Raw genomic sequence first — 265,656 nt, 5'->3', positions numbered from 1 at the left:
ACTCCTGCCCCATTGAACTCGTGTCCTCATTCTATCCCTTTTGGTTTAGCCCTTCTCGCCTACATCTGTGACACATCTCATGCCCTCGATCTCCTCATTAGTTTTCAATTCCTTGGTCTTGGCTGCCTCATATTCACCATGGGTGTTCAATCCCTATGCACTTCTATGCCCCATCAGGAAGGCCTCAAAGCCCTCCCCTTCTTTCTTGACAGAAGAACTAAGCAATCCCCCTCCACCACCACCCTCCTTTATCTGGCAGAATTGGTCCTAGCCCTGAACAGTTTTCCCTTCGGTCCCTCTGACTTTCTTCAAACAGAGGGGTAACCGTGGACCCAAGCTATGCCTGCCTCTTCATTGGCTATGTAAAACAGTCTATGTTCGAAAAAAGTGTCATGCACCCAAGCAGAGTTGGTCAATTTCATTGAATTTGCCTCTAACTTTCACCCTGCCCTTAAATTCACTGACACCTCCCTCCACTTTCTTGACCTCTCTGCCCCCACCTCTGGAGACAAGCTGTCAACCTACATCTTTCTTAAACCTACCAATTCCCATAATTATCTGGACTATACCTCTTCGCACCCTACCTCCTATAAAATTGCTATTTCCTTTTCTCAGTTTCTTCGCCTCGACCTCATCTGTTCTCAGGATGCAGCTTTCCATTCCAGGACATCAGAGCTGTCCTCCTTCATTAAAGAGCAGAGTATCCCTCCCTCTACCATTGATACTGTCTTCACTCAGGTCTCCTCCATTTCCCATAGATCTATGCTCATTCCATCTTCCCGGCATCGTAATGGTGATAGTCCCTCCTATTCTTACCTACCACCCCATCGGCCTCTGCATTCAACACATTATCCTCTGCAACTTCCACCATCTCCAAAGGGACCTTACCACTAAACAAATTTTTAGCTCACCACCCCCCCCCCCATTTTCCACAGGGATCGCTCCCTCCACAATTCCGTTGTCTATTCCTTCCTCCCCATGAACCTCCCTCCAGGCACTTATCCCTGCAAATAGCCTAAGTGCTACACCTGCACATACACCTCCTTCTTCACCTCCATTTTCACCTCCATTCAGGACCACTAACATCCATTTCAGGTGAGGCGGCACTTAACCTGCAACTCTGCTGTGATCGCCTATTCTGTCCGGCGCTCCCGATGCGGCCTCACCTGCATTGGTGAGACCCATCATAAATTGGGGGACAGCTTTGTCAAGCACCTCCACATGATCGGCCACAAGCAGGACTTCCCAGTGGCCAAACATTTTAATTCTGATTCCCATTCCCATTCTGATGTGTTAATCCATGCCTTCTCTTGAGCTGAGAGGAGGAGGAGGAGGAGCAATATGTTATTTTTCATCTGGGTACTTTCCAACCTGATATAAATGTTGATTTCTCCTTCCAGTGAATAAAATTTCCACCCCCCATTTTTACTTCTCATTTGCCTATTACTTCCCCCTGGGTCCCCTCCTCCTGTCCTTTCTCCAATTGTCCACTCTTCTCTCCTATCAGATTCTTTCTTCTCCAGCCCTTGACCTTTCCCACCCACCTGGCTTCACCTATCACCTTCCAACTAGCCTCTTTCCCCTTACCCCCCCCCCAACTATTTAATTCTGGCATCTTCCCCATTTCCCTCTCAGTCCTGAAGAAGGATCCTGGCCTGTAATGTCAACTGTTTATTCTTTTCCACTGATGCTGCCTGACCTGCTGAGTTCTTCCTGCATTTTGTGTGTGTGCTTTGGATTTCTCATGTTTGAGATTAGGGAAGTTACAGGTTTGATCTTGTGCCTCACAGTTTAACAAATTTCATTTTGAGCAGAAGTATGGCTTAAAATTAGTAACATTGTTCCTGTACTAGAAAGAAAAATCATCCATGGTTCCCACCCTAATTAGAATTCAGTAATTCCTGTCAAAAAAGACATTGAGTGAAGGAACTCTCAGGAAGAAAATGATTTGACACTCAGGTATGATGCTTTCAACCAATGTTCCCTCTAATTTGTAATGACCAGTGTGCACAAAAATTTCATGCTGTGCAATTTTTTGCCCAGTGACAACAACATGTGCGCACTGAATTTTTAAGTGGCAGCAAACCTGAAGCTGTTCTAAGGATAATAAGCCATTCTGCTTTAAATGAACTAGCAGTTCTTCTGTGCTTCATGACTTTTGCTTCTTTAGATTTTGACATGGTGAATCAATAATTTCTTCAATAAAAACAGTATAAATAAGCCAGTTCGAAAATCTGCAGACAAATCATCGCAAACTCCACGTTGTTAATACCATCCACATCAGAAACCAGAAAAGGAAATGTGATTGTGTACGATCAGGAAATATACTTAACATGCCAGCAAGGTAGAGGATGACAATCTTTTGTGCGCAGTTTAAATTCCTTTCTGTGCTGGTAGCAAAAGATGTGTGCGTCTGCACACGTACACAACTTAGAGAGAAAATTGTTTTCAATGATAGACTTCATTGGTGGTTGTTCATTAAAGTTTCCCTCTCAGTTTTTATTCTTAATTCTATTTGTTAAATGCTAATAATTATTAATAAGTATTAATTTTCCAATATTCAGATAATTACTTCAATAGATTGCTACATTTTTCGTAAAAATTAAATAAGTGCACATGCAAACCTGGAAAATATGGATGGAAGTTTGTAAACTTTAGTTTAGCCTTTCATCAGTATATGCAACTGGAAAAGCTGTATTTTGAAAGAAATATAAACTGTTAAGCAAAAAACATGTATAACAATGTTCTATGTAAAATTGCTCAGAAGCTAAAGTTGATGTCATTCTTTACATTCAAGATCAATTGTGTTATGTTTTGTAACTCCAAAACATTAAACTAATCAGAAGAAAACAAGTGAGTCCGAACTGCAAGTCAAACTTCCTGTTTAGTTTAAGAGAGGCGTGCACATATGAAATGCAGTATCACGACATACGCAATTCACATATTTCGTACATATAATCACAAATAGTTATTTAAGCAAAAAGAATGCTTTGTCAAATAATATATTTACAATATTACTCAAATATTACTGGTATATTAAATACACAACACAGTGAAATGTTTTTGTTTCATTTTCATGATGTGGGCATCACTGACAAGACAAACATTTATGGCCCATCCAAAATTGCCCTCAAACGGATGGAGAGCTACCTTAAGCTGCTGCGTTCATTCTTGCAAAAGTACTTCAAATGAGCTGGGAGTTCAAGGACATAAATACAGTGACAATGAAGCAATGGTGATACATTTCTAATTCAGGAATGACATTTGACTTGGAGGTGAACCTGCAGATTGATAGTCTCCAGTGTACCTGCTGCTTTTGTCCTTCTCGGTGGTAGACACTATAGATTTGGGGAGTGGAGTATTTGTACTCCACTATAGATTTGGGGAGTGGAGTACTCTAAACAAAAAAACTGCAGTGTATTTTAAATCCAGTAGATTCTAGGAAATTCCAAAAAAAAATTAATTGTATTAAAGTGCCAGTCAATGGCAATAAGAAAGAAAGCTCAATAGCTCTATATGGCTCATCCTCATAACCAACACTACCCATGAATATTCATGGCTGATGAAGGCCATTTAAGTTAGTTTCAAGACATTGTTTCAGGAACAATGAACAGTGGCCAAGCAGCAATCCAAAGCATGAGAAGATGTAGCTCACTCAGGTTGGCTGACTGAGTATGTAAGTCATCGATTCAGGGCTGTTTGATGTTTGAACAGTCGTCGATCAGTGATTGGGATTGATTGACAAGAAGAAATAAAAATAAGGCAAGGGCAAGCTCAGAGGCCATTGTTGGAGCAGCCTTTGTTGAAGTGGACAGTATTAGAGTGGCCATTTGAGGCTTTAGCTCTCAAGGCTCCATTGAGGAGAGGCTTGAGTGAGAGAAGGTGAAAAAGCTGTAGTTAGATCTTTTTTTTACCAGTTTATTTATTGTTTACTTCTTTATATTTGGACAGTTAGAACAGTAGGGATGCCAGGCAGGATAGTTGAAAGCTCCCCATGTGGGAAGGCAGGGAGACCTCCAGTGTCCCAGATAATTTCACTTGCAAGAAGTACATCCAGCTGCAGTTTATGACACTCTGAATTAAGAAGTTGGAGCTAGAACTGGATTAACTCTGGATCACTTGGGAGGTTGAGGAGTGATAGGAAGGATATTTAGAGAGGTGTAAGAGGGAGGGTAGTTACACCCAAGATGTAGGACATGGTGACTGTCAGGAAGGGGAAAAGGGTTAAACAGCAGTACAGAGTACCCCTGTGGCCATCCTCCTTAACAACAGGTATACCACTTTGGATACTGTTGTGGGGGGTAGGGATGGGGAATGACCTAGCAGAGGAAAGTCACAGCGGTCAGGATTTGGGCACTGAATCTGACTCTGCAACTCAGAAGGGAAGGGGGGAGAAGAGGTAAGCTGTAGGGTTAGGAGATTCATTAGTTAAGGGAACAGAAATGAGGCTCTGTGGTCAAGAACAAGATTCATGAATGGCATGATGCCTCCCAGGTGCTAGGGTCCAGAACATCTTGAATCGAATCCTCAGCATTCTTAAGTGGAAGGAAGAGTAGCCAGAGGTCGTGGTCCATGTAGGTACCAATGACATGGGTAGGAAGAGTGACGAGGTGAGTTGATGGAGTTAGGTGCTAAGTTAAAGGGCAGGACCTCCAGGGTTGTGATCTCAGGATTGTTACCCACGCCACTTGCCAGTGAGGCCAAAAACTGGGAAGATCATACAGTTTAGCACATGGCTAAGGAGTTGGTGTAGGAGGGAGGGTGTCAGATTTTTGGATCATTGGACTCTCTTCCAGAGAAGGTGGGAGCCGTACAGAAGAGACAGCTTCAACCTAAACTGGAGGGGGACTAATATCCTAGTGGGAAGGCTTGCTACAAGGAGTTGGACTGCGCCCAATCAGGGAGCAGCAACATGACAAGAAGATACATTTTTACTTGTGTTCATAGCTGAAGATGAAAAAGTCAGTGCTTTGCAACAGTTTTTTTTGGAGTTGGACTGTGAATAATCAGTGAGCAAGAATAGCACAAGAAGATGGGTTTTCACTTAAGTTTGCTGTTGAAGATTAAAAAGGCAGCACTTTGCAGCAGTTTTTCATAGCTGTACTGTGCCCGATCAGTGAACACAATTAATTTAAAAAGAGCAAATTAAAAAAAGGCAGGGGAAAGAGAAGCAGCCATTGATGGAGTGGTCATTATGTGAATGAGCCAGTGTTGGAGTGGCTTTGGCTTATTAGGCTTCAGCAAGATCAAGCTTGGATGATAAGTATCCGGTAAGTTTCATCTTTGTCGTCTTTATTCTTCATTCCCCATCTGTTAGGATACAGTTAGGGCAGTGAGAATGGCTCCAGGGGCGGTGCTTTGTTCTGTGTGTGAGATCTGAGAATTCCTGGATAACCATATCTGCACTAGCTGCACCGAGCTGCAGTACTCAGAGAATGTGCTGGGGAACTAAGCTGCAGCTCAGTGCCATTTGGCTCATACAAGAGACTGGGGAAGTGATAGATGGGAGCCACAGGGATGTAGTCACCCCCTAGGTTAGAGGAGACAGGTAACTGGGTGACTCTCAGGAGAAGGAAAGGAAACGGGCAGCCAGTGCAGATTCCCCTGTGGCTGTTCCCTTCAATAATAAGTATACTCCTTTGGTTACTGTTGTTCGGGGGACCCACAGTGACCAGGAATCTGCCACTGAGTCAGGCACTGTGGATAAGAAGAGAACAGAGGTGAAGAGGACTGTGGTATTGATAGGAGATTCTATAGTCAGAAGAATAGAGTCGAGGATCTGTGGGTGTGATATATTCACCCGGATGGTATGTTGCCTCCCAGATGCCATGGTCAGGAATGTCTTGGATCAGCTCCATGGCTTCTAAAGTGGGTGGCTTGGCAGCCAGAAGTCTTGAAATAGGTTGGATAGTTGAAGAGGTCCTGAACAGAGATTTTTAGGGAGCTAGGAAGAAAACTGAAAAACAGGACCAGCAGGATTGCTACCTATGCCACACACCAGTGAGGGCAAGAATAAGATGATTTGGCAGATGAATGTGTGTCTGAGGGACTGGTACAGGAGGCAGGGTCCCAGACTGGTGGATCATTGGGATCTCTTCTGGGGAGATCTGATCTCTATAAAAGGGATGGGTTACATGTGAACCAGAGGGGAACCAATATCCTTGCAGGCAGGCTTGCTAAAACTGTTCGGGATAGTTTAAACTACTTTGGTAGGGGAGTAGGAACTGGAGTGATAGTGCTGAGGATGGGGCAGCTGGTATATAAATTAAGGCTGTGTATCATGAGACTGCTAGCAAGGAGAGGCTGATGATAAGCAAAATTGCAGTCAACAGGATGAGTTGCAATGTAAAAGGCGGACAAAATTGGAAAGGGTGAATAAAGGACTGAAAGCATGATATTTGAATGCACGCTAAATGGAATAAGGTAGATGAACTTGTAGCAGTTACAGATTGGCATGTATGATATTGTGGGCATTACTAAATGGTGGCTGAAAGATTATAGCTGAGAGCTAAACAGCCAAGGATACACATTATATTGTAAGGACAAGCAGGTAAGCAGAGGGGATGGTGTGACTCTGTCAGAAAATGAAATCCAATCATTCGAAAGAGGCAACATCAGATTGGATGGGGTAGAGTCATGGGTAGAGCTAAGGGACTACATGGGTAAAAAGACCCTGATGGGAATTGTATACAGACACCCCCTCCCCCCAAATAGTAGTAAAGATCTAATGTACAAATTACAACAGGAGTTAGAAAATACGTATCAAAAAACAACATTACGATAGTCATGAGGGATTTTGATATGTAGACTATTCTGTGTTGTGCAATGAGCTAGAATTGATTAGAGAGCTTAAGGTAAAGGATCCGTTGGGATCCAGTGATCATAATATGATAAAATTCGCCCTGCAATTTGAGAATAAGCAGCTAAAGTCAGATGTATCAACATTACAGTGGAGTAAAAGGAAATACAGAGGCGTGAGAGAAGAGCTGTGCAGAATTGATTGGGAAGAAACACCAGCAGGGATGATGGCTGAAATTTCTGGGAGCAATTCTTAAGGTGCAGGATATATACTGTACATCCCAAAGAAGAAGTGTTCTGAACGCAAGACACAACCGTGGCTAACATAAGAAGTCAAAGCCAACATAAAAGCCAAAGAGAGGGCATATAATAAAGCAAAAATTAGTGGGAAGTTAGAGGATTGGGAAGCTTTTAACAACTAACAGAAGGCAACTAAAAAAAATCATGAAGGAAAAAAATGGAATACGAAGGTAAGTGAGCCAAAAATATTAAAGAAGATACCAGAAGTTTCTTCAGACATATAAAGAGTAAAACAGAGGTGGGAGTAGATATCAGACCACTAAAAGATGACGCTGGAGATGTAGTAATGGGGACAAGGAAATGGCGGACAAACTGAATAAGTATTTTGCATTAGTCTTCACTGTGGAAGACACTAGCAGTATGCTGGAAGTTTCAGACGGTCAGGAAGCAGAAGCATGTGAAGCTCCCATTAGCAGGAAGAGGTTCTTGGGGAAACTGAAAGGTCTGAAGTCACCAGGACCAGATGTAATATACCCCAGGGTTCTGAAAGATGTGGCTGAAAAGATTGTGGAGACATCGGTAATGATCTTTCAAGAATCAATTGATTCTGGCATAGTTCTGGAGGAATGGAAAATTGCAAAAGTGATTCCAGTCTTCAAGAAGGGAGAGAGATGCAGAAGAAGAAAGGCAATTATAGTCCAGTTGGTCTGGTCTCAGTGGTTGGGAAGATGATGAAGTTGATTGTTAAGGATGTGGCTTTGGGGTACTTGGAAGCACATGATAAAATGGGCCATAGTCTGCATGATTTCTTAAGGGAAAATCTTGACTGACAAATCTGTTTGAATTCCTTAAAGAACTAACAAGCAGCATTGACAAAGGAGAATCAGTGGATGTTATGTATGTATTTGGATTTTCAGAAGATTTTTGACAAGGTGCCACATATGAGGCTGCTTAACAATTAAAGGCTCATGGTAGTACAGGGAAGATACTTGCATGGATAGAGAATTGGTTGATGGGCAGGAGGCAAAGTATGGGAATAAAGGAAGCCTTTTCTGCTTGGCTGCCAGTGACTAGTGGTGTTCCACAGGGGTTTGTGTAGGACCGTTTCTTTTTAACATTATATGTCAATGATTTGTATGACAGAATTGATAGCTTTGTGGCCAAGTTTGAGGACGTTATGGAGATGAGTAGAGGGGCAGGTAGTTTTGAGGAAGCAGAGATTATATAGAAGGACCTAGATAGATTAGGAGAATGGGCAAAGGAATGGCAGATGGAATATAGTGTCAGGAGGTGTATGGTTGTGCATTTTAGTAGAAGAAATAAAAGTGTAGACTATTTTCTAAATGGAGAGAGAATTTCAGAAATCTGAGTTGCAAAGAGACTTGGGAGTCCTCATGCAAGATTCCCTAAAGGTTAATTTGCGGGTGGTGAGGAAGGCGAATGCAATGTTAGCATTCATTTCAAGGAGACTGGAGTATTCTAGAATATAAAAGCAAGGATGTAATACTGAGGCCTCGTAAAGCCTCAGTGAGGCCTCACTTAGAGAATTGTGGGCAGTTTTTGGCCCCTTATCTAAGAAAGATTGTGCTGGCATTGGTTCAAAGGAGGTTCACAAAAGTATTTCTGGGATTAAAAGGCTTGTCATGTGAGGAGTATATGATGGCTCTAGGCCTCTCTCACTGGAATTCAGAAGAATGAGGGCTGATCTCATTGAAACCTATCAAATGATGAAAGGCCTTGATAGAGTGGATGTGAAAAGGATGGTGGGGGAGTCTGGGACTGAAGGGGCATCCTTTTAGAATGGAGGTGAGGAGGAATTTCTTTATCTAGAGTGTAATGAACCTCTGGAATTCGTTGCCACATGCGGCTATGGAGGACAAGTCATTGGGTATATTTAAAGCAGAAATCGATAATCTCTTGATTAATCAGGCCATGAAGGGATACACGGAGAAGGCAGCAGATTGGGGCTGAGAGGGAAAATAGATCAGGCATGAGAAATGGTGGAACAGACTCAATGGGGCAAATGGCCTAATTCTTCTCCTATATATTAAGGTTTTATGGTCTTAGCGTGCTGCATGGCAGGGGGTGAGGGTATTAAACTAGAGTTGCAGTGGGTGTGGGAACCAGAGATGCAGAAAAGATAGCGGAGTGGTTGCGGAGAGAGATGTTGTTAAAATCTCAAAGTCTGGAATCAAATTGTTAAGCATGGTGCGACTAATATTCTGAGCTGTGTATATTACAAAGCAAGACGTATTATAGGAAAGACAGATGAGCTCAGGGCATTGATCAAACATGGAATTAGGGACTTGGTTTCAGGAGGAGCAGGTCTGGCAACTCAATATTCTGTGGTTCTGTTGTTTTACTTGCGACAGAGCAGGAGGGATGGCATTACTGATCAGACAAAATGTCACAACAGCACTGGGTCACAACAGGCTGGAGAACTCATCTAGTGAGGCTTTATGGGTGGAACTGAGGAATAAGAAAGGTATGACTACGTCAATGGCACTACCCAAAGTCCATGGGATTTAGAGAAACAAATTTGTAGAGAGATCAGACTGATGCAAGAAGCATAAGTTTGTGATAGAAGGTGACTTTAACTTTCCAAATATTGACTGGGACTCCCATACTGTAAAAAGACTAGATGGGATAGAGTTTGTCAAATGTGCTCAGGAAAGGTTCAAAGTACATTTATTATCAAAGTGTCTATACTATGTAGAACCTTGTACTATATAGAACCTTGAGATTTGTCTCCTTATGGGAAGCCAGAAAACAAAGAAACCCAATGGAAACCATTAAAAAAAACATCAAAACCCACTGTGCAGAGGAAAAAAGCAAATCATGCAAACAATAAAAGTAAGCAAAGACCATTCAGAACTGAAGTTCATGAAAGTGAGTCCACAGACACAAAGCTAGCAGCCGATAATTTGAAGGCCACAGCCTCCATTCAGCACAGAGACGAGTATACCTCAGCAAGCTAAACCGGCCAGCCCCTCTCCTACAGTCCTGATGCCCTGACCTTTTCAATTTGGCCAGGCGCTTGAATCATCCTAATCTCAGGTCATTCCTTGCGCTTGGACCCAGGCTCTGCTGCTTCAATACACCCTCGGGGCCCAGGCTCTACTGCTTCAATACGCCCTCGGGGCCCCAGGCTCTGCTGCCTCAATATGCCCTCAGGACACAGGCCCCTCCACTTCGATTTGGCCTATACGTGACCAGTCCATTTCGGCCCGGCACTTAAAACGATCAATCTTAGGACTTTTCCTCACACACTCAGGCGCTGCCTGACTCTGCCTCACCTCTGCTCACTTTGCCTCGCTTCTGCCACATTGAGTCGCCTCCAAGTCTGCTCCAGCAATGGACGAACATTTGCTCACTCCCTGCTCTCGTGCCTGAGCTAAGATGTTTTGATTCGGCCCGTACATACCATTCTGCACCATCGAGAATTCAGTTCACAGCACAAAAATACCAAGTCATACAGGTGGTTCAAAAGTTCAACTCCGAAAGGGAAGATAAGGGCTATTGTTTGCCGTCATTGTTTACCAGAAAAAGTGTAATTAATAAAGTAGTTAGTAGTTTGTTTTGTTTGCTGCCACAAAGTAGTCATTAAGCTTCACCACTGCCATTTTAAAGCAGATATCAGTAAATAGTCAGTAACATGTGCATGTCTTAATTAGTACATAGAGGTCCCTATGAGATGGTGTGTGATACTTGACCTCCAAAAGGGAATGATACAGGGCAGTTGACAGAATTTTTTGTAGGGGAACACTTTGCACCTAGTGATCATAATGCCATTGGTTTCAAAGTAAATGTGGAAAAAGATAGGTCAAGTCCGTGGGTTAAGATTCTAAATTGGAGAAAGGCCAATTTTGATGATACCAGAAAGGATCTGACAAGTGTGGAGTGGGACAGGCTGCTTTCTGGTAAAGGAGTACTCGGTAAGTGAGAGCCCCTCAAAAGTGAAATTTTGCAAGTACCAAGCTTGTATGTGCCCGTCAGAATAAAAGGTAAAGATAACAGGTTTAGAGAACCTTGGTTTTCGAAAAATATTTGAAGCCCAGGTTAAGAAAAAGTGGAGATACATTGCAGATATAGGTAGGTAGGAGGAAATGAAGTACTTGAGGAGTTTAAAAATGCAAGAGAACATTTAAGAGAGAAATCAGGAAGGCTAAAAGAAGACATGAGGTTGCCTAGCAGACAAGATGAAGGAGAATCATAAGGGATTCTACAGATATGTTAAGTGCGAAAAGATTGCAAGGGACAAAATTCGTCCTCTGGAAGATCAGGATCATAATCTGTGTGCAGCCAAGTGAGATGGGAGAATTAAGTGAATTATTTGCATCAGTATTTACTCAGGAGATGTACACTGTCTATAGAAATGAGGCAAAGCAGCAATGAGGTCATGGATACCTATGCAGATCACACAGTGGGAGGTGTTTGCGAATTAGGGTGGATAAACTTCACTTGAAGCAATCCATAGCCACTCTTCTGCCTCCCATGACCACCTATTTGTTGTCCTTGTCTCTTGAGTTTTGCTCTTTAGCCTCTACCTGTATGCAGGTTGTAGAAAGACAGTTAAATGATAAGATTTCCAGAAATGCAGTCTAGACATGGAATGGGAGACATTCCTAATTGTAGTATAGCAGAGATGAAGTGTGTTGGACCCCTGGTGCTGCAGGTTTATAGCTGATGATACCTGGGCAGAGATTTCTTCAAACAAGCCAGATTGAAATCCTCAACTATGATTTTGAAATACGTCATAGTGGGCTGTTTCTTGTTTGGTGATGGCCACATTCAATATCTCAAGTGCCTGTTAACATCGGCTGTTGACAGTATGTTAACTACTGTCGGGATTACAGAGGAGAACTCTCTTGGTAAGTAGAACGGTCGTCACTTAATCATGATGGGAACAAGAGTGTGACAAGACTACTATGTCTGAGCACCATGAAGAATTTATCATGAAAAACAAAACCCCACCTTTTTCCTTCTCCAAATCAGCAGTCCGGTCCATCCAATGTATCAAGAAGCCTTCAGGTCTTAATAACATTTCCGTTTTGTCCAGAGTGAGCCATGTCTCCGTGAAACGTAGAATGTAGTATTTCCTCATTTCCCTCTGATACAATAATCTTTCCCTTAAGTGGTCAATCTTATTCTCCAGCAATTGTACATTTGCTAACAAGATGCTGAGTAGAAGAACATTCATTTTTCTGATATTTCAGTCTGGCTTGGGGTCCCGCCTCCTCCCTTTTTTTTTTGGCTATGGTGACCCGCTTAAAGTTGCCATTCCTGCCTGCTTGAGAGTTAAGTCCATTGAGTCCTTCAGAAGATCGTGAAATTGCTAGTTCAGTAAGATGATTGAAAAGTACATTGCTTAAAGGGAACTTATAGGCTGCAGACTGCAGTGAGAGCAATTTAGAATAGGTATATTTAGAAGTTTTGTAAGCAGCCTGCAACATATCACCATGGTTCATTGTAACCTACTGACTAATCCTTTATTGAATTTTGCTAAACAGATGATCTGATTTTTTTTTCCATTTTTTCGTATAAAAGCAATTAATTTACTTTGCTAAGCTATTCCCAATTTTTTTTCTTACTGATTCTGTTGGAAGTCATCAGTTCCAGGAACTCAGCAGGGATTATCAAATATGTAACATCAGCTAAACTATGGTAGATTACTGGTTACGTTACCAAACTGAAATCCAGAAACCTAGGCTATTGTTTGAAACTCACTGCAATAACTAGACAATTTACATTCAAATTATTAAATCAATTTAACATGTTCTTATGAGAATGTCTGACATCAACAATTTGCCAGCACTATTTGCAAAACCTAGAAAATAATAAACCCAAGTTATCAAGAAGCCAGGTAATGAGTCAAGCACTAATAATTATTCATTTCAGAATCATAATTAATAGGACCGGTATAATATATCTGCAATTAATTAGCAGATAAAGTTAACACATTAGATGATTAACAGTTAAAAGATTTTGTTGTTTACACAGTAATTTAGCACTAACTAGGCTACCAATTATAAATTTTTCAGTTGTAAATTGGTGAGATATTTTAATATTATATTCCTTTGGATACCTAATAAGGTAGCTAGTTTATATAATGAATAGATTGGGGTAAATTTTGATTTAAAAAAGATAAGTCTGCCTGCTTATGTGTGAAGGACAGTGAGTTTGCGTGGTATAATTTGGAGATGAGGTTTGCTTGAATTTGGGCTTCAGGCATTATTTTAATAACCAGGGCATACTGAAATCTCAAAGAGAATATGCCACAAGGCCAATGAGTCATTTGCAGAAAATATAACTCTATTCTACGGAGTACAACCAGGCAGGGGATGGGGGTGGGGTAGGATGAGGCATTACTGATGCAGCCTGAGAATGAGTTTGACAATCTACAGGATTTTCTTGGAATCTCCAGTTTCAAAAGATTTGTATTCTGGGCAGTGTTATGAGTAAACCCTAAAGGAGTGATTATAAACTTGAAAGGAATACTATTGTACAATTTTTACTTCTTGAGAATTTTAGTTTATTACACAAATATTTGAGATGGTGAAAATAGATGTTGGTAAATGGTGGTTTTGAGCTAGAACATCATATAAATCCTTCAGGAATACATCCAACTTGCCAAGTGACCTGCAGAAATACCATGCTGGTAATGAATGGGGTCCTTTAGGCTCTGCATTAAAGTGAACTTGTTAAAAGGAATGTGGTTCTGAGCGGCACGTTCAGCAGCCCCTTTTACAGTAGCTGGCTTTGCCATAGGCGGACTTGGGAAATTTGGGTGAAATAAACCTGGAACCAGCTGTGCACAGCAATGGCCTATTTAGTAGCAAGATTTTCCAAACTGTTATCAGGCCCTGAATGATCAGGCAATGCCTGTTTTCAGTGGAATATAATATATGATCATAACCAGTAGGGTGACAGCCATAGTGTTTGTGTATATCAGCGTGGAAAGTTATCCCAAATTTAGTAATTTATTTTTCTCTCCTTGAAAACAGATGTGAATTCTTCCTCATTTATGTACTATTAGTCATAAGTGGTTTCAAAATTTATCCGAACTTGCTTTTAGATGCTGTATTGTTGACCCACATTTCTAGACATTCTTGAATTGATGGCACATTTCCTGGTATATTGCAGTGATTAATTTTCTTTTGAAATGTTATCCAAACTACTTAGATCCTCCGATGTCTGATTAAACTCTTGAGAAACCTCCATAGATCTGTGTCAATGCCAGTGTTATAGATTCACTGGAATCCCCTTAGGGGACTGTGTTAAATATTTCTTGACGTTATTAGCAATGATTTGGAACACTTAGTTCTGGTGAAAATATTTTGAGGATTGTCACTGGGATGTTGCCAGCACTGTACAGTACCCTTAGCTATATCTAATGCAAATATTTCCTTCTTGATATCAAACAATGTGAAGCAAATTGATGGGGCGCTGGTGGCTAGAACAGCAGGATCCCCAGACACAATCTTTTACAGAAAATATCTGTTGGTGCTTTGAAATCTCACATTATGTGCTCCAGAGCTTTGTTCTTTTGTAGTTTTCGTTCACTTATGAATCTACAAGACTGTAGAATGTGAAGTCAATGTCAAAGTCCACAGCTCAAAGTAAATTTCTTGTCAAAGCACATATATGTCACCATATACTACCCTGCGATTCATTTTCGTGTGGGCGTTCACAGCAGACGCAAAGAAACACAACAGAATCAATGAAAAATCACACTAAGTGGTGTCATCAGCAAACCTAAAAATGGCATTGAAGCTGTACTTAGCCTCACAGTCATAAGTAAAAAGCAAGTTGAGCAGGGGCTAAGCATGCATTCTTGTGATGCACCTGTGCTGATGGTTACTGTGGAGGAGAATTTGTTTCCAATCTGAACTGACTAGGGCCTGCAAGTGAGGAAACCAAGGATTCAGTTTCACAAAGATGCATTGAGGCCTAGGTCTTGGAGCTTATTGATTTGTTTTTGTAATGTATGGATCTATTTCTTTTAGTGCAATGACTCCCCTTAGCACTAATTATTGACTGATAACTTATGCATGTGCATTGATTTGTTGCTCTTTCGGCAAAGTGAATATACGCCTTAACTTCACCTCCGAATGCGTGCCTTTATTTATTTGATATGTAGTCATTTCCCTAGTCAGGAAAGTTGACGAACTTGCTATTGCTGATGAGGACTGGGAATCATACATTGAGAGGGTTGAACTGTATTGTAATGCTGACAAAGTAAAGAGAGTCTCAACACTTCTTAGCTTAATGGGTGCTAGAACATACAGTCTCTTACACAACTTGGTAACCCCGAAAAGGCTGCAAGAAAGACATTTGACAAAGTTGTTGTAGTTTTGCAAAATCACTTGAGCCCAAAACCATTAGTAATATCACAGATTTTAGATTTTACAAAAGGAACCAGTCAAAGGATGAAAGAATTTCTGAATACATTGCGGAACTATGTAAACTTTCCCAATACTGTGACTTTAGAGATGAACTTTCTGATGCATTAAGGGACAGGCTTGTATGTGGCATGCATAATCAAAGCACTCAAACAAGACAACTGGCAGAAAAAGACCTAACCTTAGAATGGGCATTGACTATTGCAATATTGTTAGAGACTGCAGCAAAGGATGTGACAGAACTACAGAAAAAAAACGAATGTGAAACACATAATGTCCCTGACTGGTGCAATAAGCCAAAAATGTTATCAGTGTGGCAAATCCTCCCATGATGCAAATGAATGTTGGTTCAAAGAAAAAAGTCTGCAGAAAGTGTTACAGGCAAGGCCACATAGAAAGAGTGTGCACGTCAGATAAAAAGCACAACCACCGACAAAAACCACACAGTAAAAAGTTTCAAACACACAACTAAACAAATGTGTAAAGTGATTGAATCTGACATCACAAGAGCCTGGCAAAAGTGAGCTGTCATGCCTAGAACTATACAGCATTATTAAAGAAGATCACATAATCGCATGGATCACAACAGATGTGACTGATGTAAAACTGAAAATGGAGCCTGGATACAGGGTCAGCGTTGTCTATAATTTCAGAGGCTGACTGCAACAGATTGTTTTCTAATCTACCTTTAGAAAAGACCTCAATGATGCTAAAGACCTGCGCAGGCAAAAAAGTATCTCCCAAATGCAAACTGAAAGTGAACGTGACGTACAAAGGCCAAACACACCAGTTAGAGCTTTGTGTTTAAAAAGCGGACTGACACTTTTCAGACGTGAATGGTTGAGAAAAATCCAACTAGACTGGCACACAATCAAAGCTCTCGATGTATCATCAACAGGCAGTTGCAGCTCAAATGGCAGCACTAATCAGAGACTGCCACAGCTGCTTAATGCTTATGAGAAGGTGTTTGAGAAGGGCATTAGTGAACTCAAAAAGCATGAAGGCCAGAATTGAACTGGATGAAGCAGCAATGCCAAGATTCCATAAATCTTGTCCAGTGCCTTACGCACTACATCCTAAAGTGGACGCTGAACTTCAGAGCTTTCAGGTGTCTGGCATTCTCTCCAAGGTTGAGTAAAGTGATTGGGTCATGCCCATTGTCCCAGAAATCAACAAAGGGAGGGCTGGAGCTTTTCGCATGTGCCAGAACTTCAAGGTAAAACATCAGCCCTGTGTTACGTACTGTGCGGTATCCACTGCCGAGAATAGAAGATTTTTTTTGCATTTTTGTCAGACGGGGAGAGGTTTTCAAAGACTCACTTGTCACAAGACTCTCTGCAAATGGAGATTGAGGAGTCAAGTAGGAAGTTCCTCACAATCAACAATCTCAAGGGACTGTTCCAGTATAATCATCTCACCTTTGGCATCGCATCAGCTCCAGTAATTTGGCAAGGAACAATGGACCAAGTGCTCCAAGATATTCCAGGAACACAATGTTACTTTAATGACATCATTGTGACTGGCAAGAATGATGAGAACATCCAGAAGCTTGATAACTATCTTCAGGCTGAATGACTATCTTCTACGTGCAAAGAAAGACCAACATGAGTTTTTCAAGAATGAAGTCTCTTATTGTGGACATATCATTGACAAGAATGGCTTGCATAAGTCACAAGAGAAGATTGAAACAGTACTGCAGACACCCAAAATGGAAAATGTGTCACAATTCAAGTCATACTTGGGCTTTGTAAACTATTACCACCAGTTTCTCCCAAACGTTGCTACAGTTCTGCACACATTGAATTGCACTGCAGCAGACAGGAGCAAAGTGGGAGTAGTCAGAAAGATATGAAATGAAAAAGCAATCAAAGAAACAAAGAAACTAGTAACATCAGATGAACTGCTCTCCCATTATGATCCATTTCTGCCCATCAGACTAGCATGCGATATGCTCCCCTAATGGCACTGGTGCCATTTTTGTCACACACTATGCAAGATGGATCTGAACATTCAATTGCATTTGCTTCAAGATCACTGGCAAGTGAGCACAGAACACAATTATGCTCAATCGACTAAGAGACCCTTGGTCTAGTATGGGGAATTTATTCTAGTGACAGACCACCAGTCCCTTTTGTCCATTTTCAATTCCAGGAAGGAAATCCCAGTGATGTCTGCTACCTGGCTGCAACATTTGGATCTTTTCCTAGGAGCTGACTCTTATGACATAGAATTCATAGGTAATGAACTGGGTCAGGTCACAGATCTCTCAGTGGGTGAGCATCTGGGGGACAGTGACAACCGCTCCCTGGCCTTTAGCATTATCATGGAAAAGGATAGAATCAGAGAGGACAGGAAAATTTTTAATTGGGGAAGGGCAAATTATGAGGCTATAAGGCTAGAACTTGCGGGTGTGAATTGGGATGATGTTTTTGCAGGGAAATGTACTATGGACATGTGGTCGATGTTTAGAGATTTCTTGCAGGATGTTAGGGATAAATTTGTCCCAGTGAGGAAGATAAAGAATGGTAGGGTGAAGGAACCATGGGTGACAAGTGAGGTGGAAAATCTAGTCAGGTGGAAGAAGGCAGCATACATGAGGTTTAGGAAGCAAGGATCAGATGGGTCTATTGAGGAATATAGGGAAGCAAAAAACGAGGTTAAGAAGGGGCTGAGAAGAGCAAGAAGGGGGCATGAGAAGGTCTTGGCGAGTAGGGTAAAGGAAAACCCCAAGGCATTCTTCACTTATGTGAAGAAAAAAAGGATGACAGGAGTGAAAGTAGGACCGATTAGAGATAAACGTGGGAAGATGTGCCTGGAGGTTGTGGAAGTGAGCAAGGTCCTCAATGAATACTTCTCTTCGGTATTCACCAATGAGAGGGAACTTGATGATGGTGAGGACAATATGAGTGAGGTTGATGTTCTGGAGCATGTTGATATTAAAGGAGAGGAAGTGTTGGAGTTGTTAAAATACATTAGGATGGATAAGTCCACGGGGCCTGACGGAATATTCCCCAGGCTGCTCCAGGAGGCGAGGGAAGAGATTGCTGAGCCTCTGGCTAGGATCTTCATGTCCTCGTTGTCCATGGGAATGGTACCGGAGGATTGGAGGGAGGTGAATGTTGTCCCCTTGTTCAAAAAAGGTAGTAGGGATAGTCCGGGTAATTATAGACCAGTGAGCCTTACGTCTGTGGTGGGAAAGCTGTTGGAAAAGATTCTTAGAGATAGAATTTATGGGCATTTAGAGAATCATGGTCTGATCAGGGACAGTCAGCATGGCTTTGTGAAGGGCAGATCGTGTCTAACAAGCCTGATAGAGTTCTTTGAGGAGGTGACCAGGCATATAGGTGAGGGTAGCGCAGTGGATGTGATCTATATGGATTTTAGTAAGGCATTTGACAAGGTTCCACACAGTAGGCTTATTCAGAAAGTCAGAAGGCATGGGATCCAGGGAAGTTTGGCCAGGTGGATTCAGAATTGGCTTGCCTGCAGAAGGCAGAGGGTGGTGGTGGAGGGAGTACATTCAGATTGGAGGGCTGTGACTAGTGGTGTCCCACAAGGATCTGTTCTGGGACCTCTACTTTTCGTGATTTTTATTAACGACTTGGATGTGGGAGTAGAAGGGTGGGTTGGCAAGTTCGCAGATGACACAAAGGTTGGCGGTGTTGTAGATAGTGTAGAGGATTGTCAAAGATTGCAAAGAGACATTGATAGGATGCAGAAGTGGTCTGAGAAGTGGCAGATGGAGTTCAACCCGGAGAAGTGTGAGGTGATACACTTTAGAAGGACAAACTCCGAGGCAGAGTACAAAGTAAATGGCAGGATACTTGGTAGTGTGGAGGAGCAGAGGGATTTGGGGGTACATGTCCACAGATCCCTGAAAGTTACCTCACAGGTGGATAGGGTAGTTAAGAAAGCTTATGGGTTGTTAGCTTTCATAAGTCGAGGGATAGAGTTTAAGAGTCGCGATGTAATGATGCAGCTCTATAAAACTCTGGTTAGGCCACATTTGAAGTACTGTGTCTGGTTCTGGTCGCCTCACTATAGGAAGGATGTGGAAGCATTGGAAAGGGTGCAGAGGAGACTTACCAGGATGCTGCCTGGTTTAGAGAGTATGCACTATGATCAGAGATTAAGGGAGCTAGGGCTTTGCTCTTTGGAGAAGGAGGATGAGAAGAGACATGATAGAGGTGTACAAGATAATAAGAGGAATAGATAGAGTGGATAGCCAGCGCCTCTTCCCCAGGGCACCACTGCTCAATACAAGAGGACATGGGTAAGGGGTGGGAAGTTCAAGGGGGATATTAGAGGAAGGTTTTTTACTCAGAGAGTGGTTGGTGCGTGGAATGCACTGCCTGAGTCAGCGGTGGAGGCAGATACACTAGTGAAGTTTAAGAGACTACTAGACAGGTATATGGAGGAATTTAAAGTGGGGGCTTATATGGGAGGCAGGGTTTGAGGGTCAGCACAACATTGTGGGCTGAAGGGCCTGTACTGTGCTGTACTATTCTATTCTATTCTATTCAAACAACACAGCAAAGCTGACAGCTTGTCACGTCTTCCACTGTTGACAGCTGAAGAATTCTTCATTCTGTGACCCAGTTGAGGTGTTCCACACGGCACTGGTGGACCAGCTGCCAGTAACTAATTCTGTAATGCAAAGAGAAACAGGGAATAACCCAACATTGTCAAAAGTTTATGACATCATCATGCAAGAATGGGCAGCTCATGGTAATCCTATGTTTCTAAAGTTCCCAGTGAGACAAGACCAACTATCTGTATGTCAAAGAAGGCTGATGTGTGGATCGCGTGCTGTGGTTCACTCTAAACTGTGCACCAGAGTGTTAGAGAATCTGCATGAAGGACACCTGGGTACAATAAAGAAGCAGAGTCTTGCCCAGGTCTATGTGCGATGATCAGGAAAAGGTTAACAGTTAGAATACTTGATCAAAAGCTTTTTGGGATGCCACAAAGTTCAAAATGCACCCCTGCAGGCACTGTTACACCTATGGGTGTGGCTGTTTTCACCATGGCAAAGTGCGCATGCTGACTTTACTCGACCAATCATGGACTCCATGTTTCTGATTGCTGTGGATACTTATTCGAAGTGGCCAGAGGTCATACCAACGAAGTCAACCATATCAGAAAAGACAGTCTCCACTTTGAGGACTATTTTCACCAGAAATGGCTTACCAGAACAAATTGTGAGTGACAACAGAACACAATACATGTCAGAAGAGTTCAAACTATTCATGAAGGAAAATGGCATCAGACATTTCAAGTCATCTCCTCACCACCCAACACTGAACGGGTTAGGTGAAAGGTTTATCCAAACTTTCAAGGAGTCTATTAAAGTGATAGACAAGGAGGACATTTCGCTACAACACAAGGTGGACAACTTCCTTTTTGTGTATTGGAACTCTGCTAAAGTGACGACACATTAGACACCTGCAATGCTGTTCATGAGCAGGGATCTGAAATCTTGCATAGGCGCCCTGAAACAATGTCTACGGTGGGGTGCAGAATAAACAGCTCAGCCAGTTGCCAAGTGAAGCAGCAAGGAGCTTTGAGGTTTGACAGGAAGTCCTAGCACATGATTACCAAGAAGGTAAGTGGACACCCAGTAGAATAGCTACAAGAACTGGACCACTGATGTATAGAGTGGATGTTGGAGATCAGACATAGAGATAGCATGTGGATCAGATACTGGATGCTCAACCAAAGGAGAAACCTGAGTTGACTGCATCCAACAAGACGGACACAATGCAGCCACTAGGCTTGCCGCTCAGTGGTGATCATGTCACCAACAGAAATGTCACACCTACAACAGCGATAGTTGTCTTTGACAGGACACTGGACAAACCTGATGCCACTCCACAGGTCCAAAGGCGCTATTCTGAAAGAAACAGTGCCACCCAAAAGACTGAATCTTTAGTATAGAGAAGTTAGTTATCGACTGTTATTGCAAAGGCATGTTTACTTGAATATGGTTTGTTGAAGGGAAATTGAATATCTTGTTACATATTCAGCTTTATGTTACATTAAAGAGATTAAATAATAAAAAGTAAATTGTTTAAGCTAAAAAGGGTGTGATAATGATACAAGAAAAGAACATAAGAAATGGGACCAGGAATAGCTCCCATTAGCTTAATCCCCATGGTACTAGACTCCCTCACTCTGAGGCCAAGTTCTGTTCCAACTCCATCTTCAAGTTAGCAAATGACACCACCATGGTGGGTCAGATGTCAGACAATGGTAAGATGGAGTATGGGATGGTTATAGGTTAAGATAACAACCTTTCTCTCAACATCGGCAAAGCAAAAGACCTGGTCATTGACTTCAGGAAGCAGAATGGAGTGAATGCCCCTGTCCATACCTGAGGTGGAAATGGCTGAAAGCTTCAGGACCACAACGGCCACAAAAACACGTAAAAGATTCTACTTCCTCAGTAGGTAAATGATATTTGGCATGTTCCCAATGGCTCTTAGCAATTCTTGTAGGTGCACCATAGAAAGCATCCTACCCAGATGCATTGCAGATTGGTATACAACTGCTCTACCCAAAACTACAAGAAATTGCAGAGAGTATTAAATGCAGCCCAGTTCATCACACGAACTAACCTTCCTTCCATTGACACGAGACACTGCAGATGCTGGAAATTTGGATCAACACACACACAATGCTGGAGGAAATAGGAAAGATCATCAAAATTGTACAAAGTACTGCATATGCATTTTCATTAAGGCAGTGGAGCATCTTTCACAAACAAGAGAAGGTCTGCAGATGCTGGAAATCCGAGCAACACGCACAAAATGCTGGAGGAACTCAGCAGACCAGGCAACATCTGTGGGGGGTGGGGGGGGAGTACAGTTGATGTTTGGGCCAAAACCCTTCGGCAGGACTGGAGATAAAAAGCTGAGGAGTAGATTCGAAAGGTGGGGGGAGGGGAGAGAGAAACGGCAGGTGATAGGTGAAACTTGGAGGGGGAGGGATGAAGCAATGAGCTAGGAAGTTGATTAGTGAAAGAGACAGAAGGCCATGGAAGAAAGGCGGGGGGGGGGAGGAGGAGCCAGAGGGAGGTGCTCCTGGTGTGGCCTCTTGTATATCAGTGAGACCCGACGTAGATTGGGAGACCGATTCTCCGAGCATCTATGCTCCGTCCAGCAGAACAAGCGGGATCTCCCAGTGGCCACCCATTTTAATTCCACTTCCCATTCCCATTCCGATATGTTCATCCATGGCCTCCTCCAATGTCGGGATAAGGCCACACTCAGGTTGGAGGAACAACACCTTGTATTCCATTTGGGTAGCCTCCAACTTGATGGCATGAACATCGATTTCTCAAACTTCCATAATGCCTCCACCGCCCCCCCCTCACCATTTCCCATCCCCTTATCCCTCTCTCATGCTATCTCCTTGCCTACCCATTGCCTCCCTCTGGTGCTCCTTCGCCCCCCCCCTTCAAATCTACTCCTCAGCGCTTTTCTCCAGCCCTGATGAAGGGTTTCGGCCCGAAACATCGACTCCACTCCTTTCCTTGGATGCTGCCCGGCCTGCTGAGTTCCTTCAGCATTTTGTGTGTGTTGCAGTGAAACGTCTTTATTCTTCTGTTCAAACCATCTACCAATAAAGGCCAAGATAGCATTTGCCTTCCTAATTGCCTGCTGCACCTACTTGTTAGCTTTCAGCAACACGTGTGCAAGAATACCCCGTCATTTTAAAAATCAGCATTTCCTAATCTCTCACCATGACAAATATTCACTTTTTTTGTTTTCTCTACCAAAGTGGATAACCTTGCATTTTCCCAACTTATGCTTCATCTACCACATCATTCAATTTACGTCCATGCTATCGCAGCCTCTTTGTGTTCTCATCATTACCCATATTCCCATTTTATTTTGTGCTGTCAAAAACTTGGAAATATTATTTGTATTATTCACCCAAATCGTTATTATGGACTATGACTAGTTGAGGAGTATGCACTAATTCTCACAGTACCATACTGATCACGGTGTGCAACCCAAGAATGAACTATCTATTCCTACACTGTTTTCTCTCCATTATGGGCATCACGGATATGCTCTAACTTTATTCAGTAACGTCTTATTAAAAACTTTCCAAAAATCCAAATGCACCAAACTCCAGTGATTTTATCCCACCCTCAGAAATTCTAATTAGTTTAATTTATAGTTGACACAATGTGAGACACATGAAAAAATTATTCAAACATGATTTCCCTCTGATAATTCCATGTCGATCCAGCTCAATGATATTATTATTTTCTAAGTGCCTTGATATCACATCATTTTTAAAGATTCCCATTTTACAAATTACTGGTCAGAAAAACAAGTCAGTCATTCCCTCTTTTCTCAGTTCCTACTTTTTAAAAATAACTTCTGGGATAGTTTCCAGGATCTATAGGATTTTGCAAAATGATAACTGGAGCATCAATTATCTTCATCGTTTCCTCTGAGATGCACTTGGGATTTAAAATTTTTTTGGACAATTAACTTGCCCAGTGGTATTTTTTTTACTGTTATTAATTTTTTTTGCTATTTTTCCCTTATTTGTACTGGACCTATGGTTCTCCAGCTATTTTTCCCTTATTTGTACTGGACCTATTGTTCTCTGGTAATTTTTATGTTGAGCTTCTTCAATGAAGACTAATATAAATTATTGTTTAATTCCTCCACTATTTTCTTATTCACCACTATAAATTCTTCCATCTCTGTTTGAGGGGAGCCATGGAGTCATAAGTAGCTAGCCATCTGGACACAAGCTGGGGTCTGATCAGCCCCGGCTGGGTCACCTGGAGGAGGTTGTATGACATCGAAAGACCCGAAACACCCGATGATTCCAGGAACATCACTGAAGATGAGTCCAGAAGCATCAATAGATGTATGTACACAGCTGTAAGGGATCCATATTTGTCCTTGTGTGCCCTTTTCCTTTTTATGTGCCTATAGAAGTTCTTAAAGGTTTGATTCTATGTTCCTGTACCGTTTACTCTCATACTCCATTGGTGAATTCCAATACTTCTAAACATCAAGTTAGCTATTTTTTTCTGTCAACTCGATAGACCTTTTCTTTGGGTTTAATATTACCTCTAATTTTTCCTGTAATCCATTTTTGGGCCACATATCCTATGTATCTTTGTGGCTGAAGATAATGAATGGTGTCAGTTTTGTAACGAAGGATGTGTAGTAGCCAAGCTGCACAATGCCACCACTCTCAAACATCAATATAATCAGTAATAATGAATTCATATTTAATTACTATTTAGTAATTGTATATCACTAACCTATACAAGAAAGTGTAATGTACAGGGTCTTTACAAAACTTGCAGTGTGATATTTTGAAAAATATAGGTAGAGTTTGTTTTCAGACACGTGCTAAATAGATCTATGGAATCATCGTTGCATATTGTACTCCATTTATAATTGAAATTAAAATTGGTTTAATGAGGATCAGTTTCATTAAATGGAGCATGTGTCCTAAGCCATTTAGCTCTGACCAAAGATAACAATTTTATTGATGGGCCTATGTAGGGAATATAGCACCAGGGGGATTAGGATAATAGAATCTATTCCTTGTCCTATTTCTTATGTTTTCTTGTATCAACATCACACCCTTATCAGCTTAAATACTTTTACCTTTTATTATTTAATTCTTTATTTGATTGCTCTTCCCCATTTCTTTTTGATCCTCCCCACCATTCAATGTATTTTACCTTTATCATTTTTCTACCAATTCTGATGTAAGGTTATGGGCCTGAGACATTTACTCTAATACTTTCTCTCAATTGCTGCCAAAACAACTGTTTTTATTTATTTAGCTGGAATGTGATTGTTATTCTATGCCCGCACAACAAAAAATTCAAAGTGATTTTATTATCAAGGTCACCATATACTACCCTGAGATTCACTTTCTTGCAGGCATTCATTGTAAGCATTGAAATCCAATAGAATCAATGGAAAAACTATGCTCAAAGACTGACAAACAACAGACAAAAGAAGAAAATCTAAGCAACTACATAATGATGATAATAATACATACGTAAGTAAATAATGAGTCCTTGAAAGTGAGATCACAGGTTGTAGAATCATTTCAGAGTTGAGGTGAGTGAGGTTATCCACGATGGTTGAAGAGTAATGACTAGTTCTGAACGTGGTGGTGTGGGGCCCCAAGGCTCCTTTAATTCTTTCCTGATTGAATAAAATTCATTTAAATCTTACATCCATCCCACAACATGAGGGAATAAAAATATTTGCATTATGACTCCATTGCAATGTACAGACATGTGAATTTAAAATCTAATGGCTTGTAGAAAGAAGCTGTCCCATAGCCTGTTGGTCCTGGCTTTAATGCTGCAGTTGCTTTTGCCATACGGAAGTAGCTAACCCAGTTTATGGTTGGGGTGACTAGTGTCCCCTTTGTGCACCTGCTGCTGTAAATGTGCTTAATGGAGGGAAGTTCACATCCACAGATGTGCTGCACTGTCTGTACCACTTTCTGCAGTGCCCAGCGATCGAGGTTGGTGCAGTTCCCGTAACAGGTGGTGATACGGCCAGTAAGGAAGCTCTCAATGGTGCCCCTGTAGAAGGTGTTGAGGATTTGGGGGCCCTTCTTTAGTTAACTGAGGTAGAAGAAATGCTGTTCTGCTTTCTTTTGCCACAAAGCTGGTGTGTACAGTCCAGGTGAGATCATCAGTAATGTGCATCCCAAGAAACTTGGAAACTACTCACCCTCACAACTGCAGTCCCATTGATGTTGACTGGGCCAAGCCTGTCTCAATTCGTCCTGTAATCCATAATCGGCTCTTCTGTTTTTTGGACACTGAGGGAGATGTTGTTATCCTGGCATCACTGTCAGAGGGTCAATTTCCCTCTGTAGGCTGTCTCATTACCGCTAGAAATAAGGCCGATCAAAGCAGTCATCTGCATATTTGATCTGTAGATTGGAGCTGTGTCTGGCAGCACAGTCATGGTTGTAAAGGGAGTAGAGAAGGGGATGCAGAACACAGCCCAGGGGGGCACCTGTGTTGAGCGTCAGAGGGGAAGAGGTGAGCGAGCTGATCCTTGCCACCTGTCATTGATCTGATAGGAAGTCTAGGATCCGGCTGCACAAGGTGGGGTGCTGGCCAAGGTCTCTGAGCTTCCTGTCAAGTCTGGAGGGAATTATGTTGTTGAATGCTGAACTGTAGTCCTGGTGTGTAGTGCTGTAGATGAATTGCAGAGGGTCCAGTGTGGGTGGTAGCATGCTGCAGATGTAGTCTTTAACCAGCCTCTCAAAGCATTTGCTTATAATTGAGGTGAGTGCGACAGGATGCCAATCATTCAGGCATGCTACCTTGGTTTTCTTAGGTAAAGGGACAACGATGGATGATTTGAAACAGGAGGACACTGCACACTGGGAGAGTGAGAGATTAAAAATGTCCATAAGCACACCAGCCAGCTGTTGAGGACCCACCCTGGGATGCTGTCCGGCCCCGCTGCCTAGTGGCTGTTGACACGATGGAATGTTCTACATACCTCAGATCAGAGATGACCGAGGTGCAGGTCTCATCAGCTGCTCTCCTCGGGGGTTCAGTCCTATCAACCTTGAATGACGCATTAAAAAAAAAACATTCAGCTCATCTGGGAACGAGGCGGCAATGTTGGCTGTACTGCTGCATTTCCTCTCAAAGTCTGCAACGTTGTACAGTCCTTGCCATACGCTACGTGTGTCATTGTCACAGAGCTGTGATTGGATTTTGTCCCTGTGTTGCCGTTATGCCACCTTGATGTCTCTACATAAACCATAGTGGCATCTCTTGAGCTCCTATTGGTCTCCGGAGGCAAAGGTTTTATCCCTTGCGCTGAGAGCCACACACACTGAGCTATTTACCCAAGGCATCTAGTTTGGGGAGGCACATGGCCTTGTGGTGTACCTGTGCTGATGGTGATTGTGGAGAAGATGTTGTTCCCAGTCCATACTGATTGGGGTCTGCAAGTGCAGACATTGAGGATCCAGTTGCACAGGGAGGTATTGAAGCATAGGTCTTGGAGCTTATTGATTTGTTTTGAGGGGATAATGTTGAATGCTAAGTTCTAGTCAATGAAGAGTATCCTGAAGTATGCATTTTCACTGTCCAGATGTTCCAGGGTTGAGTGTAGTGGTATTGTTGTTGACCTGTTATGATGGTAGGCAAATTGGAGCAGATCCTAGGCACCCCTCAGGCAAGCTTTGATATGCTTCATGACCAACCTCTCAAAGCATCTCATCACAGTGGATGCACGTGTTCTCAGTGAGGCACATTCTTCTTGGTTATTGGTTTAACTGAAGCCTACTTGAAGCAGCTGGGTACCTCAGACTGCTGAAGAGAGAGGTTAAAGATGTCAGTAAACACCTCCATCTGTTGATTAGCACAGGTCTTCAGTACTCGGCCAGGTACACCATTTTGTCCAGACGCTTTTTCTTTTCGCTCTCTTGAAGGATGCTCTCATGTGGTCTTTCAAGGACTGAAATCACAGGGTCATCGGAGATTGTGGGAGTTTATAAGACCATAAAATATAGGAGCAGAAGTAGGCCATTCGGCCCATCGAGTCTGCTCCGCCATTCAATCATGGGCTTATCCAATTATTCCAGTCATGAAAGTGCCTCAATGTTCTGTCATTGAGAGCCACTTCTGTTTTCGTTGTTTGTAAAACAAGCTGGCATATCTACAGAGATGTGAAGAATGCTATTTAAATGCAAATCTTTTGCTTATATTATAATGTAAGAGTAGTTTGCTGGGAGAATCACTGGTTGGATTGGCTTGGTCATTGCATTTGTGGAGAGGACAAATCTGCACAATTTTTTTTCTCAGAAAGAAGCCAGTGCTGCAAGTTGTACAGCAACAGCTTGATTTGAAGGTCAGCCTTTTCTGGAGCATAAGTTTTGATCAGCACAGTCTCGATGAAGTGGATAAATTCCACGTGTAGCTGTTTCTTTATATTGGCTGAATACTAGCTTGTGTGATGGTCACATTTGTCAATGATTACAGCTCCACTGAAATTCAAAATATTTTATTGTTGTGATGTTCTTTGAAATATCTGTGAGAGGCACAATGAGGTACTGGCAGTTGTTGATCCAATTTATAAAATGCTGCCATTTCAATGTTTTATTACTAATATCTATGTATCAATCAAAATTGATTATTAAGATTTTGCGATTTTGATAGTTGGCATTGTGGGAACATGAGACTGCAGATACTGGGGTTTGAACCAAAAATCAGGCTTCTGGAGGAACACAGTGGGTCAGGCAGCATCTATGGAGGAGGAGTTAATGTGTCTAGTGGAGATCCTGCATCAACCTGAAATGTCTACTCTCCCTTTGCCTTCACAGATGCTGCCTGACCCCTCTGAGTTTCTCCAGCAGCTGATTTTTTTTTTGGCTTTGGTAATGTGGGGATTGAATTTGTAAGTGAAAGGGATTTATAAGAACAATCGCTAAGCAGTATAATGTAAAACCATAACATGATATTCAAGTGAATAGATATAATCATGTTTTGATATATTACTTATAAATTTCAATGCGGTTTATTACTGAAATAAATGTTTTGGCGTGTTTCTAGAGAGGTTTAAATTTAATCCACGAATGTTAGCTGGCCAATAACCAAGCAAAATGAGCAAGTCAATGCATGGGGTTGTAAACAAATAGGCAAATTTTGAACCTGTAGAGGGAAGTATCGAGTTATTGAAATCCACACAAGGCAAAAAAAAAGGCAGAGAGAAAGAGCCGCAGGATCATGAACAAGCGAGGTAGCAGCGAGGGGAAGAGGAGGAGGCAGTGGCAGAGGATCCGCCGTTTCCTGCTGTAGCTATAAGTGGGCAAAGGGAAAACGAGCAGGAGGTTTGAAGCCGGATCGGTGGGGATTCTATTTTTTTTGAGCTGTCATCTTGTGGACAGAAAAGCCCTCCGGTTGCGCGATCGAGGTGTGAAGGGGATAATGCTGGATTTCGTGATCCCGTTGAGTAGCAGCGCCAGGCTGGAGAATCTCATCCCTCACATAGAGAGGCTGTTCAGAGTAAGAGTGAGCGTCGGGCCTGCGGCAGAGAGCAGCAGATGGGTCCACATAGAGCAGGCAGCAGAGGCACAGGAGGGGCCCAGGAAAGCAAAGGTGAGTCTCCCTGCAAAGCCCCACCACATCTACAGCTTCCCAAATCATTTAATCTCTTCATTTATGGATTGAAATGGCATGAAGGCTTTGATGTGCGTGAGGGGAGGTAGAGAGATATGAAACTGCACTTGTTGCTATGAGACGCACAAGTAGCACCGGCTGGGCCTTATGTGCTCCATAAATCATCCAGGCCCCTGTTAGTGGCTTTTGCTAGATTTTTGGCTTTGTACTTGAGCTGAAGGCAATGGCAGTGTATTTGGTGAAAGGGGAGTGCTTTAAGGGTCGAGATAAATAAACAGTTCGTTATGAAATGGTTGATTTTGTATCTTGTTCCTATCTTTGAAATTAATTTAAATCTGTGCTTCAAAAATAAATCTGTTTTACATTTAATTACTGTTATATATCAACGTGGATTTACTCACCATTAAATGACTTGATCACTTCTGATTTATAGATAATTTTATGATGTTTAATCAATCTGCCTTATAGTTAAGTAGTTTTAAAAATTCTGTAAAAGTTGACTTTGATTTTTATATTTATTACTGTTCATAAGTTGTTATATCAGAAGACAAAATGTGAAAATTGTGAAACTTGGAAATAGATAATGACTATTTTCAACTTTATCTTTATATGGAAAGAAAGATGTTCTTACAAATTGAAAGGTTTGGGGTTTGTTTTTGAGGCCTTGAGTTGAAGTGATTTGTGGCCTGATGTGTTCAATGTTGTTTTCCGTGCTTCAGTTAGGAAACACATTATGACAGTTTTTATTGAATTGGGTATTATGTCTTAATCAATCGGAATGTACTGTTGTAATTTTGTGATATTCTCTTTTAATAATTAGTATTTTTGATAATGAAATGGCATGAAGTAAAAGATTATTTATCAGTGAGGCAAAATTCCATTGTTATCCTGAACACATTGTGCAATTTCTGTTGATATCACTGATAGTATTTTTAACAGTTTAACTCTCAAGCATAATGATTTACTATTTTTCTAAACTCTGAGTAATTAACTTATTCAGTCTTGTAAGCAGTTTGTATGACCTAGGTACTAATGGTATTTACTTTTCCTTTTGATTTTAAAAAGTATGTTTGAAAAACATTAAAGGTGTTTGTTTACGATTTAAATGGATGATTGCACATATTGACCTCAAGTGTAGTTCCTACTAACACTTTACTTTAGAGTAGGAGTTTTTCCATTTCTCATTATTTTGCATGAAACAATTAGAATGCTCAATATTCTTAAATAAAAGATGAAGCTATCTTATTAGCATTCTTTTTCTTTTGAAAAAGCCCATCCTAGGGATTTGCTTATCAAATTGATTTATAAAATAGGAGATAATAGGGAAAACCTATTAATGATTGTGATTTAAGTTGTGCTGTAACATGAGTTGGAGACTCCACAGTAAACCATAAGTTCTATGGTCAATAATTATGCTATAAATTGTCAGAATAGAAATGATTAAGACTGTTAAATCCTCCAGATTATAAATGCATTTATTTCTAAAATGACAGTACCTGTACTACCATTCTTTTCAGGACAGTGGTAACACATCTTCAATTTTAGAAGAGTTAACCTCTGAACAATGGTTTTAATAACATCTTGTTAATTTTTATTAAGCATGTTTCTTAAGATAATTTTGGTTTATTAAGCAACTAAATTCTTCAAAATAAGTAATAGTTATTTTGTAATAATGAGGTCAGAAGTTTGCTGGAAATTACCCCATCTAACTTTGGCTTGCTGCGTTGTGGGCTGTGTAACAAGATTATATTATTGGAACATGTACTCAGTGGCCACTTTATTAGGTGCACCTGTAAACATGCTTGTTAGTGCAAATCGGCTGATCATGTGGGGCAACTCCGTGCACAAAAGCATGCAGACATAGTCAAGAGGTTCAGTTGTTCAAATGGAACAACAATGAGGAAGGAATGTGATCTAAGTGAATTTTACAGTGGAATGGTTGTTGGTGCCGTACGGGATGGTTTGAATATCTCAGAAACTGCTGATCTGGGATTTTTATGCACAACAGTTTATAGAGTTTGCAGAGAATGGTAGAAGAAACCAAAAAACATCCAGTGAACAGCATTTCTGTGGGGGGGGGGGAATGCCTTGTTAATGAGAGAAGTCAGAAGAGAATGGCTAGACTGGTTGATGGTGACAGTAACTCAGATAACCATGCCTCACAACAATGGTATCAGAAGAGCAACTCTAAATGCCCATGTTGAACTTTGAAGTGGATGGGCTACAACAGCAGAAGACCACGAACCTACATTCAGTAGCCACTTTATTAGGTCCAGGAGGTACCTAATAAAGTGGTCACTCAGCATCTATTTAAGTACATGCTTCTAAAAAAACATTAAGAATAAATATTTTGAATTTTTGCTTATAATGTGGAAATAATTTGTTTAATAATGTGTTTCCTTGTAATAAATAAAATGATAACAGACAGTTTGGAAAAATATGTAAAAAAGCTTATTTTGAATTGTGGAAGGGTTTACAAATCTTTTTTACTGCAAGTTAAGAAAAATCACAAATATTTGTTACATGTTTTCATATTAGAATATTAAGTAAAAGTCATTGACCTCCAAAATGCCTAGTAGTTATTATTAACATCAATTAATGTAGTCTGTATGATGTTCGAATAACTTATTGCCTGTTGCTCTGTCCACTTTGTAAACATTATCACTGTTTTTAAAACATCTTTCATTCATTTATTTGAAATCTGTAGAACAAACGAGTCTTCGTGTTTCTTATCATTAATCAATAAATTCTAAACTTTATTTTGTATTAGCTCTTTAGTCTTGGTTATTTCATTCTGTATAGTCATATTGATGAATTTGTCTCATTTGCAACACACTCACTGTAGTTAATTTACATTACACTGTAGTTCTTGGAAGATCACCTATTACTTTATCAATGTGATATTTTTATTGACTGCAGTAGATTTTTTTGGGGTGGGGGGTGAACTATTTTCCTGTTGGTTAAAGGCAGTTTTGTGTTTTGGGCCCATGCTTCTAGAATTCTATTGACACAATTCTTAGCACATTTCATTTAGAACTCCTACAGGCCAACAGTCAAAACAGATCTTTATTGAAAGACTGGGATCTGAAATCAGATAAGCAATTGCAGTACCAAATTCCCCTATGTTCTTAATTGGTGAGCTGTCACCAAGGCATTCAAGTTCTTTAAAAAAATCATGTATTTTTCATGTAGGCGTTTTGTGGATTTGAACGTTTAAAGTCATTTTCAGAACCCCTTTAGTCATCTTGATTCCAGTGCTGCAGCCAGACCAGTTAATCCTGTAGTAAAAATGTTGCTCCTTTTGTGGCATTTTTGAAAGCATTCTTTCAAAAAGGTGTGTTAAAGTTCTGTGTAATGTTTAAGATGTAGCCATTGCCTTTTACAAATTTAACAATATTTCCTTTTATTACCTACATGAAAAGAATTATTTTAATTTTCTATCTCTACCCAAGGCTCCTGTTATTGCACAAATAATTGAACAATTTTAGCAAGATTTCCACCTGATGTGTGATTGAGTATCGTGAGATGCTCTGCCTAAAGGTCTCTTTAATTCTGCACTGTGGTCAGAAGCAGGAAGAGTCCTCACACAATCACTATTTCGTGATCGTTGCTGACATGTGGCAGTACCTGAGCAGGTGCTGCAATTCCAGAGCACTTTTGGAAGGTACATGTTATGTCAAATGTATACAACATACATCCTGAAATTCTTTTCCTTCACAACCATCCATGAAAAAAAGTGCCACAAAGAACGAATGACAGTTAAATGCTAGGACCCCAAAGCCCACCCCCAGCTCCCCCCCCCAAGCAAAGCAGTGATTTTTTTTTTCTTTCTCCCCCACCAGCAAAGAAAATGCATTGGCGGCCCCACCTAGCGCTCAAGCATGCAGCAAAGTATCAATAAAGATACAGATTGTGGTACCCCAAAAGCTACTCGTTCACCCGGTAATTCGACATGCCACAGGGAATAACAAGGGAAAAAGAGGTGTGTCCGTCTCACCATGAGAGGGGAGACATAACAAACAACTCGCTGATTTAGGATGTTGAAAGTCCATTGTGTCGCTTTTTCTGAACTCTGTGCTCAAAGAACTCTGGTCTCTGGGCACACGGCCAGAGATCTTCCATCTCCCACGACACACCATTGAGACTTGTTCTGGAGTTGCTTTTAGTTACCAAGGTCTTTAAAAATGCTGAAAGACTTTACCATGAGTTTGAGTTTTGTACAAATCAGTTGCACCGAGGCATAGGGACATTTGTCGTAATTCTGTTGCAACCATATCAAGTCAGGAAGAATGAGCAGAATGCACAAATGTCATTACAAAATGCTGAAAGAAGAGCAAAACCATGGCTGTCCGCAGAAGACCTCATTGTGATGGGTCCTTGTGCAGATGTTTTCATACCTGAACTTCACAAAGAAACTGTATGTGAGATATGTGAAAAATTTAGTCGGGACAGCTTACTGAAGTATTTCACTTTCTTTGGTCACAATTCCAATATCTCGTAGGGTTCGGACTACTTTGTCAGTGCCTGTCAATGTCATTGTGGCCATGAACCTTATAAATCAACTCCTCCCATGCATTATGAAAAGTGTGTCATTAGTGTCCTATGATGTTTTTGGTGATGTGTTGTTTATTGTTAAATAACCGGAAATTGTGTGATGCAGTTATTTTGATTAATTGCTGATGTGCTACGTTTGCGAGCTTGACCACTGAATGTGAGGTCTTTAGCGTTACTGTGATGTTTCATTCAGGTGCTCTAGATTATATTGTCTTCCAACACTATCTACTCCGACTGATTTTAGAGGTTCTAGGTAGAGGATCTCCTGGCCCCTTGGTCATCTCTGCCTCTTCACCTTGAGCATTGTCAGACTGTGAGGAATCATACAACCTGGTGTAGAGTCACTATTGAAAAATTTCAAGATTGAAACCAGTTTCAGAATGCCTGCAGGTGAGTATAGACTGGTGTTTACATCATACAGGCCAACAATAACTGGTGATAGTCACTCTCAAATTTAGGCCCACTTGTGACAAGCCTGTGACAACATGGTTAGCAATAACTGCATATTAAAATGTTGCAGCAGTTACTTGGTATGCTGCCTTCATGGAATGAAGTGGCACAGGTTAACCCATTTGGTCGTCTTGATATTTATGCATTTCTAAGTGGACTGGTTTAAATTCTGCATTTAACTAGCTGTCACCTTTTCAGTAAATCTGCCCTTGTGTTATTGCAGTTTCCTGCATCCTATATCAGTTTGTCATACTCAGTTCATTGAGTTTTGTCTGGATATTTTGATTTTATTCCTTTAGTGTACATATTTATCTAGGGCTTTGGTGTAGATATAGGACATGCCATTACACATTTTCCTTCTTTTCTTTCCAAGTGGCTTGTGTTGTACCTCAGCGGTCAGCTTCTGCATGTATCCCAAAATTCCCCTCAGTTTAAGAAAAAAGTCATTCAAGCATGAAATTTCTTTTAACTATTTCTGGAAGCTATCTCATTCAGTGCGTGCAGGCTCATTTCATTTCCGATAGAAAAGTTTCACCCACAACTGAGTACGTTTAAATGGCTTATAATTTCCTTACTTGTTCCTTCCCCAACCAGTCTTCTTCTATGTTCATTCTGTAACACAAGTTTTTCCCCCTAAATTTTGGAAAATTAATATAACTTTCAGTGATTTCTGCCTCATTATTCTAGAATGCTAAATTTCTGCATGTAGTCAAATATGTTTGTAACACTATCTTTTCTTGGCCTCACTACAATAGAATTTTCCCTTCCTTGGTAAAATGAAGTCAAAGTACACCATCTGTTATACCCTCACAAGAGTGCCTGATGTTTCTTTCCTAATTAGTTACAGATTTTTATTGGTTATGGATTGGCTTATTATATTTCATTCCATGTTAATTGACAACCATTCATACGATCTGTTTAGATTTCTTAAGCTGTATGTTTTCTAGTTTCATATGATAAACAACCTAGGATTATTTTATTGTTGCAACAGTGCAGAAAGAACGCTGCAGCTCGAGCATCAATTGTGTAAGGGAGAGGAATTGTCAGCATTTTTGGTCGAAACCTGATGCAGAGTTTAGACCCGAAATGTCGATGGTTCCTCTCCCACAAGAATGCTGCTCAACAATGCTGGAAGACATCAGCAGTGTGCCAGAGGTCTGTGAGTGTTTGGGAGCAGGAGTGAGTGCCATTGCTATTACGAAGGAAGAAGTGCTAGGCAAACTCAAAGGTCACTGATGAGTCACTGGCAGCCAACCAGATGGACTACATCCCAGAATCCTGAGAGGTTGATTCTGGCATGGTCCCGGAGGACTGGAAAATTGTAAATGTCACTCCACTCTTTAAGAAGGGAGGAAGACAAAACAGAGGAAATTATAAGTCAGTTAGCCTAATCTCAGTGGTTGGGAAAGTGTTGGAGTCCATTATTAACAATGAGATTTCGGGGTACTTGGAGACTATAAAATAAGTCAAAGTCAACATGGTTTCTGTAAAGGAAAATCTTGCCTGACAAATCTGTTAGAAGTCTTCGAGGGAGTAACAAGCCGGGTGGACAAAGGAGAGGCAGTGGATGTCATTTACTTGATTTTCAGAAGACATTTGATAAGGTCCTCACATGAGATTGCTTAACAAGATAAAATCCCGTGGTGTTACAGGAAAGATACTGGCACAAATAGAGGAATGGCTGACTGGTAGGAGGGTGTGAGTGGGAATAAGGGGGGCCTTTTGTGGTTGGCTGCCAGTGACTAGAGTTGTTCCTCGGGTCAGTATTGGGACAGCTACTCTTCACGTTGTTTGTCAATGATTTGGATAATGGAATTGATGGCTTCGTGGTAAAGTTTGCGGATGATACAAAGGTGGAGGGGTAGGTAGTGCTGAAGAAGCAATATGATCGCAGCAGGACTGAGACAAATTGGAAGATTTATGGCAGATGGAATACAGTCCAGGGAAATGTATGATAATGCTTTTTAGTAAAAGGAACAGTAGTGTGGACTATTATCTATATGGGGAAAAGGTTCAAACATCAGAGGTGCAGAGGGATTTGGGAGTCCTCGTGCAAGACTCCCAGAAGGTTAATTTACAGGTTGAGTCTGTGGTAAAGAAGGCAAATGCAATGTTGGCATTTATTTCAAGGGGAATAGAATGTAAAAGCAAAGTGATAACACTGAGGCTTTATAAGACACCAGTCAGGCTGCACTTGGGGTTTTGTCTACAGTTTTGGGCCCCTTATCTCAGAAAGAATGTGTTGTTATTAGAGAGAGTCCAGAGGAGATTCACGAGGTTGGTTCCGGGAATGAAAGGGATAACATATGAGGAGTGTTTGGCAGCTTTGGGCCTGTACTCACTGGAGTTTAGGAGAATGCAGGGGAACTCATTGAAACCCACCGAATATTGAAAGGACTAGATAGGGTGGATATGGACAGGATGTTGCCCATGGTGAGTAGTTTTACTGATATTGAGTGCAAGATTGTTGTTATGACACCATTCAACCAGCTGATCTATCACGCTCCTGTACACCACCTTGTCACCATCTGAAATTCTGTCAATAGTTGTCATTGCCAAATTTTGTGCTGTGTCTAGCCATGCAGGCATGGGTGTGGAGACAGTATAGCAGAGAGTTAGGCACACATTCTTGAGGTGTGCTAGTGTTGATCCTCAGTGAGGAGGAGATGTTATTTCCCATTACACTGACTGTGTGTCTCCCAGTGAGGAAGTCAAGTCAATGATCCCATTTACAGACGGAGATACAGAGGCCCAGGTTTTGGAGCTTGTTTTTTCGAACCTGAGTGTATGATTTTGTTGAATGTTGAGCTGCAATCAATAAACAGTAGTCTGAATGGATATTGCTATTGTTCAGGTGATCCAAGGCCAAATGGAGAGCCAGTGGGATTGCATCTGCTGTAGACCTATTGTGACGAGTCCAGGTCCTTGATTTGGCAGGAGTTGATTCTGGCCATGACCAAAGTTGCAGTACACTTCGTCACAATAGATGTGAGTCCCAAGCTCCATCTTGGGCACTAGCCTACAAAGTACCCAGGGCATCTTTGGGGAGCGGTGCCTCAGAAAGGCAGCGTCCATTATTAAGGACCTCCAGCACTCAGGGCATGCCCTTTTCTCACTGTTACCATCAGGCAGGAGATACAGAAGCCTGAAGGCACACACTCAGCGATTCAGGAACAGCTTCTTCCCCTCTGCCATCCGATTCCTAATGGACATTGAAGCTTTGGACACTACCTCACTTTTTTTTAATATATAGTATTTCTGTTTTTGCACATTTTAAAAAATCTATTGAATATATGTAATTGATTTACTTGTTTATTTATTATTATGTTTTATTATTTATTTTTCTCTCTCTGCTAGATTTTGTATCGCATTGATCTGCTGGTGCTAAGTTAACAAATTTCACGTCACATGTGATAATAAACCTGATTCTGATTCTGATTCTGAACTTCCTCATTGAGGCAGCTACCCTGTTCTTCTTGGACACTGGTATGATTGTCCTCCTTTTGAAGCAGGAGGGAACCTCTGAATGCAGCAGTGTGAGATTGAAAGTGTCCTTGAACACTACCATCAGTTGGTAGGCACAGGTTTTCAATGCCCTACAATGTACATCATCAGGGCATGATGCTTTACGAGGTTTCACCCTCTTGAAAGATGTTCTGACATCTCCCTCCAAGACAGACATCACAGGGTCATCAGATGCTGCAGGAATCTGCACGTGTAGTTTTATTCTCCCTTTTCAAGCGTGCATAAAAGGCAAGTTCACCCGGGAGTGAATCATTACAGCCATTTATTATGTTGGGTTTCACCTGGTAGGAAGTAATGGACTGCAAACCCTGCCAGAGCTGATGTGCAACTGATTTCATCTCCATGTTCAATTGGAATTGTTTTTTCACTCTTAAAAGAGCATTCTATAAGTCATACCTGGACTTCTTGTATAGATCTGTGGCATCACTGGTCTTGAATGACACAGATCTAGCTCTCTGCAAACTACGAATCTCCTGGTTCATCCATGCCTTTTAGTTTGGGCATACCCAGTGTGTTCTTGAAGACACACGCTTATTCACACAGATCTTGAAGTCGGTGACAACTGTGGCGTAATAATTCAGATTCAAAAATGAATCCCTGAATCTTGTCCAGTCCACTGACACAAAGCTGTATTGCAGGCACTCCTCTGCCTGCCTTGACCATACCTGCTAGGTCCTCACCGCTGGTGCTGCAATCTTTAGTCGCTACCTTTATGCTGGAGTAGAAGTATAATCAGGTATATACCAAAATTGTGGCCAGTTTAGAAATAAGAATTAGTTAAAACTGGAGGAGTACAGAAGGAAAAAGATGGTATATTCTACTGTGTTGTACACTGGAGTATCCGAATTACATGCAGACAATATCATTTATGAGAGTGCCAGAGTGGCTTGATAGCTGAGTAAGAAGAAGCCAGATGACAGATGCATTACATTCTGAGACAAATAGACAATGAGCAATTAGTTAACAACAAACTAAAGATTTCCAATGTACCATAACTTGGAGATAGACCAGGGGAGTGCTTTGAAAAGGGAGAAAGATGGTGCCTCTTAGTCAGGGGTTCCCAACACACGGTTCATGGACCCCTCAGTTAATGGTAAGGGTCCATGGCAAAAAAGTTGGAAACCCCTACTATAGGTGGAGAACAAATAAGAGTATCAGCAATACAATTACCAAAAGACAAAATTCAAAACTATTATTGTTCAGTTGATATGATTAAAGTGTGGGGGCTAAGGAGAAGAACATTTGGGCAATAATAGCCTTTGAGAAATTGGACTCTCAGTTAACATTAAAAAAAGAGAGAGAATAAACAAAAATAATAAGTGGTCAATCACGTGCCTACCTTATCATTTAATATCACCATGTCTTATCCTCAAGCTCATTTTTCTATCTAGATTGCTATTTTCCATCTTGAGATCTACGTCACTCAGACTTGGAATATATTCATTCACTGACCATCCACAGCCTTCTGGGGACAGACAATTGCAAGGTTTTGTAAACATCTGCAGAAAGAAATCTCTTGTCATCTGACTCAAATGGCAATTATAGAAACTCCAACTTGACAGAATGGCCTCCCATATATTAGACAGTAATTTCAGAGGGTTGTAAGGTAACTGAACCCAGATTAACTGGTTGAAATAAAACAATATATCATTTGAGTTCATGCTGTGATTGCTTTGCATATATTGACTCTTTTTGAGAGAATCCACATAATTTTCAAAATGAACGACCTGCCATAAAGTGGGAAATGCGGATGAGGTCTATAATTTCAACTATAATAGAACTGTATTAAAGGCTGAGTTCAATAGATAACTGAAGTTAAAGCAAAGTTGGTCATAAAATGAAATCAGAAGAGATTGATGCTCCAGGTTCTAGCAAAATGCTGGAGGAACTCAGCAGGTTAGACCACAAGACCTTAAGACATAGGAGCAGTATCAGGCCATTCAGCCCATCAAGTCCACTCCACCATTTCATCATGGCTGATCCCGGATCCCATTCAACCCTGTACATTTGTCTTCTTGCTATATCCTTTGATGCCCTGACTAATCAGGAAACTATCAACTTCCACCATAAATGTAACCAAAGACTTGCAGTCTGTAGCAGAACTTCCCACAGATTCACCACTCTTTGGCTAAAAAAATTCCTCCTTCCTTCTGTTCTTAAAAAGTTGCCCCTCAAATTTGAGACTCTGCCCTCTAGTTCTGGATACCGCCACTATAGGAAACATCCTCTCCACATCCACCTTATCCAGTCCTTCAGCAGGTTTCAATGAGATCTCTAAGCATTCTTCTAAATTCCAGTAAGTGCAGGCCCAAAGTTGCCAAACGCTCCTTATATGTTATCCCCTCATTCCTGGAATCATCCTCATGAACCTCCTCTGGACTCTCTTCAAGGACAAGACATCCTTTCTCAAAACTGTTGGCAATACTCCCAAGTGTGGCCTGACTAGTGTCTTGTAAAGCTTCAGCATTATCTCCTTGTTTTATATTCTATTCCCCTTGGAATAAATGGCAACATTGCACTTGCCTTCTTTACCACAGACTCAACCTATGAATTAACCTTTTGGAAGTCTTGCATCGAGGACTTCTAAGTCCCTTTGCACCTTCTGAGGTTTGAACTTTCTCTCCTTTTAGATAATAGTCTGCAGTACCTAAATGCATTATTGTACATTTCCCAACACTGTATTCCATCTGCCACTTTTTTACCCATCCTTCCAATTTGTCTAAGTCCTCTGCAACTGCATTGCTTCCTCAGCACTACCTACCACTCCACCTATCTGTATCATCTGCAAACTTTGCCACAAAGCCGTCATTTCCGCTGTCTAAATCATGGATGAACATGTGAAAAGTAATGGTCCCAATACTGACCACTGAGGAACACCACTAGTTACTGGCAGCCAACCAGAAAAGGCCCCCTTTATTCCCACGTGCTGCCACCTGCCTGTCAGCCATTCCTCTATCCATGCCAGTATCTTTCATGTAATGCCAAAGGATTTTATCTTGTTAAGCAGCCTCATGTGAGGCCCTTATCAAATGCCTTCTGAAAATCAAGTAAATGACATCCACTGCCTCTCCTTTGTCCACCCTGCTTGTTACTTCCTCGAAGACTTCTAACAGCTTTGTCAGGCAAGATTCCCTTTACAGAAATCATGCTGACTTTGACTTATTTTATCATTAGTCTCCAAGTACTCTGAAATCTCATCCTTAATAATGGACTCCAACACTTTCCCAAACACTGAGGTTAGGCTAACTGACAAATAATTTCTTCTGTTTTGTCTTCCTCCCTTAAAGAGTGGAGTGATATCAATAATGTTCCAGTCTTCTGGGACCATGCCAAAATCAAGTGATTCTTGAAAGATCATGACCAATGCATGCATCATCTCTTCAACAACCTCTTTCAGGACTCTGGGATGTAGTCCATGTGGTCGAGGTGACTTATCCATCTTGGATCTTTTGAGTTTGCCTAGCACATTTTCTTTTGTAATAACACTCACTCCTGCACCCTGACACTCACGGAGCTCTGGTATACAGCTTGTGTCTTCCACTGTAACACTGAAGCAAAGTACTTATTAAGTTCATCTGACATTTCTTTGTCCCCCATTACTACCTCACCAGAATCATTTTCCTGTGGTTCCAGATCAACTCTCACCTCACTTGCATTCTTTATTTAACAGAAAAAAACTTAGTATCCTGCTTCATATTATCATTTCACCTTTTCCCTTCTTATAGCTTTTTTAGTTTCCATTTGTTGGATTTTGAAAGCTTCCCAATCATCCAACTTCCCACTCACTTTTGTCCCTTGTATGCCCTTTCCTTGGCTTTTATGCAGTCCTTAACTTCACTTGTCAGCCACGGTTGCCTAGCCCTACCATTTGAGAACTGCTTCTTCTGTGGGACATGCCTATCCTGTGCCTTGAGAACTATTCCCAGAAACTTGAGCCATCTCTGTTCTGCCATCATCCCTGCCAGTATCCCTCTCCCATCCACCTAGCTATATTCTCTATCATGCTTCTGTAGTTTCCTTTATTCCATTGTAATACTGATATGTGTGACTTGTGCCTCTCCATCTCCAATTGCAGGAAGAATTCAATCATATTATGATCACTGTCTCCTAAGGGTTCCTTTATGTTAAGCTGACTAGTAAAGTCTGGGTTATTACACAACACTCAATCTAAGATCGTCTTTTCCCCTAGTAGGCTTGAACACAAACTGCTCCAAAAAGCCAGCTCGTAGGTATTCAACAAATTCCTCTCTTGCAATCTGACACCAACCTGATTTTTCCCAATCCCTTGCATAGTGAAGTCTCCCATTACAATTGTGACATTACCCTTATTACATGCCCTTTCCAGCTACCTTTGCAATCTCAACCCCATACCTAGCCTACTATTTGGTGGCCTATCCAAGGAAATGTTTGTGGACTTCACGAAGGGAAAGTCAAGGGAACACATACCAAACATCAGCGAGGCATTAGCAGTGGAAAAGGTGAGTAGTTTCAAATTCCTGGACAGCGAGAGCTCTGAAGATCTATGTTGGGCCCAACATATTGTGCAATTGCAAGGAAGGCTTGGCACTGGCAATATTTCATTTGGAGTTTGAGGAGAATTGGCATGTCACCAAAATCACTCGCAAGTCTGTGGGACCGGACGGTATCCCAGGGTGGGTACTCAAGATGTGTGCGGCACAACTGGTAGGTGTGTTTACAGACATTTTTAATCTCTCCCTCTCCCAGTGTAGAGTGCCCTCCTGTTTCAAAACATCCACCATTGTCCCAATACCTAGAAAGACCAAGGTAACATGTCTGAATAACTGGCATCCTGTTGCACTCACCTGAGTAATAAACAAATACTTTGAGAGGCTGGTCAAGGACTACATCTGCAGCATGCTACCACCAAAACTGGACCCCCTACAGTTCACCTACCGACACAACAAATTAACAGATGACACAATAGCCAGAGCTCTACACACCATCCTTACACACCTGGAGAAGAGGGATGCTTATGTGAGAATGCTGTTCTTGGACTACAGTTCAGCATTCAACACAATAATTCCCTTCAGTCTTGACAAGAAGCTCAGAAACCTTGGCCTTCACCTGCCTTGTGCAGCTAGCTCCTGGACTTCTTGTCAGATTGCCAGCAGGTGGTAAGAGTGGGCACCCTCACCTCTGCCCCTCTGACCCTCAACACAGGAGCCCCACACAAAAACAAAGGAGCTAATTGTGGACTATAGGAAGAATGGAGACAGGCTAACCCCTATTAACATCAATGGATCTGGGGTTGAGAGGGAGAACAGCTTTAAGTTCCTCGGCATACACATCACTGAGAATCTCACGTGGTCTGTACATAGTGGCTGTGTGGTGAAAAAAGCACAACAGCGCCTCTTTCACCTCAAGGTTGAAGAAGTTTGCCATGAGTCTCCAAATCCTAAGAACTTTCTACAGGGGCACAATTGAAAACATCCTGACTGGTTGCATCACTGCTTGGTATGGGAACTGTACTTCCCTCAATCGCAGGACTCTGCAGAGAGTGGTGCGGACAGCCCAGCACATCTGTAGAGTGAACTTTGCACTATTCAGGACATTTACAGAGGCAGGTGCATAAAAAGGGCCCGAAGGATCATTGGGGACCCAAGTCACCCCATCCACAACCTGAGCCAGCCGCTACCATCTAGGAAATGGTACAGCAGCGTTAAAGCCAGGACCAGCATGCTCCGGGGTAGCTTCTTCCACCAGGCCATCAGACTAATTAACTCATGCTGATACAACTGTATTTCTATGCTATATTGACTGTCCTGATGTACATACTATTTATTACAAATTACTGTAAATTGCACATTCAGACAGAGACATAACTTAAAGATTTTTACTCGTGTATGTGAAGGATGTAAGAAATAAAGTCAATTCAATTCAATACAGATGGACTGTGGAGAGCATTCTGACTGGTTGCATCTCCTTCGGGTACGGAGGGGCCATTGCACAAGTTCAGAAAAAGCTGCATAATGTTGCAAACTCAGCCAGCTCCATCATCAGCACTTGCCTCACTGCATTAAGGGCACCTTCAAAAGGGCACCGTCATTAAGAAATCCCATCACCCAGAGCATACCCTCTCTATATTGCTACCATTAAGGAGGATGTACAGAAGTCTAAAGACACACACTCAACATTTCATGAACAGCTTCTTCTCCTCCGCCATCGGATTTCTGAATGGACAATGAGCCCTTTTTTTTTTAATTAAGTGCAATCATGAACAATAGCCAGATCAGAAATGCTGATCAAGTCAACTAGTTCCCAAAGAGAACTCTGATAGACCAATCAGATGGTTCACTTCTGCTCAGCGATAGAACACAAAAAAAAATCATATGTACAATTAAGAAACATTAAAAAATAGTGGAAATGCTGGAGTCATGATTATCATGGTGAAATCTGCTGGAGAGAGACATTTATGCACATGCTGTCCTCCATAATTCAGAGAGATTGAAGGATAAGGGTGACAAAACGTGGCAGGAGCACTTGGAGCTAAAAACTAATCCCTACCGGGAGAAAACAGCACCTGTTCTTTCCGCACTGTTCTCCAGCAGTTTAAGGACTAAGTCCTGCTGGGACGTAACTTACAAGTGCTCTTGAAAGTCAGGAATTAACCCTACCTGCCAACAACCAAGCATTGCCATGTACACTATCTCACTATTTGTTTTCTTTTTTTTGCTCTTTTTACAATTAATTATATATTGTAATTTATAGTCTTTAAAAAGTTATTGTGTATTGGAGTGTGCTACTGCTGTAAAATGACAAATTTCACGACATATGCCACTGATGTTAATTCTGATTCTGTGCACCCTAGGGGATCCTTTGGGTACTAAGAGGATATCGGGGAACCTTTCTTCCCAGTGCTGCACTTCGTTTGCTTTTTATCCAACTCTGTGGTAAAAGGCAGCATTAGAAACAATGTGAGTGGTTGCTAATGATTCTGTGGTCATTGATACTAATGGCTGTAGTTGTAGATTGTGTATTGCCTCTTTGGTTTCAGGGTGAAATACATCAATAAAGGATGGAACAGCAATGGGAGCTGAAAGTTAGCTTTTTAATGTTGTGCATGAGCTAATCAGAGGTGAATATGAGTTCATGCAATATGAATTAAAGTAATACCAGCAATTAAAAATAAAACATTTTCAGGTTGTAATCCATGAGTTATTTCTATCCTCTTTTGCTGGGCAGTTTAATGAAGTGCCAGTTAGTAAGGGCAACACGTACCTTTGTGGCAGTATGGAACAAGGAAAACTGTCGAAGTGTACTCATGGAGCATGTAAATTGAACAGCAAAGCATCAGCTGAGTGTATTAACTGAATGTAACTGAGGCTGGGAAAATGTGGGATTTAGACTGGAGAGGAAAAGCAATGAAATATAGAAACCCAAATGCTTTACCAAAAAATAAATGAGAGATACAGTCAGTGATGCTCCTTGTATCCCTTTGAATTTTTTGCTGATTTTCATGTCTCTCTCTATCTGAATAACTCCTTATTGATATAACATGGAAAAATTAAAAGAAAAATCAGCTAGAAGGTATTTGGAGATATCAGTATGTATTGATATGGAATATGATATCAAAATCTGAATTTCAAATCCAGAAAATTAGATACAATATTCACTGTCCTGTGGATGAAGATATAAAGCATTCAAGGTAAAATTTAGATGTGTTAACAACTAGGGATGCTCAGTTCTTAAATACCTAAATCAAAGAGGGGGAGGAAATGGTGGAGACCGAGCTGTTATTTTACGAACTAATTATCTTGTCTAATAAGCCAAAGACTCTAGTTCCAATCCCACCATGACAGTTATGGAACTAAAATTTCAAAATCAGACAAACACGTCATGACTAATAATGATGATAGCACTTTTAGATTGTCAGTAAAACAATCTGGCTCACTAAAGTTCTTCAAGGGAGGAAATGAACATCCTTACCCGGTCTGACTTGTACATGATTCCAGATCAATAAAGCCACTCAATTGTACATTGTGCTATACTGAAATAGAAAATAAATAAAATTTGATGGATCACCCAGCATTGTCATAGCCATTAGACGTGGAATTGCAAAACTGAGTTTACAAAATTCTTCTTTCAAGTAACTGGAGACTAGTGTTTAAGTTGGGTGTGCTGCCCTACTAGTTAAGCAATCGCCTAACATTACCCTACACTCAGATAAACACACTTACAGATTATGTAGCAGATTCTTCCATCACAATTTCTGGCAGCAATGTGTCCTATAGACCTATAAGAGTACAGTGGTATACAAGCAAACGGGAATAGCCATAATCAACATTAACATTTCATCCTGTGAAATATCATGGCATAAGCAAAGAAAGCTCCTGATCACATGCTGGTATTTTTCCTCAACTGGTGAATCAATAATTCACATTAAACAGTATTTGGAAGAAGTAGCGAAAGCAACAGGAGTATGCCATGAGGTACTTCAATGCCTCTCACCATGAGTGACTTGGCAGTTTCACCCTTATCAAACTGCTATGGCCTTAAGAATTCATGATGACATTGAAAGAAGTGAGCAGCACATAGTCCTTACAGGGACAAAGATATCTCTTGGTACTGAGGACACCCTCCATTGTAATATGCCATATGGGATAGACTAAAAAGAGATCTAGCAGCTAAAGCCTGGGTTTCCATAAAGTGCTGTGGACCATAATCAATGTAACCTTATGACTCAGGGTACTTTTTACACCGTTGTTATTGGCATGCCAAGGGACCAGTCCTGTTTCAGTGAGGAATGCAGAGGGGTATGCTAGGAGCAGCATCCCATCCACATAACTAAAAGTGAAATTCTAGTCTAGTAAATGTTCAACAGAGGACAACACATCCGCTGAAAGCTAAAATTGCATACAGTGAACAGAGTTAAGAAATCTCATACCATGAGATCAAAGGATTACAATCCTGCTATCAACAGGAATTCTGCAGATGCTGGAAATTCAAGCAACACACATCAAAGTTGCTGGTGAACGCAGCAGGCCAGGCAGCATCTCTAGGAAGAGGTGCAGTCGACGTTTCAGGCCGAGACCCTTCGTCAGGACTAACTGAAGGAAGAGTGAGTAAGGGATTTGAAAGCTGGAGGGGGAGGGGGAGATGCAAAATGATAGGAGAAGACAGGAGGGGGAGGGATAGAGCCGAGAGCTGGACAGGTGATAGGCAAAAGGGGATACGAGAGGATCATGGGACAGGAGGTCCGGGAAGAAAGACGGGGGGGGGGTGACCCAGAGGATGGGCAAGAGGTATATTCAGAGGGACAGAGGGAGAAAAAGGAGAGTGAGAGAAAGAATGTGTGCATAAAAATGAGTAACAGATGGGGTACGAGGGGGAGGTGGGGCCTAGCGGAAGTTAGAGAAGTCAATGTTCATGCCATCAGGTTGGAGGCTACCCAGACGGAATATAAGGTGTTGTTCCTCCAACCTGAGTGTGGCTTCATCTTTACAGTAGAGGAGGCCGTGGATAGACATGTCAGAATGGGTGTCTATCCACGGCCTCCTCTACTGTAAAGATGAAGCCACACTCAGGTTGGAGGAACAACACCTTATATTCCGTCTGGGTAGCCTCCAACCTGATGGCATGAACATTGACTTCTCTAACTTCCGCTAGGCCCCACCTCCCCCTCGTACCCCATCTGTTACTCATTTTTATGCACACATTCTTTCTCTCACTCTCCTTTTTCTCCCTCTGTCCCTCTGAATATACCTCTTGCCCATCCTCTGGGTCACCCCCCCCCCCATCTTTCTTACCGGACCTCCTGTCCCATGATCCTCTCGTATCCCCTTTTGCCTATCACCTGTCCAGCTCTCGGCTCTATCCCTCCCCCTCCTGTCTTCTCCTATCATTTTGCATCTCCCCCTCCCCCTCCAGCTTTCAAATCCCTTACTCACTCTTCCTTCAGTTAGTCCTGACGAAGGGTCTCGGCCTGAAACGTCGACTGCACCTCTTCCTAGAGATGCTGCCTGGCCTGCTGCGTTCACCAGCAACTTTGATGTGTGTTACAATCCTGCTATTCCTAGTCATGAATGGTGGTAGATAAATAAGCAATAGTTGGCAGAGGTGATTCAAGAACATCCGAATCTTCAACGATGGCAGGTCCCAGCAAGTGAATACTCATGATAAGGCTGAAGCATTTGTAACAGTGATGAACCAGAAGTGTTGAGTGGATGATTCAGCTGATCTTTCTCCAAAGAGCAACATAATCACAGAGGCCCGTTTTCACCTGGTTTGATTCTCTCTTTGCTTCATGTTCCAAAAAAGGCTGAGAGCACTGGATACAGCAAGGACTCTGGGACCATACAGTATGATGACTTTAGAACTGAAAATGTATTCTAGAACTAATGATGACTATTCCAGAACCAACCAAGCTATTCCACACTGTTAGAACACAGGCGTCTAACCAACAACGTGGAAAATGATCTCGATATGTCCTGTTCACAAAAAAGACAAAAGGAGCCCATCGAATACTACCCATTGGTCAACTATGCCTTCATCAAAAATTGCTAGAAGATAGAAGCTGTCATCAACAATGCCCAATTTTCATTTTGTCAAGATCATACTGTTCCAGATGATAGCCTTGTACAAATATAGACACAGAGCTGGATTACAATGTTAAGATGAAAGTGATCGTCTTTGTCATCAAGGCAGCTTTCGACTATGCGTGACATCAAGTAGTCCTTATAAAATCGAAGTCATTTAGATCAGGGAACAAAAGCAAGTGGTCGGAGTTATATTTTGTATAAAGGAATATAGTTGAGAGGTCAGTCATTTCAGTAGCAGGACAATATTGCAGTGGTTCCTTGTGGCAGTGTCCCAGACCAAACATCTTAAACTGCTACATCAGTAGCCCTCCTTCCATCATAAGATCAGAAAAGAAGATATTTGATTATAATTGCACTATATTCAAATACATTCACAGCTCTACAGCAAGTGAAGCAGCCTGTGACTGTAAGTAAAAGACCTTAACACATTTAGACAGTGGCAATTTATGCCATAAAAGTGCTGGCAATGACTGTCTCCAACAAGAGAGTCCTGCTATTACCATAAACTTTCAGTGGAGTTACTATCACCTAGTATTTCAGAATCAACATCCTGGGATCATATTGACCAGAAGCTCAACAGGACCAGCCACATAAATACCATCTCTATAACAGTAGGTGAGAGACTGGATATCCTGCAACAAACGACTTACTTCCTGACATCCCAAAATCTTTCCACTATCTATAAGGACTTTGTAGATCCAGAACTGACTTGCCTACAGAAGGCAGAGTGGTTGTAGATGGGTCATATTCTGCATGGAGACTGGTGTGCCTCCAGGATCTGTGCTGGGATCCCTACTCTTTGTGATTTTTATAAATGACCTGGATGAGGAAGTAGAGGGATGGGTTAGTAAATTTGCCTGTGACACAAAGGTTGGGGGTGTTGTGGATAGTGTGGAGGGCTGTCAGAGGATACAGCGGGACATTGATAGGATGCAAAACTGGGCTGAGAAGTGGCGGATGGAGTTCAACCCAGATAAGTGTGAGGTGGTTCATTTTGGTAGGTCAAATACGATGGCAGAATATAGCATTAATGGCAAGACTCGTGGCAGTGCGGAGGATCAGAGGGATCTTGGGGTCCGAGTCCATAGGACACTCAAAGCTGTTACGCAGGTTGACTCTGTGGTTAAGAAGGCATACGGTGCATTGGCCTTCATCAATCGTGGGATTGAGTTTAGAAGCCGAGAGGTAATGTTGCAGCTACATAGGACCCTGGTCAGACACCATTTGGAGTACTGTGCTCATTTCTGGTCACCTTACTACAGGAAGGACGTGGAAACCATCGAAAGGGTGCAGAGGAGATTTACAAGGGTGTTGCCTGGATTGGGGAGTATGCCTTATGAGAATAGGTTGAGTGAACTTGGTCTTTTCTTCTTGGAGCGACAGAGGATGAGAGGTGACCTGATAGAGGTGTACAAGATAATGAGAGGCATTGATCGTGTGGATAGTCGGAGGCTTTTTCCCAGGGCTGAAATGGGTAGCACCAGAGGGCATTGTTTTAAGGTGCTTGGAAGTAGGTACAGAGGAGATGTCATGGGTAAGTTTTTTATGCAGCGGGTGGTGAGTGCGTGGAATGGGTTGCTGGTGGCGGCGGTGGAGGCGGAAACGATAGGGTCTTTTAAGAGACTCCTGGATGGATGCGTGGAGCTTAGTAAAATAGAGTAGCCTAGGTAGTTCTAAGGTAAGGACATGTTCGGCACAGCTTTGTGGGCTGAAGGGCCTGTATTGTGCTGTATGTTTTCTATGTTTCTGTGACAGGACTGGAGGGTGATGGAATACTTTAGTCATTCCTGTATGAGTACACCTTGAAGAATTTTCAAGAAGCTCAACACTATCCAGGACAAAGAAATCTACTTGATTGGTAGCCGTCTATCACCAGCACGAAACAGCAACAGCGTGTACCATCTACACAATGAAATGTAGATACTTGCTCAGAATACTCTTTTAGCATCTCTCAAAGTCATGACCACTACCACCAGGAAGGACAAGTACAGCAGGTAGATGGAAATACAGCTCCGGTATGTTCTGAGAAGAATGCATGTCCTGGATGGTGAGGGTCCTTAATATTGGATGCTGCTTTCTTGAGGCACTGCCTTTTGAAGATGTCCTCGATGTTGGGGAGGCTAGTGCCCAATTCGGAACTAGCTGAGTTTACAATACTCTGCAGCTTTTTTCCATCCTGTGCGTTGGAGTCTCCATGTTAGGCGGTGATGTAACCCATCTGAATACTCTCCATGGTACATATGTAGAAATTTGTTAGCGCCTTGTTGTTATGTCACGTAATAGCCTTAAATGACTTCCTTCTCTGTGTACAAAACCACCAGTTTTTGTATCATCTGAAAACACACTTTTTTCAGAGTACAAAACAAATTTACAAAGATATTGCCGGGACTTGGAGACCTTATAGGCAAAGGTTGAATAGGACAGGACTTTATTTACAAAATTGTAGGGGGTTTAGCTAAGGTTTTCCACTGAGGTTGGGTGAGACTAGAACAAGAGGTCATAGGTTAAGGGTGAAAGGTGAAATTTTTAAGGGAACACGAGGGGGAACTCCTTTACTTGTAGAGTGTTGTGAGTGTGGAATGAGCTGCAAGCGGGTTTGCTTGCAACATTCAGTAGAATTTTAGAGAAGGATAGGGATCGAAGGGGTATGGAGGGCAATGGTCCAGGTATAGGTTGATTGGACTCGGAAAACAGTTTTGTCTGGACTAGATGGGCTGTAGTGCTCTATGGCATTTATCACATCCAATGTATCACGGGCATCAACGGTCCTAGCAACAATCTTTTGTGTACCCGTCATTAGTTTGAAAACCTAATGCAAGTTTCTCCAGAAAGAATGTTCTAAATAACTGTTAAGGCAGAGAATATATTACTCCAAGAATAAGTTGAGAAAGAATAATAAATCATTTCAAGCAGATGAATACACATTTGGTCTGTTTTGTGGAGTTCTGGTGTAGAGATCACAGTTCGTGCAGATAGATAACAACAATGTCTCCTTACTGTCAACACAGGCATACCTTAAGAATGCATATTTAGCCCACTGCTCCGCTGTCTCTATGCTCATGGCTGTGTGGCTAGATAGAGCTCAAATGCCATCTTTAAATTTGCCAATGATTCCACTGGTGTTAGAGTCTCCGATGGCGACAGGGAAGTGTACAGGAATGAGATAGTTTGGCTGGCTGAGTGGAGTTGCAGCAACAACCTCACAATCAACATCACAAGACCAAGGGATTGAGTAGTCCTTATTGAGGGGCCATTGGTGGAAAGCTTGAGCAGCTTCAAGTTCCTGGGCATCAGCATCTCAGAGCATTTATTCTGAGCCCGACATATTGATGCAATCACTAAAGGAAATGCCACTTCATTAGAAACCTGAGGAAATTTAGTATGTCACCAAAGATTCTTACAAATTTCTACCAATGTACAGTAGAGAGCATTCTAACTGGTTGCATCACCGCCTGTTATAGAGGCTCCAATGCACATGATCACAAGAGTCTTCAGAGTGTTTTAGACTTGGCCAGCTCCATCATAGGCACAGACCTCCCCACCACTGAGGGCAAGATGAAGTTCCTCAAGAAGACAGCACCATCATCAAGGATTTTCATCACACTAGACATGATTTTTTCTCATTATTACTATCAGAGAGGAGATGTAGTGGCATGAAGACCCACACACAACATTTTAGAAACAACTTTTTACTCTCTGCCATCAGATTTCAGAACAGTGCATGAACCCATGCACAGTATCTCTTTGTTCCTCCTTTGCACTGTTTCTTTATATTTTGCAATTTGAGGATGTGACTAAACACATTGATGAAGGTAGAGTGGTAGATGTAGTGGAGAGGCATAATATGTTTAGGAATAGTTAGCATAGCTTTGTCAAAGGCATGTTATGCCTTATGAGCCTGATTGAATTTTTTGAGGATGTGACTAAACACATTGATAAAGGTAGAGCAATAGATGTAGTGTATATGGATTTCAGCAAGGCATTTGATAAAGTACCCTATGCAAGGCTTTGGTTTTTATAAATGACCTGGATGAGGAAGTGGAGGGATGGGTTAGTAAATTTGCTGATGACACAAAGGTTGGGGCTGTTGTGGATACTGTGGAGGGCTGTCAGAGGTTATAATGGGACATTGACAGGATGCAAAACGGGGCTGAGAAGTGGCAGATGGAGTCCAACACAGATAAGTGTGTGGTGGTTCATTTTGGTGGGTCAATGATGATGGCAGGATATAGTATTAATGGTGAGACTCTTGGCAGTGTGGAGGATCAGAGGGATCTTGGGGTCCAAGTCCATAGAACACTCAAAGCTGATGCTCAGGTTGACTCTGTGGTTAAGAAGGCATACGGTGCATTGGCCTTCATCAATCGTGGGATTGAGTTTAGGAGCTGAGAGGTAATGTTGCCGCTATATAGGACCCTTGTCAGACCCCACTTGGAATACTGTGCTCATTTCTGGTCGTCTCACTACAGGAAGGATGTGGAAACCATAGAAAGGGTGCAGAGGAGATTTACATGGATGTTGCCTGGATTGGGGAGCATGCCTTATGAGAATAGGTTGAGTGAACTCAGCTTTTTCCCTTTGGAGCGATGGAGGATGAGAGGTGACGTGAAAGAGTTGTATAAGATGATGAGAGGCATTGATCGTGTGGATAGTCAGAGGCTTTTTCCCTGTGGTGAAATGGCTAGCATGAGAGGGCACAGTTTTAAGGTGCTTGGACATAGGTAAAGAGGAGATGTCAAGGGTATGTTTTTTACGCAGAGAGCGGTGAGTGCGTGGAATGGGCTGCCAGCGACGGTGGTGGAGGTGGATACGATAGGGTCTTTTAAGAGACTCCTGGATAGGTACATGGAGCTTAGAAAAATAGAGGGTATGGGTAATCCTAGGTAATTTCTAAGGTAAGGACATGTTTGGCACAGCTTTGTGAGCCAAAGGGCCTGTATTGTGCTGTAGGTTTTCTATGTTTCTATAATACTTTGTCCTGCACTGTACTGCTGCTGCTGCAAAGCAACACATTTCATGACTATTAATGATAATGAACCTGATTCTAATTCTGCTTATTTTTCTTCCACATGAAAGTATTACTTATGTAACTTATTTTCTTCCTTAGCTGTAGTTTCTAGCAATCATTAAGCTTATTTTTTGTGACAGTTTTCTAATTTTCTTTCTTCTGCAGCCATGATTATTTGAAGGCTCCTTTTTTAAGCCTCTGTAGCTCCAAGCCACAATTCCTGATTGAAAAATGTCATTCAAAACTGTACTGTGCCCTTTTCCTATAGCATACCCATCTTTGAAACTTTACGACTGTATAAAAGTTTCAAGTTAAGTATGAGTTCTATTTTTCCTGTGTTTCTTTCATAGTAAAGAAATTAATAACGCCACCACTGGAAGCTGATATAGAAAATCAGGTAATTATCTAAGGCAATTTGTTACAATTTTAATTGCCTGTAGTACAACAACTTTCATGTCTCCTTTGTTTTAATTAGAATCAGAATTGAGTTTAATATCACCGGCATATGTCTTGAAATTTGTGTTTTGCGGCAGCAGTACATTGTAATGTGTAGTAATAAAAACTGTAAATTGCAGTAAGAAATATACAGTATATAAAGTTCAAGTTGAATTATCATTCAATTATACAAGAATGTCCATAAATACAGCCAAATGAAACAGCATTCCTCCAGAGCCAGTACCAACAGTCATACACAGCACAAGGTACTTATAGAACATATAAGATAGCAGTAAAATGCACTCACATAAAAAAATAGTGCAAGTTGCTGAGTCCATGGAATGTTGCCGCAATCTGCAGTCAGACAATACAGCTTGTCTTCTGCAAAGCAAATACTGGGGGAGCAGCAAACACCGACTCCAGCATGGATGCCACCTCTGGCACTCAGGTGGAGTGCCCGACTGTGATGCCTCTCCCTGGGCGGCTGCATACAGACGACACTGTGGCTTGAGGCGTAGTCCTCGCTATGACCGAGGTTACAGATTCCCCACTGTCTGCTCCTATTTTGTGTCAATAAACCAATGAATTGGACTTGCAGCATTCCACATTAACAATGTCCAGCAGGGTTTGCGATCAAGAGAAAAGTGACTAAGATGATCACTCGCTGTTAGACTGCACACAGCCTTCGTGCACCAACTCCTCCAACGCCTCTCCAGAAACACACTCCACATCAAGTCCAGCTCCTTCAGTTTATCCACTGATGAGCAGCTCACTGATGGGATAGACCTGCAGTACTTAAGGTCTTGCGATGGTGAAAAATATGTTTAAAAGAAGACAATAACACCTTTGGTTGGCCCCTTAGATGCTGCTGCGTCTGAGCACGTCGCCATCTTACAAAAAATAAATACATAGTGTAAAAAGAGAGGGTAAGAAATGAGGAAGACTGAGGAAGTGTTCATGGGTTCATTGTCCTTTCAGAAATCTGATGGCAGAGGGGAAGAAGCTGTTCCTGAAACATTGGGTGTCTCTCTTCAGGCTCCTGTACCGCATCCTTGATGTTAGCAAGGAGGAGGTTCAGGGGCCTGATGGGTGATGGGGGTCCTTAATGATGGATGCCACCTTTTTGAGGCATCACCTTTTGAAGCTGTCCTGGATGCTTTGGAGGCTGGTGCCCACAATGGTGATAGCTAAGTTAACCACTTGCTCCAACTTTTTCGACTCTGTGTAGCAGCCCTTCCCCATCAGACAGTGATTCAACCATTTAGAATGCTCTTTATGGTATATCCATTGAAATTTGTGCATGTCTTTAGTGACATACCAAGTCTCCTCAAAATCCTAATGAAATAGCTGCTGTCGGGCCTTCTTTTTAATTGCATCAATATGTTGGGCCAAACCCAGGATAGATCCTCAGAGGTGTTGACACCCAGGAACTTGAAACAACTCATCCCTTACACTTCTGATTCTTGATGAGAACTGGTGTGTGTTCCTTCGATTTCCCCTTCCTGAAGTCCACAGTCAATTCCTTGGCCTTACTGACATTGAGTGAAAGGTTATTGCTGCGACACCACTCAACAGCTGATCTATCTCACTCATACCTGTATACCTCCTTGTTACCATCTGAAACTCGGTCAACAATAGTTATGTCGTCACAAATTTATAGATGTGTATATATAGACTTATAGATAGCCACAGCTCAAACTCCATTTATTCCTTTATTGCCATTATTTCTTAACATTCTGTTTGATATTGCTCCACTTAGTTCTTTCACTCGTAGGAAGCTTTGATGTGATTATTGATCATGGATCTACATAGATCTGTCCTTCACCTATCTTTGTTCATTTGCATATAATTTTCTGCTTTATAGCTTTATTTTTTGTGCCTCATTCTGCAAAACAGCAGATTCTATATTTACTCTGAATATTAAACAGAGTTTGTTTTTGGGTTATTATGGAGCAGTACCATGCCCACCAGTAATGCAGAAGTGTTTTTTATAGTGTATGATACCTCTCCTGTTCAGAGTACATACTGTTTTGTGCTTTCTCAAATTGTATTCAACGCGGCCCCATTAATTTCTGAGTTACAAATGAAGTCATCTTCTTCCCATATAGTTAGCAATAACTTTCTTCCCCTTCAAATTTAATGAGTGAAAGATTCCTTTGTGAATTCTTTTAACATGTACACCAATTAGCATGTGATCTTAGTAAGATGAGGTTTGGTTCAATGGCCAAGAGCTTCAAGAACATTGAAGACCAGCTCTTGTGTACATATTTAACATTCAGATGTACATGGTCACATAAATACAGTATATGTTAATTACTGGGAGATTTCCTTGTTTTTTTTAATCTGAAGCCATAAGAATAATGGGGTTCAGAGTCAATATCAAGGTCTTCATGGGCCTTGTCACTTCTCTTTTCTCTTTATTCCAGGTTAGTCTAGTGCATACATGTGAGGGGAATTGGGATATAATTAATTGGGACTCATGGTCCTTGCTGGGGTCTTCTAAGATCATTTTCCGTTTTTTCTGACTCATTTCCATGGATCCATCTGTTTGATGGAAGAAGATATAGAATATATTGGAAGAATCTGATGTTGTGTGTAGATAGAACTTTCAAAGTGCAATAGTATTGAACACATTCTTCCAAATTGATTATCAGTACACACTTGGTGAATTTAGAAGGCCGGAATTGTCACTTGTCTTGCTCTTTTTCCAGTGCTGAGAAATTTATCCAGCATTTATTTTATGATCTTATTTCATATTTATTTTGTAATTGAGACCACTTCAGAGCATTAAGAGTTCACCATATATTATAGTTTTCATTTTTATAATACACTTGTAACATGGCAGTGAAAAATACAATTATGAAATATCGATTAACATTTTCAAGTGTCAATGATATGTGTGACTGAAATCACATGTTTTTAAAATAAACCAAGTTTAATTATAACCCATTAGTAAGGGTTATATTAAAGCCCACACTGGGGAGATAGAATTTGGACATTTTAATACAGGTGGTGGAACCGTATCAAATTTAAGAAGTGTTCTTTAGTTTCATTTCTTTCATTTAAAACAATGTGTGAACTATACCTAAATATATTAGTCTATGAACTCTGTGACAATGTATTTTTGGGCACTATGTGATTTTTAAATTTGCAAACTGATCTTTGAACGTAATTAGCAACTCCTTTTATGATATATATGAAAAATTGTAAAATGGACCTGTAAGAAGTCACTAGATGCATATTATTGACATTATTCTTCATAGAATGTGATTCACTTTATTGCTGGAGTATTCTAGCATGAATATGCACTTTTGGTGGTGGCCTGAACCAGAAATTCAGACACAGGTCTTAATTATAGGGTATAGGACAGCTAAAATGTTAGCTAAAGAGCCTAAATACTACCAGTGAATGTAGTAGTAACTTGGAATTGACTAGTTTCAATTGAAACATCTGGAATTTCAAGATTTTTCGTGATGATGTCCCAGCTTCATCGTACTTTTTGATGAGCACTTTACTGACAACAATCCCCATCTAACAGCAGGATTTTTCATTGGCCAGTAGATCTGTATGGTTCATGTTCCCAACATTTGGCAAACTTAAGGGCAAATCTGGCCTGAAGTAGCGGCACTCTAAAATGGGATCAGCCACTTTAATGTGTGATGGCACTATGTTTTTTTCAAAAGGTTTGTACTTTTCACGTAATTATGCATTACACTGAGGAGGCTTGTGGTTTGTGATTCAAAGGCAGGTAATGTTTTGCATGACTCAAGAACTGGAAAATCACTTTTCTGCTGTCTTCCACAAAGCTACATAGCTCTGCCAACCAATATCAGTCCAATGCTGTAGCACATAACATATAGACTATAGCACAGTTCTCTACTTACCTGTCCCACAACGGTGAGGAGCGAGCCACCAAAATGTTGCTGTTATACCTCTATTTGCATAATACCTCCTGGGAGGTAAGATCCCAGCATGTTTGACATTGATTGGTAGTGATCTTTATAAAAGACTAATTCTACTCAAACTTATTTGCTGAAATCAACATTAATCAGAGACCTTGTGGAACTTTGATAGCCGAATGATTAAAAATCCTGAAGATTAATTACATTAGGAAATACTCAAAATCAATTCAATGAACTTGAATTAATTGATGGAAGAAATGTCTGTCTGTCTGGGTACCATATCTGACGCGGACTTCGGTGACCATGGTTTTCCATATAGATCTATACTTCGTTTTTTGGATGACTTCCATTTCCTTGATGTGTAGCCACCTGGCTATGCTTTTGATGTACATAAGCCGAGGTCTTCCTCTAGGTTTGCTCCCCTCAATCTTTCCAGAGAGTATAAGTTTTTCTAGTTCATCTTTCTGCATGATGTGTCCTAGGAATCTGAGTAGTCTTTCTGTTATTGTTGGTATGAGTGATCGAACTGCTTGGACTGTTCTGAGAACTTCTTCATTTGATGTGTGTGTGATCCATGATATTTTTAACATTCTCCTGTAGAACCATAATTCAGCTGCTTCTAGTCTCTGTTTCATTGCTGGAGAAATGGTCCAGCATTCACTTCCATCAGTCAAGATAGAATAAATGTAACACTGCAGTATTCTGTTATTAGTGTACATGCTCATCTTTCTGTCTGTTAATATAGTCTTCATTTTTTGGAAAGCTTCTTTCGCCATTGCTATTCTGTATTTGATATCTGTGTCGCACCTGCCATTACTTGTTATTAGGCTGCCAAGATATTTGAATTTGTTGACTTGTTTGATGTTTGTATTTCTGATCTTGATCACATATTGTGGGATGTTTGTCTTTCTGGAGATGACCATGCTTTCTGTCTTCTTGGTGTTGATTGAGAGGCCTCTGCGATTACTTTCTGCTGCCACTATAGTGAGTAGTTCTTGAAGTTTTGTTTTTGAGTCAGCTATTAGTACGCTGTCATCAGCATATCTGATGTTATTTATATTATGGCCTGCAATTGTGAATCCTTTGATGTCTTTGATAGTTCTCAAGATATTTTCACTATACAGGTTGAATAAGTCTGGAGAAAAGACACAACCTTGCCTGACTTCTCTCATGATATTCACATACTCACTCACTTCTCCTTCTATTCTGATGGATGCTGTCTGGTCCCAGTATAAGTTTTTTAGGAAACATATATCTTTCCCATCTATGTCAAGATCTTGAAGCATTTCCAGAAGATCTTGCTGTCGGACAGTGTCAAAAGCTTTTGTATAGTCAATGAAACATAGGTAGATGTCTTTTTGTACCTGCATGGCTCGTTCACAGATCATCTGTAGCATGAAAATTGCATTTCTGGTACCAGTGTTTTCCACAAAGCTGCATTGTTCTTTATTGATTTCTGGTTTTATACAGCGTCTTGCTCTCATCATGATTACTCTGAGAATAATTTTTGCCACGTGGCTCATCAGGCTTATTGTACGATGTAACTCACATTCTGTTGCTCCCTCTTTCTTTGGAAGTGTGATGAACACTGATTTACTTAAATCATCGGGTATCTCCCCATGATCATAGATTTAATGTGCTATTTCTGTTATTTTCTCTATTCCAAAATCTTCTAAGGCCAGTATCATTTCAACAGCAATGTTGTCTGGACCAGTTGCTCTGTTATGTTTTGTTTTATTTATGGCTGCTCGAATTTCTGATTTTAGAATGCTAGGTCCTTCAAGATTCTTCTTCATGTTCGGTTTTTCTCCTCTTTGGTCTTCAAAGAGTTCTTTTATTTATTCTGTCCATCTGTTTAGGATTTCCTCTGTTCATAATTAAGCTGCCGTCTTTTGCCTTGATGCATCCACTTGCTGAGTAAGGTATTTTCCCCGTTAGTTCTTTAATCCTATTGTGCATCAACTTTGTTCCAGGGTTATGGGTTTGTAGCATTTCTATCTCTGAGCATTTCTCATTTAGCCATCTGTCTTTAGCTTCTCTGCATTTTCTTTTTATTGTTTTATCAAGTTGTTTGTTTTCTTCGCTGTCTCTTGGTTTGATGGTCTGTTTTTATTACATCAATTGTATAATATCTTCAGTTATCCATTTCTTCTTACTTTTCCGTTCTTTTCGTGGGATGGTTACTTTTGCAGCTACAACCATGGATTTCTTCAGGATGTCCCAGGAAGATTTGCCTCCTTCATCCTGCAGCAATTGAAAACGGTTTTTCACGTTGATTGTGTATTCTGTTTTCAGATGAGGCTTGTTTTGTAGTTGTTGATAATCCAGTGGTTCTGACCTTTTTGGTTTCTTTAATTTTCTCATCTTTATTTTCATTTTGCAAATGACTGGTGTGTGGTTGCTTCCACAGTCTGCTCCAGGATAGCTTTTAGATTGAGCTATCGAGTTTTTGAATCTATTATTGATTGTTATGTAGTCGATTTGATTTTTGTTGTTCCCATCTGAGCTTCTCCATATCCATTTCCTTCTTGGATGTTGTTTAAACCAAGTGTTGGTGATTATCTGATTGTCTGTTTTATACCATGATTTAAGCTTTTCTCCTCTTTCATTTCTTTCTCCCAATCCCTGGTCTCCAACAATATGGTCTTCTCTTCCCTCACCAACTTTTGCATTGAAGTCGCCCATGACTATGATGGCTTCTTGTGATTTGCATTCTTCTAGTGCTTTGTCTCGGGAGTGGTAGAAGGCATCAGTTTCTTCCCCTGAGCTTCCCATTGTGGGTGCATATACTTGGATGATAGAGATGTTGTTTTGTTGTCCTTTTAGTTTGATTAGCATCATTCTGTCTGAGATATGCCAGTATCCCAGTATCCTAGCAGGCTCTTGGATGCTTCTTTGTCTAAGATGATTGCAACACCCTTTTCATGTTTATCTTCACCAGAGTATATCATCCTGTAGTCGTCTGATTGGAATACTCCAGTGCCTTTCCATCTTACTTCACTTAGGCCTAGGATGCTGACTTCTAGCCTCTTCATTTCTAATTTTACGTTTTCTAGCTTACCAGCTTGGTGCAGGGTTCGAACATTCCAAGTGGCAATTCACAGTCCATTGTTCTTGCAGACAGTAGTGGTATGACGATCCGGGCTCACCTGTCTGTTTATATGATATCCCGTACCGAGTGAGGTGACCGCACTATTTGGAAGTGGGCTCCCATTTACGCTGTTGTCTTTTACATTTGTGTATGTATTAACCATGGTTGTACTAGGGATAAAATACAAGAAGTAGCTTCCCCTTTCTTGCTTCCGATGCAGTGTCTTTACAAGATGGGTGAACCTGACCATTGTTCTATTAAAAAGATCTACTGCTCAGCATCTGAGAAGCAGGAACCATCGACTGTGTTACTCACAACTTGCCTTCTGCTTCATCCACCACCTGCATTCCATGGCTTCACTGTAGCCCAAGTAGGGAGGCTAACAGGTGCTACACCTTGCCAAAGGGTGACCTGGAGGTAGCTGTGGTTAATGGTAACCTCATTACCCAAAGCAGATGCTCCACAGCCAGATGTAGTTTATCCTTATACCCAGAAGAAGATCAAAGAAATATGTTTTAAAAAAGTAAAAGACCTGAAACTTGCCTTTCTCTCTGGAAGCTATTACTGTTCATGAGAATAAATGACCTATGCTGCAGAATGTGCAGCAACCAGAGTTCCCAGTGTAACAATTGGAAAACTGCAGGAAATTGCCATTCTAACACTGGACTCCATGAGTTATCTAGCTTCTGAGTAATAAAACAAAGGATCTGAAGGTTTGAGAGACTTCACTGTTCAAGTCGTGGTCCTTATATGTTTCAGATTTTTATTCTGGCCCTGTATGCAAAATACTTGAACAAAACACTGCTCTCATGGTCATTTTAATGTGCAGAAGTGATTTGAGATCCTGGTCTTTCATGTAGTGAGCCTGCCTTGCTTGTGAGCCACATTTTGGATGCTTTACAAAAACAGAGTATTCTCCACGATACATCTGTAGGAATTTTTGCTAGAGTCTTAAAAACATAGCAACATAGAAAACCTACAGCTCAATACAGGCCCTTTGGCCCACAATGCTGTGCTGAACATATACTTACTTTAGAAATTACCTAGGGTTACCCATAGCCCTCTATTTTTCTAAGCTCCGTGTACCTCTCCAGGAGTCTCTTAAAAGACCCCATTGTACCTGCTTCCACCACAGTCGCCGGCAGCCCATTCCACGCACTCACCACTCTGCGTAAAAACAACTTACCCCTGACATCCTCTCTGTACCCATTTCCAAGCACCTTAAAACTGTGCTCTCTTGTGGTAGCCGTTTCAGCCCTGGAAAAAAAGTCTCTGACTATCCACACGATCAATGCCTCTCATCATCTTTTACAGCTCTTTCAGGCCACCTCTCATCTTCTGTCGCTCCATGGAAAAAAGGCCAAGTTCAGTCAACCTATTCTTGTAAGACATGCTTCCCCAATCCAGGCAACATCCTTGTAAATCTCCTCTGAACCCTTTCTATGGTTTCCACATCCTTTCTCTAGTGAGTCGACCAGAACTAAGCACAATACTCCATGTGGGGTCTGACAAGGGTCTTGTATAGCCAGGTCCAATATATCTGCAACATTACCTCTCGGCTGTTGAACTCAATCCCACAACTGATGAAGGCCAATGCACCGTATGCCTTCTTAACCACAGAGTCAACCTGCGCACCAGCTTTGAGTGTTCTGTGAACACGGATCCCAAGATCCCTCTGATCCTCCACACTGCCAAGAGTCTTACCATTAATACTATATTCTGGCATCATATTTGACCTACCAAAATGAACCACCTCACATTTATCTGGGTTGAACTCCATCTGCCACTTCCCAACCCAGTTTTGCAACCTATCAGTGAGCTGCTGTAACCTATGACAGCCCTCCACACTATCCACAACAACCCCAACCTTTGTGTCATCACCAAATGTACAAATTCATCCCTCCACTTCCTCATCCAGGTCATTTATAAAAATCACAAAGAGTAGGGGGTTCCAGAATGGATCCCTGAGGCACACCACTGGTCACTGACCTCCATGCAGAATATGACCTACCTACAATCACTCTTTGCCTTCTGTGGGCAAGCCAGTTCTGGATCCACAAAGCAATGTCCCCTTGGATCCCATGCCGCCTTACTTTTTCAATAAGCCTTGCATGGGGTACCTTATCAAATACCTTGCTGAAATCCATGTACACTACACCTACTGCTCTACCTTCATCAATGTGTTTAGTCATATCCTCAGAAAATTCAATCAGGCTCATAAGGCATGACCTGCCTTTGACAAAGCTATGCTGACTATTCCTAATCATATTATGCCACTCCAAATGTTCATAAATCCTGCCTCTCAGGATCTTCTCCATCAATTTACCAACCACTGAAGTAAGACTCACTGGTCTATAATTTCCTGGGCTATCAATACTCCCTTTCTTGAATAAGGGACAACATCTGCAACCCTCCAATTCTCCGGAACTTCTCCTGTCCCCATTGATGATGCAAAGATCATTGCCAGAGGCTCAGTAATCTCCTCTCTTGCCTCCCACAGAAGCCTGGGGGTATATCTCGTCTGGTCCCAGTGACTTATCCAACTTGATGCTTTCCGAAAGCTCCAGCACATCCTCTTTCTTAATGTCTATTTGCTCAAGCTTTTCAGTCCACTGTAAGTCATCCCTACAATCGCCAAGGTCCTTTTCCGTAGTGAATACTGAAGCAATGTATTCATTAAGTACCTCCGCTATCACTTCTGGTTCCATACAGACGTTTCCACTGTCACACTTGATTGGTCCTTTTCTCTCACATCTTATCCTCTTGCTCTTCACATTCTTGTAAAATGCTTTGGGGTTTTCCTTAATCTTGCACGTCGAGGCCTTCTCATGGCCCTTTCTGGCTCTCCTAATTTCATTCTTAAGGTCCTTCCTGCTCACCTTGTGATCTTCATTACGTAGTTTTTTGAACCTTTTATAAGCTTTTAGTTTCTTCATGACTAGATTTTTAACAACCTTTGTAACCATGGTTCCTGTACCCTACCATCCTTTCCCTGTCTCATTGGAACGTACCTATGCAGAACACCACGCATAGTGACATACCAAATGTCCTCAAACTCCTAATGAGGTAAAGCTGGCTGCATGCAGCTTTTGTGATTGCATTAATGTGTTGAGCCCAAGATAGTTCCTCCGAGATGCTGACACTCAGGAACTTGAAGCTGCTCACCCTTTCCACTGCTGACCCCTCGATAAGGATTAGTGTGTGTTCTCCTTTCTTCCCCCTTCTGAAAGTTGTTGGTCTTTCTGGCTGAGTGCAAGATTGTTGTTGTGATGCCACTCAGACAGCCAATCTGTCTCAATGCTGTGCACTTCCTCATCGCCGCCTGACATTTTCCCAACAGCAGTGGTGTCATCAGCAAATTTACAGATGGTGTTTGAGCTGTGCTGAGCCACGTAGTCATCAGAGTCAGGTTTAATATCGTGAAATTTGTTGTTTTGCAGCAGCAGTCTATCATAATACATAAAAAATCTCTAAATTAAATTAAGAAAAATATTTTAAAAATTAAATAAGTAGAGCAAAAAGAGGAAAAAAGTTTGATTATGGGTTAGTTCAATATCCATTCAGAAATCTGACGGCGAAGGGAAAGAAGGTATTTCTAAAACATTGGGTGTGTCTCTTCAGGTGCCTATACCTCCTCCTAGGTGGAGCTGGCTGAGGTTGCAACTTTCTGCAGCTTTTTCCGATCCTGTGCAGTCGCCCCTCCATACCAGAGAGCGATGCAACCAGTTAGAGAGCTCTCCACGGTATATCTGTAGAAATTTTTTTTGGTGTCATGCCAAATCTCCTCACGCTCCTAATGAAATAAATTTGCTGTCATGGCTTCTTTGCAATTGCATCAATACGTAGGGACCAGGATAGATCATCAGCGATATTGACACCCAGGAAATTGAAACCGCTTACTCTCTCCACTGCTGATCCCTCGATGAGGACCATGTGTGTTCCCTTGACTTCCCTTTCCTGAAGTCCATAATCTTACTGACATTGAATACGAGGTTGTTGTTGCGACCTATCTCACTCTTGTACACCTCCTCATCACCATCTGAAATTCTACCAGCAATAGTTGTGACAGTTAGTTTATAGAAGGTGTTCGAGTTGTGTCTAGCCGTGAGTGTAGAGAGAGTAAAGTGTCACGAATGCAGAAAGAATGGAGCAGTGGACTCAGCACACGTTTTTGAGATGTACTTTGTTGACAGCAAGGAGGTGTTATTATTGATCTGCATTGTCCATGGTCTCCTGATAAGGGACTCAAGAATATTTTGTGCTCTTGCGGAAGGACGCAGCTTAAGGCGCAACCTCAATTTAAACTAATTGGAAAAGGTGAGCAAGGTGCAAATACTGTCCACGTTGTTATGTAATTCATTATATCACATGGTCTACTGGTTCTGGTGTGCTGGAGTGTTTTAGGTGACATGTTACAAACAATACTGCAGAAAAAATGGTTTGTTTAAATTGGCACTTCAAGCTTATTGCAATTTTGCTGCAAACCACTATTTTGAAAGTTTGTTGATTATTTATTGACAGTGCATGAAATCAAGAATCTTTTGCTTGAAGAAACCCTTCTATGGGTATAAGTAAGATTACCAGGAGTGGAAAATGAACAGGAGCAATTGACCTTGACTCTGGCTTGCTTCAACATCCGCTCTACTTGTATACAATTACTCGTAGTTTAGGAAACAGCAGTGTCCAAATTTTGAACAGATCAAAATGATGTGCTATTGTCACATTCTCATGATGTGCACCTTAGTACTGCCAATAAAAAGAGGAAACTATGGTTAGGGACTCCAGAAAAATGGCAAAATATATTTTTTTGAAGTGGTCAGCAGTTAGATCACTAGAATTTGTGGGAGGTTTATTTATTACTTTTTATGTTGTTGCTGCTTAATAATGTCATGTTAGCTTTCATATCATTTTCTGTGGGCTGCTATTTTTCTTTCCATTCTTCATTGTAGAAAGCCACTTTAGTATTTGACACTTGTGGTTGCTTTTGGGGAAAAAAGCGGAATAACAGTAGGGTGCATAGCTATCTAGAGAAAACTTTTCACCCACCCGCTAAACCCACAAAAGGTTCACTGATTTGCGCAACTACCTGGACTATGCTTCTTCCCACCTTGTCACTTGTAAAAATGCCATCCCCTTCTCTCAGTTCCTCAGTTTCTGCCCCATCTGCTCTCAGGATGAGACTTTTCATTCCAGAACTAATGAGATGTACTCCTTCAAAGAAACGGGCTTTCCTTCTTCCACCATCAACGCCGCTCTCACCTGCTTCCCTTACATATTGCGCACATCTGTCCTCAACCCATCCTTCTACCACCCCACTAGCCTCTGTGTCCAGCACATACTTCTCAGTAACTTAGGTCATCTCCAACAGGATCTCACCACCAAACACATCTTTCCCTCCCTCCCCCACTCCTCTTTCCACAGGGATTGCTCCCTACATGACTCTCTTATCCATTCATCCCTTCCCACTGATCTCCTTCCTAGCACTTATCCTTGCAAGCGGAACAAGTGCCATACCTGACTCTATAGCTCCTCCCTCTACCATTCAAGGCGCCAAACAGTCCTTCCAGGTAAGGTGACACTTCACTTGTGAGACTATTGGAATCACCTGCTGTATCCTGTGCACCCAGTGTGCCCTCTTTTGTTTCGGTGAGATCCGACGTAGAATAGGAGATCTCTTAGCTGAGCACCTACGCTCCATCTGCCAGAAAAAGTGGGATCTCCCGGTGGCCACCAATTTCAGTTCTACTTCCCATTCCCATTCCATCAGTCCATGCCTCCTCTACTGCCGCGATGAGGCGCACTCAGGTTGGAGGAGCGACACCTTTTATTCCGTCTGGGTAGCCTCCAACCCGATGGCATGAACGTCGATTTCTCAAACTTCCAATAACCCCCCTTTCAACATTCCTGATTCCCGTTACCCTCTTTCAACTTATCTCCTTACCTGCCCATCACCTCCCTCTGCTGCTCCTCCCCCTTCCCTTTTTTCCGTGGTCTTCTACCTTCTCCTATCAGGCTCCTCCTTCTCCAGCCTGTTATCTCTTTCACCAATCAACTTCTCAGCCCTTTGCTTCACCCCTCCTCTCCCAGTTTCACCTATCACTTCTGACCATCTTGTACTTTTTCCACTCCTCTCACCTTCTCCTTCTGACTTCTCATCTTTTTTTTCCAGTCCCGATGAAGGGTCTCGGCCTGAAACTTCGACTGTTTACTTTTTTCCACAGATGCTGCCTGGCCTGCTGAATTCCTCCAGACTTTTGTGTGTCACTTGGGTTTCCAGCATCTGAAGATTTTATCATGTTTGTAAAGCATCCAGGATGTTACCTGGATTAGAGGGCATGTGCTATAATGCGAGGTTGGACAAACTTGGGTTGCTTTGTCTGGAGCAGTGGAGGCTGAGGGGAGATCTAATAGAAGTTTATAAGATTATGAGAGGCATAGATAGACAGCCAGTATGTTTTTCAGAGGGTCGAAATGTCTAATACCAGAGGACATGCATTTAAGGTGAGAAGGGTTAAATCCAAAGGAAATGTGAGTGATAAGTTTTTTACACGGAGAGTGGTGGGTGCCTGGAACGTGCAGCCTAGGGTGGTGGTTGAGGCAGAAACATTAGGGACTTTTCAGAGATGTTTAGATCTGAATGAGAAGAAAATGGAAGGATATGGACGGTGTATAGGCAGAAGAGATTAATTAGCCACTTGAGTAACTTAATTCGTTTGGTACAACATTGTGTGCTGAAAAGCCTGCTCCTGTACTGCACTGTTTTATGTTCTACTTTCTAAAGCTTTGCGTCAGTAATAGTGGCAGAAATACCCCAATCGCCATTGTCCATTTTGCAAATCTTAGTGGAGATTTTGCTGAATAATGGCATTTGCAGCAATCCAGTCTCTGCTTCTAGGGATGTTCAATTAACTGCACAACCAATAGCCACCAAACTTGAAATACTAAATTATAAACTTATTCTGGTTTGCTACTGCAGTAATTCTCAATGTCCCTAATGACTTAATTGTCAAAGAAGCACCTATGAAGTATACAGAAACAAGAAATGAAAGCCTTAAATCTTGTTTCTTTCTCCACAGATGCTCCCCAATTTGTTTAATGCTTCAGGCTTTATCTGCTAGTATTATACATAGTATTATGGGCTATATACATTATTGAAGTACTGGTTGCGTCCTTTTTCCCGGTATCTTTTGTATGTTCTGTTTCCTCTCCGGGTTCGTGGGTCGAGCCTATCGTCAATCCTCCTCGCTGTGGGTTGACTTTAGGATTTATGGAGTCTATTATTAATTTTGTCTCCTGGAATACTAATGGTCTTAATCATCCTATTAAAAGGAAAAAAGTTTTTAAAGTGTTCCGGAGACTTAAAGCACAAATTTTATTTTTACAAGAAACCCATGTACGGAGGGGGGACAGACTACGTTTTTTTAAATTCTGGAAGGAGCAACAATTTCATTCGAACTCCAATGCTAAGATTCGAGGCATCTCTATTTTTATAGATTCCTCAGTTACTTTTATACAACAGGATATTTTTTCTGATCCGAATGGTAGATTTTTATTGGTTAGTGGTTTACTATTTAATAAAAAAGTAGTTTTGGTTAATGTTTATGCTCCTAATATGAACTGTCCGGAATTTTATAAATCATTATTTAATCAGTTTCCGAATTTGAACGAGTTTTCATTGATCTGGGGCGGAGATCTTAATACCTGTTTGTCTCCAGCTTTGGACCGTTCGGCTCCTTTACGGACCTTACCTAATAAATCTGCAACTTTGATTAACTCTTTCCTTTCTGATTCTGGGTCGACGGACATTTGGCGTTTTCTGCATCCTCAGGGAAAAGATTTTTCTTTCTTTTCACATGTTCATCATTCCTATTCAAGAATTGATTATTTTTTTATTGCTTCTCGTCTTATTCCTTCAGTGATTAAATGTGATTATGATTCTATAACCATTTCGGATCATGCTCCACTTAAGCTTTCTATTAAAATTATGGCCAATATACAAAATAATAGACAATGGCGTTTTAATTCACTGTTGCTTCAGGACTCGGACTTTGTTAACTTTATGAATGAACAGATTGAGCTTTTTTTTACAATTAACCATACAGAGGATATTTCGGTTAACACTCTTTGGGACACTTTTAAAGCCTATATTCGTGGTCAGATTATCTCGTACTCTGCTGCTTTGAGGAAGAAGCAGAAGCAGGAGGAGATGGTAATTGTGGACAAGATTAAAGAAATTGATAAGAAATATGTTATGGCTCCTTCTGAGGAGTTATACAAACAAAGAACTGAACTTCAAATGGAACACAGTTTACTACTCTCGTCCTCGATTGTAAACCAATTAAAGAAAACAAGAAGTGAATTTTATGTTCACAGTGACAAAATCGGCAAGCTGCTGGCTAATCAATTGAAGTCTAATTATGTTAAATCTCAAATCAATCAGATTTATAACCAAAATGATCGATTGATACTGGATCATGTGGGGATTAATCAAACCTTTTGTGATTTTTATTCTTCTTTATATCAATCAGAGTCTCCTCGAGATTCTAAATATATGAATGATTTTTTAGATAATTTAGACTTCCCTCAGATTTCACAGGATATGTCTTCTATATTAGATACTTCCATTACTATGGATGAGATTAGGAATGTTATTCTTTCTATGAATTTGGGGAAAGCTCCTGGCCCGGATGGGTTTACCGTTGAATTTTATAAATGTTTTGCTTCTTTATTGATCCCTTGGCTCTGTAGGGTTTTTGAGGCTTCTCTGAAACTTGGTAAACTTCCTGAATCTTTTAATAGAGCGTCAATTTCTTTAATATTAAAGAAGGATAAAGATCCTGCTCAATGTGCATCTTATAGACCAATATCTCTATTAAATGTTGATTCTAAAGTTTTTTCTAAGTTATTAGCAAATAGACTAGAAAAAGTACTTCCTTCTATTATTTCGGAAGACCAAACGGGTTTTATTAAAGGTCGTTACTCTTTTTATAATATTCGTACATTGTTAAATATCGTTTATACTCCCTCACAAAATGTTCCTGAGTGTGTTATTTCTTTAGATGCCGAGAAAGCTTTTGATAGAGTAGAATGGCCTTATTTATTTAAGGTGCTTGAAATGTTTAATTTTAGCTTGAAATTTATATCCTGGATTAAACTGTTATATCATTCCCCTGTAGCCTCGGTCCGTACTAACTCTTTAAACTCACCTTTTTTTCCTCTTTTTCGAGGTACTCGACAAGGCTGTCCTCTTAGTCCCCTATTATTTGATATTGCATTAGAACCTCTTGCAATTGCCATTCGAGAATCTTCAAATATTACTGGGATAACTCGGGGATTAAAGTCCCATAAATTATCACTCTATGCTGATGATTTACTTTTATATATTTCTAATCCTGAGAAATCCATTCCTGCTGTTTTAGAATTATTAGCACAATTTGGTTTTTTTTCAGGTTATAAATTAAATCTTAGTAAGAGTGAACTCTTTCCGATTAATAAACATCTTCCCTTATATTATAAATTTCCATTTAAATTGATTGATAACTATTTTTCTTATCTTGGGATTAAAATTACTTGTAAATATAAAGATTTATTTAAGATTAACTTTTTACCATTAATAGACCATATTACTCAACTTTCATCTAAATGGTTTCCTTTATATTTAACTTTGATTGGTCGTATTAATGCAGTTAAGATGTTTTTTTTGCCAAAATTTTTATATGTGTTTCAGGCATTACCAATTTTTGTTCCAAAATCTTTCTTTGATAAAGTTGACTCTAAAATCTCTTCATTTATTTGGCAGAATAAAAATCCGAGACTGGGTAAAATACATTTACAGAAAGCTAAGAGAGATGGAGGTTTAGCATTACCTAACTTTAGATTCTATTATTGGGCAATTAATATTCGACATATGAAATTTTGGTTACTTGACCAGGATATACTATCTATTCCTAAATGGGTAGTATTGGAACTACAATCTGTTCAGGGCTATACACTTGGCTCTATTTTAGGTTCCTCTCTCCCCTTTGATTCGAAACGCCTTAAGCAGGTGTCTAACCCGATAGTTAAATATGCTTTGCGTATTTGGTTTCAATTCAGAAAATTTTTTGATCTTAATCAATTCGGGTTAGCGATTCCTATTTTAGGTAACATATTTTTTCCTCCCTCTTTTACGGATCGCGCTTTTCAAACTTGGAAGACTAAGGGTATTTTATGGTTTTTGGATTTATTTTTAGATGGTTCCCTTATGTCTTTTGAACAATTATCTAATAAATATAACTTATCAAGAATACATTTTTTTAGATATTTACAAGTTAGAAATTTCCTAAGTACTATACTTTCTTCCTTTCCAATGCTTCCTCCTACATATATTTTAGATTCGATAATTAACCTTAATCCATGTCAGAAAGGTGCATCGGCTATGATTTATAATATTATTATGAAACTTAGGAAAGCTCCATTTGATAAGATTAGGGTAGATTGGGAACAGGAATTGGGGCTTACCATTTCTGTGGATGATTGGGGGCAGATTTTACAATTAGTTAATACTTCCTCTATTTGTGCTAAACATTCCCTAATTCAATTTAAAGTTGTTCATAGAGCACATATGTCCAAAGATAAGTTAGCGCGTTTTTACTTGCATATTAATCCTTTTTGTGATAGATGTTCGGGGCAGATAGCCTCTTTAACTCATATGTTTTGGTCTTGCCCTACTTTGGAAACTTTTTGGAGAGACATTTTTAATATTATTTCTAAGGTATTAAATATAGATATCTCTCCTCACCCTATTACTGCTATCTTTGGACTACCTAAAATTTCTAGTAATCTTTCCCCTTCATCCCGTAGAATGATTGCATTTCTTACCTTAATGGCGAAAAGATGTATTTTACAACATTGGATAGAGCTTAATGCTCCAACTACCTTTTTTTGGTTCTCTCAGACGATATTATGTTTGAATCTGGAGAAAATTAGAAGTAACCTTTATGATTCTTCATTTAAATTTGAACAGACTTGGGGATCTTTTATTCGATATTTTCATTTAATGTAATATATACCCTTGTTTTTTTTTCACTGTTTTTAATGGAGGTCGGGATTGAGGACGTGATTTTAAGTTTAACTCTGTTTGGTTTCAAGTTAGCCCATTGCTTTGCTTTGCTTTTAGTTAGTTGCACGGTGGGTTTTTTTTGGGGTTTTTTTTTTCTTTTTTTCTATTGATATATATATAAAATTTAGTATACTATTATGTTATCTTGGTTTCTTATGTTTAAATTACATTGTTTGTAGTATTTTTTTTGGTATTGATACCTTCTGTAATTTTATTATATTTTAACATTGTATTAATGTTTATATGGCTTACCTTTTTGTATACTTATTCAATAAAAAGATTTAAAAAGAAAAGAAATATCCTGGGTGATAGGGTCCTTAATGACAAATACCACCCCTTTGAGCCATCAGCTTTTGAAGATGTCCTCTGCTGGGGAGGCCATTGTCCATGAGGAAGCTGCTGAGTTTGCAAATTTCTGCAGCTTTTTCAGCTTCTGTGCAGTGCACCTCCACACCAGACGATGATGCAACCATGGTCTATCTGTAGAAATTTGCCCGAGTCTTTGGTGACATACTAATCTCCTCGAACTCCTAATGAAATGCAGCTGCTGTCATGCCTTCTTTGTAATTACATCAATAGGTTGGGATCAGGATAGACCTTCAGAGATGTTGACACCCAGAAACTTGAAACTGCTCACCCTTTCCACCGCTTGATGAGGACTACTGTGTGTTGTGTCAACTTCAGCTTCCTGAAGTCCACAATGGTCTTACTGACTTTGTGTGTATGGTTGTTGTTGCAACACTACTCAACTAACTCATCTATCTCACTCCTGTATGCCTCCTCGTCACCATCTGAAATTCTGTTGATAATAGTTGTGTCATTACCATACTTACAGATGGCATTTGAGCTCTGCCTAGCCGCACAGTCGTGGGTGTAGATGGAGTAGAGCAGTGGTCTAAGCACGCATCTTTGAGGTGCGCCAGTGTTGAATGTCAGTGAGGAGGCGATGTTATTTCCAATCCCCGCTGACTGCAGTTTCCCGATGAGGAAGTCAAGGATACAGTTGTAGAGGGAAGTACAGAGGTCCAGTTTTTGGAGCTTGTTGGTTAGTTCTGAGTATATGATGGTGTTGAACACTGAGCTCTAATCAATAAACAGCAGCCTTACACAGGTATTGCTATTGTCCAGGTGGAGAGCCAGTGAGACTGCATCTGCTGTAGACCTATTGTGATGATAGGCAACTTGCAGTGGGTCCAGGTCCTTGCTTAGGCAGTAGTTGATTCTGGTCATGACCAACCTCTCAAAGCACTTAATCATAGTAGAAGTTAGTGCAACTGGGCGATAGTTGTTGAGGCAGCTCATTGTCCTTTACTTGGGAATTGCTATGATATTTGCCCTTATGAAGCAGGTGGGAGCCACCGACTGCAGTAGTAAGAGACTAAAAATGTCTTTGAACACTAGCAACCAGTTGCCACAGGTTTTCAGTGCCCGACCAAGTACACCTTCAGTGCCTGACACCTTGCAAGGGTTTACAGTCGTGAAAGATGTTCTGATGTCTGCTTCTGAGACAGAGATCACAAGGTCACCAGATGCTGCAGGGTTTTACACAGGTGTAGCTTTATTCTCCTTTTCAAAGCATGTTTTTCAATTTTCAATGTTCGTCGTCAGCCGTGCCATACTGTCCCTGAACTCCCTGTCGGTTGCCTCCATATGCTGCAGTAATTGTTTTTTTTTAGTTTTAAGTCCTCCTGCGCGAGAGCCAAGAGCAATTCCTTTTAAGTTTTTCTACTCTGTAATTGGACAAACGCGCACCAAGTATACAGTTTCCTCTTCGCTTGTTTTCTGTGTGTCCTGCGCATGCCCAGTGGAGGAGAATCGCCCAAATATCCGTCTAATGTGGACGGAGACATTTTGGAAAACGCTTAGTGTGGACGCCTGTTGTTTTTACTCGAAACCGGCATTTTCAAAATTATCCGGCGTAGTGTGGACGTAGCCTGAGAATGGTCCAGGTTTAGCAGCAGAAACTCCTTGAGTCTACGTTCATCTGCTCTGATGAAGTTATCCCGGAGCAAGAATCAACTCACCAACCGTTCACAAAATGGTAGCTACAAGGACAGTTGTAGACGCAGCTCAGCATATCACAGAAACCAGCCTCCCCTCCATGGACTTGGTCTACACTTCTTGCTGTCTCGGTAAAGCAGCCAACATAATCAAACATCTCCCCCCTCCAATTGTGCAGAACATGCAAAAGCCCGAAAGCATGTACTACGTGGCTCAAGAACAGCTTCTGTCCCACTGTTAGAAGACTATTGACTGGTTCACTAGTTGAAACGATGGACTCGAGACCTCACAGTCTATCTTGTTATAATCTTGCATTTTATTTTATGCACTTTCTCTGTGCCGTAACACTTTATTCTGCACTCATATTGTTTTACCTTATACTATCCTAATGCACCGATGTAATGAATTGATCTATATGTATGGTATGCAAGATAAATTTTTCCTAATACCTCAATACATGTGACAATAATAAACTAATTTACCAATAGTCCCATTGTTACTTCAATGGAAGGGACACAATTCTGCATTTTCTAAAGCTGCTGCTTTCCTGTTGATTTTTTTTAGCATGCTTTACACTCAAACACTTATTCTACCTCTCCTGAAAATCTGAGATGACAATGTTTTTTTTGCAGAGCCAATAAAAAAAATTGCTGACAAGAATTTTCATTAGGCCTACATGTAATTGAATGAATAAAAGCAACTTCTATTTTATAACAACACATACAGCATGCTGGAGGAACTCAGCAGACCAGGCAAAGAGTGAACATTTGACATTTTGGGTCTTCATCAGGACTGGAAAAAAAAGATGACAAGTCAGAGCAAGAAGGTGGGGGAAGTGGTGGAGTAAAGAGCTGTGAAGTTGATTGGTGAAAGAGATAAAGGGCTGGAGGAGGGGGAATCTGATAGGAGAGGGTAGAGACCATGGAAAAAAGGGAAGGAGTGGGAGCACCAGAGGGAGATGATGGACAGGTAAGATGACAGAGGGAAACAGGAATGGGGAATGGTGAAGGGGGCAATTACCAGAAGTTCGAGAAATCTCTGTGGCCCTCCGACAAGTCTCTTTTATTTTATATGGAGTGTATGATTGCTTTTGAAGGTGATCCTGAGGAAATTTGAGAGGATAACCTAAAACACAGCATGTGATCTAATTGTCTTTCCAATAGCATTATTATAATTCAAGAATGAAGCAAATGGTAAGGGTGGGTAAATGGTATCAGTGATAGTATTTGGAACTGTAAAAATTAATCTGAAAATTATTTTTACTTTTTCTAATTATGAATTGTTTTATTTGGAATATATTCTTATCACACCATTTGATAATTACTTGTCATCCTTCATCCACCAAATATTCTTGTAGATGTACAATAAGTAGAATCTCAAATAGAATACAGGTAACAATGCATTTCATAACAAAAGCATGGTTCTTCAAGTATTATTTTGACCAGCATTCATGCAAGTACATTACAGGTAATTTGACATATAGTATATTAACATTTCTACTGTGTTTTACCAAGCTTTACAGTAGCTTTCTTTCATCACTGTCTGTGTATTCACTCCCTGTCATCTTGCGCTGCTCAGGAAGCAAAAAAATCACACTGATGTGTCATATGGTCTACGAGTGATTCGTGACTTTAATCAGGTAATATTCAAATACTTGCAATCTTGTTGCTAGGCAGTAAAGATCATTCAACTGCAATGCATTTCCTAAGTTCCCATCTACAGCAATGGATTTCTGCTGTTCAGCTTGAAGGTGTTACATGCACCATCATTGGTTGATGGTAAAATAATCCACAGGTATGTCAGCTATTCATTGTCTTTATTGTTTCACGTAAACAATTTTTAAAGAGTTCTTCTTACCCTCCCCATCCACCTACCCAACAGAATGAAAATAAAATTGGATAGATGCCAATTTCTGTGACATACTTTATCCAGATTATAAATTAACGTGTGTACAGGTTCTTCCCAATTTACAAAAGCATAACTTTTATACAGCCTGAACATGTGTACAAGCTCTCGAGAGTTTGGTAGGACAGATTTGCCAGCTGCTATGGGGCTGCTGAGGGAATTGACAAAAAAAAATTCAAAATGATTTGATTGTTGCTGCACTACCTTGATATGCCATATCTTGCCTTCTGAAATTCATTTACCCAGAATTTAACATGCAGTGCATCATTTGAAGTTGCTATCTTAAGTTTTTTTTTCTTTGGTTTTCCTTCCCAGATCTGGGAAAATGAACTTCGTTAATGCACAATAATGCTGTACTGACTGAAGTCAGAAGACTTAAGTGCAGAAAAGTGAAAATAATTAAAAAACAGTTGCTGCTAATATAAAATAAAAACAGAAAATACTGGGAAATTCTGAGCAAGTCAGACTATATATGTGGAAAGAGAGACGGAGCTAACATTTCAGTCTGAACTGTCAGAACTGGGAAGAAGATAAAAGAAGTTTGTTGAACTACAGGAAAATTAGAAGAGGTGGATGTCCCTGATAGGGTAAAATGGCAGATTATGAGGATAACCTGTAAACAAGGTTATCTGGTCAGCAAGTGAATGGAAGCCATTAATGAATGAGAACACAGGCAACAGAATTTAGAAAAAAAAATACAGAAGTTGTGATGAAGACACGCCCATTAGGTTAGAGAAGAAAATAAAAAGAAAAAAGACTGGATTTGCTTGGATATTTTGGTAAACTGACTTGGAATGAATACAATGGAAAAAAAAGGTATGGAAAGACATGGGAAGTATTTAGTAAATATTTGCAATGAATGAAGGTATCTTATCATGCCAACAACTGTAGGAATATTCAGAGAATGTTGTAATGAACAAAATAAAGCTGTTCCCAAATTCAAGTTATTATTTTATTAGAAACATTAATCCAGTTGGTACCTTCTGGGACAATCAATGATTGGGAGACAACTCAGTGACAATGGCAAAATATTTTGTAAATACTTAAACACAAAAGCTCCCGGGAATTTTTGAAAGCTTCAGTACTGTGCAAAAGTCTCAGGCAAATATATATAGCTAGGGTGCCAGAGACATTTGCACAATACCGTATTTGTTAACGTGCAGTGGAGCGTGAGTTTGTAAATATGGTGGGAGCGAAGGATATTGGGAATGGCGAGAGTGGAGCGCCACAAAAGGGGTGCAGGACAGGTGGCAGAGAAGGAGTACCGGGGTAGGAGGTGGCACGGATGCAGAGGTGGCACGGATGCAGAGATGCCCAGCCCTGAAGCACCAGGTAAGGTTATTTGATTCCAAACATTTAGTTTATTGATCATTGCAGAATGTCTCTCCGGTGCTCCACTCTTCTTCCCCCTTTTCCCAACCATGATCCCCCTCTCCTTGCCCCCTTCCCACTCTCAGTCCACAATAGAAACCCATATCAGAGTCAGGTTTATTATCACTCATCTATGTCATGAAATTTGTTTATTTTTTTGCAGCAGCAGTACAGTGTAATACGTAAAATTACGACAAAAGTCTTAGGCATCTTCTCTCTATGTGCTTAATATTGCACAATACTGTATTTTTTTGCCCACTGTCAAAAGATTGGAGATTATATCGTTGAAGTGATGAATTTATCAAAACATTGTAAATTGAGTATCTTTCTAGATCATATGTTAAAGGATCTATTTCTTTATAGGCTTACGCATGAGTATATTCAGGCCATGCTTTTTAGAATACAGGAGAAAGTACTTGATAAGAAATATAAGATTGCGTTGCTATGAAGATGATATTAGTTAACATGAGGACTTTGCAGGAGACAAATGTGTATTTTGGGTCCAGGCCACTGGGTGTGGTAACAGTGACATTTTCTTCCTTGGGTCATTTGGATGTGAAAGGCAGGAAACCCTGTCATCTTTGTCAGCACAAACATTCAGCTGGACTGTGTCCATTCAAAACAGCTCTTTCCATTGTAGCAAAGTGAGATACAATACAAGTTTGTAAAGACAACAAAAAAATGCAGGGGTGCAAAAAGCAGTCACAGTATGCAAAGAGCAAGGATATAAATTTATAAAGTAACTGCGATAGTGTATTTAATATTTCAGTAATATTTGAGTACTGTAATATGCTAAATATATTGTTTGATTAAGCATTCTTTGTTTACATAATTCATTATGGGTTAGGTGTCAGAAGCATGTGAATGGCATGTGTCCTTACGACACCACATCATATGTAAGCACCTCACTATAAAGAAAATCTCAGTAGTCCAATTATTTACATCTTTGCTGTAGGGATGTGACTAAAACTTAACACAATACTCCATATTAGGCCTCACCAACTTCTTATACAACTTCAACATAACATAACGTTCCAACTCCTGTACTGTGTACTCTGGTCTTTGAAGGCCAATGTGCTAAGAGCTTTCTTTATAACCACGACACCACTTTCAATCAATTATGGACCTGTAATCCCAGATCCCTTTGTTCTACCACGCTCATCAGTGCCCTACTGCTCACTGTGTAAGACTGGTTGATTCTTCCAAGGTGCAACACCTCGCACCTGTCTGCAGTAAATTCCATCTGCTACTTTTCAGCCCATTTTTGAGCTGGTCCAGATCCTGCTGCAGCTTTGATAGTCTTCCTCGCTGTCCACTACACCCTTAATCTTGGCTGATCCAGTTAACCACATTATCATCCAGGTCATTGATATAGATGACAAACAACAATGGACCCAGCAACAATCCCTGTGGCACTCTACCTGGCACAGGCCTCCAGTCAGAGAGGCAACCATCTACTACTACTCCCTGGCTTCTCCCACAAAGCCAATGTCTATTTTAGTTTAGTACCTCATCTTGAATGCCAAGTCACTGAACCTTCTTGACCAACCTCCCATGCAGAACCTTGTCAAGTGCTTTGCTGAAGTCCATGCAGACAACATGCACTGCCTTGCCTTCATCAACTTTCCTAGTAACTTCCTTAAAAAAAAACTATGTAAAATTGGTTAGACACAACCTATCATGCACAGAATTATGATGACTAGCCTTAATCAGTCCGTGTCTATCCAAACAATCCCTTAGAATACCTTCCAATAACTTTCCCACTACTGATGTCAGGCTCACCAGCCTATAATTTCCTGGTTATTTTTTAGAGCCTTTCTTAAACATTGGAACAAAATTAGCCATCCTTCAGTCCTCCAGTACCTCAACTGTCACTAAATATCTCAGCTAGGGCTCCAGTACTTTCTGCACTTAACTCCCCCAGGGTCCAGGAGAACACCTTGGCAGGCCCTGGGGAAGACAGCAAACACCTCTTCCTCTGTAATCTGTATAGGGTCCATGACTTTGCCTCAGTTCTATAGACTCTGTGTTCATCTTTCAAGTAAATACAGATGCAAAATATTCATTTAAGATCTCCCCCCTCTCGTTTGGCTCCACACATGGATTACCATTCTGATCTGCCAAAGGACCAGTTTTGTCCCTTGCAACCTTTTTTGCTCTTAGAATACCGGTAGAAGCCCTTCAGCTTATCTGTTAGAACAACCCCCTGTTAGCCTTTCTGATTTCTTTCTTAAGTGTACTCTTGTATTTCTTATGCTACTCAAGTAGCTCATTTGTTCCTACCTGCCTTTACCTGCTATGAACTTCTTTTTATTTTTTCCCTTAACCAGGGCCTCAGTATCCCTGGATAAGGTGCCCTAAAATGCTATCATTGTCTTTTATTCTGACAGGCGCATACAAGCTTTGTACTTTCAAAATTTCACTTATCAAATATATCTTTTCCGGAAAACAGCATGTCCCAAATCACATTTGACAGAAACTTTCTGATACCATCAAACTTAACTCCAATTTATAATCTCATTCCGAGGACCAGATCTATCCTTTTCCATACTTATATTGAAACTAATGGCATCATGATCTAGATGAAAAGAGGTCCCCTACACAAAATTCTGTCACCTGCCCTGTCTCATTCTATAATAGGCAATCAAGTATTGCACACTTTTTCTTTAGGGCTTCTGTGTGCTGATGAAGGAAACTTCCTGAACACATTTGTCAATTTTAGCCCATCTAGTTCTTTTACAGTATAGGAGTCTCAGTCAATCTGTGGAAAGTTAAAATCACCTACTATCACATCCTTATGGTTCTTGCAACAGTCTGCGATATCTCTACAAATTATTCCTCTAGATCACACTGATTGTACGGTGGTCTATTATATAGTCCCATTAATGTGGTCATTCCTTTCTTATTCCTTAGTTCCACCCATACTCACAAGATGAGCTTTCCAGTCTGTCCTGACTGAGCACTGCTGTGACATTTTCTCTGGCTAATAATGCCACCCCTTCTCTTTTAGACCGTCCCACTATATCACTTCTAAAACCACGGAACTCCAGAATATTTAGATGCCTATCTTGCCCTCCTGCAACCAAGTCTCACCATCATACTTCCATTTGTTGATCCATGCCCTGAGCTCATCTGTCTTTCCTTTTCTATAATAGTTCTTGCATTAAAATATACGCGACTCAGAACATTAGTCCCACTATGCTCAACCTTTTGACTCCTGACTTTGTCTGCGGTCCTAACAGCATCTGTGTCCTCAAGCACTCCACTATCTGTTCTGGCACTCTGGTTCCCATCCTCCTGCAACTCTGGTTTACTTCCCCCCCCCCCCCCCCACAAACATGCAGTACTAGCAAACCTTACCGCTAAGATATTAGTTCCCCTCCAGTTTAGGTGCCAACTGTCTCTTCTGAAGAGGACCTAAGTTCCCTGGAAGGAAGCCTAATGATCCAAAATTCTAAAGCCCTCCCTCCTACACTGAAGGCTGATAAATCCCCAGGGCCTGATGGTCTGCATCCCAGGGTACTTAACGAGGTGGTTCTAGAAATCGTGGACGGATTGGTAATCATTTTCCAATGTTCTATAGATTCATGATCAGTTCCTGCGGATTGGAGGGTAGCTAATGTTATCCCACTTTTTAAGAAAGGAGGGAGAGAGAAAACAGGCAATTATAGACCAGTTAGTCTGACATCAGAGGTGGGGAAGATGCTGGAATCAATTATAAAAGATGAAATAGCGGCATATTTGGATAGTAGTGGTAGGGTAGGTCCGAGTCAGCATGGATTTACGAAGGGGAAATCATGCTTGACTAATCTTCGGGAATTTTTTGAGAATGTAACTATGAAAATGGACATGGGAAAGCCAGTGGATGTAGTGTAGCTGGACTTTCAGAAAGCCTTTGATAAGGTCCCACATAGGAGGTTAGTGTGCAAAATTAGAGCAAATGGTATTGGGGATAGGGTACTGACATGGATAGAAAATTGGTTGGCAGACAGGAAACAAAGAGTAGGGATTAATGGCTCCTTTTCAGAAAGGCAGGCAGTGACTAGTCGGGTACCGCAAGGCTCGGTGCTGGGACCGCAGCTATTTACAATATACATTAATGATTTAGATGAAGGGATTAAAAGTCAAATTTGCAGATGACACAAAGCTGGGTGGCAGTGTGAAATGTGAGGAGGATGTCTTTTTGGAAAGGCAGGCAGTGACTAGTTGGGTACTGCAAGGCTCGGTGCTGGGACCGCAGCTATTTACAATATACATTAATGATTTAGATGAAGGGATTAAAAGTCAAATTTGCAGATGACACAAAGCTGGGTGGCAGTGTGAAATGTGAGGAGGATGTTATGAGAATGCAGGGTGACTTGGACAGGTTGGGTGAGTGGGCAGATGCATGGCAGATGCAGTTTAATGTGGATAAATGTGAGGTTATCCACTTTGGTGGCAAGAACAGGAAGGCAGGTTACTATCTGAATGGTGTGAAGTTAGGAAAAGGGGAAGTACAACGAGATCTAGGTGTCCTTGTTCATCAGTCACTGAAAGTAAGCATGCAGGTACAGCAGGCAGTGAAGAAAGCTAATGGCATGTTGGCCTTCATAACAAGGGGAGTTGAGTATAGGAGCAAAGAGGTCCTTCTGTAGTTGTGCAGGGCCCTGGTGAGACCACACCTGGAGTATTGTGTACAGTTTTGGTCTCCAAATTTGAGGAAGGATATTCTAGCTATTGAGGGAGTGCAGCGTAAGTTCACGAAGTTAATTCCCGGGATGGCGGGACTGTCATATGTTGAAAGATTGGAGCGACTGGGGTTGTATACACTGGAATTTAGAAGGATGAGAGGGGATCTGGTTGAAACATAAGATTATTAAGGGATTGGACATGCTAGAGGCAGGAAACATGTTCCCGATGTTGGGGGAGTCCAGAACCAGAGGCCCCATTTTTAAGAATAAGGGGTAGACAATTTAGAACAGAGTTGAGGAAAAACTTTTTCACACAGAGGGTTGTGGTTCTGTGGAATGCTGTGCCTCAGAAGGTAGTGGAGGCCAATTCTCTGGATTCTTTCAAGAAAGAGATAGAGCTCTTAAAGATAGCGGAGTGAAAGGATATGGGGAGAAGGTCGGAAAAGGGTATTGATTGTGGATGATCAGCCATGATCACAGTGAATGGTGGTGCTGGCTCGAAGGGCTGAATGGCCTACTCCTGCACCTATTGTCTGATGTCTACACCTAGTCCTTAGCCACATGTTAGACTGTATGACCTTCCTGTTTGTGGCCTTACTGGCATGTGGCACGGGTGGCTATCCTGAGATCACAACCCTGGAGGTCCAGTACTTTAACTTAGCACTTAATGGGGAGGAGAAGATGGCGGTGCGATGCAGTGTGCACAGCCTCTCCGGTCAAATGATATTGTATTTGTTAAATAGGGGCCGTGCACAATCCTGATTTGATGGAGATGGAAGTGAGAAGCACGGAGGAACATCTGGAGAAACTTCTGAAATGCCCGGTTCGCTGCCGCTGCTACTGTGCAATCGGGAATCTCCGGAGGGAAGGCCTCAAATCCTCGGCTTTGCGTGTTGCTGGTGGCCAGGGCTGGGGTTGAAGCGCTCGGCAGAGATGGTGCTCGGTGCTCGGTGTTGGAGGGCTGGTCGGAGGCACGAAGTTTTCGGACGGACTGAGAGTCGGACTGTGGTCTGGTGCTTACAGGATGCTGCATCGGCAAGTTTGCGGCGCTGGAAGCTCATGGCAGGGAGAGTTTTCTTCCTTCTACTATCCGCGTGAGATGATGGGACTTTCGAGCGACTTTGAGACTTTTTTTTACCGTGCCCATGGTCTGTTCTTTATCAAATTACGGTATTGCTTGCACTGTTGTAACTATATGTTATAATTATGTGATTTTTGTCAGTTTTTCAGTCTTGGTCTGTCTTGTGTTTCAGTGATATCACATTGGAGGAACATTGTATCATTTCTTAATGCATGCATTACTAAATGACAATAAAAGAGGACTGCTTGTCTTCATAATCTAATCTAATCTAATTCCCTGAACTCACTTCGCAGAGTTTTGTCCCTCTTCCTTCCTATGTTATTGGTACCTGAATAGACCATGACTTCTCATTGCTCATCCTCCCACTTAAGAATGCTGAGGACTCTATCCAAGATGTCCCGAATCCTGGCATGCCGGAGGCAACATACCATCCCTGATTCTCATTCTTGTCCACAGAACCTCCTTTTTGTTCCCTTAACTAATGATTCACCTATCACCACTGCTTGCCTTTTCTCTCCTGACCCCTTTCCTTCTGAGCCATAGAGCCAGATTCAGTGCCAGATACCTAAACGTTGTGATTTTCCTCTTCTAGGTTACCCCTCCCCCCCACAACAGTATCCAAAATGTCATTGAAGGGGATGGTCACAGGGGTACTCTGCACTGGCTGTTTAACCCCTTTCACCATCCTCTCACCCATTTTCCTGTGTCCTGCACCTTGGTGTAACAATCTCTCAATATGTCTGTCTATTACCCCTCAGCATCCAGTTTCAGCTCCAACTCCTTAACACAATCTGTTAGAAGCTGCATCTGGATGTACTTCATGTAGTTGAAGTCATTGGGGACATTAAATATCTCACATCTTGCAAGAAGAGCATTCAAGTGCCTAGTATTCCTACTGCTCTAACTCTGCAGTTGGTGATGGCATCCGTTAGTCTCGCGAGACCATGGATCTGCGCCTGGAAAGTTTTGCATCAGTCTGTGTTAGAGCAGCGTCTGTTGTGGCTGTAGAGTCCCACACGGGAGTGACAGTCTCGGCTGCAGCGACTGCATTTGAAGGCACTGTCCTCCTGCGTTGTCTTGGTGCTGTTTTTCCGACGAGTACACTTTTCTTCAGCAGCAAGCCTCAGCTTCTCTTCTCCTCTTTTTAGACCTCTGCGTAGTTCCAGCCTTCAGTGAGAGCGATCGCTTGTGATGTCCTCTCACCTCTCGACGTTCCTTTTCAGTGACTTCATGTCTCTCTTGCAAGCGTCTTTGTAATGAAGATGGGGCCGCCCTTGTGCTCTCTCTTGCCGAAGGCCAGTTCCCCGTACAGCAGGTCTTTCGGGATTCTCCCATCTGACCTGGGGTGTACTTGGCCCAGCCAGCGGAGACGGCGTTGTTGGAGCAGGGTGAAGAGGCTGGGTATCTGGGCGCGGGCTAGGACCTCGTTGTTGGTGACTCGGTCAGTCCACGTGATGTCCAGAATGTGTCTCAGGCTGCGAAGGTGGAAGGCGTTGAGACGCCGCTCTTGTCTGTAGTAGAGGCTCCAGGTCTCGCTGCCGTAAAGCAGTGTGCTGAGGACGCAGGCCCTGTAGACTGCAACTTTGGTGTGCGTCATCAGCTTTCTGTTCTCCCAGACTTTCTTTGTCAGCCTGGCGAATGTTGAGGCTGCTTGTCCGATCCGCCTATTGATCTTGGGGTCTAGGGAGAGACTGTCCATGATGGTGGAGCCAAGGTATGTAAACTCGTGAACTAACTCCAGCTCGTAGTTGTTGATGGTAATGGCAGGGGGGTGCTCAACGCCTTGGTCCAACACGTTGGTTTTCTTCAGGCTGATGGTCAAGCTGAAGTCCTGGCAGGCTCTTGAGAAGCTGTCCATGAGGCGCTGCAGTTGCTCTTCGGAGTGTGTTGGCAGTGCTGCATCGTCTGCAAACAACATGTCCCTGATGAGTACTTCACGAACCTTGGTTTTTGCCCTCAGCCGGGACAGACTGAACAGCCTCCCGTCCGATCTGGTATGGAGGGAGACACCATCAGTTGATGTTCCAAAGGCGTGCTTCAGCATGACTGCGAAGAAGATGCCAAACAGGGCGGGGGCCAGAACACAGCCCTGCTTCACACCGCTGCGGATGTTGAAGGCCTCTGAAGAAGAACTGTCGAACTGAACGACGCCCTTCATGTCTGTGTGGAATGACTGAACTATCCTGAGGAGCCTTGGGGGACAACCAATCCTGGCGAGGATTTTGAACAGGCCATCTCTGCTCACAAGGTGAAAGGCCTTCGTAAGGTCAGTGAAAGCGACATAGAGTGGTTGTCTTTGCTCTCTGCATTTCTCTTGTAGCTGTCGAAGGGAGAAGATCATGTCGATTGTGGAGCATTCTGACCTGAAACCGCACTGAGACTCGGGATATACCCTTTCGGCTATTTTCTGCAGTCTGTTCAGGACCACGCAGGCGAAGACCTTCCCAACGATGCTCAGCAAGGAGATTCCCCTGTAGCTGTTACAGTTGCTTCTGTCCCCTTTGTTCTTGTGTATGGTGACAATGTTGCAGTCTCTCATGTCTTGCAGCACTGCTCCCTCTGTCCAGCACTGGCACAGTAGTTCATGCAGGTGGTTTAGCAGGACGTCCTTTGCACATTTGATGGCCTCTGGTGGAATGCCATCCAATCCTGGTGCCTTCCCAGTGGGCAGGCCGTCGATGGCTTTGCTCAGCTCTTCGGCAGTCGGCAATACATCAAGTTCCTCCATGACAGGCAGGCATTCCACGGCGTCTAGCGCGCTGTCCGAGATGCTGTTTTCTCTGGAGAAGAGTTCAGAGTAATGCTTCACCCATCTCTCCATCTGCTTGCCTTTGTCATTGATGGTCTCGCCTGTTAAGGTTTTCAATGGTGCTGTCTTGCTCTGGGTTGGCCCGATGGCAAGTATAAAGAAGGAGACAATGAATAAAGTGAAAAAGATCTGCCTACAGCTTTTCACTTTCTCTCACCCAAGCCTCTCCTTGATGAAACCTTGAAGAGCTAAATCCTCAAATCCCCACTCCAACAAAGGCCACTCTATTTGCCCCTGCCTTCTTTTTATTTGCCCTTGCTAATGAATCCTAATCTCTGATTGTTCGCTATTCAAACTCCAAAACTCCAGTGAAGCACTGCTTTTTAATGCCCACTCGCCAAACTGTATGAGTGACTTCTTCTCTCGCTATCGATCTCTGATTGGCTGCTGTGCTAACTGGAGAAAAGTTAACTCCTGTGGCATGACATCCATAACAGTGAAATACAACAACCCACAAGCCACATTGGGCTTGTATATGGTAAAAGCAGGAGTGCTGGCAATGTGGGGCTGTGATTGGCTAAGACAACTATAACTTGATTGGAGATCCATCCAGCATTTGTACGCCGCAAGCCCTGCAAAAGTGTCAACTGAAATCAAATTAAGAATGGTACTAGATGATGCCACAGCAGTGTTCAAGGATGGTATTGTTGGTATTGAAAAGATCAAAGATATCAAGGGTAAAATAGTGTAAAATGAAAATGCCACACCCAAGTTTTACAAAGTCTGTCCAGTTCCTTACCATCTGTGATAAAGTGAGTTAGATCATGTGGAGGTTGAAGGTATTCTTTCCAAGGTAGAGTGGAGGCCATGGGCAACACCAGTAGTCCCAGTAGCCAAGAAGGATGGTTCTATCAGGAGCTACGGTAATTTTAAGGAGCAGGCCCCAGAAATAACATAATTTCTACGGGTACGAAACTCAAGAATATTGCTGTGCTACATTTATTCCACATGAACATATGAAAGTGAATGTTGGACAATGTCAAAGAAAAATGAGGGAAGACTTGAAGCTGTAGAAATGTTATTTTGAGAGAATGATGAAAATACTGTGGAAGGACAGAGTAACAAATGAGCAAGTGTTACAAAAAGCCGGAATAGGAAGAGAGCTGATATCATCAATCAGGAAACGGCAGCTGGGATTTGTGAGACGTACTGAGGAAAGTGAAGCTCAAAACTGATGGAAGAAAAAGTCACGGTCGACAGTGCATGACATTCATGAATTACATCAAGGGATGGACAGGCAAAGATTTTGAAGAGCTTATTAGAACTTCTCAGATTAAGGACAGATGGAAGACCACCATTGCCCACGTCATACAACACGGCACATGATGGATGATGACGAGGCCCCAGAACCTGAGAATGTTTCACAGCCACAAGTCTCACTTGCAAAGCAGAGTGTCCTTGTTAGGAAAGACGTTATCCCACAAGAGTAAGAAATCCTTCACTGCGATTAAATCTTTTAGGCTTGAATGGGCCAATTTAAAATTTATTGTATATTACATATTTGAGTTGAGATGCATTCTGTATTGAGTTGGAGTTTATAGTTAAATAGGAAGGAGTGTAGTGTATTCAATATTTCAGTAATATTTGAATAATATTGTAAATATGTTTGATTAAGCATTCTTTGTCTACATAAGTCATTATGGGTTATATGTAAGAAGTAAATGAATGCTATACATAATTACACCAACGTATCATGTGTTTGCGCCCCACTATAAAGACTAAGTAGACCAAAGTATCCCGGCTCCTGTGTTTTTTAAAATTTATTTATTTATTGACATACAGCATGAAGTAGGTCCTTCGACTTGCGCCGCCTTGCAATCCCCAAATTTAATCTGAGCGGAATCACAGGACAGTTTACAATGTCCAATTAACCAACCAGCCGGTAGGTCTTTGGAATGTGGGAGGAAACCGGACCACCCAGAGGAAACTCACGCGGTTACGGTGAGAACATACAAACTCCTTACAGGCAGCAGCAGTAACTGAACCCGGATCACCAGTACTGTAAAGCATTGTGCTAACCACTATGCTGCCATCCCATCCCAATTTTTCTTTTGATTAGTTTCTGGAGTTACAAAATGTAACAGCTAAGGTAGAGGAACTCCACTGTAGAAAAATAGCCACAACTAATTTTGTCCAACCTTTTAATTTATGACATTTTGCATGACAAGAAGCCTTCGGAGGCGGGAGGAGAAGATGGCGACGCGACGCAGCTCGCAGCGGCCACTCCGGTGGTGATGTCTGTTATTTGTCAAGTAGGGTGCCGTGCACAATCCTGATTTGATGGAGATGGACATGAGAGCACGGAGAAACACCTGGTGAAACTACTGAAATGCCTGCTTCGCTGCTGCAGCTACTGTGTGGTCCAGAATCCCCAGAGGGGAAGGCCCCGAGTCCTTAGCTTTGCTTGTTGCTCGACGGCTGGGTTAGGGTCGAAGCGCTCGGCAGAGGATGGAGCTCAGAGAGGCTGTGTCGGAGGGGCTGGTCAGAGGCTCGAAGTTTTCGGACGGACTCAGAGTTTGCTGCGGTCGGGTGCTATCAGTGGTGCTGCATCGGCAAGTTTGCGGCGCTTGGAGGTTCATGGCAGGGAGAGTTTCTCCCTTGTGCCGCCTGCGTGAGATGATGAGGCTATCGGACTTTGAGACTTTTTTTTTACCATGCCCATGGTCTGCTCTTTATCAAATTATTGTATTGCTTTGCACTGTTGTAACTATATGTTATAATTATGTGGTTTTGTAAGTTTTAGTCTTGGTTTGTCCTGTGTTATCTTGTGATATCATTCTGGAGGAATGTTGTATCATTTTTTTAATGCATGCATTTCTAAATGACAATAAACGAGGACTGAGTGTCCTCATAATCTTAAAAAAAACTCTGATGAAGACACTGGGCAGGTGACGAACACGCTCCTTCAAAAGGGTGAGTGTGAAATGTGCTTCACAATCAACGCTGCTTTACAGCTCCAGAATCCCTACCTCAGTCCTGAAATCAGATTCAGTGCACGTTAAGTTTGCACATTCTTTGCCAGAATCAATGCTGAAATCTCACATTTTGACCTTAGAAGACATGAATTCTCTGCAAATCTAAGGTATGTTATGGAACAGTTAAAGGATTAATCTTGTTTCTTTTCGTGTCTTGTGGTGCATCAGGCGGCATTTTTTTGCCACTTCCTTAGCATTTGCCTGTTTTTTTTATGAGGCTGAATTGCTAGCTGGATGCTCAAATCAGGACGGATGAAAAGTGTGCAAGTGGCTGGCTGAATTCAAACCTGGGACCATTCACCTTGAAGTCCAGTACTGATGCACCATCGGCTGGCGAGGATTAGTCTTAAGTGAACTTCATAACCAGCATTTTAGCAGATGATGGTGGTGGTATGAGGATTTGTTTATTGACACGGATTTGATGAAGATATTTGAAGACATGGTTAACAATTTACCCATCCATTCCAGATCGGTCATGGAATTGTTAAATGAGGCTACACTAAAGGATACAACTACCTCAAATTTGTCAACAGCCACTCCAAGTGGGTGGACTCTGGAAATGTGACTCATGGGATCCTGCATATGACCAAAGGGACTACTATTCAAATGCAATGAATTGTCCTGTCTCATTAGTTATTGGAAGGAATTGTATTGGGCAGTGGGCCAATTAAAGGCACACCGGAAGTGCACTGAGAGCGGTAAGCGTGAAGGAGTTGGGTGCTTACTGTTCTGGTTAACAACAGATGGTGCAATCCTGGTCATATTGCGATCGAGGAATGGGTTTGTAGATCAGATATTGAACTTTATACTGTTGGACTTCGGCCACATTCCACCGAGATTCAACACTGGGCAGCACGGGAGGTCGTTCCTGCCTGAGGCCATCGAACTTGCAGCTCCTCCCATGGAGGTCAGACACCCTGAGCCAATAGACTGGTCCTGGACTTTTTTCCATCTGGCATAGTTTGCATTTTGTTGTTTGATTGTTTGTGGTTTTTGTATTGCTATACTTATGTTCTATTCTTGGTTGGTGCGGCTGTAACGAAACCCTATTTCCCTCGGGATCAATAAAGTATATCTATCTATCTAAATCAAATATATTATGGGTCATATGATAGCAGAAAAATAGTTTCATGGTCTCCATATTCACAAACCTCTTAATAATCTAAACATTTTTAAGTAGTTGAAAGGCTGAATACATTAATGCAGTAATTGGAAAACATGCTGATGCTGTGCATCTGAAACAGAAACATGAAGGATTAGAAAACTGAGCAAATCAAGAACATCTGAGGAGGGAGAATTAACATTTCAGGTTGATGACCTTAAGTCAGTTCTGATAAAAGATCATTCATCTAAAACATTTAATTCTATTTGTCTGTCCACAGATGCTCCCTGACATGCTGAATATTTCCATTGTTTTCTGTTTTCATTTTGAGTGTTTTCAAAATTGGATTGCTGGTTTTTAGGTATTGGTATTTTCTTGGCATGGTTCATAATTTAATTCCATTTAAATTTCATACTGTTTCCAGATATTAATACAGTTAAACACAACATTGGAAAACATTAGTAATTCAGATGGAATTAGAATGTAAAAATATGATTGTAACTCTATGTTTTTCCCAGCAAGGGGTGCAAGTGAGCTTTCTAACTAGTATAAACTGAATACTATATTTCAGTGATCATCACTATTTTTCAAGTGGAGCCACTTTGAGAAACCTTCAATGTGAGAGCCACATGAACAGTTTATCTATTAACTTAATATAATATTTACTAGTCCTTAATGGTTTGCTCTCCCACTTGTACTTTTAAAAAAATCCTACTTCACCCCATTCTGTGCCTGACTCTTACTTTATCTATTCCCCTCTCTTTCCTCCCACCACATATTGTCAACCTAATTTCCTTCCCTTCTTGTCATCATTTCTAGCTCTTGTTGTTTATCTACTTTTCTGTATTTTCTCTTGTCCAATCACTTACATTCCTGTATCACATGGCCTGCTCGCATTGGTTTTTATCACCCAAACTACCATTCTCCTTCAGTTAATATTTGTTTCTGCCTTTCTATCACTATGCTCAATATCTCTTTTTATTCTGTACACTCATTCTATCTCTCCCCAATGCATGATGCCTCTTTCACGTGGTCTTGACCTAAATTGACCTCTTTCTGAAGCACCTTTTTCCCATTCTTCCTCCCCATCCCCTGTTCCTCCTCCCCCCCCAACTCTTTGCCTCACTTTCTCACTGCCCTTTTTCGCTTTTTCTTCCTTGTGTATGTCTGTGTCCCTGTGTATATATGTTTATCACTTCTTAGATTTGTTTCAATTTCTCTCTATGTGCCTTCTTTACCTTCTCTTTCACATTATCCCACTCCCATTGCACAGATATATTTTTGTATTTGCCTTCTCTCTTTCTTTCAGCGTCTTTTCTCATTCTGTACCTTTGTGACTGTTTTCTTTCTTCCCTATTTGCTCTTCCTTACATCCCACTCTTTTCTGAGCCCTATTCTCTCCTTTCATTTGCTTCTCTCATTTCATCTCTCCGTCTTTTTTTTTGTATTTCATTCTCTTACTACCTCGCAGACCCATAGACACAACTCATGATTTGTAATGAACACTCATTATTTTGGAATGAAATACCACAAAACACGTTGTGCAATGCTGTCGGCATCATTAATAATATAAGCATAAAAAAGCAGTGCTTAAGGGAATTTTGGAAATGTGTAAATTATGATAATTCCTAACGAGAAAACAACGTGAGAGTAAAGCATTGAGAAGATGACAGATTATAAAAGTTTCCAGAGAGGTGTAAAATTTAGAGATTATATGCTCCTTATAGGACTGGGAAACCTTAAGGAAAAAGAAAAGCTGGTAGAAAATATGTGCTTTGTTTCTGTGATTAATATAGAAAACACAAAAATATTTTGAAAAGAGTGGAAATCAGAATGAGGCAGTTTAAGAATATAGAGTGAACAAAGTATAAAGAAAACAACAAATGGAATTACAATTGAATAAATCTAATGGGCTTGACAATCGATATCCTGGAAATCCAAAGAGATTTCTGTGGAGAGATTATTTTTAGCTTTCTGAAGACAATAGGGTAGCTCACTTGTACAGAAAATTCCAGTTATTTAGAAGAATAGTGAGAGAAGAGAAAGGAACTTTGTTTCAATATGTCTGATGTCAATATGAAGGAATCTTACAGATCAAGTACTGAGAAAAGCAAAATATGACTGGGAGGAATCAAAGTGGATTAATGAAATGGTTTCAGAGATCCTCGACCTTCAGCATAACCACAAAAATGCTCCTTCCACCAGCCCAACTTCATTCTCCAAAACCATATCCAGAATTGCAGCCACATGCCATCTCCATACTGTTTGGCTTTCTACATATTGGGTAGAAAAAGTTTCCTGAATCCAGTTAAAAGATTCTGTGCCATTTACACCGATTATATCCCAGTTAATGTTAGAAGAATTGAAATCCACCATTATTAATATCCTGCTAGTTTTACACTTGTCAGAAATTGGCCTAGAAATTTACTTTTCTATCTCCCTCACACTGTTTGGAGGTCTATAGTATATCCCAACACTAAGTCTCCCCTTTCTATGTTCTTTTGTCCAGCAAAAAGCTTCATTTGATGTTCATAAAAATATCGACCCTTCTTACTACATACTTCTAAATCCACATTGATGTCATATCAGCTCGTTCCACACTCACACCACTCTCTGGGTTAAAATATATGTAAAGATTCTAAATTGGAGAAATGTCAATTTTACTGGATTGAGACAAAGTAAAACTGTGGGATAAAGCAGCAGCTCAGTTGCAGACAGATAAAATTGTTTAGAAGAATCATTTTATTAATTGTGTTAATTTGCAAATGCCAGTCAGCATGTTCATTGCTGGAGAGGAAATACTGCTTAGATTTCAGTTAAATTATGCACTGAAGTTATGTTTGTGGGTTATTTTTACATTAGTTACAACTTTTTGTGGTAGAGATTCCTTGATACAGGTCAGTTCATAGCTCACATCTTTGAACTGATTGGTTTGTATCTCAACGTTTGCTACCGAGACTAGCAGTCTGGGACCTGAGTTGGAGATGAGCTCTGTGGGGCATGTTAGAGACCTTAAAGTAGTTAAGATGGAGGCTTGGGACTCTGGCAGCAGAAATAATCAGATGATATACCTGTGCCTGAAGTCTCCGGACTGCGGGGTAGTGCAGGAGGTCTGATCAGTTGAATAAAATGGCACAGAATACAATACAGGGAAGTGAGGACATACAATGTTTGAGGGTGTACTAGAGACAAGGTATTATACAATAAATGCAAGTGTATTAAGTGGTGTGAGGGAACACAGGGGCCTTCAAATTTATGCCCACAGATCTTTAAAGATAGCTGGACTGGTCAATAAGATGGTTAAAAAGTTAAATGGGATGCTTCCTTTTATGTAACATAGGATATATAAGTAGGGAGATTATATTGAATGACATTGAGCATTAGTTGGACACTGAGTACTGCAAAATCTGGTCAATATATTGGGGAAAATCTGGTTGTTTTTATAAGTTGTCAAGGAGATTCACTAGGATGTGTCAGGACTGGAATATTTTAGCCACGAGGAAAAGTCAGGTAAACTGGAATAGATTCCTTAGAAAAGGAGACTGAGAGGGGTTTTCTTGAGCTACAAAAATATTGATCCTCTTTGAGAAGTAAATAGGAAAGGACCTTCCTTCCTTAACAAAAGAATCAGAAGTTTAAAGTAATTGGTGGAGCATTTGAAGAGGAAATAGAGTCATAGAGTACCACAGCACAGAAACTGGCCCGTTGGCTCATCTAGGCCATGTTGAACTGTTATTCTGCCATCTTCTTGACCCATACCAGGGCCATAGTACTCCATACCCCTCCCATCCATGGAGATTTCTCTTAAATGCTGAAATCACATCTGCATCCATCACATCATTGGCAGCTCGATTCAAACTCTCACCACCTTCTGAGTGAAGAAGTTTCCCGTTAGGTTCCCCTCAACTATTTTACCTTTTGTCCTTAACCTATGACCTTTAATTTTAGCATCACCCACCCTCAGTGGAAAAAAGCCTACATGATTTATAATTTTGTATACCTTTATTATGTATTTACCTTAGCAATACAGTGCGGAATAGGCCCGTTCGACCCTTTGAGCCCCAGCAACCCCTGACAAGCCCGATTAACCCTAACCTAATCATGGGGCAATTTACAATGACCAATTACCCTACCCGTACATCTGTGGACAGTGGGAGGAAACCGGAGGATCTGGAGAAAGCCTACACATTCCGCAGGGAGGACGTACAGAGACAGAATGGTGCCGGAACTGAACTCCAAACTCTGGAATACCCCAAGCTGTAATAGTGTTGCCTTAACCACTATACTACCATGATGCCCAAACCTCCCCTCATTCCCCTACACTATTCAATCTTTCCGCAAGAAACTTTCTCTGTACTCTTTCTATTTTATTTTTATCTTTCCTGTGGGTAAATGACCAGAACTGCTCACAACATTCAAAATTAGCCTTTATCAATGTTTTATATAACTTAACATTACTTCCCAATGTGCTAAAAGCTCTCCTTATGACCCTATCTACCTGTGACACTGCTTTCGTGGTATTATAGATCTGTATTCTACGGCACTTCTCAGTGCCCTACCATTCACCATGCAAGTCCTACCTTGGTTTTTCCTTCCAAGGTACAACATTTCACACTTGTCTGCATTAAATTCTGCCTGCTGTTTTTCAGCCCATTTTTCTAGTTGGTCCAGATCCCATTGCAAGCTTTAATTGTCTTCCTTGCTCTCCACTACTCTCCCAATCTTGGTATCATCTGCAAATTTGCTGGTCCAGTTTATCACATTATCATCCAAATCATTGATAATAGGTGATAAATAACAATGTCCTGGGCTTTTTGAAAGGAATTCACCCAAAAATCATCACTTCCTATATGTCACTTCTTAATAGTATCAAGTCAGCAAAAAATGAAAGTTTTTCTTTTCCCAGTTTCTGCACTTTTGTTTTGCACTTACTGTTCTTCACCTTTGTCCTTTTTTGTCCAGGTTTTTGTATTCTTAGTTTACTTTTTTTTAACTCATTATTGTCTCTTCTCTCTCTCTCTCCCTTTACTCTCTTTCTTGTTACTTCATGTTTTCTGTCTTGCTCATCTCTCTGTTTTATTCCTCGAATGAAAGTCTTGTCACTTTATTACCTGCAGTGTTTAACAGGAGGCACATGCTTGGGGAAGCTGATGAAGCCGATGGCTATCAATAGGATTTCAAAAACTTGAAAGGATAGCTGAGATAAAAGATTGTAAGATTTAGATTTGGTAGCTGCTCCCTTTTCAGATGGAGATGATTGATTAGAGACATAAGGGGCTGCAAACGTGTAAACTAGAATAATGAACAGTCTGCCGGAGGATCTCAGGGTGTTGAAAAGCATCTGTGGTGGGAAAGAAATTGTTGACAAAATCCTGCATTGAGATGATAGAGGGGAGATAACCAGGATAAAGAGAAGAGAGGGAATGGTGAGATTGAAGCCTGAGGTAATTGGTGGACTGAGGAGAGGTGAATGATGATGGGCAGGTCAAGCTTGATTGGGATAGGGGAAGGAGAATAAAACAGATGAATGATCGATGAAGGCAAATAAGGAAAGGCAGACAGAGCCAGGTCAGGGGAGTAGAGGTTGAAGTTGGAGACAGATAATAGCTTATCTGTGTTCATCCGTTCCAACTCGTCTATTTGTTTCAAGCATTCAATTAGATCACCCTTTGGTCTTCTAAATTCAGGTTAATATGAACCGAATGTATGCAATTTTCCTATCCTGACAGTTAAGCACTCATTCTAGTGAATCTGCACTGTTCCTCTTCATCAAAGAGATAAGATATTTTAAAATTAACCAACAAGTTCATCAGGAATTTATTCACTTCCTCATTTCAACCTCTTGATTTTAGAGCTTATCATTTTATTAGCATATGCACTTATTTTTAGTATTTTGAGTACTTGAACAGCTTGTTCTAATCACTGCTGGAAGTGAGAATGGTCGCTTTAATTACTTGAAGTATGTTAGCATGTAGCATATACATTTTGCTGGTACAGAATAAAACTGTTGTGTTCATGACAATGTGAGTAGAGCTGCCCAGACTAATCCCACTTTCTAGACATTCACAGTTGTAATATAGATTACAGTACTTCAGGTGCTTAAAAACATTAGAAGATTATCATGTATATTTATAGAACAGTTACAATAATGCAGTCTTTTACTTTAGCCATTGGTTCAGCCTTAGGTGTACTGGTTTATAATTGTATGTTAGTCTTGTGAATGGATTCTTGCCTCATGATTCATTAATAGGTATTCCCTTTTGTCACTTCCTGTGTTTCTTCACAGTGATATTATATTCCAAATGAATAGATCCATAAATGCTGATGTAAAATTACAGTGCAGATTCAAGTATTTGGAATTCCAGCCACTACTTGTATCTATGGATTAGACGACAGACAATTCAGCAGTATGGGGATGGTGATTAATGCAGTCTAGTTGCTAACATGCCAGAGTTTTTAATCATATGGATGACACATTATAATATGTCTAGTGATTGCGTGAGTTTCTAAACTTAACAGATTTATCATAGTTTCAATATCAATGTTTTGGAGAAAAAAGTACCTCAAGTATGGTTCTATGGTTCTAAGTATTGGAGGTGCTGATTGCTGAACCAGTCTGAGCAATTATAAAAAATATATTTAGTTGCATCATTTATATAGTCTTCATCTGTTATTTCCTGGTTTAATTGCATCTATAACCATCAGTCACACATGTATACATGTTGATATCTTTCCCTTCGCACAATACAATTTAAAATATTTCCATCAGATCCAAAAATTCAGAAACATAGAAAGAAGAATTAAGCTATTGTGTTTGTTGGATTGTCCCAATAGACATAGAATGAATCACTTCAGTAATATCTATTCACAACATTACTGGAATCAAGCGTATAAAACTATTTAAATGGTACTAATTTATTTAGCAATACTGGGCGGAGTAGGTCCTTCCGGCCCTTTGAGCCATGCCTCCCTAGTAACCCTGACAAACCCAATTAACCTGAACCTAATCCCGGGACAGTTTACAATGACCACTTAACCTACCCGATACGTCTGTGGACTGTGGGCGAAAAGGAAGCACCCAGGAAAAACCCATGCATTCCACGGGGAGGACATACAAGCTCCTTAAAGAACGGTGTCAGAATTGAACTCTGAACTCCAGGACGCCCCGTGCTGTAGTGGCATCGTACTAACCACTATGCTACCATTGCACCAAGTATGGGATTGACTATTAATATTGGATGTCAACAACTATGAATACAACATTGTTTAATTTATTGCCTTTTAGGTGAGATGCTATGCTGAGATCCTACCCAGTCATGCAATAGATGTAAAGACTGGTTTTGAAGAGCAGGGGAGTTTTCATCTGACAAGTATTTATCCCTCTATTAATGTAAATGAAAAACAAAAAACAAAGGCCATTGAGACACAAGGAACTGCAGATATTGGAATCTGGAACAGAGGAGTGACAGAGTTCTGCAAAGTGAGTTCAGAGAATTAGATGCTAAGTTAAAGGGCAGGACCTCCAGAGTTCTGATATCAGACTTACAACCATGTGCCACGTGCTAATGAGGCCAGAAATAGTAAGGTTATACAGTTTAACATGTGGCAAAGGAGTTGGTGTAGGCAAGAAGGCATCAGATTTTTGAGCTCTCATTGAGCTCTCTTCCAGGGAAGGGGGGACTTGTACAGAAGAGATGGTCTGCATCTGAAGTGGAATAGGGAATAATATCCTAGTGGGAAGATTTGCTAGTGCCACATGGTGGGGTTTAAACAAGAGAAGCAGCGGGATGGGAACCAGAGTGCCAGAACAGGTATTGAAGAGGTTGTGGAGGCAGACAAAGTCAGGAATCAAAAGGTTGCGCATAGTGCGATTAGTGTCCTGAGCAGCATATATATCAATTTACGAAGTATTGTAGGAAAGGCAGATAAACTCAAGGCATGGATCATCATCTAGAATAATGACGGAGTGATTGGTGAAACTTGGCTGCAGGAGGGGTAGGACTGGCAGCTTAATATTCCGGGGTTCTGTTGTTTTAGACGTGATGGAACAGGAGGGATTAAAGGAGGAGTTGTGGCGTTACTAGTCAGGGAAAACGTCATGGCAGTGCTCTTGTCAGGACAGACTAGTGAGGCATTGTGGGTGGAACTAAGAAGTAAGAAAGGTATAACCACATTAATGGAGCTCTATTACAGACCACCCAACAGTCCCCAAGATTTAGAGAAACAAATTTGTTATGAGATCACAGACTTCTGCAAGAAACATAAGGTTGTTATAGCAGATGATTTTAACTTTCCACATATTGATTGAGACTCGCAAACTGTAAAGAACTAGATTGGATGGAGATTCTCAAATGAGTTCAGCAAAGTTTCCTTCATCAGTCCCAAAGAGAGAGTGCGATACTGGATCTCCTATTAGGGAATGAGATAGGACAGGTGACAGAAATTTGTGTAGGGGAACACCTTGTATCCTGTGACCACGATGCCTTTAATTTCAAAGTAAATATGCAAAGAGATAGGTCTGGTCCGCAGGTTGGGATTCCAAATTGGAGAAGGCCAATTTTGATGGTATCAGATATGATCTGACAAGTGTGGATTGGGACAGGCTGTTCTCTGGCAAAGGTGTACTTGGAAAATGGGAGGCCTTCAAAAGCGAAATTTTGAAAGTACAAAGCTTGTATGTGCCTGTCAAAATAAAAGGTAAAGATGATCCCGGGTTGGGAGCCTCTGAGCTAGAGGGATATGGGCCCAAGGCAGGCAAATGCGACAAGCTCAAGTAGTCCGTGAGCCAGTAGGGTTGGTCGGTACCGTCTGAGGGGAATAATGCTCATAGTGATTTTTGGCAAGGTATACATCTCTAGAGTTAGAAAATATGTGATAGCATTGCACTAGTGGTAGCTTTATTACTTCAAACAAGTAATCACTTTTTGCATATATTCTATATTAACATCAGTATAGCAGATGGAGTTTAATGCTGATAAACGTGAGGTGCTACATTTTGGTAGAACTAATCAAAATAGGACATACATGGTAAATAGTAGGGCATTGAAGAATGCAGTAGAACAGAGGGATCTAGGAATAATGGTGCATAGTTCCCTAAAGGTGGATTCTCATGTGGATAGGGTGGTGAAGAAAGCTTTTGGTTTGCTGGCCTTTATAAATCAGAGCATTGAGTATTGGAGTTGGGATGTAATGTTAAAATTGTACAAGGCATTGGTGAGGCCAAATTTGGAGTATTGTGTACAATTTTGGTCACTGAATTATAGGAAAGATGTCAACAAAATAGAGAGAGTACAGAGAAGATTTACTCGAATGTTACCTGGGTTTCATCACCTAAGTTACAGAGAAAGGTTGAACAAGTTGGGTCTTTATTCTTTGGAAGGTAGAAAGTTGAGGGGGGACTTGATTAAGGTATTTAAAATTATGAGGGGAATAGATAGAGTTGATGTGGATAGGCTTTTTCCATTGAGAGTGAGGGAGATTCAAACAAGAGGACATGAGTTTAGAGTTAAAGGGCAAAAGTTTAGGGGTAACATGAGGGGGAACTTCTTTACTCAGAGAGTGGTAGCTGTGTGGAATGAGCTTCCAGCAGAAGTGGTTGAGGCAGGTTCAATGTTGTCGTTTAAAGTTAAATTGGACAGGAAAGGAATGGAGGGTTATGGGCTGAGTGCGGGTCAGTGGGACTAGGTGAGAGTGAGAATTTGACACAGACTAGAAGGGCCGAGATGGCCTGCTTCCGTGCTGTAATTGTTATATGGTTATATGTTATATGTTATAACAAGTATAAGGAACCTTGGTTTTCATAAGATATCGTTAAGAGAAAAAAGGAAGTGCAGAGCAGGTATAGGCAAGTAGGAATAAATAAGGTGCTTATGGAGTGGAATACAAGAAACGCAAGAGAACACGAGAACACTTAAGAAAGGAACCAGGAAGGCTAGAAGAAGGTGTGAAGTTGCTGTAGCAGACAAGATGAAGGAGAATCCTAAGGGATTCTATGGGTATGTTAAGAGCAAAAGGATTGCTAGGGGTAAAACTGATCCCCTGGAAGACCAGAATGGTAATCCATGTGTGGAGCAAAAACAGGGGCAGGGGAGATGTTAAATGCATTCTTTGCATCTGTTTTTACTCAGGAGACGGATACAGAGTATATAGAAGTGAAGCAAAGTGGCATTAACTTCATGGACCCTGTACAGATTACAGAGGAGGAGATGTTTCCTATCCTGAGGCAAATCAGAGTGGATAAATCCCCAGGGCCTGTCAAGATGTTCCCTCGGACCTTACCAGAGGCAAGTGCTGGGGCCCTAGCAGAGATATTTAAAACACAGAATTGGAGGATAGCCAATGTTGTTCCACTGTTTAAAAAAATGCTCTAAACAAAAACCATGAAATTATAGGCCGGTGAGTCTGACCAGTTATGGGAAGGTTATTGGAAGGCATTCCAAGGGACTGGATGTATAAATATTTGAATAGGCATGAAGTGATTAAGGATAGTCAGCATGGCTTTGTGCATGGTAGGTCATGTCTAACCAATTTATTATCAGGAAAGTGGATGAAGGCAAGGCAGTGGATGTTGTCTACATGGACTTATGGCTTTATGGGAGAAGCCAGAGAGTGGAAATAGAGTGTTGTCTCACTGACTGGAGGCCTGTGCCGCAGGGATCAGTGCTAGGTCCTTTGTTGTTTGTCATCTATATCAATGACCTAAATGACAATATGGTTAACTCGATCAGCAAATTTGTGAATGACACCAAGATTGGGGGTGTACTGCACAGTGAGGAAGACTATCATGGCTTGCAGAGGGAAAAATGGGCTAATAAATGGCAGATGGAATTTAATGCAGATAAGTGCGAGGTTTTGCACTTTGGTAGGACCAACCAGGGTAGGCCTTACACAGTGAATGGTAGGGCACTGAGGAGTGTGTTTGAACAAAGGAAAAAAAGAATAAAGGGATCTGGAAATACAGGTACATAATTTATTGAAAGTGGCGTCACAGGCAGATAGGGTCATAAAGAAAGCTTTTGACACATTGGCCTTCATAAATCAATGTATTGAGTTCAGACGATGGGATGTTATGTTGAAATTGTATAAACCATTGGTGAGGCCTGATTGAGAGTATTGTGTGCAGTTATAAGAAAAGATTGAATAGTTAGGACTGTATTATTTAGAACATAGAAGATTGAGAGGAGATTTGATAGAGGTATACAAAATTATGAGGGGTATAGATAGAGTAAATGCAAGCAGGCTTTTTCCATTGAGGTTGGGTGGCACTGCAAGCAAAGGTCATGGTTTAAAGGTGAAAGGTGAGAAGTTTAAGGAGAACTTGAGGAAAAATTTCTTCACTCAGGGTTATGAGAGTATGGAATGAGCTGCCAGCACAAATGGTCCATGCAAACTTGATTTCAACTTTTAGGAGAAGCTTTGATAGGTATATGGAGAGTGACAGACCAAAGGCCTGTTTCTCTGCTGTATTTCTCTATTTCTGTTTGATCTCGTGATGGTGCCACATTTAGTGAACTTTTTTTTTGTGTTAAGCCTTTTTGAAAAGTTCAGAAATAATAATTTTCAGTATATTGTTACTTTCTTGCACAGATAACATTGAAAAAAATCTGATGTTCATGTCCACTTATTACACAAAATCCACATTTTCAATAGTGGTAATATATCCATGAGCAAATATCTTATCCACCTTTAAAGAACAACAGTAATAGCTCCACAAACATGAGAAAATCTGCAGATGCTGGAAATCCAAAGCAGCACACATAAAATGCTGGAGGAACTCAGCTGGCCAGGCGGTATCTGTGGAAAAGATAAACAGTCGACATTTTGGGCCGAAACTCTTCATCAGGACTGGAAAAAAAGATGAGAAGTCAGATTAAGAAGGTGGGGTAAGTTGAGGATGAAGTGCAAGGTGGTAGGTGATAGGTGAAACCAAGAGAGGAGAAGGGGTGAAGTAAGGAGCTGGGAAGTTGATCGGTGAAAGAGATAAAGGGCTGGAGAGGGGGAATCTGTTAGGACAGGATAAAAGACCATGGAAGAAAGGGAAGCAGGGGGGAGCACCAAAAGGAGGTGATAGACAGATAAGGAGAGAACAAAACAGGAATTGGGAATGGTGAAAAGGGAGGGGGAAATTACTGGAAGTTTGAAAAATCATTGTTCTGCCATCAGGTTGGAGGCTACCCAGACGGAATACAAGGTGTTGTTCCTCCAGCCTGAGTATATCCTCATCATGGCAATGGAGTAGGCCATGGATTGACATGTCAGAATGGGAATGAGAGGCAGAATTGAAATGGGTGGCTACCAGGAGATCCTGCCAGATAGAGTGTAGGTGCTCAGCAAAATGGTCTCCCAATCTACGTTAGGTCTCACCAATATACAGGAGGCCACACCAGAAGCACAGGATACATAGATGACCCCAACAGACTCACAGGTGGTGTTGCCTCACCTGGACAATCTGCTTGGGGCCCTGAATGGCAGTGAGGGGCAAGTGTGGCACTTGTTCCACTTGCAAGGATATTAGCTCACATGTTGGCCTCATCACTGTTGTTTGTTCCAGCCTTTCTCAAGGTCCCAGCTGCTTGATCTCTTGGCCTGGTGTCTGATGGCCTGAGATGGTAAGATGATAGCAACAGCCCATACCCCAGCTGCAGTGTCTGGCTGCATGCAACTTGGGACCAAGGGTGTACGCGATATTTGCCTAGGAGATGACTGCCAGTACCTATGCCTTGATTTGAATAGTCTGTGTATTTGTTTTGGTGATCCATTGCTTTGGTCAATTACTCCAGGTATTCCTTGTGTGTTTTGCTCTGATTTGAGTGCATTACTGATGACCCATCACATTAATCAACTGCTTTGTCAGGATTCAGTGAGATAATATACATGGCCTGCCTGCATAATAGTACTGGTGTAATTGGTGTTCGTTTTGTCATGTATGTCAAGATTGGCCTAATTTTTGAACAAGTGTGCCTTCAAGAAGCCTGTAACTTCATAGGGCATATATGCAAATTTAGTGGGATTTGATGTTTCTGATGCAGTGGGTATAAATAAAACTCACAACACTAGGGGCTTGCCAGTGTTATGGTTTTGTTAATACCAGCTGCCCTGCTAGGGGCAGCTGTTTACTGTGGCTATGCAGGATATATCCACATCATGCTAAGCAGCTGCTCCTTTGGTGTCAGCAGGCTGAAGTGCCAGCATTATAAACTGCCTCCACTCTATCCAGGCCTTTCAGTATCAGATAGGTTTCAACGAGATTCTTCTAAATTTCCTCATTTTTCTAAACTCCAGTGAGTACAGGCCCAGAGCCAACAAATACTCCTCAAATGTTAACCCTTTTATTTCTGGGATCATTCTCATGAATTTCCTCTGGACCATCTCCAGTGCCAGCACATCCTTTCTTAAATAAGGGGCCCATAACTGCTCACAATACTCCAAGTGCAGCATGACCAAAAACTTATAAAGGTTCAGCATTATATCCTTGTTTTTATATTCTAGTCCTCTCAAACTGAATGTTAACATTGCATTTGCCTTTCTTACCACTGACGCAACCTGCTGGTTAATTTTCAAGGAATCCTGCACAATAACTCCAACGTCCCTTTGCACCTCTGATTTCTGCATTTTCTCCCTGTTTAGAAAATAGTGTACACTTTCATTCCTTCTACCGATGTGCATGGCCATACATTTCCCTACGCTACAGTTAGAAGAAAAAGTTCGCAATTACCTGGTGTTCTGCATTAACCACTCATAAAATGTGGTCTGATCTTCATCTAAGTCACAACAATAGACAAACACAATCTGCCTAAACTAATAACACAAACAATTGTACTACTTCTCGTCAGTACTGAGTACCCCATTTAAACAATCATGGTCTAGGTTCAGAAAATGATATGAATCTGTGGGGTAAAACCTTCTACAAAAGCTCTTTGGAATCAGGTGTTCCCATTAATGAGATGAGATTGGAGAAGAGCCTGCTCTTCTCAAGAAAGGTCTGTTTCTGTGCACCATGCCTCGATCAAAACAACTTTCAGAGGATCATAGAAGAAGAACTGTAGAGATGCATGAAGCTGGTAGGGGCTACAAAAGCATTTCTAAAGACCTGAGTGTTCATCAGTCCACAGTAAGAGAAATAGTTTACAAATGGAGGAAATTCAGTGCTGTTGCTACTCTCCCTAGGAGTGAGCATCCTGCGCAGATCACGCCAAGAGCACAATGTGCAATGCTGAAGGAGGTGAAAAAGAACCCAGCAAAATATCTGCAGAAATCTATAGAACTTGCTAAAGTCTCTATTCATGTGTCTGCTATATGAAAAACACTGAACAAGAATGGTGTTCATGGAAGGACACTGTTCTCCAAAGAAGCATTGCTGCATGTCTCAAGTTTGCAAAAGATCACCTGGATGTTCCACAGTGCTTGTGGGACAATGTTCTGTGCACAGATGAGACAAAAGTTGAACTTTTGGTAGAAATGCACACTACTATGTTTGGAGAAAAAAGGGCATGGCATATCAACACCAAAATTTCATCCCAGCTGTGAAGCATGGTGAAAGGAGCATCATGGTTTAGTACTGCTTTGCTGCCTCAGGGTCTGGACAATTTGTGTCTTGATTCTTTGTGTCCCCAGACTGTCTGTACGCAAGGTACTGGGTGATAAGGACACCATCCTTGAGGGAACAATGAATTCAAAATTGTATCAAGACATTTTACAGGAGAATATCAACGTAGTGGTCTGTCATCCGAAGCTTAATAGAATTTGGATGATGCAACAAGACAATGATCTGAAGCACAAGAGTAAATCAGCAACAGAATGGTTTAAAAAGAAAAAAAAGATTTGTGTTTTGGAATGGCCAAGTCAGAGTCCAGACATCAACCCAATTGAGATGCTGTGACATGACCTGAAGAGGGCTGTTCATGCAAGGTATCCCAGAAGTATTGATGAACTGAAACAGTTTTGAATGGAGGAATGGTCTAAATTTCCTCCTTGCTGTTGTGCAAGTCTGATCAGCAGCTACAGGAAACGTTTGATGGAGGTTATTGCTGGTTAAAGAGATTCTACCAGTCATTAAATACAAGGGTTCACATACTTTTTCCAGCCTGGGCTGTGAATAATTAGACAAAGTCTTCAATAAAGACATGAAAAGTATTATTGTTTGTGTGATGTTAGTTTAGGCAGATTGTGTCTATTATTGTGACAGATGAAGATCACAGCACATTTTATGAGTAATTAATGCAGAAAACCAGGTAATAGCAAAGGATTCACAAACTTTCTTGCAACTGTATATTCCATCTGACACTTCTTTGCCCATTCTCACAATCTGTTTTAGTCCTTCTGCAGACTCCTTGCTTCCTCAATTCTACCTGTCCTATCTTGTGGTACTGATCAGCAATTAGATTTTCTGGTGATCATTCCTGAAACAATCTTTTAGGTTTTCCTGCTTATTTTCTGAGGATTCTTTGTGTCCCCAGACTGTCTGTACGCAAGGTACTGGGTGATAAGGACACCATCCATGAAATTAAAGCTTATGAAATTGTTAATAATAATCTTCCATTTTGTTGGCATTGTATTTCAGAACATACTGAAAATGTATATCTCCTGCTTCTGTAGCCAAGAACAATTGCATTTACTGCCATCTTGCTGTGCTAAAATGTGATCTTTTGATAGCAAATCTAGACTGGTAGATCATTTTTCCAATTGTTATTGTGCTTTATATTTAGAAGACTAATCGAGAGATGTGGTGATCTGAATCATGTTTGCACTTTTCCCCGTAATTCTCTAAAGGTACAGTGATCCTTATAATTTCCTTGCTGAAATTGTACTTTAAAAACATTAAAGTTTACTAATGGCTATTTTAAAACTTTTTGAGCTTTAGCAGACAAATGCTGAAAAACAAGAGCACAATAAAGTGAGTCACCCAATAACGTCAGAAGTTTGCCAGGAACTTAAAAAATCAACAAATTGCACACATTATAACTGTAATTGTAGAGAAAAAAGTCAGTAATGGGGTTGGGAGATTAATCCTTTGTCTTTTGGGCATTCTCCCAAAAAGTAAAAAAAAACACCAAAATGAGCAACAGATGCTAAAAATAGTAAAGAAGTTCTATTAGTTTTGGCATTTTTAAGCTGTAAATGATACTTGTATGCTTCTTCTTTCAGTGTTATGATGTTTGGATGTTCTGATATTTAGTCTCTACATCACCATTCAGAACTGATTATTCATTTTCCATACCTCATCTTCTTGGACTGTGAAATTAATACTCCTATTGATACTGTGCCATCAGCAAATTCCCTGGAAATGAAAACATTTTAAAAAATCACATACTGGAAGTCTGAAGTAAAAGTAGCATGCAGCAAAAATTGGTTTATTTGAATTGGAATTGGTTCATTATTATTGTCACATGTACCGAGATACAGTTCATACAGATCAAATCACTACTGAGTGTATTGAAATAGAACAAAGTAAAGCTATAGCAATCCGGAATAAAGAGTAACAAACACATAAAAGGTGGAGTGCAAGTAATAATGATACACTATATTGCAACGATGTAGGTTGTGAGGTTGTGGAATGAGTAATAATTAACATATCACATCCTGGACTCCTCATCAGAATTGCTTGTAAAGTTAGTCTTTGCTAATAATAATCAAGGCAGCTCTGGTCAGGAAGATGTCATTAGTGGTTATTTAAAGGTGTCAGTTTAAATTTATCACTTCGATCTCGTGGATTATAGGTTGTTCACTAACTTTCTGATCTATCTGACTGCTATATCTTTAACACTTGGTTATATTTGGCATTGTAACAGTGGTCATGACAATTTCACTTTTCCAATCCCCATTTTCAGTGTAATAATTCAAATTGGGCTTGTTAGAATGGGATTCTGATGCACTAAAGTGAGCTTAGCTCATTTTTCATTCAAGGTCATTATTAGTTTTTCATTTTGCCCTAGATATTTGCCCTAGGCACCCTACAAATGAGTGCCTCTAGTTTCTGGGATTAATGTCACATGGATTATGAAATTATTTTTAAAAGGTCATTCTTTTTTTAAGCAAATGCTTCCTTGCTTTCCTGAGCAAGCTTGAGGAAAGTCTCTGTAACAAAGATAATTTTGAACAAATAAACTCGTCTTGGGCTTCTAGCAGGGTACAGGTTTTGATTTTAACTGACATTTCGATGACAACCTCGGCCATCTTCATCAGGGATTTTTTAAAGATAATTTTGTTATATTCCGGAGTAGATTGTTGCAACTTGCCTGAGACAGCGAGAGCTCCAAAGTGATTGTCCCTTCCCTATCCTGCAGCATTTCCTCCAGATAAAAATAGTTTGCTTATAGCTTATGTGAAAAATCTGAATAAAGGCTGCTGAAATAACTAAGGAAGCTAAGAATTAGGTCATATGTTCATATAATCAGGAGTTTGTTCTCTCAGTTTAGTTGCAGAAATATAAACATATGCCACTGAAGCAATGTTATAATTTGCTGTACTCTGTTCACTGGAGCATTCATTCACTCAATAGGAAGATAATGGCGCTGTACCCAGGTTTACATTTATTATGTTGATCCGGTTATAATTTTTCTGCGTGGCAGTGGCTCATGAAATCAGTTTTGTTTACTGACCAGCTGTTGCTTATAGATTCCAGTTGCTGATTGATACTAATGCAGTGAACTCTGCAAGATGCTGGTAAACACCATGAAGGTTATGTTCCAAAGTAGAGGTCAGACAATGGATTGGAGCTGGCAGAGAAGGGCGAATTCTCTTCAGTCTTTTTGTGATGTACTTCAGGCCTTGGGTGTGTCAGAGTTGTAGAGCTGCACACCACAGAAGTGGGCCCTTCAGCCCAGCTCAACCATGCTCACCAAGATGTGTACTTGAGATAGTCCTATTTGCTTGCATTCAGCCCATATCCTTATAAACCAGGGATTCCCAACCTTTTTTATGCCATGGACCTTTACCATTAACTGAAGAGTCTGTGGACCCCAGGTTGGGAACCCCTGCTCTAAACTATTCCTGTCATGTACGTATCTCAATGTCCTTTGAACATTGTAATCATATCTGTCTTCACCACTCCCTCTACCGCACCCCCCACCATCTTTGTAAAAAAAAAAGAAAAAAGTTTCTCCTCCGATCCCTTTTAAATCTTTCTCCTCTCACCTTAAACCTGCCCACCCTATCTGCCAGCTCCATCCCATTTTCTGACTTCTACTTTGGAACTTATCCTATATAACCATATAACCATATAACAATTACAGCACGGAGACAGGCCATCTCGGCCCTTCTAGTCTGTGCCGAACTCTTACCCTATCCTAGTCCCACTGACCTGCACTCAGCCCATAACCCTCCATTCCTTTCCTGTCCATATATCTATCCCAATTTAACTTTAAACGACAACATAGAACCTGCCTCAACCACTTCTACTGGAAGCTCATTCCACACAGCCACCACTCTCTGAGTAAAGAAGTTCCCCCTCATGTTACTCCTAAACTTATGTCCTCTAACTCTCAACCCATGTCCTCTTGTTTGAATCTTCCCCACTCTCAATGGAAAAAGTCTAACCACATCAACTCTATCAATCCCCCTCATAATATTAAACACCTCTATCAAGTCCCCCCTCAACCTTCTACGCTCCAAAGAATAAAGACCTAACTTGTTCAACCTTTCTCTGTAACTTAGGAGATGAAACCCAGGCAACATTTTAGTAAACTTCCTCTGTACTCTCCAATTTTATTGACATCTTTCTTATAATTCGAAGACCAGAACTGTACACAATACTCCAGATTTGGCCTTACCAATGCCTTATACAAATTCAACATTACATCCCAACTCCTATTCTCAATGCTCTGATTAATAAAGGCCGGCAATCCAAAAGCTTTCTTCACCACCCTATCCACATGAGGTTCCATCTTCAGGGAACTATGCACCATTATTCCTAGATCCCTCTGTTCTACAGCATTCTTTAATGCCCTACCATTTACCATGTATGTCCTATTTTGATTAGTTCTACCAAAATGTAGCACCTCACATTTTTCTGCATTAAACTCCATCTGCCATCTTTCAGCCCACTCTTCTAACTGTGCTAAATCTCTGCAAGTTTTGAAAACCTACCCCATCATCCACAACACCACCTATCTTAGTATCATCTGCATACTTACTAACCCAATTTACCACCCCATCATCCAGATCATTAATATATATTACAAACAACATTGGACCCATAACAGATCCCTGAGGCATACTGCTACACACCGTCCTCCAACCTGAGACACGGTTATTCACCACTACTCTCTGGCGTCTCCCATCTAGCTACTGCTGAATCCATTTTACTACTTCCATATTAATGCCTAATGATTGAACCTTCCTAACTAACCTTCCATGTGGAACCTTGTCAAAGGCCTTACTGAAGTCCATATAGACAACATCCACTGTTTTACCCTCGTCAACTTTCTTAGTAACCTCATCAAAAAATTCAATAAGATTTGTCAAACATGACCTTCCAAGTACAAATCCATGTTGACTGTTCCTAATCAGACCCTGTCTCTCCAGATAATTATACATACCATCTCTAAGAATACCTTCCATCAATTTACCCACCACTGACATCAAACTCACAGGCCGATAATTGCCAGGTTTACTCTTAGAACCCTTTTTAAACAATGGAACCACATGAGCAATACGCCAATCCTTCAGCACCATCCCTGTCTCTAATGACATTTGAAATATTTCTGTCAGAGCCCCTGCTATTTCCACACTAACTTCCCTCAAGGTCTTAGGGAATATCTTGTCCGGACCTGGAGACTTATCCACTTTTATATTCCTTAAAAGTGCCAGTACTTCTCTTCTATAATTGTCATACTTTCCATAACTACCCTACTTGTTTCCTTTACCTTACACAACTCAATATCCTTCTCCTTAGTGAATACCGAAGAAAAGAAATAGTTCAAAATCTCCCCCATCTCTTTTGGCTCCACACATAGCCGTCCACTTTGATTCTCCAAGGGACGAATTTTATCCCTCACTATCCTTTTGCCACTAACATAACGGTTCCTCCACGGTGTTTACCGGTATCATGGAAAAGTCATTGTATTAGCATCAATCAGGAAATGGAATCTATAAGCAACAGCTGCTCGGTTAATAAATAACAATTTAGTTTGTGAGCCATTCCAACACAGAAAACATATTGATTGCAGTGTCTGAATGAAGTGGATCTGGGTGCAGCTCCTTCCAAACCGTGCTGAGAATCTGAGCTGGAGGACCTTTGGCTCCTTCGGAAGAAAGAGAAGGTAATTTACAAGAGCTTCAAAATGGTAATCACAACAAAGTTGCAAGAAGCAGGTTACTGGGTATCTCTCAGGAGAGGGAAGGGGAATAAGCAGTTATTGCAGAGTAGTCCCATGACCGTCCTTTCGATAATAAGTATATGATTTTGGATATTGTTTGGGATACAACCTACCAGGGGAAAGCCACAGCAACCAGCTCTCTGGCATTGACACGAGAAAATCTGTAGATGCTGGAAATCCAAGCAACACACACAAAATGCTAAAGGAACTCAGTAGGCCAGGCAACATCTATGGAAAAGAGTAACTGGAAAACGTTTCGGGCCAAGACCCTTCATCAGGATTGGAAAAAAAGACGAGAAGTCAGAGCAAGAAGGTGGGTTTGCTCTGACTTTTCATCATTTTTGCTAGTCCTGATGAAGGGTCTCAGCCTGAAACGTTGACTGTTTACTCTCTTCCATAAATGCTGCCTGGCCTGCTGAGTTTCTCCAGCATTTTGTGTGTTCTCTGGCAATACGGCTCAGAAGGGAAGGGAGGAGAGGAAAGCAGTGGCAATAAGGGATTCAGGATTCAGTAGGTAGGGGAACAGACAGGGGATTCTGGGGATGTGAAAGAGATAACAAGATGCTATATTGCTCCCAGGTGCCAGGGTCAGGGATGTCTCAGATCGGGTTCCCAGCATTCGAAAGGGGAGGGTGAGCAGCCAGAACTCGTAATTCATATTGGCACAAATGACATGGGTAGGAAAAGGAATAAAGTCATGAAGAGAAAATGTAGGGAGCTAGGTAGGAAGCTCAAAAGCAGGATCTCCAGCGTTGTAATCTCTGGATTGCTTCCTGTGCCAAGTGCTAGTGAGGGTAACAATAGTATAATTTTGCAGATGAACGTGTGGCTGAAGAATTATTGTAGGGGTCATTGTTTTAGATTTGTGGATAATTAGCATCTCTTCTGGGGAAGGTATGACTTGTACAAAAAGGCCGGGTATGACCTGAACTCGAGGGAGACCAATATCTTTGCGGGCAGGTTTGCTAAGAATGTTGGGGAGGGTTTAAACTAGTCTGCAGGGGAATGGGAGCCAGAGTTGACAGGTTAGAGCAGTGGTCCCCAACCTCTGGGCTGCGAAGCATGCAGGGTTGCAGCAGTAGCTGGAGCGCACCCAGCACATCTTTAAGAAAAAAGCTGAAATAAACAAGCTAATTAATTAGGTGCCGCCCAGAAGCCAGTCTTCATTAGAGGAACTGAGGTGGAGAGGGTCAATAATTTTAAATTCTTCGGCATTAAGGATCGACGTTTCTGTCTCTGAAAAGTGTCAGAGGATCTGTCCTGGGACCAGCATGTAACTGTCATTAAAAAGAAAGCACGGCAGCGCCTATACTTTATTAGAAGTTTGTGTAGATTCAACATGTCACCTCGATCCTGACAGCCCTGTCTTTTCAGCCTGTCTGGGCTGGCGTTTAAATTGACCAAACAATGGAAGAGCTAAAGGGTCCAGTGTCCTGGAAAGAGGAGTGAACATCACGTAGAGCAAGTGAAATTGGCATTTACATGCTGGGTGGCACCTAATTAATTAGCTTGTTTATTTCGGCTTTTTTCTTAAAAATGTGCTGGGTGTACTCCGGCTACCGCTGCACCCCTGCATGCTTCGCGGCCCGGAGGTTGAGGACCACTGGGTTAGAGGATGGAGCAGTTGGTGTAAAGGTAAAGGTAGATGCGGTGTATAGAAAGACTGTAAAGAAGGATCAGAATCAGGTTTACTATCACCGGCATATGACGTGAAATTTGTTAACTTAGCAGCAGCAGTTCAATGCAAAACATTATCTAGCAGAGAGAGAAAAATAATAATAAATAAAATAAAACATAATAAATAAACAAGTAAATCAATTGAATAGATTATTTAAAAATGTGCAAAACACTATTAAAAAAAAGTGAGGTAGTGTCCAAAGCTTCAATGTCAATTTAGGAATCAGATGGCAGAGGGGAAGAAGCTGTTCTGAATCACTGAGTGTGTGCCTTCAGAATAGGAAGTGGAGTAATTGCAAGTCAGTTGGATGGATGGAAGTGTGTCTACTTTAATGCAAGATGTGTCAGGAACAAGAGTCAGTACATGGAACTACAGCACTGTGGCCATTACAGAGACTTGGCAGTGAATGGCAGAAATAGCTGCTGGATGTTGTGGGTTCATACATTTCAAAAGGGGCAGGGACAGAGGTAAAAGAGGTGAGGTAGCAGCATTGCTAGTTACTAATAGTATCATAGCTGCAGAAAGGGAAGCTGTCATGAGGGGTCATTTACTGAGTCAGTGTGGACAGAAACAGGAAGAGATGAATGGAAATACTGAGGAGCAAATCAGGCGGCACCTTTTGGAAAATGCAAAAATAACAAGGCTGTTGTCATGGGTGACTTCAACTTCCCTAATATTGATTGGCACCTCCTAAGTGGAAAAGGTTTGATGGGGCAGAATTTGTTAGGTCTGTCCAGTAAGCATTCCTGACACAATATGTAGACAGGCTTCATGAATAGAGGAGAGGGCAGACTGGATCTGGTACTGGCCTGATAGAATTCTTTGAGGAAGTGACAAAGCAAATTGAAGGTCGAGACATGGAAGTGGTATATATGGGTTTTAGTAAGGCAATTAACAACGTCCCCCATGCTAGGCTCATTCAGAAAATCAAGAGGCATGGAATCCAAGGAAACTTAGCTGCATGGTTGCAGAATTGGCTTGCCCATCGAAGGCATAGGGTGGTAGTAGATGGAGTGTATTCTGCCTGGAGATTGATGACCAATGGTGCTCTGCAGGGATCTGTTCCGGGATTCCTGTTCTTTCTGTGTTTTATAGATGACTTGGATGGGTTGGTAGGTTTAAAGATGATATGAAGGTTGATGGTGTTATGGACAGTGTAGATAGTGGAAGCTTTAGAGAGGGTGCAGCGATGATTTAACCAGAGTGCTGTCAGCATTACAGAGCTTTTTTTAAGAGAATAGGTTGAGCAAGCTAGGACTTTTGTCTTTAGAGCAAAGGTGGATGAAAGGAGACGTGATAGAGGTGTTCAAAATGATAAGAGGCATTAATCAGCCATAGATTTTTTTCCCATGGAGGAAATAGTTACTGTAATATGAGGGGGTGTAATTTTAAGGTGATTGGAGGAAGGTATATGAGAGATATCAGAGTTAAGATCTTACAAAGAGAATGTATAGTGCTTGCAACAGGCTGCCGGGGGTAGCAGTAGAGGCAGATAGATTCAGGACATATAAGAGTTTCTTACATGAATGAAAGAAAAATGAAGGGCTATGTGGAAGGGAAGGGTTAGATTAATCTTAGAATAGATTATAAGGTTGGCACAATATCGTGGGCCAAAGGCCTGTACTGTGCTGTACTTGTTCTATGTCCTCTAGTTTTAGACTTCCCTACCCTGGTAAAACACTGACATTCATCTTATGAATGCCTCTCATGATTTTATAAACCTGTATACACTCACCTTGGTCAAGTCGATGAGAGCGACATAGAACGACATTCTGTTGTTCCCTGCACTTCTCTTGGAGTTGACGGAGTGAGAAAATCATGTCAACAGTTGACCTCCTTGCACAAAAAGCACATTGAGACTCAGGGTAGACCCATTCCGCCAGAGTTTGTAGACGTGCCAGAGTTACACAAGCAAATACTTTGCCGACAGTACTCAGGAGGGAGATACCCCTGTAGTTGTTGCAGTTGCTCCTATCACCCTTGTTCTTGTACAAAGTGACGATTTTGGAGTCGCACATATCCTGTGGTACGGCTCCTTCCTTCCAGCACTGGCAGAGGATCTCGTGTAAAGGTTGGAGGAGTGAGCTCTTGCAGTATTTGATCAGATCTGGAGGAATCCCATCATTGCCAGGAGCTTTCCCTGGGGCCAGACTGTCAATTGCCTTGCTGAGGTCCTCAATGGTTGGTTCGGAGTTGAGTTCATCTGTGACTGGTAGACAATCAGTGGCATCAATGGCTGAACTAACAACAACATTTTCCCTCGAGTAGAGCTCAGAGTAGTGTTCTACCCAGCGGTCCATCTGCTTGCTTTTATCGGTGATTATTTCACTGCTGGATGACTTCAGGGGTGCTGTCTTGCTCTGCGATGGGCCAAGGGCCTTCTTGATACCATCATACATCGATCTGATGTTGTCTGTCGCAGTTGCTGTCTGAATGTCCTCATTGAGCTGGAGCCAGTACTTGTCAGCAGGGATGGGCTCTTTCAGATTCTCCTCAAGATCGGCTGTCCCCCGAAACTCCAAGGTATCATCAGGTCATTCCATGATGACATGAAAGCTACTGTTCAGTACGATGGCAGCTCATCAGAACCCTTCGCTATTCGTAGTGGAGTCAAACAAGGATGCGTGTTGGCCCCAATATTATTTGGCATCATCTTCTCTGTGCTATTGAAGCACGCGTTTGGGACGTCGACAGAAGGCATCAACATGCACATCAGGTCTGACGGGCGGCTGTTCAACCCTGCGCGCCCGAGAGCAAGAACAAAGGTGCGAAAGATCTTAATACGTGACATGCTCTTTGCCGATGACGCTGCTATAACCTCGCACACCAAACAGCAACTACAAACTCTCATGGACCACTTCTCTGAGGCATGCAAGGACTTTGGGCTTACCATCAGCCTAAAGAAAACAGATGTCCTTGCCCAGAACGTAGGGAAGACACCAGTCATTACCATCGACAATTACGATCTAGAAGTGATCCACGAGTTCACATACTTGGGGTCGACCATTAGCGACACTCTCTCCCTCGATGCTGAAATCAGTCGGCGTATCGGCAAAGCAGCATCAGTATTTGCTCGACTCTCCTCGCGGGTCTGGAAGAATCCGAAACTCGCTACAAAGACCAAGACTGCTGTGTACCGTGCATGCGTTATCAGCACCCTCCTGTATGGTAGCGAGACTTGGATCATCTACTCCAAGCAGACGAGGAAACTCAATAGTTTTCACCTGCACAGCCTTCACCGCATCCTCAGCATCACCTGGAGTGACAAAGTCCCAAACTCTGAGGTCCTCTCCCGTGCTGGACTTCCCACAATGTTCACGCTTTTAAGACAACGCAGACTGCGCTGGCCGGGCCACGTCCGTCATATGAAGGATGGTAGACTGCCAAAGGACATCCTCTACGGTGAACTAGCAACAGGCAAGAGGAACGTTGGTAGACCCCAGCTTCGTTTCAAGGACCTCTGCAAGTGCGACATGAAAGCCTTAAAGATCAACGCAGAGTGCTGGGAGGATACAGCAGATGACCGCAACAAATGGCGAGGTACTCTTCAGCAACACCTAGAGCAAGGCGAACGAGTGATCCTGAGTCATTTGAGGAATGGAGAGCTAAACGGAGAGCAGAGTGGACAATGGACAACAATTCCATGACTCCCTACACATGCAGCAACTGTGGCAGAGCCTGCTGTTCTAGGATTGGCCTCAAAAGCCACAGTCGACGCTGCTCGACAAAGCAGTGACTACCAGAGGCGCAGTACCCATGGTCAACCACGACCAATGGAGGCCGCACACATATACACACACCACCCAGCCTCCTACAACCAATATCCCAGACTGGTCTGTCTCTGCTTGTAACTCAAGTCACAGCTTCGTGTGGGTGGAGCCTATTTTTGCCTTGCCAAGAAGATTTCTAAGGTATCCAGACATTCCTACAGTGCCAGAGAATCAGGTTCAATCCTAACCTCTGTGTAGAGTTGCATATTTTTCCTGTGAACATATGGGTTTTCTGCAGGTGCTCTGGATTCATGCGAATTTGTAGCTTGGTTGGCTGCTGTATGTTGTCCCTGGTGTGTAGGTGAGTGGTAGAATCAGGAGGCAATTGATGAAAGTGTGGAAAGAATAATTGAAAAAAATAGGATTAATGTAGTATTAGTGCAAATGAATGGTTGATAGTTACTGCAAACTTCTTGGACTGAAAATCCTTTTTCTGTGATTATCATGGATGATTTGGCCAAAAGGGTCTCTTTCCAACCTATCACAAACAAGAGAAAATCCGTACATGCTGGAAATCCAGGCAACGTGCACAAAATCCTGGAGGAACTCAGCAGGTCAGGCAGCATCTGTGGAAAAGAGTGTAGTCAATGTTTCGGGCTGAGACCCTTTGACAGGACTGGAAAAAAGTGCTGAGGAGTAGATCTAAAAAGTGGCGGGAGGGGAGAGAGAAACACGCCAGATGATAGGTGAAACCTGAAGGGGGAGGGATGAAGCAAAGAGCTCGGAAGTTGATTGGTGAAAGAGATACAGGGCTGGAGAAGGGAGAGTCTGATAGAAAAGGACAGAAGGCCATGGAAGAAAGAAAAGGGGGAGGAGCACCAGAGGGAGGCGATGGGCAGGCAAGAAGATAAGGTGAGAGAGGGGAAAGGGGATGGGGAATGGTGAAGGGTTGGGGAGGGGGGTATGACCAGAAGTTCAAGAAATCAACAGGTTGAAGGCTATCCAGACGGAATACCCAGTTCCTCCAACCTGAGTATGGCCTCATCACGACAATGGAGGAGGCCATGGATAGACATATCGGAATGGGAAAAGGGAGTGGAATTAGAATGGGTGGCCACTGGAAGATCCTGCTTTTTCTGGTGGACGGAGCATAGGTGCTCAGCGAAGCGGTCTCCCAGTCTTCATCGGATGAAAACTGAAATACAGGAGGCCATATTGCTGTTGTTGATAGCCAATTGCATGGTCCTCAATATTCATATCCACAATGGAATTCCCTAACAACAGCACCCTACAATACAATGTTCTCCTTCCACCCATTGTCCCTCTATGAATATGCCAAACCCATACCCTCAAGCCTGAGCCATCATCTATCCTAATTATCCACAATGACATTATATTTGTGCAAATTTATTATGATAAGCTACATTTTAATATTCAATGAGCCAGACTGCCACACACAACTGGCATGCCATCTCTGCTGTCCTGCTAAATACTCAGCTTAATTTAACCATTTTTAAGGACGACACCAGGCTTCTCAGATGCACAACTGATTAAAAGAGAGGAAACTTTTTCTGTCATTTATTTTAGAAATGAAAATTTTATTTGGTTAAAATTGTATATTAATTATTATAAAATGTACAAATTGTAGTTCTTAGATGACTTTTGTTATCATTAATTAATTTTGAGTAACATTACTGTTTTCTTAAGCAATACGCACAAAATGCTGGAGAAACTCTGTAGGTCAGGCCGCTTCTATAAAAATGAATAAACAGTTGATGCTTCAGCCAGAGACCCTTCCTCGGCACTGGAAAGGAAAGAGGAAGATGCCAGAATAAAAAGGTGGGATGAGGGGAAGAAGGAGAGCTGGAAAGTGATAGGTGAAGCCAAGTGGCTACTGTTTTCTTAGTTATATTACGGTGTTCCCCCACTAACTTGACTAGTTTTGGTTGTCGTCACATAGGGGATTCTGGTTAAGCTGTGTTAGTGCACTCTGAATGTTTAATGAATTAAATACCCAACAATGTTTTGCAAGTGCAGTTTTTATTCTGGCAAGTGGTAGTACTGTTTTATAGCAAATCAAACTGTGTACAATACTCTATACTTACATGTTGAATTCAGCCTTCATTTGGATCAACAAGTAGAGTGAGAAGTTGCTGGTACAGTAAATGTGTAACTGGCATTTTGTTAATGAATGTCTGTGTAGAAATGGTTTATAGAGTGTTAAAGCTTGGGAAATTCATCTGTGATCATATTGGTACACATGACAGTGGCTGACTGAATGCGAGTCAGGGCAAAATCTCAGTGTAAAATGTGACCCTGTGGCGACCCACTTTCTACGCAGGCGAACTGGCTCACAAAATGGCGCGCGCATCGGCAGAGAGGCCAGCCCCAAAATGGCGCTGGGCTGCCTTCTTCACCAGCAAGGGGAGAAAGCCCGCGCGTGGGAAGGGATTTTTGTAATGCACCTCTGACGTCATTTCCACCCGGAGAGGGCAAGAACAGAACTGCGTAAAAGCCAGTGCCGCGAAGTTTGAATAAACTAGTCTCGAGGGCAACTTACAGACTGCGTGTCGTTATTTCTAGCTCTGTGTTTAGCACATGGCTACATTGGTGACCCCGACGGTCCAAACGGGATTTGGACCAAAGATGATCGACTCTTCATCTGTTCATGCAGTTTCGCTAAAACTGCCAGCTTTCTGGACGCTGCGACCACGCGTGTGGTTTGACCAAGCAGAAGCCCAGTTCCAGATTCGGCTGATATCTTCTGATTCTACACGTTACTATTACGTGGTGAACTCCCTTGACCAGGAGACAGCCGCTCAGGTTGAGGATTTCATACAGTCACCCCTGGAAGAAGGCAAATATGCAGCATTCAAAGCGCTGCTCATAGGGACCTTTGGCCTCTCACGCTGTGAGCGAGGTGCCCGCTTGCTGCACCTGGACAGTTTGGGAGACAGGCCGCCGTCAGCATTAATGAAGGAGATGCTGGCCCTGTCTGAAGGACACAAGCCCTGCCTCATGTTTGAGCAGGCGTTCCTAGAGCGACTGCCCGAGGACATACATCTGCTGCTGGCCGACACAGATTTCAGTGACCCCCGGAAGGTGGCGGCCCAGGCAGATGTGCTGTGGAAAGCCAAGAGGGAGAGCGGGGCGTCCGTCGGACAGATTACCAAGCCACGCGCCCAACAGCAGGCCAGACCAGGGCCGGCAACAGAGCGCACACAACCCAGAGGCAGGAGTGGAGGCCAATGAACAGTGGTGTTTCTACCCCCAGCGGTAGAGCACAGAAGACCGCCATTGTCGCCCACCCTGCAAGTTCCTGGAAAATGCCAGGGCCAGCTGCCGCTAATGGCTATGGTGGCTGGCCACCAGGACAGCCTCTTGTACGTCTGGGACAAACAATCAGGACGCTGCTTCTTGGTTGATACCGGAGCAGAAATCAGCGTTTTACCCCCGACGGGATAAGACACCCGCAACAGGGAGCCGGGACTCACCCTGAGGGCTGCAAACAGCAGTACGATACGGACCTATGGCACCCGCACAGTACAGCTGCAGTTTTAGCGCCAGCCGGTTCACGTGGGACTTCACACTGGCCGCCGTGGCCCAACCACTCCTGGGGGCGGACTTCTTGCGAGCCCACAGCCTGCTGGTCGACTTGCAAGGGAAAAGACTGGTCCATGCCAAGACTTTCCAGACGTTCTCCCTGGGTGAAGCCAAGTTGCTGGCCCCACACCTGGACTCCATCACGCTGTCTGACACCAGAATCCTGGCGGACTTTCCATCGGTTCTGGCACCGCAGTTCACGGCAACCATGCCCAGACACGGAGTACAGCACCACATTCCGACCCAGGAACCACCCCTCCATGCCCGCGCACAAAGGCTCCCCCCGGACAAGCTCTGCCTGGCGAAGGAGGAGTTCAAGAGGATGGAAGAATTGGGGATTGTACGGCGGTCCAACAGCCCATGGGCCTCCCCCTTGCACATGGTGCCCAAAGCAGCCGGGGGCTGGAGACCATGCGGCAACTACCACAGACTGAACAAGGCTACAACTCCAGACCGCTACCCCATGCCGCACATACAGGACTTTGCAGCAAACCTGCACGGGGCAAGCATCTTTTCCAAAGTAGACCTTGTCCGGGGATACCATCAAATCCCGGTACACCTTGAAGACATCCCCAAAACAGCACTCATCACCCCGTTCGGCCTGTTCGAATTGCTCCGAATGCCGTTCGGCCTGAAGAATGCTGCACAGACGTTCCAGCGACTAATGGACGCGGTGGGACGCGACCTGGCCTTTGCGTTCATCTATTTGGACGACATCCATAGCCAGCAGTAGTCGTCAGGAGCATCTGTCCCACGTCCGCCAGCTGTACTCCCGCCTGAGTGATTTCGGCCTCATGATCAACCCGGCCAAATGCCAGTTCAGACTCAACACCATCGACTTCCTGGGCCACAGGATTACCAAAGACGGGGCAAGGTAGACGCGATCCGCCACTTCGCCCGGCCCAACATCGTCAAAGGCCTGCAGGAGTTCGTTGGTATGGTGAACTTCTACCACCGCTTCCTCCCCTCAGCAGCCCATACCATGCGCCCTTTGTTCACCCTGATGTTGGGTAAAGGCAAGGACATTACTTGGGATGAAGAGGTCGCGGCCGCTTTCACTAAAGCCAAGGAAGCCTTGGCAGACGCCATGATGCTGGTGCACTCCAGAACGGACGTTCCAACGGCCCTCACAGTGGACGCATCCAACACAGCAGTCGGTAGCGTGCTGGAGCAAGTCATTGAGGGGCGCTGGCAACCCCTGGCATTCTTCGGCAGGCACCTACGGCCACCTGAACTCAAGTACAGTGCCTTTGACCGGGAACTGTTGGTACTTCTTAGAAGGCAGGCCATTCACTGCGTTCACGGACCACAAACCATTGACATTCGTGTTCACGAAGGTGACCGATCCCTGGTTGGCCCACCAGCAGCGACATCTGTCCTACATCTCCGAGTACACGACGGACGTCCAGCGTGTCTCGGGAAAGGACAACATCATGGCGGATGCACTCTCCAGACCAGCTATCCAGGCCCTGTCCCAGGGGGTGGACTATGCAGCACTGGCGGAGGCGCAGTAGGCAGACGACGAGATGCCCAGATACAGGACCACAGTCTCGGGTTTGCAGCTGCAAGACTTCCTTGTAGGCCCAGGTGAGAGGACCCTCCTTGTGTGACATGGCTATCGGCCAACCTCGCCCCATCGTCCCGGCAGACTGGCGGTGGCGAGTTTTCGACTCCATCCATGGTTTGGCGCACCCATCTATCAGGACAACCGTCCGGATGGTCTCCAGCGAGTTCCTAAGGCACGGACTTCGCGAACAGGTCAGCAAATGGGCCAAAACGTGCACGCAGTGCCAAACAGCCAAGGTGCAGTGGCACACCAAAGTCCCGTCACAGCAGTTTGAACCCACCCGCCGGAAGTTCGACCACATTCACGTGGATATCGTGGGGCCCCTGCCAGTGTCGCGAGGAGCATGGTATCCCCTAACAATGGTAGATTGGTTCACGAGATGGCCAGAGGTGGTCCCGCTCACCGACACCACCGCTGATCCTGCACCCGAGCGCTGATTGCAACCGGAGTAGCACGCTTCGGAATACCGGCCCACATTACCTCCAACAGAGGCACGCAGTTCACCTCCAGCCTGTGGTCGGCTGTGGCCAGCCTGTTGGGAACACAGTTACCGCACACAACGGCCTACCACAGTCGAACGGACTAGTGGAACGCTTCCACTGTCACCTGAAGTCGGCTCTCATGACCCGCCTGAAAGGGACTAACTGGGTGGACGAGCTTCCCTGGATCCTGCTTGGAATCTGCACAGCACCCAAAGAGTATCTGCACACCTCATCGGCCAAGCTGGTGTACGGCGCACCCCTGGTCATCCCAGGAGAGTTCATACCAGCCCCAAGGGGGCAAGAAGAAGAACCCGCAGCAGTCCTGGACAGACTACGTGAAAGGCTCGGCAGCCTGGCCCCCATACCCACTTCACAGCATGGACAGATCCCGACTTGCGTACCCAAAGACCTGCAGAACTGTAAGTTAGTATTTGTACGAAGGGGAACACACCGGGCACCGCTACAGTGGCTGTACGAGGGGCTGTTCAAGGTGATCAGGAACAATAGGTCCACATACATTCCGGACATTGGGGGGAAAGAGGAGGTTTTCACGGTGGACCGACTCAAACCGACCCACGTGGACTTGGCGCAGCCGGTCGAGGTTCAGGCACCGTGGCGCAGAGGCACACCGCCCAAACAGAGACTGATACAGACTGTGAACACTGGGGGGTGTATCGCCGGTTCTGGGGTGGGGGGGCTATGTGGTGACCCACTTTCTATGCAGGTGAACCTGCTCACAAAATGGTGCATGTGTCGGCAAAGAGGCCAGCCCCAAAATGGCACTGGGCCGCCTTCTTCACCAGTGAGGGGAGAAAGCCCGCGCACGGGAAGAGACTTATAATGCACCTCTGACGTCATTTCCGCCGGAGAAGGCGAGAACTGAACTGCGTAAAAGCCAGTGCTGCGAAGTTTGAAAAAACTAGTCTCGAGTGCAACTTACAGACTGCGTGTCGTTATTTCTAGCTCTGTGTGTAGCACATCGCTACAATCCTGCTCATTTATGTTCATAATGTGTATTTACTATGCTTATTCAATGAAATAGGTCCTTTAGCTTTGCCAATTTAGAGTGTCAGCTTTATCTTTCTGGTTTCAGGTAGTCTCTCAATAGTGTATTGGAATACCAACTTAAAGTTTAAGTTCAAGAATTTAGTACAGACTTTAAATTCAGAACATGACGTAATTCATCCTGAAATTAGATTATCAATGTAAACCAAGCATTCAGGAGCATCGTGAGCACAAAAACAATGTATTTTGATGGGGTGAAAATAGTAGTTCAGGCTGCACCCAGAATGAAAATAATATGTAAAAGACTTATCACTAGCTTCTCTAATGCGTCCTGACGTGTTAAAGGATCACCGGTTACAGCATTGAACTGAAAAGTCAGAAATTACTTAGGCTCAGATCCTAATTTGATCCTAATCCCCCATCAGGAAGGTCTCAAAGCTCTACGCTTCTTTTTGGATTCCAGACCTAATCAGTTCCCCTCTACCACCACTCTGCTCCGTCTAGCGGAATTAGTCCTTACTCTTAATAATTTCTCCTTTGGCTCCTCCCACTTCCTCCAAACTAAAGGTGTAGCTATGGGCACCCGTATGGGTCCTAGCTATGCCTGCCTTTTTGTTGGGTTTGTGGAACAATCTATGTTCCGTGCCTATTCTGGTATCTGTCCCCCACTTTTCCTTCGCTACATCGACGACTGCATTGGCGCTGCTTCCTGCACGCATGCAGAACTCGTTGACTTTATTAACTTTGCCTCCAACTTTCACCCTGCCCTCAAGTTTACCTGGTCCATTTCCGACACCTCCCTCCCCTTTCTAGATCTTTCTGTCTCTGTCTCTGGAGACAGTTTATCCACTGATGTCTACTATAAGCCTACTGACTCTCACAGCTATCTGGACTATTCCTCTTCTCACCCTGTCTCTTGCAAAAACGCCATCCCCTTCTCGCAATTCCTCCGTCTCCGCCGCATCTGCTCTCAGGATGAGGCTTTTCATTCTAGGACGAGGGAGATGTCTTCATTTTTTAAAGAAAGGGGCTTCCCTTCCTCCACTATCAACTCTGCTCTTAAACGCATCTCCCCCATTTCACGTACATCTGCTCTCACTCCATCCTCCCACCACCCCATTAGGAATAGGGTTCCCCTGGTCCTCACCTACCACCCCACCAGCCTCCGGGTCCAACATATTATTCTCCGTAACTTCCGCCACCTCCAACGGGATCCCACCACTAAGCATATCTTTCCCTCCCCCCCTCTCTCTGCATTCCGCAGGGATCGCTCCCTACACAACTCCCTTGTCCATTCGTCCCCCCTATCCCTCCCCACTGATCTCCCTCCTGGCACTTATCCGTGTAAGCGGAACAAGTGCTACACATGCCCTTACACTTCCTCCCTTACCACCATTCAGGGCCCCAAACAGTCCTTCCAGGTGAGGCATCACTTCACCTGTGAGTCGACTGGGGTGATATACTGCGTCCAGTGCTCCTGATGTGGCCTTTTATATATTGGTGAGACCCGACGCAGACTGGGAGACCGCTTTGCTGAACATCTACGCTCTGTCCGCCAGAGAAAGCAGGATCTCCCAGTGGCCACACATTTTAATTCCACATCCCATTCCCATTCTGACATGTCTATCCACGGCCTCCTCTACTGTAAAGATGAAGCCACACTCAGGTTGGAGGAACAACACCTTATATTCCGTATGGGTAGCCTCCAACCTGATGGCATGAACATTGACTTCTCTAACTTCCGCTAGGCCCCACCTCCCCCTCGTACCCCATCTGTTACTCTTTTTTATGCACACATTCTTTCTCTCACTCTCCTTTTTCTCCCTCTGTCCCTCTGAATATACCTCTTGCCCATCCTCTGGGTCACTCCCCCCCCCCCGTCTTTCTTCCCGGACCTCCTGTCCCATGATCCTCTCGTATCCCCTTCTGCCTATCACCTGTCCAGCTCTCGGCTCCATCCCTCCCCCTCCTGTCTTCTCCTATCATTTTGCATCTCCCCCTCCCCCTCCAGCTTTCAAATCCCTTACTCACTCTTCCTTCAGTTAGTCCTGACGAAGGGTCTCGGCCTGAAACGTCGACTGCGCCTCTTCCTATAGATGCTGCCTGGCCTGCTGCGTTCACCAGCAACTTTGATGTATGTTGTCAGAACCCTGCACCAGCCTTCCCTCCATACCCCCTGATCCCCGTAGCCACAAGGGCCATATCTAACTCCCTCTTAAATATAGCCAATGAACTGGCCTCAACTGTTTCCTGTGGCAGAGAATTCCACAGATTCACCACTCTCTGTGTGAAGAAGTTTTTCCTAATCTCAGTCCTAAAAGGCTTCCCCCTTATCCTCAAACTGTGACCCCTCGTTCTGGACTTCCCCAACATCGGGAACAATCTTCCTGCATCTAGCCTGTCCAATCCCTTTAGGATTTTATACGTTTCAATCAGATCCCCCCTCAATCTTCTAAATTCCAACGAGTACAAGCCTAGTTCATCCAGTCTTTCTTCATATGAAAGTCCTGCCATCCCAGGAATCAATCTGGTGAACCTTCTTTGTACTCCCCCTATGGCAAGGATGTCTTTCCTCAGATTAGGGGACCAAAACTGCACACAATACTCCAGGTGTGGTCTCACCAAGGCCTTGTACAACTGCAGTAGTACCTCCCTGCTCCTGTACTGGAATCCTCTCGCTATAAATGCCAGCATACCATTCGCCTTTTTCACCGCCTGCTGTACCTGCATGCCCACTTTCAATGACTGGTGTATAATGACACCCAGGTCTCGTTGCACCTCCCCTTTTCCTAACCGGCCACCATTCAGATGATAATCTGTTTTCCTATTTTTGCCACCAAAGTGGATAACTTCACATTTATCCACATTAAATTGCATCTGCCATGAATTTGCCCACTCACCCAACCTATCCAAGTCACCCTGCATCCTCTTAGCATCCTCCTCACAGCTAACACTGCCGCCCAGCTTCGTGTCATCCGCAAACTTGGAGATGCTGCATTTAATTCCCTCATCCAAGTCATTAATATATATTGTCAACAACTGGGGTCCCAGCACTGAGCCTTGCGGTACCCCACTAGTCACCGCCTGCCATTCTGAAAAGGTCCCGTTTATTCCCACTCTTTGCTTCCTGTCTGCTAACCAATTCTCTATCCACATCAATACCTTACCCCCAATACCGTGTGCTTTAAGTTTGCACACTAATCTCCTGTGTGAGACCTTGTCAAAAGCCTTTTGAAAATCCAAATATACCACATCCACTGGTTCTCCCCTATCCACTCTACTAGTTACATCCTCAAAAAATTCTATGAGATTCGTCAGACATGATTTTCCTTTCACAAATCCATGCTGACTTTGTCCGATGATTTCACCGCTTTCCAAATGTGCTGTTATCACATCTTTGATAAACTGACTCCAGCAGTTTCCCCACCACCATGTTAGGCTAACCGGTCTATAATTCCCCGGTTTCTCTCTCCCTCCTTTTTTAAAAAGTGGGGTTACATTAGCCACCCTCCAATCCTCAGGAACTAGTCCAGAATCTAACGAGTTTTGAAAAATTATCACTAATGCATCCACTATTTCTTGGGCTACTTCCTTAAGCACTCTGGGATGCAGACCATCTGGCCCTGGGGATTTATCTGCCTTTAATCCCTTCAATTTACCTAACACCACCTCCCTACTAACATGTATTTCGCTCAGTTCCTCCATCTCACTGGACCCTCTGTCCCCTACTATTTCTGGAAGATTATTTATGTCCTCCTTAGTGAAGACAGAACCAAAGTAATTATTCAATTGGTCTGCCATGTCCTTGCTCCCCATAATCAATTCACCTATATAATCAATTATATGGACTTGATGACATAGGGCTTCTGAAAATATCAGTACAATGTTGAGATATTCAGCTGTGGAAGGCACCACAGCTGTAGCAGTCCTTGTGTGATTTGCATTAGTCCATTTCCCAACATGACTTAACTCAGGAAAAGCCTGAATTTTAGAGCATGTGATTGCCAACTATGCTGAGATCTGTCAACTTGACAAAGAGCAAAGAAGTTGAAACACTTTTATAAATTTTATATCCTCACAATACTTTCCAGCAGAAGATGCACAAGTATGTAAAACAATACAGCAGAATGAGCTATGTGATTTATGCGTAATAAACTATGGGTTTAGTAGAAAATACTGAAATTATTAAATGTTGAAATCTTGTTATTTTTTCCTCAAATTAAGATTGCCTATTTGATCAATTTCTGCCTACTAATTACTTCTCAATGTTGTGAGTAAGCCACAGCAAATTATTATTCATTACTTATCTTAGGGCTCGGCATGTGAAAGTGCTGATACAGATATAGACGTCACAGAAATAGCTCAGGAGCACGATTCGTTGTTGTGAATTATGTTGCGTCACTGCCGTGGGCGGATGCTAGTGTAATAAAGGGGAATGACCGGTAATCCCCCAAAGCATTTAGAGATTGCCTGCCAGAACGGGAGAAGCACAGTTGTGTAGTACTCAAGCACGAATTACTGATCCACAAAACATTGGTTAGGCTGCTGCTTTACTGTGAGTATGTTATGATCTAACATCTATACATTTTCAATAGATTTAGATTGCTTTTTTTTTCCCTCCACCCCAACATCAAGAATTAAAAGAACATATATTATTAGGCAATGGAATATGTGGAAATAGTATTACATTGAAATTAACTATATCAATTGTTTTAATATGTTAAAATATAAAGGGCTTCTGTTCCTTTGGTTTAACATTTCACTTTGCAGAGCAGCAGCCTTACTTGTACTTTCTGTTTACTTATTTTGATCTCTAGAGTAATTCGAAGGATCATAGGTTTTATTATGTAGAAAAGCTTGAATGTTGAACCGGAGGCTTCAGATATTTTTGAAATTCTAAACTATTTTGAAAGGTTGTACTGCTGTAGATTGTTCATGATAGGAGGCAGTACAGTTTTGACATATTCACTAAGAGAATAAAAAAGAAAGTGAAAGACATTTTGATCCAAATTTTAAAATGAGGAATGTATTACCACAATGTCTGCTGAGCACTTGAAAAATACTGTATATATAAGTTGCTATGGAAAAGTCTCAAAAGAAGAGCTCCAATTGAAGAACTAGTATTGGTATACATAGACTGAATGGCTTCCTGCAGTTCTAAAAATGCTATTGATAATAGAAATTGATATTATTGTCCAACTGTTTAATAATACTGATCATTAAGTTGTCTTGGATACTACAGGGGCTGGTAGCCATGATGGAGACAGCGATGCAGCCAGTCAGAATGCTCTCCACGGGTACATCTGTAGACATTTTCGAGTGCTTTAATTGACAAACCATATCTCAAACTCCTAATGAAATATAGCCGCTGTCTTGCCTTCTTTATAGCTGCATCAATATGTTGTGGCCAGGTTAGGTCCTCAGAGATGTTGACATCCAGGAATTCGAAATTTCTCACTCTCTCCACTTCTGATCCCTCGATGAGGATGGGTTTGTGTTCCCTTGTCTTACCCTTCCTCATCTCCACAATCAGCTCTTTGGTCTTGCTGATGCTGAGTGCAAGGTTGCTGCTGCGAGACCACTCAACTAACTGGTATATCTCATTCCTGTACGCCCTTTTGTCACTACCTGAAATTCTGTCAACAATGGTTGTATCGTCAGCAAATTTGTAGATGCTGTTTCAGCTGTGCCTAGCGACATAGTCATGGGTGTAGAGAGTGGAGCAGTGGGCTAAGTACACATCCCAGTCGAGCAGCAGTGTTAATTGTCAGTGAGGTGGAGATGTTATTTCCAATCCACACAGATTGTGGTTGTGGTCTTCTGGTTAGGAAGTCGAGGATCCAGTTGCAGAGGGAGGTACAGAGGCCCATGTTCTCTGGTTTTAGAGAATAAGTGATTTGAATTTGCCTTGTGTAGTGGATGGTTTGGAGCAGTTCAGGAGAGTAGGTGTTTAGTTCATCTAATAATACTACCTTTCCTCGGTATCCTAATGTTGTTCTCTTTCCTAAGAACAGGCTTTTTGTTTTAACTCTTTGTTGGTCAAGAGAATGAGAAGTGCTAAACTAATCAATAACAGTTGTACAACTGGAGGAAACCATTCAGCCCACCTGCACTAATACTAGCTCTTCACTGGAGCTGATTAATCTTTCTGGTCTTTCCCCATAGCACTTTATGTTATTTTTCAGATGCTTACTAGTCATTGTGGTAATGCATTCCTCATTCTAAAAACTCACATGAAACCATTTGACCACTCTTGCTCAATTTTTCTCTTGTATTCCACACTTTGACTGCCTGTGTCAAATCCATGTGAAATATATTTTAAGATTTGTAAATTTTTTTTTGTACCTGTTAATCTAAGTGAGCTGAAGTCAACAGCTGAATATTACAGTTAAACTTGATGAGTACATTTTTGTTGGTCCTAATGTTGTGAGTTTATATTTCATAATTTTTAAGTAATTAACAACAGGATTTCTAAAGTACATACATTGTATGAGGGAGTGTTATTGACATCAAGATGACAAAGATTTCTTCAAAATTGTTAAGTGCTAGAGAAATTTGATTTATGTCACTGCAAAAATAGGCTTTCTAAGGGGATCAATTTGCGTGTTTTTAATTTCGCTGTTGGTTAACTTCATGCTGTTTCATGATGAATATGACAAAGTTATACGCGATACTTATTTTTATAGAAGTGCAAATGTGAAATTCAGGGAAAGAGAACATAATTGAAAGAGAGTAGGTATCATACTAAGTCATTAGGGTTATTTTTGTAAGATTAAAGAAGGGGAGGAATTTAGAATTTTGTATGCTTAATAAATGATTATTGTTTTGAAAGCACTGTGGCTTTCAGAAGAAGATCAAGAATTGATAGTCATCAGTCAATTCAAATACGTAACTGGGAACTTTACCAGTTATAGTACCAAAGCAGCTGTTACAGTTCAAAATTTGCCATTACAAAACTACCAAAGTTTCTGGATTGTTTGTGTAATTTCTTCAGTTATCTGATTAGTGACAGACTGATGCAGAGAAGCTGTAGGTAAGGTGACAATATATTGATTATTTTAATACTAGTGTTCATTGACCTTGAGTTTGGAAAATTACAGAATAATTTATAAATGTTGACAGTGTAAAAAAAAAGTTGAACAAGAAATATTGAAATCATCAGATTCAAAAGAGATTGATAAATAATCATACAGAAAATGCTGGAAGAAATCCATACATGAGAAAATCTGCAGATGCTGGAATTCCAAAGCAACACACAAAATGCTAGAGGCCAGGTGGCATCTATGGGAAAGAGTAAACAGTCAACAATTTGGGCCGAGACCCTTCATCAGGAAGAATTCAGAAGGTCAAGTAACTTCTATAGAGAAAAAATGAACAGTCATTGTTTTGGACTGAGACTCTTCATAGGTGCTGCCTGACCCTGTGAGTTCCTCCAGCATTTTGTATGTGTTGTTTAGTGAGAGTCTAGGAGCAGAGGGCTTAGATTCAGAATAGGACACCCATTTAGAATAAAGATAAAGAATAATTTCTTTAGTCAGGGGTGTTAAATCTGTGAAATTCATTGCCACAGACAGCTATGGAGGCCAAATCATTGGGTAAGGACGTCAAAGGTTACACAGAGAGGCCAGGAGAATGCAGGGAGAGTAAGCTGAGAGAGAAAATTAATCAGCCATGATCATATAACAGAGCAGACCTCGGTGGGCCAGATAGCCTAATTCTGCTCCTATGTCGTACATTGACGAAATGGAATTTATCCTGGAGTGAATCTGGGTATTGTTATCAGTGAACTATACAGAATATTTTGGACCCTAGTCTTCAAAATAACTATTTAGAGTGGATCACAGTCAGCTGATTCATTCACAGTACAAGAGCACTACACACATCTCATGGCATTAGTAAAACTTCCTGGAACAATCTTTAGGCCATGTACTTGTTTCTTCTAACTCTATATGCTTAAAAGATAGTCACTTTTAATATTCACTCAAGTTTTCTCTTTTTTTCATACACCTGAAGACATTAAGTTTGATTAGGTTACAGTTCTGCAAGCACTAATGGCCATCAGTAACCCACCCAGGTCATTTGGTATTGGCTGAGAGTTCAGCTGGTGGGTCCTGTGTATATCAGTTTTAAGACTGTAAGATCTGGCTATTTGGCCCATCGAGTCTGCTCCACAATTTCATGTGGCTGGGGATTTGGAATTAAAGCTTTAATTGTGCACTTACTCAACCTGAAATGAAATCAACCAATACTGTAACAGTATGGTGGAAATAACCGACAAAAAAATGAGGAAATTCACAATCCAATGCAGTCTCTTCAATAAAATCTAGAGGTTAAAACATCCAATTGCAACTTTTTACAAAAATACAGATAACATCTGTAAACAACCTGCTAGTTCATATGTAGCTATTAAATACATAATACATTAAATAGATAATAAATAAATACTTGCAACACATTTTTATGCCAGCTGAACGTTCCTTGCATAGGATTCCTCTAAAAGTGGTTATAATCTGTCTGACTACCAGTTTCAGAATTATCGGCTACTGTTGTGACCTGCTGTAAAGATACCATTCTTATGTTTGTATTATCAGCTGCAGTTTAATACTATACAGATGATTCCGGTTAACTAGGCTATCGGTTAATCGGGGCAGCCACTTATTTGGGACAACTCTTAAAGAACAAAGACTATTTGAAAAAATAGCCAGGATTCCCTTAGTTTATTTGGGACACTGCTGCTTAATTGGGACAGGAGACTGTTGCCAGTTTCTAATTAGTATCAGTTGCAAGCACCTGACTGGTCATTAAGATACTACATCGTGCTTAGAGCAATTAATTTTTAAATAACATCGGTTGCATGCATTTGTGTTTTTAAAAGAAGTGAGTTTTGTCACTGATAGTTGTAGAGAAACAAGCAGTAAGACAATCCAGGACTGTTCACTGCAGTTTCAACCATTCGGGCTTGGAATGCCAACAACTTCAGGGAGTGAAAATGTAATTATTTCACTACTTCAGCAAGTTGAAGAATGAAGAATTTGAAGGTATTGACAATGATCTTGGATGTTACAATGAAAATGAAGATTTGGAAGATGCAATCTCAAAAGCATTGTTTGAAGGCAGTCCATTATCTTCACTGCATCTCTACACTGATTTTGTTCACTTACAGTCAATCAAAAGAACACAGCAGTGTACACTGGATGAATTCCTCTGTTGATAACTATTAGGAACCAATATACAATTTTATAATATTGTAGTAGAATTGGTAGTATCCTAATTTGTTCTGTATTTTATTTAAATACGTAATTTGTTACTCAATTAGATGGTAGTCTGCCTTTTTTATACCTTTTTAACTGCTTCCATGAAACTTCAGCTAATTGGGGCAGCTGTTTATTTGGATGAAAATTCACTGTTCCGATGTGTTCCAATTAACTGGAATCCACTGTAATAATATCTTATTCATGCTATTGTAATAAATGTGGTTGATATTATCACATGCGGTGCAACGCTGAGACTATTTTCTTTATACCACTTGGAATAGCTTTCTTGTATAGAGAATGTTTTACATTTCGTGCTGATTATTTTCTTATTCAGAAACCATAAAATACTGGAAAGATTTCCTACTCCTTCCATTTCTCCCATGGTTCACTGTCCTTTCCTATCAGACGCCTTCTCTCTCAGCTCTTTACCTTTTCCACATTTCATCTCCTCATTTCTCAATTCACCCTCCTTCCCCACATGCCTTTCCCCTCATCTGGCATCACCTATCACCTTTTAACTTGTATTCCTTCCTTTTCCCCCACCTTATTCTAGCTTCTTCTCCCTTCTTTTTGAGTCCTGATAAAGTCTTGGCACAAAACATCAACTATTTATTCCTTTTCATAGATGCTGCATGACCTACTGATTTCCCCCAACGTTTTGTATGCAGTACTGGACAGAAATGGCAGACCTGCCAATATATGTAAAGAGTTGAGAGAGTTTATGATGTTTTGGTGGTAATCCCATCAGGTGTATATAAGGGAGACGGACAGAATTAGAAAAGTTTTCTATTTATCTTAATTGCCAGAAAGTCAATTTTCTATGACACAATCTTTAATTAATTATAAGAACAGAGGTTAAAACAGTCATGAATTTGGCAATTTAAGTTATCTTTCAAAGAATAAATAAGTAATAAAGGATTAATGGTAGGTTATAATCCAATTGGAACCAACTCCTATTTATTTTATTGTTGGACAGTCAGGGAACACAACATAAACTTCAGTGTTTCCCTGTGCCCTGATCATTAAAATTATAGATATAATCTTATAAGGTTTAGGAAATAGGTGAAAACTGCAATAGCTTTGCAAAATTTTGACGTAATTTGACAGTAGTTAGCTACTTTTATTTTTAGTTCCCTGAAAAAACTTTCTGATACTGAACAATCTCAGTTTTTTTTCTCTCTTTCCACCTTCTCTTTCCTTGTCCCCCAATGTACCTCCAGAATATAGAGAATACCACTAAAGTTATTACTAATTGATCTTTGGAATCAAAGGGGAGTGATACTAAGCCTAGAAATGGCTTAGTAGATTAAATGGTAGCCTCATTTGCCCTGTGAATCTTAAATGATTTTTTATATAGTGGCCACATTTTATTATATTATAGAGTTACAAACTATTTTAAAGACAGATTTATCATATATATCAATGTCACAATACAAATAATTATTTTGAAGTTTGGCAACTTTACTTATTTAAGCATTTAACGCTGAAATAGTAAATTACCTGAACAATATTAAACAAAATTCTTGTAGTTTAATTAAGGTGGAATGCAAAATGTTGCTGAATAGATCATGGAAACCAATTCTTCCTGAATTCCCTTGTCGTATGATTTGACATAGCACCTTCACCACATCTTCCTCTTTCACTCAGCAAACACAGAGCAGTGCATAAAATTCACTTTAGGTGTAGTTTTTTCTTAGTGGTCATACACTGAATATCACGAACAAGGCCAGTGTTCAATCTTCATCATGAAATTGTCATCACAAGGTTATGCACTAGTTATGGTGATGTACTAATTCAAAGGGAGCCCCAGAATTGAAAAGCTATGAACAAAACAAAGGAAAAGTTTCATAAACCTTTCTGCAGTAAACTTCATATTATAAACTTGATTGTATTATAAACTTCTATTCATAATCTTTAAGCATTTCTATTTTCTATTCTTCTCCATCCATCTCATTTTGACTTTTTAATCATTCAAGGCTATGATCCTTGTTGCTAAGATCAGTATTTGTTGTTCATTTTTAATTACTTTGAGAAATGGCAATGAACTGTTTTGAATGGCTGAACTCTACAGTATCTGCCAGCTGATTCATTCAATCTGTAATTTCAGTGTCAAATCTGTCTGCCAGAATACTGTGTACACCTCTTGTTTTATATTAAGATCTTTTGGAGGTGAAGTTAAAAGGCTGATGGATAAAAATTCCTAATTTATATGTGTGTTTTCTTGGGGGATTTAACAGACTTCTCTAAATTATCTTTCTTCCTTTTCCAGGATTATGTATTATCCCTGTGCTCTCCAGACCACAAGAAGTGCGAGATTATTACATCAGCTTTGCGGAAACAATTAATTGAGCTCAAGGATACAATTGAATATGAAAGTCAAGCCGTACTAGAAATAAAAGAGAAGAGTATTGAAATAACAGGTGGACAAATTAACGTAATGACTGCCTGGTCAATGTTTGAGAAGCTGAGTATGGAGAACAGCTCCTCCAAAGAAGACAGGAAGCTTCATCTTGACGTTGGTGACTGCAGGTCCGATTCTGAGGACTGGACAAGCTCTGAAAGTGATACAGAACAACTCCCTAATAAGAAAAAAGGGAATGAGATTGTGAGCAAACCACATAGACAACTCTGCCGCTCTCCTTGTCTTGAACGACCTGTTCTTTCGAAATGCAGTGTCCTGCAGGATTTTCAGAGTGAGGATAATAAATCCAAATTTGATGAAGGCTGCAAGTCTACAAGTTTAGATAAAGAATACCAGGCCAAGATGGAGTTTGCCTTAAAGCTAGGATATTCAGGAGAACAGATACAAACTGTGCTCAATAAACTGGGGTCAGATGCTCTTATTAATGACATTTTAGCTGAACTGGTCAGACTTGGTAACAAAAGTGAATCTGAGCCACAGCCGAATAGCATGGGTAATTCAGGTACTCTGGTGCCAAGGGGCCAGTGTGTGAAGGAGATCACTAGCCCAGAACTGTCTTTGGAGGATGAAGTGGTGGATGATTCTGACAACTTGAGACCTATAGTCATCGATGGAAGTAATGTGGCAATGAGGTATGTCCAAACCAAATTAAAGTTATGTCACACTGCATGTGTACATTTTTATAAAATAATGAGTATTTTGGATTTTGTTTCCAAGCTGATGATTCCTCTTTGGGGTATAGGTCTATCATTGGGGATCACCTATTCTTTCGTACACACATTCATCAGAATCCCACCCAATACAATTCATGTGTAGCAGATGGCCAGTAGATACAGTATTTTGTAGGAGCTAAAAACCCTGTTAATTTTTTTTTGTTCTTTTTTTGGATGGTTGTAGGTGACTGTGCTTTTCTAGTGGCTAAAAATGTTATTACTTTTAACTTTTACATTTTTTGGGCTCTCCTTAGGGTATCACCATGATCCTCCAGTGTATCACGCAGTTCACCAGTCTTCTATCCCACCTACAGCAGCCAGAATACTGGATTTCCACCTGAACAGTGTACTTTAACCTACATGTGTAACATGGGAAATTACCATATTTTTCCAACAGAAAGTCATTATTTCATTTAAGAATGATCACTCCCAGAATAGAATAATTAAGCTATTCTTTGCCAGTGTCATGGTTAGCTCTCACGGCGACTGAATTCTGCAACCCCTCTCTTCCAACTTTTCCTGTGCACATTTCCAGCAATGTGAGAGGATGGGTACATGAGCTTAGCTTGTACACATGGCTATGGACAATACAAAGTAAACTCTATTCATCCCAGACACCACAGGTACAGTTCCAGTCATGGATCCATCACAAGCATAACACTGACTAATGGAAACTGATATGAGTGCTTAAATTAATGTAATGCTTGCCCACGCTGGGTTTGTTGTATTATTGTCATGCACCAGATCTTCCACAGGATGATCTTCATCCGCCCTTGAAATGTTCCTTCAAATTAAAGAACATGCTAATACTCACATCTATCCCTTTTATTTATTGTTAAAGTTCACCAGTTAAAATGAACCTGTGGCGATAACTTCATTCGCCCCAACACTGAACTGTTCCCTCAACGTATGGACTCACTTTCAAGGACTCTTCATCTCATGTTCTAGATATTTATAAATTAGTTTTTTTTTGTGTTTGTGCAGTTTGTTGTCTTTTGCACATTGCTTGTCTGTCTGTGCTGTTGGGTGTGATCTTTCATTGTTTCTATTATGTTTCTTGGATCTACTGAATATCCCCACAAGAAAATTAATCTCAGGGTTGTATATGGTGACATAAATGTACTTTGATAATAAATTTAATTTGTAACTTTGAAGTCAATATTGACTCTGACTTTTCAGTTTAAGAATGCTATTTGTAGAATCAAGTAACTTTTTTTTCTGTAATCCAGATCTGCTGAAAGGTTGTCTCGGTTTCTTTTCCACAGTTGTAATCTCACCTGCCGTCCTCTGCATTTTATAGTTTGTATTGTCCCCCGATGCTTTCAACACTGATGAGAGAACATTGATCTGAAGTTAACTGTGTTACTTTTTTCACAGATCCCCTTAGATTGCTGAATGCTTACAATATTTTCTGGTTTAATATCATATTTTTAGTGACATGAATATTATTTTGTTTCTGTTTTAGGAAATACTGTTATAACTTGTTAATTTTGTGCAGCTCTCTACAAACTTAAATTTAAAAAATCAGCTTTGATTCCTATTCTCTGCCAAAAACTAATTTGGGAATCCCAAACAAGAGAAAGTTTGCAGGTGTTGGAAATCCAAGCAACACATACAAAATGCTGGAGGAACTCAGCAGGCCAGGCAGCATAAATGGAAAAAAGCTCAGTTGACGTTTCAGGCCGAAACTCTTCAGCAGGACTGAAGATAAAAAGCTGAGGAGTGGATTTGAAAGGTGTGGGAGGGGAGAGAGAAACACCAGGTGATAGGTGAAACTTGGATGGAGAGTGATGAAGCAAAGAGCTAGGAAGTTGATTAGTGAAAGAGACTGAAGGCCATGGAAGAAAGAAAAAAGGTGGGGGTGGGGTAGGAGCTCCAGAGGGAGGCGATGGGCGGGCAAGGAGATAGCATGAGAGGGGGAAGGAGGATGGGAAATGGTGGGGGGGGGGGGAGGTTGACATTACCGGAAGTTTGAGAAACCGATGTTCATGCCATCAGGATGGAAGCTACCCAAACGGAATATAAGGTGTTGTTCCTCCAGACTAAGTGTGGTCTTTTCACAACAGTGGAGGAGGCCATGGATGGACACAGCGGAATGGGAATGGGAAGTGGAATTAAAATGGGTAGCCACTGGGAGATCCCACTTGTTCCGGCGGTGTAGTGTAGATGCTTGGTGAAGCTGTCTCCCAATCTACATTGGGTATACAGGAGGACACGCCAGGAGCAGCAAACACAGTATAAGACGCCAGCAGACTCACAGGTGACGTGTTGCCTCACCTGGAATGACTAAGAAGGGCCCTGGATGGTAAAGGGTAGTCACCCATTTTAATTCCACTTCCGAGTCTGAAGCTGTGTCCTTACCTTAGAAATTACCTAGGGTTACCCATAGCCCTGTATTTTTCTAAGCTCCATGTACTTGTCCAGGAGTCTCTTAAAAGACCCTATTGTATCTGCCTCCACCACCGTCACCGGCAGCCCATTCCACACACTCACCACTCTCTGCGTAAAAAACTTACCCCGACATGTCCTCTGTACCTACTTCCAAGCACCTTAAAACTGTGCCCTCTCGTGCTAGCCATTTCAGCCCTGGGAAAAAGTCTCTGACTATCCACACAATCAATGCCTCTCATCATCTTATACACCTCTATCAGATCACCTCTCATCCTCTGTCACTCCAAGGAGAAAATGCCAAGTTCACTCAACCTATTCTCGTAAGGCAAGCTCCCCAATCCAGGCAACATCCTTGTAAGTTTTCTCTGCACCCTTTCTATGGTTTCCACATCCTTCCTGTAGTGAGGTGACTAGAACTGAGCACAGTACTCCAAGTGGGGTCTGACCAGGGCCCTATACAGCTGCAACATTACCCCTCGGCTCCTAAACTCAATCCCACGATTGATGAAGCCAATGCACCATATGTCTTAACCACAGAGTCAACCTGCGTAACAGCTTTGAGTGTTCTATGGACTCGGACCCCAGGATCCCTCTGATCCTCCACACTGCCAAGAGTCTTACCATTAATACTATATTCTTCCATCATATTTGACCTACCAGAATGAACCACCTCACACTTATCTGGGTTAAACTCCATCTACCACTTCTCAATCCAGTTTTGCATCCTATCAAAGTCCCGCTGTAACCTCTGACAGCCCTCCACACTATCCACAACAGCCCCAATCTTTGTTTCATCAGCAAATTTACTAACCCATCCCTCCACTTCCTCATCCAGGTCATTTATAAAGATCACGAAGAGAAGGGGTCTCAGAACAGATCGCTGAGGCACACCATTGCTCACCAACCTCCATGCAGAATATGACCTGTCTACATCCATCCTTTGCCTTCTGTGGGCAAGCCAGTTCTGGATTCACAAAGCAAGGTCCCATTGGATCCCATGCCTCCTTACTTTGTCAATAAGCCTTGCATGGGGTACCTTACCAAATGCCTTGCCGAAATCCATATACACTATATCTACTGCTGTACCTTCATCAATGTGTTTAGTCACATCCTCAAAAAATTCAGTCAGGCTCGTAAGGCACGACCTGCCTTTGACAAAGCCATGCTAACTGTTCCTAATTGTATTATGCCTCTCCAAATGTTCATAATCCTGCCTCTCGGGATCTTTTCCATCAACAAGCCAACTACTGAAGTAAAACTCACTAGTCTATAATTTCCTGGGCTATCTCTACTCCCTTCCTTGAATAAGGGAACAACTTCCGCAAACCTCCAATCCTCCGGAACCTGTCCCGTCCTCATTGATGCAAAGATCATTGCCAGAGGCTCAGTAATCTCCTCCCTTGCCTCCCCTCAGTAGCCTGAGGTACATCCCGGCCTGTCCTGGTGACACATCCAACTTGATGCTTTCCAAAAGCTCCAGCACATCCTCCTTTTTAATGTCTATATGCCCAAGCTTTTCAACCGGCTGTAAGTCGTCCCTGCAATTGCCAGGATCCTTTTCCATAGTGAATACTGAAGCAAAGTACTCATTCAGTACCTCTGCCATCTCCTCCAGTTCCATACACACTTTTCCACTGTCACCCTTGATTGGTCCTATTCTCTCAAGTCTTTTCCTCTTGCTCTTCACATACTTGTAGAATGCCTTGGGATTTTCCTTAATCCTGTCCACCAAGGCCTTCTCATGGCCACTTCTGGCTCTTCTAATTTCATTCATAAGCTCCTTCCTGCTAGCCTTATGATCTACTAGATCTCGATCATTACCTAGTTTTTTGAACCTTTTGTAAGCTTTTCTTCTGGACTAGATTTACAACAGCCTTTGTACAACATGGTTCCTGTATCCTACCATCCTTTCCCTGTCTCGTTGGAATGTACCTATACAGAACTCCACACAAATTTCCCCTGAACATCTGCCACATTTCTTCCATACATTTCCCTGAGAATATTTGTTCCCAATTTATGCTTCCAAGTTCCTGCCTGATAGCCTCATATTTCCCCTTACTCCAATTAAAAGCTTTCTTAACTTGTCTGTTCCTGTCCCTCTCCAATGCTATGGTAAAGGACATAGAATTCTGATCACTATCTCCAAAATGCTCTCCCACTGAGAGATCTGACACCTGACCTGGTTCATTTCCCAATACCAGATCAAGTACAGCCTCTCCTCTTGTAGGCTTATCGACATATTGTGTCAAGGAACCTTCCCGAACACACCTAACACAACTCCACTCAATCTAAACCCCTTGCTCTAGGGAGATGCCAAAAATATTTGGGAAATTAAAATCTCCCACCATGACAACCCTGTTATTATTACACCTTTCCAAAACCTATCTCCTTGTCTGCTCCTCGATGTCCCTGTTACTATTGGGTGGTCTATAAAAAACACCCAGTAGAGTTATTGACCCTTCTTGTTTCTAACTTCCACCCACAGAGACTCCGTAGACAATCCCTCCTTAACTTTCTCCTTTTCTGCAGCCCTGACACTATCTCTGATCAACAGTGCCACACCCCACCTCTTTTGCCTCCCTCCCAGTCCTTTCTGAAACATCTAAAGCTTGGCACTCGAAGTAACCATTCCTGCCCCTGAGCCATCCAAGTCTCTGTGATGGCCACAACATTGATTTCTCAAACTTCCAGTACTGCCAAAATGCCCCCCCTCCACTTCACCATTTTCCATCCCCTTTCCCCCCACTCCTTGCCTGCCCATCGCCTCGCTCTTGTGCTCCTCTCCATCCCCACCTTTTTTCTTCCATGGCCTTTTTTCTCTTTCACCAATCAACTTCCTAGCTCTTTACTTGGTTCCTCCCCCTCCGGGTTGCACCTATCGACTGGTGTTTCTCTCTCCCCTCCCCCCACCTTTCAAATTTATTGCTCAGCTTTTTCTCTCTAGTCCTGCCAAAGGGTTTCGGCCCGAAATGTCAACTGTGCGTTTTTCCATAGATGCTGCCTGGCTTGCTGAGTTCTTCCAGCATTTTGTGTGTGTTGTCGGAAATCCACTCCATTGATATAAGACCATAAGACATAGGAGCAGAATTAAGGTATTTGGCACATTGAGTCTGGTCTGCCATCATGACTAATTTATTATCCCTCTCAACCCATTCTCCTACCTTCCTCCTGCAATCCGTGACACCCTGAATAATCAAGAACCTATCAACTTCTTCTTAAAAAATACCCAATGACTGTCTCCACAGCTCTCTGTGGCAATGAATTCCACAGATTCATCAGCCTCCAGCTAAAATAATTTATCCTCATCACTGTTCTAAATGGATGTCCCTCTATTCTGAGACTGGTCCTAAACTCCCCCACTATAGGAAACATCTTCTCCATGTACACTCTACTTTGGCCTTTCAATATTCAATAGGTTTCAGTGAGATCCCCCTTCATTCTTCTAAACTCCAACAAGTACAGGACCAGTGCTATCAAATGGTCCTCATATGTTAACCTTTTCATTCCTGGAATCATTCTCGTGAATCTCCTCTGAACCCTCTGCAGTGGTCATATCAAATGGCCAATGTCAAAACACAAGAAATGAGAAAATGTAGCACAGGATAAAGGTAGTGTTCATCTTTATACTGAGACCATGCAAATTTATGAAAAAAGTGAGGATCAATGTCCCTTCTGTGCTGAGGTGGCTGATTTCAGTAAGTGGGTGGTGTAGTACGACTCACACCCAATTACTGAGTCAATGAAAAAATCTATTTGCTATCCTGATTATCATCTGCATTCGTTTTTTGTAAAGCATGTGAGTGTAGGTGCCACATGGCTCTGATGTACTATGCTTGTGATGGTGGGCTGCTAACAAATACTCTGTCCTGTCTTATAAATGAGAAGTTAAACAAGGCAGAGAAGAGAAAATTAGAAAACAAATAAAGTGAACATTTATTATAGACTTCAACTCCCTTTTAATTTTTTTCATGCACACTTAACACTTGATTGTTGCATATCTGTGATTCCTGTTTCATATTTTAAAGTTGTATTCCTGATTAATACTTCACCTTGCCCTCTGTGTGTAGTTCTTTTCCTACAATCTAAGCTGTCAAGATGTCCACTGGTAGAAGTTAGGATGGCCTATACAACATCTGTCTGGAGAACACATTTCTGGCCAGAGGCTATTTAAAATACAACAAAATAAAAATGAAAAGCCAAAAGGGCAAAATCCTTTGACAAGAAATATTGACAAGCAGGATTATAATATATTATTGATAGTGAATTAACAATGTCATTTTAAAAATGAAGGCAGAAAATATTGAATATGACACTATGAAACGTATAATACCCCAGCTGGATCTATTTTTATAGATTCCTTGATATTCTAGAGAATATAATTAATTCCTCCCACAAAGGCCTACGCATAGTGATGCTTTTCATGACATCATCTGTGTCTTCCCTAAAATTCTGGGTACTCATTAATGAAATAGACAACATTTCTTCTCTTAGATCTAATTTTCTGGAGTGACTGAGTTAGCTGACTTCTTTGTGTCTTCGCAAACCTTTTCTTATAATCAGAATGTAACCACGGATAGATGCCAAGCAACCTAATTTATTGAAACAAACTGTGAAGCTTTTTCTTGTAAACTGCAATTAACTTGTGCATATAATTTAAAATCCTATTATGAAACCTTCATGTTATATAATGAAACATTATTTCTTACTTAAAAATCTTTCCTTCCTTCATTTGAAAGATGTAGTTATTTATGTTAATTGTTATACAAATGTTAAATAATTAAAATTATTCTTTGTGCCCATGTTGTTCCACTTATGTGGCTTACCAATTTCATTAGTTTGAATGTCAGCCAAGGTCACACTTAGAGCACAATTGATTAAAACCTTAATTTCCTCCTGTAGTCATGGAAACAAGGAAGTGTTCTCTTGCCTGGGAATTCAGCTAGCTGCAGAATATTTCCTGGAAAAAGGACACAAGGACATCACAGTGTTTGTTCCTGCTTGGAGAAAAGAACAGTCCAGACCAGATGCACCAATCAAAGGTAATCCAGCATCAAAATGTGACCTCTTAATGATCATGTAAACGTAGATGGCATTACAAAAGATGACCTGAAGTAAAAATAGAAAAGGTTGGAAATGTACTTTTATCCCAGCAGTACTGTATTTGAAAAGAGACCTGGGGTGGAGTGAGGAAAGGTTAACTTTCCAAGCGGGGACCATCAGCACAGTTTCAGAATGGATAATGGGAAGCATTATGAATCACTGTTACTGAACATGTCTGAGAACAAGTTTACTCGCTCATTATCAGTGGGTATGTACCATTTGTAGGATCCAGATGGGCTGCAGTAAAGGCACTGGCTTCCAGCACTAATATTGAGTAGATAAATAACTTTTTAAAAACCTATTATAATGAAAGGTTAAAATACATTTAAAAACAAGAGCAGAAGTAGGTAAACTGTTATGTTCACTTGTTACACATTGTATTTAAATTTTATACTTTGAATTGCACATTTGAAGTTAAGTTCTATTGAAGTTATTGGAAGCAAAGTTCAATGAGTATTTCTACTATATCACATGCTTACTGCTGTATGGAAGTGCTACTTGCTAACAAAATATATTTCTTATTCCTACATGGGTTGCCATATTGTATAGCCATAAAGGGTGGAAAGGTTTTCTGAAATACAATCTGCTTCATAATATCAAATTAGTCTTCCTTCTGAAGATATGGAAAATAGTCACGAAAAATTGGTCCACAAATCTTAAATTGCATTATCTATTGTAGGTAACATCATTAACAACATCAAGATGCCTAGAAAACCATCCTTTGGTTGAATAGTATGGCATGTTACTGTGTTGTACTCTGCTTGCCAAATCCATTAACTACAGTGGCTATTGGTGTGCTTATAGTATTTAAGATCTATTTTGATCTGTCCCTATCCCAGAGACCATTAGCAAAACACTAACTAAATTTTGCTAAATCTGCACTGGCCAGGATTCCAAGCTGAAAGATAACTGATCAGGATCTTCATTTTGCACTTTCTATTTTTACATTTTACATTTTATATTTTATACAAGAGTGGGACAATGATAGAGTTGTTTCTGAGTATTGTAGAGAATAAATTGATGCATACAATTTTAGTGTATTCAAAATGTTCCACTTAAGACTTTCCTACTATTTTAAAATATCAAATAATTCCTTAACTCTACAGATCAAGAAATATTACGGAAACTTGAGAAAGAGAAAATCCTGGTCTTTACACCATCCCGAAGGGTGCAAGGGAGGAGAGTAGTCTGCTATGACGATCGATTCATAGTAAAGCTGGCCTTTGAATCAGATGGCATTATTGTGTCAAATGATAACTACAGGGATCTTCAGAATGAGAAACCTGAGTGGAAGAAATTTATAGAGGAACGTCTTCTAATGTATTCATTTGTGAATGATAAGTGAGTAAGGTTGCTACAAGGATTTTTAAAATATTTTCAGTATTTTTTTCTTAAATTGCACTCATCAAATTGCCTGCTGAATGAAAAGCTTTGAATTTCAAACACCTAGAGTTGATATCAAAACCTTCCAAATGAAGTAAAGATATAGATGGGATAGTAATTACTACCCCAATAAGAAAGCTCAGCTTCAGTTTTGAAAGTGAATGTTTTTCTACTGACATCAACATGCCAGGCTGATTGGTCGTTTCTGTGCCGTAACTCCTTTGCAATGTAATATTTCTAGATGAATAAAGATACTGCATTAGCATGATACTGTAAATTTCTTTTCAACTGTGACATAGAGCCATTTGCTCAGTCTGAATTACAAGATGAAAAACTAGGGTAAACATTACACTACGCAAAATTTATATTTTGAATGTAAGTGACCATAGTGTTGTTTCACCACTTGAAGGTTCATGCCACCTGATGATCCTTTAGGACGTCATGGTCCCAGCTTGGATAACTTCCTGCGAAAGCGTCCCGTTATTCCTGAACATAAGAAACAGCCTTGCCCTTATGGTGAGTATTAGCTGCTTGCTGCAAATTAGACCTGTAAATCTAGTCACCTAATCACTCTTTTGATTAGTTTTGCAATTGTTCACATAAGTATCAAAAATTTCTTCTGGTTTAATACACCACTCTCTTCTCCTCTCCTGATGGGTGCTGGCTGTCCGTCTTGCCACATCCAAGTGATGACTCCATAAATATATGGCAGGATAGTTACATGTGTACAGGTGTGAAATGGTTCACAATTAATTACAAAAAATAATCTTTGATATGAAACATGCAAGGATCAATAATGATCTGGAAAAAAACAAGGGACTATGTCACTAGTCCAGTGATCCAAATGATCAAGCATTAAGCTTCAGATTTGAGTGATACCATTAATCGTTAGGCCATAAGGAGAGAAGAAATCACCTTTATTAATATATTCTGTAATTATTATTTTTAAAGATGGTATTCGTTTACATCACAGCAGCAGGTCCTTAGTCCCTCGACACCTTTGCTGACCGTCATGCCAATTTAAAGTAATTGCATTTGCCTGCACGTGATGTACATCCCTCCATCCTATCATCTATTTGTGTGCCTCTCTTAAGTGCCTCAAATTCTGCTGTCATATCTGCTTACTTCACTCTTCCTGAACTTGCACCACAAGATCCCGCTGTATATTAATGTTTTTAAAAATCCTGCCATTTACTGTACACTTTTCCCTTGCATATGACCTCCCAAATTGCAACACTTGTCTGGATTAAACTACATCTGTAATTTCTCTGCCATTATTTCCAATTGATCTATGTCCTGCTATATCCTGTGACAACTTTCCACACTATCCATAACTCTGCCAATTATTGTGTCATCTGCAAGCTTGTGATGATGAATGTCAGTTGATCTGAAGTATGCTTATCGGTATTGATCATTCTTGGCTCTGCTTATTCATAGGGAAGAAGTGCACTTATGGACACAAGTGTAAATACTACCACCCTGAACGTGTTAACCAGCTACAGCGCTCAGTTGCCGATGAGCTTCGTGCAAGTGCTAAGTTATCTGCTGTGAAAACTATGAGTGAAGGAGCCCTGGCAAAATGTGGCATCGCTATATCTGGTGTGAAAGGCGAAGCGGTCTCTGAGATCAAGCGCGTCGCACCAAAGCGCCAGTCTGACCCCAGCATACGATCTGTTGTTTGCGAGCCAGAGGAGCGACTGACACCCGCTCACAGACTCGAGACTAACTCTGTGCCTTCTTTGGTCACTGCATCAAGTGTACCTGCATTTCAACCTAATAAAAACCATGCAGCCAGTGCCATGAGTACAAGATCTGCAAGCAGCCCTGTGCCATGTTCCAAACAATTCACTCACCAGAAATCTTCACAAGAGCACATATCCACCTTACATTATCCTCCCATCCTTGTAACCAACAGCCATGGGAACTCTGTGAGTTACACAGAGCAGTATCCAAAATATGACTCAACCCTGGACACCGGCTATTATTCCATGATAAATGACTTTTCAAATTTAAGTATGAATAGTTTGCGTAACCACGACAGTTATTATGGGTTAGATTCGGATCACGGTTTGTATTCCAGAAACGCCAGTCCTCATTCAGAAACCTGCATTGCAGGAAATGACTCCTATTCTTCATACAATGACTTGGCATACCTAGGCACTGTGGATACAGGCCCAGAAGAGAATGTGAAAGCTCATCAACCACAGACACAGAATAGGCTCCAACCTTTTGTTCATGGTTACCATGAGCCGATAACAAGAGTACAGAGCTATGGGCCCGAGGAGCCAAAGCAGCCCCAGCGTAAGCAGTCTGTCTCCCACTTGGTTCCTCATATCCAACATTCTGCAGTTGGAGCTCGTTCCAGTTGTCCTGGAGATTATCCGTTTCCTCAGAACATTCATCCATCTACTAATAATCAAACAGGACGGGCTCTTGTAATGACCAGGCTAGACAGTATTTCTGATTCAAGACTGTATGAGAGTAATCCAATGAGACAGCGAAGACCGCCACTCTGCAGAGAGCAGCATACTAGCTGGGACCACTTGCCATGTGTTACAGACTCTTATAGGTACCCTTCATATCCTTTGACTAATAATCTGATGCAACCCAATTATGATCCTGGCATGTTCAGAAGTATGCCAGAAAAGATCGAGCAGATCTGGAGGTCACCATGGCAAGGAATGCCTGCTGAGCAACAGGACCATCTGACAATCCGAGAACATCAGTACCAAACCTATCGAAACCTCTGTAACATCTTTCCAGCAGACATAGTGCATGCAGTAATGGAAAAGAACCCCCATGTGACTGACCCGCAGCATCTTGCTGCGGAGATTGTTGCCAAGCAACTACGATCCGGGAGGTAAAACACAAACTATTTGAAGGCTGAGGACCAAATGCAGGACAGACAAAAAGAAGTCCGTTTAATGCACAACATTTGTGAAATATGAGTTGCCTAACACAGTGGGTTTGAAATGTTATAAATATCTTAATGGTGTTCAATTATCTGTGGGAGTTAAGGCAGCTTTGAAGAGGAAATGAATACCTTACACTCTTTTTGAGCTATGTCTCATCAATTTTTTACTAATAATTTTTAAATTTGCACTCCATTTGATTTTTTTTCTTGAATTTCCCATTCAGTCTGATTTTCAAAATGTGTTCAGTATTTATGAATAACAAAAGTCTATATAATTATAAAACAATTCAAATTCTAAATAAAATGAAATCTTTAGTAGTACAATGTTTGGAACTAATGCAGAAAAGAAAGCACTAAAAAGCTAAAGATGACAGTGTAAAACCTAACCCAAAAATATTTAAATATCCACCCGGATTTTCATGATTACATGTTCAGTAAGGTATCCATTTTCTGTTTAGGGTTTCCAACAAAAAGAGCTTTCTTGGTGTATGGCATGTCACACCATTTCCTTTAAACCATAATCTCCTTATACGGTTAGAAAATTTGCAGCCAAAACACCTTTTTAAAAGCATTATATTTTTTGTCTTCAGGCTGCACTGATGTGCCACTATCTTTAAAAAGCAATGTATATTGCTGAAATCTGACGAGCTTGATATGTTTCAAGCTAGGTCTGTGAAAAAAGTTTTTCATGAAAGTTGAGGTCTTTAGGGGCCTTTGTTTCTTCATGAGAAGGTCTGACACTGCCTAAATGTTTCTTACTGTGAAACACATGGAATGTGAGGCTGCAGTCAGGGTTGTTTCTGACATTTTGCCAATGGCTTGCAAATGCTGTGTAGTATTTCTTACAATAATATTGTAATCATTTAAACTTAGAACTACCAATTTGTCATATAATTTTACTTAAAAATTACACTGACAGAAATGATAACATTTATAAAATATAAACATCTTAAATTAGTATCTATCCAGAAATAGAAGGAATAGATTAAAATTCCAATATTATCTGGGCCTTTCTGTACCTAATTAGCAGATGGTTCTAATTGCTTTGCTCTTTTAATGACTAGTAATTGAATAAAGACCATGAGAGTCCAAGGTTAAGATCTTGGTCTGCTGATTTGGCTGATTCCAGCCTGACAGGTAGAAGGTGCCTCAGAGAAGGTGGGGGGGCGGGGAGGGGGGGGGGAATAAAGTCATCCAGGATGACTTGCTCCTGCTGGGTATTCATTACTCCCTGTGGAGAGATCGTGAAGATCGGTGTAGAGCATGGAAAGCATCAGCTTCAACTTGACTTTTTCCTGCTTCTGCATCGGTTTCTAGCATTCTCTATATACTGTTTACTTCAGTGAGTTTTCTAGTGGGCTACTAATGCCAACAACATTCAGTACAAGAGTAGTAAAAATCGATGAGTTGATATCTAAAAATGATGCCGGTTATTTTGTTACACACCCAGCAAAGCTAATTTTGTACAAACGTTTGTAATTTACAATTCAATACAGCAAACAGCAATGCCTCGAATGATCAGAAATGACCTTTGTTTGTTGATACAAATTGTATCTCTTTTCTTGATTGTAGAAAACTATTTATTAAATGTACAGTTATCATCGGTAGAATAGCTTTATCAAATCTTGCCACAATGTTGTGACACTGTGTGTCACTGGGAGTAGCCCATGGGTATGTATGAATTTTTACTGGGCATAATAGTTTGTAGACCTGAATTTTTAATTCATGTTGTTCATATGTGCACACACATTGTGTACAGTGTTAGTATCATTATTTGTTATGTATTTATTAGGATTTAAAAAATATTGTTTCCATTGATACCTCAACCAGGTATTCTCATGTAACACTTGGCTATTTTAAAAAGCCATATTCACTTTAGCAGTCTAAAATCTGAAACTAAAATCAGATATACCCCCAACCACCAATGTTTTTAAAGTTTCACCTTCACAACTATGCTTACTCGACACTATTCTATAATGCACTGACATTATCTCATCCTTTGCTCTCTTGTACCCCTCTTTTTACAGACTGAGTTCAACAAATCTTAGTCATAGATGAGGATTGTTAATGCCATAAATGTATATCTACTTCTCAAAGGCATTTGCTCTGACAATGCATTAGAAATATGGACAGTTAATTCAGTGAAATTATTGAGCTGAATTTATTTAGTATGCCATAGGAAAAATGCCTGAAAGGGTTTTTTTTGCTTTGGTTCTTGTGTCATGCCAAGATACTAACACCCCTACTTTAGAATTTTTAAAGAACTACCAAATCATTGAAATGTTTTACAGATCAAAATACTATTACATCTCACTTTGGAAGAAGAGAGCCCATAACTATATTTCTGGTTATTTTTCACAGTTCCGATCAATGAAGAGTATTTTACTTTAACAAAAAGTTATCCACTTTTGTCTACCTTAAGGGGAACATTGTTAAATTAAAATATGACATGTAATATTGTAAGCACATTTGGATAAGTGTATGTATTAGTCTAAGACTCACTGCCTCCTCTCAGGGAATCTTTGAGAAAATGAGTTACATGATTCATAGTTTTGTATTCTGTTTACTTTTTGTTCAAAACATTGCAATATAAAGATTCATGTAGGGTTGACTTGAATTTTGTGTATCAGGACAAGGTTACTGCATTTATTGATGTTTAATGTACATAATTAAAATCAGTCAATTTTAATGGAAACAATATTTTTAAACTGCATAATGCTGCAAAGGAAATCTTTTAAAAGTTTCTTTAAAAGAAATATGGCTAAATTTAAGCAAGCTACAGCCTCTTCTTTTGGTTGGCTTAATTAGAATACCAGACATGAATCTATATTGCCTCTTCAAACAATTTTTATAATGACAGTTAAAAATATTTTTGATTTTTAGAAATTAATTTGGAAAGAATCTCAGAAAATAAGTACACAGACAACTATGTGTAGCTACTTATATTAATGTATAGGAAATTCCACGTAGGTTTAAAAATCCTGGTGAAGCCAAACAAAAGGAATGCTACAGCTTTAAGCAACATATTGATATCAAAAATGAGATTTTGTTTTGTTCCTGTATTTGCATAGAACATTCTGTACCCTTGAATACCTGACCTTATTCTATGTAAAAATTCAGCAACCCTGTGAAAGGGCAATACTTTTAAACCTTCCTGTTACAATTTGGGAATGGTTATTTTTGCATTAAGTGAGTAGGGTTGGATGGTCTCTTCAACCAATTGCAAGAACGGCATTAACTGCAATATGGGCAGAATTAGCACTGTACTGTTCAAGTTAAACACTAGTAGAATGTTCTGAATGCTGTTCAGTGAGACCCTTGCAGTTCTTGCTTTTTCGGGGTGCATCTAGACCATAAGACATAGGAGCAGAATTAGGCCATTCAGCCCATCTACATCTTTGTCTATTAATAGGAAGAGAATAGCTTGAATGACTTCTATTTTTTCCTGTAAAAAGCTTGTAAAAATTATTTTGCTTGATTAACTGCTTTCTCTTTGCTAGATATCTGGAGTTTGTACATGTTCCCAGATAGAATCTAAGAAGTGTATAATTTTCAGTGAATCTTGTTTGAAGAGATCATATAGTTTGTGGTAAATATGCTGTGTTTAGATAACTTATGTACAGATAGCTTGGTATTGTGTGGAAAAAATATATATACATAATATATATATTTTATTAGATTAGTCTGGTTGATCTAGTTTTTGTTCTGCTCCATAAAAAATGAACATGTTGGCTTTTATCTGTAGTAAAACAAAAAAAAAACTTTGGGTTTGTAGTCCCAAACAAAATGTAAGTCTTAATGACAAAATGTGTCTCTGTCTCTTTGAGAATTAAAAAAGCAGATGTTTTTAAGCGCTCTATATATAATCAGTACCTTTAAATGCACAACACGTTATGGATAATGTGTGATAAATTGAGCCAAGCGTTGAATGGTATAATCATGTTCCTAATTTTGAACACACAGCTGACTAGCTGTTATTTTAATTGTATTAATAAATATACCAAGGCTGCTAATGATTTTCACATTGTCATAAAGCAATTTTTTTGCCTAAGCGGCTTTTGTACAATGTAAATATTAAAATGGCTGCATTCATAAAAGATCACTACAGTTGCTTGTTTATGCTGCACAATAACAACTAATTTAAGACTGCAACAAGTATTTTCCAATTTTTCAGTGACCATTTCTGAAATGAGTCACGCTGTCACTAGCTTCACAGTACTTATCTGCTTATAGCTAAAATATGTTTAGTGTGCAATACCCATGTCTGTGTGATAAGCCATCTGAATAACCTTTAGTGGCCGACCTGTAAACTCCAGTATTTTATGTCCTAGTTAAGAAAGGGCAGTTCTCCCTGTAATTAGTATGGTACAATGTGCTTCACACTTTGTAGATAATATACAGTGCCCTCACCGTTCCTAACTACAATTTACACAAGTCTTAGGATAACACTGCAAGATTGGCAATCTTTAATATTTTGCACCATATTTCATGGCTGTCAATGTCATTTTGGCATTAATTGAAAGTGGCCTTCAAAACCTACTTTGCATACAAGCAATGATTTTGCAGTGCTGCCTTTCTTGGATCAAAATGATAATATGGAGTATGTATTCAGGTAATTAATATATTCACAGCTTTATGGTGAGTGCACTCTAGGAGTAGCAGGGTTGTGACATTGATTTCCGTGCCTTTTCAAGAAGGATTATGGACACAACTTTAAATAGTTTGGTACCTCTGTGCATCGGAATGTGTTCCATGAGGTGTGCAATTTAAGAATGTTTGAAATTTAGTGTTTGATGTTTGCATGAAGATTATAATTACCAAAAACAATCCCCTATGTGGTCACGATTATTAGTAGTGCCATATATAACTGAACTGTAGTAAACAAATTCTAAAACTGTAATTTAATACTCAATTTATGTGACATGTATTTCAATAAAACTTAATTTCTGGAAATCATATTAATGTTTTTGCATCATTTGTAGTGGATAAAAAATCTTATTTTACTAATGTGTGCACCACAAATTAAGCTAAAGCTACACTACAAAATCTCTTTGATGCGATTCATGATTTGCCAGTGATCCTTAAAAGTAGTACATTAATAGAGGGAAAAAAAACTCAACATTTCAAGTTATCTGGCATCTTCCTGATTAATATTTTTGCATTTTCTAGAGAACTATTTACATTTAGCTTATTGCCCTGTGTTTATCAATTGGCTTATGGTTCAATAAATTGAATTGACTTTATTACTTACATCCTTCATATACATAAGTAAAAATCTTTACAGAATATCCTTATGTTTCTATTAATTCACATTTTAGATTTTCTCAGGCTTTGCAATCACCCTAGCACCAGTTCTCAGGCTCAAATACTCCCTTTGTTACTGATAATATCAGAAGACAGCAACTGTAAAAGATTAGGAAAACTGAGAAATTTCAGGGAAACGTCAAAATTAGTTATTTTGGGTTGTGATAGTCTGCAATTAATAAACTGTAGTACCTCCAAATTAATGCTTCATTCTTGATCATTAAGAGTCTACAATTTAGATGAAGTAACCAAAACAAATGCATCAAATGTTATTTGTCTCTCACTGGAAAATCTGGTAGAGTTCAGTCTCTATCTTTGTTGAGATGAGGAGAAATTTGGAGATGGGGAGGGGGCAGAAAATATGGTTCATATAGAAAATCTGCAGATGCTGGAAATCCAAGCAAGATGCTGGAGGAACTCAGCAAGCCAGTCAGCATTTATGGAAAAAAAAGTATAGTCAACGTTTGGGCTGATACCCTTCAGTAGAACTGGAGAAAAAAAAATGAGTAGATTTAAAAAGTGGGGGAGGGAGGGATGAAGTAAAGAGCTGGGAAATTGATTGGTTAAAAAGATACAGGGCTGGAGAATAGTGCGTCTGATAGAAGATAGAAGGCCATGGGAGAAAGGAGGGAGGCAAGGAGATAAGGTGAGAGAGGGAAAAGGGAATGGTGACAATGGGAAGTGGAATTAAAATGGGTGGCCATTGGGAGATCCTGCCTCTTCTACTAGACAGCATAGATGCTTGGCAAAACGGTTTTCCAATCTTCGTCAGGTCTCATCGATATACAGGAGGCCACACCAGGAGCACCGGACACAGTATATGGCCCCAACAGACTCACAGGTGAAGTGTTGCCTTACCTGGAGTCCTAAATGGTAGGGAGGGAGGTGGTACAGGGGCAGTTATAACACTTCAGTCTTTATCTTATTGAATGGCAGACTATGCTCAAGGGGCCACAGAGCCTCAGAATGAATTCAGCCGAAATGCAGCTACTAGATTATTGCCCTGCAGTTTGGAAATCAAGCCTCATCCCTGGAAGAACAATCTCTGCACCTTCCATCCATGGCTGTAATAACATTTGTTAAGAGTTCATATCTATAAATTTTGTAATTTTCGCTTCACTTAGTTGAACATCTGTTACTCTGGGGTCATGTACAGGGAACTAATGATTAGAACCCAGCTATCATCTCCAAATCACCCAATTACCAATAGTCTTTCAAGTGAAATTGCTATTTTGCATTCAGCTGTTCTTTATTTACTTCCCAGCTCATTTAACCTTCCATATTATAGACTTGCAGAAGGTTTCAGATGCTGGAGCTTCATGTTTTGGAGCATAACAAAATCAATTTGACAACCCATGCTTATTACAGTTCAAAAACATTTATTAAGCCAAACTTCCCCTTTTGATGCTACGTAGACAGGAACAGCACAGTTAACACTACACTTTTCAGCACCAACAAACTCGGTTCAGTTCCCGCCACTTTCTGTAAGGAGACTCCATGACTATGGGCTTTCTCTAGGTGCACTGGTTTTCTCCCACATTCTAAAGACATATGGGTTAGAGATAGTAAGTTGTCGGCATGTAATATTGGTGCTGGTAACATAGCAGCACTTGCAGGCTACCCTCAGCATATCCTCTGACTTTTGGTTATTGACACAAATAACAGTGAAATGTGTCTCGATGTACATGTGACAAATAAAGCTAACTTTTTAAACAATACATCTTTCAGTTTGCCAATGTTTTCCCAATTCTATTAATCTGATTTATAATTATCCGTTTGTCTATATACATGAAAATATGCAATCAGTTTTAATATTTCCCACCTACATAATAATCAAGCCTCATCCTCAGGAACCTATTCATCTTTTTCCACTTTTCTTACCTCACTCATACTCACATCAAAGCATGACTTCTACAAAAGGGTAGTATTGCAGGGCACTGAGCACAAGTTGGGAGGTCATGATGTGGTTGTACAGCACATCAGTGAGGCCGCACTTAAAGCATTAATTCAGATACGCTTGCCCTGCTATAGGGAAAACTTGGAGCAAGGATTCTGCATCTTGTCCAGCCTGCACATTTCAAGATTAGTGAACCTAAATTGGCCCCCAAAATAATCAATGCATTTGTGAAGCCCTGAAACTGCTGGAAGGGATGTAAACATTTAAATACACAAACTTCGCCACCAGTTCAGACCACAAAAACTGTTGAAATAAATAGCTAGGGGATAGTCAGCCTTGACCAATCTCTGACAAAAATAATAAACAGGGATATCAAAAAACAGAAAAGTCATATCAAATAAATCTGCATCTATTATTGTATGGTCTCCAAGAATGAGAAATGTTTGCAAGCATTAAAATTAAGTTCTAACACAAAAGCCTTAAGGATAATTCTAGCTGAGAAATAATCTTAAAGAGAATGAAAATAATCATATGAAGAGCAACTGGTTCTCAAAAACCAAACTTTAGGAAGTATTAGAAAGGTAAGGAGAGGAAAACAAAAGACCCAGTGAGTAAACATCAAGTGCTGGATTGAATGACACCATCTGGGCTTCTCCAGACATCTTAAGATCATGCAGAACTTTCCAAGTTGATATCCCAATGAACAAATCATAGGTGGAAATAGGGAAAATATAATCTGATCACGCTTCAATGCAAGGAACTCTCATAAACAATAAAACATTTATAACATGATAAGAGCTTTATCAAGAGACTAGCTTTCTGATATCCCATCAATGGTCTTGAGGCAAGAACTGTAAAAGACCAAACCATAAGCAAAGTACTGGAACTGAGTTAGCTTGCTAGAATTTATTTTTGCAATAGGAAAGATAGCAGCCACTACCATTTTACATGCATATAATATTACAGAATTCCATAAACACATATGATTAAGTTTACAATTGAAATAGCAACATTTAGTTTAAAAAGAGAATAATTTTGGCAGATTGTAACTGATCTTCAGATTGTCAACTCTAATTTTGGGTCTGTCTGAAACGTTGATCTTTATTCTGACAGTCCATCATAAACAAATTGTAAGGATTTTGAAAGACATAGTAAATATTGAAAATATACAACAGGACTATCATCTTCTGAAAGACCTCAACAGCCGAATATCGGATATACATGAAACCGTGTGCACACTCATACACATCTGAATAAGGGATGACAACAAGTTGAAAAGGGGAAAATAATAAATGATTTGAAAAATAAAATCTTCATTCATTAGAACAACTTCAAACCAGCTTTCAGTCTGTGCAGGTCACCTTGATTCCACCATAAACCTTCTGGGTCTGCACAAGGCAATCCTGTGATACTGTAAAGGAAAGCAATTTTAATAGATAAATAAAGCTGAAAAATTTTAAATTAAAGCACATTAGGAGGGTTGCAGTACATGCATATTGGAATATTGCAACATTACTCCTAATCTGAATTCAGTAACCAGAACTCAGACGCTAGCACCTCTGGAGTGACAAAGTAAACAACTGGAGATTAAAAACAGATCACCCAACATTCTACATTGTAATTCAATTAATTCTATATATAAATAGATCCATTTGTAGTGTAGGCAAGAATAAGATGAGGTTTCCTCCCCAAAATGTCAAATTACAAGCCCACATTTGCTGCCTTGCTTCCTATTTACTCATGGAAAAATGACCTAATGCTTTTTGCACAGTTGGGAAAAGACTAGTATTTAAAATACATATATTGTTCCAAATCTAATATACCTTACAATGGTATTTTCCAAAAGGTGGTATTGGGACCACAGCTCTTTTTGCCATACTCTTCTGAACTTGGCTATATAGGATTTATAGGTCTATATATATAGACATCCGTTAGTCGCATGAGATTTGTGCCTTGGAAGGTTTCCAGGGCACAGGCCTGGGCAAGGTTGTATGGAAGACCGGCAGATGCCCATGCTGCAAGTCTCTCCTCTCCACGCCACCGATGTTGTCCAAGGGAAGGGCACCAGGGCCGATATAGCTTGGCACCGGTGTCATCGCAGAGTGCCTTGCTCAAGGATTCAAGGATACAACACACTGCCTCAGCTGAGGCTCGAACTAGCGACCTTCAGATCACTAGACCGACGCCTTAACCACTTGGCCACGCACCAACACACACTTTGATCCAATTTCAAAGTATTTGGGCGGAACAAAACTCAGAAGTTATTAACAACGACAGACTTTAAAAAAACCTTAAATACATACTGGTAGAGGGAAGAGTCAGATGAAATTTAATGCATAGAGGCGGAAAAAAAACATTTTTGCAGGAACAATGAAGAACATAAATAGTTACAATTTTAAGTGTTTCTGATAAAGGTCAAATTCATAAAGGATTTGATATGTTATTAATGAATGGATCAAAAATTTGAATATGAAAATATAAATATAACCTATGAGTGGCTATGATCTGGACTAGTGATGAAAGGACTGTGGAAGCAAATTCAGCATCTTTTATAAGGGAACTTAATATATTTCTGAGAATAACACTTGCATAGTAAAAGAAAGCAGCCATGGAATGTTATTAGTTAGATGGCCCAGAGGGCTGGCACAAGCACCCTGAGGTTGCTTTTAATGTCTTTCCATTCAAAACCATGACAATTTAAAGATAATTGTGTTGAGTGTATTTGGCTAAAATATATCCTTCACTGTCACGATAAACCTTTTGCAAATTACAAATCTATCAGTAAAATATAACATGGCAGAGAAGCTGGAGCTCGGAAACACAGAAAACCATAATTCACTAGCAGATGATCATGAACACACAATGTACTGAATTTTCCCCAGAGGCGATCATCTAAGTCCTTGCCATGGGGTAATTCTAAACATTTTTTGCCACAAAATGGTACCAAGACACAGATGAGAAAGTCAACAGAGAAATGTGGCATCAAATCATGTTCAATATCTAACCAACAGATAAAACAGCTAAATCAAGATCTGACAACTCTGGAACTTATCACCACACTGGACGAAATGCAATCAACCAACACCATGTGAACAAAAGAAATGGATTTTTTTTGCTATGATATTTGGAGTTGTGAATCAGAGTCACTATATTTAACACTCTGCAGTGATATTATATTTATATTATATATGAATTATATTTCCTATATTTGACACTTTTCAAAACTGCACGTCTTCCTTTATCCTAGCCTGAGGATTGCTTGTGGAAATATGGTGACAATTACAGCACATATTCAAGGCTTACTCCTCACCTCTGTGAAAATAAATCTGGTCTACCAAACCATCAGTAACATTACTATAAACTCAACCATACTAGCAATCCAGCCATTATAGATGTCCAGAAGTGTACTTAAAACTGCTTAGCTGTCCTCTCACATCACACCACAACTCGCTCCTGTAAATTGCCTCTACTGTATAGATAGATGGTACAGGGAGGATGACACGAGTTACGGTCGGATTAGTGCAAAACTGGCTGCTTGATCACAGGGCCAAAGGGCCTGTTTCAGTGCTGTATTTCTCTACATTTGTTTCAAGAAGGACAATGTTTAGATTTGTATTTCAGTTAGCACTGAGTAAAAGCTACACTGGATCTTCTTTTCTGTGAAATGGATGGAAAAGCTACACAGTTGAAACATAACATCCACCTCATTGCACCTTGTTCCCTAGGTGCAAAAACTGGTATTTTATAACGTATTTTCTGTACCTTGCTATGATTATTTACAGATGTTTATTCATGGATTCCATACACTTATAGCTTTGCTCAATTCAGAAAGGACTCCTGTCCATTTTAAGTTCATACCGGATATGTTCAGTCGTCTGCAACGAAGTACATTTGCTACAGCTTTAATCATCACTCGCTGAATTACTCTTTCTAATTTCATATTCCTGTCTATATTGTTTATGAGGCTTCCCATTCCATTATCCAAATCTATAATAAATATGGTTAACAACTGAGGTCACAACAGACCCCAGCAGAACACCAGTAAATATATCACCGTATAAGCAAATCATTGGTTGAGAAGCTCTTTCTGACGGCATCTCAAAGACACAAAGGCATGGCTAGAATTCTGCTAGCATTTGTTTCATCCAGAACCTAATTTTCATTGAAATTATTTAGGCTTTTCTTCTAACTAACCAGAAAGGATAAAACACCATGTGAAAACTATCACAAACAGCAGAAAATCTGCAGATGCTGGAAATCCAAGCAACACACACACAAAATGCTGGAGGAACTCAGCAAGCTTGAAATGTCGACTGTACTCTTTTCCATAGATGCTGCCTGGTTTGCTGAGTTCCTCCAGCATCTCGTATGCGTTATGAAACTTTATCAGTAGTTTTCAGTAATGTTTTACTTTTTCCATAACACAGAAGATATTTGACCAATACTGTACCTGTTCTTCTATAAAAACTCCCTTTTCGGCACGGACTAGAAGGGCCAAGATGGCCTGTTGCCGTGCTGTAATTGTTATATGATTATAAACAGCAGAATCAGTAAAATGTCACTTCTACACAAACTGGTTTGTCACTGCCTAAAAAAAATTTCTAATTCTAATGTAATTTAAAATATAAAATGATAGCAATTAACAACATCCCTCAGTGATCTGTTTAATCTTCTATTGCCATTATCCACAACACAACCAAATATAAAATGGAAATGAGTTTTAAACTCCAGTCACAAGTGATTAAAAGGAGGAAACTATGTTAGCATTCAAACAGCATCAATTTATGAGGTAGAATCTGAATACATCACAAAGTAAACTAACTACTAACATAAGGTTTTAACATATGTAAAGATGCAAGAATAGACAACAGACTGTTGGAAAGTGATGCGAGAGAAGTACAAGCAAAGAAAGGATGGAGGAAGTAGCCTTTATAGTGGAAGACACCAGTAACATGTCAGAACTTCAAGAGTCAGGAGGTAGAGACATGTGTAGTGGTCATTACTGGGAAGATATGGGGAACCTGAAAGGCCTGAATGTGGATAGATCATCTGGATCAGATGGACTACACCACAGTTCTGAAGGAAGTAGCTCAAGAGATTGTGGAGGCATTTGAAATGATCTTTCAAGAATAACTGGAGTCAGGAGGGTCACAAAGAACTGAAAAATCATGTATGTGTCACACCTATTTAAGGAGGAAGGGAGGCAAAAAACAGTGAACAATAAACCAGTTGGCCCATCTCAGTGGATGGTCAGATTTTAGTCCATTATTAAGGATGAAATTTCAGAGTACTTGGAAGTACACGATAAGACTGGGCTAACTGGTTTCATTAGGGGGAGATTTTTCCTGATAAATCTGTTAGGATTATTTGAGGAGGTAATAACCAGGTTAGACAAAGGAAAGCCAATGCATGCCAGTTACTTGGACAGTTTATTTATTTATTTAGGTAATATAGCACAGTAACAGGCTGTTCCAGCCCAACGAGCCCACACTGTCCAATTACATACACGTGACAAATTAACCTACAAACGCATAGGTCTTTGGACTGTGGGAGGAAACCAGCGCAGCAAGGGAAAGCTCATGCAGTCATGGGGGATTTTCAGAAGCCTTTCTACAAGCTGCCACATATGAAGTTGCTAAACAATAACCCATAGTGCTAGAGGCAAGGAATTAGCACGGTTAGAATATTGGCTGACTGCCAGAAACCAAAGAGTGAGGATAAAGGGTCCTTTACAGGACAGCGGCCAGTGACTACCAAGAGTTCCACAGGAGCCAGTGCTGGGACCACAGCTTTTAACTTTATATATTAATGATCTGGATGAAGATATTAACGGCATTCTGACCAAGTTTGCAGATGATACAAAGATAGGTGAAGGGGCAGGTAGTGTTACAGAGGCCGGTTAGGAGAGTGGAAAACGAAGTGGCAGATGAAACACAGCGTAGTCTGGGAGAGGTTGGCATAGAGATTAAGTGTTATAGGGGAGAAGAAATAAGAATAAGGTTGGGGTGGGGGGGGGGGGGGAACTACAACAATCAGCTGAAGGACAACCAGACTCAATGAGCCATACGGCTTAATGCTACTCCTATATCCCAAGTTATCTGTAGTGATGAAATACCTTGTAAAGTGAACAATTTTGTTATTCAAATTTATTTTAAATCTTTGTATTTTAATATTTTTAAAAATCACATTTAAGCAAACTACTGTATATTTATCAGTGGTGAAGTTGTGCATTTACAAGTGTTAACATAAATCATCCCCACATTTACAAGTTGGAGAAAGGAACATGAAGCAGATTGATCCTTTACCTCATTTTAGTACTCTGGTGATCCATGGTGTCCTTTGCTGTTGGCTGTGGCAACACTGGCATCAAGGTGTAGTTATCCACTAAAAAGCAGTTCGGATCTTCACTTTGGCCTGCTACTTTACCTAAAGGATAATCCTTCCATGCAATTTGATCTTAAGAAAAAAGACAGAATCATAACTGTACTGTAGGACTTACAAAGTTCAAAGCAAACTTTATCAGAATACATACATGTCACCACATACAACCCTGAGATTTTTTTTTCCTGCAGGCATACCTAGCAAATCTATATGAGTAACTGTAAACAAGATCAATGGTCAACAAGCTGCAAATGTAGATATAAATAATGAGCATGAACAACAAGATAAAAAGAGTCTTTAAATGAGTGCAATTATACCCTTTTGTTCAAGAGCCTGATATTTGAGGGGTAGCAACTGTTCCCGAACCTGGTGGTGCAAGTCCTTTTGATGACACACCAAATCTCTGCAGACTCCTGAGGAAGTAAGGCACTGTCGTGCTTTCTTCGCAATTTTATTTATATGATGGGTCCAGGATAGGTCTGAAATAGTGACACCCAGGAATTTAAAGTTAATGACCCTCTCTACCTCTGTTCCTCCGATGATTACTGGCTTATGGATCTCTGGTTTCCCTCTCCTGGTCTACAATAAGTTCCTTTGTCTTATTGACATCGAGTGAGAGGTGGTTGTTATTACACCACTCAGCTGAATTTTCAATCTCCCTCCTGTATGCTGATTCATCACCACCTTTGATACAGCCCACAACAGTGGTGCCATCAGCAAAGATATATGGTGTTAGAGCTGTACTTTGTCACACAGTCATTGGTGTAAAGTGAGTACAGCAGGGGACTAAGTACACATCCCTGCGATGCTGCCACGCTGATGCTTTTGCCAATCCAGACTGAGGTCTACAAGCGAAGAAATCCAGAATCCAATTGCACAAGGGAGTATTAAGGTCCAGGTCTCAAACAGTACATCAAACAATGTCTAATGAGGAACTTAAGTGATAACAGTTTTGAAAAAAAAAGTCATCCTTTGGAGAGAGATTTATTTTCTCCTCTAATAGATGAGATGAGCATTGTACATACAGCATTAGAAATCTAGTATTGATTGCCTTTCTTTGCATGCAACATGCTGTTTAATTTTGAAGGGCAAGCCTGAACTTTTGTTCAAGAGACACAATTATGATTTTCAGTATTCAAGGGAGAACTCTGGCTGATCAATTACCACTAGATCCTCCAAATCGTAATTCACCTTTGTAAACCACCAGGTTTCAGCAGTCAAGTCTCATGTAACGTCAATTAAATCAGCAAAATGAGAAGAAATTATACATGCAAACAACAGGAATTCTGCAGATGCTGGAAATTCAAGCAACGCACATCAAAGTTGCTGGTGAACGCAGCAGGCCAGGCAGCATCTCTAGGAAGAGGTACAGTCGACATTTCAGGCTGAGACCCTTCGTCAGGACTAACTGAAGGAAGAGTGAGTAAGAGATTTGAAAGTGGGAGGGGGAGGGGAAGATCCAAAATGATAGGAGAAGACAGGAGGGGGAGGGATGGAGCCAAGAGCTGGACAGGTGATTGGCAAAGGGGATATGAGAGGATCATGGGACAGGAGGTCCGGGGAGAAAGACAAGGGGCGGGGTGGAACCCAGAGGATGGGCAAGGTATATAGTCAAAGGGACAGAGGGAGAAAAAGGAGAGAGAGAGAAAGGATGTGTGTATAAAAATAAATAATGGATGAGGTATGAGGGGGAGGTGGGGCATTAGCGGAAGTTAGAGAAGTCAATGTTCATGCCATCAGGTTGGAGGCTACCCAGACGGAATATGAGGTGTTGTTCCTCCAACCTGAGTGTGGCTTCATCTTTACAGTAGAGGAGGCCGTGGATAGACATGTCAGAATGGGAATGGGATGTGGAATTAAAATGTGTGGCCACTGGGAGATCCTGCTTTCTCTGGCGGACAGAGCGTAGATTTAAAGGGTGCAGAGAAAATTTACAAGGATGTTGCCAGGACTTGAAGACCTGAGTTATAGGGAAAGGTTGAATAGGTTAGGAATAAAGAATGAAAGAAGATTTGAAAGAGGTATACAAAATTAAGAAGGGTATAGCTAGGGTAAATGCAAGCAGGCATTTTCCACAGAGGTTGAGCGAGACTAGAACTAAAGGTCAAAGGTTAAGAGTGAAAGGTAAAAATTTTAAGGAGAACACGAAGGGAAACTTCTTCACTCAGAGGGAGCAAGAGTGTGGAACAAGCTGCTAGCTACCTGGTAGATGCAGGTTCAATTTCAACAGTTAAGAGAAATTTGGATAGGTACAAGTCGATGGGACTAGGCATATTAATAGCTCAGCACAGACTAGATGGGCCAAATGGCATGTTTCTGTGCTGCAGTGTTCTATGACTCTTCTGTTCTCAAATCTCTCAAAGCAGCTCAAAAAAGCACATTGGAAAACACAATTTCTGACATTAAAAAAAGCAGCTAATAAATTGCTTTTCCAAATTAAAAAATTTTCCTCAGCTAACAGATTCCTGTAATATTGAATATATTTACAAAATGGATCAGTTGCACACACTACTTCAAAGAGACTTTTCTAAGCAGCCTTCAGTGCCGAATGCAACACGCCATTCTATTACTGTACCCATTTATTTCATTCTCTAGAATGGTAAAAATACAAGTTTTCACAACCTTAATGAAAATTTGTGTTTTAAAATGGCAGTACTAGACTCTAGAAGATCCAGTTCCATCAGCACAGAACGCTCCCTGAACACATTCAGTAAATGTTTGGGTTGGATCTTCCTGCAGGGCAGAAACAACTCAAATTTGCATAAAGATTGGTGATAAAATGGAATGAAAATCTCCAGTACACCAACATCTTCCTCTTTCCTCCTATTTTCAAAATAAACTATTTCTTGAGTATAATGCTACAGATTTGATACTTATTATGTGCAAAACAGTGATTTTTGGTAGGCTAGCGAACTGTACATTGACTAACATAGTTAATGGATAGCTCTGCAAGGAATTATGAACTCAGATTTAACAATTTAAAACAAGATCAGAAGAATTTGCAATAAATAAAGATAAATACATTATGTATTATGCTAACAATGTAACTAACAATTATGTAGAAATGGGCCAGATCTGTCAACATTTAATTATTTTTCCCAAAGTCAAGAACATATCAGCAGGTTTAGTAAAGGCCAAAAATCTGTTAATTAGTACTACATTGAGACGAATTTCCTATGAATACAGTACATGGTTTACTCTGCTTATATAAATATTCCTTTGTGAACTATCTTACACCAATTTATTTGAACTGAACAATCCTGATTATCATCCTGTCTGAAAGATACTTCTTAAAAAAAAAGACTCAACCTTAGAGAAAGCACAGGCACTGAAACTTTAAAAATAGCAACCTCGAGACTGCTGTTGACGCAATGTAGAGGAAGTTACAACTTGTTTTTTCTATGCTTTATCCAACAAGGGAGTTTTTTTTTGTAATTATAACTACGTACTTAAAATGAACATGTTTCCATTCCATAATATTTAAACAAAATCTATACAAATATACCATTGAAACAAAAACAAACATCAAAGCAATAGCACACCTGTACATAACTGCCATACTGATCCCTCCAAGGACTGAATTGTCTCCGTTAACACTTCAAGGTTAAGTGTTTGTGTCTGTTCTTCTCCAGAGGTGTGGACCACCACAGGTTCAGTGTCCATTATGAAGTCAGTATGCACGGTGCTAGTTAACTGGTTTGAGGACTCGGCTCCATTCATCATTGGTAGGTTTTCCACTGTGTACACTGGTAGCTGATTACATCCAATTGGGAAGTCAGAAATGCTGAAGGACCCTGGTTCCTGAATGTATATAGAACAGAGCTGGAGAAGTTTCTGTTGTGTGGTAATGGGTAATGGAGAGTCCATGTCAGTTAAAATCCTGAAATTGTACAGCAAAAGGCAGATCTTATTTTGTCTTCTTTTGTACGAGTTAGAAATCTGCTTTTTTAGGGAAGAGAAATCTAAAATACAATCAGTGGATGTTTGCCAGGCTGCTATAAAAGGAGGATTCGGATCATAATGAAAGAAAGGCAAACTGATTTATATGTACCATAAACTCAAACTTTGTACAGAAGTACTAAAAGTTCTAAGTATTGTTTCTAGGTAGTTATTAGGATATGAAATGTCACAAGTCTATCATGGCCTTTTAGTAAAACTTGATACAATATGGATTATTCTGTTGAATAAAGTTTATAACAACAAGGCCATTCAGTACACTTAATTCTGGAATCTTGATTTAAAGAAAAGCTCTCTAATCTCTTTTAGAATTTAAATTTATTTCCTCTAGTTCTACTTCACTGACCATGGAGTAAAGAAACAAAAATAATCAGAGCATTTCATCAAAATGACACAAATTCAAAGATATTATCAGATATCTAGTAAATCTTTCATCTAATAAGTGGTTCAGATAATTAAAGCCTACGTGATATATTAAAAATTGCTTTAGTGACTTTGCCCATAGTGCAACAAAAACATCAAAGGGATCACACAGGCACATAATCCAACAAATTTGTGCTGAGTCACAGAAGGGGAGGGTGGAAATGGGCAAGCTCTGTTTGTGAGCACAAAATTAGTTGTGGTTATTGGTGCTCATTACCTCAGTCCTTGGGGACTGGTACAGGTATTCATTAGATCAGCGACTTTAACTTAAACATGGGGGACAATTTGGCCCATTGAGACTATGTTAGCTCTCCAAGCAATCTCAATCTCTTGACACACAAAGCCAGTTGTCAGCAAACCTTGCATTCAGTGTACATAAGTTATTTTAATTATAAACATACAGGTGTCCCCCACTTTTCAAACGCTCGCTTCACGAAACCTCACTGTTACTAAAGACCTACATTAGTACCCTGTTTTCACTTTCAGAAGGTGTTTTCACTGTTATGAAAGAAAAGCAGCGCGCGATAAAAAATTCAGCGCGGGAGAAAAATCAGTGCATGATAAAAGGCAGCGCACACCCCGAGAAGCCACTCTCCACCGGATTCGGAATGGCATTGCTTTAACACGTGCCTGTGAGCAGCCGTTTGCAAGAAGAGTTCTATGGTGTCGGAAAAGCCTAAAAGAGTTCGTAAGGGTGTTACACTTAGCGTAAAACTAGACATAATTAAGCGTTTCGATCGTGGTGAACGAAGTAAGGACAAAGTGAGTTTGGCTTGTGGAAGCTGACGAACATGATGTTGAAGAGGTTTTGGCATCCCATGACCAACAACTGATAGATGAAGAGCTGATGCAATTGGAAGAGGAAAGGATAACAATCGAAACCGAATGCAGTAGCGAAAGTGAAGCAACTACGTGAGATTTTCACTGCAATGATAAAGTACGACTTTAATTTTGAAAGGTTACGTAGGTTTAGAGGATATTTGCAAGATGGTTTGAGGCCTTACAAAGAACTGTATGATAGAAAAATGCGCGAGGCTCAGCAGTCAAGCAAGCCTTCCACATCAGCCACAGCAGACGACGAACCTCGACCTTCAACATCGAGGCGGGCAGTCATAGGAGAAGATGAGCTGCCTGTTCTAATGGAAACAGACGACGAGATGACACTCCAGTGTCCCACCATCCCAACACCCAGGCCGTGGACAGATACTGTACCGATTTGCGGAGAATGCAGCAGTAGCCGGGAAGCACACAGCATATGGCACATCTTTAAGAAAAAAGCCAAAATAAACATGCTAATTAATTAGGTGCCGCCCCACACGTAAATGTCGGCCTAGATCAAAGGTGATGCAATCAGCAATCAGCACTAATCTGGGCCGACAATTACGTGCCGGGCAGCACCTAATTAATTAGCATGATTATTTCGGCTTTTTTCTTGAAGATGTGCTGGATGCCTCCCAGCTACCGCTGGAGCTCTGCATGCCTCGCGGCAATGTATCGGTCGTTGGCCTGGAGGGTGGGGGCCACTGCACCACCCCAGCCTGCGACGACTCAGTCTAACACACTATCAGTGTGCTCGGCGCTGTCTTCCCAATGCCAGTAAGTGATACTACACTGTACATACATTATTTCTACTTTATATCGATTGTGTATTTTTACGTGTTATTTGGTATGATTTGGCAGCTTCATAGCTTAAAGGTTACTGGAGAGCGCTTGCATGAGATTTTCTGCCGACGGCGCTTGAGTGAGATTTTCGCTATGGAGAACAATTCAGTAATGATTGTGGAAAAGTATTTCTACTTTATATAGGCTATGTATTTCTCATATCATTCCTGCTTTTACTATGTGTTACTGTTATTTTAGGTTTTATGTGTTATTTGGCATGATTTGGTAGGTTATTTTTGGGTCTGCGAACACTCACAAAATTTTCCCATATAAATAAATGGTAATTGCTTCTTCGCTTTACGACATTTCGGCTTACGAACCGTTTCATAGGAACGCTCTACCTTCAGATGGCGGGGGAACCCTGTACTATTTAATTAAAAAACTCCAAAACTTGTTTGATCTAATTTACTGCTTATCAAACCAGGATGGTATTCTTTAATAATTCATGCTTTTCTAAATGAAAATTTTATTACATAATGGCTTCAGAAACTTGCTTGCTGATGTTAGCTTGGGCAATAACCTACTCGTTTACTACATTTTTAACATCATGTTCCAGCTCCCTAGAGCAATTTCTATACTGAAACACAAGTGAAAGACTTAAATTATAGCCCCTGCCATTTTCTCCCTTGACTTCAGTCTCTGGCACTTCTTCCAAATTGATGATCCATTATTCTTTTCTTGACTACTCCTTTGTTAGAAATTATGTTTTCATATGCTGTCATTTCCTCTCTTACTTCCTTTCATTTCCACAACCCAATGTTCTGAGCAAAATTATGTCAATTCCAGCAATGTTTTTGTTGGGATCTCCAATAAGTATTTTGTTATTTTACCATTTAACATAGATCATAGAATATTACAGCACAGTACAGACCCTTCAGCCCACTAACCTTTCAGCGTACTCTAAGATCATTCTAACCCTTCCCCCCATACATACCCAACCATTTCTCTATCTTCCATGTGCCCATCTTAAGTTTCTTAAATGCCCATAACGTATCTATCTCTACCATTATCCCTGGCAGGGAATTCCACAACTACTTGGTGTAAAGAATTTACCTCTGGTATTCCCCTGTACTTTCCTCTAATCAACTTAAAATTGTGCCCTCTTGTATTAGCCATTTCCATCCTGGGAAAAAGTTCCTGGCTATCCAGTCTATCTATGCCTCTTATTTTGTATATCCCTATCAGGTCACTTCTCATCTTCCTTTACCCCAAAGCGAAAAGCCTCATCTCGCTTAATCTACATACACTCTAGCCCAGGCAGCATCCTGGTAAATTTCCTCTGCACTCTCTCAAGCTTATACATCCTTCCTATAATGAAGTGACCAGAACGGAACACAACATTCCAAATAATGAAGTAATAAATAATATTCTCCAAGTTTCTAAAATCTTTGATTTCCTTTTGAGGAGGTACATTCCTATTTTCTTCCTAATTCCTCCACTCATTCACTAATCTTTTTTCACATTGGTCATATTAAAAGGTAATTTTTAAAAAATATGCACGTTACTTATCCTAAGTATGCTGTATCATGAGCAAATTACACAGCAAATAAAGGAACAAAGAGTAATTGAACTCACTGTTGTAGGAGATGAGGTGTAGCTTGACATGGTGCTGCAAGGCAACTTTCTAGAAGATCTTGCCAGTCTAGAGGACATGGAAATAAAAACAATTGCCACATACTCTTCTTGATTTTCTGGCTTCGTGGAAGGCCCCTTACTCTTTTCCCTACACAGAAAAAGCATTGAAAAAGCAGAAACTGAAGTTACTTTCTATTACTGGTAATTTTCAGTTACCTAGATAAAGTTAGAACCAAAAATTCTATGAAGATTATAGCTCAGAATTGTTTGGACTTCTATTACATTAAAAGCAGTATCTCTACAAGTTATTGTAGTATAGGAATTTAATAATGACTTTGCAAATTGTTGTTAAGAAACTTGAAAGACTACATCACATATTGTATTTGTCAATTTACTCATTAACCACTTGGGTTGCTAAGCAATTGGTTACAGTTTGCCGACAAACCCATTTCCTCATGTAGTTACATTCCATCAAAACCACTCCTAACAATTTTGCAATTTTTTTAGCAAACTAATTTTTTAACAACTCATGGCACTTTTATTGATTGTACTTTATTTTACTTCTATTTCATTTCTAAGGATCTCTGTAATGATGTGGAGTCTTATCAAAGTTAAGTTCACAGCTGTTAGAGCGGTAGAAGATCTGGGAATTTAGAGAGTTAAATTCATAAAACTATAAGCTTACAAAATAAAAAAATCATAAAACTCAAATGTTGCCAATAATGAAAAAATGGAAAAATGAAAAATGTTGTTTTGATCCTTTTCAGCTTTACTTCAAATACAGTACATTTCTTCGTAGAAAAGAATACATTTCACATTCACTTCCATAGGGAACCCATATCAAAAAGATTGAGGAATTACATTTAGCCATCATAATTTTTAAAGATCAACAGTACAATCAGGTGCATGACAAAATTCAACTCTACTTACTCACAGTGCTTGCCACTCCTATATTCCATTACACTGGTGTCTCATGATAAGGGTTTGATTGACAAGTGAACTCAATGACTGAGTTATTGGAGCTGTTTATTAAAGAAGAACATTGCAGTTGAGCACAATGCTCTTTTATGTACTGCTCATGGGAGACATTGAATTAGCTACTTTTCCGCTGCTAGGCTAGCTATAGCAGTACATCTTCAGTATCTACAGTGGAATCCAATAGTTCGGCCCAGATGGAGAATTACTGGTGTGCACAGCTGAGTTACTATACTGACTTTACAACAGAAATTAGACAGTGAAGAAAAATCTAATACAGAACCCTGCATATTCTGTAATATAGTAAATAGAGAACACCAAAGGCAAAACTAAAATCACTGATACTATAAACCTTAAGAATAGAAAATGAGAAATATCGGAATGGGAATGCAAAGTGGAATTAAAATGGGTGGCCACTGAGAGATCCTGCTTCCATTCCCATTCCACTATGTCCAGCCATGGTCTCCTCCACTGTCAGGATTAGGCCACACTTAGGTTGGAGGCACAACACCTCATATTCCGTTTGGGTAGCCTCCAACCTGATGGCATGAACATTGACTTCTCAAACAGCCATTCCCCCCCTTCACTACTTCCCATCCCTATGTCCCTCTTCTCATGTTATCTTCTTGCCTGCCCATCACCTCCCTCTGGTGCTCCCGCCCCCTGCCCCCCACACCCCCCCATTTATTCTTTCTTCAATGGCTTTGTCTCTTTCACCAATCAACTTCCCAGCTCTTTGCTTCATCCCTCCCCCTCCAAGTTTCACCTATCACCTGCAGTTTCTCTCCCCTCCCCCCAGCTTGCAAATCAACTCCTCAGTTTTTTTTCCTCCAGTCCTGCTGCAGGGTTTCATCCTGAAACGTCGACTGTACTTTTTTCCATAGATGCTGCCTGGCCTGCTGAGCTTCCTTAGCATTTTGTGAGCGCTGCTCCGATTTCCAGCGCCTGCAGATTTTCTCTTGTTTACAAGTTAAGTTATCAAGAAGGAGAAGGGGGTGGCAGAGCAAACTGAATACCATCAAAGGAAAAAAAAACTGATGATCCAGATTATTGGGGACCGTGAGATTCAAGCAAAAGTTAGTCCTAATGTACAAGCACAGAATACTGGGTATGTTTACAAGTTTAGACAGCTATCTGTGGGGAGGAAAGTGGCATTTCAGATTAATGACCTTTCATAATAGAGCTTTTACTGCCTGGGGCATTGGCTCAGTTTTTTCTCTCTCAGCTGATGTCACCTGGTCCATTAAGTATTTCCCAGCATTTTCTGTTTCAGAACATGCTTCAAATGTTTATTAGTGTTTCAGAACTGACAATTTCCGATGCAAATTCACTGATTTCAGAATCAGATTTATCATCACTGACATATGACATGAAATCTGCCACTTTGCAACAGGAGTACAGTATAAATGAAAAATAAGTAAATAATGCAAAATAAAGGAATACTGGACCATTCAGAAATCTGACGGTACTGGAGGAAGAAGCCCTTCCTAAATTTGAGTGTGGATCATCAGACTCCTGTATCTGTGCCCTGACGGTAGTAACAACAGCCAGCCAAGTGCTGGGTGGCAAAAGTCCTTTATGATAGATGATGCGTCCTTGAGACACAGCCTCTTGAAGATGTCCTTGATAGTGGGGAGGGTTGCACCTATGATAGAGCTATGGGGTCTATAAACCTCTGCAGCATCTTATGATCCTTTGCATTGGAGGCGTCATACCAGCCTGTGATGCAACCAGTCCAATGCTCTCCATCTATAGAAATCTGCAGTCTTTGGTGACGTATCAGGTCTGCTCAAACTCCCAAAAGAGCAGAGCCACCAGCACACCTTCTTCATGACTGTATCAATGCACTGGGCTCAGAATAGATCCTGAGATGTGGAATTTGTAATATTAACTCTGCTTTTCTCCTTCCACAGATGATACATGGCCTGCTGGTGTTACTAGATTTAAGATCTCTAGCAACTATGATTTTCTCTATCTCACTCAGCATGAGTGTTTTTTGTATTTTTCTGTTCTCCCTTCAGATGGATTAGTTTTAATGAACAATCTTGAATGGCCAAGTGATCTACTTCTGCTCCTAATTTGTTTCCTCATCTGTTCACACTATTGCCAATCTTGGCCATCTTCTCTCTATAGAACATACAACAGTACAGCACATAAACAAATCCTTCAGCCACAATGTTTGTGCTAAACATATCTCTCCATTCCTTGCCTATGTGTGTCATAAACAGCTTCCACCAACCCCCACCCCCTCCAGCAGCCATTCCAGACACCCATCACTCTTGTCCTGCACATCTCATTTAAACTTGATGCTCTCACCTTAAATGCACATCCTCTCGTATTTGAGATTCCTGCCCTGAGAAAAGACTGTCCACTTATCTATGCCATTCAATCTTACAAACTTCTATTAGGTCTTTCCTCATCCTGTGTCACTACAGAGAACACAATCGAAGTTTGTCCAACCTCAGTTTTCACTTTTACACGGACATACATTTTCTCTTCCACCTCTTCACATTCTCGGCAATTTAAACATGCCTCATTTTATAGTCCTGATTCAAGGTGTTGAACCTGCAAATGTTAACTGTTTCTCTCCACAGATGCTGTCTGATCTACCATGTACTTCCAGTACTTTGCTTTCATAAAGTAAAATACCTGCTTTTGCATTGGCTGCAAGGATCTCTGTGATCCATCCTGTAACATATTGTATCCTTAGTCCTGAAGAATCACAGCAATGTTTCAACTCAGTAAACAGCTTTTCTAGCAGTGTTGGCGTGAAATATCGAGAATGTAGGCACTTTAATAGAGGTTGCCAGAAACGACTGAAGGTTGAAGGAATTCCAGGATTTGACAAGTCCATAAATTCTCCTTCAAAACAAAAGTTCAACATTTTAGAGTTAAAGTAAGGATAATTTTCTTCATAAAGGAAACGACATTTGGCTCATCCGGCCCATGGTGGTCCCTGGCAGAAGAAACCCATCAGAACATGACCCTCTTGTATTTCCTGCAAGTTATAATCTCTCACACATTCAACACTTTAATACACTTGCCACTATTTACACTGGGATAATTTATCGCTACAGTTAACATACCACCATATTTTTGCAAGAGAACTGGAGAACCCAGGGAAAACCCATAGAGTGACGGTGCCTAGTTGTATACAAATAGCACCCAAGCACATTCTTATAAACATCAAATTGTACAAATTTAGAAGATTTTCTTCAACATCATGCAATATGTTCTTCCTAAAGGCATGAACATCAATAACAGATTAAGAAAAACTATTGTAGAATATGTAGCAGTATTCACTTCATGAATGCAAATATAAACATTTTGCCTCTCAGAAAGTCTAACTATTTTACATTCAATGTAACCACAACAATGGCAAATTGAGTAAAAGACATGGAGAGGAGCCTGACTGGCACTACATTACTGTAACGTAAAAAGGACTAATTATTCTAAAAATGAACTCTACTTTCATCGGACGTACAACTGAGTGCAAACAGCTTTATTAATATTGTTTTGTTACCTGGACACTCAATATTTAAGGATTTCAGCTGCTCCTCTGTGGGAATAAGGAATCCATCATCCAAGAGGACATCCACTACCATTTCCCTGTAAATGTCGGAGAAAACCGTATTACAATTCTAGTGACCACTCAACCAAGATGTTCCTGTCTAGAAAGGCAGCATCCAGCTTTAAAACATAGACCAGTAGTGCTAATAAACTAATCTAACTTAAAGAATATAATACCACAAATTAGTAATTGATTTTACAATAGAAATTATGCAAACTTTCCACCATGACTTGCAACCTTTTCAAACAAGGCAGAATACTAGTCACTTCACTCCATGCACAATATTAATACTTCAATTTTATTCCAAGCAAATATTTTATTTTGTTTGTACACAGATGAAAAGACCAATATCATAATACCTGATTCAAACATAAACAACATTCCAAAACTAAGGTGAAATTATATACTATTTGCTTCCCGATAGTCAGCAAGAAATAAAAGAGCAGATTATGTAGGAAAATCACAGGAAAGTGTAAAAGGAATAGTATTGTAGTAGCAGATTTTGGCCTTCCCAGTATCAACTGTGGTGTGAAGGATTAGACGGGGAGGAAGTTTTAAAAAATGGATCCTGGGGAGCACTTTGTGTCACCACGTAGACAGTTTGTATAGGGATGGAGTTAAGAAATGAAGTTGGCAAAGTGAATGACCATAACTTCAAATTTCAAAGCAAATTTATTATCTACATATGTTACCATATGCTACCTCAAGATTCATTTTCTTGCAGGCATTTACAGGAAATATAAAGAAATATCATAAAATTTACATAAAAGTATACATAAACAAAGACTGAGAAACAACTGATATGCAAACTGCAAATAAAAAAACACAGACATTGTAAAGAGTCCTTGAGAGAGAGTCTGTAGTGCACAGAATCATTTTGAAGTTGTAGTGAGTGAAGTTATCCACAATGGTTCACCAGTCTGATGGTTGTAGAGTAAAATCTCTTCCTAAACCTGGCAGTGTGAACCTAAGGCTTCTGTACATCCTGCCTCATGGTAGTAGTGAGAAGAGAGCATGACCTTAATGGTGGAAACATCTTGGTAAATATCAAAGTAGTTTTGTAATGGGCTAAGGAAATTCCAAAAATTAAGTGCCTGAATTGGATGAAGGCCAAATTCAGTATGATTACACAGGATACTTTCAGGTTAATCTCTTTTAGGTGGGAACTTCTTAAAAGTCAGGACCAATGTATTCCAGAAAGGGTGAAGGCAAGGAAGTGAAATACAGGGAACCCTGGGTGTCAACAGAAAGAGAGTTTGATTTACAAACAAGGAAACATATAGCCCGTTAGGGTACTGAACACAGGGTAGGGCCTTTTGGGAGTACAGACATTGTGGATGGGGAATTTAAAAAAAAGGAAATTAGGAGAGCAAAGAGGGGCCACTATACATCAATCAGATGACATGAAGGAAAATGACATTATATTTATGTCAGGGGTAAGTGGAGATGTGAGGCTAAGTTTTTTTTTTACGCAGAGAGTGGTGAGTGCGTGGAATGGGCTGCCGGCAGAAACGAAAGGGTCTTTTAAGAGACTCCTGGATGGATACATGGAGCTCAGCAAAATAGAGGGCTATGGGTAAGCCTAGGTAGTTCTAAGGTAAGAACTAAGGATATGTTCCACGGGGGTGGGGTGTGTGTGTGTGTGTGTGTGTGTGTGTGTGTGTGTGTGTAAAAACAAAGGAAAATTATCCAGAGTTGAGAAACACAGTGAGACTTATTAAGCATCAAAGAGACAAGCTGTGCTCAAAATAGCAGGTGAGGTCTGAAATGAGTAATTTTCACCAAGGAGAAAGATACTGCAAATAGAAGTATTAGTTGAGATGATAAATTCTCAGAAATGTTACGATTAAAAAATATTAGATGTCTTAGCAGGTATAAAGGTGGATGAATTCACATGGTCTAATAAGATGTATTAATTAACCACAACAAAATAATTATTAATTTTGCCACTCAGATGGGATATTTTTGTCTTTGATGTTGCTTGATTCAATTTGCTAATCACCAACTTTGAAATATTTGTGAATTCAATATCATTCAATGCAATTTATTCTGTGCATGCTGCTTAACATATCACTGAGTGAAAACAGTTCTAATAAATTCCAGTATGAAGATGCTGACCTTTCAGATAGTTAAGTAACTTTTGGTCAACTATATCCTGACCACCTATCATAAGACAAGTGACAAAGTTTACGCTTGTTCTGTTCATCTACCCCTAATAATTTTCCAAAATTTCTGATTTTCAATACCTATAACAAAACTAACACTTATGTCACATAATCAAAACAAACATGGAAACTTCTAAATTAAAGTGGAAGTTCTCATCGTTGAAGTTTCACCATACATGAAAGGAGTCTACTGACAGGAAGAACTGGATTAAAGACTATCTGATTAAAAGCAATGTTAAAAAATGCAATACAATGTTTTTAATTATTAGATCCATTGATCTAACTCAAAACATATCGACCATTTTTCCTTTTTTTTAAATCTTTACCTTCACTACGTCCTAAAAAACTGACAAAAATTCTTATAACCAAGTACACAAATGCAAAAGTTCAAGCAATTAGAATTACTTCAAAATATGTTAAATACTTCTGAAAGTCATAAGGTGGATGAATGCAAAACTAATTCTCCACAGCAACTGACCTAGAGCAAGATCATGTGTTTTTGGATAATGTTAACTGAAATTGTAATGTGGATCAATTTTCACTTTTTTAAAAAAAAATTGTGCCTTGTGAGCTCTTAACATATATCTAAACAGGTTAAACAAATAAAGATTCTAAATCTTCTTTCTGTAAGCTTCAATATTTTGTTAATATTCATGGCATTTGTAAATATAAAGTAGAAAACTTGAATTTATGACCAAAGATGTATTCAGACCAAATTATTCTTAATCACTAATATTGCAATTACTTCCTTTACCTGGCAAGTCCCTATCTTAAATGTAATGCACCAGGTGACTAATAAAATGGGATTCCCCCAATAAGAAACAAATTCAATCTAAACTTTCCTTAAGTTCCATAGGTCATAAAGAAAATCCATGTTGCAATAAACAAAAACCATTACATTATACATATTAACCTCTGGCAATTTGAAATTTTTACAAGTTCAAAGGCTTCAAAACAAAACGGAAAAGGAAGTAGTACCATCACACATGCATCAAAGTCAGTGGTTAGCTCTTCTTTCCATTTTATCACATTAAGATACAAAATGAAACAATAAGGGGGAATGCCGTGACTAAGCAAATGTTAAAACAGACATTTCAACTCTACAAAACCAGTAGATTTTTTTCCCTCCAACTACAGTCAAGCACGGTGACAGCATTTGATCAGTAATGCTTTGTTAAGAGCTGGTGGTAAAGAGCACAATATCTGAAATGAACTAAAAGCGTAACATAAGCATTCAGTATTCATATTAGTCCTAATCACAACCAAAAATAGCAATACAGAAACAGACCCTTTGGCCCAACAATTCCATAGCAACCACAGCATCCTCCATGCTAGTCCCAGTTGCCCAAGTTCAGCCCTAACCTTTTCTCCTTTAAGTAACTATCCAAATATCTCTCAAATGTTGCAATTGTACATACCTTGACCACTTCCTCTGGTAGGTCATTCCAGCTACTCATCACCCTCTATGTAAAGAACTTACCTCTCAAGTATCTTTAAAATATTGCCCCTCTTATCTTGTATCTATGCTCTCTAGTCTCAGACTCGTCAACCCTGGGGGAAAAAACTACACCATCCACCTTGTCCATATCCTTCATGACTTTATGAACTTTTATGAATTTACCTCTCATTCTCTGCTCTAAGGAATAATGATCCAGCATGGCTACCTCACCCTATAACCCACGCCATCTAATAATTTCTTCTGCACCCTCTCCAGCATGACAGTATCTTTCCCATAACAGGGTGACCAAAATTGATACATAATGTTCCATAAGTGCAGCCTCACCAGCAACTTATATAACTGCAACATAACAACCCAACTCCTAAACTGGATGCCCTGTATGACGAAAGCCAACATGCTTTTATTTTCACTACTGTCTACTTGCATGGTCCTTTTCAGTGAACTGTGGACTTGAATGACAAGGTCCCTCTCATCACTGACCTCCATTCTCTATATAGGTCCTCCTATCGTTTAATTATCCAAAGTGCATCACAACACACTTATCCAAGTTGAAATCTATTTGCATTGCTTAGCCCATCTTCTTAACTGTTCAAAATCTCTTTACAATTCATTGCAACCCACTTCGCTATCAACTATTATCATCGGCATACTTATTAATCATGCGGAGCACATTTACTCTTTACTTATGCAAGTGATTGTGATATAACAGAGGTTCCAACACTGGCCCCTGGGTCACCCACCAGTCACAAGGCTCCAGTAAAAGAATCAACCTTCAACCATCATCAAGCCAATTCTAAATCTTTCTCGCTAGCTCCCCCTGAATCCCAAATGATCTAGTCTTCTAGATCAGCCTGCCGTGCGGAAACTTGTCAAAGGTTGTACACAGACAACATTCACCCTCCAACCTTCACCTATTCCCTTGGTTACCTTTTCAAAGAAAGATTCAACAGACATGACCCTCCAATGCACAAAACCATGCTGTCTAATCCTGATCAGACCTTGACTATCCAAATGATGGCCAATCTCGTCCCTCACAATTCAGTCTGGTAACTTCACTACAACTGAAGTCAGGCTCACCTGCCTGTAATTCCCTAGTCTGTCCTTACTACATTCCTTGAACAGAAAAACATCAGTCATCTGGAACTTCATCAGTGCCAATCAATATCCCCATTTCTCATCTTCTGCACAACTCAGAACTAATTAATTTATTTAGTGTTACAGTGTGGAACAGGCTCTTCTGGCACAACGAACTGCAGCAATCAGCAATCCACCAATTTAACACCAGCTTAACCACCGGACAATTTACAATGACCTATTAACTTACTAACGTCTTTGGTCTGCGGGAGGAAATCTACACGGTCACAGGGAGAATGCACAGACAGCGCTGGAATTGAACTCCAAACTCCAATGTCCCTAATTGTAACAGCATCATGCTACCATGGCACACCAATAGTTAATTGGCTTTCTCCTTTTTCCAGGTCTGATTAAGTGTTCTTGAGCTGATATATTAACAATTTTTTTTTACATTCTGTAGCTGAACTGCCCAGTGATTTTCAGATATTGTTCCACTTGAGTTAACTTCCTGTCCATCACTGGACTTAGACTTAATTTTAATTAAGTCTTAAAGTTCCCCAACTGGCAGAAAGATGCAATTTTTTTCACCTGCATTTTCCATGGGTTGTTTAGTGAAAGTGGCATATAGTATGTCAGTGCATTCCAGTGATTAATAAAGGATGAAGTCCCTTGTTTGTCCCACTGAACCCAAATCCCATGTCTGAATCTGAATCCACACCTGACACACTTTTCTGTTAATGGCACTCCCTCTAGTGGTCAATCTGTGTCAATGTAATTTTCATCGGGCTGTAAAACAACTGCTCTTACTTTCTCAAAGAGCAACCAGGTTTTACTAAAGTACATGCAATTAAAAATATTTCTGGTACATCCTTGTAAGACAATACACATGCCTCCTCACAATATCCTTATTTTCAACACAGAATCAAATATTGCTGTGATGATTGTACGTTCTAGTATCAATTATTTGGCGACAATAAAGTATAAAGTAAGTATAAAGTATAAGAAGATGGACTTCAGTTTAAATGTAGAGTGACTACAATATGTTTTTTTAATTAACCTTACCACAGTCCTGTTTTTAAAAGTACCTGTTTTCACAAGCATGCTTTTTAACTTGCGATAAAATCCATTCAACTTCAGATGGCAGGGTATTCCAAAGCGTCTTTGATTTGGAAACTAATTTCTGTTCTGTTAAAACCTATGGAATAGAATCACACAATTCAACAGTAAGATTCAAGTTCTCTAACTACCTGTAAACTGTTATTTTGGCTTGGGAAAAGTAATAATTTTCTCTGCTCTGGCAATGAAAATTATCTCATTCACAAACAAGCAATAATTGGTCATCAGATGGCACACAAAATGAGGGTAATACACATCTGCTTTGAAAGTTGAAATGTAGATATTGAAACACCATAATAGGCAGCAGCCTTTCTTCCAACTAAAATAAAACTTACAGAATCTGACACATTTGGAAGAGCCAGACTTGTAAATTTTTGGTCTATTGGATGCTACTCACCAATATCAAACAAGTTTCATTTCATATTTTGCACAGTAGAATAATTATCCTGTGAATTTAAACAGAGTGTGAAACATACAAGCACTCTGACCTCAACCCTGGCTCAAGCCACAAACGAAACCCACATTCTGAACCCCAATGCTTACCACACACCACCATTGCAATGTGTACCACTGGCTCATTCTTGACTTCCTAGCGAGCTAGATGCCAGATGCCAGACTATGACCTTCTCTAGAAGATCAAATGTTGTATACCAAGCAGTAGGCCACACTTACAAAATAACATTGCAACACTTTACGCAGAATATTTCAGTTTAAGATGGTGCTGGTGATGCATAACAACCACTTGCTGGCAGCAAACAAAACAAAACTACTAACTACTTTATTAATCGCATCTTTTCTAGTAAACAATCACTGCAATCAATAGCCTGTAACTTCCCTTTCAGAGTTGAGCTTTTGAAACGTCTGTACGACTTAGTATTTTTGGAGGTGCGAACTGAAGTCTGGAATGTGCAGGGCAGATGTGGCATGGTGTGTGCAGGCTGAATCGAGGCAACAGGGCCCAGGCCTGAGAGTGGGAATGAGCCAATGTTTGCACATTGCTGGAGCAGACTTGGAGGCGATTCAGTGCAGCAGAACCGAGCTAAGGTGGAGTCAAGGCAGCAGGGCCCAGGCCCAAGAGAGATGAAAGACCCAAGGTTTGATCGATTTAAGCACCTGGCTGAACTGAAAAGGTTGGGTACTGGCCGAATCAAGGTGGCAGGACCCACACCCAAGAACGTACTGAAGCTGCAGGGCCCGGGTCCAAGAGCAAGGAATGACCCAAGATTTGGTTGAGTTAAGTGATGGGCCAAATCAAAGTAGCGTGGCCCAGGCTTGAAAGTGTATTTAACCAGCTGTGAGAGTGAGGAACTACCAGAGGTTTGGACGATTTAAATAGTGGATCAGATTGAAAAGGTCAATATATCAGGCCAGGCTGCTCAGCTTGCTGCTCCGCACAGTTTACTCGTCTCTGCAACTGATGGGCTCTTGAATCGGTTGCAATGATGAAAGCCCTCGTGGCTGTGGACTCACTTTCGTGAACATCAGTTTCAAGTATTATTTGCTTACTTTTATTGCTTGCACAATTTACTTTTTTTCTACATAATAGGTGCTTGACTTTTTTTTAAAAAAGTGTTCTATTAGTTTTATTTGTATTGGGGCTGGCTGTTAAGGAGATGAATTTCAAGGTTCTATATAGTATATATACTTTGATAATAAATATACTTTGAACTTTAAAAGGAAACAAGTCATTGATTATGGATTTTTAAAAGTATAATTTCTGAACCCAAGCACAGAAAATAAACTCTGGCATATTTAGTGGGACTTGCAGCAGGGTTTATTATTCAGCTGCGATGCCGTTATTTGAATGAACTCAACATTCACCGCCCAGAATTGAGCAGCTGAAATATTAAATCATTTGCTTGTGCTCTCCTTTATTAGAAGAGAGGAAATGGAACGCCAAAGGATTACAATAATTCTCAAGCTGCAAGAATGGTATCTCAATGCATAATGCATTAATGCTATTTAGATATATTTTAATAATTATCTACAGCCAACAACTTCTTCCGATGCAGGTTTCAACTGAAAAAAAAAATTCTGCTTTTTGAATAACTACTTAAACTGGCAATGGATGTGCCAGTGGGGTTGGTGTTAGTAACCTTATCATGTGTTGATTATATGACTGATTTAGTGTGATCAGTAAGTTTTATGGAATGACACGTGGTAAGGCGGTGCAGATGAAAATGGGGAAGGTTACTGTAGATTATTGGTGTGGAGGAGTGGTGTGGATCTTGATCAGTCAGGGAAGGAGTGGCAAATGGATTTCAAAATGGGCAGGTGTGTGGTGATGCATTTTGGAAAGTCAAACCAGTGTAGGACATGTACTGTGAATGGTAGGACGCTAGGGAGTGTAATGGAACAGAGGGACCTAGAAATTGCACAGTTTGTTGAAAACAATATCACAGGTAGACAGGATGATTATAGAGAAAAGACATTTAGCATGCTGAGGTTCATCATAAAACCATAAGACCATGAGGACACTGGAGCAGAATTAGGCCATTCAGCCCATCGAGTCTGCTCCACTATTCCATTATGGCTGGCTGATCCCAGATCCCACTCAACTGCATACACCTGCCTTCTCACCATATCCTTTGATGCCCTGACCGATCAGGACACAATTAACTTCTGCCTTAAGTATACGAACGGACTTGGCCTCCACCGCAGTCTGAGGCAGAGCATTCCAGATTTACTACTCTCTGGCTAGATAAAATTCCTCCTTACCTCTGTTCTAAAGGGTCACCCCTCAATTTTGAGGCTGTGCCCTCTAGTTCTAGATACCCCCACCTTTGGAAACATCCTCTCTTCATCCACCCTATCTAGTCCTTTCAACATTTGATAGGTTTCAGTGAGATTCCCCCCACCCCCGCAACATTTTTCTAAATTCCAATGAGTACAGGCCCAAAGCTGCCAAATGCTCCTCATATGTTAATCTCTTCACTTCTGGAATCATCCTCATGAACCTCCTCTGAACTCTCTCCAATGACAGTCTATGTTCCAAGCCTACACTGGTGACCATACTGCCCCTTCCTACGCTACACTGATGACTGCACTGGTGCTGCTTCCTGCACCCGTACTGAAATCGGAGATTTCATCCACTTTGCCTCCAATTTCCACCATGCCCTCAAATTCACCTGGTCCGTTTCCAACACTTCCCTTCCCTTTCTCCATCTCACTGTCTCTATCTCTGGAGACAACTTATCCACCAAAGTCTATCATAAACCAACGGACTCTCACAGCTACCTGGACTATACCTCATCCCACCCTGCTGCTTGTAAAAACACCATCTCCCTCTTTCAATTCCTCCATCTCATCTGCTCTCAGGATGAGGCTTTTTATTCTGGAACGTTGGAGATACCCTCCTTTTTCAAAGAAAAGAGCTTCCCTTCTTCCATCATCAACGCTGCCCTCAACCACAACCACATCTCTTCCATTTCACGCACATATGCTCTTACCCCATCCTCCCACCGCACTACCAGGGATATTGTCCTCACCTACCACCCCACCAGCCTCCACGGCCAGGACATAATTCTCTAAAACTTCTGCCACCCCCAACTGGATCCCCACCACCAAACACGCCTTTCACTCCCCCCCCCCCCACAATTTCTGCAGGGAGCACTCCCTACACAACTCCCTTGTTCATTCGTCCCTCCCCACTGATCTCCCACCTGACACTTATCCTTGCAGACGGAACAAGTGCTACACTTACCCCTATATCTCCTCCATCACTACCGTTCAGGGCCCTAAACAGTCCCTCCGGGTGAGGCAACACTTCACCTACGAGTCTGTTGGGGTTATATACTGTGTTTGGTGCTCCCGGTGTGGCCTCTTTTATATCAATCCGATGCTGATTGGGAGCCATTTCAGCCCTGGGAAAGTCTCTGACTATCCACACAATAAATGTCTCTCATTATCTTATACACCTCAATCAGGTCACTTCTCATCCTTTCTCACTCATGGAGAAAAGGCCAAGTTCACTCAGCCTATTATTGTAAGGCATGCTCCCCAATCCAGGCAACATCCTAGTATATCTCCTCTGCACCCTTTCTATAGTTTCCACATCCTTCCTGTAATGAGGTGACCAGGACTGAGCACAGTACTCCAAGTGTGACCTGACAAGGGTCTTATACAGCTGTAACATTACCTCTTGGCTCTTGAACTCAGTCCCATGGATGATGAAGGCCATTACACCGTATGCCTCTTGTCCCGGAGACTTATCCAACGATCATTTCCAAAAGCTCTAGCACATCCTCTTTCTTAATGTCTATTTGCTCAAGCCTTTCAATCAACTGTAAGTCACCCCTACAACCGCCAAGATCCTTTTCTGTAGTGAATACTGAAGCGAAGTATTCATTAAGTATCTTTGCTATCTCCTTCGTTTCCATACAGACTTTCCCACTGTCACACTCAATTGGTCCTATCCTCTTGCTCTTCATATGCTTGTTGAATGCCTTGGGGTTTTCCTTAATCCTGCTCGCCAAGGCCTTCTCATGGCCTCTTCTGGCTCTCCTAATTTCATTCTTAAGCTCCTTCCTGCTAGCCTTATAATCTTCTAGATCTCTATCATTATCTAGTTTTTTGAATCTTTTGTAAGCTTTTCTTTGCTTCTTGACTAGATTTACACCATGGTTCCTGTATCCTACCATCCTCTTCCTGTCTCATTGGAATGTACTTATGCAGAACGCCACACAAATATCCCCTGAACATTTACCACATTTCTGCCATACATTTCCCTGAGAACATCTGTTCCCAATTTATGCTTCCAAGTTTCTGCCTGATAACTTCATAGTTCCCCTTACTCCAATTAAACACTTTTCTAACTTGTCTGTTCCTATCCCTCTCCAATACTATGGTAAAGGAGATAGAACTGTGATCACTATCGCCAAAATGCTCTCCCACTGAGAGATCTGACACCTGACCTGGTTAATTTCCCAATACCAGATCAAGTACAGCCTCTCCTCTTGTAGGCCTATCTACTTATTGTGTCAGGAAACCTTCCTGAATACACCTAACAAACTCCATCCCATCTAAACTCCTTGTTCTAGGGAGATGCCAATCAATATTTGGGAAATTAAAATCTCCCACCACGACAACCCTGTTATTATTACACCTTTCCAGAATCTGTCTCCTTATCTGCTCGTCTGCGTCCCTGTTACTATTGGGTGGTCTATAAAAAACACCCAGTAGAGTTATTGACCCCTTTCTGTTTCTAACTTCCACCCACAGAGACTCAGTAGACAATCCCTCTATAACTTCCTCCTTTTCTGCAGCCGTGACACTATCTCTGATCAGCAGTGCCACGCCCCACCTCTTTTGCCTCCTCCCTGTCCTTTCTGAAACATCTAAAGCCTGACACTCAAAGTAACCATTCCCGCCCCTTGAAAGATCATGACCAATGCATCCATTCTCTCTTCAGCAACCTCTCTCAGGACTCTGGCCCAGGTGACTTATCCACCTGGAGACCTTTGAGTTTGCCTAACATTTTTTCCTTTGTAATAGCAATGGCACTCACACTTGCTTCCTGACACTCACGGACCTCTGGCACACTGCTAGTGTCTTTCACAGCGAAGACTGATGCAAAGTACCCATGAAGTTCATCTGCTGTTTCTTTGTCCCCCATTACTACCCCACCAGCATCATTTTCCAGCGGTCCAGTATCAACTCTCACCTCCCTTTTACTCTAGATAACTGAAAAAATATTGATATCCTGTTTTATATTATTGGCTAGTCTGCCCTCATATTTCATCTTCTCTCTTCTTATAGCTTTCTTAGTTGCCTTTTGTTGGATTTTAAAAGCTTCCCAATCATCCAACATCCCACTCACTTTTGCTACCTTCTATGCTCTTTCCTTGGCTCTTACTCAGTCCTCAACTTCCTTTGTTAGCCATGGTTGCCTACCCCTGCCATTTGAGAACTTCTTCCTCTGTAGGACATAGTTATCCTGCGCCTCAGGAACTTCAGCCATCTCTGCTCTGCCATCATCCCTGCCAGTATCTTCCTCCAATCCACTTGGGCAAACTCCTCTCATGCCTCTTTAATTCCCTTTATTCCACTGCAATACAGATACATGTGAGTTATGCTTCTCCCTCTTAAATAGCAGTATGAATTCAATCATATTATGATCACTGCCTCCTAAGGGTTCCTTTACGTTAAGTTCCCTAATAAGATCTGGATTACACAACACCCAATCTAAGACGGCCTCTCCCCAGAGTAGGCACAAGCTGCTCTAAAAAGCCATCTTGTAGGCACTCAACAAATTCCCTCTTATGATGTGATACCAACCTGATTTTCCCAATACCCTTGCGTACCGAAGTCGCCCATTACAATTGTGTCATTACCCTTATTACATGCCTTTTCCAGCTCCATTTGCAATCTCAATCCCACATCTTGGTTACTATTTGGAGGCGTATATATGATTCCCATAATGGATTTTTTCACCCTTTCAATTTCTTAACTCCACCCACAGATTCAACATTCTCTGACTCTATGTCACCTAATTCTATTTCTTACCAACAGTCACACCACCACCTATGCCTTCCTGCCTGTCCTTACGATACAAAGTATATAAGCTCCCAACAATGGCTTTCTTTCGGCCACAACTCAGTGATGCTCACTATGTCATACTGACCAATCACTAACTGTGCCACAAATTCATCCACCTTATTCTGAACGCTACGTGCATTTAAACACAGCACCTTCAGTTCTGTACTCTTCGCCCTTTTGAAGTTTGCCTCTGTGAAACAATTTAACTCGTTGCTCTGTCTGCATTTGTACCCAATCACTGGCTTGTCCTTCGTTACATTCATGTTACATCCATCTACAGGCTACTTGTAAACCTCAGTCAGGGAACTGACTGTGACATTATGTGGCAGTTGTACAAGTCACTGGTGAGTCATACTTGGAGTACTAGATAAATTTTGCTCACACTGCTATTGAAAAGTAGTGGTTAAACTGGGAAGACTGAAGAAAGGATTTACAAGGATGTTGGCAGAACTAGAGGACCCATGTGATAGGAGAAATGTTGGCCAGGCTAGGTCTGTATTCCTTGGAATACAGGAGAATAAGGGACAACTTTATATAAAAGGTGTTTAGAATGAGAGGCGTGGATAAGGTGGGTGGTAGCAGTCTTTTCCCCAGGGTAGCAGAGTCATGGGTTTATGGAGGGAAGAGAAAGATTTAAGAGAGACCTAAGTGATAACCGTTCCAGGCAGATAGTGGAGAGCACATGGAATGTGCTGCCAGAGCAAATAGTTGAGGCACAATCAATAGTATCATTTAAAAATGATTGCTATGGTTACATGGATAGGTACATATTCACCTGGATTTAGGTACACAGAGGGACAGGCCTAAGTGGGCCAAACACCAGAAATTGGGACTAGCTGAGTGGACAACTTGGTAGGCATGGACTGCTTGGGCCAAAGACCCTGTGTGTGTGCACTATATTGCTCTATAACTTGATTTCTACCTCAGTAGAACATTTAATGAGATGTAACAATTCATCACATCAAATTCAAGAGATTGTCCACTGACTGCATTTAGACAGTATTCTCAAAGTTTCTCCCCATCTTTAAGTAGTCCAGTAGCTACTGTAGAACCTACCAAGTGTTTTTGTAATTCTTTGCATATCAGAATCCAAAATCAGAATACTCTGCCACCACCGAGCTCACGTAACAAAGACAGCGAGCTGTTTACTGTGCAGCACTTTACTACATGGATTTTGAATTATATTTTATTAACTTATTTATAGCATAATATTTTGGTTTATATGCTGTGTGAGATATTTTATGTGGGTGCACGGTGGTCTAGAGGAACATTGTTTTGCTTGGTTGTATTTTGTACAGTCAGATGACAAACTTGAACACAGAAAAAACATTTTACTGAACAAAATATTCAAAACAATTTCAAGGTATAAATTACGGCACATTTTACATCAAAGAGACACAAGACCAGCTTGCCATAAATTTCCATCACTGGAACTGTCCATTAATCATGAATACCTCATACTCCATCGCAAATAGTGGTATGCAATTTAACCATTCACTTGAGTTGCCAGAATGACTAGATAAAACATCACTTGAATGCCTCAGCCAAAGAACTCTCCAACCAACCAGTAACGTTCCAGTCACAGAAAAAGTGCAAGATTGGAGAACATGGTTTGCTTATGACCAGAATGAGTTGGGGTAAAGGAACAGAGGAGGTTGGTGGGGGGGGGGGGGAAGAGGGTCATTGTATAATGACAGGCTAGTGAAGCTATCTTTACACTGCTCAGATTAAAGGTAAATGGATTTACTTATTCCATTAGTAAGCACAAATAAGATTAATTTAGAGGAATTCAAATTGCAATGAAGCAAAAAAAACATGATAAGCCAAATAATCAACTTGAAGCAAATCAACGCCAAATCCTTATGGTCCTGCATCATCACATGTGATACACAACTGGTTAGGCCAAGATTGGCTTCCTTCTATCTGCATATATCAAATTTGGTGAAACCACAAGTGCATACATTTCTGTTGCTGACTAAATAAGCTAATTCTGCAAAAACAAAATCTTATTTGTCACAAGTGAAAGTATCATAACATCAAGAGACCTCTGGTTCTGTGGCCTTGCCTACAGCACCCGTCCTTGCCATAGAACTGTTGGAATTGCTGATCACTGTACCTATATTGTATCCATGCTTACAGTCATCACTCTGTCCTCAGCTAAAGTTACCATTTATCATAATCAACACTGAAGGCTTTTAATATACTCTCCATCAAAATCCTTAGAACAGAGCTTTGTGCACCTTACTGATCTCTTGGCTCAGCCACTTCCTAATGCAATATATCCTTGGTCATACAGATAATTCATAATGTGTTTATACCCGAGTGAGTTAAGTCATCATTACATTAAGCTTGGAACCTCTGCTTTTGACAGTTTGCTGGAAAAAATTTTCCTTTCATGATATTCCAAGAACACACTACAAACATCAAAGACATAATTTGTTTAGCCTTGCCTTTTGGCACATGCAACAACCATATTACAAGATCTGAAGCTAGCCAAGAGAAGTGAGAAAAACAAAGCAAGATCTTGCAGTGAGTGTGGATCAACAACAATGGAAAATTTCCTGTCATTTATGATGGCATTAGAACACTCGCCCCTACACATCACGAAAGCTAATGTCCTAAAACCCTTATAGCCAAAGGGGATAGATAAACAGTTCACTCGTTAGAGCATTAGCCAATCTGTAATTGCATTGACATATCACAACCCATGATTGATGCTCCACTTGACATGGATGACCTCAATACGGAAAGTTCAGTATTTGAGCTTGGTAAGCTATTGATTTCTTGGCAAGTAGTAAAAGCAGCTGGCAAAGACAAAATTGAAACTGAACTTCTCAGGAATTAAATAGCTAATTTTCTGCACACACCCTCATAACTTCTCAATTACTCTCACTTGCTGCATTTTTTCAAAGCAGAACTTCAATCTCCACGTCACAATTTATTTAATATCTAAAAACAAAACTATAGTTCTTTGCATATACGAGCCTGATATTGGGTAGAGAATTCCCAAGATCTCCAGAGGAACACATTTGTTATCTCAGTCCTGATTAGACAGGTCCTTTGCTGAGAATGAAAGACCAAGCTCCAAAAGCCCCATTGAAGGCAAACGTCAACACTTTCCCTCCCTGGACATTCGCTCTTCTCTACTCTTCCATTGGACTGAAACCTGAAAACAGATACCATCAGGCTCAAAGACAGCCTCTACCAAGCTGTTAAGACCACTGAATGGTTCCTTGGAAGGATAAGATGGACTCTTAACCTCTCAAACTGCCTCATATGATGTTAACACTATTTACCAACAGGGCACTTTCTTTGTAGCTGTAACATTTTATTCTGCATTGTTACTGTTTTATCAGTACTGTGTAATAATTTAATTTGAACAAACAGTATGCAAGACAAGTTTTTCATTGTATTTTGGTACATGTAACAATAACAAATCAATTCGAAAAATTCCTTGTTAAGCCTGCAAGACCGTTCTAGGTTTTGACATCACCTTTCATTCATTAGTTTAAATAACTCTGGTCTAGACTGCCTAACCTCTTCATGGGTCAATACCCTCACCTCAGGAATCAAACTTCATTCCATTCCTTTCACACCAAGACAACATCTGTACATGACATTCCTAAACATCTCACCAGAATTCAAAAAGATAGATATTGATAAATATCTTTTTTACACATGCATTCAAAACTTTTCAATAAAGCCCAACATATTTGCCTCCTCAATTATTTGTCATACTTGCACATTAACTTCAAACAGTGCAGAAAGACACCCAGTTCCTCTGACAGTTCCTTGGCATACTTTCAATTCCTCATTAAAAAGATACAGTATTATTCTATTTTTCTAAAGTGAATGACTTCATGCTTTATCATATTATATTTGCCATGTTTTAGCCTGAACCTTTCTTGTATCAACTTATGTCATCAAGTGTTGCATTACCAATACCTAGAAACATTCTATTTGATCTGCCATTCAATTACTGCTAATATGTTTAACCCAATTCCACCACCTCCTGCAACCTTTAACCTTCCTCATGCACCCCCCCAATCAGTCAAGAACCTATTAATCTCTGCCTCAAATGTACCCAATAACTTAGCTTCTACAACACTCTGTGCAAACGAAACACACAGATCCAACTCCTCTGGCTAAAGACTTCATTTAAGTTTTAAAGGGAAATCACTTTATTCTGAGGTTGTGCCCTTGGATCCCAAGTTCTCCTACTAACAAAAAGTTCCTCTCCACATCCACTCAGCCCAAGTTGGTCAGTATCAGTATACAGATGGCCCCCGTTTTCCGAACGTTTGCTTTACGACACCTCACTGTTACAAAAAAAGGCAGCACACGCCCAAACAGCCAAGCTCTTCCCCCAGAACTGCATTCTAGCCGCCATTGCTTAAACATGTGCTTTATCTCGATTTATTTTGTGCATCCATTAGCAAGAGGAGTTCTAAGGTATCGGAAAAGCCTAAGAGAGCTCGTAAGGGTGTTACACTTAGCGTAAAACTAGGAATAATTAAGCATTTCAATCGTAAGTAAGGACATAGTCCGCGCATTGAACTTGCCTGCGTCCACCATTCACACTATTTATACATAGAGAGAAAGAATTTTGAAAGCTGCCAATGTTACTGCTGGTTCTGCTCGTAGCAAAGTGGTCACTCTTAGTCAGCATCCAATAATAAGATGGGAAGTCTATTGCTTGAGTGGATTGATTGGTGTACAAAGCGTGGTGTTCCGTTAAGTTTTCTCATACTTAAGGAGAAATCAGTCAGTCTTTTTAATAAGCTGAAACAGAAGGCACTGGACGATGGAAGTGTTGCGAAAGTGGAATTTAAAGGTAGTCATGGGTGGTTTGATCAGTTTCTGAGGCGAGGGCAGCTTCATAGTTTTAACATTTACCGGAGAGTGCGCTTCGGCTGATACTGAAGCTGCCAAAAAGTTTCCAGCAGAACTGAAAAAAATAATTTCAGAAGGTGGTTATTCGTTTAAGCAAGTGCTTAACTGTGACAAAACTGCAATTTACTGGAGTCTTCCGGATTCTGGTAAGTGAAGCTACACTGTACATACATTATTTTTACTTATATAGGCTGTGTTATTTGGTATGATTTGGCAGCTTCATAGCTTAAAGGTTACTGGAAAGAGTGTTTCTGCCGAGAGCACTTCCGCCGAGAATGCCGCCATGAGATTTTCGCTGCGCTAGACAGTGCTGCAGAGAAGTATTTCTACTTTATATAGGCTGTGTATTTATCATATCATTCCTGCTTTTACTATATGTTATTGTTATTTTAGGTTTTATGTGTTATTTGGCATGATTTTGTAGGTTATTTTTTGGGTCTGAGAACGCTCAAAATTTTTTCCCATATAAATAAATAGTAACTGCTTATTCACTTTATGACATTCTGGCTTAAGAACCGTTTCATAGGAACGCTCTACCTTCGAATAGCAGGGGAAACCTGTATTTCAGTGTAATTTTTGACTTTTAGGTTCAATAATTTCTCCAATGCTTCTCTAACACAACCACATACTGTTTTTCTTAAATTCCCCATCTCCAGACTCACTGTACTTCATTATTTTGAAGTGCTTTTGTACCTTTATTCAAGAAACACATCATATTTTGTTTCTCTATTATTTCCTTATTCCCCAACATAATTCCTCCTGTTCAAATACCAAGAAGGCCTCAGGATATCCTGTTTCAAGGTTGTCGACCAGAGTTTCAATTATTGTGCACAGGCTTTACATATGCCTCATGTACAATGTAAACTGTTATCAGAACAGCAGAAGTGAATTCCTGTGGTAGGAAGAATAGGCAATACTTTACTGTTAGGATTCTCTAGGATGGACCAGCAGGAACTCACCAGGATTGTCAGGTATGAGCACCATTAGATGTTGATTAGGAAGCAGTTCCCTCTGCCTCTAACTTTGCCCAAGAATGCTGTACAGTCCGTCCAGCGAACCGAGAAGGCCTCAGGTAGGAGTCAAAAGCAGTAAAGACACCAACATTAGACTATTGTTTACAAACCACAACTCTGCCTTCAATGCTATAACACCATGCAAACTCATCTCCAAACACCTGAACTTGGGATTCAACATCTCCCTTTGCAACTGGATCCTTGACTTCCTGACCGATAGACCACAATAGGGATTAGGAGCAAAACATCTGCCACATATAGGTATGTTTAGCCAGATGAAGTGATACTGGCACCTCACAAGGCTGGTTCCAGAGCCCGCTACTTTATTCTCTATACACTATCAATTGTGTAGCCAGATTCTGCTTTAATGCCACAGACATGTTTGCAGTTGTTACCACTCTAGTGGGGCCATATCTCACATAACAACTCATTGTATAGCAAGGAGATCGAGCCTCGTGAAGTGGTGACATAACATTTCTCTCAATGTCACCAAAACAAAAGGAGCTAGTCATTGACTTCAAGAAGGGCACAGTGCACATAACATCAACAGTGCTGAGGCTGAAAGCTTCAGACTCCTTGGAGCGAACATTAGCAATAATTTGTCCTGGTCCAATCACATTGGTGCCACAGCCACGTAGTGCCTCTATTTCCTCAGGAGAATAAAGACATTTGGCATGTCCTCTTGATCCTCACCAGTTTTTAGAAAACATCCTACCAGATGTATCATAACTTGATATAGCCAACTGTTCTGGCAGTAACGGCAAGAAACTGCAGAGTTGGGGATACCTCTCAGCTCAATGTACCACGGATTCTGCCTACACCCCTTTCTGCCTCAATAAAACAGCTGATTCCACTATTACAAGACCATTGAACGATTCTCTTGTATGATAACATGGACTCTTGTCCTCACATTCCACCACGTTGTGACCTTGCACCTTATTGTCTACCTGCAGTACACGTTAGGTCTACAGTAACACTATTTTCTGGACTGGTTTTACCTTGCACGACTTCAATGCTCTGTTATAATGAACTGAGCTGTGTGGACAGTATGCAATTTTTTCAACTGCACATCAATATATGACAATAATAAACCAATCTTTTCCTTTGCATATATTTTTTGAAGGAAGATCTGCGAGCTCCTGGTGGACAAAGGAAATGCTTCAAAGATAATATTAAAATCAATCTAAAGAAACACAGAAAACATACAGCACAATACTGGCCCTTCGGCCTACAAAGCTGTGCCAAACATGTCCCTACCTTAGAACTACCTAGGCCCTACCTATAGCCCTCTATTTTTCTAAGCTCCATGTACCCGTCCAGGAGTCTCTTAAAAGACCCTAGCGTTTCCGCCTCCACCACCGCTGCCGGCAGCCCATTCCACACACTCATCACTCTCTGCATAAAAAACTTTCCCCTGACATCTCCTCTGTATCTCCTTCCAAGCAGCTTAAGACTATGCTCTCTCATGCTAGCCATTTCAGCCCTGGGGAAAAGCTCTGACTATCCACACGATCCATGCCTCTCATTATTTTGTACACCTCTATCAAAATCACCTCTCATCCTCTGTCGCTTCAAGGAGAAAAGGCCGAGTTCAGTCAACCTATTCTCATAAGGCATACTCCCAAATCCAGGCAACATCCTTGTAAATCTCCTCTGCACCCTTTCTATGGTTTCCATGTCCTTCCTATAATGAGGCAAGCAGTACTGAGCACAGTTCTCCAAGTGGGGTCTGACCCGGGTCCTATATAGCTGCAACATTACCTCTCGGCTGTTAAACTCAATCCCACGATTGATGAAGTCCAATGCACCATATGCCTTCTTAACCACAGAGTCAACCTGTGTAGCAGCTTTGAGTGTCCTATGGACTTGGACCCCCAAGATCCCTCTGATCCTCCACAATGCCAAGACTCTTACCATAAATGCTATATTCTGCCATCATATTTGACCTACCAAAATGAACCACCTCACACTTATCTGGGTTGAACTCCATCTGCCACTTCTCAGCCCAGTTTTGCATCCTATCAATGTCCCATTGTAACCTCTGCCAGCCCTCCACACTATCCACAACACCCCCATTTACTAACCCATCCCTCCACTTCCTCATCCAGATCATTTATAAAAATCACAAAGAGTAGGGGTCCCAGAACAGATCCCTGAGGCGCACCACTGGTCACCGACCTCCATGCAGAATATGACCCATCTACAACCACTCTTTGCCTTCTGTGGGCAAGCCAGTTCTGGATCCACAAAGCAATGTCCCCTTCGATCCCATGCCTCCTTACTTTCTCAATAAGCTTTGCATGGGGTACCTTATTGAATGCCTTGCTAAAATCCATATATACTTTATCTATGGCTCTACCTTCATCAATGTGCTTAGTCACATCCTCAAGAAATTTGATCAGGCTCGTAAGGCACGACCTGCCTTTGACAAAGCCATGCTGACTATTCCTAATCATATTATGCCTCTCCAAATGTTCATAAATCCTGCCTCTCAGGATCTTCTCCATCAACTTACCAACCACTGAAGTAAGACTCACTGGCCTATATTTTCCGGGGCTATCCCTACTCCCTTTCTTGAATAAGGGAACAATATCCGCAACCCTCCAAAGCTCCGAACCTCTCCCGTCCTCATTGATGATGCAAAGGTCATTGCCAGAGGCTCAGCAATCTCCTCCCTCGCTTCCCACAGTAGCCTGGGGTACATCCCGTCCAGTCCCCAGTGACTTATCCAACTTGGAGTAAATCTGTTCAAGATGGAGCTGTGCTATATTACAGCAACCTCCGCTGTGCTGTAGAGAACAAACAGCAGCTGCAAAAGGAGAGAACAAACAACCAGGAGATCTAACCACAGCCACCACTTACTTTTGCCCACACTACATCCAAATGTGTGGATCTCAGACTGGCCTCTACAGCCTCTAATAGGGTCCCACAACACAATGAAATTAGAATCAAGGCTGATAGACAATCCATTAGGAGATCATACATGATTTGAGAGATCACAATACTATTACTATTTATTTTTCCAGCTGTTGAAAATGCTCCATGCCACAGGGATCACCACAAAGTTCAAAGTAAATTTATTATCAAAGTACATATATGTCACTGTATACGCCCTTGAGTTTCACTTTCTTGCAGACATATTCAATATATCCAATAACCACAATAGAATCAATGAAAGACTGCACCAGCAGGGCACACAACCAATGCACAAAAGACAACAAACTGTGCAAATACAGTAAGAAAAAATGCGCAATAAATATCAAGAACTTGAAATTGAGTCCAGAGGTTACGGGAACAATTCAGTGATGAGGCAAGCGAAGTTACCCTCTCGGGTTCAAGAGCCTGATGATTGAGGTGGTAATAACTATTCCTGAATCTGGTATTGAGTCCTAAGACCACTGTACCTTCCTGATGACAGCAGCACAAAGCATTACCTGGGTGGTGTTAGTCCCTGAAGATGGACGCTGGTAACTATAGGCCAGTTAGTTTAACACCTGTAGTTGGGAAAATGCTTAAAACTATTAAAGAAATAGCAAGGCACCTGGAAAAAAAATGGATCTATCAGGCAGAAGCAGCATTAATTCAGCAAAGGCAGGTCTGTTTGACAAACTTACTGGAGGATATAACAAGTGCAGTGGATAGAGGGTAACAGATGGATGTTATTTACTTGGATTTCCAGAAGGTATTCAATAAGGTGCCGCATAAAAGACTACCCCAACTCTATGCATCCTTATCTTATGGGTAAATGTATGAGCATGGATAGAGGCTTGGTTGACTAATAGAAAGCAGAGAGCTGGGATACATGGGTGTCACTCTGGTTGGCAATAAGTGGTGAGAAGTGTGCCACAGGGATTGGTGCTGAGCCCGCAACTGTTCACCATTTACATTAATAATCTGGAAGACGGGGCCAAGTGTAGGGTATCTAAGTTTGCTAACGATATTAAATTGAGTGTAAAAGCAAATTGAGCAGAAGATACAGAGAGTCCGCAGAGAGATATAGATAGTCTAAGTCAGTGGGCAGGGGTCTAGCAGATGGAGTACAATGTTGATAAATGTGAGGTCATCCCCTTTCCTCTTCCAACTGCATCAGCTCTTCATCTATCAGTTCTTAGTCATGGGATGCCAAAACCTCTTCAACATCATCTTCGTCAACTTCCACAGGCCAAACTCACTTTGTCCTTACTTCATTCACCACGATTGAAATGCTTAATTATGTCTAGTTTTACGCTACGTGTACCACCCTTCCGAGCTCTTTTAGGCTTTTCCGATACCTTAGAACGCATCTTGCTAACGGATGCTCAAAGTAAATCGACATAAAGCATAGATGCTCACAGGCACGTGTTTAAGCAATGCCGGCTAGAATGCAGTTCCGGGGGAGGAGCTCGGCTGCTCAGGGCGCACACTGCCTTTTTTCATAAGTGAAAACACCTTCTGTTCGCGAAAACAGGTAACTAATGTAGGTCTTTCGTAACAGCGAGGTGTCATAAAGCAAACGTTCGAAAAGCAGGGGACACCTATATATGCCAATGAGATTTTCCACCTGCCTGTTTGAAATAACCATTCAGCTAAATACTAAAGAACCCACAACAGAAGCTTGGAGAGTTCACCTATCAAGGAAACAACTTAACTAATTACCAAATATATAGCTGTTTGCGGGAGTTTTCTGCACACAAAGCTACAGACATGCCTTTTCATGTGAAAGTAAGGCTGCTGATAAAGGTTTTCAATATTTAAAAACTATTCAAGTAGTTAAAGAGCTGTTCATCTAAATAAGTCAAAAGAACATCAGAAAGTGACTTTGATTCTCTTAAGTCAATGGCAAAAGTTTAGTTTTTCCAGCTGAATTATTGAAATTGAATTGAAAACACAAACACTCGTCAATTTATAACATACCTGGAACTGTTCTTTTTCATAGGAAGTCAGTAGCTCTCTGAGTTTATCTAGAGGAAAAAAAATATTATATCAGGTTTTGCTCCAACTAATACAAGCTTTGCTTTCTGATTAAGTGCTTTACCTTTACATCACAATTTGAAATTCTCAGTATTATTGCATGTAAACAGGGTTGATCATTTGTCAAATAGCAATCTTCTACTCAATGGCCAAAGAACCCACTCAGTATGCATCCAGGAGTAACACATACTCCCACAATAATGAATTACTATCCCAAATTTAGAGTCCAGTATCAGAAGGGACATCTAAACTAAGGTAAAGGAAACTTTCAGACACCCATGGACCCACAATAGGAAGCAAGAGGAATTTGCAGGATATTGGATATCTGGTGATCTGATTCACTGCAAGAATATCTGAATATTAAATAGTTAAACATGATAATATGTAGTAATTTTAAGTGATGGCATAAGGACCACCTTACATCTGAGCATAATATGATTATGCTGTGATTACTATGTGAAGGTAATCACCACACACACTGATGCAGATCCATAGGTACCATACCAGAGGTCAGGTATCTAATTGGCTTTTATCAAATTATTTGGGTTATGGAAGTCAGTGAAGCAAAGCCCAATGACATCCAATGCCTATAACTATACACTAGTGCTTAAAGGCGGCCAGCACTCTGCAGTTATGCATAGAGGAAATTTCCTGTTTAGCTTTCTTCTTGGGCAGTCCAGGAAGATGGCGCCCAGCTGTTGTTTCCAAATAGTCACCTACTCTACATCAGTTACATGATACCCAAATTCACTAATCTGCAAGGTCTAGTAGTGCATCAATAAACCACAAGCTGCAATACAAGAGCAATATGGTATATCCCATTAATAGCCTGTCGGGATACTGTGAATTTGTCTAATAGCATTTCATTTAAAGTATATTTCTTCACTCAGATAACAGTCACCTCTCAATGTACTTAAAAGTCTGCTTTCAAAGCTTCCAATCCCAAAAGGTGGAATCTAATGTGCTTCAGGTCACTAATGTCTAACATTAACTCTCTGTCCAGATACACTACCTAATCTGCTCAGTACTTCATCACATTGAAATCAAACAATAATTGCCAAGAAATCTGGTATTTTTTCCTTCCGGACCCTGCACGGCATATTTTAAGTCACTTGAGTAGGAACAAGAGCTTCCTCAAATGTTCCAAATGTAACTAAAGGAACAGACAATGCAATCATCATTTAGAATATACCAGAATTGATTCCCAGATCACCTTTGGTGCTCAAAATTTGAGGAAATTTTTAGTTAATGAAACATTTTCAAAGCTTTTATATACAAACCATGTAACACTTTCTGTTTCAGTTGCTCCTGTAATTGGATTTCATCATCCTCCTCTTCTTGTGAGTCCAAAGTCCAGCCATCAACAAGGTTATTTCCTAATTGTTGATTCCAATATTGCTGCCGCAGCCATTCCAAGACAAACTCGCAACCTCCAGAACAAAGATCAGTGAAAAATCATTTAAGTTCACAAACTCCACATAATGCCTCAATTCAAAATTATATCACATAAAACAGGTCACATGGAAATCTAAATCTTGAAATTTCATCATGCTTTCAGGAAATAAATTTTCAAACATTTTCTTTAAAATATGTATTAAGCCTGACTTATTTGATCAACATATTGGCTTTCAGTGAGAATGGCTCCAGGGGCTGTGTTGTGTTCTCTATGTGAGATGTGGGAATTTATGAAACCTTCAGCCTACCAGATAACCACTGAGCTGTAACCCCTTAGAGAATGTGTTAAGGAATTGGAGCTGCAGCCCCTCAAAGAACATGTTAAGGAACCTTGAGCTGCAGCTCAATGACCTTTGGCTCATATGGGAAATTGAGGATGCGATAAAAGCCACAGGACAATAGTCACCCCCAAGTTACAGGAGGCAGGTATCCGGATGACTGTCAGGAGAGGGAAACGAAATGGGCAGCCAGTGCAGAGTCACCCTGTAGCTGCTCATGTCAGAATAAGCATTAAGAATAGTGCTTTGGATACTTTGGTTGGGGGGTGGGCACGAATAACCTACCGGAGAGAGTCATAGCAACCAGGTCTTTGGAACTAATTGAGTCTGGTGGCGTGGCTCAGAAGGGAAGTGGTGGGGTGGGGGTGTGGAAGAACAGGACTGCAATAGTAATAAGGTTCCATAGGTAAAAGTGTAGATACAAAATCCTATGGATGAGAAAGAGACACCCGGATGGTATGTACATTCATCCAGGTGTCAGGTGTACATGAACTGTACAAAAGGGACAGGCCAGACCTGAACCCAAGGGGGACCAATATTCTTACAAGCAGGTTTGCTAGAGCTGTTGGGGAGGGTTTAAACTAATTTGGCAGGGGTCAGGAACCAGAGTGATAGGGCAGTTGATATACACCTAGAGACAGGGCGCAGTGAGACTGTCAGGAAGGACAGGCAAATGATAGGGTAAATCTGTAGTCAGTGGGATGAGTTGCAGTATAACATGGGGACAAGATAAAAAAGGTGACAAATGCATGACTAAAGGTGTTATATTTGAATGCATTCAGCATACAGAATAAAGTAGATGATCTTATAGTGCAGTTAGAGATTGGAAGGTATGGTATTGTGGGCATCACTGAGTCATGGCTGAAAGATCATCAGATTTAGGAGCTTAACATACAAGGATACACATTATATTGAAAGGACAGGTAGATGGGCAGAGGGGTTGGGCTTGGTTGTGTTGGTAAAAAATGAAATCAAATCCTTAGAAAGAGTACATAGGATCAGAAGATATAGATTCCTTGTGGGTAGTGTGAAGAAACTGCAAGGGTAAAAAGACCCTGATGCAAGTTATATAAAGGCCTCTGGACAGGAGCAAGGACGTGGGCTACAAATCACAATGGGGGATAGAAAAAAACCTACATCAAAAGGGCGGTCACAAAAGTTGTGGGGGATTTCAATGTGCAGGCAGATAGGAAAAATCAGGTTGGTGCTAGAATTTGTAAAATGCCTACAAGATGGTTTCTTAGAGCACCTTCTGGTTGAGCTCACCAGGGAAAAGGCTATTCTAGCTTGGGTGTTGTGTAATGAATTGGATTTGATTGGGGAGTTTAAGGCAAAGGAGCCCTTAGGAAACAGCGATCATGACAGGATACTCTTCACCCTGCAACTTGATAGGGAGAAGCTAAAATCAGATTTACAGTGATGTAAGGAGCATTATAGGACATGAGAGAGGAGCTGGTCAAAGTTGACTGGAAGCTAACACTAGCAGGGATGACAGCAGAACAGCAATGGCTAGTTTCTGGATGCATTTTGGAAGGCACAGGATAGGTACAGCCCAAAGAAGAGGAAGTATTCTAAAGGTAGGATGACACAACCATAGCTGACAAGGGAATTCAAAAACAACAGCGGCGAAAGAGAGCATATATTAAAGCAAATATTAGTGACAAATTAGAGGTTTGGGAAGCTTTTAAAAACCAACAGAAGGCAACTAAATATCCACAAGGAGGGAAAAGATGAAATATGAAGATAAACTGGTTAATAATATCATAAGGATACCAAAAGTTCTTTGCAGATATATAAAGAGTAAAAGAGAAGTGATAGTATACATCAGACCACTGGAAAATGATGCTGAAGACGTAGTAATCAGGACAAGTATTTTGTATCAGTCTTCACTGTGGAAGACACTAGCAGTATGCCAGAAGTTCAAGAGTGTCAAGGGCAGAAACGAATGCAATTGCCATTACATGGGAGAAGATGCCTGGAAAGCTGAAAGGTCTGAAAGTAGGCAAGTCACTTGAACCAGAAGGACTACACCTCAGGAATCTGAAAGAAGTAGCTAAAGAGATTGTGGAGGAATTAGTAATGGTCTTTCAAGAATCACTAGATTCTGACTTGGCTCTGGAGGGAAAATTGCAAGTGTCACTCCAGTCTTCAAGAAGGGAGAGAGGCAGAAGAAAGGAAGATATAGGCCAGTTAGTCCGAAATCAATGGTTGGGAAGATGTTGGAGTCTATCGTTAAGGATGAGGACTAGGGGTGCTTGGAGGCACATAATAAAATAGGCCTTAGTCAGTATGGTTTCCTTAAGGGAAAATCTTGCCTGACAAATCTGTTGGAATTCTTTGAAGAAACAACAAGCAGGATAGACTAAGGAGAATTGGTCAATGTTGTGTAGCTCAATTTTCAGAAAGCCTTTGACAAGGTGCCACATATGAGGCTGTTTAACAAGCTAAGAACACATGGTATTACAGGAAAAATACTAGCATGGATAGAGGATTGGCTGATTGCCAGGAGCCAAAGCGTGGGAATAAAGGGAGTATCTTCTGGTTGACTGCAGCGGTCAGTGTTGGGACTGCTTATGTTATATGTCAATAATTTGGATGACAGAACTGATGGCTTTGCTGTCAACTTTGCAGACGATACAAACCCCTTAAGTGGAGGGGCAGGTAGCGTTGAGGAAGTAGGGAGGCTACAGAAGGACTTCAATTAAGAGAATAGGCAAAGAAGTGATAAACAGAGTACAGTGTCGGGGGGTTATGCACCTTCGAAAAAGGAACAAAGCATAGACTATTTTCAAAACTCTGAGGTGGAAGGGGACTTGGGATTCCTCATGCAGGATTCACTAAAGGTTAACTTGCAGTCTGAGTTGATGATAAGGAAGGCAAATCCAATGTTAGCATTCACTTCGAGAGTTCTAGAATAAAAAAGGATGTAATGCTGAGGCTTTATAAAGAACTGGTGAGGCCTCAGAGTATTGTGAGCAGTTATAGGCCCCTTAAGGGTGTGCTGATATTGGAGAAGGGTCACGAGTATGATTCCAGGAATGAAAGGGTTATTGTATGAGGAGCGCTTGATGGCTCAGGGCCTGCACTCAATGGAATTTAGAAGAATGAGGGGGATCTCACTGAAACCTATCAACTGTTGAAAGGCATAGAGAGCAGAGAGGATGCTTTCTATAGTGGGGGAGTCTAGCACCAGAAGACACAGCCTCAGAACAGAGGGACATCCACTTAGAATAGAGATGAGGAGAGATTTCTTTAGCCAAAGGTTGGAGATCTGTGGATTTCATTGTTCCAGGTGGCTGTGGAGGCCAGATCACTGGGTGTTTTTAAGGCGATGATTGATAGGTTCTTGATTAGTCGGGGCATGAAAAGTCACAGTAAGAAGGCAAGAGAATAGAGCTGAGAGGGAAAATGGATCAGCCTTGACGAAATAGCTATCTCTTATGGTCTTAATGTACCATTGTCTCCAACTGTAAAACACACAATTAATTGTAACAAAAAAATTATGGGATAAGAGAAGATTACATTAAAATATTTATGTTCCCATGCTATCCCTACAAAACACAATGGTAGTTGTGAATTCAAATAAGTTGTTAGATATCACTGATACAGGGCTTTAAGTAGGCTCATTTCCCCTTTAGATGAATCTTAATTTTATGTAATTGCAATAGACATACTCCCCAAATTGGGCAAATACTTAAAGTATTTGCAAAAGTAGATCAAAGGATCACAAATTGAAAATAATTAGATTGTTCTTTCAAATAATCTCATGATCTCCTTCCAGTATTCTTTGATTCTTGGGTTGCACAACTCCTGTGTCAGCTCACAAAGTAGCAACATCCCATGGTCTGATAAATGATGAGGATTTATGATTAATGGCTTAGACAGCTGAAAAATGCAAATAAATATTGCAATATATCCACAGATAATTAAAAAAGGCAGTGGTTGCAGGACAGAAACACCAAACGGTTTAAAAATCTCGTAGCAGTAGAGTGGCAGATCTTTTTTAATTTCAACAGCACCTCATGCTGAGCAAATAAAACAGAGGATGTTATTACCTTTCCTGCACCACGCTAATGTGGGCAGTCTCCTATGAGTTAGTTCATGTCGTAGGTTTACTATCCATTCTGGTATATTCATCTAAAGGGAGGTAAAGAAAAATAAATGTTTGTAGCTATCAATTTCACGTCAGCCTGCCCATTAATGTTAAATTAGAAACAGATTGTGTACTTGATCCATGATATGTTGAGACTATTAACCAGAGGTTACATTCATCCCATTAATCAGGATTGAATTTAATCTGAAGTATCAGAGTAGAGACTCTAATACTGTGCATTGTGTTCTCATATTGGCAAACATTAAAGCAGTGTGTTCCAAGGTAAATTAAATATTTCTCTTGGAAGATCTTGATCTTATGCAGAATTCTATATATAAAAAAAGGAAAAAGATCAAAAAGATAGGTCCAGAAGGCCAGTACATAGCTGGATGCAACTGGAGAGAAGCTCAGCAGCTGAGAATAAACTTCAAAAAACCCTAAGACAAAGGAACAGAATTAGGCCATTTGGCCCATCGACTCTGCTCCACCATTCCATCATGGCTGGTTTGTTATTCCTCTCAATCCCATTCTCCTGCTTTCCCCCCCCCCCCATAACTTCTGATGCTCTTACTAATCAAGGACATATCAACCTTCGCTTTGAATATACTCAGTGACTTGGCCTCCACAGCCATCTATGGCAATGAATTCCACTGAATCACCACCCTCTGGTTAAATAAATTCCTCCTCCTCTGTTCTAAAGGGACATCCCTCTGTTCAGACTTCCCCACTATAGGAAACATCCACTCCATGTCTACTCTATCTAGACCTCTCAATATTCAATAGGTTACAATGAGATCCCCTTCATTTGTCTGCTCTCCAACAAGAACGGGCCCATCCCAGAGCCAAACACTCCACATACATTAACCCTTTCAATACCAGAATCACTCTTGTAGACTTCCTCAGGACCCTCTCCAATGCAAGCACTTATTTTCTTAGATAAGGGGCCCTAAGGTTGCTCAAAATACAAGTGCGGCCTGATAGATGCCTTATAAAGCCTCAGCATTATATCCTTACTTTTATAATTCTCTTGAAATAATGTTAACATCAAATTTATCTTTCCTATCACCAACTCAACTGGCAAATTAACCTTCAGGAAATCCTACATGAGGACTCCCAAGTCCCTTTGCACTTCGGATTTTGAATTTTTACCCCATTTAGAAAATAGTCCATGCCTTTATTCCTTCTACCAAAGTGCATGACCATTCATTTCCCTACACTATATTCCATCTGCCACTTCTTTGCCCAATCTCCCAAACTGGCTCAGTCCTTTTGCAGACTCCCTGCTTCCTCAACACGACCTGCCCCTCCACTTACCTTCTTATCGTTCACAAACATGTCCACAAAGCCATTAATTCTAACATCCAAATCACTGACATAATGTGAAAAGAAATGGTCCCAACATCAGCCCCTGTGAAACACTGCTAGTCACCAGCAGCAAACCAGAGAAAGGCCCCTTTATTCCCCATTTGCCTCCTACAGGTCAGCCAATCTTTATCCATTCCTGTACCTTTCCCATAATACCATGGGCCCTTAATTTATTAAGCAGTCTCATATGTGACATTGTCAAAGGCCTTCAAAAAATCCAAATAAACAACATTCACTGACTCTCGCTTGTCTATACTGCCTGTCATTTCCTCAGAATCCCAACAGACTTGACAGACAAGATTTCCCCTTTGGAAAACCATGCTGACTTTGGCCTGTTTTATCATATGCCTCCACATAGCCTGAAACCTCAATTGACGACAGACTCCAACATCTTTGCAACTACTGAAGTCAGGCTAACTGACCTGTAATTTCTTTTCTTCTGCTTTCCTCCCTTCTTAAAGAGTGGAGTGACACATTTCATTTCCCACACTTCCAAAACTATTCGACAATTTAGTGATTCCTGAAAGATCACTACTAATGCCCCCATAATCTATTCAGCTACTTTTTTTTCCCCCCTCCAGAACCCTGAGATGTACAGCATCTGGTCCAGATGACTTATCTACCTTCAGACCTTTCATCTTCCCAAGCACCTTCCCCTTAGTAATAGCAACCACATTCACTTCTGCCTGACACTCAAACTTTTGGCATATTGCTGGTACCTTCCACAGTGAAGACCAATGCAAAATATTTATTAAGTTCATCCACTATTTCTTTGTCCCTCATTACTGCCTCTCCAGCATAATTTTTCATCTTTTCTCTCCTTATTGCTTTTTTGCCTGCTGTGGGTTTAAAAAGCTTCCCAATCCTCCACCTTCCTACTTTTTTTTTTGTTAGATTGTATGCCCTCTGCCTCCTGCTTTTATGCTGACTTTTGGCTTTGCTTGTCAGCAACGGTTGTTTCATCCACATTTAGAGAACTACTACTTCTATGAGATGCATTTACTCTGCACCTTCCGGATTGTTGTTCTGCTGTCATTTCTCCTAATAGCTCTTTCCAATCAACTTTGGTCAGTCTTCTCTCTCATGATTCTGTAGATCCCTTTATTCCACTGTAATACTGATGCATCTGACATCAGTTTCTCCCTCTCAAACTGCAGGGTGACTTCTGTTATATTATGATCAGCATCTCCTAATGGTTCCTCTACCATAAGCTCTCTAATCAATCTTGTTTATTACACAACACCCAATCTAGAATTGCCTTTGCCCTAGTGGGCTCAACCACAAGCTGCTTTAAAAAGCTATCTCATAGGCATTCTACAAATTCCCTCTTGGGGTCCAGCACCAACCTGATTTTCTCAATCTACATGCATATTGAAATTCCCCCATGACTATCGTAGCAGTAAAAATAAGTACCTTTACTATCTCCCATTATAATCTGCATTCCACATCCTGGTTACTGTTCAGAGGCCTCTATATAACTCCCATCAGTCTTTTTACCCTTGCAGTTTCTTCACTCAAATACAAGGATTCTACATCTTCCAACCCATGCCCCCTCTTTCTACAGATTGGATTTCATTTTTTAACCAACAGAGCTAGCCCATTTCCTCTGCCTGCCTGTTCTTTCAATACAATGTGTACTCTTATATGTTAAGCTCCCAACTATGATCTTCTTCTAGCCACAACTCAATGATGCACACATCATACCTGCCCATCTCTAACTTGCCCAATGTTACCAGAAGCTAGATTCTTGTCCCTTTCAAGTCAAGTCTAAACTAAACCCTGCATCTACTTGTATACCAGCTGCTTCAGCCCCCCCGCCAAATTAGTTTAACCCATCCACAAATTCAAAAGCCTCTGTTCTATTTCTGACATTAGTATCACAGCCACATGACTTTATTTTTCCAATATTGATTAAAGTAGAAAAACACACTACCCACCTCATTTGCCAAACGTCTTAATGACACAACGATTCTTTTCTGTTTCCTTTCAGTAATCAGATTAACAAACCTACAAAATTCAATATCCAAATTTGTTAGCCATTCTAAATAATTGGCAAAATACTAAATTGTACTGCAGTTTTGCAACTGTAGGAACAAATTCAATTGTGCATGTTTGTAGTAGCTATACACGTGACAATCAAAGTTTAATTTATTACAAAGTACATTGTAACTGAAATCCTGCCACCAACTGCACTCCCTCATCCCCCTACCTTAATAACATTCATAATTCACCTGCTGTTTTTATTACACCACCAATGAAAATTCTATATACAATCACTCACATAAAGAAGTTTAACATACCAAGTCAAGCAGTAGCAGTATTAGTAACTAGACAGAGTAGTGGTCACCAACCGATCGATCGCGATCAACCGGTCGATTTTTGAGACTTTCCCAGTAGATCCCGAAAAAAATGAAAAATAAATTCACAAATACTGTTGTAACGTGAACATTATAAAAATAAGTAATACTAATTAGGATAACGGTAACATAGCAATACTGCCGCTACTGAAAGCCGTTTGTAAAGAGAGCTTGTTTCCGGGTTGTGGGGTTTTAGTTCCATTCTTTCTGCCCAGCGCGCATGTGTGTAGCTCCCCCGCCATGCACCATGGTAGAAAAGATCAGAAGTAAAACCCCGCAACCCGGAAGCAACCTCTCTTTACAAACAGCTTTTCGTAGTGGGGGTATTGCTATATTACCATTGTCCTAATTTGTATTAACTTATCTTTATGATGCTCACATTACAACACTTCTCCCCCTTTAAATTCCAACATACCCCAAATGTAAATAACTGGGAAATAAAAAACAGTGGTGTCATTATCTTGCGTACCTCTGAAACTCATACTAGTGTCTCAGTAACAGTTTACCAATACAAAACACCTGAAAAACGTGGCAGATTCAACATTCAGTTTAACAAAGGAAACTGTCCATTCAAATATTCAGTCTGTCAGGAGGTTTGCAAGGGCGCTGTGCTGCAACAGATGAAAATTATGAAATCTAAGTACAGGAGCTATCTTACTGAGACACCTCACAGACTGTCTCAAACTGGCTGTCTGTAGTTATGAGCCAAATTTCAGGGAACTAGCAGAGTGCAACAGTCAATTTTTATTCATTTATTTTTCGTGTTGAAATAAAATTAAATAATGAAACATAGAACTAAAGGTGTTGTAATGTGAGCATTATAAAAATAAGTAATACTAATTATGATAATAGTAATATAGCAATACTCCCGCTACGGAAAGCTGTTTGTAAAGGGAGGTTGCTTCCGGGTTGAGGGGTTTTACTTCCGGTCTTTTCTGCCTGGTGCGCATGTGTGTGACTAACCGATTTAGTAGATCGATCTTGCCTTTCACTAAGGCCGAGGTAGGGGATCTTGGGCTTAAAAAGGTTGGCGACCACTAAGATAGAGTGTACAAAAGCTCACCAGTGAAATTGGTAATTGAGCAGTTATTCACCACATGCCATATATTGTTTGGTCTGTACTAGTCTACAGGCCTAGTAACTTTCAGACCCTAACAGTGCTGGTTCAACAAACAGATGCCACAGCCAGTTATGAAATAGTCAATGATATTTGTAATATACAATTTTAAAATATACAATTGTGTATTTTAAATTGTAAGTAAAAAAAAATTCTGAACTTTTACTTTACAATATAACTATTTAAGGCTAATTTTGTTTTGTTCAGTTTTAAAACCCTGATTCATGCCTTGAACCTTCTAATGCTTTGTTCAAGTTTTAGCTGTTAGAAGAATGGAATATTTATTTTCTGTGTACCCATTCAGGGAGGTTTTTGTTATCCATTATTGTTCTGCTATCTCGTTATCATAAACTCATCAGGAATGTGGTCTTGTCATGAAACCAATTTCTTGTAAATATTGGAAAGTATCCAATTCTTTATAGAAATACTCATTTCAGCAAGCATAAAAACTTCCATCGTATATTAGCAATGACTCCAGAATAAAGTAAAACCAGTCTATCCCACTTCTAAATAAGCTTAACTAAATCTTACAGATGAACAAGTTTCATGTTTAATTCATGTTCCAAGATGGATTATCTAATCAAGACAGTTTCTGAGATTGAGGTAAAGAGAGAGGATGGAGGAAAGATCTCCATTTAACTTTCCTATCAGGACTGATGATCCCTATTGGCACAATTACAAACATCAGTGGAAGGTAATAGGAGACTTCGGTTCAAATGGGATGTCTACTATGGTAAAATAATTATCTAATTCGCTGCAAAGACTAACTAAAGATTATTTATTGAAAGTTACCCAATTGTTATTAGGATTAACTAAATCGCATCCTGTGCAAGGAAACGTTTACAACAGAGAAGAGAGAAGAGATAACTTGCAAAACAAAAGAATACACAAAATATTTAACAACTCCATTTGGAAAGGAAAACACAAACATTACCTGACAAGAGCAAGTCCATATGAGAGGACTAATTCATTAGATGCAGTTTCCCCTGCATCATCATGAAGTTTACAATGAATTAGGTTTGCGGTGCACTCCACAGCAAGCGGGGTACTGTTGCCATACCTACAAGAAGTAAAAAGTGAGCTATTAACAAATATCACAGTGTAAAGCAACAATGAAAGTAAGACTATGAAGTTATTTTGGAAATGATCAAACTGGTCCAGCACAAACGTACATGTATGGCATTGCTGACACCCAGTGCTACATGTATGGCATTGCTGACACCCAGTGCTACATTTGACAGTTTCAAGTTTCTGCACCCAACCAGTTGATCCAATCCCTCTGCACCTTTACCCCACACAAAGTTTGCCAGAGGACCCATCATTATTTCCACTCTCAACTAGTTCCCTCTACCACTACTTTATGAATATGCACAAACATATCTACAATGAACAACTTCTCCTTTAATGCCATTTGTATTCCCCAAATTAAAAAAAAGTACAATCGTAAATAACTTGCGTGGATCCAAAAGCCGGGCCCATCTCTTCACCTGATGCAAGCAAGGCTTTGATTAACTCCTGCGCAGTCTCCCTCCCTATCATTGTCTGCTATTGTGATTACTATCAGTGATACATCAACATCTCTACTGCCAATTTTTACCTTACTCTCACTTTCAATATTACCCATATTTGATTTTTCTTGACCTTTTTTGGCTGCGATAGATGTAGGTTAGCCACCAATATCCATTGAAAACTCATTATCTACTAACTCCACTATCCCACTTCCTCCACACATTCCATCCATTGTTTCTTGTATCTATTGTGATGATGTCTTCCATGCAAATCTCCTGACATCCCCTTCCCCAACCACAATTTCCCAATAACCATAGTTAACAGGGTATAATCTCCTCATAATTATAGTCAACAAGATTCTCTATATCGAAGAGGTAAAATGCAAACTGGGTGACTGCTTTGCATATCAACTTTGTTCAGACCAGAGGAATTGTCCTGAGCCTCCATTTATTTGTCATTTCTCCAGGCCCACATTGAACCCCGTCACTGACCTCTTACGCCGTTCTAATGAAGCCTACTCCAAACTAATGAACTATCATTCAACACATTCCCTTACAATGGCACCAACATTTGCTGCATCTTTCAGTTTCAACTCCATTCACCCTGTTGTGTTTTTTTAAGCAGCTTTAACTGTGGTTAAGGGGAAAAGGAGAAAACATTTTACCCCTACTTTTCCAGTTCTGATGACAGGCCACCATCTGAAATATTAACTGATCTTCCATTCCCATATACTACCTGGCATTGCAGAATAGTGCTTCTACCAATGACCTACAACAAAACCTCAATAATCTACAGAAGCAAAAATCTGCACAATAGCAATCTTAAGACAACTAATGTGTAGTTAACAACAGAGATAGCACCTATGAAAAGAAAGTAAAAAAGGTCAATGACATCTCTTCAAAACTACACTAGTTTTTTAATTTCTCGAAAGGCTTGCAACCTGAAACAATAGACGCAGTAGGCCATTCAGCCCTTCGAGCCAGCACCACCATTCACTGTGATCATCCACAATCAGTACCCTTTTCCTGCCTTCTCCCCATATCCCTTCACTCCGCTATCTTTAAGAGCTCTATCTAACTCTTTTTTGAAAGAATCCAGAGAATTGGCCTCCACTACCTTCTGAGGCAGAACATTCCACAGAACCACAACCCTCTGTGTGAAAAAGTTTTTCCTCAACTCCATTCTAAATTGTCTACCCCTTATTCTTAAACTGTGGCCTCTAGTTCTGGACTCCCCCACATGTTTCCTGCCTCTAGCGTGTCCAATCCCTTGCGAGACCATGGATCTGCGCTCTTCACTCTCCAGGGCACAGGCCTGGGCAAGGTTGTAAGGAAGAGGCCCATGCTGCAAGTCTCCCCTCTCCACGACACCAATGTTGTCCAAGGGAAGAGCATTAGGACCCATACAGCTTGGCACCAGTGTCGTCGCAGAACAATGTGTGATTAAGTGCCTTGCTCAAGGAAACAACATGTTCCCTCGTCTGGGGCTCGAACTCACGACCTTCAGGTAGCTAGTCCAATGCCTTAACCACTTGGCCACGTGCCCACACAGAGGTTGATAGATTCTTGATTGGTCAAGGCATGAAAGGATACGGGGAGAGCCAGGAGATTGGGACTGAGAAGGAAATGGATCAGCCATGATGAAATGACGGAGCAGACTTGATGGGCCAAATGGCCTACAACTCCTATCTTACGGTCTAGCATATAAACAGAGGCATTATGAGATCAGCAACCCTCCTTTCGGCGTTGTACTTCATTTCCAACGACCATTAACGCCTCACTGTCCAAGGAACAGCCATCAAAGTGAATGGTGGGTATACATTGGACCGTGATGCCAGCAGCCCGTTCTCACCCACCCCACTTAGCAAACCGACCCTTTAATGCAACTGAACTGTTGCCCCACACCTGCTCTTCCAGGCGGAGATCCTGTCCAGTGCATACCGCTGGAGCTTGCTGTCGCTGCAGTACAAGTATTCAATCACTTGGTCCCACTCGGCTCTGCTCAGCCAAGCCACCACTTGCTCCTGCTCCCTCCTCCCGCCACTACTCTTCCCTCGCGCTCCCATGGCAGCGGCCGTCGCGCCGAGCCCAGCCGCGCATGCGTGATATCGCTCCAGGCCTGTCATACAGATTGACAGAGCCCTAGAACTATCAACACGCGTCCAGCTCCGAGCCCCGCCCACCGAAGGCCACATCTTAACCAATTACAATGAGACAGGCGCGCTGGGGGCAAAGGTGGACTTGGTGGCAGATGATTGGGTGGTAAAACTGTGCAACGCATGAGTGTTCCGATGTGAAAACCTTTCACAGGAGACGGAAGTTCTGTGTTTGGTTAGGACTGCTCGTGAAAACATTTTCGTAGAAAATCAACTGCTGAAGCGGGACTTGTGTTAAAATCTTATGTAAACCTATCACAGGGCGAAATTTCAGTGATATTAATTGTTACTTTAAGGTTGTCATTTTCGTGAAGAATGTGTTGTATCAGTAACATCACCGAGCTGCTACAGGACTTTATCTAAAGTTCAGAATAGGCTATCTACGAGATTCTGTTGAGTAAAGGGGACATTTTGTTATACCCCTTGACAGTATGGAAAGGTGTGTGGAGCCAGAGGAGGTAGCGGAAGTACTTAATGAATACTTTGCTTCAGTATTCACCAGCGAAAAGGACCTTGGCATTTGTGGGGATGATTTAAAGTAGACTGAAACGCTTGAGTGTATAGACATTAACAAAGAGGATATGCTGGAGTTTTGAAAGGTATTAAGTTAGATAAGTCGCCGGGCCCGGACGAGATATACCCCAGGTTACTGTGGGAAGCGAGGGATGAGATTGCTGAGCCTCTGGCATTGATATTTGTATCATAAATAGGGATGGGAGAAGTACCAGAGGATTGGAAGGTTGCAAACGTTGTTCCCTTGTTCAAGAAAGGGAGTAGAGATAACCGAGGAAATTAAAGACCAGTGAGCCTTACTTCAGCAGTGAGCAAGTTGTTGCAGAAGATCCTGAGAGGTAGGATTTATAAGCATCTGGAGAGACAATCTGATTAGGGATAGTCAGCATGGCTTTGTCAAGGGCAGGTCATGCCTTACGAACCTGATTGAATTATTTGAGGATGTAACAAAACACATTGATGGATGTAGTGTTTATGGATTTCAGTAAGGCATTTGATAAGGTTCCCCATGTGAGACTTATTCAGAAAGTAATGAGTCATGGGATCCAAGGAGACCTTGCTTTGTGGATCCAGAATTGGCTTGACCACAGTAGGCAAAGAATGGCTGTGGATGGTTTGTATTCTGCATGGAGGTCAGTGACCAGTGGTGTTCTGCAGGGATCTGTTCTGGGACCCATCCTTTTTGAGATTTTTATAAATGACCTGGATGAGGAAGGGTGGGTTAGTAAGTATGCTAATGATACAAAAGTTGGGGGTGTTGTGGATATTCTGGAGGGTTGTCAAAGGTTACATTGATAGGATGCAGAACAGGGCTGAGAAGTGGCAGAGAGTGTTCAACCCAGATAAGTGTAAAGTGGTTCATTTTAGTAGATCAAATTTGAAGACAGAATATAATATTAATGGTTAGACTCTTGGCAATGTGGAGGATCAGTAAGATCTTGGGGTCCAAAGATTTCTCAAAGCTGCAGCATAGGTTGACAGTGTTGTTAAGAAGGCACATGGTGTGATGGCCTTCATCAGCTGTGGGATTGAGTTCAAGAGCCGTGAGGTAATGTTACAACTATATAAGACCTTGGTTAGAACCCACTTGAAGTACTGTGTTCAGTTCTGGTCACCTCATTACAGGAAGGATGTGAATGCTATAGAGAAAGTGCAGAGAAGATTTACAAGGATGTTGCCTGGATTGGAGAGCATGCCTTATGAGAATAGGTTGAGTGAACTTGGCCTTTTCTCCTTGGAGTGATGAAGGATGAGAGGTGACCTGATAGAGGTGTATAAGATGATGAGGGGCATTGATCGTGTGGATAGTCAGAGGTTTTTTCCCCCCAGGGTTGAAATGGCTAACATGAGGGGGCATAGTTTTAAGGTGTTTGGAAGTACATACAAGGGGGATGTCAGAGGTAAGTTCTTCACACAGAGTGGTAGGTGTGTGGAATGCACTGCCAGCAAAGGTGGTAGAGGCAGATACAATAGGGTCTTTTAAGAGACTCTTAGACAGGTACATGGAACTTAGGAAAATAGAGAGCTATGCAGGAGGGAAATTCGAGGCAGCTTCTAGATTAGGTTACATGGTCAGCACAACATTGTGGGCCGAAGGGCCCATAATGCACTGTAGATTTTCTGTTTCTATGACCCTTGACACTCAAATATTTAAATGGAATGGACGTGCCAGGAATCCACAGAGAATACATGCTTAATAATAAAATACGTTGAAAATACTGCACAAGCCAAACTGTATTTGTGGAAAGAGAAACAGAATTAACATCTCACCACATCAGAACAATGAACTAGACAAAAGATGACTAGGGATAGCAAATCTCTGATACCAGAAGACATGCATTTAAGGTGAGAGGGTGGTAAGTTCAAAGGAGGAAAGTTTATCTTTAAACATATGCATTGCCAGTGATGACAGTGAAGGCAAATACAATAGAGGGTTTCAGACACCCTAGGCAGGCACTTGAATGTGTAGAGTAGAGGGATTTTGTGTGGGCAGAAAGGACTAGTTTGGTAAGTATTTAATTGTTAGTTTAATTAATTCCATATAACATCACAAGCCAAATGACCTGATGCTATGCTGTACTGTTCAATGCTGGAATGAGTATCCTGGAAGAAGTCAATACATCAAGCTAAATCAATTGAGGCAAAAGGTGTATGTCAACTTTTGGAGATGAGACAATGCATCAGGCCTGGGAGGGATAAGGAAATATGAGGTGAGATGGGACAAAGGCTGATAAGAACTAGATGGAGAGCGAAGTGTAAAGGAGAGGGGGTGATGAGCAGATGGACCAGGTGTGAGAGGGGGGAGGGATGAGAAAGATGGTTCCATCTTGTTCCACCCACCCATCGTTAACCCTGGCCATGTCCTCCCCCTCATCTCCAGATTCAAGGTTTCAACCTATAAAGGAAAGAGAAGCCTTGGTGCTCATGTGAGTGTGGGGGAGGAGAACACCAAGGGTATGTGTTGCATGAAATTGGAAAATTGAATTTTTTCATACCATTGAAGGGTAGGCTATCTGAGTAGAATATGAGTTGTTCTTCTTCTAATTTGCACTTGGATTCACCGTAGCAATGGAGAAGATCAAGGGTAGAGATGTTGGTTTGTTAGTGGGAAGGAAACGAGATGCTCACTGCAGAGTGCAGATCCACAGGTGAACCTCTGCTGAACTTCAGGTGTGAAATTCTTTCTCCAAGTGCTCTCATAGTCATACTTTATTGATCCCGGGGGCAAATTGGTTTTCATTACAGTTGCACCATAAATAATAAATAGTAATAAAACCATAAATAGTTAAATAGTAATATGTAAATTATGCCAGGAAATAAGTCCAGGACCAGCCTATTGGCTCAGGGCATCTGACCCTCCAAGGGAGGAGTTGTAAAGTTTGATGGCCACAGGCAGGAATGATGCTCTGTGTTGCATCTCAGTGGAATGAGTCTCTGGCTGAATGTACTCCTGTGTCCACCCAGTACATTATGTAGTGGATAGGAGACATTGTCCAAGATGGCATGCAACTTGGACAGCATCCTCTTTTCAGACACCACCATGAGAGAGTCCAGTTCCATCCCCACAACATCACTGGCCTTACGAATGAGTTTGTTGATTCTGTTGGTGTCTGCTACCCTCAGCCTGCTGCCCCAGCACACAACAGCAAACATGATAGCACTGGCCACCACAGACTCGTAGAACATCCTCAGCATCATCCGGCAGATGTTAAAGGACCTCAGTCTCCTCAGGAAATAGAGACGGCTCTGACCCTTCTTGTAGACAGCCTCAGTGTTCTTGACCAGTCCAGTTTATTGTCAATTCGTATCCCCAGGTATTTGTAATCCTCCACCATGTCCACCCCAACCCCCGGATGGAAACAGGGGTCACTGGTGCCTTAGCTCTCCTCAGGTCTACCACCAGCTCCTTAGTCTTTTTCACATTAAGCTGCAGATAATTCTGCTCACACCATGTGACAAAGTTTCCTACCGTAGCCCTGTACTCGGCCTCATCTCCCTTGCTGATGCATCCAACTATGGCAGAGTCATCAGAAAACTTCTGAAGATGACAAGACTCTGTGCAGTAGTTGAAGTCCGAGGTGTAAATGGTGAAGAGAAAGGGAGACAAGACAGTCCCCTGTGGAGCCTGTCATTGGGACTTCTGCCAACTGATTTTGCCTGATTCTGTGTTTTGGATTTTGCCTGTTCCTGGACCTGATTTTTGCCTGTGCGCTCTGGATTGTCTGACCTCGCCTGACTGCCTTTCCTGGGTAAGACCTCCGCCTGCCATTTCAGATTCGTGCCTGCCTTCTGTTTTTGAAGGACCGTTGCCTTTGTGTTCCCTAATAAATCCTGGTGAAAAAGTATTCATTGGTCTGCACTTGAGTCCCACCGAAACCCGACAATTATTTCTTTTTTTATGTTTGTTCTGTTCATGACATCCTTGTTAGATATTCGTTTCGTCCATGATATTCTTTGCATCCTCCTCAAAAACCACATCTCTGCTGCTTCAATTAGTTTCCTCATATTACTAGGTATTGTCCAATATTCTGAGCCATATAACATAACTGGATAAACGTAACATTTCAGTACTCTGAGGCTGGTTATCATGCCTAGTTTAGTATCGGTCAGTATACTCTTCATTCTCGTAAAGGTGTCGTTTGCCATCCCTGTTCTTCTTTTGATGTCCATGTTGCACCTGCCATCTGATGTCACCCAGCTTCCTAAGCAGCAAAAGTTCTATACTTGTTTTATGTCTTCCCTGTTTATTCTCAGCCTGCAGATAGGATTCTCCTTCTTTTTGGATATCACCTGGTACTCACTGTTTATGAACCCATGAATTCTTCAATTTTCTAGCATTTTTTTTTGAAAACTCAATCATGTCTTCTCTTTTGAAGAACACATGCTGTGCTGCTTTTTGTAACTTGAACATCTCACTGTGTTTCAGCAGACCAGTAGCCCTGTTGGGTTCATTTTAAAAAATATCTTGTCACCACTGTTGTTTTGTAACTTCAAAACATCAAACTAATTGGAAGGAGTCAGGACAGTAGGCCAGAGTCTAAAACGGGCAAAAAGCAGGGACCACCGGGCCTGGCGGGAGTTGAGGCGTTTGGCTGAACGGATATACTCCAGGTTCTTGTGATCCGTCCAGACTAGAAAAGGAGTAGTCTTTCCCTCAAGCCAATGCCGCCATTCCTCAAGAGCAAGTTTAACAGCCAATAGCTCTCGATTGCCGATGTCATAGTTGCGTTCTGCGGGTGAAAATTTGTGGGGAAAAAAAGGCACACGGGTGTAGCTTGTCGTCCTCTGCTGAACACTGACAGAATAGCCCCTACTCCTACATCAGAGGCATCAGTCTCTACAATAAACTGCCTTGTAGGATTGGGCTGAAGGAGGGTAGGTGCCATGGAGAAACGAGTCTTTAGATCAGAAGAGGCTTTCTCAGCTGCTGCATTCCAGGCGAACTTCAACTTGGAGGAGATTAGAGCAGTCAGCGGGGCAGCCAGGATGCTGAAATTTCGAATAAGTCGGCGATAGAAGTTGGCAAACCCAAGAAAGCATTGGACATCTCGTCGAGAGGCGGGTTGTGGCCACTCCTCTACCACCTTGATCTTCTGAGAGTCCATCTGGATTCCTCCATCGCTGATCGCATATCCCAGAAACAAAGTTGAACTCCGGTGAAATTCACACTTTTCCGCCTTCACAAACAACTGATTCTCCAGGAGTCGTTGGAGCATCTGACGGACGTGCTGGATGTGTTCAGAGAGGGACCTAGAAAATATCAGAATGTCATCTAAGTACACAAATACAAATTGCTTAAACATGTCTCTGAGGACGCCATTCACCAGGGACTGGAACACAGCAGGACCATTAGGAAGTCCGAAAGGCACTACCAAATATTCGTAGTGCCCAGAGGGCATATTGAACGTGGTCTTTCATTCATCCCCCTCTCTTATGCGGACCAGATGGTAAGCGTTGCGGAGGTCGAGCTTGGAGAAGATGAAGCACCCTGGAACAATTCAAATGCAGATGACATAAGAGGAAGGGGATAGCGGTTCTTAATGGTGACCTCACTGAAACCTCTATAGTCCACGCAAGGACGCAGGGACCCGTCCTTCTTGGCTACAAAGGAGAACCCTGCCCCTCTGGGGAGGAAGAGGGACGGATAATTCCTGCAGCCAAGGCCTCCTGGATATACTCGTCCATCGCTTTCCTTTCAGTTGGAGACAGGGAATACAGATGGCCCCTAGGTGGCGAGGTTCCCGGGAGGAGATCTATAGCGCAGTCATAGGGGCGATGTGGGGGTAAGGTGGTGGCCCAAGTCTTGCTGAATACCAGCTTTAGATCCAGATATTCCAGGGGTACAGAGGACAGATCAGGAAACTCTTCTGTAGGCAGAGGATCCGGACTTTGAGTAGTATGAGCAACACGCAGACAATGATTTAGGCAGAAAGGACTCCAGCTTAACACTCTGTTATTAGACCAATCAATGTGTGGACCGTGCTGAGCTAGCCATGGGTGGCCTAACGCAACGTCAGCTTTGGGGGAATCTATTACATGGAAAGCAATGCTCTCCTGGTGATTGCCAGAAATGAGGAGACTCACCGGAGCTGTAGAGTGGATAACTATGGCAAGTTTCACTCCGGTTAAGCCGCTGGCCTCCAGGGGTTGCTTCAAACGGGAGATTGGCCGCAAAGATGGAACTGATAAAGTTTCCCTCAGCCCCAGAGTTGATAAAAACTGAAATGGTGCGTCTCCTCCCTTCAGCCAGTATAAAAGCAGGTAGCAGGGTTCGAGTGACGGGGAACCGGGGGAAGGAAGTGCTGCTTGCCTGTCGTCCCCTCTTTATGAGCGAGCGTTGGCCTTTTACGGGACAGGTAGATACATAGTGACCAGCCTGACCACAATACAGACAGGAGTTGGTACTGACTCTCCTCCTTCTTTCCGAAGGAGACAGATGGGTACGATCAATCTGCATGAGCTCCGTTGGGCTGGATGGGAGTGACTGAGAACTTGGAGAAAGAGATCTGGGTGCTGGCTGGGAAGAGGTCAGACGCCCCCTGGTGGTTCTTCGTGACCCCCCCCGGACGTCACGCTCCTGCTGACGCTGTTTTATGTGGCTGTCAATCTTAATGGCCAAATCGACCAGCTCTTGGAAGCCATCAGGCTAGTTGGCTAGTGGCTAGTTCATCCTTAACCTCTTCTCTAAGCCCATAGAGGAACATGGCAGATTGGGCCGCTGAATTCCAGTTGGTAGTGGCAGCTTGTGTGCGGAACTGAATAGCGTAGTCCGAAACAGAACGGTTACCCTGACGAACTAACAACATCTCCCTTGCTGCCTCTCACCCCTGCTGGGAACAGTCAAAGACTCTTCTCTTCTCCTCACAAAAGTCCTTAATCGTGTGGCAAAAAGGGGCTCTGCTGTCCTACACAGCCATACCCCACTCTCTTGCTCTTCCCGACAGCAGTGTGATAACATCGATCAGTGGGAAAGGTAGTGGGCTGCAGCTCAGAAATCAGCGAGCATTGAGACAGGAAGGATCTGCAGGTGCCTGGTTCACCATTGTAAAGTTCAGGTGGAGGTAAACGGGGCTCTCGGGCTGGTTGGGTTGGAGTCTGTGGGGCTGACGGCGCCGCAAGAGAAGGCAGATTAGAGCTCAGCACCAGCTGAATCTGCTGTAGCTGGGAGGCCATGCTGGTCAGAGTGGCGGAGAAGGCTTCCATCCACTGGTTGATAGAGGCGAACTGCGTTTCATGTCTCCCTAACAACACGCCCTGTCGGGAGAGGGCCTCACGCACCTGGTTGGGGTCCGCTGAGTCCATCTTGGCCAGTTCGTTCTGTCGGGTTTCGGTGGGACTCAAGTGAAGACCAATGAATACTTTTTCACCAGGATTTATTAGGGAACACAAAGGCAACAGTCTTTCAAAAACAGAAGGCAGGCACGAATCCGAAATGGCAGGCAGAGGTCTTACCCAGGAAAGGCAGTCAGGCGAGGGCAGACAATCCAGAGCACACAGGCAAAAATCGGGTCCAAGAACAGGCAAAATCGGTTGGCAGAGGTCATAATGACAGGCTGGAGTGACACAGGTCAGAACTGGGACAAACTGGCAGAGAATGCTAGTCAAGGCGGGGTTTAAATGGACAGGGTAATGAGTGAAAATTAGAAACAGGTGGGTGCAAATGAGGAGACAAGCAGGTAATTGGAGGAAGTCCAAAAAGGGAAAGGGGCTGGGCCAGAACCCACATGGCCAGGTGAAAGAAAACAGAAATTAAAAACTGTCATGATCCAAAGCTACCAGCAGAGGCCCTTCGACCCATTGTTCAGGCCGGATCCTTAACAATAATGTATGAGATCATGAAAAGGCAACGTAACTTCATTGGACCTGTGATCAGGAAAGAGGGGTTAGAATGCACGGTAATTATGGAAAAGATTGAAGGAAGGAAAGCAAGAGGAAGATAAAGACAAATGATGATGGAGACAGCAGCCAGAGAACTGGAAATGAATACCAATGAATTGGTCCACTTGACCCGAAACAGGAGTGTGTGGGCCATGGCAGTCAAAGCTCAAACTGGGCATGGCACCTGATGATGATGATGACCAGGTGATAATAATCACTAAATAAAAAAGCTTAATGGACATGAAGGGTTCCATTGGAAGAATTTATAATTCACTATTACAATGGGATAAGCGTCCTTTATTTAAGATTAAACAAGATTGGGAAAAGGAACTCAATTTGACTTTTACAATGGAAGATTGGATGCGGATTCTGAAGCTGGTTAACTCTTCTTCGATCTGCGCTAGTCATTCACTGATTCAATTTAAAATTGTACATCGTTACCATTTGACGAAGGAGAGATCATCTAAAATATTCCTTAATGTTGATAGTTATTGTGATAGATGTAAAACTGAGACAGTTACACTGACACACATGTTTTGGTCTTACTGGAACAGTTCTGGAAGTCCAGTTTTTTTTCGATAATTTCTAAAGCGCTTAAAACTAATTTACAACCTAACACATTAACTGTGCTTTTTGGAATAATTCCTCAAAATATCCATAGTATCTCTGTGTCTGACCAACATGTTATTGCATTTGTTACATTGATAGCTAGGAGGGCCGTTTTGTTGAAGTGGAAGGATATAACGGCTCCCACTTTGTCACAATGGTTCTCTCAAGTGATGCTATGTCTTAGTTTGAAGAAAATTAGAAATCGAACTTTTGAACCCATGTTTGATTTTGAGAAAAGATGGGGTTCAATTTCTTGTTATTATCATTTGAGTAAATTGATGGTTTCTCCATGATCTAATTGTAAATTTTTTGGTACTTTTTTTTTGCTGGAGGTTTGATGTTTATCTTTAGAAGCTTTATGTATGACGCATGGCTCTGGGGTTGAATATCTAATGGGGATTTTCTTTTTCCCCCACTTTTCTTGCTTGGTAGGTGTTTTTTTCCATCACAAAATTTTTTCAATCTTTATATATGATTTTTTTTTCCTTGAGACATTGTAAGTGTTGTTTACTTCGATGTACTCATGTTTATTTTGGATAAAAATAATAAAAAGGTTTGAAAAGAAAAAGAAAAAAAGCTAAAACTGCTGGCTGGCTGCTCAACAGATAACTGGCTTATGTCTACTGAGCTCATTAAACAGTATTTTGAAACAAGTGAAATAGCCAATGAGAAACGAGTATCAATTTTGTAGCGTCTATTGGGTTTAAGATGGCGCGACTGAAGATGGGCAACAACTTGTTGGTGGTTCATAAAGCACTCTATTAATAACACTTCTTCAGTGGTAAATTATGGTGAACTAGCACCGCAAACAAGGAAGAGGCAAGGCTGACTCATGAGTCGAGACATGAGGGTGTGATGCAAAGTCAGAACAAGTTCGAGACATGTTCGAGACAGAGTTGGAGTGAGCAGAATGGAGGAGTTTCGGAGCCCGTCCACCTAAACCGAGAGCAAGATTGGACTGATCTAAGCACTGGGCCAAATTGGAAAGGTCGAGTACGGGTCAGAACGTGGCAGCAAGGTGCAGGCCCAGAGCGTATTGCTACGACAGAGCCCAGGTCATAGTGTGGTGGATGACCCAGTATTTGGACAATTTAAGCGCTGGGCCTGATGAACTGAAAAGGCAGTGTGTCAGGACCGGAGGCAAGGGTCAGGCCAGTTCTGCTCACTGCTTCACGATGTTTATTCCAGTCTTTGCTGCGCTAAGGCTGAGGCTGTGAGACTGCTCCAGCAGCTTTGGGCCTCGTGTCTGTGAGATTCGCAATGAATTGCCCCGCTATGGGATGAACTGAGGCTGAGGCCCTCGGCCTGCTCTGACTACTCCGGGCTTCGTGTCTGTGGACTAACTTTCATTCTAATGCTGTTGCTCGCTCTTATTGTTTGCACGATTTGTGCTCTCTTCTGTTTTTTTTCTCTCTCTGCACATTGTGTGTTGGTCTTATTTTTCAATTGGGTTTTCTTGGGTTTCTTGTTTTGTGGCTGCCTGTAAGCAGATGAATCTTAAGGTTCTATAGTTTATACATACTTCGTTGGTCTCATTTAAAAGCTTAAAGTTTTCTTCGAAGTATAACTGCTCCAACCAAACCAGCTGTAATGAGTTTTGCTGATATTGTGACGGTTACGCAGGGACATTTAAAACCAAAGCTAGATTGCTTTAGGTTTCATAAACGGAATGAAAAGGAAGGGCTAACATGACTGAACTGAAAAGATTGTCAGAGCATTGTCAGTTCGGTAATGGGCCTCATGATGCACCAAAAAATCATTTAGTTTGTGGAATCTTACAAGAAAACATTCAAAAATGGCTCCTAACCGAAACACAATTTACATTTAAAAGAGCAGTAGAAATAGCTGTATCAATGGAAACAGTAGACAGAGATGCACAGTGTTGGGCAACAATTCATGGTGTACGGCATGGAGTCAGTTGTGGCATCATTCAGTAGCAGTCAGGAATGAAAGTGTGCATGAACAAGATTGCAGTGTCTAAACAGAAACCAGCATGGCTGAAGCAGTTGTGTTACCTTTGTGCCAGGGGTTCACATACACCAGATCAATGCAGGTTTAAAGGCAAAACCTGCAGAAAATGCAACAAAGTAGGACACATACAAAGAGCATGTCGGGCAAATGGAATGCACCTGGAAGAGAAAAGGCTAAAAAGTCAAGTTGCAGTCTCAAAAAAGGCACTAACCTGCATGCTGTTGATGAAAAATCTGATACTGATGAGTGTGATACAATATTGTGTAGCCTTGAGATTTACAAAAGTCACAAGAGACAAGCAATATGGCTTATATCAAAAGTGAACATCAAATGAATTAAAATGGAATTGGACACCAGCTTGGCTGTTCCAGTCATTCCACAAAATGTGTTTGAACAGCATTTCAAAGATACTAGACAGAAACCTGCAGATATCAAAGTAAGAACCTACACTGGAGAAAAGTTAGCTCCTGTGGGAATGACATTCATGTCAGTGAAATACAGCAACCAAGAAGTCACATTGGGCATGTATGTTTTAAAGACAGGAGGGTCAACATTGTGCGGGCATGAGAGGCTGAGAGATCAACAACTTGATTGGTAGTCCATCTGCCATTTGTATGCCGCATCCCCTGCAACAGAGTCAACTGCAAGTGAAGTAAGACAGGTACTGAATGATGCCACAACTGCCACCATGCTGTACACCATGAATTGTTGCCCAACAGTGGGCATACAGGCATTGGTGCCAAACTCTATGCCTCTAGTTGGAAAGCATATTGGACCAAGGAATGACTATGCTCCTCACAGGGATCATGAAATTGACTAAAGTGGTGGTCTGACTGCTCTTTAGCACTCTTTGTAGGTAATCAAGAAGCTGTTTTCATGGGCATTATTTCTGAGAAAGCTTGGTTTTAGGCTAGAAAAGAGTTCAAGGAACTTCAGGAAATTTGCAAACATTCAGCTTTAGTGAGTGTAAAGAACCAGAATCTGCTCTATGTGCATTAAGGTTATAACATGAACTTAAAGTGGGAGACAAAAAGCTGCTTGCAAAAGACCAAAGCCCAGCTGGATGAATAGAAGGCCAAATGCAGATGAGTCAATGGAGATACAAAAACAGAGGATCTGTCAGAGATGTTGCGGATGAGGAAACCAAGAGGAGAGATCAGATTGTAAAAGGAGCAATAGAAGGATTAATAAGCGAACACTTAAATTAAATGAGTTAAATTAATCTTCCCAAGATCAACATGCACAAACTAGAAGAAGGAAAAGTTAAAAAGAAGTGTCCAGAGCTGTCAGAACCACTGCCTGCACTCTGAGTCATTTCCTACAATCACCACAGAGGAGGCCCCAAAACCTGAGATTATTTTCACCGCCTCAAGTCTCACCTGCCAAGCAGAGTAACCCCCCGCCCCCATCAGGAAAGACATTATCCCACAATAATAAGAAATCCACCACAGCAATTAAATCTTTAGTCCTGAATGGAACAATTTAAAATTTACTATGTTGTGGATGCCAGTATAGAAGTTGTATTAAATCATATAATGGAATTGAAAAACTTACTGATTTAATCAATGACATTTATGAGACTGGAATAATACCAGAAGAGATGAAAAAATCAGTATTTATCACTCTTCCTCAGAAACCTGGAGCAATAGAATGTGAATTACATAGGACCATAAGTATAACGAGTCATTTCACTAAGGTACTTTTTAAAAAAAAATCTTTTTATTAATTATTGAAAATCAACAAAAATACATTAATCAAATCAACATATCAATATGTACAATAAGAGTTAAGCTATCAAATAACTGATTAACCAAGCTAAACAGTATACTAATAATAATAAGAAAAAACAAAATGTTAAAACATTTTTTTGAAAAAAAGAAAGAAGGAAAAAAGAACCCCTACTAACTAAAACAAAAAAAAACCCTACTAACCAAAAAAAAAGAGAAAAAAAACCATTGGGAGCACAACCCTGGAGCTATACGCCCATACAAGCTTCCATAAAAGAAAAACATCAATCCGCCAACTCAAATCCAATTACACAAGAATCAGAAGGGGACCATCTTAATTAACTCAAATCAAATGATAGTAGCGGGCAAAAGAACCCCACTTTTTCTCAAAGTCAAATCGAGGATCAAAAGTTCAACTCCTAATTTTCTCCGAACTAAGACATATCATCACCTGAGAGAACCATTGCATCAAAGTGGGAGCAGAGACATCTTTCCATTTCAATAAAATAGCTCTTCTGGCCAATAATGTGACAAATGCAATTACATGTTGGTCTGATGTAGAAACACCGTGAATATATTGAGGAATTATACCGAACAAAGCTGTCAATTTATTAGGTTGTAAATTAATTTTTAAAGCTTTAGAAATTATCGAGAAAATAGATTTCCAAAACTGTTTCAATACAGAACACGACCAAAACATATGTGTCAATGTAGCCGTCTCAGTTTTACATCTTCTAAGAACTTTGATGACAAGAGCTAAAAGTAAGATACAAGCTGAAATAGGTAAAGAACAATGTGGTTTTGTGAAAGACAAAGGTACAAGAAACGCGATATTGATGTTAAAGATACTATCAGAACAAGCTATTCAAGCGCAGAAAGATTTGTTTGTTTGTTTGATCGACTACACAAAAGCATTTGATAAAGTGAAGCACAATAAGTTATTTGAAATATTACAGGAAACTATAGGTCTAGATTCGAAAGACCTCCGCCTAATCAGAAATCTGTTCTGGGGACAAACTGCAGATGTAAGAATAGATGGACAAGTGAGTCAGTTTATGAAAATCAAGATAGGCGTTAGACAAGGGTGTGTTTTCTTCCATGATTTGTTTAATGTGTACAGTGAAACAATATTACAAAAAATAAGAGACATCTTGGGAATGAAAGTTGGCAGTGAAAACATCAATAATTTCAGATATGTGGATGACACAGTGTTAATTGCAAATACGGGGGAAGAACTACAAAATTTAATTGATATAGTTGTGAAGAAAGTGCAAAAATGGGTCTATCTATCAATCGCAAAAAGACAGAATGTATGGTGATATCCAAAAAGAAGCAGAATCCTATCTGCAGGCTGAAAATAAATGGGGAAGACATAAAACAACTACAGAACTTTTGCTACTTAGGAAGCTGGGTGAAATCAGATGGCAGGCACGACATGGACATCAAAAGAAGAATAGGGATGGGAGAAGATACCTTTACGAGAATAAAGAGTATACTGACCAACACTAAACTAGGCATGACAACCTGCCTCAGAGTACTGAAATGTTACGTTTATCCAGTTATGTTATATGGATCAGAATGTTGGACAATATCTAGTAACATGAGGAAACGAATTGAAGCAGCAGAGATGTGGTTTTTGAGGAGGATGCAAAGGATATCATGGATGACATGAATATCTAACGAGGATGTCATGAACAGAGCAAACACAAAAAGAGAATTAATGTATGAGATCATGAAAAGGCAACGCAACTTCAAGTCCTGAAGAAAGGTCTCAGCCTAAAACGTCAACTGTACCTCTTCCTAGAGATGCTGCCTGGCCTGCTGCGTTCACCAGCAACTTTGATGTGTGTAACTTTATTGGACATGTGATTAGGAAAGAGGATTTAGAATGCACAGTAATTATGGGAAAGATTGAAGGGAAGAAAGCAAAAACAAGGGAAAGACAAATGATGATGGAGACAGCAGCCAGAGAACTGGAAATAAATACCAATGAATTGATCCATTTGACCCGAAACAGGAGTGTGTGGGCCATGGCAGTCAAAACTCAATCTGGGCATGCTGATGGTGATTATATCATATCTGACGTATATGTATAAGATGCATTCTATATTGAGTTGGAGTTTCCAGCTAAGCAGGGAGGAGTTCTGTGTATTTAATATTTCAGTACTATTTGAGTAATCTTGTAACTGTATTGTTTGATTCAGCATTCCCCATTGTTTATTTAATTCATTATGGTTATATACAAAAATACACGAATTGCATACGTCTTGACACTACCACGTTATATGTGTGCGCCTTGCTTAAAGTAAAAACAAACATACCCAAGTTATGTCCTGCTCCCTTGTTTTCCTTTCCATTAGTTTTTTATGTTTTGGTGTTACAAAACATAATAAAAGTTCTCGCTATACCGTAAGTCTAAATTTAAGGACAGCCTCAACAATCAACAAAACACTACAGTGTCTGACTTGATTAGTCAAAATAAAACAAATCAAAACCCATGATCCTATTTTACGACTGATAATTTTTTTCCTTCATGTTAAGGATGTTGTCAATAGATTGCAGCTTTATCATACCAGATACATATGACAGAAATTGAATGGGAAGCCATTCGAGATCATTCAGGAACTTATCTGCCAACAAGGGATGGACAGGCAAAGTTTTTGAATTGCTTTTTCGAACTTCTCAGATTAAAGACAGATGAAAGACCATCATTGCCCACGACATACAACATGGCACATCATGATGATGATGATGATGTTGAAGAGGGACCAGAACTTGAGATTATTTTACAGCCACAAGTCTCACTTGCCAGCAGAGTGACCCCTTTGTTAGGAAAGACATTATCCCACAAGAGTAAGAAATCCTCCATGTCGATGAAATCTTTAGGCCTGGATGGAGCAATTTCAAGTTTACTATACTGTGGATGTCTGCTTATAGTAGTTGTTTAATATAGTGTACTGGGTACATAGTTGAGATGCATTCTCTATTGAGTTGGAGTTTATAGCCAACCAGGAAGAAGTTTTTTATATTTAATATTTCGGTAGTATTTAAGAAATACTGCGAAATATGTTTTTGATAAAACATTCTTATGAATTTAAATAATTCATTATGGTTTATATGTAAAAATAAGTGAATTGCATACATCATGATGCTACCACATGATACATGTGCACCTCCTTAAAAACAGCCTTAAGACTCGCATCTTCTGACTCTTACTTTTCTTTCAATTAGCTTAGTATTTTGAAGTTACAAAACATAACACTTCTTTTGCATCTGCTCAATTCATTACAACAGTGCACTGAGGTAGAACAAGGTAAAACAATAACAGAGTGCAGAATAAAATATTGCAGTTATAACAAAAGTGCAGAGCAGTAGACAATAAGGCACAAGGTTGAAGTCAAGAGCATTCTTACCATACTGGGAAAACATTCAATAGTCTTATGCAGAATAGAATCTGTCCTTGAGCCTGGTGCCACATACTTTTAGGCTTTTGTCTCTTCTATTTCTTGGGAGGGAGAAGCAGAGAGAATGTCCAGGATGGGTGGTTTCTTTGATTATGGTGGCTGTTTCACGAAGGCAGCAAGAGGTGTACACGCAAGAAGTGTCTGTGGATGGAAAGCTGGTTTCTGTGCTGAGTCATCCACTGTGCAGTGCCTCGGAGTTATGGGCAGAGCAGCTGCCGTACCAAGCCATGATACATCCAGCTAAATTGCATTCTATGGTGCATCCATAACAGCGTCATCTACATCAACAATTTGGATAAGAGCATACACACAGTAATTTTGCAGCTGATGCTAAATTAGCATATACAGTAGACAAAAAAGGTCATTAAGAATTACAGAGGGATCTTGCATGCACTGAATTTAATGCTTGGAGAAAGAATTTCACTTTCTCCAAGGCACACTGCCCAGTTTGCTTTCTCTCTTATTTTTAGAAAACCTATTTGTAAGCACCATTGTGAACTAACACTTATAGTAAAACAAAAAAAAACCAGGTTTTATCTCATAAAAGATGTGAATCAATAAAGTATAGTCTTCTAGTGAGATGCATCAACCTATTTTGCTCCCTTTCCCTTACCATGGAATTTGCACAGACAACTCCAGTTTTATTTTCCAGCTAAACTCATATTCCTAGATGGTAGTCCATCAACAAAGTAACACTCATCTTCACTCTTACAGGCTGTATTCCTTCATAGAATTCAGTCAAGGACCCCTCAGCCATGCCCACCAGTTGAAAACGAAGTAAGATCTTTCCTGACACTCAAGGTACAGACTCTTGCAGATGATTCATTAGCCGGAGAAAAGTTAACCTTTCCCTACTTCTCAAATCTCTCTGTTCTTAACTATCACGGCCATTCTGATGTTCAATGTTTCCATTCCCATTGTGCAACAAACAGACGAAGGGTCTCGGCCTGAAATGTCGACTGTACCTCTTCCTAGAGATGCTGCCTGGCCTGCTGCGTTCACCAGCAACTTTGATGTGTGGTGCAACAAACAGAAGCCATCTAACCCTTGGGTGCTATATTAGAGGTTTGACTCTTAGCAGACAACATTATTTTGTGGACAAGTATACTCACTACTGCCACCATGACCGTTGATGTCAGTACTCAAAGAGACTTTCATGATTTAACAATGATTTTTCAATGTCTCCAATGTTATTATCCAACACAGTTATTGAGGTGCACCACACCTTATGTGGCAGTAGGTGTGTTGATGCAAAATAAGCTCTCTTCTCTGAGGAAGATAGCAGTCACTATCATACCACTGCCATTCTGTCACTCATGCTAAGATGGTGCAGTCCAAAGCTGAGACTTCTAAACCAACCTTCTTCCACTCCCTCATAATTTTCAAGGGTGTTCTTCATGGCTGTCTGCCAACCCACTTCCCTTGAAATGCAATGGCCTTGCACTGACTATGCTAGATCCGCAAGGGTAGCAATGAGTATGAATTTAGGATAAGGAAATCATGGAAAATAGAGGCACAAGAGGCAGTTGTTGTCATAGTCTGAAGTATTGTGCAAGGAAATCAACAGGACAGGCAACATCTGTGAAAGGAAATGAACAATTACATTTCAGATCTGAGACCCTCCATCTGGAGCGAAAGGTAAAGGGGTGATACTCAGTAAAAGTAGTGGAGATGAAGGGGTGGATGATGGTAAATTATTGATGTTTCCAGGTGAAGAGGAATGATAGGCGGATGGAGGAGAGAAGAGTGGAAATACCAAGAGAGGGTGGGAGGTGATAGATGGAGTCAATTAAGAAATGCTTAAGAATGGTTGGTTATCATCCTTATCTAATATAAAATGTTTGATTTCAACATTTATTTGTAATGTTTATGTTGTGTTGCCTTTCATTCTTTCCTCATGATAATTGGACAGTAAGCTGTTCATTGACAGAAGGAAGTTAAGTACGGTTCTGTTGGTGAATGAGGAACATCATCTACCACCACACCCAAATGAGTTGTTAATGGGTGTATTTCCTCTTCTCCTCATCATTCTGTTCTTTCTCCTTCTGCTCCCCAGCCAAAATAATAATTCAACGGGCCACCACAAACCTGAGACATATTCTGCCGGGCTCTGACGATTTTCAAGAGCTAGTGTGACTTTCATTGTATTCATGCTGCCTCAGTGTACAAGCACCAGGATCATGAGCCGTGTCCCATTACATTGGTGCTGATGCCCAGTAGATTGTTTGTATGATGTGAATGTTTATCGAGGGACTGTAATTCCATTTGTTTTTAATGCATCTCTCAGTTGAGACATGAACCTGCAAAGCAACATCATTTCTAATGAGTATGCATTGGGAGGAGAGGTCAAGATGCAATCTGCTTTCTATACACAGAGAAAGAGGAGGAACCCTAAACCAAGAGTGCATAGCAATTGTGAAGTGGTCTAGCTCCACCCTGGAAAACCAAAGCCTAAACGCAAGTCTGAGTTTACCAACCATTAAGAAAGCAGTTCTTGCCATACTCTGAACAAATTTCAGAGGATTAAGTACCCTGAAGGCACAAACATTTCAATTCTTCTTCCCCAGTGAGGTTCAAGATGGGAAATTGTATGGAATAATTGGTATAGCCCTTCTCCTGCTCCATCTGCTCGCTGTGTGACCTGCCCTCTGTGCCATTGCTCAGTCATCCAGTCAGGAGGAATAGCCACAAATCCTCCCATGCCCAGGATGTCCACAGGTGACATTAGAAGCAGTGGGGATAGAAAAGAGTATAAGGCCTTTCAATTTCATTTAATGCTCAGCCAAAATTAGTCAAATTTATATTCCTATGCAACCACTTACCCAGGTCTGGTTTTGTGCAAAGTTATTGAAGTTACTATAAGTTCTTCAGCACTGACTATACCGATATTTTAATTACTTTTTATTCAAAGCACCATTTTCTTTAATCTTATATGCAGCCACTATAAATCAAACATGAACATACATTTTAAATGTCACTGTACTAATCTGAGCCTGGTAAAGAGAGAGTAATGATTGAAATGCTAAACTGCAAAATTGAATAAACTGCCTACCCTGCATTCTCCTAGACCTGGAGGATGGTGTCCTGTCTTGTAACTCCAAGACGTAAAGCTAATCGAAAGAAAACCACAGAACCAGGGACAATGTGGTTACTCTTATTTTTACTTCTGGTGAGGCAAGCACTTATGACATGGTGGCGTAATGCCATTCATGTACTTTTACATTTAATTCATAATAATGAATTATGTAAACAACAAAGAATGCTTAATCAAACAACATATTTACAACGCTACTCAAATATTAAATGCACAACAGGTGGTACCTGTGTATTGCTTTTAAGCCATCACCAATATAGCATTCAGCTCGACTTGCCCTCATTGGATATAATTTTTGAATAAATTCAATTTACTTGTTTATTTATTTAGAGATACAGCGCAAAACAGGCCCTTCCAGCACAGCAACTCACTAATTTAACCCCTAGCCTAATCACCAGGACAATTTGACCAATTAACCTACTAACCAGCTCGTCTTTGGACTGTGGGAGGAAAGGGAACACTGGAGCACCCAAAGGAAACCCGTGCGCACACAGGAAGAACATAAAAACTTTCTTATACGGAGGATGCTGGAATTGAATTCCAAACTCCGACGCCCAGAACTGTAATAGTGTTGTGCTGACTACTACGCTACCACGGTGCTGAAATTTGCGCTTGTTTAAAAACTAATCTACGGACAGCATGGCAGTGTAGTAGTTTGCACAGTGCTATTACAATGCCAGCAATCTGGGCTCGTTTCCCGCCACTGTCTTTAAGGTGTTTGTGCATTCTCCACGTGACCGCGGCATTTCCTCTCACATTGCGAAGGTTTAGTAGGCTAATTAGTCGCATGGTTGTAGGTTGGTAGAGCCTGTTACTGAGCTATATGTCTAAAAATAACTTTTTAAAATCTTCGCATTAGCAAACTGGAGTTACTGCCCTTGCTGTTAAGTCTTTTAGCCACTTGAGGGCAGGGTACATCAAAAAAGTCTGAAAAGGGGAAATGAGTAAATCGGTTTATTTTTGTCATATGTACTGAGGCTCAATGAAAAACTTGCCTTGCGTTCATACAGATCAATTCATTACAACAGTGAATTGAGATTATACAAGGTAAAACAAAGACCAGAATGAAGTGTTACATTTACAAAGAAAAGTGCAGTACAGCTAGACAATAAGGTGCAAGATCGTAACAAGCTAGATTGTGAAGTCAGGATTTTACCATACAAGGTAACCATTCAATAGTCTTATAGCAGCAAAATAGAAGCTGTCCTTGAGTCTGGTAGTAAGTGCTCTGAGGCTTTTGTATCTGCTGCAATTTAAAGTGTTTGAGTTAAGTTTGAAAATATCTACAAAATAATACATTTGAATATCTGTCCAATATTAATATCAGTAAATCTCTGACTAAACAAACATATCTTTATACAATCAATCCTTCTTGAAACTACCTAAGAGTACTTATTGCAAATAAACTTTCAATTAAATAGAACTATTTACACAGCTCTTAGTGAAAGCACTGATCAGGTCATGTAAGAAAGAAGCTTAATTGACAGGTAGGATCTTAAAACCCAAAGATACACCTTGTACTGAAAGGACAGCGAGGTAGGTAGAGGGGCTGGGGTGGCTCCATTGGTAAAGAAATAAAATCAAATCCTTAAAAAGAAGTGACGTAGAATTGAAAGATGTGGAATCCCTTTGGGTAGAGTTATGAAACTGCAAGGGTAATAAAACCCTGATGGGAGTTAGAACAAGGCCCCCAAACAGTAGCCAGGATGTGGGATATAGATTTCAATGGGAAATAGATAAGGCATGTAATAAGGGCAATGTTATGATAGTTAAGGGGGATTTCAAAATGCAGGTAGATCGGAAAATTAGGTTAGTGCTGGATCCCAAGAGGGAATTTGTAGAATGCCAGTGAGATAGTTTTTTAAAGCAGCTTGTGGTTGAGCCCACTAAGGGAAAGGGAATTCTAGATTGGGTGTTGTGTAATAAACAAGATTTGATTAGGAAGCTTAAATGAATCCTCGGGAGGCAGTAACATAATATGATAGAATTCACTCTGCAGTTTGAGAGGGAGATGATAAAGTCAGGTGTATCGGTATTCCAGTGGAGTAAAGGGAATTACAGAGGCATGAGAGAGGAGGTGGCTAAAGTTGATTGGAAGGAGACACTAGCAGGGATAACAGCTGTGGCTGGAGTTTCTGAGAGAAATTCAGAAGGTACCACATAGATATACGTCAAAGAAGAAGTATTCTATAAGGATGATAATGCAACAGTGGCTGACAAAAGTCAGAAAGCTTAAAAGCAAAATAGAGGGCAATAATCTAACAAAAATTAGTGGGAAGCTAGAGGATTGGGAAGCTTTTAAAAACCAACAGAAGGCAATTATAAAAATCATAAGGAGAGAAAAAATGAAATATGAAGGTAAGCCAGCCAAAAATATCAAAGAATATACCAAAAGGTTCTTTAAATATATAAAGAGTAAAAGAGAGGCAACATCGGGTATTGGACTGCTGGAGAGGTGATAATGGGGAAACAAAGAAATGGTGGATGAACTTGCACTGTGGAAGAAACTAGCAGGATGCCAGAGATTCAAGAGTGTCAGGGGATACATGGAAGTGTCATTGAAATTACCAAGGCAAAGATTCTTGGGAAGCTGAAGGGTTTGAAGGTAGATAAGTCACCTGGACCAGGTAGACTACACCCCAGGGTTCTAAAATAGATAGCTGAAGAGATTGTGGAGGCACTAGTAATGATCTTTTAAGAATCACTAGGTTCTGGAATGGTTCTCAAGAATTGGAAGATTGAAGATGTTATTCCACTCTTGAAGAAATGAGGGAGGAAAACGACAGGAAATTCTAGGCCAGTTAGCCTGACTTTAGAGGTTGGGAAGACGGTGAAGTCTATTATTACAGATGAGATTTTGTGGTACCTGGAGGCACATGATAAAAAGGCCCAGTCAACATGATTTCCTTAAAGTAGGAGTTCCCAACCTGGGGTCCATGGACCCCTCGGTTAATGGTAGGGGTCTATGGTATAAAAAAGGTGGGAACCCCTGCCTTAACAGAAAATTTTGCCTGATAAATTGTTGGGATTCCTTGAGGAAGTAACAGGCAGGATAGACAAAATAGACAAAAAAAGAGTCAGTGGATGTTGTTTACTTGAATCTTCAGAAGGCGTTTGCTGGTTTAAGATAGTGGTGGTGTAGCCCAACGACTGCTTATTGGCAGCAAATAAAACAAAGAATACAACTAAATTATTAATGACACTTTTTCTGGGAAAATATATGGTAAACAGTCAATGCAAACAATGGAGAGGTGGGCAAAGGCAAGGAAGAGACGAGCATTGAAGCAAGAGGAGGCGAAGAAGAGTCGAGGGTTCAAGAGAGCAGATGCGAGTCGGAGTCGAGGGCCAAAGCGAGAGGGTACGAGGCGAGGTTAAGGCAGACTCAAGGCAAGCGGAGGCAGAGAAGAGTCGAGGCCCATCCACCTAAACCAAGAGTGAGGAGGACCCAGGGTTTGGTTGATCTAAGTGCCAGGCTGATTTGGAACGGTTGCGTACAGGCCAAACTGTGGTGGCGGGGTCCAGGCCCAGAGCGTATCGAAGTGACACGGCCCAGGTCCCAGAGTGAGAAATGACCTAATGTGTGGACGATTTAAACACCGAGCCAGATTAAAAAGGCAGTGTGTCAGAACTAGAGGCAAGGGTTTGGCCAATTCTCTTCACTGCTTCACAATGTTCACTCAGCACTGTGCTGAACTGAGGCTGAAGCTGTCACTTGCTCTGGGCTTCATGTCTGTGCACTTGCTTTCATTCTGATTGCTATTTGCTAACTTTTATTGCTTGCAGGATTTGTTTTTTGTCTCTCTGCACATTGAGTGTTTGATGGTCTTTTTGTGAGTTCTTTTGGGTTTCTTTGTTCTGTGGCTGCCTGTAAGGAGACGAATCTCAAGGTTGTACAACGTATACATGCTTTGATAATAAATGTACTTCGAACTCTGAAGGTGTCCCACATGTGGCTGCTTAATAAGGTAAGAGCTCATAATGGTCCAGGAGAGCATGGATAGAAGCATGGACAGGAGGCAAAGAGTCAGAATAAAAGGGGCCTAGGTTGGTATTAGAACTGCTTCTTTTCCTGTTATATGTCAATAATTTGGATGATAGAACTGATGGCTTTGTGGCCAAGTTTGCAGACAATACAAAGGTAGGTGGAAAAGCAGGTAGTGTTAAGAAGCAGGGAGTCTAAGGAAGGACTTGGGCAGATTGGGAGCATTGACAAAGAAGTGGCAGGTGGAATATACTGTACTGTAGGAAAGTGTGTGGTCTTGCACTTTGGAAGAAGGAATAAAGGTATGGACTATTTTCTAAACAGGGAGAAATTTCCGGAGCTGAAGGCCCTGAAATCCTCAGTTTTGCGTGTTTCAGCAGCCGGGGAGATGTTGAAGGTGCTCGGCAGAGGATAGCGCTCGGGAGGCTGTATCGGAGAGGCTGGTCGGAAGCTCGAAGTTTTTGGACGGATGGACTCAGTGTCGGCTGTGGTCGGCCGCTTCCAAGGTATCGGCAAGTTGACAGTGCCTGGAGGTTTATGGCAGGGAGTTTCTCCCTTTTGCCGCCTGCTATTGGGGACTTGGGAGTCGATCGACTTGGGACTTTGAGACTTTTTTTTACTGTGCCATGGTCTGTTCTTCATCAAACTATGGTATTGCTTTGTACTGCTGTAACTATATGTTATAATTATGTAGTTCTGTCAGTGTTAGTCTTTGGTTTGTCCTGTTTTCTGTGATATCGCTCTGGAGAAACATTGTATCATTTCTTAATGCATGTATGCATTTCTAAATGACAATAAAAGAAGACTGAGTGTTCTCATAATCTAATCTAAAAAAAATTTCAAAAATCAGAGGTGCATATGGACTTGGAAGTCCTCATGCAGGATTCCTGAAAGATTAATTTGCAGGTTGAGTTGGTGGTAATGAAGGCAAATGCAATGTTAGTATTCATTTCAAGAGGATTAGAACATAAGAGCAGGGATGTGACGTTGAGGTTTTATAACGCATTGGTCAGACCACGCTTGGACTATTGTGAGCAGATTTGGGCCCCTTATCTAAGTAAAGATGTGTTGGCATTGGAGAGGGTCCAGAGGAGTTCATGAGTATGATTTTGGGAATGATAGGGTTAACATATGAGGGGTATTTGATGGCTCTGAGCCCGTACTCACTAGAGTTTAGAATAATGAGAGGGGATCTCAATGAAACCTATCAAATATTGAAAGGCCTAGAGAGAGTGGATGTGGAGAAGATATTTCCTATATTGGGAGAGTCTAGGACCCGAGGACACAGCCTTAGAATAGAGGAATCCCTATTTAGAATAGATATGAGATGGAATTTCTTTAGCCAGTGGGTGGTGAATCTGTGGAATTCATTGCCATGGATGGCTTGGAGTACAAATCATTGAGATATTTAAAGAAGAGGTTGATAGGTACTTGATTTGTAAGGGTGTCAAACATTACCAGGAGAATAAGGGAGAATGAGATTGAGAAGGATAATAGATCAGCCATGCTAGAATGGCCAAGCAGACTCGATGGGCCAAGTGGCCTAATTCTGCTCCTATGTCTAATGGTCTTAATTTAGGACATTCTAGAGGAAAGATCATGGCCCTTAGAAGTAGAAGTATTTCTCTTAAGACTTCTTAACAACAATTGTCTCTAAATGGTGTCAAAAAAATCACCCAGTAATTTACAAATTAACAAACAAAGATTGCTGCCAAGCAACCTAAAGAGATATTAAGCCAGATCAACACCAGTGTAAAACAATCCCGGAGGCATTTGCAGCATTTCATCTGTAGTTATTTCTGTAACAATTCCCTCTTTTAACTGGATATGTTATTAAGGTGACTCACACTTGTACCTAATGTAGTCTCACTAGATATAGTAATGATTTGCCAATCTGCTCCCAAAGAGTTCAAGTTCCATTTCATGCCAATCAGATGTCAGAAGCAAAGGCAGAGAAAATGTAGACAACCAGTACAGAGACATTACAGAGTTGTTGTGCCAAGAGATATGGAAAGGGCAAAGAAAAATATAACATCAGAGACTGAGGTTGGATTAGATTGGGATGAGAGACAGGAGTAGAGAGGAAAGCAAAAGCCAGCAATTAATGATTTAGGAATTGGTGGGATAAACAATCAAGATAGGGTTTGTGGGCTGGTTAGCATTAACAGGACTGGGCTCTGAGGGGAGAGCTGTCATCAGTCAGAACAAGGACTGAGCAGTGACTTGTGGGGTGTTTGCCAGCTATTAAAGAATCAGTTGCTGATTTCAGGGTGGGTCCTGAGGGGTTTCTAGGGTCAGTAGGACTAGACATTGGAGCCCTGTGCAAACTTAAGAGTTTAGAGTTTTGACTAATCAGGGATAGGTGGTTTGGAATGATTGGGACATTTGAGCCTAGTCACCCCTGCCTTGTTCACTTGGGCTGACTGAAGGATGGGTGGATCATTTGTCAGAAAAGGGGGTGAGTGTGGCAATGTATTTGTTAGAAGATGGAGAAAAAAATGACAAAATATTATTGACACAATTCAGAATTTGCATTATTGAAAGGGGAAAGAGGTCAAGGGAGGGATGAGATCTGAGATGAGACTGGTCAGAGTAACAGCTTGGCATGGACTGGAATGGCTGAAGGGCCTGTTTCTTTGCTGCAGTACTCTATAACTCGATGACTATTCAGGCCTTTCATAATCTGTAAACTCTTTTCAAGTCTCCTCATAGCGTTCGCTGCTCCAGAGAAAACAGCCTTAGTTTGTCCAACCTCTCCTAGTAGCATACGCCCTTTAATCCAGGCAGAACCTTCATGTATCTCTTTTGAACCTTCTTCATATCCTCCACATCATTCCTATAATGGGGAGTCCAGGAATGAATGCAATATTCCAAACAGAGTTCTATAAACCCCCAATGTAACTTTCCAACTCTTGAACTCAATGCCTCAACAGATAAGGACAAGCATGCCGTGTGTCTTGTTTGGCCACTTTTTCAGGGTGTTATGGATCTGGATACCAAGATCTCTCTGTTCATTCTCACTGCTAAGGGTCCTGTCATTAACTGTATACTTTCCCTTTACATTTGATCTCCCAAAGTGCATCTGCCGTTTCAAAGTTCAAAGTAAAATTTATTACCAGAGTACATACATGTCACCACATATGACCCTGGAATGCTTTTTTTTCTGCAGGCATATTTAGCAAATCTATAGAACAGTAACTGTAAACAGGATCAATGAACTCCAGCCATAACTGCTGCAGACCTATATCCCACTGTATCCTTTGGCAACCTTGTACAATATCCACAATGCCACTGACTTTTGTGTAAAGGCTTATGGAATGCTTGCTTTCATTAGTTGAGGCATTAGTTCAAAAGTCAGGAAGTTATGTTGCAATTTTATAAAACTCTGGTTAGGCTGCATCTGGAGTATTGTGTTTTAGTTCTGATCACCCCACTTTAGGAAGGATATGGAGGCTTTGGAGAGGGTGCAGAAGAGGTTCATCAGGATGCTGCCTGGTTTATCACGAGAGGCTGGATAAACTTGGGTTGTTTTCTCTCGAGCTGCTGAGGCTGACAGGAGATCTGATAGAGATTTACAAGATTATGAGAGGCATAGATAGAGTGGACAAAGAGTGTCTGTTTTCAAGGGTTTAAATGTCTAATACCAGACGGCATGCATTGAAGGTAAGAGAGGGTAGGTTTAAGGGGGCTGTGCGGGTAAGTTTTTTCACTCAGAGAGTCGTGGATGCCTGTAATATGCTCTCTGGTATGGTGGTAGGGGCAAATGCATTAGAGGCTTTTAAGAGACGTTCGGATAGGCCCATGGATGTGAGGAAGATGGAGGGATATGGGCATAGTGTAGGTAGGAGGGATTAGTGTTTGGGGGTTTTGATTTGCTTTTTAGCGGGTTCAGCACAACACTGTGGGCCGAATAGCCTGTTCCTGTGCCTTTCTATGTTCTGACTTCTGCAACCTCCTGACAGGTACTGCTGAAAGATGTACGTCCCTGTACTACTTTGTTCATTGGATGGTGATTCCAATCTTTACAGCACTTTTTAGAATCATCATATACTGTAATTGAAAACCCTGCAGAAAGTGATTGTTTTAAATTCAGTTCTTTCTTCATACTTTGATTCACCTTCTCAAATGGTTTGCGCTTAATCCTATGATTTTATTTGACAGAGCTTCACATTTCCATTAGAAATGAAATTATCAATTTGCAATGAATTCAGTAGATAGCAGTGTTCCACCAGAGACGAATTTATTTCATATCAATCAGATAGCGCTGTATGTTTAGTGATTTTCAGTGTTAGATATAATTTTTATTGGGGGAAATACTTGGGTGATCAAAAACAAGTGTAACAAAGTTCAAAGTAAAATTTATTATCAGAGTACATACAAACTCTCTCACTCTTCCTTCAGTTAGTCCTGACGAAGGGTCTCGGCCTGAAACGTCGACTGCGCCTCTTCCTATAGATGCTGCTTGGCCTGCTGAGTTCACCAGCAACTTTGATGTGTGTTGATACAAACTTGAGATTCCTTTTCCTGTGGGCATACTTAATAAATCAATAGAACAGTAACTGTAAACAGGATCAATGAACAACAAACTCTGCAAATGCAAAAATTAATAAATAGCAATGAATAATGAGAGCATGAAATAACAAGATGAAGGGTCCTTAAAGTGAGGCCATTGGTTGTGGGAATACCAGAAATAGAATGAGTGTAGTTATCCCCTTTTGTTCAAGAGCCTGATGGTTGAGGGGTAGTAACTGTTCTTGAACCTGGTGGTGCGAGTCCTGACACACTTGTACCTTCTACTTGACAGCAGCAGTGAGAAAAGAGCATGGCCTGGGTGGTGAGGATCTATGATGTTTCTGGCCAGGACCCCATTTCGTCAATTAAAGCCTCCATTGTTCACCAATTAAAGTGACAAGGGAGTTTGACGCATCAAAGCGAGTGCTGAGGATGAGTGCCGACTACTTGTCTTTTGAACAGTTGCTGTGTACCAGAGAGGGACGAGCCTGCTGCTGTACCTGGAGGGTGTGGCCCAGGTATTTTGCTGCATTTTGGGACTTCGGACTATGGACTCTATTTTTCAATCTGATTTTTATATTCTGCGATTTTTCACTCGATCTTCTTGTTTTTTTTTGTGTGGGAAGAGGGATTTGGGGGTCGATATGCCTAATCTGTTTTGCTCATTTTTTTTGCAGTAAGAGGGATTTGGGTGGTTGATGTGCCTGATCCATTTTGTTTGTTTTTTTATGTGAGAGGAAGGATTTGGCAGCGGGGGGGGGGGGGGGTCGATGTGCCTGATCTGTTTTGTTCGGTTTTTTTTGGGTGCGAGGAGGGATATGGGGTCAATGTGCCTGATATGTTTTGCTTGGTTTTTGTGTGAGATGAGGAAGTTAGGGGTCAATGTGTCTGATCCATTTTGCTCGGTTTTTGTGTGGGAGGAGGGAGGAGGGGGTTGATGTGCCTGTTCCATTTCTGTTCTTTTTTTTTGCGGGGAGGTGGGATTGGGGGGGTTAAAGATCATGCTGCCTTTCTTTTCTTTCTTGGTTTCATGGCTGCCTGGAGAATTGAAGTATTTCAGAGTGGTAAACTTTGATAATAAATGAACCTTTGATGAATGCTGCTTTTCTACAGCAATGTTTCATGTACACGTGCTCAATAGTTGATAGGGCTTTACCCCTGATGTACAGGGCCGAATTCACTATCTTTTGTAGAATTTTCCACTCAAAGGCATTGGTATTCCCATAGCAGGCTGTAATGCAGCCAGTCAATGCATTTCCACTACACGTCTACAGAAGTTTGTCAAGGTTTTTGATATCATGCCAAATCTCTTCAGACTCCTAGGAAGTTGAGGCGCTGTCATGCTTTTTTAGCACTTAAATATATATGATGGGTCCAGGACAGGTTCTCTGAGATAGTGACACCCAGGAATTTAAAATTACTGACCCTCTCCACTTCTGTTCCTCCAGTGAGTACTGGCTCATGGACCTCTGATTTCCCTCTCCTGTTGTCTTCAATCAGTTCATTGGTCTTGCTGGCATTGAGTGATAGGTTGTTATGGCACCACTCAGCCAAATTTTCAATCTCTCTCCTCTGTGCTGATTCATCACGATCTTTGATATGGCCCACAACAGTGGTGTCATCAGCGAAGACCAGATTAAAAAAATTAACATGCAGGTTATTCCAGATCATGGATTCATCCAGTAATTGCATTTTCCATTTGCTCTAGCATGTTTATATGTAGGAAGCAGGTGCAAATATTAGATATTAATGTATTTACTTTTCCAGGAGGAATGTTTTCCTGAAGATTTAATTGTATTGCTCTATGAAACAGCGAGATATACAAAGAAGAACAATTTTACGTTTAAAGTCTCTGAGCAATGCTAAGAAAATAGCACCTGGGTGTTTGATGGTTAGTGTACACTGAGGACTGAAGGGTCTTTCAGTGCTGTATGACTCCCTGCTTTCTATTGCTAATTGTTAATAACAGCAGGGAAATGATGGGTTAAGTGAAACATTATAGTTTTCTTGGTAACACTGACTGAAATTTCATACTGCTGAATTGTATATGTTTGGGTTGGTCTAACGTTGGATTTTTTGACTTTATCCTTGTGATATCAGTACACAAAAATTGTTTGAGGGCAGGGTCAGATCAAATGCCTCCTGGCATTCAGGCCTGGAGTTTTCATGTAGAATTAGTGCACTCATTGTAGAAATTGTCCAGAGGAAGGATGAAGTGACTTTAGCTCCTAACAATAGCTTCATTGATTCTCTTTGAGGACCCCACTGTTACAGTCATTTAGTTGCTGAAATCATTCACAACCTTTTTTCTGCTGACTCAGTACTTCAGAAAATCTCACTCCTCACGAAAGAGACAGCTCTAAGCTCTGTGCTGGCCCACAGACGTGAAGACCAAGAATCTGAAAAGTACTTGGGAATTCCACTATCACAAAGCATTTAATAAGGCCCTATAAAACCTGCTGAGAAGCTGGTGCCTGGTGAACAAATGCATTTTTCTTTGGAGATTGCGCTATTATAGTGGCTTAAAGAGGAGATTGATGTAACCTTTGAGAAGAGAAATACCAGACACAAAAGCATTCCTAGCACTGGGCCTGCAAGCCCTGAAGGGCCCATATAATTAGGAACATACAAGAGTTCTACTTTTACCTCAAACACCAACAGTTTGAACCTAACTAACACCCTTTTACCTGAAGCACTGTCTGGTTCACAGCTAGAAACACAACCATAAAATAGATACATGCTAAGTAGAAGGAGGCGGCTATTTAATCTCTTAAAAGGAAAATTGGCCTTATCCTGCTGTAATATTTGCTACAAGCATGCTGATCATTATAATGCATTATTCCTGTTTTCTCCTTATAACTTTGATGCCATTTTTGTCTTTTATAGCACACAAAATAACCTTTTTGCAGTCAGATCCATTCTTCCAGGCTCTGGAGAGATGAATCAGTGAGCAATTCATTGTGGTTTTAAGCATGTCACAGAGTATGGGTATGTTTGCAGGTTAATTTCAGATAGACCTAGCCGTGCAGTAAGAGCAGGATAGAGACTCTTCAACATCCTGAGTGTCCAACATCTTATGCACCAGAAGTTATAGTACAATCTAGTGGTGTTAAGGTTTTAACTAAACTTTCCTTCGATGTAATGAACGGAAAGATATTTTGGTTTCCCAGAAACTAAAAGGTAATGCTAGCGATATTATCAAGCATATCATCACAAGCTATCATGAGTAATATATTCTTAGGCAGTCCCTCCCATAAGCAATATGATTAGAGGTTCCTGCTTCAACGCCCTTTAAAGACTTTATTTTAATCAACCCAAGAACAGGGAGTCAGTGAATCCAGAATTATTAAGGAACATGTATCACAGGCTATCTCAAAGCCTGTGTCTAATTCCTGGAGGGTCAGAATGAATTCTGCAATTTCATTAAGGATTTTAAAGGTATTGCATAATTTGGTCAATACCTAAAATTCCAGAGTAAGTTTAAAAAAATGAGGAAAGTTCAGTTCCAAAACAGAAGAGCTGGACATAGGCCTGCCAGGAGCAGTAGTGTGTGCGCTGGGCAGGTTAATAGCAGCTTTAGAAACATTGAGTACAATCTATGTACTACAATAACACCCTTCAGTCTTCACTTTGTCTTCAGACTATCTTCAAGCTAACCAGTAAAATTCTACTATTTGTTCTCAAAGAGGAAAGCTGTGAACATAATCACTATGTAGGTACTATAGTAAATAACCTCCTTGCAAAATAGATATTAATATTCTGCATTATCACTAACATTGTGAATTGTGGTAAACTTAGCCTTCCATTGTGGCAAGATCATTCCTAATGATTAATACTATTATCCCTTAAGCTTCCCATGTTATCCTAAAACTTCATCTTAACTTCATCTTCATCGGGCCAGGTCAGGGCCTTGCCTTGCTACTGGTACCACGTAGCCCAGTACTACCTGTCTCGGGTTGGGTTGTCAGCAACTCAACTGGCACACCTCCTGGTGCACTTCGGTTAACCGGGGAGGAAGGTGTGCAGGCACCCAGCAGGACTAAAAACAAAACCTGTCAAAGGGCGGATGAACTCTTTGAGAGTCAACGGCCACCTACTGTCTGTGTGAGGAATGGCGCGCCACACAGTCTTTCGTTTCGCACCTTGTAAGCCACTATGATGACAGACAACTCAACAAACCCTATACTTCCAGAGCCAGGAGTGCTCAGGAACTCTGCGGAACGCCCAGACCCTGGCCGAGACAGGCAGTATGAAGATGCAACCTCAAACCCCACGGGGAGGGTTGAGTCCGACAAGGGGGCTGAGCGAACTGCACCTCTTTTGTGTTGTAGGGTAAAAACGATCATCTCAACCTTCAACGCAAACACCATCCGCCTCTTGCCTCGATGCACAGAGTTGGCATCACAGGTAAGCAGATACGAGATCTTCATCCTGGAGATACAAGAACACCATCATGTACACCCTGACGAAGAGATAAGGTTCACAGAGGTAGAAGGGATGCACCTCATCACCTCGTCTGCATGGAGAGAGCCGACGACAATGTCAGCACAAGGTGGAGTAGGGCTGATGTTGAACTGCAAGGCGAAGGAGGCACTGAGGGGCGTAGTCTCAGTCAGTGACATAATCCTTACTGCAGAATTCGACGGAAACCTGGCGACCTCTGTCATCATCTGTTACTCCCCACACAACTGCAGCGAGGACAAGGAGGTGGAGTAAACTTCACAAAGCTGTCATTTCAATACCGGCACATAACTTCCTGGTTGTGCTGGATTTTAATGTCCAGGTCAGACTAGAAGATGTTCCATACTCATACCAAGACTTTACCAACAGAAATGGACAATATCTAGTTGATTTCATCCAGGAACACAGTCTCATTGCCGCCAACACACCATTCAAGAAGCGAGCTGGTAAACTGTGGACATATGAAAACAGAGCCTCCATCTACAGGAAACAGCTCGAATACATCCTCATAAGAACAAAATGGCGTAATTGTGTGATCAACACAGAAGCCTACAGCACCTTCAACTCGATGAGTTCTGACCACAGAGTAGTGTCAATGCAAGTGAGACTGAGCCTGCGGCAACCTAAAGCCACAGGTCCCAAGGAGAAGGTAGACTGGAAGGCATTCTCCTCACAACCTGTTCTTCAAGCCCAGTACACAGTGGAGGTGAGAAATCGCTTCAGCCCACTGGAAATGGGGGAGGAAGAGACTACCACTGACCGCTATCAACGGCTCATAGACGCACACACAGATGCAACAAAGAGTTTGCCTACTGTGAAGCGAATCAAGAAGAGTCGGATCTCGAAACATCCTGACGTCATGGCAGCAAGAAGTGTGGTCAATGCTTGTCATGCCGAACTTAGAAGGAGCAAAACAGAAGAGCTAAGAGACAAGTTTAAGACAGCAAAGAAGGATCTCTTTGCCACCTACGACCGACTGAAGGAAGAGGAACTAGCTGAGGGGATTAGAGAGATAGAAGCTACTAATGAAGACATGCAGCATGGAGAAGCATGGCGCCTAGTCAATGAGATCACTAGACGGAAGATGTCCCCATTAGGTCAAATAAGTGGTAAAACGGCAGAGGACCGTGTCCTGACATGGTTTATCCACTTTAAGAATCTGCTGGGAAGCCCTCCAACGATCACGGAAGAAGAAGAAGACATACCCACGATACTAACGCAAGTTGACATCAATGACGGTCCATTCACCATTGAGGAACTGGAGAAGGCCGAATATGCACTCAAACAGGGCAGGAGTGCTGGACCAGATGGGATACCACCAGATGTCCTGAAGAACTGCGACCTGGATGACATCTTGCTGGACATATGTAATACGGCACTGATGAAAGGCGACAAACCAGAACAGTGGTCACTCTCAAACATTATCCCAGTCCTCAAGACTGGATCCCTCACAAAGACAGATAACTACTGCGGTATCAGCTTGACCTGCATCTTAGCAAAGTTATACAATCGGATGATCTTGAACAGGATTTGCACAGCCATTGACCCTAAGCTAAGATTCAATGAGAATGGTTTTTGGCAGAAGCGCACAACAGTAATGCAAATACTTGCTCTCCATAGGATCATCGAGGAAGTCAAGAAGAACAACCTACCAGCCGTGCTTACTTACATCGATTTTCGCAAAGCTTTTGACTCCATTCACCGAGGTAAAATGCTGAAGATCCTGAAAGCTTACGGAGTGCCAGACCGTCTACTGAGAGCAATAGAGTCCAGCTATACCAAAAACCATGGCGAAAGTTGTATCACCAGACGGAGAAACAGCAGTGTTCGAGCTCCTAGCTGGTGTGCTGCAAGGAGACACTCTGGCACCCTACATCTTTATAATCGTCCTTGATTACACTCTGCGTCAAGCTACCAAAGATCATGACAAGCCTGGTTTTACATAAAACCAGGGCGAACCAAAAGGGTCAGACCAGTTACACTCACAGATCTCGATTTTGCAGATGACATAGTCCTGCTCTCTGACCAGATGGAGGAAGCACAGCAGCTACTGACAAAAGTGGAAATAGAATGCAATAAAGTTGGACTTCACCTAAATGCTAAAAAGACAGAGTACATGGCGTTTAACTGCAACGAAGGTACTCTCAAGACCGTAGAGAATGATACCATTAAGAAAGTCTTTGACTACAAGTACATTGGGTCAAGAATGATGAGTTCGGAGAAGGACATAAAGATACGGAAGGCGTTGGCATGGAGGGCTATGAACGACATGAAGGAAATCTGGAAGTCGAACCTGACCAGAGGGCTTAAAAAGAGGATTTTCATCGCAGTCATAGAGTCCATTCTCACATACAGATGTGAGACGTGGACACTCACCAAGACGATGCGAAAGTCTCTGGATGGTTGCTATACACGAATGCTCCGTATGGCTCTTGATGTGAGTTAGCAACAGCACATGACGAATGTTGAGCTCTATAACAACCTACCAATGCTCTCCACCAAAATTGAGGCGAGAAGACTGCAACTAGTGGGCCACTCCGAGCTACCTGCCAGCCTATTCATCATATGGGAGCTCAAGCACGGGAGGATGAACCCTGGGCGCCCTCCCAAGACTATGGTCAACACACTCCTAGAAGACAGCGGCACGGCTAATGTAGATGAACTGAACACACTGATGAGGGAGAGGGAGAAGTGGAGAGTCCGTCATCGTGCCCGACGCCAGCCCCCTAGGCCTGAGTCGACATAGTAGTAGTAGTCATCTTAACATGCTGTTAATTCAGTCAAGAGTTACAACACAAACTCTTTTGGGATTGGGGTCTCAGTCTTCCAATGAAGAAGTGCTTCAGCTGCCCCTGTATCTCCTCCCTCACTACCATTCAGGGTCCCAAACAGTCCTTTCAGGAAAGGCGACACTTCACCTGTGAGTCTGTTGAGGTCATATACTGTATCTGGCGCTCCCGGTGTGGCCTCCTATGTATCGGTGAGACCCGACATAGATTGGGAGTCCGCCAGAAAAGTGGGATCTCCCAGTGGCCACCCATTTTAATTTCTTTCTCATTCCCATTCTGACATGTCAGTCCATGGCCTCTTTTATCATGATGAGCCCACACTCAGGATAGAGAACAACACTTTATATTCTCCCTGGATAGCCTCCAACCTGATAGCATGAACATTGATTTCTCGAACTTCCAGTAATGCCCCCTCGCCCCTTCACCATTCTCCATTCCCATCTCTCACCTTATCTCCTTACCTGCCCATCTCCTCCCTCTGGGCTGTTCACCCCTTTCTTTCTTCCATGGCTGCCTGTCCTCTCCTACAAGATTTTCCCCTTCTGCAGCCCTGTATCTCTTTCACCAATCAACTTCCAAGCTCTTTACTTCACCCCTCCCCCTCCTGGTTTCACCCACCACCTTGTGCTTCTTCCTCCCCTCCCCCCACCTTATAATTCTGACTCATCTTTTTTCCTCCAGTCCTGATGAAGGGTCTCAGCCTGAAACGTTGACTATACATTGATGCTGCCAGGCCTGCTGAGTTCCTCCAGCATTTTGTGTGTTGCTCTTATCATTGACATGGCTTTTGCATGTCAAATGTCTTCTGTGCCTAAACAAGAAGCTACTTCCAACCCTGCCTTAAAAGGGAGACAAGTAAAATAGTCTCACTGAATCCTGGTCTTTCCCATTCTTGAGAAATTCATGCAACCTTGGAGTGTCTTCCTCATGTCAAGAGATTACGGTGGCTTTCTGAACTGTCACAGTCAATAGAAAATTCAGTGTATCACAATGACATTCATAATAGTTTGACAACAATGAGACTCAAAAATTCAATATCAAATGTTTCTTTGGCTCATCCATTCAATTGCAGAGACCTAAATCTATCAGCTAAGTCTTTTGCTGTTTCAGACTATGACCAGATTCAGGTTTATTATCACTGGCATGTGTCATGAAATTTGTTAACTTAGCAGCAGCAGTTCAATGCAATACACAATATAGAAAAAAAATAATAAATAAGTAAATCAATTGCAGTATACTTATACTGAATATATTAAAAATTGTGCAAAAAAACAGAAATAATACATTAAAAAAGTGAGGTAGTGTTTATAGGGTCAATGTCCACTTAGGAATTGGATGGCAGAGGGGAAGAAGCTGTTCCAGAATCGCTGACTGTGCCTTCAGGCGTCTGCATCTCCTACCTGAGGGTAACAGTGAGAAAAGGGCATGTCCAGGGTGCTGGAGCAGTGGTCCCCAACCACTGGGCTGCAAAGCATGTGCTACGGGGCCGTGAGGAAATGATATAATTTGGCAATATGAGTCAGCTGCATCTTTCCTCATTCCCTGTCACGCATTGTTGAGCTTGAAAGCACGCGAGGTCATTACCCGCACGTCATCTATGTCGGCGCGGGAAGGAAATCAACTCCTCGAGCTTGCAAATGACGGCGGGCTGAAAAGTATATTTGACATAACATCTCTGCCGGCATTCTGGATCAAAGTCAAGGCTACATATCCTGAGGTAGCCATGAAAGCACGGAAAACGTTGCTTCCATTTCCAACATATCTCTGCAATGAATGCAACGAAAATTAATTGCAGAATATACTGGACATAAGGAACCCCCTTCGAGTATCGCTGTCTCCCATCGCTCCTCGATAGCACCATCTTGTTGCAGGGAAACAAGCCCAGGGCTCCCACTGATTCAGTGATATTGGTGTGTTGCAATGATTTAATATGTTCATACAGGGAAAATATGTGGTGTGTGTTTAATATCCAAATGTTACTTAAAATGTTATGATGCTATTGACTTATTAGTGACTTATGTAACCACATAACAATTACAGCACGGAAACAGGTGATTCGGCCCTTCTAGTCCGTGCCGAATGCTTACCCTCACCTTGTCCCACTAACCTGCACTCAGCCCATAACCCTCCATTCCTTTCCTGTCCATATACCTATCCAATTTTTCTTTAAATTATAATATCGAACCTGCCTCTACCACTTCTACTGGAAGTTCGTTCAACACTTACTTCAAGCTCCCTGTCCTCCCCTGATAATTGACTTATCGCTTTATTCATGTGAGGAAAATATACGCTGTGTGTTTAATATTAAATTTGTTAGAGAAACCCTTTTAGAAACGAAATTGAGTGTATCACTTATCACCTATATTCCAGTCGTGCCCGCGCAAGGCTTCATGGTCATGGTAGTCTTTCTCGGGGTAAACACAACGTATTTGACTGCTCCTCTTATCCGTTGGCAACCCTACCCGCCCCCCCCCCACCGGGTAGGCCGGTCCACAAAAATATTGTCAATAATAAACCAGTCCGCAGTGCAAAAAGGGTTGGGGACCCCTGTGCTAGAGGTCTTTAATAATGGACGCTGCCTTTCTGAGACACTGCTCTTTGAAGGTGTCCTGGGTACTTTGTAGGCTAGTACCCAAGATGGAGCCGACTAAATTTACAAACATCTGCAGCTTCTTTTGGTCTTATGCAGTAGCTTCCCCTCATACCAGACAGTGATGCAGCCGGTCAGAATGCTCTCCACAGTACATCTATAGAAATTTTTGAGTGTATTTGTTGACATACCAAATCTCTTCAAACTCCTAATGAAGTATAGTCACTGTCTTGCCTTCCTTATAACTGCATTGATATGTTGGGACGCAAACAACAGGAATTCTGCAGATGCTGGAAATTCAATCAACACACATCAAAGTTGCTGGTGAACGCAGCAGGCCAGGCAGCATCTCTAGGAAGAGGTACAGTCGACGTTTCAGGCCGAGACCCTTCGTCAGGACTAACTGAAGGAAGAATTAGTAAGAGATTTTAAAGTGGGAGGGGGAGGGGGAGATCCAAAATGATAGGAGAAGACAGGAGGGGGAGGGATGGAGCCAAGAGCTGGACAGGTGATTGGCAAAGGGGATATCAGAGGATCATGGGACAGAAGGCCCAGGGAGAAAGACAAGGGGGGGGAACCCAGAGGATGGGCAAGGGGTATAGTCAGAGGGACAGAAGGAGAAAAAGGAGAGTGAGAGAAGGAATGTATGTATAAAAATAAATAATGGATGGGGTACAAGGGGGAGGTGAGGCATTAGCAGAAGTCAGATGGGGTGATATACTGCGTCCGGTGCTCCTGATGTGGCCTTCTATATATTGGCGAGACCTGGGAGTCCGCTTTGCTGAACACCTACGCTCTGTCCCCAGAGAAAGCAGGATCTCCCAGTGGCCACACATTTTAATTCCACATCCCATTCCCATTCTGACAAGTCTATCCACTGCCTCCTCTACTGTAAAGATGAAACCACACTCAAGTTGGAGGAACAACACCTTATATTCCGTCTGGGTAGCCTCCAACCTGACGGCATGAACATTGACTTCTCTAACTTCCGCTAATGCCCCACCTCCCCCTCTTTACAGGCAGCTAACATCAGCTTCTGAGACTGAGATCACAGGGTCATCAGGTGCAGCAGGGATCTTCACAGCTGTAGTTATCTTCTCCCTTTCAAAGCAGGCATAGAAGGCATTGAGTTCATCTGGTAGTGAAGCATCACTGCCATTCATGCTATTGGGTTTCGCTTTTAGGAAGTAATTTCTTGCAAACCCTGCCAGAGTTTCAATGTCTGAAGGCACTCCTCATGTTTGAATGAACTTCTGTCTGCGGCCATTTCAACAGCGGCTACGTTGTAACTGCTAGAAAATATGATTAGCTGCCAATGTCCCTGTAATTTTACCCATGATGTTAAGAAAAATCTGAAGCTCAATACAGATTTCTCATACCAAACCAATGTTTTCCAGTGGAAAACATTACCTTCAGAAACAAGAGGAAGCCAATTTTAATTACTTTGAGCTTTCCTGGGAGTCAGAAACTTGCTAATAAGATGTCAACAATGAATCAGGTTTGCTAGTTTATTTTGTTTTAGATCATGGTTATATGTTCTAGTAAGAAAATAAGCTGGATTATACAAAATTAATCACACCTTCTTGTAAGATCATATTGAGGCCATCATCATGTAGAGCACAGGAAGATTAGTTGATCCATCAGGCCTACCCCATATCATATCATGACTAGCTATCTTCTAACATTACACCTTACCAATTCTATGAATACACATCCTTAATTGTCTCCTCCTGCCTCTCCCATCACACCACATCCATGCAGTTTCCTGTGGAAGCCCAATGTTTTTCAGCAATTCACTCCTATGAGGGAGAAAAAAAGGTCCTACCATGACACACTTTCATTTAAAAATAGATAGTCTCGTCAAGTTTTCTTCATTAAAGCATCTTTGCTCACCAACAAACATAAAACAAAGTGAAAATTAAAAGAAAAACCTCATTATGTAAATTTAAAATAAAAATAGAAAATGCTGGAAATTCCTAGCTGGTCAGGCCGCAGATGTAGAACCTGAGATCTTTGTTCGCAGGTCAAAGATCTTTCGTTAGAACAAAGGTGACGAGAAGCTTGAAGTTAATTTTTTTTATTGACATCCTTTTGAATAAGTGCTGGTTCACAGTGCCATCTCTGGCTGGTTAGCTCAAAGCGTAAAATGGAACATTCCTAGATTTATTGTGCATGATTAATCATCAAAAAGCACTATCCTAAATCTGGGACTTCATTGTCTACTGTAAAGAATTACACTGTGCTTTCATATGGTCAAAAGAATTCTACTTTTTCCATATCTTTAAAATAGCATACAGATGTGGAAATATCAAATAGAAAATAGGTTTCTAGTAAGCAATTATTTTCTTGCGATCATTTGACTGGAACTGATCAAATTAGGATTTATGTGAGGAAACAAAATGATTGAGAGCCTTACACATTGTAACCTCATTCAAAAGATTAGGATGCACAGGATCCGCAGTGACTTAGTTTTTGGATTCAGATTTACCTTATCCATAGTAGATAGTGATAAGTCTTAATTTTGGCTGGACGTTAATGACTCAACATTTTCTGCAGGGATCTGTCCTAGGACCTATGCTGTTTGCAATATACAATATATAAATGACTTCGATGAAGGCATGAACGGGTTGGATGCCAAGTTTGCATATGATGCAAAGACTGGTGGTGTGTAGATTGCCAAAGGATATAGTGGAATATAGATCATTTGCTGATATGGTTGGGAAGTGACAGGTGGAGTTTAATCCAGGGAAAGTGTGAAGTGTTGAACTTTTTGAGATACAGTGTAAAGGGAAATTACACAGTTAATGGCAAGATCCTTCAAAGTATAGATGTGCAGAGGGATCTTGGGTCAAAGCCCATAGCTCACTGAAAATGGCTGGTCGGGTGGTGATAAAGGTACAGTATACAATACTTGACTTCGTTAGTCAAGGCACTGAGTTCAGGAGTCACAAAACTATGTTGCAGCTTTATAAACCTCTGGTATTGTATTTAATTCTGCTGCCCCATTACAAGAAGGATGTGGAGGTTTTGGGAAGTGTGCAGAAAGTTTTACCAGGATGCTATCTGGATTAGTGGCCAACACACACAAAATGCTGGAGGAAGTCAATAAGTCAGGCAGCATTTATGGATGGGAATATACTGTCAATGTTTCAGGCCAAAACCCCTCAACAAGACTGGAAAGGAAGGGAGCATGAGCCAAAATAAGGTGGTACAGGGAGGGATAGGAGTACAAGCTAGCAGGTGATGGCAAGACCAAGTGAGGCAGAAGACGGGGTGGCGGTGGAGGGGATGAAGTAAGAAGCTGGGAGGTGGATAGGTGGAAGAGGGAAGGGGCTGAAGGATCACCTCCCAGCTTTTTAACTTCATGCCTACCCACTCACCTAGTTTCACCATCTCCTGTCAGCTTGCACTCCCACCCATCTCTGCACCACCTTATTTTAGCTTCTACCCTCTTCCTTTTCAGTCCTGATGAATGGTCTTGTCCCACAAGTCAATTGTTCATTCCCCTCCATAGATGTTTCCTACCTTGCTGAGCTTCTCCAGCATTTTGTGTGTGTTGCTCAAGGTTTCCAGCATCTGTAGACTCTCTTGTTTGGATTAGCCATATGCTACAAGAAGTTGGTCAAACTAGGGTTGTATTCTCTGGAGTGGCAGAGTCCCGGGGGAGACCTAAGGGAAGTTCATAAAATTGTAAGTGGCATAATTAGAGTAGACTGTCAGTATCTTCCCAGTGTCGAAGTATCTAACACTAGGAGGAATGCACGAGGTGTAACAGGATAAATTTAAAGCAGATGTTCAGGGCAAGTTTTTTTTTAAATGGTGACTAGTGCCTTGAAATGCACTGTTTGGGTGGTAGTAGAGACAAATACAGAAGCGATGTTTTAGGTTTTCTTAGATGCACAAATATGTAGAGAAGGGAGGAATATGGACTGTGTAGGTAGAAGGAACTAGCTGATTTGTTTAATTAGTTTGTTAATTGTTCAATACAACATCGTGGGCCAAAGGACCTGTTCCTATGCTGTACATTTATGAAGGAAATACCTGACAGGAAGTTGTCTCAGAGGAAGAGATTCAAAGGGTTATTAGAATTCTGAATTTAAACCCACAGACCACAAGATACCATCATGAGGACACTTAGACTGAGTTTAATAGCCATTTTCTGCTAGGTGCTGGTAAAAGTAAATTTTCCTCACTGCTATTGCACCCATACAAATTACAACCAGTGAGTCAAAAAAACACTTCTCATCTACAGTTCAGTGAAAGTTTGAATAAAACATCTGCCATAATGCTTGAACCCTGAATTTTTACAGCACTGAATGTTACAATTCAAATTTAGCTTTATAGAGGAACTTCTTTTTTTCTGCTGAGTAGGAAATAAGTTCCATTTAAATGCACAATTCACACACAGAAGGGCAGAAAGGAAGGAGTCTTCTGATGGCTCAGTTGCTTTTGGAAGTCAGTAGCTGAGTCAGGCAGGGCAGTTCCACTTCCTGTCTGCTGAGTTAACAGGTCACACCCAGGAGGCAATAAAGGAGATATTTTTGGCCCTAGTAAGCCAAGGTCAAAAAAAATAATTAGCTGGAGATACTTTGAATTTCTTATTCAGAGACCCATTGGAAATGCATTGTATACACGAACAATTCAGTCAGATATTTCCCATAGTTGCGTAATCTATTGGAGCTGATCAGTTTCATGCAAGTATGGTGACTTCAAAAGGACAAAGGAATACGTAAACTATACTCAGGAAACAGTAAAGAAAGGATTGCAAGTGTTGCTAAAAAGATGTTATGTCATGGTGCACTGTCAGAGGACTGGGCCCAGGTGTGGAGGAATGGTGAGATCACCAGAAGAAACAAAGGTTAAACATCAGAATCAGAGCCTCAGAGAGGCAACCAAGTAACACTGAGGCAATTCATCCTCTCCAATACAATGACCTCACTGAGTCACTGACTGAGAGTGTTCTTTAAATAATCACTGTGGGAAACTCATGCTGGCCACAACTTGACAAGATTAAACAGAAAAAGCAAGGGCTAAACAACTGGTTTAGATAACAATTAGTAAATACAAGTGTTCAAAAACCCTAGGAGCACAACGCTTTATGGCAAGCCACAGGGCTCATGACAGTACCTCCCCACCCCCGCCACCAGGCCCCAGGCCAGCACCATGCAGTCCAAGGAACTCTCAAGATAGGTCTGAAAAATATAAGGTCGACCTGGAGTTTGAGACCATTGAGGCAGGCCTGAAAAACACAAGGTAAGCCTGGAGCTCAATGGAGCTCTTGGGAATCCAGAGCAGATCTGGTGTTCCTGAGGCAGGCCCGAACAAGAACAGGGCAGACCTGGAATTCAAGGGAGCTCTCAAGGCAGGGCTGAAAAGAGAAAAAAAAACAACACCACAAGGTAGACCTGGAGCTCAAGGAAGCACTGGGAAATCCAGAACCATTCAGATGCTCCCATGGTAGATTTGAAAGATGGGGCAGGGCTGGAAAATCCAGAACAGGTCTGGAGCTCTTGAGGCTTGAGGCAGGTTTGAAAAAAAACAAAACAAAAACACAACACACACACACAGACAGACCTGTAGCTCGTGGCTGCTCTCAAGACAGGTTTGGGGAAAAAAAACATAAGGTAGACCTGCAGCTTGAGGTATAGCCTACAACTTGGAAACATAGCATTTGATTCTAAAACACAACATACAAGTTAGAAACATTGCATATAATTTGGAAGCATAGCAAGATCTTTTAGTTCAGATATTGCATTTCACTTGGAAACATAGCACAACTCAGAAACAGTATACAACTTGAGGGAAAAAGTATAACACAAGAGACCTTACAAACCCTGTCGACATAGAGGACCTCAGAAAAAGTCTTGAGCATATAACAGAGATGCTCAGAACCTCCACTGGGTCCATAGCAGTGGGATCATTCTGTCATGATGAACACTCAGAAGACTAGAGCCAGGTGCAGAGGGACAGCAGGATCCCTAGGATGAGCCAGACCAAGAGATTAAACATCAGAATCAGAGGAACAACATCACAAGATAATTTATCCTCTCCAACTCACTCACTGAAAGGCTTCTTCTGCTTGTGTTGTTTTATGGCGGTTGGCAAACCAGCTTTTAGGTACATTACCGCCACCTGCTAAACTGGAGTGTGGATCGTTGGATAAACAGAAGAAGGGAAAAGAATTGCATTCCTTATATTCTGTATAATAAACCTGAGCCTTTCGGATACTTCATGATACGGATCTGTATTTCTTTTGAACTCCCACTTAAAATGTCTTGTATACCCACATCAGATTTTTTGTTTATCTTAAGCGCTCCTATCATCTTCACTCTTTCTTTTTGATACTTCTTACACTTTATCAATACATGTTCAATTGTTTCTGGTTGATTACAGTATTCACATAACCCAGTTGGATGTTTCCCTATTTTGTGTAATGTACAATTAAGATTAGTGTGTCCAATTCTCAAACGACCGATAATCCCTTCTGTCTTTCTATATCCACTTGACAATCTTTTGTATCTGACTTGCCTCTGTATTTTGTACAGTTGTCTCCCTGTTTCACCCTCATCCCAATACTTCTGCCATGTCTCCTCAATACGTGTTTTAACAATGCACTTGACTTCTGCTTTGCTAAGAGGGATCTGGGCCTCTATTATAGACGATTTGAGCGATTGTTCAGCTAGATTATCCACCTTTTCATTACCCTCCACTCCACAATGAGCAGGAACCCAAAGAAAGCTTACTTCTACCCCATTTTTAGTCAGTGTATATAATTTGCATAAAATCTCCAATAAAATATCCTGTCAACTTTCTGATTTTCTTGATTTGATCGAGGTTAATGCAGATAAACTGTCTGAACAGATTACAGCCTTTTTGATATTATTTTCTTCCATCCAAGATAATGCACTCAATATTGCCATTAATTCTGTTGTAAACACTGATAAATGGTTTGATGTTCTTTTCCTGATACTAGTTTTGCACTGAGGAATGTAGACTGCAATACCTGTGTGGCCAGATCTAGGGTCTTTTGATCCATCTGTAAATATTACAAGTTCATTTCTAAAGTGTGAGTCTATATATTCTTGTACTATCTGTTTGATTCCATAGTTAGATGTCTTTTTTAAATTTGTTGCAGGTTTTTATCTACTGTATGCATTGTAAAGAGCCATGGAGGAACATCAGATATTGGAACTGTAGAGCTATATTCCATTTTGTGTAGACCATATTTTTGTGCTGCTGCATCCCCAATTCATCCAAAGCTATTATAACTTGACTCATTATGTTCCCAGCAGTCTTTTAATATAGCTTTAGCTGGATGTAAGTAGTTATGTCCCATGATGTTAACCCAGTAATTTAGCATTAGCTTTATTCTTCTAAGTCTTAATGGCATTTCCCCCATTTCGACTTGAAGAGCTGATAGAGGTGATGTTTTGAATGCACCACTACATATCCTGAGGGCCTGAGCTTGCTCATCAGCCAGCATTTTTAAATTACTTTCTGCAGCTGACGTGTAAGCTACACTTCCATAATCCAATGTAGCCCTCATTAAAGCTTGATACATATTTAATAGCGATATCCTGCTCGTACCCCAGTCCTGTCCGGCAAGACCCCTCAATAAGTTATTTATTTTTTTACATTTGTTTGTAATTTTCTCGATTAGCTTTTTCCACGTAAGTTTCTCATCAAATAACAAACCAAGGAACTGAATTACCTTTACCTGCTCTAATTTTTGTTGATATAATTTCACAGAAACTGGTTTGTGACTTCTTGAGAAACATATCACTTGCGACTTACTTGCAGGCAATTTGAAACCCCATTTATTTGCCCACTCCTCCACTTCATTTATTGCATCTTGCATTTTCCTTTGTATATAAATTAAATTTCTTCCCCTCACCCATAAAGCCCTGTCATCTGCATATAAGGATTTCCCCACACTATGTTCAACCTGCGCAAATATGTCATTTATCACTATGGAAAATAGTAATGGACTGCAGACACTACCTTGTGGTGTTCCATTTTCAACCAAATATGTCCTGGAGTACTCTGTTTCCACCTTGACCTGAATTGTTCGACCAAAAAGAAAGTCTAAAACCCAATTATATAATTTTCCTTCCACCCCTAGTCTTTAAATTTATTTAACACTCCCTCTTTCCAGAGTATATCGTATGCCTTTTCTATGTCAAAAAATACTGCCAGGACCATTTCTTTATTTGTTTGAGCCTTCCTAATTTCAGATTCCAAGCTAAGTATTGAATCTACTGTATTTCTTCCTTTACGAAAACCACTTTGGTAGGGAGAAATAAGATTTCTTTTTTCTAGAAAGTATGTAAGCCTATCAGTTACTATTCGTTCCATAAGTTTACCTAACAGTGAAGTTAGTGCAATTGGTCTATAATTTGTTGGGTCTGATGAATCTTTACCAGGTTTTAATACTGGAACAATAACAGAATGTTTCCATGCAGTTGGTAGTTTACTTATTTCCCATAGTTTATTAAACAGTCTCTGTAGAACTGGAAGTGCACTTCTTGATAAGTGCATTATACCGCATACTTGATCCTTCCCAGGAGAAGTTGGCCGCGCATTCATAATTGCTGTTTCTATTTCTGTTATGCTAATAGGTGTATCCGGCACTACTTCTGATGTTGCTCGTTTGTCCGTAATTCCTAAATTTTGCTTAAGCCTCTCCTCCCTTTGCTGTCTAGCCTCGACCGTCAAATTCTCCGAGCTATGTATGTTTACAAAAGTTTTTGCCAATATCGCTGCTTTTTCTACATTGTTAATTGCCATTTTGTCCTTACTTTTTAGCACAGGAATCTCTTTACTACTTCTTATACCATTCATTTTCCTTATCATACCCCATATTTCAGACAGTTGAGTTTCTCTTCCAATTTTGTTACAGTACTGTCTCCAAAATGCTCGCTTTGCTTGTCTGATTGTTTTCCAAACTTCTGCTTGTGCTCTTTTATATTGTATTAATGTTTCTACCGAATGTTGTCTTTTTAACATTTTAAATGCGGCCGCTCCGAATTGATATCGTGTTTGTTAAATAGGGGCCGTGCACAATCCTGATTTGATGGAGACAGACGTGAGAAGCACGGAAGAGCATCTGAAGAAACTTCTGAAATGCCTGCTTCACTGTCGCTGCTACTGTGCGATCGAGAATCTCCGGAGGGGAAGGCCCCAGATCCTCAGCTTTGCCTATTGCCTTTTGCTGGGGCCGGGGTCAAAGCACTCGGCAGAGATGGTGCTCGGTGCTCGGTGTCGCAGGCTCGAAGTTTTCGGACGGACTCAGAAATCGGACTATAGTCGGGTGCTTCCAGGATGCTGCATCAGCAAATTTGCGGCGCTGGAAGCTCATGGCAGGGAGAGTTTTTCTTCCTTCTCCATCTGCGTGAGATGATGGGACTTTCGAGAGACTTTGAGACTTTTTTTACCGTGCCCATGGTCTGTTTGTCATCAAATTACGGTATTGCTTTGCACTGTTGTAACTATATGTTATAATTATGTGGTTTTTGTCAGTTTTTTTTAGTCTTGGTTTGTCTTGTGTTTCTGTGATATCATCCTGGAGGAACAAATTGTATCATTTCTTAATGCATGCATTACTAAATGACAATAAAAGTGGACTGCGTGTCCTCATAATCTAATCTAATCTAATTTTGCTTTTATACTTCTACTACATTCACAATTCCACATGGAACATTTTTCCTCTTTCCTGTACCTTTACTTTTCAGAATTGTTTCTTCAGCCGAATTTATAATTGCTGTGACCAATTTATCATTCATTTTTTCTATATCTGATATATTTTCATCTAAAATCTTTGTGCATCTTACTTCACTTCTTTTTTGAAATATCTCCCACTCTGCCTTATTTAGTTTCCACCTTGACACTCTAGATCCTACATTTTGTTCTATTTTAACCTGAATCCTTGTGAGTAAGGGATAGTGATCGCTTCTTCACTGAAAGGCAGCCTGAGAGTCCTGTTTATATAATCAAAGAATTCAGGCACCACATGCCAGCCACAATTAACTTGACAAGATTAAACTGAAAACACAAGGGCTTAACATCTCTAGTTATGATAACATTTAGTAAATACAGGTGCTCAAAAACCCAAGCCGCAGGGCCCATGACATGTTAAACAAAAGAAAACTAAATGGGAGGAAATTAACCTTAGCGATTATTACTACAATGGGTAGATGATCTTCATAATTTAATACAATATGATAGAAGATATACAAGAAGATTTTCCAAGTCAGCAATGAATGGATGGAGTATCATTCAGAAGATGGATATCCAGTAGTTTTGCAGTGTTTCTGGGACTGGCTTAGTAAAATTAGAGGCTATAAGTTCAAATCTTAGAGTAGTAAATTTTGAAAGTCAGGTTAATTATTATGGCTATATGATGCAGAACACCAGATGATGTACAAATACAGAGAAGAAAATGACACTACTCTCATCCAACTTTTCTATATTTTAAATTTAATGTTATTTTCTGTCAATGATCTCAAGGTTACAAGGGATAAGCAATAAATAGTAGCTCAGGAAAATCAATTCTATGTACGTCTGAACAAGCAGTTCCATTTCCTGTTCTCTGCTGAGTTAACAGGTCACACCCAAGATGCAATAAGGGTTATATGTTTGGCCTTAGAAAGTCTGAGTAAATGATAAGATAATTGGCCAGATATACCTTCTATTTCAAGATGTAACCAATATAAGATTTTAAAATACACTTGTATGTAAAGTTGGGAGCAGGAAGATTGTACCTTCCAAATTCAGGGTGTTTACTCCCTAATTTCTCTTTCTTCCTATCTCCATTCCCAATTGCTCTGTTCATAATGTCCTGAGACAGTGTACCTTCCCAACCCAAAACATTTCTTGCAACCTTTGCAGCAAACCCTCCTGCCACAGCAGAAGCCTAAATGGCCGATGCATATCACCCAGTATTCAACTCCTTCCACATCATCCCTCCTCCCAATAGTTCCTTTCCTGGATCCCTCTCCTTATGACTTAATCAAATGATGCTGGATGATTGATAATCAGAATCAGATTCAGATTTATTTGTCACATGTATGTCAAAACATACAGTAAAATGCATTGTTTGTGTTAACAACCAACACAAACGTAAGACCTGCTGGGGTCAGCCTAGAAACGTTGCCACACATTCTAGTGGCAACATTACATGGCCACAATGCTCAGCAGAACAACACAGAGCACAACGAAACAGAACATAAGTAACAAAACAACAAAAGCACGCAAGCCCCTTTCCTGCATCCCACACCACCCATATGCATGCACAGCCGTCCAACCCCAGGGCAGGCCCCTGGCCCCCCAATCTTCATCCTTCGCACAATGTCTGAATTTCTGATCGCCTTCAGGCTTGGACCTCCAATATCGACCCGTGGACTAGCTAATGATGGAACTGCATGTTCTAGCCCTCAAACTCCCGGCTCACCAACTCTACAGCCCTCATGCCTCCTGCTTGCATGGACATCCGATCTGGGACAAGCCCAACTTCTGCATTACGTGTCCATGTCGCAATCTTTAATGATGCCTTGGCAGTACACTACTACTTAATGTCTGCAATTTGATAGCTAAATGGAACCTGAGGCTAAAAAAAGTCACAGAGAATTGCAGCAAGGAACCAGGCCCAACTCGTCTATACTGACCAAGGTGCCTAAGAGACTGCAGATGCTAAAATCTTTTTTGTACCCTCTCCAGCTTAATCATATCCTTCCTATAGTACGGCCATTAAATACTGCACACAATACTCCATCTGTGGTTTCACCAACATTTTGTACAGCTGCAAAATGACATCACAATTCTTGTACTCAGAATCTTAACTCATTAAGTCAAGCATCTCATACACCTTCTTTCCACCTTGTCCACCTGTGACACCACTCTCAGGAAACAATATACTTTTTATTGTCGCAAACATGAGGAATTCTGCAGATGCTGGAAATTCAAGCAACACACATCAAAGTTGCTGGTGAACACAACAGGCCAGGCAGCATCTCTAGGAAGAGGTACAGTTGACGTTTCAGGCCGAGACCCTTGTAAGAGTTTTAAAAGTGGGAGGGGGAGGGGGAGATCCAAAATGATAGGAGAAGACAGGAGGAGGAGGGATGGAGCCAAGAGCTGGACAGGTGATTGGCAAAAGGGATATGAGAGGATCATGGAACAGGAGGCCCAGGGAGAAGGAAAAGGGGGAGGTGGGGAAAGCCCAGAGGATGGGCAAGGGATATAGTCAGAGGGACAGAGGGAGAAAAAGGAGAGTGGGAGAAAGAACGTGTGTTCCATCGCCCAACTTACAGCATCTCTCTCATCATGTCTCCCCTCTATCCCCATCGCGCCTTCTGCCCAAAGCCTCTGAAAACAATAGGTTACAGACACACAAGAAAGAATAACATCTATCCCAATTGGTTAGCAAATGAATACAATTCTCGTTATCAGTAATTATAACCCAAACAAGTTGCTACTGTTAACTCAGCAGTTAACGTTACAGAGAAGCCATTTTATTATAACATAACAAAGAAGCCATTTTATTAGCCTTAGCAGTAACATAAAAGAAGAAACTCGTACATACAACTAAATTAATGAGAAGGACAAGTGCCATTTCCAGCCCAGACTGCTAAGTTAACCCCCACTGCATTGGGTCATAACACCACGGCTAATGGCTAACACGAGGAGCCAGAGTTTTAAGGCGCTTGGAAGTAGGTACAAGGGAGATGACAGTGGTAAGATTTTTACACAGAGAGTGGTGGGGAGTGGAATGCACTCCCAGTGAGGGTGGTGGAAGCGGATACAATAGGGTCTTTTAAGAGACTCTTGGATAGGTGCATGGAGCTTAGAAAAATAGAGGGCTATGCGGTACGGAAATTCTAGGCAGTTTCTAGAGTAGGTTACATGGTCAGCACAACATTGTGGGCCAAAGGGCCTGTAATGTGCTGTAGATTTCTATGATTCTATAACACGTCAGAAACCTGAAATGGACCCCACTAGCTTTGGGCAGGAGTCTTTTCTGTTTGTTCATTTCATCACTTGACAATGTGAACCAGTAAAGCATCTGTTGGATCCGGGGAGAATAAGCAACAAAGCTGTTCTAACTACATGTGAATTCCATTCATAGACAAGACTCAAATCACCCTTTGATGTGCAATGACAGGGTTTCTATAAACTCTGGTATTATGGATAGTCAGCATGGCTTTGAGTGGGACAGGTCATCCCTCACCAGCCTGATTGAATTATTTGATGATGTGACAAAGCACATTGTGATAAGGTTCCCCATGGTAGACTTATTCAGAAAGGCAGGAGGCATGGAAAACTTGGCTGTGTGGTTTTAGAATTGGCATAAGAGGGTAGTTGTAGATGGAATGTATTCTACCTATAGGTCAGTGGCCATTGATGTTCCTCAGGGACCTCTGCCGTTAGTGATTTCATAAATGACTTGGATGAGGAAATTGGGAAGGGTCTTAGCCTGAAATGTTGAATATTTATTCTTCTCCATAGATGCTGCTTTACCTGCTGCGTTTCTTCCAGCATTTTATGTGTTGCTGAGGAAGTGGAAGGGTAAGTTAGTAAGTTTGCAGATGATACAAAGGTAGGTGGAGTTGTGGATAGTGCAGAAGGTTCATGTACGTTGCAAGAGGAGGTTGATAGGATGCAAAGCTGTGATGGGAAGTGGCAAGTCAATCCAGAAAAGTGTTACGTGATTCACTTTTGGACGATTAAGACAGAATGCAGAATTAATAGCAGAATTATGGTAGTGTGGAGCAACAGAAGGACCTTGGAGTCCATGTCTTTAGGTCCCTCAAAGTTGCCGTGTAAGTTGATTGCGTTGTTAAGAAGATGTGTAGTGTGTTGGCCTTCATTAGTCAGAGGATTGAGTTCAAGAGCCATGAGGGAATGTTAGAGCTCTATAAAAAACAGTTTAGATCACACTTGGAAGAGAAAGTCTGCAGGTGCTGGAAATCCAACCAACACACACAAAATGCTGGAGGAACTCAGCAGGCCAGGCAGCCTCTATGGAAAAGAGTGCAGTCGACGTTTTGGGCCGAGACACGTCGACAGGAGTCCTGCCGAAGGATCTAGGCCTGAAACATTGACGATACTTTTTCCAAGAGATGCCGCCTGGCCTGCTGAGTTCCTCCAGCATTTTGTTGTGTGTTGTTTAGATCACACTTGGAATACTTTCTCATTATAGGAAGGATGGGGAACCTTTATAGAGGGTGCAGAGGAGATTTTTAGTTTAATTAATTTATTTATTTCTTTATTGAGATACAGTGCAGAATAGGCCCTCCAGCCCTTCAAGCTGCACCACCCAGTAACCGCCCCCCCATTTAACCCTCGCCTAATCATGGGACAATTAACCTAGCAACCAGTACATCTTTTGGAGGAAACCAGAGCAGCCATGTGTTCATGGGGAGAATGAACAAACTCCTCACAGACAGCGACGGGACTTGAACCCAGGTTGCTGGTACTGTAAAGTGTTGTGCTAACCATTGCGCTACCGTGCCGCTCCATAGACATGACACCACTTGGATTAGGGAGCATGTTTATGAAGATGGGTTGAGAGAGCGAGAGGTTTCTCTTTGGAGTGAAGGAAGATGAGAGGTGATAAGAGGCATTGATTGAGTGGATAGCCAGACACTTCCTCCCGGGAAATGACATACTAAATGGGGGACTTCAACATGCAAGGGGATTGGGAAAATCAGGTTGGTGTCGGATCACAAGAGAGGGAATTTGTTGAATACCTATGAGGTGGCATTTTAGAGCAGATTGTGCTTGATCCTACTCGGGGGAAGGCTGTCTTAGACTGGTGTATAATAACCCAGATCTTATTAGGGAGCTTAACGTAAAGGAATTCTTAGGAGGCAGTGATCATAATATGATTGAATTCATAATGCATCTTGAGACGGAGAAGCACAACTCACATGTATCAGTATCACAATGGAATAAAGGGGATTACAAATGCATGAGAGAGGAGCTTGCCCAGATAGATTAGAGGAGGACACTGTTGGGGATGAAGGCAGAGCAGAGGTCGCTATAGTTTCTGGGAGTAGCTCACAAGGTACAGGATAAGTACTGTATGTCCCACAGAAGAAGTTCTCAAATGGCAAGGGTAGCCAACCGTGGCTGACAAGGGAAGTTAAGGATTGCATAAAAGCCATAGAAAGGGCATATGAGGTAGCAAAAGTAAGTGGGAAGTTGGAGGATTAAGAAGCTTTTAAAATACAACAAAAGGCATCTAAAAAAGGTATAAGAAGGGAAAAGATGAAATATGAGGGCAAACTGGCCAATAATATAAAGACTTTTCAGTTATAGAAAGAGTAAAAAGGAGGTGAGAGTTGATATTGGACTTCTGGAAAATGATACTGGTGAGGTAGTAATGGTGGGCAAAGAAATGGCAGATGAACTTAATGGGTATTTTGCATCACTGTGGAAGACACTAGCAGTGTGCCAGAGGCCCGTGAGTGTCAGGGAGCAGGAGTGAGTGCCATTGCTATTACAAAGGAAAAAGTGCTAGGCAAACTCAAAAGTCTTAAGGTGGATAAGTCACCTGGGCCAGATGGACTACACCCCAGAGTCCTGAGAGCGGCTGCTGAAGAAATAATGGATGCATTGGTCATGATCTTTTAAGAATCACTTGATTCTGGCATGGTCCTGGAGGACTGAAGATTGCAAACGTCACTCCACTCTTTAAGAAGGGAGGAAGGCAAAAGAAAGGAAATTATAGGCCAGTTAGCCTAACCTCAGTGGTTGGGAAAGTGTTGGGGCCTATTATTAAGGATGAGGTTTCGAGATACTTGGAAACTAATGATAAAATAAGTCAAAGTCAGCATGGTTTCTGTAAAGGGAAAGCTTGTCTGACAAATCCATTAATTCTTCAGGGAAGTAACAAGGACGGTGGACAAAGGAGAGGTAGTGGATGTCATTTACTTGGATTTTCAGAGGGCGTTTGATAAGGTACCTCACATGAGGCTGCTTTACAAGATAAGGTCCTATGACATTACAGGAAAGATACTGGCATGGATAGAGGAATGGCTGACAGGCAGGAGGCAGCGAGTGGGAATAAAGGGGGCCTTTTCTAGTTGGCTGCCAGTGACTAATAATGTTCCTCAGGGGTCAGTATGGGGACTGCTACTTTTCACATTGTTTGTCAGTGATTTAGATAATGGAATTGATGGCTTTGTGGCAAAGGTTGTGGATGATACAAATATAGGTGGAGGGGTACTTAGTGCTAAGGATGCAATGTGATTGAAGCAGGACTTAGACAAATTAGAAGAATGGGCAAAAATGTGGCAGATGGAATACAGTGTTGGGAAATGTATGATAATGTATTTTTATAAAAGGAACAATAGTACAGACTATTATCTAAATGGGGAGAAAATTTAAACATCAGAGGTGCAGAGGAAGTTAGGAGTCCTTGTGCAAGACTCCCAAAAGATTAACTTACAGATTGAGTCTGTGGTAAAGAAGGCAAATGCAATGTTGCCATTTATTTCAAGGGGAATAGAATATAAAAGCAAGGAGATAATGCTGAGGCTTTATAAGACACTAGTCAGGCTGCACTTGGAGTACTGTCAACAGTTTTGAGCCCCATATCTCAGAAAGGATGTGTTGTCATTGGAGAGAGTCCAGAGGAAGTTCATGAAGGTGATTCTGGGAATAAAGGAGTTAACATATGAGGAGCGTTTGTCAGTTTTGGGCCTGTACTCCCTGGAATTTAGAAGAATGCAGGAGGATCTCATTGAAACCTACGAAATGTTGAAAAGACTAGATAAGGTGGATGTGGAGAAGATGTTTCCTATGGTGGGGGTACCTGGAACTAGAGGTGAGGGGTGACCTTTTAGAACAGAGGTAAGGAGGAATTCTTTTTTAGCTAGAGAGTAGTGAATCTGTGGAATGCTCCGCCACAGACTGTGGTGGAGGCCAAGTCAATGGGTTTATTTAAAGTATAAGTTGATAGTTTCCTGATCGGTCAGGGCATCAAAGGATTTGGCAAGAAGGCAGGTATATGGGGTTAAGTGGGATCTGGAATCAGCCGTGATGGAATGGTGGAGCAGACTCGATGGACTGAATGGCCTAATTCTGCTCCTATGTCTTATGGTCTTATGGAGGGTGCATAAATTTAAGGTGATTAGAAGAAAGTATAAGGAGGATGTCAGAGGTAAGGTTTTACACAGAGAGTGATGGGCAAGTGGAATGCCCTGCCAGGTGTGATGGTACAGGCAGATACTGTAGGGATATCTAAGAAACCCTTATATAAGCACATGGATAATAGAAAAAATGGAGAGCTACGTAGGAAGGTAAGGTTGATCATAGGGTAGGTTAAAAAGTTGGCACAACATCGTGGGCCAAAGAGCCTATAATGTGCTGGAATGTTCTAAGTTCTGTGGCTCTATTGCTTCCAAATGTCAGCACCTAAATTAGATAGAGTAACTTTATGCTCTGGATATCAAACATAAGAACATATGAACTAGGAGCAGGCGTAGGCCATTGGGCCTGTCGAGTCTGCTCCGCCATTCAAAAAGACCATGGCTGATCTGGCCATGGACTCATCTCCACCCTTTTCCCCTTAACCCTTAATTCCCCTCCTATGCAAACATCCAGATTAATAAAATATTTTAGATTTTAGGAGAAAAAAATCATTTCAGAAGTAAGGAACATGATTGTCTGGGCTAAATTATTGCAAGAAAATATATGATATGTGAAGATTCAGGAAGAATCCTTTGGAGGAACCATCAATGGGACTGAAAAAAATACTTACAAAACATTTTAAGTTACAATAGCATCATATCTTTAATTCATTTTGGATTGACTTTAAAGGTTGTATCTAAATTATAGAGGAATTACTGCATCAGTATATAACATAGAAAAACATAACTTTGCATAAAATATTAGTACTATTAAAAGTAAGAAATTCCTCAAATTAGATAATGCATGGATGTCAAAATTAACCAGATTAAAGCCTTCTAATTAAAGATTTCCACAGAATGGAAACTAAATTTAACAATTTAACTACACAAACTCATAATTCTACATACAAGATTAATTAGAATACCACTTCAAGAATGAATTTAGTCGAAGAACATGTGCTTCAAACAGTGATTTAAA

At 41.1% G+C, this 265,656-nt stretch overlaps 2 protein-coding genes and 1 pseudogene across 2 annotated transcripts; 2 read left to right on the top strand and 1 right to left on the bottom strand.

The window, feature by feature from the left end:
* Window positions 1-29,203: 29,203 nt before the first annotated feature.
* Window positions 29,204-147,817, top strand: zc3h12b (zinc finger CCCH-type containing 12B). The gene is made up of 6 exons (XM_063061409.1): window positions 29,204-29,577; window positions 134,021-134,805; window positions 142,177-142,316; window positions 143,484-143,718; window positions 144,170-144,276; window positions 145,198-147,817. The coding sequence occupies exons 1-6, from the start codon at window positions 29,407-29,409 to the stop codon at window positions 146,622-146,624; spliced, it is 2,865 nt and encodes a 954-aa protein (XP_062917479.1). The 5' UTR covers window positions 29,204-29,406; the 3' UTR covers window positions 146,625-147,817.
* A 6,944-nt stretch (window positions 147,818-154,761) lies between these two features.
* On the bottom strand, window positions 154,762-209,887 carry las1l (LAS1 like ribosome biogenesis factor). Its single transcript, XM_063060912.1, has 13 exons — window positions 209,705-209,887; window positions 207,226-207,351; window positions 204,755-204,824; window positions 201,415-201,496; window positions 196,907-197,056; window positions 195,570-195,616; window positions 178,203-178,312; window positions 172,372-172,457; window positions 171,498-171,710; window positions 167,874-168,021; window positions 163,799-164,136; window positions 160,181-160,331; window positions 154,762-155,286 (listed from the first exon to the last, which is right to left on the bottom strand). The coding sequence occupies exons 1-13, from the start codon at window positions 209,863-209,865 to the stop codon at window positions 155,196-155,198; spliced, it is 1,773 nt and encodes a 590-aa protein (XP_062916982.1). The 5' UTR covers window positions 209,866-209,887; the 3' UTR covers window positions 154,762-155,195.
* A 31,973-nt stretch (window positions 209,888-241,860) lies between these two features.
* Window positions 241,861-242,788, top strand: LOC134352564 (uncharacterized; annotated as a pseudogene).
* The last annotated feature ends 22,868 nt before the right edge of the window (window positions 242,789-265,656 follow it).

The sequence above is a fragment of the Mobula hypostoma genome, chromosome 10, assembly GCF_963921235.1.
Source record: "Mobula hypostoma chromosome 10, sMobHyp1.1, whole genome shotgun sequence".
Taxonomy (NCBI): domain Eukaryota; kingdom Metazoa; phylum Chordata; class Chondrichthyes; order Myliobatiformes; family Myliobatidae; genus Mobula; species Mobula hypostoma.
The sequence above is the reverse complement of the archived record's forward strand: the minus strand, read 5'-3'. Positions and strand labels throughout refer to the sequence as shown.

Coding starts and splice junctions, on each gene's coding strand:
- zc3h12b (XM_063061409.1), top strand. CDS start 29,407: ATGCTGGATTTCGTGATCCCGTTGAGTAGCAGCGCCAGGCTGGAGAAT. Junction 29,578..134,020: donor AGGGGCCCAGGAAAGCAAAG/GTGAGTCTCCCT, acceptor TTCCTTTTCCAG/GATTATGTATTATCCCTGTG. Junction 134,806..142,176: donor GGAAGTAATGTGGCAATGAG/GTATGTCCAAAC, acceptor TTCCTCCTGTAG/TCATGGAAACAAGGAAGTGT.
- las1l (XM_063060912.1), bottom strand. CDS start 209,865: ATGGGAGCGCGAGGGAAGAGTAGTGGCGGGAGGAGGGAGCAGGAGCAA. Junction 195,617..196,906: donor GAAACAGAAAGTGTTACATG/GTTTGTATATAA, acceptor TTTTTCCTCTAG/ATAAACTCAGAGAGCTACTG. Junction 160,332..163,798: donor AGTATGGCAGTTATGTACAG/GTGTGCTATTGC, acceptor TTTTTTCTTAAG/ATCAAATTGCATGGAAGGAT.